Below are 262,656 nucleotides of genomic sequence, written 5' to 3'. Positions count from 1 at the left end.
GCCAAAACTATTCAACTGTCCTTAAAATTCTCAGTTGCTTTGCTGCTAGTGAAATCTAAGTAATACTAAGCCAGGTGACACACCAAGGTTATTTTCACCTCCATCAGTACTGTTCCATGACTTCCTCCCACTGTTTTCTGTTTTATTAATCTTTTATCACCTGCAGAACAGAGAACTTCTCAGAGAAATCACTCTTGTTTTTACACATACGTAGCACAACTCTCCCTGGTCTGAAATCATGATAAAAGACATCACGTAACAACAGAGAAAGGATAACATTCTGGAAGCAAATTCACTGGCTTTGGAGGATGGTAAGAACAAATAATTCCTTGGAAATATTTTAAGCATCTTATTTTTCACTAAAATTGAGTTCTAAAAATAGTTTTGTATATGGCCCCTCCACATCCAAAATGGCAAGGCATATGAATTGCCACATATATGCACAAGCTAAATATCAAAGGTTATTATCTAACAGATTGCTCTGAGTTAATGATAGATACTTCAAATCATACCCCCACATTTCTATCTATGTTTAAATGTCTTTACTTACATAATATCTAATATCTTCATCACCAATCTAATTCTGATGGCAGCATCAAGGCTGTACTCGCAGAGCATAGGAAATTACACTGAAAAGCATGCGCCCTTACATTTCTGTTAGGCTTAGGCCTGACAGCAAAAGATCTTTTATTTATTCATGAGTTTCCTGAGAGGAACTAGTGGCTGCTTTGTGTCAGCTGAATAGGATCGTAATTCAATCTTCACTAGAACCTGTTTATCTGAATGACTCATTAAGGTGCAAGCTTGCTGCTAAAGAACTCTACTTTATAACAAGTGTATTTTGTTAAGGAAATATGTATTTAGAGAAAGTCACTTCAAGTGGTTAATCAGTTTATCAAAGTTCATTTTTTAGAGGGCACGTTATTTCTCAAAACATAAACGAATGAAGCAAAGTATAGCCACACCTGTCAGTAATAGAATGTTGGAAGGACCACATCACTGGCTAGTAAATTATTTTACAGACAAAGGTCTTGAAGATGCAGGCTCACTGCTGCACTGGAGCAGAATAGTTTCCGAAGTGCTCAAGGCTTGGCATGCAGACACAGGATTTTCAATCAAAACATGGCCAAATGACTCGATCCCATTTTGTGATATTAATGCCATGGTCTTCTGAAATTCTAGTCTTTCTAAAGGGGAAACACCTCACTTTCAGAACCAGATGAGATCTAAATTTAAGTAGGTGGTATAACATACTTTCCCATTCCACGCAGACATCTTAGGACTTACAGAATAACATATACCTATGCCTCTTCACAGCATCCCTTCACTTGGGTGAAAAGAAAACTGCTTTCATGTAAAATTTCTTACAGAAAAATAGTTCATTTTGCTTATGATTGAAATGCTGCTCAATGACCACTGCTGATGAAAACCCCATTGGCTCTTGCAAAATGCCAGGAAATAGAAAGCTGAAGCTTAAGGCCAGTGAAAGCAAAAATAGACCACAGTCAGCCAAAACAATCAGAAATTACTGCAGTTTGATTTGATAAAAGTCTGCATAATAAGTTTGATGAATTACCATTCCAACACTGAAACAAACACAATGTTACATGCAAGAAGTCATAGGATCCTTGTGACCATAAAAAAACCAATACCAAGTTACTGCATCTTACCTGACAGTTCCTCCTAGATCTGCAGCAAAGTACTGGTACTGATCCAAAACCAAAGCCCAGAGAAACAGTAAATGCTATAATTTTTTCAGCACAACTGTCTGCAGCTTCTGGGGATGGTTCCTTAGTTTCCTACCCATTCCTAACCTTGTGTAGTTTATAAGATCTGACAGGGTCACAGTGCAGTAATTTGGCTGCAGGCAGCCACCTTTCCAAACAACACACATAAATACATACTGTACTCTTGTAGACTGTCTTGCCACCAGACAGAAATATAAAAGGATTAAAAAAAAAACCAACATTCAACGTGTTTTGCAATTATTTTTGTTTTTAGTTTTTTGATGCAAAAAAAACACAATATTTACTACAAATCTGATCTACCAACAAGTCCTATCTAAATCAGCTGATCTATACGGCCAATGAGTATAACTGAGGTTAACCAAAAGTTACACAGACAGCAACAGGGGAGAGATTGAAGAGGGAACATGCTTTCTGCAACAGGAAAATAATATTTCATAATACTGCTATCTTCGAAGAAGCAAGCCTTTGAGGAATTACGAAAAATAGCTGTTTGAGGAAGAAAAACAAATCCTTTAATCACTTGCAAAGTTACTACCGCTCTTCAATAACATGCTGTTAATCAAAGGACTCAAAAAAAAAAAAAAAAACCCAAAAAAACCAGCATGACATTTCAGTTTTCAACTTGTTAACCACAACAACGCATACCCAACTTTTCTAATTCTAAACACATTTTGCTCTTCAGTTACACTACTCTCTTGACCTTGCACTTGAGAACTGTACTTGGCTGCAAGAAATGAGAGGATATATCTTCTCAGGCTGGAATACAGGGGGGGAAACACAACAAAGTGATTCATTGGTGAGAAGCATCAGTGTAATGTTCACTAGAAACACGGAGCTGCTATAGAGAAATACGGGGGAAGGAAGAAATACAGTCTTATGCCTGAGAAAGATGTGATGATCTTAGAAATGGTCTAAGTAGCAGGTTTGGCACCAGCAGTTAGTATGTCCTCACAAAACATCTCAAATTCCATCTGGGGAATCCAGCTCCTGATATCCTTTAAACCCATGCAACATATGTTTGTTTTAATATTCTGGTATTAAGACAAGTAGTATCCTCCACCCCTATTTCAACTGTGAATAGAGAAATATTTTGATGGTATTTGTCCTATGATTTAAGTTTCCTGGTGGTTTAAACAATCACTAGTTTTGTACTATTACTTCATACTTCAAAGTGACAAAACAATCAATTAGCAAGATCATGCCACCTTGTCCTTAATCTCATTAGAAAAGACTAATGGCTACAGAATCAATTATTTCATAGTGATTACTGTCTTAGCACCATTAGCCTCTACATCACACAGACTCATTTTGAATTTTCAACTCCATTGTAATTTTCTCCACTTTTTACATCACAGCCCTTAATTATGTTCTTAAATATGTTAATTATGCTCTTTAATCAACTCTATAGATACCTCTGTTCATTTATGGATACACAGAAACTAAAAAACAAAGAGCAACTTGCAAAACTATAAGGCCAGTACAAGAGCTTTCATAGCATTTGGCTGGCCTTAATCTCTGCTTCAAGAATTGAAAGCAATCCTTCCTTTAAACATACATACATCCTGGTTTTGGCTAGAATAGAGTTAAGTTTTCCTCCTAGGAGCTGGAATGATGCTGTGTTTTGGATTTTGGATTAAAATAATGCTGATAACACACAGGTGTAAACATTCTTGCTGAGCAGTGCTTGTTCTTTTCAAGAACATTACCTCTGAACATATGTCAGCGGAATCAGTAATATTATTCCAATGAAGTTTTAAGTTGCTCCATTGACCTGCAGAATCTTTCTCATCTGGTGAGCATGTATCACTCCTGTCTCTGTACGACACAGCCGCATCATTCTGATCACTAGATCTTACAACTTGGGAGTTATTTTGGTTTTGCTTTCTACTTTACCCCACACACATTGAATCTTCTTTTTTTTAAATCTTAATCACATATTTGGAGAGAAAGGAGTATCAAAACTCACTTTCAGGTTCCCCTAAGACTGTTTCTCGATTGGGGCAAAATCTCTGCCACCTGAAGGACAAAAATCTGCCCTTTTCTATCTGTGAAGAAAGCAGCTACTGTTACTCTACTCTTTGCTTTTAAATTATTCCTAAGTTTTCTGATGTGCAAAGCAGGAACTAATCTCTCAGGAATGCAGAAGGCTATGAAACATCAAATAAATCTGAAACAGCAAATTTCCCCATTGGTATAGGCTAATTTCCTCTTGTTTTGTTTGCTGGAAATTCTCCTCTCATTGAAATACTAATTTCTTGTAATTTTTTAATAAAGAATTAAATTGATATATTACTTAAATTATATATTTTTTTATTTTCTCATGCATAACCAATAAAACTTTCTAGCATCATTTAAAATGATGAAGTTTCTGAGTGAGTTTATGATCTAGTAGAATAAATGTACCAAAAGTAAATCAGCCAGCACCCTCTCTACATGCAAATTTCTTCTAAAATAATAATAATAATAAAAGAAATAAATAAACAATAACAAAGCATCCCAAGACCAAGGGAATCCTATTTCACTGAGCAAATTCAGAGCAGGTCAGAAGGCTTGATCTTTGGCACTGGCGTACTCTGTCTGAAAGCTGAGCTGCCATTTAAATACTTATAAGGGAGGGCTGTAATTGCAGGTTGAGAGCTGTAAGACAGCTGTGCATGAACAACATAGGAAAATGAGATTATTCATGAAATTGAAGATATTTCACCAAGGGAAAATTTTAGTGAAGGAAAAGAGGATTGAAACATGACATTTTAATGATTTCTGAATCAGGGTACATGAGAAGGTGACCTGTAACCTCTCATCTGTGTGGTCTGTCATAGGCATAGAAGATAAATTCAAACTCTTAATAGCTACTGAAAAGATGATGAAAATAATAGCTCCAAATCGAATGACAGCACACCAAGCAGTAGATGAAACTACCATTTTTTGAGAACATTTCTAAAGAAATAAAGAAAAAGAAAAAAAAATGGGAGGAGAAACAGCTGCTTGTATGGTAAAGCAGAGATGAGTTGCAAACAATTTTCCAGAACCTGCTACATCTTTAAACTGGCTACTTTCAACAGTACAATATCTCAGCAGATTAAGGTTCTTGCTACATAATCTCCCTTCCTTCATGGTTTTTAGTCCCTTTAATTAAACTAAATACACACATGTCCCTCCAGTTTGAAATCCACAGAAATTACAGATTCTTTGCACGCAATTTATTCTGTTTGTCACTATAAGCAGCGTAAGAAGACTGAGAATTTGCAGTAAATTCTTCCTACAGGAAAGGAGAGATAACATGAATCAAGCTCATCAGCCAGCAGCATACCAGCAAGCTGTCCAAAGGCTGTCTACCCTGCCACTCTTTATGCACACTTCCTTTTTACAAGCCCAAATATGCCTCAAACACACAGTAGAGAATATTTCCATTTTGTTCATTTACTGAATTACTTTCCTGTCACAAAACACCAGCCCCATACCCACAGAAAACAGAATATCACATGCTTGTACGGGTGAGATAATATGTTGAGATAAAGTTTAAAGAGCTATCTTGCAATAAACCAGACGTTTGAAATGGATGTAATATATACTTTATCTTGCAACTAACTGTTTCCATCAGTGACCCTATTAAATCAGTTCTTAAGCATCTGAGGAGCATGAATCTCTGGTTTAGATTCATAAGCAGAAGGCTAAGAACAAATGTATCCTGTTGTTGGTACTGCTCATTCCATCACTTCTCTAAAAAGATCACTACCTGCATAGTAATACACTTTAATTTCCCCATGATATGGGAATTTATGGAATCAAACTTTGCCTTTGATAATCATATAATGCATTTCAAAAGAAATGCAATTTCCTCTTAAGAGATTTTTGACGTATACAATTAAATATTTTTATTGGTAAAACAAGCCAACATCTCAAAATATTCCACTGAGGACACCTGGTGGACTTGCATAGTGATTTCTACCTCTCTCTGAATATCTTCCAGGCCACAGGCAATCAGGGTATCATTTTTAAGACAATGAGTCATGTAAGGATCCATATCATACACAGGATTCAGTATAAAATCCATCATTCCATTTTGCACTCATGTCCTTTCAAAGGAAAATGTGTGCCATAGGATTCAGAGATCTAAATACTACTTCTCAGCATTGGTATAAAAAAGCATACTGAATTAATTTATTTGAATTATATTTTGCAGGAAAATGGGGGCAATAATGGCTTGAAGGAAAAAAGGCAATATTTTTACTCTAATTACAAGATAATAATCATGAACTCTTTTTCCCCACTTACCCAGATTCCAGTGCCAGGGATTTTTAATGTTAGGTTCCACAGAATAGGATTTGCATTTTTACTGGATTCCTGACTAGCTCAGATTTTGGTGTCAATACATCTACATCATTTTCTACATGTTATACATTAACCCATTTATTCAAATCCATCCTTGTACCCAACGTCTTAGACAGCTCTTTCTCAAGGTCTGCCATCTTGAAAAAAAAGTCACTTTCAGTTCTTAAATATAGCATTGCAAAATGACTGATGTATTGTCACGGCCCTCTCCTGGAAGAGACGAAAATGGGACAGAAGTCTGTCATGCATTGGGGTTATCAGGTACTTGGCAATGGTTCTAGAGCTTTTTTTTATCCTCAGGAGTTCTTGAATGTTAATTTTTACCATGAGGTAGATGTGCAGAACAGTAACAACTATGAAATGTAACAACAAACAGGTGGTGATGAGGTAAATTTAATCCCCCAAGAGGCTGACAACACAAGACCTTGTTGATTTCAACTAAAAAAACATTTCCTGCTTTGGAAAATAAGCTCTAATGATATTCAAATAATCAAGCAAGTATGTGACTTATTTCCTAGACAAGCTTGTGTCCTTCAATAATAAGGCTTGGTCCACCTAGTTTTGGTCTGCTAATGACAAATATTTGATGCCTCTCTGACACCTCTTTCATAAGATCAATGAGGACGAATAAATGAGTAATAAATGTTTTTCATCAGAGCACAGAAGTGAAGTGCAGGGAATGTAGATGAGCTTCCTGGCTCCACACTCAACCACTGACCTTGTATAATTCATTCAGCCTCTTTGTAAAGGGGAAAAATTTATCCAAGGCAAGCAGTTTGGGAATAAAATATAATGGTATGGAAACACAGAATTACTGTAGCTGTGATAGATTATACAAATATCTCAGGAGGTAAAAGAATACGGGTATGATATTTGAAGTTGAATAAGTGATTCCTAATTGTCCTTATTAGTAAATCCACTCAGTGATGGTACTTGATTCCTTTCATTTCTGTTCAAAGATCCTCCCAGTCTTAGACAGATTGAACAATTCCCATTATGACAGGAAATAGAAAGCAAACACTACTGAAAATGCTAAGTTTAGCTTGAGGGTTAATTACACAGATCCAGCTTTGGAAGAATAGTGTACTTGATTGTGAGTGGGAAGATTGTTGTTTAGAGTTTTTAATAAATAAATTTAAAAATTAGAGCTCACTTGTCACTTGCAAATCAAAGAAAGAACAATAGGCTGCACTGGAGGCAATCCAGGCATGCAATCAGAGCAATGGAACAGAAACATCCCATAGCCTACATCACCAGAATAAATAAAAACAGACAGATGACCAAGAAAAGGACTTCATAAGCAACAGCGTGCATATCCCTAAAAATGAACAAAATGGTTAAAAAAAATCGCTATTTTGAACTGATAATTAAACTACCTGGCAAAGTGAACTACTTCCTCCCCCTCTCCCCCCAAAAAAACCAAACATAACAAAAATTAGCTAAAGCTTTGATCTTTTTTGAAGATAATAAGATAATATTTTAAACCCTACCACTACTGTTCAACTTCAACAGGGAGGCAGTACAGTTTAGGACATCAGATTTGATGTTAAAAGAGCCACACTACCTATTCCTACCCTTCTTACTCGCCCTTCCTTCCTTATGTATCAGCCACACTGATTTTTCTGTCATCTGCGCACATGTAATCAATATCTTTCTTAGGCTTTATCCTAGAATGATACCACCAGAATCCTAAGGAGAATCAGGTCTTTAAGCCCAATGTTATCACCAACATAAAATGCAAATTCTTTAAAAAGGATTCGAGGTGGCTTTTCTTGAGACAATGACAGTCAGAAGAATGTCTAAGACCCTTTTTCATAAACAACTGTACAGAAGCTAAGGATTCATCTCTTTGAGGAATTCTCAAACCCAAACAAAAGCCAGAAGGCATCTGGTAACAGCTGGTAACTTTCAGAAGCCAAATAATCTGAGTTTGACATCTCCATTTTGGCAATAGAAAATGTATAATTTTGGCAAAAACAGTGTCCTATCACTAGACAAACAACATCTTGAGCTTCTGTTGTAAGGTCCACAATTCTTCTATACTCTCCTACGCATAATGCTTTTAACAACTTACATGGTTATCGGCAGTACCCCTGTCAGTTCTCTAATCACCTGGAACCTGGTCTCTGCTGATAGTCATAAATGGTTTCATGATGAAGTTTAAAAGTATCTGACAAAACAGAAATTAAATCTACAGAGAAAAAGCATTGTGGTCTTTGGTTGTCTTTTTTTTTTCCCTTCCAAGTGCAAGTCCTTTGGCATTAGCCTCGCTGGATCTGTGCCTACATATGCAGCCAAAAACATTAACAAACAGACTAGTCCTACAGCACCGCCACCTGAGCACTGCAGGCTTTCCCCTGCATTCCAAAAACACTGCAGTCCACAGCTTTAGCTCTACAGGTGAATAATCTGTCATTCTGGCCATGCACTAATGGGCTAATCAAAGAGATTTTCAGCCTGTGGAGTATAAAATAGGACTGCTTCATTCTAACATCAGAGAGAGAAGCGCCAAATATCAGACTGCAGCCTTCAGGTCCTGTCCACCACTTGAGAAACATAATCACTTTTTCAGATAGAAATAATTTTGGATCATCTACATATAAATTATGACTTTTTTTCTCCAGGTATTTTAGTAATATGTTATAAAAAGGTATCACACTGACAGAGCATTGGTCATTGTTCACAGTCTCTCTCTGATTGGTGCTCTAACTTGTCCTTTTTCTTGCTAGAGGTATAGCAAATTTACTTTGACCTCCTACCTTCTTTTCTTAAAAGTCATTTCTCAGTTCACTGAAACTTCATGTCTGTGCTTGCACCTTCATTTCACATGAAATTGTGCCTACAGTAGCTGATGACTTGCCCTTTTTTAGGGGAGCTCTTTGAATAAAGGCAAGTTTAATGGCTAAATAATCATAGTCCTAGAATTAAGTCTAGGAAGTGAGAACCAATTTATTTTGAATTTCCTGTTAAGTCATTTGAAGATTAGTTAAATGATTGTCTCTTTTCCTTCAATCTCCATCTGCATATTTTATAAGCAAAAGGATGATAATGCAGGGCACATCTATCGTCCTCTTTGATCCAGTTAATGAAATTGAAATCTATTGCAATTTTCTGCTTTCCATCATTTAAGGATTATGGTTACTCTGAAGATACCTTGAAGCTTAAAGCATACTTCCTCATAACCAGATTATAGTTCTCATAGATATCTTACTTCTTTATCATTGCCACTATAACTTACTAATATAAATCTTTTGCTTAAAGCAATCTAGATTGATTAAGAAGCTTCACAAACTTAAGCTCCTTCTTGAATTTGCACTGAAAGAGGTGGGTTTTTTGTTTTTTTTGTTGTTGTTGTTGTTGTTGTTTTTTTGCTTTCTCTCTCTCTTAAACAAGCATAATGTATTTCTAACTACCGGTACATGTGCTGGGGTAGGATTTACTGAATGACCTCACACGTTCTGAAATGACAGACAAGGAATCTTCATTAAGTCAATATTTCATCTGGTTAAGTTAGCAGCTTAGAAGTTCAGGGCACTATCCATTCTTTATGAGAATATGGAATCCACAATCATGATGCAACTGTACTCATAAGTTCAGAGACTTCTTAAGTACAGCACTTCTTCAAGAATCAGCAACAAGAATAAGGTTATCAGGTCACATAACAGGAAAGGACAAGGCTACTGTTGACTTGTGAACAGCTTCTTTAATTCCTCTGGAAACGGCCTAGCTAGCCATCACATTCCAAGTTACCTTTCTGTCTGTAGACGCTCCACAACTCCACGGTGTGGTTCACAAGATGGTAAGGAGCGTAGGAAGTAAGAAGGTCAGGCTGACAAGACACACTTAGCATAAAACATCAGTAAAATACACCATGCCATGGTGTAAATGACAGAGAAACAGCCATAGGTGAGAGGAGAGAATGAGGCTGAGTCAGCCTGTGAAAGTTTCATTTCCCAAGTGACAGATTTGAAAGGTCTGTAAATAGGTTGCTAAATCCTTAGGACAGAGTTCAGTGATGTTAAAGGGAGCACTACAATATATTAAGTGATTTCTCTTGTGTTGCTATATTCTTCATTAAGGATGAGAACAAGGCAACCAGAGAAATCAGAGTACAATCTTTATATTGACCTCCCACCTCTTCACCTTTAACACTGCAGATCAGAGCACATTCTACTTTACTTCTGCATGAATGTCATTACTGCAAAGATTGGAATATATGGATAAACAAAAAAAGAAACATCTCCCCTAAGTCGTCAATTTGCATATGCAGCTAGCAAGTGCAGAAAAATGTAGGAGACTAACAATACTTCAGATGGTAAAAGCTAATATTGCTGTAGAAGGGATTGTTTTTGTACACTGATTAGGCTCGCTGTCAGCCTCGTTCCTTCAATGTTTTAACTATATGTAGCTTGAGTGATTATATTAATAAACTGCTAGTGCAGACAGAATGCTAAAATCTAGCCACTCTTCACATCTGAAGAAAGGAAGTCTCAGCTCTAACACTGACTTGTTGCAGAAACTTGGAGAAATCTTGTCCCCTTTAAAACAAAATGGGTTTGATAATCATCCTTACAAAACAGCTGCGCAGTAAGACTTAACATATGCAAACCCTCTGAAAACTCAAGAGGATAGAAAAAGTGCACCACATGAATCCACGAAACCTACAGCAGTGTGTCCATAAAACAATGCATTCAACAGTTCTTAACCATAAAGCTTGTCCCTGCAAAAAGTAAACTACTGCCATCCCTTCCTGCTCTGCTTTCTCCTTTCACACAACTGTGGCACATGTATTTACTTTAAGGCATGGTTTCCTTGCTATTTTAACTCTAACCAAGTTCTGCTACTAAGTTTACAGCTGCAAATTCCATTTACTCTTAGCATGCACTATATGCTACTCATTTTAAAAAGCATTTAGCACAGAAGGTCTCTTTAAGCTCTTTGTTTTAAAACCAGGTCAAGATCCTTTCTAGAAAAGAGAATTACTACCAGAATCTCATACATCAACCAACTGAAAGAAGTTCCCATGACTCTTACTGAAATCAAAGGAGCAAAACCACTGCTGCACCACCGTTATCCATCTTCCCCGGATCTTTCCTCAAAAGCAACAATGAAAAATCCTGAAGGCTTTTCAAGAAAGTAGAAACTGAAACCATACGTTGTTTTTAGAAGCTGGAAAATACACGCACAAGGCTTTCCTTTTCTGAAATGACCACACTGGTGTCCACACACAGGCGTGAGCCCTGGGTCCCCATGAGGCAAGGCCCATCCCAGACACAGCTGATTCCAGGCAGGGTGGTAAAAGGGAAAAACTAGCACTTGTTTCTAACATTTCTCTCCTCCTCTTTCAAATGTGTGTGGTAATTTTAAGTGCTATGCAATACAGAGTAAGATGTTGTGATAATTTCCCTAAATTAATTATTTGATGCTTTTATGACTTATGTATTAGTATTCTATTATAAATCCAGTAATGATGTATAGAGGTAGCTGAATGCTCCTGTGGGACTCTGCAGGATTTCCATAAAGTAGACTTGATGGGACTATAAAAACCCACGTGTTCCCATGCATGCTGGATCACAACAATAAGAAGGGGAAGATTTACAACTTTTCCAAAGAAGATATGCTGTTCTTAGCCATTACGAATGAAAATCTTTTAAGCCCTGCAGTTACTGATATAAATTAAGAAACTGATAATTGGAACAATGTGGAATTTTAAAAGCAATACTGCTCATGCACATGCACTATTCTTCCTGTTAGTGTTAGCAATTACACTTTTAACGAGTGTTGCAGATAGTAACAATAAATTACATAGTGCTATATGTCTTAAATCTGTATTTTTTTTTCTTCTAAAGATCAACGATTGCTGTGAAAATTCTGTCCTCCTGGCAACTATTTCACATCACAAAAAAAAGATCATTTTTATCCTCAAGGCAGATGTGATGTTAAGGACAGTTCTTTGCTCTCACTTGTGAATGTTAGTTGTGGAGGGGCAGTAGCCTAGAAACAATAAGCTTTCTTTTTCTCTATAAAGATGATTTAAGACAGTTGAACAGAGGCCCCTACCTGCACTGAAATATTTGTAGTTTAGTATACCCAGCATGTAAGCAAGCAGCCATTTGCAGAACTGACAGACCATAGCCACCATGACTTACAGTAGCAGTAATTTAAAAATAATAATTATAAATTTCCAAACTGTTTACTATAACATAGGGAAATAGTCAATTAATTTAAAGTAGGAGAAAGAAAGAAGGAAAAAGAAGGAAAGAAGGAAAGAGAAGGAAAGAAGGAAAGAGAAGGAAAGAAGGAAAGAGAAGGAAAGAAGGAAAGAGAAGGAAAGAAGGAAAGAGAAGGAAAGAAGGAAAGAGAAGGAAAGAAGGAAAAAGAAGGAAAGAAGGAAAAAGAAGGAAAGAAGGAAAAAGAAGGAAAGAAGGAAAAAGAAGGAAAGAAGGAAAAAGAAGGAAAGAAGGAAAAAGAAGGAAAGAAGGAAAGAAGGAAAGAAGGAAAGAAGGAAAGAAGGAAAGAAGGAAAGAAGGAAAGAAGGAAAGAAGGAAAGAAGGAAAGAAGGAAAGAAGGAAAGAAGGAAAGAAGGAAAGAAGGAAACCTTGTTTTAAAAATATTAATGCTCATCCCTCCTCCCTTCTTATCCAACACTGAATTCGGAGAACCAGTGCTGTGGAAAATGCTTTGGACCTGGCTCCACAAACAATGTCTGCAGATTTAGCACTGGCCCTGCTAAAAGCTCAAGCAAAAAAACCCTGAAGTACTTTCTCATTTACAAAACGATGAAAAATCATTTTTAATCATTCTTAAGGACTCAGTAAAGAGCTTTTAGTGAGAAGAGTTATTATGAACTACAGGCAAAACAAACTGCAGATGCACACAAACATATTTCAATAAAAAATGATAAAAAATGTCTTCATAAAAACAAACAAATTCATACCACCCAACATAACAACTACTTGTTCCTACTTCTTAACTGCAACTTTTATTGCAAGGCATCAGAGCTCTTTGTCGCTGAGCCTTCCCAGCAGGTAAAAATGCTGAGGTACAAAGATCTACTCTGACCTACTCAGAACACACAGCATATCAAGTATCAGAGCCTCAGATAAGACCCACATCTTGGCCAGGAAACCAGAATGAGATTTACTTTCTCTAGGGAAAAGCACTGGTCAGTCAACAGTGAAGTGCTTAAGCTGCACTGGATAGCATATAAACACATTTCAGGCAACAAAAAATGTGAGACTATGCAAAGTAGGACCAAAAGGTGGTGCTGATTCAGGAAAAGAAAGATAAGCTATAATTCTTAGTAGACACATTGCTGTCACTTATAAAAATGCTCCTGCAGAACAGCAACCTAATGAATTTCCATGCATTAAAAATTGATCATCCCTGTACAGCATTTTTCTTTTTTTAAAAACTTCTCTATTGATTTATGTTTTCATTTTGCATAATGTGCCAGAGTTTAATGAAGATTCATAATCAGGGGAAGGTTCAGAGAGAAAAAGATATTGTCTGTGTTTGTTCTGTACTCTGGTCGCTTCAAATCTAAAATGAACAAACTTATGAGGAAAACAGAAAGGATCCTAGCATACTGCATTTAATATTCATGTAATCATTACCTGCTATGTCAGAGTGTTTAAATCTAACTCCTCCCCTCTTCTGTCTTACAGGAAAGGCAGAAAATGCAGACTGCAAAGCACTGCAGGCAAGTAAGAAAATTGGCCTGACAACTGAGGACACAAATCTTGTGCCAGAACAAATCATCCACAAGATTTCTACAGTTGTTCTATATATATATGAAAAACAACACTATCAGACTGTTGGCTTCAGACAGAGCCTTATGTCAGGCCCAGTATGACACAAGCACATTTTCCCAAACTACTTAAAGGTTATGTAATAGAGATCTGCAGAGCATTAGCAGTCACATGACATGTCCCACTAAGATTTCAAACTGCCACCTACAAAATTTAATTAGCAAGCAGTAAACAGGGGACAAAGGCAAAAAATATACTCTTGGAATTAGCAATATTTGTAATGTTTTAAATTGTATACAGAATTGAGGTCAGCAGAACAGGAAAGATTTAACAAATAGTTAAAATTGTGATTGTTATCGAAAAGAGAAAATGCAGTAAATATGGGACAGATTCAAACACATATTGCTTATTATAGTGACAACTACAAGCTTCATCCAGCTGAATTGTAAGCACTATCAACTATTAATCTTCAGTGAGAGTTTAACTTGTCAGCACACTGTCAGAGATACTGTGCTCTGCTTTCCCTCCTGGTGTAAACTGGCACAAATATATAAAAGTCCCTGCTGATTAATTCTACAATGTATTTTTAAGCAAGCCCCACAGTACACTTACTGGAGATGTGTCTTCCATCTCTGGAAAAAGACATCACAATATTCTGTGCAGAAGTAATACCATTTTTCAACTACATAAAAAAGAAGAAATACTCAGCAGGGGCACAAATGTTGAAATTATGGAATAATTTCCTGATTCTGGAGGGCTTTAGTCTCAATCTAGGATTTTTCCAAGCCAGCACTAAACAAGGTAGCTTGTTTCAAAAAGTGCCTCCTTCCAGAATTGGCAAGAGTGGATATTGTTGTCATTTTTCCCCCATACATCAGCTGTAAAAATGTAACTGAACCAAAAAATTATTTATACTCCTCTGCAAAATAAATAAATAAATAGCATTCTGGCCTCAATGGAAGTTGAGTGTGCAAGTAAAGGCTGCCCACCAGCGCCCTGAGCTCAGCTCAGGCTTTTATGAAGGTACCACAATGAAAAGCTTAAATAAAGAATGCTTTTCAAAGCAAAAAAAAAAGAAAAAAAAAAAGAAAACCATTTTTCTAATTGTCATTAGATGAGAACAGAGAAGAGAGATTTTGCTGTGCTACCATATCTACTATTGTTTACCTTTGTTCTTCACCATAACGTTGTTCACTGCTGCTGCTAACTAGCCAACATCAAACATTCAGCACAGAAGCACTTACTGCCTTAGAAAATAGAAGTGTTATACTGTTTCTAACATAGAAAAGATAAATGACAATTAAAAAAAAAAATGAAATCTAACTTAGAGTCCCCTTTATCTGTGTCTTCACTTCTGCTCTGCAAATTTTTCTACTAAACTACTGCCTCCATCAAGGAAATAAGGCTCTTCACTCCAAACTGAACACACCCATGAGCACAACAGAAACTTTAGATAATCAAATGAAACATTATTCCAAGAAGCTCAAAATCAATTTGGATTCTTCTGGTCCCCTGCAATTTATTTTTTTATTTATTTTTAATTTTTTTTTACAGCTCAGCAACATACAGTGTGGGCTGTCAAGTGATTTATAAGTGATTTATAAGTCTTGTAGTATTTGTAAGATATAATTCATCTTCAGTCTGAAGGTCTCATATTAGAAGCCAACAGAATAAGTAGAATGTAGTGGAAACTGTTCATTATTATTCTCATTACAGAAAGAGAACAGAGCCCAAGAGATACCAAGTGCTTTGCTCAGGGCTGTTCACAGAAGCTGTGGCACAACTGGAAATCACGCTCTGATTTCCTTAGCGAGTCCCATGTTACAAGCAGAAGCCAATGTGCTGAGACACAAGCCTACATGCCACTCTAATTTCCTTATCAAAATACCAACCACAGGTGGTTTTACTATCATAGTTTATGGAAGGAAAATCTATCCAACGTGCTATAAAGCAGAAGATTATTACATTTAACAAAAAAACCCACAGTGACAAGATTCAAACTTCGTTGTTCACCACCAGCTCCAGAACATGACAAACTCTTCTGCCAGAGTAACACTGTCACTGTCATTTCCCAAGAACCCACCGTGCAAATCAGCCTGAAAAAAGCCCTTTCTTTTTCCTTTGCTGGTGAACACAAACTGTTTTCATCCAGCACTGTGTCTATGTTCTATTTTTAATGATGACATTGACACACGGTTTTCAACTCTAACAGTAAGGAGTAAATGCTACTGCCAGCAATTCTTCATGACAGTTCTCACCTGTGGTGGACTGCTTACAAGGTGAGCATCACGTGAAAAATCATCAGTTGTACTTGGCATTTTCCAGAAAATCTTAAATAGGGTTCAATTACTTTGATCTAAGCATGGAAAGATTTGCAAAATGAGAGAAAGGAAACGCTACCTATGTGCCACTTTATCAGAGTGTTCACTGGACATGACGAGCTCATGCTGTCCAAGGGAGAAACAAAGGATTTACCATCAAATTTCACTTTAGTCAGTTGCTTTTGCTGAATACTAAAATATAAATTCGTCCTAGGAAAATGTCTTAACTAGCAGATATTTCAGCTACTCTTATCTATTTCATCACACTGAAGAGCGCCTATAACAATTACAATTAAATGAAGAACAGCTTTGACACTCAAATCACAGTTCATTCAACATAGTTATTGAATGGGCAGGACAGAGCAGTGTGTGACCAACCAGTTCTCTACTTCAGAATAAAGCCACTGAGATTTGGGATATTTAATTTTGATAAACAGTGGGGATTCTGAGAAGACACAGAAAGGAAAAGTCCACAATACCAGAGGATAATTATTACCCAGCAAGTGAAAGCATCGTATTTTTAGTCCTAGCCATCCAGAAAGGCCTGTACTTCTGAAATAAGCTATCAGCAGAGTGAACACCTTTGTGGTTAAACACTGTCTCTAAATTACAGTGAGTGTTCACATCAAACACATACATAAAATAGAATGAATCAACAAAGATAACATATTCTGTGTACACTGAAAAATGCTTACACAACTCATATCAGTATGTGATTGGTCATGTATCAAGAGAGATGCTTAGCTTTTAGAGCTTGTAATCATAAGTTAAGTAATATGTACCAGATCTTCAGTTGATTTTAAAGCTATAGTTTCCTTTTAATTCCAGAAAATTCAACACCTTTCTCGAAAAGGTGCTCCAGGTACAATCAGATAAATCTGTGGGTAATAACACTGCATTTCCATGCACTGCCTCAAGTACAGTCATGCTGTATGTTACTAAGCTGGAAACCATTCAGGTATATAGCTATGAAAAACCAAGGCTGCTGTCTTGGCTGCAGGCAGCATGACCACTCCCCTGGTTTAATTTAGAGTAGGGTCTTTTCCTTTTGAAAAGAAATTAGTGTCTACAAAACCACCATATCTCTAAGAAAAACAGCCAAGAGTCATCTAAACAAGACCCAACATCCTCCTTTATGGTACTAAATGGGATGCAAATATATTTCATAAGAGACTATACTAATGAATCCTGTCTGTCATCTGTGAGATTTGATCCGAATCACTGTTCCTCATTTGCCAGCTGGGTCAACTTGAAAGCCTTTCTCTAAAAAAAACCATAACACCTCTGAATCAAAAAGGTAAAATAAAAAGCAACTGGAGTAACTTCCATATCACTTTATGTATAACCGTTATTTTTATTGCATTGAATTTCTGTTAACTTCAACTCTATCATTGATCTGTGTTTTAGTATTTCATACTGTTCTTTTCAACCTAGCTAAGTAATAGTCCTTATTCAAATGTTGTCGATTGCAGTCCTAGTATTATCTTCCTGTCTCTGCATGCTCAGTGAATTTCTTAATAATGAGCGCTTTAATTTTACAAATTTCTTCTAAAAATTTCCAGTCATATAAGGACTTGACTCTGTATTTACTAGATGCAGTGACAAGACTCACTATTATTATCATTATTCCACTGAGCTATTTTATATATGAACTCAGTATCACAATCTGCACTGTGAAAAAATCCCAGTCAGTGTTTTACCACCGAAATAACAGGCATCAGTAGCTTTAAAAAGAAAAACCAAAGCCTCAATGTGAACTTATATTTTCTTCTGTTAAAACAGTATTAAGACCATATGCAATCGTAATGCCAATCATCACATCACTCCTGGAAAGCCATACCTTCCGTGCCCAAGCCTACTGGCGACAGCTGATCTGTGAGGAGGTTAAAAAAATACCGACATAAAACTGCAGTATTCCCTACAGTACCGAGAGCAGCATACCTGCACATGCTAACTAAATAACTAGTGTTTGAACTAGCATTTGTTGGCACATCCTAATCAAAATGCTGTTGTACTTTTCTACATTTCATGCGCATAACAATTCCCTCAAATACTGCTATACAGAGTGTTCATGTATACAGCTGCAGATCTCTCCCTCCAACAAAAAAGGGTGAGACATTTACTTGCGATGGGTCCGATTTAGCATTAAATGCCAGACAAATACCACAAGTAATTTAATTAACAGTATTGCTTCTGAAGAGATTCACGACTTGTCCGTGACATGACAATATACATCTGCAAAGCAAAAAGAGACCCTGACATGCAGCACGCTTGGAGGCTCAGGTTGTGGGGGAGGGGGGAGCTGCTAGCCAGTATGATTACTAACTTTGCCCACAGACACTGATACCGAAAAGAAACATGGCAGCACTAAACCTGGGAATACAGTATTTATTTCATAGGAAACCATAAAAATGACAGGAAAACGACGACAGATTAAACATCAATAGGAGGGAGGATGGAATAATCTAGCAAGAATTTAATCCCTTTACCTAGTATTACTGCATGACACTAACACATTTCATTATTCTGAGCAGCACCTAGAAGAAAACATTCAGTGAAAGGCATCATCAAATTGCAGCAGAATAATAAAGTTTGTCAGCCTCAGGTAAGTGACAGATGCCTTAATGCCAACTAAAAAAAGAATTCTCCCCCTGACACACACACACACCTACAAATCTTCATCTCTCCCACCCTCCGTCAGCCTGTAAAGCATTTAGCAGACATAGCTATTTTTAGAAGAGGTGAAATCTCAGCATACCTTCAAATCAAGTGCTTCCGACGTTCAGCAAGATCATTGCCGAGAGAGCTCTGCAGTCTACTGTGTCAAATTACAACCTTGTAGAGAGAGGCAGCAGCAGCAGCAGCGGCGGCGGCGGCAGCATTGGTGTGTTTGCACAGCTTGTATTCAGGCTAGAAATGATTCATTAGTTGTCTGCAGGGAGGCAGGGTGAAAAAGAGAGAGCAAGCATCATCAGCCATGCAGCAGCTGCCAGAGCCTATGAAACAGCAGCGCTCACACACACATACGCACGCAAAGATGGCTTTCCCTATTTGCCAGTTTCTCTTTCACATCGTATTAACCCTGACACAGCAGCAGGGAGCAGAGACAGGAGCTGACAGGCAGCAAGTGGGATCTCAGCAAGGGTGTGTTTCTGTGAGGGAGGACTGGGGGAGAGGCGGGTGCTGGGAGATTTTATTTTACCTCCAAGTAATGCTATCACAGGATCTTCTCAGTAGGTCATCTGTGGCCTACTGGCACGAACCAATGAACTGTAAATGTGAGCTGCAATTTTTTTTTTTTCACAGCCAAGCCTGCCCAATGGAAGGCTTAGAAACTCAAATGCAGAAGAGCATTAAGACAGATTACCTGGAGCATCCTAACCGTTCTGTCTTTCCTCTCCAAAAGAAAACTGTATCCAATACATACACATGAAAACTGGTGAGTGTGCCACCAGCCACTCCCCAGCAACAAGAGGGAGGCACTCTAAGGGGATATGGGGAAAGATCTTAAATAAAAGCATTTTAAAACATCTGACTTCAACCTGTTTTTATCATTATTATTACTCTAACTCAGAATCTGACCACTGTAGGAGTGTATTCATTACAACATAATGAATTCTTAAAGCTGATGAAGATTAAATTATCAAGAAAACACGAAGTTTTGTGGAATGTGTTTTCCTTTTTGCATTTAAGTGAGGAAAGAAATATTCTGCTCCCAAGGCACTATTTTATTAAATTCTGTTAAAGTATATTGCAGAATGTCAGAGCATGGTCTGCAGAGTAACTAGTTTCCTCTAAAAAATGTCCTCCATTATAGACATGAAGCAGATAAAAATCAGCCAACGTGTGCTTTCTTCCCTGAATGTCTTACTTGTAACATTCTGCCTGCAGCTTTCTGAATGGGGAGTGCAACGCTGGAAAATAAGATACCTGAGACCACTCCTCTTTTGTGCCAATCTCAGCCCCAAATGACCTTCCCCAAGATTACTCACGACTGTACCCAAAAAAACGACTCTGGTATTTTCAGAGAGAAAAGCTGTTCCTACTCAGGATCATATGTTCCTTCCCAGATTAGATTATGGCTTTGATCATCAGGCAAGTGCAGCCTTACTTTTATACCAATCTGTGACATAAGTTGTTCTCTGGGTGTTGTTGGGGTTTTTTTGTTTGTTTGTTTATTTTTCCAAGTCTAATTTTGGCAAGTTAGATTTTTTTTTCTCAGTTGAGCTATGTGCAAGCTTTAAAACCAAATGTTCTTTCCAACTACAACTATATCAGCACTTATCACATACTGCACTTCAGCAACAAATACAGATCTGCAGCATATGATGCAGAGTAATACCAGAAGATTCCAGGTAACACGTTTTAGAAATCTATCCTGCCTCAGCTAGAGACCAAATGAAAATATCTACTGCTTCATGTGCACTATTACAAGAGAAAGAAAAAACTGCTATGCCAGGTACTTGAAAACAATGACACTGAAAACACATGACACTGCACAAAAACAACTCTTCTCATTCCTTCTTATAGGTGTGCATGAAGCACATATCTTCTGCACATGGGTGTATGTGGAGGTACATATGTGTATATATATTACCATAAACTTTTCAGAAACCTTGTGTTCACAAATATGGAAAATACAAATAAATTAAGTAACTCAAAAATAATATAGCACCTATTTTTTTAAACCATCGGCAGAGATTTATTGGTGTGAGGATTTTCAAATACATGCTTTTCCCACAGGCAACTGTTTAGAAATCTAAGTCTTCAGACTTGAAATGTTCAACCTATTATGGCATTTTAGTGGAACTATAAGAGGTTAAGACATTGTTACGATAAACAGTTTAGCATTTATTCAGTAATTTATATTGCCAAATATCAGCATCAAATCTGGTGTAGCTTGACATTCATTTTTGCTTGTTCAGGGCTGGATGCTGTGCTGATGAGGGGCTGCTGGTAAGCAGGAATGCACATGAACAGTGCTGCAGAAAGGAGGCAGAGAATTACAGTTCTGTCTGTCATGCCAAGAAATCTCCTCAGAATAACAATCCCAGTAAAATGATCATACCTCCTGATATATAGGTTGTTTGGCTAAAGCAATAAAACATGAGGCATCTTTCTGCGTACAGTAAGGGTCTAGGAAATGCCCATTTAATACTAAGAGTGCATACATTTTCACAGACCAAAAGGAATCTCTCCAGAGATGTTATTTCTGGCCCCTACAGATCACATGCGACAATTACTTAAAGTACATCCTAGGAGGCCTATCTTTCTCTTACAACTCTTGGAATAGTAGTGCACTGTTCCAATAAAACAAGTCAAAATTATGATGAATCCTCCCCTTCTACTTCACTGTAAAGAGGTTATTTAGAAGTGAAAAAAATGTAGCAGAACTCACCTTGCTAGCTGCCAAAACACACATAGGGCTTCCTGAGGAGAGAAATGACAGCTGTCTCTGAAGGCACAACAGCTCTTTCTGAGATTGTTTCAGTAGCTCTTCTGTGTTGCCCAGCTTCTGCCCCATCAGGCCTTCCTGAATGACAGATATTTCCATTTCTATTTTCTCAAATACGTGGTGGTAGAAACAGAATTTCTCTTTGCTGAGTTTTGGGGTGAACAATAATATTTGCTCTAGGAATGTATTTACATATATACATTTTATTTTCTTAATTTACTTCTTAATTTACTCAGTTTACTTAATTTTCTGCTGTCACAACGAGATTGAGATTTCTCTTTCATAGTATCATCAGCAGAACACCCTACACTTTTAATGCCCGACTCCTTCATGCTTAGTAGTTAAGCTCCTCTGGCTATCAATCAAGACAGGCAGTAGCAGCTTAGGCAGAAAACAACTTGCAGAGTTCAAACCTTTTGGAACTGGTTGAAATTCCTCTCATATGATCTGCTGCTTTAAAAGGAGGCTGTAAGATGCTGCTGGTAGGTCACAGCATGTAAGTCAATGCAAGATAATGTTAAGAGTTCAGTACTAATATAGTAATAGTATAGTAACCACAAAGCATAAGAACACCCTTGCTTCTATGAAGACTAAAATGCTCTTGGCTGCATTAGGCAAAGTATGGCCAACGTGTCAAGGGAAATGATCCATCCTCTCTACTCAGCACAGGTGAGGCTGCACATGGAGTACTGTGTCCAGTTCTGTGCCTCCCACTACAAGACAGACATACATACTGGGAAGAGACAAATGCTAGACCATCAAAATGATCAAGGGACTGGAGCACATCTTCTAAGAGAAGAGGGTAAGAGAGCTGGGACTGTTCAGCTTGGAGAAATAGAGGCTCAGGGGGATCTCATCAATACATATCTGAGGGGAGGATGCAAAGATGACATAGCCAGGCTTTTGTCAGTGATACCAGCACCAGAAGAGGCACGAATTGAAAGACACATATTGTGTTGAAATATCAGGACACAGTTCTTCACTCTGTATGGAATGAAGCACTGGATCCATTGGTTGTGGAGTTTCCCTCCTTGGAAATCCTCAGAAGCCACCTGCACGTGGAGGCAGAGGAATGGGACCAGATGATGTCCAGAGGTCCCTTGCAATCCTAACCATTCTGTGATCTTGTGAATTGGTTTAACTGTTCACTGGCATAGTTACACATTAAGAGCAGAACTGGATTTTAACCTACCCTTAAGCTTCCTAGCTGATTTTTGAGTTCTTCACACTCCACCTGCAGCATTTGGATCTCCAGATCTTTTACACTTTTTGACTGCTTGTTGATATTTTGCAGATGATGGGCCTTAACATTGACTAAGTGCATTTTCTGCTTTAAAGGAAACGTTTTAGTAATCGTTCTTGTGATGACAGCAGTGTTATTGGATGGCAACATCAATGAAGTTGAAGGGCTGACATCCTGGTAAAGAGAAAACACATTTTGTATGTCATTCTTGTTAAAACTGTGTCTGGGGGAAAGAAAATAATTGAAACTTTTCACAAATCATATCATAAGTGCATTATTTGAAAATTTTAAGATCTTTCATTGATACAGTCAGTGAGCAAGAACAATCTCAATCAATCAACATGGAAGAGAGGATGAATGAAAAGCAGAAAAAGCTTTTTTCCATTCAGTGAATGCCAGCAAGCCACGACCACTTTGATTACACAGATATCAATGTATTTACCACTTTGATAACAACACAGAACTGCTGTTTAGCCACTATTTTAGTGTTTTAGTGTTGTTAAGTTATCCTTGCAGATGCCTTGGACATGTGCCTCACTTAGAAGCCATTCTCCAAATATTCCTGAGACACTTCAATCCAAAGGCACATTTGACCACACTGCAGATCCTTCAGTGGCAACCACCTGTTAGGCAACGTGCAGGAAATGAGACTCTTAATACATCCATCAGCTTCTCAGATGCTGTTTCTGGTAACACAGAGCTACCTTTCTCAAAACCCATTACCAGCGTAAACCTTTGCAGAAATGTAGTGACCTGTGCTAGTTCTATGTACTCGTCAAGTGGAACACACATTTAAAGCTGTTTCATTTTACAATTGAGCTCAGTCTAAGCCAGGAGTCAAAAAGTCCTAACTTGTTCCAACACGTTTATGAGCATATCTGTTGCACTCTCATCCTGACACCTACAAACAACCACTGCACCATCTAAACAAATTACTGATATTTCAGCATGGTCCACGTTTAAGCTGAGCATGGCTTTAATCATTTACCCCATTTGTGCTGTACACTTCTATCAATATGAATGTGGTTGAAAACTGACCTTAGTATCTCAAGCTGTGCAGGGCCTTAGTTAAGCAGCATTAACCAACCCATCCATTCCCACCTCACTTACATCTCATTCGTGTCTTTCTCACCTAATTTCAGAGAAGAGTTCTGAGTTCTGTACTCTGTGATACAAAAACCCCACAGCCTGTGAAGCATCCCCTCCTTTCCCTTAGTAAAACGCTGCCTGTTTTTCTCTTGCTGAGCTGTCAGAGCTCAGTAATTTCTCCAACGTTAGTCAGACAAGTGATAGAGATTTCTGTACGGATCTTTCTTCTGCGGCACGGTGACTGTGGCTGCTGCCCCTCAATGGGAACAGGACAAAGCGGGGGACACCCTGGCACAACAGACCATAACAATAACTACTTTCACTTAAGTGAAACATGGACATAAATTAAAAGGCCACCCATTTCTCCCTTTCCCATTTCATCTGCTTCCCAGGCTCCACTTCAACTCCTCTACTTCCCCCTTCAGGAAGAACATCTACAGCGTGGAGCTGCACGGCCACTTTGTGGCACTCTGAGACGGTTCGTTTTGTCATGAGTGAAAAGGGAGGGAAAAAAAACCCAAAAGAATTAAACTGTGATGTGTTCCATCTGCTTGTATCGTCTGCACGTGAGTATGTAACAGGCGAGTTGCTTCTGTTAAGCATTAAGCCGTCAAGTAAATGGCACAGTAAAAAGTCTTGAGAGATGCCAAACACTTAAGTGTTTATTGATCTTTATTTTAAAGCAATTTGCGTGTGTTCGTATTTGCTGTAGGGAGGAGAGCTGATCAATTAGTGAACAGAGCTTCCCCAGCACTGCGGCCCCTCAGCGCCCCTGGAAAAGCTACACCGCGGACAGCAGTGCTTTGTGCTGTACCAAAGTGCTCACACCAGGGAAGCAAACTGTGTGTGGGATGCTGGGCAGACCAGCAGGCCGACAGCCCGAGTCCGCTGATTCGGGCCAGCCCCGCCAGAGCTGCTTCAGCAGTTGGCAGTAATGCCACTGGAAGGCTTGCCACACATAGCGGTCCCTTACCTTGCTCTTAGGAGTCACTGAGCTGCCTTCCTGTCTGCTGCTGTCCTCAGCTCTGAAGCGTGGAAGCTTTTCAGATGTTTGTTTTGCTTTCTTGCTGCCTCTTCTGGACTGCGGAACACAATGCGTCAGTATCTCACGAAAACACTGCAACACATCTAAAATATCTCAGTGGTTCGGCTGCTGTTAGATAAATTTGCTCTTGCATAGCAAAGCACAGCATTCAGAGTACGGCCTTGAAGCTGAAGGAGGCTGATGGAACAAATGAGATGTGCCCTTCACACAACAGCAGAGGATACAAAATGTTCGTGGCACTGTGTGTGTGCAGTGCTTAGCAAGTGGCATTACTTCATCAGATTACTCTTTATCAAAAGAGTGCATTTTCTGCTGCATCCCTGGAATCAAGGGGGATAAAGAAGCTCAAAGAGTGTGGGACCTTTGTTCTTCCTGTGTGCTACACTCAGTATGAGCAAGCCTCGCATCAGAGAGCTTGGAAACCTAAAGAAACATCACGTAGCTAGGGGAACGGCCTCATAGCACACTGCAGTTCAGTGTTCCTTCTTTCAGGAAGGTTGATCCCTCTTTCATCTGCTCATGGATGTTTAAAGGGAACTTCGTGATGAAGGTTCATGTTACCACTCGCTCTGCGTGCTGTCTGACGAGCACCAGTGAAGCAGATGTTATTTTACTTTACAGAACATATAATCTAGGATAGCTTAGACCGCTCCCAAAAGGTAAACTGAAGTGATCAGTTTTTCCTTATTTTCATCCTTCCTGCTAATGGTGAGTCAGGCTGTCTCTATTTCAGCAGCATGACTTGGCATCTTGAACCATTTGAGGTGTGGATTCTGTATTTGGGAAAAGTTGCACCTTGCAGTAGCAAACAAGAGCCTCTGCAGAACAGGAAGCTTTGAGTCAGTTCTTTTCCCTAACCAGCTCTCAACAGGCCCTAATTTTCACCAGAAAATGGTAGGAGGAAAAAGCAGCAAAGCAAACCAAATCTAAAGGAAAAGTGAATTGTTCCTAACGAAGCAGACAACTGCTTGAGATTGAAAGAAGCCTTCTAGTAGCTGTTCTGCAGTCACTCTGTGAACCAAAGGTGGTCATTAGAGCCACGCATACTACAAACACAAACCATCTGTCACAGTTTTAGCTTTGATTATTTCTGCTAGTTACAGCCCAGGACAATTGGGAGGAATCCAGAAACCCTTTTTGAACAATTAATGCAACACTTCCTCCCCTCATACTCTCTTCCTTTGTTTATCTGACACTTTGCTGGTGGTAAACTTCATCCCAAAAGACTGAAATGGAAGAGGTAACAAATATATTTACTTTTATTCTATATATTTGAGAGATGAGAGCACAGCTCTGGATACAGGAGAAGTTACTGCATGTAAAAGCATTTTGATGAGAATTAAACAATTTAAAAACAAACACAACTTTTCCAGGAAGTTATTACTGGACACTGAATGAGACCATTTATATCACCCATGTAGGAACTGCAGGCAAGTACAAATACCTTTTCTTTACTAGTCCACTGTACAATAAAAACAGACTCAAAGAGAAATGAAGCTGAACAAGGTCTTGGCTGGGACCAGAGCTGGCTGCAGGCATAGGGCTGGCACAGCTCATGGTGGCTGCGATGGTGAGGGAGGAAGGGAGGTAATACTGATGCTAATGGAAGCAGTCTGCACAGCAGCAGGGTTGGCACTGACACCGTGTACTGCCACCACCAGGGAAAGCAAAGTGAAGGTTTGCTCAAAGGGAGCTGTTACTTCCTGGCCGCTCAAAACATCTTTCCCCCTTTCCCTTCCTATAGCTTATATCACATCCCACGAATAGGGGAAGAACAAGGAAAGCCATTTTCCTATCCAAGCTCCTATTTGCAGGCTGTTAAGGCCTCTGAAACCTCTTTCCCTCACAAAGCTGTTGGCTTTCTCTCAAACTGCAATAAATGATTCATTTAAATAAGAATATCACATACATTTTATTTACTTAACCACTGTTCTATACAACTCAGTGGTTTTCCTTTTATACGTTACTATAATGAGTAGCAGTACCATATACATCAGTGTACAAGCACAGAACGTAGAAGTTTATTACAGATGGCAGTGAACTAGTTTCTTTTTAAGCACAGAAAATACATTTTATTGCACTAAAAATAACTTCAGATTTACTTTTCCAGTACTAGATGGTAGGGAAGTCAGTGAGAGCACTTATTCGTGTCTGTGTAGGATATAAAAATGCTCAATGGAAAAAGCAAAGAGCATCGTGGCCTACAAGTGTGTGAGTGATGGGTTACAGCACGTGCTTGCTTGTAGCTCAGCAATGAAACAACTTCGATGAGAAAAACATAGAGAGCCAATCTATCAGCTAAACCCCACTGCTGTACGTAGACTGTGAACCCAGCTGCATTACAGGGCAGCACAGAGGCTTTGCCTTTATTTTCTCCACACTCAGTTGAAGTTTACAATAATCTCCACTATTTCTGGATTAAATTAAATTAAAGGATTAAATTAAAGGATTAAAAAACAAACAAACAAAAAAAAAAACACCCCACATATATCAGCTGTAATTAAAACTACAGTTCAACGCTTGCTGAATTTTGTCTTCCTGTGATTTTATCTGTTTGTTTTTTCTCCCACTAAGACTGATTTGTTCCACCTTTTTATTTTCCTCATATTGCAAGGAAGATCTCCCCAGAACACTCTTGGGAAACCTGTGTAAATGGGGACTCTGACAGAAGCCTCATAAACAGCTCCAGAATCCAGAGAACAGCAGCGTGCCCAGCTGTCGTGTTCTGAGTCTGCGCAGAGCATCAGAAGCATTCTCCTGACTTCCCCGGGCAGAGCGGGTGACCCCACCATCTGGGATCAAGTTTTCAGGCACAGGACAAAATTACTGTCACCTAAAATCAGCCTCCAGCATTCCTAAGCAGGCTGCCAGCTAGCCAGCCAGTTCAGAAATGCAGATCACACATGTTGCTACTGGATAACTTCAGAGTCCTCTGTGGGAACTTGTTACAGTCATTGGAACGGTTCTGAACCCGGTTTAAGGTGAATCTTTTTTATAGTCCTATGAGCAGTATCTGTAGGTTAAAAAAAGCTTCATAGTGTAGGTGTAGACTAAATGTACTCCTCTACACTTGCAAATTAATCTATTTAAAAATGATGTGCTGCTTCATAGGCAGCCTAGGAAGCAGAGACTTCTTATGGAGGGGAATATGAGAAGGAACTACGTTTCTAACAATAAATGCCTAACAATGTAACGAGGGGGGACAATAGTGAGGTAACAAGTGGGTAACAATGAATACAGCTCCACCAGGCATTTTGTGGGAACCAGTTTGCAATGCCCTCGGGCAAACCCAGGAGTCGGTGAGAAGCGCCTACTAAACCCGAATTCTTATATGAATTATTTGTTGCGGAGATTAAACATGTTTCCTCAACAGAGGTGACAGAAAGAAGGACAGACTGAAAAAGTAGCCCTGGCCTGCCAGGCCTGTGAGCCTAGGCTTTAAGCATGATCTGCACCTCACTTCAGACTTAGCAGGAGCATCAAGAACGTACTCCTGCCAGAAGTTTCACAAGCTAGAGCGGCTCTTCTGTCACACAGCGAGTATGTGATTACAGGCAGTGCGTCCTGACCAGCCCACCTCCGTAGTGAAATGAATGTGCAAGTGTTATGGCTCACAAAGATGCTTCCTGATCTTTCTAAGCTACATACCTAGCAGTAGGTTCTTCTGTTTAATTAATTAGTTTGCATACTAATCCTATAATGGAAAGCTTTCTGTTAACAAGGCTTTATATAGCTCTTAATGTCTATATTAAAAAAAAAAAAAAAGTAGTTATTTTAAGCATTTCTTTATAACATCACACCTCAAAAACAAACAAACAAACAAAAAAGAACACCCGAGTATTGTAACGATAACAAAAATAATAAGCAACAAGAAACACCAGGCAAGATTTCAAACAAGTTCTGCCATATCCTAGATTGGAAAAGGTTACTCACTACTTTGTTTTCCTCTTGATCTTTAATCAAGGCCTTTGGAAATGATTGATTTGCCTTGGGGGAATCCAGTACAGAACAGCCATGATCCAGAATGTGACTGATAGCTTTCTTCTGTAATAGAGGGGAAAAAACGGCTTGAGAGCATTTCAACTCCCCAGAGAGAAACTTAAATTGGCACACAGATCTTCTGACTTAATAAAGTCAGACAGCATCATTTCACTAGTTACAACGTCAAGGCAACAGACTCCGATTACTCAGATATTTCTCCTTTCCTTTCTCAATGCCTTTGTTCTCTTCCTTCCAAAATGTTCATGGCCCACTTAGTGTCTTTAGTCCAAGGCCTGGGGAGGCTGGCTCATTATTCTCAGCCTTGGGATGCTCCTGGGAAGGAAGCTGTCTTTCCATTTTTCCTGCTTGGACTTCTCAAAAGATAACCCAAACATTCAGACATGGGCTAAATAAGCAGAGTTCAAAGCTTCTCATATTCCTCCAAAGAGTTTTATTGGAAATAAATAGTCCCAGTGTTTCTGATCCTTTGAGGCTAGTACTTTTTGTTCTAGCCACTGAGATGTATATGACTCTCATACTTACGTAACAGCCAACACCCACAGTGAGCAGTGTAATTCTTGACACGTTTGTACAGAGGAATTCAGTACTTAAAGGCATTTTTTTAACATTTGGTTTCACAGTGGCCAAGTGAAACAGAAAACTATACTGCTTAACACACCCCTTGAAACTTTAATTTCTACCTTACTCTACCATGGTTCTATTTATGTATACTTAAAATATACTCCAGTTTAATTACAATAAACTTCTGCTTAGGCTGCATATCTGCCTCCAAATAACAGGAAGTAAGTATAAGATCAGCTGCCCTTTGTAGCATCTCTCCAAGTTGATGGAAAGATTCCAATAGGAGTCCACGTGATTCTAAATGAACTGCTAGCAGACAAACTCCAAGCCTTTAATGTCTGAGATTACCATTCTTCTTATTGATTTCTAAGCAACAATGACTACATCATCAGCCCTACTAATCTGGAGTAACATCACTGCACATAGCAAATCTGTGCCTCATTGGTGTACTAAATTAAGATACAGCCTGTGACAAAAGATGGAGCTCCTTGGGGACCGTCACATTCAGGCATGTGCTTAAGCAGAACTGTCTATTTCAGCAGCAAGTTCAAAGATGCATATGTAAATATGAGTGAAATATTTATTAGTTGCTATAATACTAATGATGTTTTGCATTTTTTATAGACAAGTGAGCAAGGCTCTTTTTAAAAAAAACCCTATGCTTTGAACAAAATTAACACAATTCCCAAAATGAAAGTAAACCCAAACTTAACCTGCAAAGAGATAAACAGAAGCAGAAACTTTACATACAGGATTAATGCACGCTGCTGTACAGTAGTGCTACTTTTAAGCCACAAAACAGCCCTTAAGAGGTTCAGCTTTGTTTCACCCACAGTTTTTGTTCCACACTACACTGAAGAATCAGAAAAGCCTGAACTCAAGTCTCCTCCAGCCAAAGTGAGCAGGTGATACTCGTGTATCAAATGACATCCAGAATGAGGGCCCATACGTGCATATAACAAACAGCTGTGACAGTTTTCCAAACAAAAATGTGCAAAGTAAAAATAGAGGAAATTGAACAGTAGTACTCTGAATTATTGAAGGGCTAGCTATGCAGAACAAACATAATTAAAGGGTCTCATTATCTTCTAAGTAATCATTGTAAATAATGCTTTGGATAATTACTTCATTAGTTTTCAAAACACTGGCTTTTATTCTCCTCTGAGATTCCATCCACTAACTCTAATCTGAACAAACTGCCAAAAGGGAAAATCAAAAGCATGTGAACTGGAAACGCGATGTTTAAATCTGTATGAACTTAGAACCAGAATGCTTTGATTTTTTTTTCCCCCATAACTTTTCAGAAGGTTAAAAGCTGTTTGAATTTTTAATCTCAGCTTTTTTTTTTTTTCCTCAGCTTGCTTTTTGGTGCAGTTAGATCAGTTTCCTAGCAGCTGTATTTATCCTTTTAAGATGGGTGGCAGTCATGTGGATAAAACCAAGATCAGTCTCTATCATCAGTAATTGCCCTTGTTTACTAGGCATGCAGTGTTGCTTTTCTTCACTACAGATACCATGAAGCAGTTTCACTAAGAGAATGGACAGTGCCTCTAAAAGCAATGGCATCGACAGAAGGAAAGCAGAGGACCGAGAGAAGAAATTGAAAGAAACTTTAAGACCTGCAATGAGGTGGCTCAAAAGCTAAAGAAAGTCAGCATTTTTAAAAGCATCTTTTTCAACAGCATTCTGAGTACTGCCAGTAATTAACAATGCTGAGAAGAAGTGGCAAATATTTCCCTGATCAGGTCCCAAGTACGTGCACTGCACTGCATTTTAAATGCAGAGTGTCATGGCATCTTAAAGGCCTCTGCCAGAGACCCATTAAATAAAGTAGCAAGAATAAAATGTCCACGGAGCAAGTTAGTAATCATTCAATTCTTCAGACAGAAAAAAGGACAAAAACATCAGCAATAAGAGAATTAATTTTCAAAAAGGTGATTACTTACATTTTGGAAAGGGAGGTCTAGAAACTATACAGTCTACAGAGGGAGTGGAGACAAGATTTGCAGAGGCTAGGGAGCCAGCATTAGATTATATATACAACTAGACTGCTGACAGTTCTACAGTACATAAGAATAAGCTTAATGTCCATTACTGCAATCTTATTATTGCAAAATTCAGATTTTTATTCAAAATATGTTGCATTTTCACTACTGAAAAGGCTAGAATGAGGGTGCCTTCCAGATGTGAGTTTCCAATCTCTCATCAGTGCTCATTAAAAAAAACCTGAACCATATAGAGGAAAGGGATCTTAATATACTTTCATTACCATATACCCAAAATACTTAAATCCAAGGAAGAATTCTTCACTGTCCTACCCACTGCATTACTGCAAGGTCAGCATTTACACGCATTTTCCACATGATGAAGTATCTGGGGAAGCCTGTAAGAGTCCATTACAACAGAAGGCTGGTAAATGTTGACTTGTTTTCCTTTAATTTGTAGTTGTCTTCCTCCCCTGTTTTATTAAACTATCACTACTTAATAAGAAACTATGATACTTCTGTAGCACATGCATAAGAAATCAATGTTGTGAACTTAATAGTCTTTGTTAAAATATATCCTTATAGTTTGTAATTAAACACAATCATGCTTCAATTACAATTTGACTCCTAACTCGCCACTGACTTCCTTGTTTGTAGAAGAAAACTGGTTATGTTTGTTGTAAAATATCACTGCCAGACACTGCCTCCCTTCTTCTTAAGTCTCGTCCAAATCATGTATTTTACATTTAATGTGAAATTTGCCCTTCAAAATAATCACCTATATTTTCTAGTGAACAAATCCTGTTCCATTAACCGGCCAAACAACAAATTCTTCAGTTCTACTCCCAACAGATTTTAGACTAGTAAAATCATTTTGCTTAATGGACTTCTTCTAAGAAAACAAGTTCATTAATCTATAGAATATTGAGATACTCTTCTACATGAATGGCAAAAACACAGAAAAGGTTGTTTTTGTTTACTAAGTTTATAAGAGTATTTAAAATTTAAATAAATCAAAATTAAAAGGCGTTTCTTCCAGTGACAGAGAACAGAATCTATTCTGACCTCACAGACAGCTCTGCTTTCAGCTAGACGACCTCCAGAGAAACTCCAGAAACTCTTTCTAACTTGAGTTATTCTCCAGTTCAGTGATATATGGATATTCCCCAGAGGTTCATCTCACATTTCAGGAAAGGCCTGAATGAGAACGAGTCACCAATATTATTATGTACACTAGTGCTCTTATGTTCTGTCATTTACCAGCTTCTGCATATGGATTTCAGGAATTCTAGATATAATTCCCATAACAGTGTTAAAAGCATCAGAGCAGATTACGTAACAGCAGAATCAAGATACTAAAAACCTTAACTACAAAAAGTCAACAGAACTGCGCAGTAAGACTAAGTTACCTTAACAAATATGCATTGGAGCTGCCTGTGACATCACGTGTGAGCGCTATAAAGCGAGCCATGATATGAACAGCACCTCTATCGAGTCCATCTTCATTCTGACATATCCTCTAAATTGAGCTGCCCTGTTACTTTAAAGCAGTGTGGAGCTGACCGGAGCCTGCATGGCCTGAGCCCATATACCTTCATGTTCTCTCTGAAGGTTGCATACAGTAAATGTGGCTTGTTTTCTCATGCATAACCCTTGCTTTCTTCCCAGCCCAGTTTGCTATATATCATTATCTACTGATACCTTTGCAATTTCTAAGAGCTATTTACTAATGAACATCAACATCCTCCTTACCTCCCCTAATTGCAGCAAAGAAAAAAACTGGATTCAAAAGCAGCCAATAAATGCAATCAAAACATTCCTTAGAATATGCAAACAATTATTTTGTAGCTACTTACCATTTCTATATATTTCTCTTTGTCTTTGAGAAGTACCTTTGTTCTTCAGAACCGAGTTAAGTGCTTATAAAGTGGTCCTTTTACTCCAAAAAGCTGATTTGTAAAAGCTGCACCACTGCTGTGCGTGTTTGACAGGGGTAACTAAATAAAATAGGGACACTATGCAACTGAGACCGCTACTGTACGTGACAGAACAGCCTGAGCTGAGGCACAGGTGCAAAGGCTGACCCACTGACTGCAGCACGAAGCATGCCAGCTTATTTGTAGAAGTCACTTAACAAGCCACATGAGGTAACCCAAGTCTTTAAGAAAACGAAAAAAACAAAGAACACTGAAGGCTTTGTCTTCCCACCTCCACTAAGCTCAGCTGTTTGACACTGTTTGACTGTTTCAGTGGCTCTCCAAGTCAAGCATAACTGCACAGTTATCTTGCAATCAGATATAACTTCATCAATCCCTTGTTCTTTACTCCCCGTGCATATCTCCACTGGTGTTAGATTGTTAAAGAAGCTAAGAAAATTTACTTGCACATGGAGATAGCATTGAATCCGATTCAATTAATGAAACCATAAGTATTCTTAAAAAATCTCAAAGTTCCAAAGACACAAAAAGAGCACAACCAATCTTCCAAAGAATATTACACTGAGGCTCGTATTGCTTTTGCTGTGGCACTGACCTTGGAAAGGTTCCCACCTCAGTATGAGACACGTGCACGTAGGAGGAGAAAAGGCAGCAGGAGACAAGGCCATTCCATGCCCTGCCAGCAAAAAGCTGGTTGAGTGTCAATCTGCATTTAAATTTTAAATATTTGGAAACACTGACAACTGTAGTCTCAGACTGTTTGAAAAGACACAATTAATGGGAACACTTGTACATCAAAACTCTGTGTCCACTCTGACATTTCCAATTGTTTACTAACTGAGCAGCTGAGGCAGCCAAGCAAGGTCAACATTTTAATTCAGTACAATGGAGATGCACTTTCACAGAAATCTTTTTGGAAATATGTGAGTATCTTTATCCAAATACGATCACTCTATTTTTCAGGTTCAATATTTAACCAAGTTACGTGGGAATACTGTAAATGAGTAAGACAGCAGTTGATTGACATTCTGCTGGTATGCAAAAGCATACCAGACTTATTCAGACACTTACTGGAAATATTCACAAAGGTCACAATAACACCATGAATATAAAAATAGCCACAAGATACTTGCTTAGCTTAGGATACATTTATTCGTGCATAGGTTAGAGATGTCCTCCTCCACAGTATTAACAAAATGAAGAGGTTTATGTGAAAAACAAGTTCTGTTTTAAAACAGAGGCAGCTATACAACAAAAGAAAATAAAAATGCATGGAATGGCATATTCCCATTTCTGTTCCTGGTGGGCAAAGTACTCCATTAACAATTAAAAAAAGGAAAGAATCAACACGACTGGGCTTGGGGCACTACTTTAGATAACCAGCTGTTGAACAGAACTGAGCCCCCTCTCCAATGTACTCTGTATAAATAATATTTTTTTTTAATCCAGAAAACTATAGAATAGAAAATATATTACCTAATAATAGGATGATTACATTGCAGCCAATCTTTCCTTACTTTGAATGTACACTTCCCCACAGCCATGGCTGAGTGTTCTGGACTTCAAAGTGAAAAAAATTTGTTCATCAATCAAGTTAATTTCTTCAAGCAACTTCTTTACGGCTGGGGCTTGCAGAAGAGAATTTTTTCTTAAATTATGTTTAATGTTTGACATGTGAATAGCTCCAGCATCAGCACAGTAACATTGGATAAAGCAAGAATACTCATACATACAATATATACTGTAAACTTTGCTGAATTTTACAAAGTAAAAAAGAAAAAGACTGAATTACATTTTAGTGAATAACTGATCTCAAACACTTCCCATAAAACACAAGTTCAAGGATTCCAATCTGAGTTATTGCAACTGATGTTATAGTTTAGTATTTGGAAACACTGACAAGCATGATTTTAGATCACACTTTAAAAGGCACAACATATAATTTCCTTTATTTCTCTTACAGTGTAAATATATCTACATATCTACATGGATATCCTAAACAGTTTGAAATCATAAATTCAAGTTACAAATATTTTACACACAAAATACAAAAATAACCTTTAACATTAAATGCAGTTATTTGGTTACATTTGAAGTATTTCAAGCTTTCAGGTCTTGCAAGCTAGTATTACAACACAGATGCATATATACTAAAACACTTCATATATGTTATATAATACATACATTTAACAAATCAGTGTCTTAGTTTGCATTACATTTGAAAGTTTTCTGAGTGTTTATTCTTCGTGTGTGCTATATTCACACCACAACATTAGCAAGCTTCTCAGAATCAAACCTTGGCTTGGCTCTATTGAAGCAAGTATGATTTTTGTCATTCACACAAGCAGTAAGGCAGAACTGATCCGTGAGTTTTGTTTGTACGAAGACTCTTTGTGAAGTTATCTGCTGAAGTTCAAATGGTGTGCTTCATTTCTGTATTACTTTTACCAACATTTTTTAAAGACAAGGAAATATTTAAAGCGATTAGCTTTAGTCATGTAGAAAAAAACCCCACATCTGCTATGTTTAAAAAACGTTTGCTTTTCCAAGTGTAACACAGGAGGCAGACCAGTAAATATCTAAGTGGTCTTTTCAGGATAAAAATATTTTTGCACTTGCTGGAAATAACTTTAATTATTAAGCTTAGACACGTTAAGGTGAATAAATATATTTAAAGGCATAGCTACATTTCAAAAAAAAAAGGAAAAATAGTTCACAGGAGTGCCATCTTAGAAGCAGCACTGGCAAGGTTATAAAATTGTGATTACAATTATGGTAGCAATAGGAATAAAAAAAATCCAAACAGTCCAAACTCAAGTATCTTAGCTCCCTATTTAAACTGTTTGTAACACTGAAAAATGAAAGCATCCAAGTTGCTTTAGTTCAAAACAATTAAAAGCAAGTTTCAGTCTTATTGTAAATGTATAGTTTATGATGAAAAATATACATAACCTGGTACATTCCAATCTTCATTTATAAGTAAACATTAAGAGTGACTGTTTTCATTTTTGCCATTAATGATAGGTCATCATCACGTATCCATGTAAGGCATCCTCTATCAGGAAAAGTTTGGTATTACTGAAGATATCTTTTGGAGTTTCTGAAGGTCTGTGGCTTTTAGAATATGCTTGCTATGATAGTGTTGTTGCTAGGATAATTCCAAGAATCAGCAGTAATACAGTTACACATATAATTATGAATATCAGTTTCTGAAAATGAAAAAAAAAGAAAAAGTTTAGTTTAGATTGAAACAGTTCTGTATCTGGCTACATACTTCAGTGTGTGCATAACCACAGCAAATTAGTAACACTGGTATCTGTTCTAAGTGCTTGGGTTTTCTTTCTAAATAAAACTCACTGCCATGATTTCCTGTGGTTAGTCATTCTTTTCTAATGCACCTAATCACAATTGCTAGGTAAGCTCTCTGTAACAATTCTGATTTTTTATTTTGAGCATTATTAATACCCACATACAACTTCTTTAAATACCATTACATACAAAAAACAACCATGATGGTGATCACCTACCTACGAAAGTCAAGTCAAATATACTGCCTTGAGATGCCCTCCTTGGTCAAATATTTGCAGCCTACTCAAACCTTTACAATTGCCCTCAGGAGAACTGAACAAAACATCACTAAATACATCAGATAGTTAACAGCTCAAAGAGCTACACAAAAGTTAAAAGGTTCTATAAATATGCATAAAGGTGTGACATTGGGTCATGTTCCTATCAGCAGCAAAACAGTAAAGCCTGTTATCTGCACGTAAACCAAAAGTGAGAAGAAACTCCAATTTAGTGTCAAAGCTAAAAAAAACAAAAAACAAAAAAACAAAAAAACAACTTTACCACCAAAATTGTGTTAGTACAGACGATGGAATTCCAGATTAGCTGTCTGAAATGACATATGCCCTCACTGTACTTCATAAATCTTCTAAAGACCCCATAGATAGAAAGTTTTGTTTCCACTGGACTCAAAAGAGTTAATTGCTATTATCTCCTTAGCCTGGCTAGACATTATTACGACAGAAGTAGATTAGTGTAGTAAAAGTCTAAAGATTGAAAGAATTCTCACATCTATGTCCTCAAATTCAAATTTGAATCTTTGCAGACTTTCTCTTACAAATACATTGTCACACGGTTTCATTTGGACTACGATTAATACAAGAGCTTCCTTTTAGGATGTTCTGCAATCCACAAGTCATCTTTATGGCTGCAGATGCTTACTTCAGTGCAAGCACATCTGACAAAGTTCCAAGTGTAACTAGCAATCTGTACTTTTGCACAGGCTGTTTGTTGATGTGAACTTTAAATATATTAGAAATTCAAAGGACTGTGACAATAAGCTGTGGGTTTTCCATTACCCCCTTCTCATTTTGTTTTGTTTACAGATCTTAAGGAGTATGACTGCAATCTGTACATTCAGCAATTCACCACTAGATGTCAGTTTTCACATCTACAGGCATGGAAGTTTTATAGTATGCAGAGTAACCAATTAATCTCAAGTTTGCCCCCCCCCTCCAGTAGTAACTGAGAACATATTAAGGGTTAGTGCATCAAGAAGTTATCAGAGCAAAACAAGAGCAAAATTAGTTGATTAGTTACTTACTGCCACACTGGCAGGAAGTCATGCATGCTGAAGTTATCCAAGTATCACCGAATACCAACAGACAAACCAATAATTAGACCAATTACGACAATCAACACCAATGACACAATGATAATAATCCACATTTTCTGTCAAAAACAAGGTATTATTTTAATATCAAGCACATTAAAACTTGTATTTATTTTCAATTTTTAAAAGTTTTCAGATCCACATTCATTTTTAAAGCCTGCAATATTCTCAAATTGAGATAAATTTTTCTCTATACTTCTCTATGTCTAAGAATAAACATTTTTAAACAGTGTTTGCAGGGAAGTTACTGTGATTAATATCTAAATAGTGATCAAAAAGGGAAAAAAACACACCTTGCAAGTAGGTGCCAGAAGAACCCACTTACATAACTATATTAAATGTAACAGGCTAAGAATAAGAGGAACTTCCCTACTCTGCTAGAAATACCAAGTTTTAATACTAAAACTACCATATAATTCAACACGCTGTTTTGTTTTGGTTTGTGAAATCCTTCCTCTGCCATTTACTAATTCATAACTAAAATCTTATAACCCAACGTTTCTAATTTTAAATACCAAATGTTCAAAAAAAAAAAAAAGCAAAGTACATCTATTAATTCTACCTGAGTACAGCAAAAAAGTTTAACTAAAACTGAAGGCTGCCTAACAGTGTGCAGTGTTAACATGCTGACTAGGACAGTTACAAGAAGACTGCATACCCTTCGTGCTTTACTTTGATATTTAACCGCCTTCTTTGTCTCTTCTTTAGCATGCTCCACGTAATCTGTTGCATTCATCACATTCTTTTCTATGTTGTTGATCATTTCACCCTTAAAATTAAATGTTGAACAAGAAATTTATTATTGGCATCCAAGGATCCCTGTTCCATGAACCTGAGAAAAAAGGCTATAGGATATCAACGTTCTTTTAATCAAAAATTCTTTACAACATTAGTGGCAGGCATTTTTTATGCTTTGATATGCAGTGAAAAGAAGGGAATGAGAAGCAAGGGCTCAGAGATCTAACCAAAGAGGTGACATTCATGGGCAAGGCAGGCATGTTTCTCTGTTCTGAAGGATCAGACATTGACTGGTAAAACATACCCCACATTCAAAGGTATGTTTTTAGATGTTCAGTCTAAAACTGACATACTAAAAGATCAGACATCCCTGATCTTCTTTGAAGTGGGGAGAGATATTGACAATTTAGATACAAAGTCTAATGGTAATCTAAAACTAGAAATAACCCCACACATACAGTAGTAACTCCTGGAAGTAAAATACAGAGCTGAGTGTTCAGTGTCAATACAAATTCAAATTATGATAAATGAAATTTGGAAATGAAATGGAGGATTGGTGAAAAGTAACAGTAAATCTATTACCTGCATTTCTGTCCATCAGAAGAAATAATCAGCAGCAGTAAACAGCAAAGCATTAAAGAATGATGCACAGGTAACTTTTTTTTAGATCTAGTTCATTAGTAAACTACCACCAGTTCTCCCCGCCTTTATATGTAAATATGAAAGCAACACAGCACTTCAAAATAAAACTCAATTTAGAAAAAGGCCCGTTTCAGTTCTCTCCTGAACATTATTCTCCTCACTCTTCTACAGAAATTAAAAAAAAAAAAAAACTTAGAGAATGGCAATTCAAAATATTTTAGTTAGCTAATAAGTACACAAGGACTGCAAATTTAACAAGTTTACACACAGCTCACATTAAAGTTTATGAATGGGAGACAATACAGATGACTAGTCAGCTGATCCCTGGACACTTGTGTTTGTTCTAACAAAACAATCATCGCTTTGTGTTATACACACGTTGCAAAAATCCTTGCTATATTTAATTCTAACAAGTCACCATATCTGAGAATCCTGGTTTTCCATGACAACAGACAGCATCCCAGGACAGAGCTGTTCTTAAATACACTTAAAAGGTTCCAGCATGAATTGCAGTACAAGTATGCAGAAGAAGAAAGCACACCTAAGATACCAACTGCAAAGAAAGTCTGCTTAGTTATCCAAAGCACATACTATCAGTACATCTCAACTGCTTATTTGCTTAAAACAAAACACAAATTTTAGTGGTTAACTTCCATATATTCTAACTGCGGTCCCAAACCACTAAGAAACAGATATGTATTGCTTCTACATCTAAAGATGAAGACAAAAAACCCATCTTGCTTAAGTAAATGTATTTTAATTGGTTCATTTACCTGAGTCTCAACAAACATAGCCATGTCCATAAACATCTCATGTAGTTCCCGTATACTGGACTCCAGTTTCATAATATCCTTGTGCCGTGACTCAATTTCATTCAGAGCTTGCCTAGTTATTTGGGAGTCTGATATAATCTTTGGTAGAACAAAAAATACAGACGTAAGTACTTAAGCACTGACACACACTTTTAAATAGCAGAACAAACAGAATAGATGATAGATGTGACTGGACCAGAAATACATACGTCAGAAGTGAAAATTGAAGGATTACCACTCTCTAACATTTCTTCCAGTTCCTCATCAGTGGTGGTCTTTCCAGCTAGAATAAACATAACAGTACATCATATAACATCACATATTAAAAGAATGAAATTTTGCAGAAGGATAACAATTAAGAGAAAATACTTGTACTGCAGCATTTCCAGCTTTACAAAAAAGCAGTACCTAGCCATTACTGGGTAATGCTTCCTGTTTTATTCTATTGGTCCATGATATCAGAGGCAAATGTTGGTGGGGTGGCAGAAGAGGGTGAACCTTTCTGCCAGTTTTCCATTACACCTTGTAGCCATGTGACAGATGGCAGCAGAGGAGCAGCCTGACAAAATAGCATCTGACATGGAAGTGCATATGGAGCAAAGGTGTGTCACTGAATTCCTCCACGAGGAAAGAACTGCACCCACTGACATTCATGGATGCTTACTGAACAGGGAGGCAGTGGATGGTGAGTTTCAGCAGCGGCAACAGTGGGTTACCTCCACTAGAGCAGATATTTACAAGTGCTGCATTCAGGCTCCTGTTCAATGCTGGAAAAAATGCACAGCTAATAGTGGTAAATATGTTGAAAAACTGTGTTTTGTAGCTGACATTCTGCTCTACCAAACTGTGTTATTGCATTGTTTGTACCTGTTGTAGTTTCCACAAACGAGAGGCATTACTATATGTAGTGACCTACATATTATCTTGCATTTAAAAAACAAAAAAAAAAATCAAGTCATAGCCAGATAAAGGTGCTAGACTCAAAACCAGGGTGAGGAATTCCTGATGATTCTTTGTGTGAAATGGAAGAATTTGATCAGAAACGATTAAGACAAGCATTTGAACCCCACTGGGTGTTCTGCAGAAGGAAGAACTCGGTATTTACACAGCATTCAGTATTTACCCACACAATCAAGTTGCAATGACACCTGATTCGTTCCCTCCCTTCCACCAGCTACTGTGGCAAGGGACAGAATCTTTATGGAAAGTAGACAGTAACAGCTAACACAACATTACATTCAAATTCCACGTAGAAAAGATTATTACCTATAGATTATTTTCACTTTTAGTTTTCATTATTCACCTAATGACTTATTGCTAATTTACTATTGCATGTTATCCAATACAGTGGTAAGACGAATGCAAATGCTGACTGCTATTCAAGTGATTTGTATTGTACAAAATATATACAGATAGTCAACTTATTTTACAAGGGAAGATTAAGGATTTGTATTAGCTTTTATAACTCTATCCTATCAGATGAAAATTACAATTTTAATGTTAATGACACTAATACCCAAGAATGCTGCCAATCCTTCCTTAAAATCTTGAGGACTGAGGAAAATCTAAAGGAGCAAATTAGATCACAGTGACATTAACTCAGAACCACCTGCTGAGATATTAGGGTCCCTCCTCACAAAAGCAAAGAATGTATCTTGCCAAATAAACTACACAGAAATGCTGAATTAAATCATACTCAGTATGCAAGTCTAATGAAAAAGAAAGAAGAGATGATAAGCCTTACGATTTGCTAACTTTTCTGTTTGCATTTTTCATTAAACATATATGTACATTTGCCTTTGCAGGAAATAATCACAAGTCTAACTTTAGCTCTAAGGTGTTAAGGGTGCTTCAGATATATTCTGAAATAAGATGCTGCAGGTCAAAGTTAGGAGCCTTTCTGAATCAACAGTTACCAATAATGAAATAAGAGAGTTAATCATTCAATAAATGATTAGAGCATGTCTAATGGCAGTAATGATTTAAAAACAAGCAAAAAGCAGACTCGTATTGATGCAAACAGCACAGCATGAGAACAGATGACCTCCTGATTATCAAGTTTTTGAATGGATTTTCGTAACAGTCACTTTCAGTATCTTGAAAACACAGCTTTTTCATGCAACCTTAATGTTTTCTTTTAAAGACTGAAAACATAAGAAATAAAGGATTTTTATTTAATAATTTCTAATAGAAATGTTTCTTTCCTCTCCCTTTCACATGCTTCAAGAAGTCAAGGTGTGGGGTGCTTAGTATCACCTTTAAGTAATAAGAAAAAAGGGAGGTAGAACAGTACAATATTTATTTTTGTTATTTATGTTAAAAAAGCATACTGAGGTCACTTACTTATCTCTAATTGTCTCTGTATCCGACCTTTGCTGCGTTCTCGAAAAAGAGTTTGGGTCTCGTTGTATTCCGTCATGACCTCCACAAACTTGTGAGCTAACACAGAGTGCTGTTTTTTTTAGGATTTAAAAATGTGCAAAAAGGTTTATTTTTTTCTTAATAGAACAAATATGACTGTACAACAATCAAAAATGGTATTGAAATTTCAATAAGACAGAACGTGGAGTTCTGAAACAGGAAAGTGACATTTATTCTCCGATTAAGAAACATCCTTTTATTCTCTTTAAATTTGTTTGGTTACCATACCTGAGTTTTTCTTATTCTGAGATCCACTGATGTTCGATTTGCATTTTCACCCTGATCAAAGCTTTGTTCAATAGCTAAGAGCAAATACAAGAATATTGTGAATTAATAGAGCAATCAGAGCAAATGAGGTGGTGTAAATTCAATAGTGCAGCTCAAAGTTGTTTAAAAGTTATAAATTCATCTGTAATCCATTAAGTCTGTAACACTGCCACATCCTGAATATATTGCAAGTGATGGTAATTCTTCTCCCCACAACTAACCTTTTAACCTGGCACGGATTTTATTAGCAATCTTCTTTATTTCCTCATTTAATTCTTCAAGTTCTTCCTTCGTTCCTAAAAAAGTAAAAGAAAAAAAAGTCCAGAACTATTGATGGTTGATAACATATCAGAAAGATCCATTCTCAAAAGATATTCAAGTAATCTTCAGACACTATCTATGACTAGCTATGTCATTACAAGTAATGCCACATTCCTGCGCAGTACAGATCAATTACTGCATTTGTGCTTAAAATTGTGCTCTATCAGATGAGTTAGCAAAGACCATGGATTTTAAGAGTTCAGATGAACACTTCATTAAGCAACAGATCATTGATTCTATGACTTAAAGCAATAAAAGCAATAGGCAAAAATCACTCCACAAATAAGAAAGACGTGGGAAAAAATTAAAAATGGAAGTTCAGATTTCAACAATAACACAAGAATCAGTTCCACAAAAAACTATTCCACAAAAATAGATCTGCCTCTTTTCTTCAAAGTTCACTAGAAGCCACCTATAAGCATAGGCATGCCTTGAACTAGGAAGTGTTGAGAACGACTGCTCAGTTCTACTCTGACAGATAGTTTGAAATCACATTTGTTTGTTTTCGCTACCTAGTCACACACCCTTGAAATCCAAAACAAGTGATACTCACTCCCTTCAGGATTTGGGGCTGACAAGATAATGCTGTGCTGTTTTTTCACTTCTTCCACATTTTGTGCTATTTTTGCTATGTTATTTCTGATTTCCTCAACCTAGAAGAGAAACACGTCAATGAGAGCATTAAAATTATCACACGTATTAAAAAAAACCCAACAACTTCACATCTTTGCTACTAAAAATCCTGAATACAATTGCAACAGCAGTAAGCATCTGACAAATTTCAGACTGCAATCACACCTTGTGCACATTTAAACAGCTAGTTTTGCTTTCAAAACAATAAAACCCACAGTCATTCTTTTACGTGCCAAGAATAAAAATCCAGGAAAGCACTGAGGAAGGGGCTGCGTGGCACACAGCAAACCACATCCTAGAGTCTTCACTGTTTACACAGAACCACACAGAAATAACAGAACTTAAGGAACACAAAGAGAATGTTAAGTGACATACAGAAAAAAGTATGAAATTAAATTACCTGTTGGAAAAAGTCATCCATAAAATGGTCTTTTTCAACAATAACAGTCTCTCCATCTTCATTTCCTTTACACTGTAAAAGGTAACAAAAAATCTATGAAAACTCAATATACTATTTTGATACAACTAAGGTTTCTTCTGTATTGTTTCTGTATATACATTTTTGTCAACAGCCTGGTAAGTTCAGAGCTTATCCTCTTCTGAGGACTGCAAGCTAAAAACAAATCAGTAGAGGTCAAAGAAAGTCACCTGATTACAATAAAACTGTAAAGCTAAAGCACATCCTCCTCTGTAAACAGCTCTAAGACATAACCAGTCTATATGAGATCTTAAGAGTTTTCATTCCCTGTCATAAGAAGTATTAAAATACAATTTTGCATATAACTATATAAATTCTCACAGGGAGTAAAGACATTCCCACAGCAAGGTCTACACAAACCAACAAATAATATCCAGTTTCACCAGTAAAGAGACAGGAAATGAAATCCTCACTCTGTGGGTGAGGGCAGCTGATGACCTTCTGACATGTGAGGTAACAATCCTAACAGTGAAAGCCAGAACAAAGAGGCACCAACAACTACTTACTAGTTTCACCCCTGGGTGCTTTCAAGGCTGCCATTCCACACCAATTTAGAGATAATTATGCTACATTAACCATACATACATAACGGATAAACCCTTGGCACAGGAGCCAGCAAAGCAGCAGCTCCTGGTGATGGCTCTTGCAGACTTCACACAGCTCTCAGCCCTGAGTGCATTCCCCGAGTGGCACTTCCCTAAACGATGAGTCAGCACAGCACAGCATGTGGTTCTTGATATTAATAGATTCAAATTTGGTCAAGGGAAGAGAGCCATGCATGACAAGAGTTCCAGCATCATGTTCTCTAGTTCCTTCTGTAGAGCACAGACAGCTTGAACTGTACTGAATCAAAATTAGAACGAAATTACTGTACTGTACCACAGACAATGGATTATCTCCTTATTTAAACAAATTAAAAGGTTAATATTAAAGGATTTTCACATTCAAAACTCCTTCTTTCTTGCAATCTCTTCTGCCTTTGATTTTCTAACACCTACTTCCTGCCCCCAAATGCCAACCCTGTTATCCAATAAACCTTTTGTCCTGTTGTTTCTGATTTTATTTAATTAGATGTATATTGTTTCTGATAATTCTGCAATTTAATCTGATGTCAAAACATTGCTATTATCTAATTAAGTTATGTTCAGTGACTGTCTAAGCATAAAATCTACTAGGGGTACTCCAAATCTTCAAAGAAAGTCTGCATTTACACTTTGTCAATGAGTTCTATAAGTTCAATAATATTTTTGTGAGAAATCATCTGCTTTTTATGCTCATAGGAGCCACAGTGCCTCAACTGAGATAAATATCAAGCTGTTACTGCCCTCCAGGACCACTCACAACGCACTCAGTGTCATATCCCTAGTGATTTCTGGTAGCTACTCCTTCCGGAAAACGACTGTTATGACTCAGTACTGAAGAATCCATCCTTAGGGATGGTAACAAACTAACAGCCTCGCTTTACAAACGAGAGGAAGTCTGTGCCCAAGAGAGGTCACTTAACTTCTGCCCAGATCAGACTGCAGTGCTGAAAAGTTACCCAACATCAGTCAGAAGTGAGCTACATTTTAAAAAATGCTTCGTCGTTTACGTAAAGAACACCTTCTGCATAAATTTACTGAGTAAAAAAAAACTGATTTCTAATTATTTGTAAGGAAATTAATTCAGATATTGAAACAAAAATAATGAAAATAGAAAAAAGATAGGTTAAGAAATTAAACATTAGCTTTTCCTTTGGCCAGATCTTAATAAAACAAGAAACATGTGAGCCAACCTTAACCAAGTGGAAGATAGAAAATCCTGCTCTGAAGTCCCACCTGTACACCTGCAGCTATGATGCTGAGCTGCACCATCAGGCAGCCTACAGCCTTCACCTTCACGTTTGGTTGCAGTGACATGAATGACATATGAATTGGCTCTCTACAATTTGTTGAAAGATTTATGTACTGTCTACTTGTAACATGAAAGACACCTGATGACTTGTCAACCTCTGTTCTTTATGTTCTCAAATCATCACATAGCTAAAACATAGCTTATTCACTAACTCTGTTCATGTGAAGCAACACACTCCTTTGACAAGCACACAGTCTGTCCAAGATGTTTAGCACAAACATATTCCCTCTCCTAGGCCTTATCTCCATTGAATAAGTACAATTACAAAAAGTACTGATAAAAAAAAGCCTCATGCTGATGCCAACAGTGAGCTAATGGTCTGTCTGCAGCTCTAACCTTGACCTTGGGACTGAGAACCTGGGCCGTACACCTCTAACATTCACACTTACAAAATACATCAAGTTTCTTCAAAGGTGGGGTTAAATGCCAGAAACCAGATTCTTGGACATTTCTCTCAGCTCTCAGCTCAGATGGGATGCTTTATTCAACTTCTGAAATTTCACATAATGGCATAAGAAAGGCTGGCTTGAGAGCCCTTACCAAATTAGTTTCTGAATTTTGAAACAAAACCGTCTTTTTGATTTAAAAGACTCACTTGCTCCTGAATTCTATTCAAAGTTATTCTCAGTTCAGATTGTGAACTGTGTCAGGCTGTAAAAAGAAGTGACCATCACCACCCCAGTGAGTCAGAGTCAACCTGCTGACAGACTGGAGCAGCAAGCTGCAGTGAGAGCAGCTCCAGCAGCACAGCAGCACCACGCCCTGTCCAGCTGAGTGCAGCAGGTGCCCAGCTGCTGTCTGTGCACAACTTAAAAGAGCTTCAAAAACTGCACAGAGAACTTATAGGCTAAATGAACTGTGCTGTCTGAAGTTATTTGGGACAGAAAAAAATACATCTGAGGGACTGCCAATACCAGATTCACAAGCGTTCCTGCACACTGCAGCTTTACACACACACTCCCATGTTATTCATAGAACTGAATGGTGTAGAAGGAAGCAATGTTCAGGACACCGTAAATCTTTATGGTTGCCTGTTCCAAGTAACTCATTACCTTCGTTACACAAGTAACCATTAACTCATAAAAAATACTTAATGCATTTCTACATGCTCTAGAATCACTTGGGTTATCTAGTCTGGAGGTAAAGGAGATTCTGAGTTTACCTCCTCACTCCCTATAAAATTACTGAAGCAGAGGAACCAATGTCAGTACGCACAGATAAAGCACAAAGCTGCACCAGGGAGGTTTTGGACCAAACACTATGAGAATGTTATTGACCATTATGTGGTCAAAGACTACAACAGACAAGCTGGCATGCTGGTTGATACCCCATGCCCGTCAGTTTCCAGGTGGCATTTGGACAATGCCCTCAATGCTTTAACTTCTGTTTAAAACAGAAGCAGTCAGGAAGTTGGATTTGATCTTCGTAGGTCCCTTTCAAAGAAAGTATTCTATTTTTCATATAAAAAGTGCATTTTTTCAAGGACTGAATTTTATGCTACATCTCCCACATTAAAACTGAAGTCTTCCAAGCCTCTCTAAATACTTATTAAGAATTTCAGATGCCGGAGGTGCTGTTCCAGGTGTGACAGAATCTATAGGCCCCGGGCTTTCCCCTGACCTGCAACAGTTGCATCAAACCACACCAGTGTTTCAAGAGATTCTTTCATCTCGGAGCACCAGATTGCTCCTTTTCTGACAGCCAAGGAGAACTCCCAGGCAGCTGGCAGGTCCAACACCACACTAAGATCCACAGTGTCTAAAGAAGGCATGATTTTCTCTACATGATATGAGAACACACCGTTACCTGAAGGCAATACTGACTGCTTGTTTGTAAGTTTCTTTCTCCAGCAAGGATTTTAGCACTGCTAAACAACCAAATACAGTCTATTAACAAGACCATAAATAAGGAACAACGTCATATCTTAATAAACTGCAAGCACTGACAAGTAACGTCTTCTTCTCTTTACAAAGGGAAGTATTAGGACTTTGAATAACTTGCAAACTTGCATTTTGATTTCTTCTAAAAGAAATACTGCGTTTAACTGAAAAGGAAGAGTACATGCAATATACATGGGCGTTCACCACCTCTATTTACTCTCACATCAGAAAAGAAGTGAAAAACCACGTAGGAAAACTTCCATTTAAAGCAGGCCACATCCTGCTGGTGAGAGGCACTGCTGCACCTCCCTCCCACTGCCCCGTTTTCCTTCTCACTGCTCTTTCCAGAGTGCAAACAAGGGGAAGGAAGGGGACGGATAAACACGCCAAGCTTCCATTTTGTAAACACGGGCAAAAAGAAACCGTGAGAAGAGAGCTGACCCGCCGCACGGATACACGGCTCCGAAGCGCTCTGCGGGCACCCGCAGCTCCACCCCGCGGGGCGGGCGGACGGAGCCCGGCACGGCTGGAGCCCCGCGGCCCGAGGAGGCGCTCGTGGCGGCCCGGGCCGCGACCGTTACATCCCGCGGCCACAACGGCCCCAGCCACCTCACCTCTGCCAGATCAGCCAGCCGGTCCTTCATCCCCGCAGCGCCTCAGCTCGTTGCCGAGTGCCGCTCCCGCGGGCCCGCTCGCCCTTGGCCGCCCTCCCGCCGCCGCCGCCCCGCTCAGGCCGGGCCCAGCGCTCGGGCCCCGCCCTCCTTCCTCGACGCGAGGGGCAGTGGCCGCGACCCACGTGACGTCACGGCGACCCGGAGCCTCGCAGCGCGCACGCGCCCCGCGCATGCGTCCTCGCGGCCCCGGCAGCGGGGAGCCCGCCCTGGCTCTGCTGACGCCACAGCGGTCGATGCTGAGCGGGAAAGGATCTGCGGCTGCGCGAGTGGCGGGGCGCTCCGTGAGAATGGGCGGGAAAGTGTGTGCGGGAACGTCCCACAGCACAGCCTGCACCACTGCAGTTTCTAAAGGCCTTAAACCGAGCAACGCTCTCATTGTGTTTAAAGAATTCTGTTACACTGCTAGCAGGAATATAAACTTCACAAATTAGCGTTATAAACTGCTATTACTTCGGTGCTGAAGGTGACTAGCTTCCCCTTCAGAACTCGCAGCGCAATTTCTGGTGTCACCAGGGCAGACCTTGGTTCCGGTTGGTACCATTCCTTAGTGGCGTGCTGCAGGGCTGCCTTCCTCCTTGTACACCTGTCTGCCTCAGTGAGGAGCTGAGTTTGAAGAGAAACATCACGTAGGAGTGCTTTGGAGGTAATTATTCTGCTGATTACCTAGTGTTACCTCGTGGACACCGATCCTTAGTGAGCCGATGCTGTTGTTGAGTGCTTGGAGGTGTTTTGTTGCCTTCTCTGAATGAGGCTGTCCACAGCTGTTGCTTCATAGATCCTCCATAGATCCTTCATAGATCCATAGAACTGAACGTTTACGTGGTGGTAAAAATACAATACATTATAACAGTTTGTAAGTATTTGATCACAGAATTGTAAGGGGTTGGAAGGGACCTGTGGAGATCGTCGAGTCCACCCCACCTGCCTGAGCAGCTCCCTAGCCCGGGTTGCACAGCTAGGCGTCCACGTGGGACTGGAGTCTCCAGAGGATACTCAGCGGCTCTGTGTGCAGCTGCAGTGCTCCACACTGCTGTGAAGATGGGAGCTCAAAGCCTGTGATAACAGGAGTGCAACGTAAGCTCCGCTCGCATGTAACGCCTGCCATTGACTATATGGTATTTAGAGATCCGTCCGTTGCAGACTGGGGACGCTCCAACCGATGTCCCACTGAGCGCACGAACGCTGCCCAACCATAGCCAACAGCCGCGGAACAGCGCGAGGCCGGAACGTGCCACGCGCCAAGCGATGAAAGCATCATTTATGTCCATTGAAGGAGAGTACGAACCACTTTGTTCCACCATAATCTGAACGTGAGAACTGTTACGTGGCGGGCGGAGCAGCGCTGCTAGGCGGCCGGGCACTGCGCGGCAGCATTGCTCGTCCCGACAACGGCCGCCGCCCCACGTGACTCCGGCCCCTCCCCCTCCCCGCGGCCGCGCGGCGTCGCTCTCCGGGTATTTGAACCGCGCTTCCGCCATCTTCTCGGCGCCCAGTCACGGCACGGAGCGACGCGGATAGAAATCTCGGAAAGGTGACCGGCACGGGGCGTCCTCCTCGTCTTCCATCGAGGGTCGGGCGGGGGGAAGCGGGGCCGCGGTGAGCGGGAACGGCGGCGGTCGCCGTTAGCGGCCGCTCGGCGGGAGATGGGCTGGGTCGTGCCGAGGCCGGGCCCACGCGAGCACCGCTTCGGGCGCCGTGCCTGCGTGGCGGCATCTCCCTCCGCCTCGCGATGGGAGCGCTGCGGGGTGGCAGCGGCACCCGGCACGGACGCGGGGAAAAGGGCGGGAGGAGAACGGCAGCGGGGCCTCCAACGGCCCGAGCGGCCGCGGGGGGAGGGGAGGCTGCGCGCTGCTCAGTCATGGTGCGATGGGGCCCGGCGGGCGCTGCGGGGACGGGGACCGCGCTCGGAGCCCCGCGGGAGTCGTCCTGCGCTCCGCCTGCTCGGGAGGGCTTTGGAACGGGTGGGAGAGCGACGCGGGGAAGGCTCTTCCTGCGGGGCGAGGCCGCGTCCCGCTTTCTTTGAGCCGCCCCGCGGAGGCCGCGGCTCAGCCCCGTTTCTCGTGGCCTGGAAGCCCGAGGGGCGCGGCGGCGGCCTTCCGTTAAGGGCTCCGGGGGTGGGCGGGGAGCGGCCGCCGCCATTACCGCGCGTTCCCGCCGCGTGTCGGGCCGCGCGGGGCCGCATCCTGCCCCAGCTGGGGGCCTGGGACCGCGCGCGGCGCGGGGGAGCGGCGGCCTGGGCCGAGCCTCGGCCTCTCCGGCGGCTGCTGACTGGAGCACGCGTCTAGGGAGGCGCTTTGGGAGCTGGGAACGGCGGCCGCCCCTTCCGGCGGGGCCTTGAACCAGCTCTCCTCTTGTGAGCTCACATGCTTCCATTTCCCCTGCAGACACAGCATGGCCGCCCAAGGAGAGCCCCAAGTGCAGTTTAAGGTAAGGGGTTGTAACTTTCTTTTTTTCTTCCCCTTTCATAGAAAAGTAGCAAGAACAACTTTCAACAGCTGCTGTGGATGGTAGGTTTGGTTTTACAGCACTGACTTCTCCTTAATGATGTATGTAGCTGACTGTATTGCATTACCTTACAACAGTGTGCTGTTGTACTATCAACCTGGTGCTTTTTGATCTTTATTTGAAAATAGCTTTACATAAACAACAATGAAAATGAATTCATGGAGCAATACTGACAGCACCAAACAAGAAGCACTAAGAGTGATTTAGAGAAACTTGTTCTATGCTGTATCAGCTACTAGGGGCAGAACATAATTGAGCAGAGTTGTTACCATCACAGCCAGAAGTCTTTAAGACTGCTTCATGAAAGTTTGATACTTGTATTTTATGGTGTTCTTCTAGTGTGTCCCAGTTGTTAGTAAAACAGTTCTCTTTTTGCCCGGCTGCAAGATGACAGTTCTTCAGTAACAGACATCTGTAGCTTACTAGAAAAATATGTACAGCGTGTTCCAGTTCTCAGTTATAGGGACTAGCTAAGTTTGGACAGGATTTGTAGAATAACAGGTTTATCAAATTAGATCCCAACACAGTATATTATTTCACTGGTAACTTGAATGTTTTCTTTGCAGTATTTTGCAGTACAAAGTATGTTGCTCTGACCTCTGTACTTAAATGTGTTAACAGCTTGTCCTGGTTGGCGATGGTGGCACTGGTAAAACAACGTTTGTAAAACGTCATTTGACTGGTGAATTTGAGAAGAAATATGTAGGTATGTCAGAAGAAACACTCAGGATCTAGAATGTTACAATTAGAAGTGTAATTCAGAACTTACTGAGTGAGTGTTCTTTCCTTATTACTGTAGCAACACTGGGTGTTGAAGTTCATCCTCTGGTGTTCCATACCAATAGAGGCCCTATTAAATTTAATGTATGGGACACAGCTGGCCAGGAGAAATTTGGTGGTCTGCGAGATGGCTACTACATCCAAGGTAAGATGTGTTTCAGTGTAGAAATATTCTGTATTCTATCCATTTTGGCTGCTGAAAGCTTTCAGTGTGGCTTTCACTGTTGAGCTGGTTTATGACTTTTCAAACTTGCTGTAAATATGAGATCATCTTCTTTGCTAGGCAGCTTTCCCTCATGTAGTGCAACTTTGGTTTCAGTGTGCTGTTGTCAGCTTTGATATTAATGAAGAGTAATTTAGCACCTTAAGTGATAGTACTCATGAAATTAAGTGGTTAAGAGGTAAAAGTGTGTGTTTCAGTGAGTAAAAACAATCTGTATTAGTGTCCTGTGCTGGTGCAAAGACTTGAAACAAACTGCAAAACCTGAAACCTTTCTAGAGGTCCCTTATTTTCTTGGTCCAGCTCTGTTCTGTGAGTGCTTCAGTCACCTGTGGAACATTCTGCAAGGGAGGATTAGAGCCTGACACAATTGTTTTTCCTTAAGAAATATCAGAATTAAATGTTCTTTGGGAAGCTGTTTGGGACAAGGGCGTTCTGAGATGTGAACTACAAGCTCTCCACTTATCTGAAAGCCTCAGCAGGCTGAGAGTAGTTTGGTAGGTGTTAAGATGTTTCTTTCGGGTAGTTAGGTGAATTAAAGTGACTTTCTTCATCTTTGTGTAATCCATGCCATACAGCAGTAGGATGTTCATGGGACAGCAGCATGGAAAAGTAGCTGGTGTTCAGGGTTGTGTGCTGAAAATGTAAGATGGACAGGGTCATGGGCTGAGTTCTGTGCACTCTTGCACATGGATCATCTTGCTCACTGATGTGGTAAACAGCGTGTTCTCAACTGTGAGACTGAGAAGAAAGCTAATGCTGGCACCCCAGTAGGTGGTTATTGTGGGTATTGTTTCCCACTCCAGTTTATAAGAAAGTGCTTCCTTGTCTGATACAATTCTTCGGTGGTTTTCTTTTTACAGCTCAGTGTGCCATTATAATGTTTGATGTAACATCAAGAGTTACTTACAAGAATGTACCTAACTGGCATAGAGACCTGGTACGGGTATGTGAAAACATCCCTATAGTGTTGTGTGGCAACAAAGTGGATATTAAAGACAGAAAAGTCAAGGCAAAATCCATCGTCTTCCACAGGAAGAAGAATCTCCAGGTATGATGGCATGAGTTTGCAGGGATAGGGATTTATTAAATCTATTAACTGTATTTGGGTGCTATTCAGTGATTCAGTGCTAGAAGTAAGATGACATTAGACTTAAGTTGCAGGAAAAAAGAGGCACAGCTGTGCCCTGATGAAATACTCTGATCACATTATGTTAAGAGGTTTCTGCCTATTGACATGAAACTCTGCATTTTTAGTCCCTCACTTCTCAGCTGCTTCTGAGGGCACAGACATGTCAGTCATGCTGTTAAAAAAAAATCCCAAGATAAATTGGACTGATAGTGGGCATCTTTGTATGCTGGTGGCAGAAAGTCTTTTACATATTGAATTTTTTTTCCAGTATTATGACATTTCAGCCAAGAGTAACTACAACTTTGAGAAGCCGTTCCTCTGGCTTGCCAGGAAGCTAATTGGAGATCCTAACTTGGAATTTGTTGCCATGCCTGCTCTTGCACCACCTGAAGTTGTTATGGACCCAGCACTGGCAGCACAGTATGAGCAAGACTTACAGGTAACTGAGGAAGAGTGCTAAAGTCAGATGATTGTCTGACAGGTGGTATCTGGATTCCTGGGGCAAGTAGCCAAGAACAGTTCCTAAATGCAACTTCTCTATTCCAGATTGCTCAAACCACTGCACTGCCAGATGAAGATGATGACCTGTGAGGGATGAAGCTGGAGCCCAGCGTCAGAAGTCTAGTTTTATAGGCAACTGTCCTGTGATGTCAGTGGTGCAGCGTGTTTGCCACTTTATTATCTAGCTGAGCAGAACATGTGCTTAATCTTTGGGATGCTGAGAGAGATGAATGGGCTTCGGAGTGAATGTGGCAGTTCAAAACAAAAAAATCTTCATATTTTGGACCTGCATATTTAGCTGTTTTTTGGACTGCAATTACTTCCCCTTTTGAGTTTCAAATATAAGACTGCTGCAGTCACATCAAAGTGTTATGTGGTAAATCTTGTTTCTGTCATTCCCATTCTTTTTTTTTTGTTTAGATAATAAAGTTGTATTTCAAATATCTCTAAGCAAGTGACTTTCATGCATCATTAGGAAAAGTCTTGAAAGTGTCTTTTTTTTTTAACTGAGGCTAGTATTTGTCTGTTTCTGCATTCTTAGTATTTTCTTCCCTTTCTTTGTTGCTCCTGTTACTAATTCAAAGCTAACAGTTAACCTTTGATTTCCTGAAGCGTATAATTAAAAGCAACTGAGGGAAGCTGAACTAAGTGCCAGGTAAAACTAGAGCCGTGAACACTTGACTGGGAAGTGGAGCTGGGGCTCCAGATGAGCATAAACTGACCCATAGCAAGTGGGAATGTTTATGTGGTCTGAGGAGTGTTTTGAGACTGAAGTGTGTAGTTCAGCTTGCATTGCATCTTTAGATACTCTCAACTTTAACTGCATTACAACATGCCTTCACAGAGCTGTTGTCTGATGTAGCCAAGAATCAATGACACTTGGGCCTGTTAGTGACTACAAGCTGTGTCTTTGCATGGAGCATCATTCAGTAGAGCTGTAGTTGATGAAGCTAAGCATCTTAAACCTCACTAACTAGGAAGCAGCTATAGATGAGCTTAAAAAGCTCTTGGCTAAGGAACAGCATATTAACTGAAACCCCATATAACATCTAGACTGTAACTGCACCAAGTTCTGAATTTGAAACTAGCTTCTTACAGCACAAGTGACAGAAAATGTCAGTTTAACACTTAGAGAAACTCTTGGTCAATATCTGCACTGCTAGGAGAGCATTTTTCTAGTAATGTTTAAAGTTACCTACAAGGTATTTCTCAGTAGTGTTTGAGTACATGGAGCCTTGGACCTCTTCAGTTTTGTATTTTTGGTTTCTTAATAAAGTGGAGCATTTCATTCCTTTTAACTTGCATGTTTGTATACGTAACTCCCACTTGAGTATTCCTTAACACTTCATTCTGATGCATATCAGCAAAAAATGACTATTAAATGTTTGAGAACAGTATTATATAATCTGTGTAAGTTTTAAGTTCTGTGGGTTTCTAAAATGACAGAGATTCTGAGCACTCCAGGGGAAGGAGGCATGCCATCCTTGCCTTGTGGGAGGATCTGTTAGTGTGGGACATCCTGCTGCATCACCTTCAGCTGCGCATTAGGGGTTCTCTGCTGAGTTTACTAACCCGTGTGCCTTGGTTGTTACTGCTGGCTTGTGTACCTGCTGCTCATGCACCAGGTCAGGAAGCCTTCAAGCAGTGTCATGAAAATGCACTTAGGCGTGTACACCAATTCAGAGAAGCAGTTATGTAGTTCTGACACTGCAGAGTGGAAAAAAACAGTGCGAGTGATATCTGCATTAGTTCATAATGCGTATGGTGCAACCTGCATGCTGTAGCCAGGCACTAGGCTTGGGATTACTGCTGAGCAGCTGAAGGATAAAAAAAATGAGTGCATCAGAAGAAAAATGCCTAGCATGAGATCCTTCCATGTCAGTATAAAGCCAGACACTCAGGCAGGCAGCAATACCAGTCCTGCAAAGTTATCCTTTCAACTGGGAATGTTTCATGCGTGGGATGAAATCACTGCCATGTTACACTTCCTTTTTGTGCCTAGCTGCTCGCTGCTGATGGGATTGTGTGGTTTGCTCAGTTTACAGCTCTGCAGCCCTTCACTCCTCAGGTTTAAGGAAGAGGAAATTACTTTGCCAAGTAATGAGGGAAATTATTTAAAGAAGCTCTTTATCATTAGCAGCGTGAGACAAATCCCTTGCAGTACCAACTTTGTTCTGCTTGCTTGACTGCCACGTGAAGGCAGGGCTAGGTGAGGTTAAATGTGGGCTCTGTAAACGGTAAACCATCGACATGTATGTTCCTATGCATCACTTAATAAGTTTTCCCACTCTGAAGTCGTTTCAGATGTTCAGATAGCTTAGTGTTACTGTACTCAGTTTTGATTTTCAAAAGTAGGATAAAGTACAAGCTCATTGTTTCCAGCTCCATACTAAAGCTGTGATGGCAGCATGCAAGTTTGATTCCTGAAGAAACTGAGGAAACATTCTGCTGTTTCTGAATCATTAAATGAAGGAGGGTTGAGCGTCTCCTTAGGGAAGTTAAGATCACCCTTGAATCTGCTGGGCTTTCTGTGTCTGTCCATCCTATATCTGGAAGTTACAGTTCACCCCTTTACCTCCTTCAGATGGCTCCATTGCTCAATCAGTCCTGAGCTGACAGCTACAAAAAGCAGTGCTGAGGATTTTTTCCTGCTCTGGAGCTGAGTGGAACGGTACCGGTCCCCTTCTCTCACCCAGCTTTTGGCAGTAGTTGTCTGAGCCCTTTAAAGCCCTCTCCCATGGGATCAAAGTGAACATCTTTGGAACAGCTGAGCAGATCATCTGTGCTGCTTTCATCAGCCGGTTTTCATGTGGGTGTTTAATTGCCTCTTTTTTGTCCTTCCATTGATCCCGAAGGCAACCTTTAGCAATCTTTTGTCCTAGCTCAAACTGGTACGTGAGCATCCCAAGAAAGGACTGAACCACCTCTGTGTGCCCTGAAGCACTTGAAGCCTTTCAAGCTGGGGATTGATGTTAGGAGCACATCTGTGACAGTGCTGCCCAGGCCAGTACTGCTTTCTGCTCCTGCTCCAGAGGCAGCCATGGTGGTCTGTAGTGTTTGGGGCCCTCTGCTATGTCTGCAGCGTGTCCCTCTGGTTTAGGTTATTACCTTATCAGCAAAAGAAGGAAAAAAAGACTTGAGTTTATTTTTCATTTTTTTTCTGTGGAGCAAAATGAAGTGACTGACAGGTCCTGTAAAGCTGAACTTGACTTCATGCTTGAAAGCACAACTTAATATCATGACCTATTTAACAGGCATACAGTGACTCAGCGATGAGCCACACCACAGCCTCATCAGATACTTAATTACTCAATTACTGCGTGAATGGTGAAGCAAAAGTCATGTTGTTGATGCCAAGATTCTAGCATGCTAGCTTTCATGTATTTAAGGTTAGACTTGGACAAGCAACCACCATGAGCTGAGCTCAGTGGGTAATTCTCTTCATTACAAAGCAAACAGTTTAGCAAGTGACACCTCCCCAAAATCTTAGTGTTGTGGAAGTTGTCACCAAAATGAAAAGGTGTTCACAGATGCTCATGAGAAGAACAAGTAGTTTTACAGTTTGTAGAAGAACTGAGGCCCCTGCAGCTACTGCTTATTGAAGGGGCCAAAATGTTAAAAAGCAAGGAAAATTTTCCCAAGTGTCATTTGAAGAAAGCAGGAACCAAAACCAAAGGAAAACCCTGATTCATGTAACACTTATAATGTGTTTAGCGTTCGATCCGCTGTCTCTGAAACCTCACTTCTAATACATTAAAGAAATCAAGACTTTGTAACTTGGAGCTGCTCTGATAAAATTAAGAGGCATTGAACTTGATTTATTCTATTGCCTATTTCTATGCTAACGCTGTGTAATGCTATAATGTGATGATAGCAGGGTAGCAAAGTTCTAGGCTGGAGCGAGTGAGGATTTACTCAAACACCACACCACAGAAATAAATGAAAGGCACTGCTTGCCTTCAAAGGCCTCAGGTACACAGGGAACTCCAGGGAGATCCTCTCACCTCCACTGCCAGCCCTTAAATGAGGGCTGGGAAGGGGTGGATCCCGGCTGCAGCCCTTCCATCACTCGGGTACATTGCATGCAGCGGAGCTCCTGGGCTGGCCCTGCCTTCCCACCAGGTGCTCCAGCATAAATGTATAAAATAAAGTCAGCTTTCCTGACAGTTTTTTCTACTAGATTACAAAATAGTGGAAGAAAACCAATGCATGCACGTGCAGAAGGCATGAGCTCATGCATACACAGACACGGGTACATGTGCACATGCAAATGCGTATGGCCCTACACATAAGCAACCCTAAAATATGTTGGTAACATTTCATTCTTACATTATCCACAGCCATTTGATTTTGGAAGCAGTATTTTTTCCTCCTTTGGGTTTGGGTATTTTATTTACATAATAAAATGGTTTCCACCTACAAAGCACTGGATTCAAACTGCAGTAAATGAGCGCAGTACGTTTTCCCAATGCTGTGCTATCAGAGCTGTTTGAAGTGCCTCTTCTGCCAGCCTGGCTGACAGCTGTGCACTGTGTCAGGTTACGAGAGCAGTTATTAAGTCTGATCAAATCTTACGCTGTCTTAAATAACAATAATCCTGGCTGCTGCTTCACCTCGCTGGCAGTGCGCGTGTAGGCTGTGCAGCACCTGAGAACAGATTCATTCCAGTTCTGCATAAACCTGATGGCAGACACAATGAGATCTGCTTTGGTGGTACCGGCTTCAACCACAGGGTGGGGCGCGCTGTCTGTGCAGCCGCTCTGCTCCAATGGGTCTTTAATCGAAGTACGCTTCGCTTTGCGCAGGCAGCGCCTGCTTTTGGAGGAAGCGGTGTGGATGCTGTAGGGTTTGCTAACGGTAGCAAATAGCTGTGATCGCTCTCAGCAGTACTACCTGTTCATTGACAGACGTTTAATCAGTGGGTAACACTGTACACCGTTTTCTTGAAGTGAAATAAGCTAAAAAATGACTGCTGAAAAGTGGGACGTTCCTTCATCTTCAGTTAAATCCACCCAATGTGAAATAGAGTGAATTAAAGAAAGATGTGCATAAATAGCAGAAGTTGCTGTAAGGAGATTTTAATTAGGGGAGCAAACCTGCCTCTGCTCAGGCCTTCAGATTTGAAACAGAGCTGTCTGTAAGAACTGCTCCATGACAGTTTGATCTGACTATGCTGGAGAATGCTACAAATCTTGGACAATGGTGATGTGAAAAACTACATCTGTGCAGCCCAGCGGAGGTTGCTGGATCAGAGGGAGAAGTAAGCACGGGCCTGACTTCATGCTGGCACATGCCTGGCTCATGTAGTGCTCGTGGAACTAATGGCAGCTATTGCATGGGAGAAGCATTGGCAACGTGGCATAAAATGTGGCACGAGGAGAAGCACAGCCTGGGCTGTGATGAGTTACAGCAAGGAGCCATGAGAGAGGAGGCACCTGTAAGGGACTGAACCCGTGGGAATAAGAGGGAGTTGTAAGGCAGGAAGAAGAAAGTGCAGGTGCAAGTTGAGCTGCCAGAAAAGGCATAGAGAGCTGATAAATAAATTATCATTAGAGAGCAAAATTCTCAGGTGATAATAACATGATGATTTTTAATGCACTGATTTGAAGCATAGCTAATTCATACAGTTATACTTTATGGAAGTCCGCAATTAGATATCAAAGCAAAAAAAAAAAAAGTTAAAAGCAGACAAGAGTGCCTGGAAGAGCATTTATTTTAGGACGTGATGCATGTATCCATCCTCTTCTGTCAACAGAGCACTAAAACTCCAAGACCTGGAACTCAAAACTGGGGCCTGTGAAACCCAGGTATTCTGAAATTCAGATTTTGTGCTCTCAAGTTAATCAGGTACATTTCAGATTTGAAGATTGTTCAAATCTTAAGAACGTGGATTTGGAAGCTCCTGTGGATATTTAAGTCGGCACTCTTTGTATTTTCTTTTCCCGCTCTCAATGCTTTTGCCACTCAGATCTAAAGTAAGAAACTGCAGAAGACAAAAGGTGAGTTATTCTCCATAGAAAGAGAAGCCTTTAACATGTACATTTATAATAGACTTGGATGTTTTTGCTGAGAAATACCTTGTAGGTAACTTCATTTGTGCTAGGAAACTTGTTACACAAAGTGCTGAATGAAATTGTCATGGTTACTTTTACCCAGAAGAGCAAGAGAGAATTGGGTAAGACACTAAGAGGAAAACTGGCACATATTCCAAAGACAGAACTTTATGATGATGAAATGCTTTTGTAATTAAGAGAGTCTGACTACCTGTATGGTGCCAAAAGTGCAGTTCTTAGGGGCAGGGTTTTGTTGTCAAATAAAAAGATTTTAATGTTTTAATTATGCATATTTATGAGACAAAAAAGTCATATGTTTTATTTATTGTATTATTACCAACTTTAATGTAAGGTTGACATTAAGGCCTAGATAAATGAAGATCAAAATTAAATTGAATCTTAAGGTTTTGCACAAAAGCTTATGCTATTCTGCAAAGGGGAAATATCAAGCTCCTTGTTTGGTATATAGAGTGAGGTGTTCAAACAATTACCACAGGAAAAAAGTCAAATAGGATGATATGGTAAGTAGAAAAAAAAAAAAAAGAGTGATCTAGTTACTACAGCCAGCAAGAGGGACCTGATTTGAAGAATCCTTAAATGCATGGCTTAGTACATGATGTTATTCACCACCTTAGTTGGTCTTTGAGTCTGCATAATGATTATGAAAATAATATACGAGTTAGTCAGCATAACTCTATCCTGGCATTATAAACGTATATTCATTTAATTTGTTCTAAATTCCATTGCCAAAAATCTTTATTTTGCTTTCTGGCATCAACTTCACATGTTCTTAATTAGAACAATATTTTTTCATGATAGCATGAGCCGTGTTGAGTCAGCTCCAGGAGTTTTGTTTGTTTGCCTGTTCTTCAGTCTGGACTTTTCTGTTTTTCTTCGTTACAATCACCTCAGTGAAAATGTCATGCAATATTTCCGTGACTGTGTGGTCCACTTTCTCATTGTGGCCAAATTATCTTCTACGATCTGAAATAATGTAAGGGTGACCACTGCCACCCTTAGATCACCTTTTGATAACGTGGCACTATGCAAATAAGAACTGAAATGCCTGAGATTGTTCCAGAGGTCAAGCTTTTTTCAAAGCTGCTGTGGTTCTTTGCTGACCTGAGAAGCATTTGAGCGATCTTTGTGAGGTAGATCTCCCCCAGAGTTGGGGCCACAATTAGGAACTTGTGAAGGTGCTTGCTGCGTCAGAGCTGACAGCCTCTCACCCACTGTTCTAGCTGCACTACTAAAAGGTCACAGTCCGTGAAGGTGCATATTATCAAGGATCATCCTACTGTTAATCACAGTCATACGGCCATAGATATGTACAGAACTTATTTGCAACTGCTTCTCATGCTGATGAAACATCTGTGCCCCCCCCTCCATAAGGAAGTGTATGTCTTACAGAGAGTACTCTATGAATGCAGTTTGTATGACTGCACAAATTCTGTATGCATAGTGCTATCCCATAACATCAAGAAAGTGCTGCTTTTATTCCTTTTTATTGGAACTGATCTTTATAGCACCTTAAGTGTTTCTGTTTGGGTGTATATATATATATATTTCTCTGTGCTGAAGATTTAAATTATTTATTGTCAGGATTCTCACTGAAAACCATAATGTTGATCTTCATCAAGATTAATATTGTTTGGCTATGATGGAAAAAAATGAGGAAGGCGATTATAGAAACACAACAATCTCAGAAGTGACAATCATGGCGAAATACAGCTGGAATGCACCAATTCTACACTGGAATAGCACCATATAAAGAATAATAAACCGTTGGAGGTGACCTATTCCTCAGTAAGAACTGCTTCTGCTTTGAAGTTCATTGAGTAAATAGCATCCTCATGAAAATAACTGTTCTGGTACCAACATGTGTATTGAGACAGTGATGAGTACGTCACAGAATTTTGTTCAGGTTCCTTGCAGATGTGCAAACATAATCAAACTGTGCATATGTGCATATCTGAAGAGCTCCAACAGAAACAGCAGAGTTGCCCTGGATGTCGTCTGTGCCAAAGGACGGATGACTTTGTTTACAAAACAGCTTCTTGTGTAACTGAAGTTAAGTAACAGCAGTTCTACAGCCACAAATATAGGAGATCCATGTCAAGCTAGGAAAACTGGCACTAAAACTACAACTTCCAGCAGGTTGGCGTTGATAGATCAGCTGCAACCAGCTAGTTAGTAATTTCTATTACTGACAGAGAAAGAGTTTGAGTAGGGAGCTATTTTTATCCAGAATATTTATTGGCATGTTAGCAGACTGTGATATTAGAGAAGTTTAACAAAACCCAGCATTTAGATTTAATCTTAAAATATTCCTTTCTAAGATGTTTGATAAAACATTTCAATCCCAGTCATGCACTAGCTCTCTTGTGGGGAGTTAATGATTCCAACGAAAATAAAGGAAGAAAATCATATTAAGGAATGCTTTTCCTCTGCATTGTACAGTACATTCTTTAAAGGATTATTCTCTCTGCTTGTGTTTACATAGCAAGGAATAAAGATTTTTAACATCAGGGTGTTCTTCATTTCCTTGTAAATGGCAACTGCAGCATTTCCTAATTTTGTTTTAATAATATAATAATCCTGAAGGAACATGAGCTCAACAGGGAAGGCTGAAACTGAAAGCTAAGTGTAATCATCTTGTGATAAGTCACACTCATTAATGTGGAGGACGTGTTGCAAGTGAAATCATCAACATAAACTATGATTTTTTTTTCCTTAAACCTTTTTGCCTGAAAGTGTTGTGTCTCTTCACACACCTTTCCACTGCATCCCTCCCCCCTACCCAGGAAAAAGAGGAGGGAAGGAAGGAAAAAGAAACGTGGGGCACGTGATAATCTGGTGAACCCTGTCACGGAGTCCTCTCAGTGCTGTTGCACCAGGAGATCCCAGCTCCTCCCTTCCCTGCTGGGATGGGAGAGCTCACATGGGGAGAATCCTGTCAGCTGCTGAGCACAGGCTGCCCAGTTACCTGCTGTACGCAGAGCTTTGTGTGCTTATTGACGTGCAAGTCCTTCACATGGACGGTATTTTATCTGCAGGTTATTCAAGAACAATCCACTGTGGCTGTTTGTCTTTTGAGCACTGGATCAGTTACTGGCTTTGCACACAAGATGCTCAGTGCTACCTCTGGTCTGTGGTGGGAGCAGTGTGACTTCTCAGATCAGGTTTCCAGAGGATCATACGAATATGTTTAGAAATTGTTTCTGCAAATAATCTCTGATGTCTGGTTGCAATTTGCTGTTTCCACAAAAATTCCTGGCAGTGAGCATGTTTGCTTGGATTCTCACAATTGTTTTGGTAAGCATATTCTTTCCCTTGACAGGCCCCTCTTGGCAAATATTTCAAATTCCTGTCTTTCTCTTTTTACAGTTTAATGCTTTCCTGATTTTTAGCTGCAACTTTCTATTATTTCTAAGGGTGGCTCTGTTTGTCAGTATGTGATGCGGAATTCCTGGGGTTTACACCGAATTCTTCTGCTTTCAGGTTACAGAGGAGTTTCTGGCTAATGGGAGTGAGGGAAGGAATCTTTGAAAAACAAAACAAAAATTTAAAAACTAAAGGAGAAGAAGCGGAAGCCACACTGCCTATAGCTGAGTGGGAAACGATATTTTTGAATTAACTAAAGTTAAAAACTCTCAAAACTACTTTGTTGAAGTTCCGAATTGAGGTTACAAACCAAATTTGTATATTTTGGTGATACTGAAGGTTTATAATATTTAATTTTGGTAACATAATGTAATTGGTGTGGCATGCGATACGTATCTTTTAGCTTCCTGGATTAAATATAGTCCCTTTAATCCTTCAGCTCTGGAGTCCCATCTGCTCAGTTTGTGGCATGGAGCTAGTTACCACCAGTGTTCAGAAGGTCAGATACACTTCTGGGCAACCAGCTGGCTAAGGAGGGACCACAGTCACCAGGCAAACCTGCTGGGCTTCCAGATACAGAAGCTATATAGAAAGTGTCAATGGCAAGTTCTTTAATCAGAAGGCAAAACAGAACAACCTGTCTCTAGCCAAGTTTGGTACAAACGCTGTGATTGAGGAGTGTACGAGTAAGAGGGTCTGGGAGGAGTAGAGCTAAGAAAAGTAGCCAGGACAGTATAGGCTGATGTGGGAACCTGAAGAGACTGGACCAAGAGCCACAGAATAGATGGGGGTATCACTAAGGGGCAGGAGAAAAGCCATAGTGGGCAGTGGCACACCCATGGAAACAGACGTGTGTGCTCACTTTCCCACAGATCTGCAGCTTGCATGTCTATTGACTTCAGTCTGCACAGTGCTTTGCTGGTTAAGTGTCAGAGGCTAAAAGTAAGTTCGAATTTGGGATATGTATAATTAGGAAAAAAAAAAAGATTTTTTTTTTAATAAAAATAAGAACAATGACATTACAGTGGCTCTTGTAGAAGCTCTTTGCTAGTTATTTTACTAGCTCTGCTGTGCATCTCTGAGGAAATCAGTGAAATGGAGAGTACCACAGTTTCCCCTCCTTGACAGATACAGAGTAAAATTAATCCCTCAGTGCAATGTGATTTACACCAGTATTTTCTATAAAGGTCATGTTCCTTTAAACAAATGCAGCCTGCTGTTTTGATGAATAGCTCTTAGCTTCCCTTCAAAGACTTTTGTCCAAAATCTGTTACACTGTTCTTAAACATTTGAATTAGAAACTATTGTTCTGGCTTTGATTCTTCTTTGAATGTGCAGATTGCTACGAACTAGAATCTCTTTAATCTGTTTGCTGAGGCACATGAACTTGTTTCCACTTGTTCCTAGCTGGCTGGTGTTAGGACCCAGAAAAGACAGCAGCACCGTGATATAAATAGAGTACCAGAATGGGACAAAGTTTGAGAAGAAAGCATGACATCACTCAGACTTGCTCTCCACCCAAAAAGATCTGGGATGGAGGTGCAAACGTGAGCTGGACAAGGGAGGAGTTAGCAAATCTTTTCAGTTCATTTCCCAGGGAGAGAGTGAGAGTTATATGCTTCATGCGCTACAAGGAAGTATATTTTCTTGCTAGCAAAACCAAAACTGGCTTCGGATCTCTGACAACGTGAAAGTAATTGAAAGGAAAAGACAACCATAGGAAGAAAGTTGAAAACAAGATCTTTTCTTTTTGGCACAGAATCTAACAGAAATATTTGACTTCTTTCCACGGAACGGCACAACATTCGGATCTGATGCACATTGCTTTTAATTTTTCCGCAATTACAGTAATTTATTTACGGTTAAATGAAGAGATCAAAGTGTGAAGTGAGGAAATACTACTTAAAGGGTTGGAAGGATATTTTACCATCACTGAAGGAAAAGACCTTTTGAACCTACATGGAAAATGTCCCTTTTAATACAAAAAGTAGCTAAGGAAAACTTATGATTGAAAACTTACAGGAATTTGATCTTGGTTGTACTTCTAACCTTAAGTAGACGATGAAGAATTTATTATCTCTGCTTTGCTGTCTTTATTCTTTGCTGATTTTATTTCCGTTCAAATATCAGGTAATGTTCTGAATACAGTCAGCACTGACATATATTTGGATTCCTCTTAGCAAGATTTGCCTCACGTGTCTTATTATAAAATGTTTTATGTACAGGTGTATGGAAACTATTCCCAGCTACTTGAACACCCAGGTAAGGAGTGTTTTATTTATATTTTATGACACCATACTTTTATGTATGTATGCAAACATATTTATTTTTTCTTGCTTTGTATTTTTCACTGGTTTAATAGCTCCCAGAATCGGTGATCCCACATTTGAATATCAGTTCTTTAATAAAGATAGACTAAATTATCAAACTATCAGACTGTCCTAGGCGGTATAGATTCAGTAGCCTACCTACTAAATATCTGCACTGAAGTATGTTTGAAGAAAAGCAGCTTGTATTTGACAGAGAATGCCCTATGCAGTGCTTATTATTATCTTTTTGAGCATAGTTTCTGAACTAGGTTTCTACACCCACTATTTTCTTTCTCTCTCCGTCTTTCTCTCCTGGTGTTCAGTGCTTTTAATTCTTCGATTTACAGGTAGATGTGCTGGTTTGTGTACTTTGCCATAGCATCAAGTGATCTTCCTCCTCCTAGCCATCACGCTTAAGTTAAAATTCAGTTATAGAGTGTTTTAAGGATCTCTCATCTGTTTTCAATGCAGAAAATCTCACTCAAAGCTTATTTGGGGTCTGTGTGTAACTGCTGAATTCTTCTGTTTATATAAATAGTTTAACCTCAAGCCTCATGGTGGTGTACAAGTACAATTTTACTGCTTTACAATTCATGCGTTGCTTTGTGCTGTTAAGTTCCCACAATATATAATTATGCTCAAAATACAATAAAACACAGTGTGATCTGGAGAGTTGTGTTGTTTGCTATTGCAGTAACTTCAGACCAATTCCTCGTTCTACCTCCATTCAAACTAAGAAATACCATCTCTTTTCCTATAGATAAGGATGACAGGCTTCTAGCCAGTAGAACCAGGAAAGCAGAAAGAGGCCTCCCTCAGTGAGGGGGGTGAGTTATATGACATTTGTTTGTAGCACAATATGTGAGGGGAAGTGTAACAGGGAGTGATGCTTTCTGAATTTGTACAAGGCTGTAAATGCAGAATCACTTTTGTCCTAAACACAGAGTAGTTATCTACTGAAAAAACTTTACAACTATAAGCTGAATTCAAAGCAATAGGTATTTGTTTCGAGAAGTTTTCATGGGGCGTATTGGCTGTGAGTGGGACAGCAGCATGGCTTTATATAGTTCAGAACTTGCAGCTAGGAAAGCCACCGACGTGCCGCATGGCTTGAGGCAATTCATTTCTCTGCTGCACCTCTGGTTGCTTTCCTATTTTCTTTGCCCATTTTTCCCAGCTTTAAAATTTAAGGCCCTTAGAAACTTCTCCTTAGGAATTTGTTTGATACCAACTGCGTTACTGCCATTAGTAAAACAGTCATGCCATAGCATGATGGAGTTTCTGGCATTAATTCATTCTCTTCCCGGAGATTCCTCTTGCTTGCCTATTTTAATCTGTTTTGCTATGTTTTTCTAACACTTCAGTTAACTTTGCTCTTTTTTTCCCCTGATATAAAGAGTAAATGTTAGTGGAAGTGTGTTATTTGCAGATAAGCACACTGAAAAACACGTTCAGATAGTTTGACAGTGGTATGGAGGTCCTTTAGCACAGGTTACCCATGTGGATGCTCTTTATATCACAGAAATTCATCACTTTTTTTTTTTTTTTTACAGCAGCTAGAATGTACTCTTTGAAGATAGAACTGAACACATACCCAGATTTAGCTTATGTAAATGAAAGCTTGTTCCTACATTCCCGTCCCTCAGGATGCCTTTTCACACACAGCTTAGTTGAGTTTGTGTTGCCTGGAATTCTCAGAGTTGGCTTTGTGCATTCTTATTCTGTATCATTATTCTTCCATCTTGCCAGTAGCTTTCTCCTTTTGCTAGTAAATATGCTTTTCTTTGTATTTTTCAAGTATGCAAAGGAAATGTGACCACAGAACCTCATCCATTTCTCTAAATACATCCCCATCTCATCTGTTCACACTCGTGTTCCTGCCCTGTGCGAAAAGCTCTGTGTCAACAGCAAACACTCCTAGTTAGGTAGGCCAATTGTAGTTCCTGGTCGATTAGGAAGTTTGTTAGATATCTCTGATACTATTCCAATTAGAAAGGAATCAGAGTAGTTCATTCTCATGAAATGAAAAGCTTCATACAGTTTTGTGCTTTCAGATCTAGGACTGTTTATTGTGACATTTAAGAATTTTGTCAGTTTTGTACTCCTATTCAGTCTTAGGTTCCTCTCCGCAATGCAGCTCTAAAACTACACTGTGAGGATGACAGACATACAAGATTTCATAGTTCCATGGTTTGGACTAGAAAGCTTAAGGTTACATAAAATTGTTGCCCCTGCAGTTCTATTATAATGAAACCTAATTTGTATCCAGAATAATAAGGTGATAGAATAATTGCCAAATGGGCAAGCTATTTAAAACTCTCTTGATAGTAACTATAAGTGGCAAAGGATGCTATTTGTGATTCGCTTTAATTTGCACACCATATTTGCACAAGGTTCTGGGAGCTTTTGTATGGTGCCCAATGGTTGAATTGCTATTTAGGAAATTTTCTTTTTTGTTTCTCAGGCTCCTGAAAAGAGTGCTTGGGAATAAAAGAAATGGTTGTAGGGCAATGAACTACACATAAGATATAATGTTATAAGTAAGCTTGTTTCAATTCACTTGGAGATTCCAGAAGGGTTAGAAGTTGTTTTACTCCTCCTCCTGAAGATGCACTTGTTCTTTATTTTTCTTGAGCAATATTACTCTATGGTGTTTGTGGGGGAAGGTTAAAATCATGCTTTGTTACGTCAATTCAAACTTGATATTAAATATCCATTAGAAGAACAAAGATGTGAAAGGCAGAGAGATTTTCTTGAAACTAGCTGGTCATCTTTTCTTCTACTTCACACTATGTATGGGGCTGCATCTCAACAGTTTAAAAATATTTAAGTATTTTAAAAGTATTTAAAGTATTAAAAATTAGATTTACATATTACAGCTTGTTTTAATTGACCTATTGACCTCCTTTATTGCTGTTCTTTGTGGAAGTCTGTTAAAGTAAGGTTCGACAAGAGGGATAACAACTTCTTCATCTGTGTTTCTTTGAAAGGATTCAAAGTTTTTTCATCAGCTTCGCATTACTGGCCGCTGGAAGACGTGGATGGAATTCATGAGTTTCGGGATACGAATGGAGGTAGACAAAGGATTCATTGACAGTGGCAATAACATAAGTATTTGTGCAGTCTGTAAGTAGCCAGGAAGCAGGAGAAATGAGAGCAGTTAGCTTTTCTACAGCAACAGCTGAGATTTTAAGTTAATGCTTTTGCAATGCTTCCACATCCAAGTGATATTATATTTCAGAACTGATTTTTGTAGAGTATTCTCAGACATTTTATGGGCTATGCATGCATTGTTAAGGTTATAAAGAGAAATTATTAATAATCCAGAGAGTCATTGAAATAACATTGTTATTAGTTGACTTTGTACATGCATAACACACTCTAAATAAGGTCAGTGAGTGAGATCTTTGGCTAAGCCAGCAGTGAAAATGCCTGCTTCTTTTTAACTTTGTAGAAGTAGTTTAATGCCTAAACCCCACAGGCATTCTTGAAAAATCACATTTAGCATCCATAGAAAGAGGAGAGCAAGGCTCTTATAAAAATGATTAAGAGTCATTCAGATATTTTTTATAATTCTTTAAAAGCCCTGTTATAGCAAGAGGGCAAAACCCTCACTGATTTCAAGAAGTCAGTTGTCAGGACTGCAAGAACTCAGAGGGAATGATATTGGGGTGGTTGATTTCAGCAGTTTTCTGCTTCTGATGTTTCAAAGAGGAGATGGTTTCCCAGGGATGTGAAGTGATGTAACTGATGGAGTTTTGGCAGAGCCACAATATGCTACTGCTGTGTTATGAACCTGTAGGGTCATACCTTCCAGGAGAAATTCTCAGCTATACTCTATTTCCTTCTGAGGCTCAAAGGTCCATTAGTAGTTTTCACATGAGACCCGTTTTCCCTTGTGACTTCTTAGCCAATTGCACTTTGGGCTGATAAACATTTTCCCCAGTACTTATTGCACTGCTGCTGACCACCTTGGCCATTGAGCTAAACTCTTCTGTACTACTGAAGAGAAGCTGCAGTACTATTACTGGTGACCATGGTATTCTTACCCAGAGAGATGATGAAGAGATTAAAACAAGAGTTGGAGACCTTTACAGCCTTATTTGAAAAATGTTACTTAAGTGCAAAACTAGTGCTATTTCTTGTACATAAATGGGAATGTAAATCTCTAAGTAGGGAAAAAAAAATCTATAAATATCTGAAACCTTTTATTCCATTGTTGGACTGTTTGACCCATCCTTCCAGGAATTATTTCAAGGAATGAAGCTGACTGACCAGAGACAAAACTGGGCAATATTCTGTTCTCATTAGAGGTTGATGGCATCATTCCCACTTGTTTCAAAAGGAACATAATTTGACCTACAAAAAGTTAACATATGAGTTCTTTAACTCATTGCATTGATACAAGTTTCTAGCCCTGGACTTTGTGTAGCTTCAAGGAGAGTAAAGCACTCCTTATCCAACATTGTTTTGATATTTTTATGACAAATGTTTTTAAAATAATTAAAAGGAATATGAAATCTAGCATGAATTACAGCTGTTGGACATATTATAATTGCACAGCGTTGGAAAGATTATTTTTTGAAACTTGATAAATCACATTATTTCAGCAAAATTCAGAACTCTTTTCAGTGGCAGCATGACTGAGTGACTTTAGAATATATAAAGTTCCTGATCCCACAAACAAGAATAAGGCTGGCTTACATGAGTAACTGTCTTTGAGTCCTGTTACATGTTAAATAACATGGTAAGTGAGCCAGCTGCATGATCCTGTTGGGGGAAGGGAAACAAGAGGTTGGAGGACTTTGTCTCACTACATGGGGGCCAAAAACCTTTCCCTCTGCAGCACAATTCTTTTTTTCAGCTGCCTACAGGAGAAGTATTATGTACCTCTCTGATGCTTGACTTTGATATACAGGAGAAATTTAATTGTTGTAATCTAATGCAGGTAACAATTTGCCAGATTTTGATACCATTCTGATTACACAACTCTTCTATTTATGCTAGTCTTGTTTTTTTCCACTCATCATAATTTCATGCGATTATATTCATTCCATGTTTCTTCTCTTAAATACTTGAAGCATCACAGTCTGTCCGTCATGTTAATCCATTTTATTTGTTGAAGTCATTGTGTGTGAAGCCAGATTTATATCTCTCAATGTATTTGTGTTGTGAGAGGCAGTGTCAGTAAATTATTATTTCAGTAATCTCAGCAATAAAAGCTGTAAAAGCAATTGAAGGAAAACATCTAACTTGAAAAATATCAAATTAAAAAAAAACAAGTGGCCATATTTAGGTTTTCTTCTCATCCCTCATTTTCTCAAGGGATTTTTTTTTCTTTTGAGTGTTTTCCTTTTTCCTTCCTGTGAGCCCAGATGGTCTAAATCCCAAATCAGTACATCTATTTACTTACACAGGCTTTCCATTGAGCTCTGTTTACCCACCCAGGGTAAATAATTAGTGCGAAAGATACTCTTGAATAATTGAAATGGGGAGGGGAAAAGAATTGTTAGACACCTAAATTAACTTCAGAGCTCCCAAAACTACAGCACATGTAATGGCTCTAGGTAGAAACACAGATGTTGTCACTGTCCTTTCAGACCTGTTGATAGCATGTCTGTCAATAGCTGTCCTGCATCCCTTCAGGGTTTGAATATCTCCAAGATATTCAAGGGACAACAATTCCTCTGGGCAAGCCAATCAAGCACCTGACCCTCATAATTTTTCATTAAATTTATTTAAAGACAAAATATCTTCATCTGCTCACTAGATACCACTGAGGAGGTTCTGGCATTACTCCTCCATGGGGGCTTATATGCTTTGATAGGATACCTGAGCCTTCCCCTCTGCAGGTTGAGCAACCCCACTCCCTCAGTCTCTCTTGGTGTGTCAGATGCTCCAACCCCTTCATCATCTTTCTGTCCCTTCACGGGACTCCCTCCAATATGTTCATGTATCTCTTGCATTAGGGAATCCAGAAAAGACATGTGACTTGAATTACCATAATGTTTTCACCACATAATGATTTTTGAAATAACTCAAGAGCTTATTACTGACCTGGCTGAGTTCAGAGCCCCTCTTCCAAGTGTAGTTGCATTGTTGTATCTTTCCTCTTGTATTCCTGTCAGGAAGAAAAAATGGTCAGTGACTATATTTATTTGAACTGTGTAGTAAAAGGACACAGTGCTCCTGTACATGCAGATTCTTGGCAAGACATGGTGATATGACAATTTTAAAGGCCACCGCCCAACATTTATGATCTAAATTGAGAGATATGAACTGGTCAAATCATTACTGATTGTGTTTATTCATTGTTTTTCTTATTTGCTTATTTTTTTGTTGTTTCACCCAGCTCTAAGAATCCACAACTTCACTGTGCTTCCTTCCCATAACTCTACCTTTGTATATACCAATGACTCTGCCTACTCTAACTTCTCTGCAACTGTAGGTGAGGATTTACATTTTTTTTGTTGTGCATTTGTCCAGCTTGGATGGTTCTTGAAACACTGTGTCCAAAGTTGAGTTTTGGTTCAATTGGTCAGGTGGTAAAGATCTATGTTTAGACTGACAAAATATTGAAAATATTGTTGAAGTGTTATCAGAATTACTCTGAATTACTGTAAGTGGCATCCCATTGCTAAACAGTCCATGGAAAGATGGATACCAGTAGCTCTCAAAAGGCTAAAGTATTTTTTGCTATGTGTAGGATAAACAGAGATGACATTTCAACTGATCATGTAAGAACAAGTTGCTTTTTTCTTCTTTTAATCTTCACAAAAAAAAACCAAAACACCACTATTTATCATCCCTTCATACTCATTTTTAATGGACAAGTTAAGCAAGGCAAATGCAAGTGAAATTGCAAATCCTGGAATTAATCTTGTCAATTATTACATCGCTGATTAACATATTTAAAATGATAATTAAAAAAGCTAGAACAAATCTTAGATTTATGATCAATTTTCTCCCCCACCACTGTGGTAGCATATTAAAGGAAGAGTAGAAAATGACAACACTGTGCAGAAACTAGACGGATTAGAAACTAAGTAAATGTAACCAAAGTCACTTAACTGAAGTCACTGGGGTTTATCCTTGTACAATTGACATATGACCTGCTGTCCACTAAAAGATTAAGTACCAGCTCACATCTAGTCATTGGAAAATCTAATCTAAGGAGAAGGATGAAAATGGTAGAGCAGTCATTTGAATACTAAAGTCTATATTAGAATGGTAAACCCACTATTTTTCTGCTCTCTAAAAGTATGCGGGCAAATGTGAACTCTGTAATGAATGTCAAATGACCCTAATTTCTTCCAGTCCTCATTTATCTGCTTTATAGAACTTCTGCATGGTTCCCATGTAGTAAGATGCATTCAGTACAAGCATTAAAGTAGCAAAGGAAATGCAGTGGAAATGAGAACACTCTACAGTTTTCATTCTGGCTAAATATTAAACTGACTAAAAAGAACTCAGGAATACTTTCTACCCTTCACAGTAATCAGTCTACTTTTTAAAAAGAAACTGAACTTTCTTCTGTTTTGATGACTTCTTGCTCAAAAGCAGGAAAACATACCTGAGAATTTTAGTATTTGCACAGAGATTTGCAATGAACTAAGAAAATATTTGGGAGCAGTCACTGAGGACTATTACATGCTGCATCTGCTGCCTTTCTGAGTGGTGTTGGCCTTCAGATGGACCAGTGTTATGACTGCCTGCATTCCCACAGTTGCCTACACTTTGAAGATGACATTCCCTTCCACACAGGACCCGCTGCGTGAAGGGATGCACCACCCTGAAGCAGTGACAATGGTTTTTCTGATTATCACTCCAGATACAGTCTGACTCCAGCACTGCCTGTGCATCTGTGGTTCAATTTTCACTGTGCTATGCAGAAGGCTTAAGTCAGGCAGATGTACATATATAAACACAGAGGAAAGTCCTTAATGTTGCACCCTTTGGTGTCTTAGACCATTTTTGTGTGCTTCTAATTTCCATTATAATCTCATTCAGCTTTGAAATATCAATCAGCACCTAGAGAACAGTTCCTGCACTTCAGAGAAGACACTGTCCTCATCACTGATGTTTCCCTTGCAGCAGCTCTTCCCCTAGGACAGCTTTTTTTTGTCAGAAGCAGTTACAAATAAGGCCCCTAAAACCAAGATATCAAATCTTCATAATCATCACAGAACTCTTATCACAAGCAATAACACTAAAATCATGTACTGATTTAGACAATTATGTAGTTTGCTTAGAAAGAAATCATGCAATATTATCTATTCTGAGAAACACAAACTAGTTAAATAACTGAATTATTTTTTTTAAATCATGATTTCCAATTGCCTTCATTGTTAACACAGTCTCCTTCTTATGTTGGGACAAATGAAGTGAAATTCCTACTGTCATTTATCAGCTGGATTCCCAGATATCAGTGAGATTTCCTATGATAAACGCGTGTCAAGTTATTTTTTAAATATTGGGATGCTTTGTGTGCTTTAATTTGAAGGAATTTAACAGCAAGACAGAAATACTACAGCGCATCCAGTACTCAGAAATTCAGACTACTTTGAAATAATAACTTTTGGATTCTGTTATTACATTTTTGTTAAGCAAGAATTGATGTGAAGAGCATAAGTACAATTATTACAAACTTGAAACCATTAGCTGTATGTTTCTGCAAAAACAACCAACCAAAAAAGAACAACAGTAACAACACAGAAACAAACAGCTACAAAAACAATAAAGAAAACCTGCAGGAGGGAAAAGATAAAGGAAGTATACAAACCCACTAAGAACAATGTTTCCAGCAATTTCTAACTTACATAAACATTAAACTATATTTTGTTTTTTCTTTAGACATTGTAGAAGGAATGGTGAACAAAGGAATTTATGTTACTGAAAAGAAAGGAGTCACCTTTCTCTTCTTTGGAAGGTATCAAAATTCTTGCATTAGTAACCCAGAAGTTTGTGGACCCGAAGGTTAGTAAAGTAATTAATTAATATTTGATTTTGCTTCCATTTATGTAATTCATTAATAAAGTAATGAACCCATGAATGAAATGTAATCAATCCTCTACAATTCTGGCTTGACACTTTCCTTCATTAGCTCATAAAATAATTGAATGCTGATTGCTGAAGATGTGTGTAATACAATGGAAAGTGCAGCAATGACAGCAGAGCAGCAAGGTCCTGGGCTGGACAAGTGAGGGTTTGCTCAGACACAACAGCCATGGGCATAGAAATAAATGAAAGTCACTGCTTACATTCAGAAGGCCTCAGGCACACAGAGATCTCCAGAGAGATTCCCTTACCTCCACTGCCAGCCCTTAAATGAGGGATGGGAAGGGGTGGATCCCTGCTCCAGCCCTTACAATCACTGGGGTACATTGCATGCAGCTGAGCTCCTGGGCTCAGCCTCCCCACCAGGTGCTCCAGCACTGCTTCAGGCTGGGACTCTGTTTCTGCTAGAATGTAGTTTTTTTCTAACTGTGTTTTCAATTACAAGTAATCAGTAACTACTCAGTGATCTGCTGTACAATTAGTTCAAACAAAAAACAAGCTCAAGATTAATGGTGCTACAAAACTGTGACAAATATGTCACCCTACAGGTTTGAAATTTAGGAGACTATGTTTTAGAGTGTGGTATCATAGCAGGAATGGTTTTTTCAAGCTTATTTTTGGAGACAGTGATTTACAATTTCTGATGTCTTGGAATCCATTTGCCCTTATCTGTAGACACTTAAATCTGTTCTCTCTGTCCTCATCCCTTTCTTCTTCTTGGATAAAGAACACAAAATTACAGGTGTTAAAAGGGTGCACAGATTTGACATGTTGATTACAGAAGAACATTAGAACTGTATGTAACTGTCAAAATAAGTATACCACCAGTCACTATCAACATCATCAGAGAGACTTAAGATTTAGTAAAAAGCCACAATTTTCTACTGATCCTTCTATGGAAGATCCTAAGCTTAAGCACTATGGGTAACATCGAATTTTCCTGCTTTTATTGATTTAAGCTATTCTTCAAACTTGAAACAGGATAGTTTTTTTAGCTAAGCATTAACTTTCTAAGAAACATTTATAGTTGGAAATAATATTCAGAATAATCTACTTTCATATCACCAGTGCATTACAAGAACATTCTTTCCTGAGTCTTTCAGTATAACGAGAAGTTTCTTTAGCATTCATTTTGTCAGCATCCCTTGAAGTTACTCAAGCACCACAAACCACAGTGAAGATGGAAGGTTTCCATTAAAAATCCACTCTTGCTTCCTTCCATCAGGAGTAACGTTTTCCTTTTTCTGGAAGACTCAAGACCAGCAGACCAAGTTCCCCCCCGCCTCTGGTGGGCAAGTGATTTCCAGTGGTTTCAAAATCTGTTCAAATGAAGGTGAAGGTTCAGTAGAATTTTACACCCGTGGGAATGCAATGATGAAGTGGAAAGCAAGTTTTAGTCCACCAGGTAGGTTCACCTTTTTCTTTTCATCATTCATTTCTTTATGTTTTATATTCTTCTTGTAGAGAGATGCAATGGAATGAGCACATCTTCAGGAAAATGTAGACATATAAAATAGCTACAGAGCTCTGTACTTGAGTTCTCTTGGTGGGGGTAAGGTGAGAGAAAGGGTGAACTTATAACTCAGTGATAGTGTACTATACTACATTTACTGTTAAGCAACAGTACTCAGAGCTGACTTCCAGTTTTCTGAACTGGAACTCTTACTGACGTAAGTAGATTAATGGCTACTTAGATGGAAACATCTAGGTGAGGAATGCAGGTTAATCTCTAATGGCTCTCAATATATTCTAAAATGTATGTGTATAGGACTCTACTATTTCCTAAATAAAGACTTTATTCGGTAACTATTCAACTGAGTGTTTGATGTTTCAGTCATTTTGTCATCTGTTAAGTATCAAGTTCGATATGTCATGATGTGCTATTAAGAAACATTTTGGTATATCACATATCTTACTACTTCCATCTAAACTTTGTGTCATTGGGAAACTTACGTAGTGACTGAGACAAATTCTGGACTTATAGTAACACCAGTGACAGTCACTAAATCTTCCTCTTGCTATCATCTAACTATCTGCAAACTGGGAATTGAGGACTCTCACCTCAAAGTTTTATTGTCAGTTTAGAAATCTTAAGAGAAATGCTGTTAAAAGGTAAGAATAATTTGCACATTTGTAGATTACTGAATCCAAGTAAAAACAAGCAGTATATTTTCAGTCTTCGAACTCTAACACAGAAACTGTGGCAGCTTTTAATTAGTATATTTGCCTGCTCTCCAGTTCTTGCAGTCTTTAAGAAGTTCTTGCAGAATTGAATTTTGAGACAGTATTGAAGAGACTTCAAGTCTTGGCCAATAGTACTTAGCAAGTGTAATTTATGGAACTGCAGAGAGCCCCAGTAAGAGTTCAGAAAAAAGCTAACAGGCATTCTGCCAAGGTATGGGCTTCCCCATGTGTATAAAGATTAATATACATGACATCAGCATTGCATAATTCACTTTTAGCACTTCCTATATAGCTCTATTGCATTGCACAAGTCAGCAAAAACTTACTGAATAGGAGAGGCTCTAAATGGAAATGATTCATAGATTTTGCTGTGACTTACTGTTTTGTAGGTCCTTATTGGACTCATATTCTCTTCACTTGGAAATCACGAGAAGGACTGAAGGTCTATGTCAATGGGACTCTAAACACAACTGATCCAGATGGGAAAGTTTTCTATGATTATGGAGACCCCAGTGCAAATCTGTTGACTGGAACAGAAGGGGATCAAACAAAGCGCTATGTGAACGGAGCATTTGATGAATTCATTATATGGGAAAGAGCACTCACCCCCAATGAAATTGAGCAGTACTTTACAGCTGCTATTGGTGAGTAGGTGCACTCCTATTGTCCTAAGTCATGTTCTGTAAAGATGCTGTCTTTAACATGGTTAGTGTGTAGAATTTGTGTTCTTGGAGCTATTTAATGTAGTTTTTCAGAGGCAGAAAAAAGCAGTTATGAAAGGCACTGAAACATTCAGCTGTCTTTGGATATGCAATGTTTTAATCTGGGCTTCTAGTTCCTTAAAAATGTCAAAAAAGTTTACCAAGATCAGAAGTCTACTGCCATTTTTATATCCCCAGGGATCGAGAGAAGAAGAGCAATAATTAGACTTGAGGCAGAATGCTATGAAGAAATATTGACTCCAGATTTCTAACGCTCTTGTGTAATCTTAGAGGCAACTCACTTAGTGTATTCCAACAGATGTGGATAATAATACTTATCTCTCCATCTCCTGGAACAACAAAGATTTAATAACTCTTGTAGGCTTGTGAACTGAAAAGAAAGATATTAGCTGAAACTTAATATAAATAAAAAAAAGAATCAGGATTTGAACAAAAATGTAGAAGTGGCCAGAAGTATGTCAGCCACACTACAGATATTTATAAGAAATTTTTCAGTACAAGAAAGGCTGTTGTTATAAAGTGTTTGTGTGTGAGTAGCAATCAGAAAATGTCCCTCTCAGGAATAAAGCCATGGGGCATCTGGAACATTTGGCTTTGCTGGTGGTTTCTCTGTTTTCATTAATTCTTATTAGGTTACTGAGAGCTAGCACAGTTACACTCAATTACTCATGTGCTTTTAAACCCATGGGAACAATTTTCACAATGGGCACTCTTTGAATAACACAGCACATGTGCAAACCTGTAAATGAGGATGCATGCATTTGTGACATTCAGATTTGGCTAACAACTTACATATATGTTAGAAAAAATATAGAATAAATAATGTAGAATTGAAACAACTGAAAAGAAAACCCTACATCTAGTATATAATGAAACAGACCATTTGCTTTGCAACACAAATGATAGAAATCATGCTCAAGTTTTATGTTTTATGAAGTTATTCTTATGGATGTATTCAAACGTTCTCAGATAATTAATTTAATATAGGAAATGGTATACATTTTTCATTCCATATTAGAAAATCTAAATAAATAATTTGAAATGTTTTATTAATTTTATAGTGTTCTGGTCGTGGTGGAAGCATTGTAGTATCTGTCTGTTTTATATTTCACAGCAACCTAGGGTTACGACAACAGTATCCAACTCAAAGATACCATAAAACCTGCTCCTTGAATGGTGGAATGTTATGCTGCTAAATTCAAATACAACAGACACTTTCAATTTGACCTACTTGTCTATATGTTTATAGAGAAGTATGATTTCTATAAAGACTAAATTTTTGAAGAGCTATACAGAATTTTGCCTATACCTTCCCACACCATTCCTGTTGGGTTTGGGAAAGTTGTATAGCGAACTCCTCGACTTACACATTGAGACCTTCCTGCTATGCTATCAGCTTTACTGAAAATTTCATTATACCAAGTTTTTCTGGTTTTAATTTTCCTAAAGCCTCAGTTCAGAGGACTTCAGGATCATCAGGACTTTTGTTTTCAGTGAAAAGTCTAAAATAAATTTCTAACATTTAAACTGAAAGTAGAAGTTGGTGTGCATTCTTTTTCTAGAGGCTTGGGAATTAAAATTCAAAGGAGCACCAGGTGTTGTTATTATTAATATTGGCTTTGTACTTATAAATAATAATATTTTAAAGTGTTAAAGAGAATTGGAGAACTGTGGAATATTGAGTTTTTGATTTTTTTTTTCTCACAGCCACGGACTGATTAGATTTTATTTTATTATTTATTTTAATTTCCAGTTTGAATTAAGAATGAAGCTGGGACATTCTCAGCAGATAGATGTTGCAAGACCAATCAGCACTGTAAATCAGAGTTATTCTTGGTATCTGTTTATTGAGCTTGGAGATCTTAAAACAGTGATGAAACTGGTCTAATGTGTTCTGACATAAGAAATTTAATAGGACAGCCTGTACCTTAACAGAATGAATAATCATGTTACATTTGGAGCTATGATAAAAATGTGTCCAATATATTCCACCACTCTTTGATTATGCTGAAATACCATACTCCTGGGCAAACATAAATTTTTGGGAAGATGCAGTTTAGAAGAAAATTTTATTTCTCTATCACAAATGACCTATAAATTCACTTGCATGGAAAGGAATCAATATTTTTAAAATGGAGCAGCTGGAAACCATCCCAAATTGAGTTTATTCATTCTGTCTTGGCAAATCACTTATGGCATGCTTATATGGTAATTTTCGATCGGTATAGTGCTAGGGGGTGATATTTATTACTAAAGCCCATCTGATTAACAGCAACCTTACTGTTGCTTCAAATCAACTTAAAAACACCAAATAGAGACATTATCTGCAATGTTCTCCAACTATTGAAAGTTGCTTTCACTCCTTAACTCCTGTTAATTGCTTTATGCAGAACTATAATGTCACATTAGATTTAATATGCCATCATTTCTACCCATGTTGTTTTATTTGAGTGATGCCTCACTTTTGACAAAAGCAATGGAAATATTTCATTGATTTTGAGTTTTTATTACAGTCTTTCTGAATGTGCGCTATATTATTTGCCACTCAAGTAATTTAGACTCAAGACAGAAGTATTTATTTAGACAACATTAGCAAGTGGAAACCATAGTTGACAGTATTCTGATTTTATTCAATATCTGTGTCTTCTTAGTCCCTATACTGAAGAATATATCATTCTGAAGAATCATATATACAGAAATACAGGCCACATATGAACTTGCCAGAAGTGCCCATATTGTTAGTTGTCCTTGATATGATATGGAGATTTTTAAAATTATAATTCCTAAATAAATTGAACTCATTTGTGTATGTATTTTCCCTAGGTGTGCAATTTTTGCTCTCTTCAACTCTTTCGTGGTCTACAATTACAACTACTACAGAACCTGTGGTAAGACAATCCTCACAACTCTTTTCTAAAACATCAGAATTTGTTACAAATACAGAATTACATATCTTCATTTTACAGTTTTCATTACTGCCACTTATTTTGATACTTTGGTATTTTTACAAATGTTTTCAGGTTCACATAGGGAGTGTTTTTAGCCAGCATTGAAAAACAGGAGAACTACACAACTCTTGGACAGATAACAGGAATTCACAGTCAATACAAATAATTTCTCTCTATAAAAAAGCAGAAGTTTGTCCTGAAGTATTTCAGTGAATTTTGTAGATGGAGGACATTCAAAAATGTTCTGATAATTTTTCTTATTTTTCATGTGCAATCTATGTTCAATTAGCTGTAGGCAGCCAACATACACAGTTGTTCCTGAGTATTTTAACTTTCTTGTTATCTGGAGTGTCGAAGTTTTACTAGTTCTTGTTCACAGAGACTTTCAGGAAACCATGTCAGACAGGACCTGAATTGCCAATGAACAAATGAATCTGTACATGTAAATTATGACTATTTTTTCTAATTGTTCACATGCTTTCCTTTTTCCCTTGGTCTATGTAAACACAGCAGTCTGCTGTGCCTCAAAATACAGGAAAAAAACACCAACACAGAAACAATAAATAAATAAAAAACAACCCTCCACACCCAGTGGTATCAGCTTCTGTCATGTGCTGGGAAGTGAACAGGTCTACCCAGACATTACGGCCCAGCAAATGCTTAAGAGTAGTCCTGAGGTTGCACTGCTTAGAAATGCTACAGTGATTCCTGCAGAATTGAATACTGTCCCTTAGCTCCTTTTTGGGCTACATCACAAGTGGCATCTGCTGTTTGGAATGAGCTGGTGAGTTGTATCTCTCTCCTTCAGCTGTCTACAAATGCCTATCATCCCATCATAACTAATTTGACCGAAGAGAGAGGCAACTTTCGCTCCTCTGACATCTTGCTGGACTACCTGGAGAATGTGTCATTCAGCTTGCCCAACAAATCCTTGTCAGAAAACACTGCTCTAAGCCTGACAGAGGTAAACTTTTAAAATCAGTGTGTGGATTTAGAAAACGCTCAAATTTCCCCAGCAGGTGGACTGTGAAATGCAACTTTGAAAGCTTTTGCTGATTGCAGAATATACATACAAAGTAAGCTGTAGCTATTTTAGAGAATAGCAGTGAGCTTCAACCAGAGAAAATAGTTCCTAAGTCTCACTAGTTCTAGGGGATGTTATTTAATCCATAAGTTTTATAGATATTTTTAACCACGACTACACATTAAAGATTTAGTTAAAAAGAAAATAGAAAAGGAGAAAATAATTCCTAATTCATTATGTCAGCTGAGTGTTCAATATATGTCGTACATAGTATAGGGCATTTTCTGTGGTCTGAACTGATGACAAGGGGCCCTTTTTGCTAACATAAAGTTAGCCTTCTGTACAATGATGGGCAGCTAATTCCCTGATTTCAGCAGGCTAAAAAACTATTATTTCAACCATCAGCTCTGGCATCACCAGAGATTGTTTCTTTAAGCCTGTGGGTAATACCAGGGTGACAAGAATTATTTATTTGGACCAACAGTGTAAATAAATGCTTCTAAAAACACACAGGCAGCATTTGACAGTTTCTGTTAAAGGTTTAACATTTGCAAAATGTAAAGCTTGGCCTTTGTGAATCACAACTTAATACAGAGAAAAATCATTCTAAAAATCTCTAATTCATTGTTTCCTTTGTTTTGCTGAAAATTTTGTGTGGGCTATAAGTTGAAAATGAAACACCATCTTGTCAGATGTCATACCTGTTGCCCACATCATTTCAGTTGTGATCTCGTTGCTCATTCTCACTATCTGTTGCTTCGTGTGCTCTGAAAGTAATATGCAGACAGAGAAGTGGGACATGATTATCCTTAGCAAAGCTGTTCTGGGAAATAAACACCAGAGTTCTGTTCATACATGCAGTCTGTGTCACTTGTCTGATTGATAGTTAGGCTTTGCATTGTCTGAAGTTAATTCCCTGAAAGACGAGCACTGAGCATGCATTGCTATTTTCTGTGAAGTTATCTTTCTGCTGGTTGTCATATGCCTCACAGCACAAGAAAATCTGATATAAGTGATATGCACTAAGCTGTCTGATTATTGACATCCTTATAATGTATTGCTTCTGACAAACCTTACTCATGTTTTCTGTTACAATTCTATCCTACCCAGCAGCTCCAGTCCTCCTGCTTTCCCTCCTTTTCTAGTAGTCTATTGCATCCTCTTTGTGTTAATTCTCAAATGATGCTGAGTCTTGGGAAGAGATGCTTCCTGACAGCTCTCAGCAGTTTGGGCTGGGTCTTGGCTTTAAGGTAAGTTCTGTGCATGCCACACTCAGTGTTTCAGAGGGGCAGCACAGAACTTGTAGTGGCTAGAGGTAAAAGGTTATGGAAAAGCTCTGGTACTGCCCTATGTTTCACTGCTTATGAAAATATGCTCATAAAACACTCGCTGCTTTCTTACATGTTTCTTGATGAGTCTTTTATATTTAGTTGATGCTTTCAAGGTATTTGAAAGAGAGGAATGTGATTTTTCTTTTGATTTTTTTGTCATTTTCTGTGTTTCCCCCTCCCCACTCTTTGTGTTTATCTCTGTTGGCAAGACTCCTTAGGACGGAGTCTGTATCATGAACAGTGCTCATCATGATGAATCTTGACCTCAAAACATTTAAGTTCAAAAGTTAAGCAGAAAATAATCAAACTTAACAGCTGATGCCACCCAAATCTACATGCCGTGCTGACAAAATATATAATCTTAGATGAAGAGATATTTTAACATCATATAGTTTAGATAAACTAGGAAAACAAATTCTTTCTCCTAAGACCCAGTGTTGTCACATCATATGTAATTATTGTATATTGGGAGTTACTTTCAATAAATGAGCTTTTAATCTGAAATACTACATGAAACATGATGAGAATGCTTGCAGTAGGGATGAACCTGACAAGAGTGAAAAAAAAAATTGTAATCTTGAAATAAACCTAAGAAAATCCAAGAAATGTGCCTTGTGTGCCTACCAGGAGATGTAACAGAACAAAATTATATTATTTCATTCTTTTAGGCATTTTTAAAAGTTATTGAAGACTTTCTGCTATTACCCAACTGGCTTGAAATGCCTCAGGTAAGACAAATGAGCTTTGATTTCTTGCTTAATTCAGATGCATAATTTAGCGTAGACAGTAATGGAATTGGTTGCCTCTGTCATTCTTCCTGCTATGACTAGCAGTATGACTTATTTGCTCACATGCCATTTGCATATTTGAAATAAAGACCTGCGTACAAAACAATTAAAAATAACCACGATTTTCCAATGTAAAGGAAATGTTATCTCTTTGTTTCCATATATTTCAGGATGAAAGAAACAGCCTAAGATAGAATTTATAAAATAGCAAATATTGTCAGTGAAGTCAGTATTAATCTCTCTTACCCCAAAGTTAGTTTTTTTAGCGTTAAACTTTCTTAATTGTGTATTATTTTTGTAGTCTGACTTCTTTCAAAACACATGAGATATGTAGCACTGCTTACCTAATTTAATGGAGTAAAACTCTGACAGAGGTTTCATCTGACAAAGGAAAGGCAATCTGTAGCAGTGATCTTTCTCTTTTAGTCACCTGTCCAGATTTGAATGCAGAAAAATACTTTCCCAGGAATTTCCTGAGATATTTTATTTGAATCTTAAGGGAACATCAATTTCATAACAGAATGTTTTTTAAACGGGTGAGGAGGACAAGCTACTAGTGTACATTAGAGTCTTATGAATCCTAAAACACTTTTAGAAAGACAGATTGATGTCTAATGGATTTAAGATATTAGCTTAAAATCCTAGATTGCCTCTTGTGTAAGTAAATATCGGATCAAGTAGATTTTTTCTGCATTAAAACATGTGTTCACTCTGAGGACTGTTTTCCAGGAGACATATAAACACTTCCCATGTAGCTTTGTACTGGGGAAGCGTTTGATCCAAGTCCTTAAATACTGACAAAGTAATCTGTTCAGTTCTTGATGTCATTTTTCTGAATTCTGAATATAAATGAAAAATGCTGATGGGAGCAAAGAGTCCTTTAGAGATACTGTGTAATACACAATATTTTATAAGATCAGGCTCTCCGTGACATCTGTTTAAGCAACATTTTATCCACTATATGTGGAAAATGTTAGGGATAAAATCATGTTACTTTGGACAGACAGTGACACACAGAGGAATTTAGCATGGCACCATGGCATTTTGTGCTGTGAACTGCAATTTCTTTTGTTGTAGAGCCTTATCTTTCTTCTTCTCCCAGACTGCTCACATATTTGGAAGCTTAATTCAAACTATTGACAGTGTGATGGTGCACATGACACGCAATCTGGAAGAAAACTCATTGCCTCTTACTGTTGAGGGTACATCATCCATAGCAGGTAGGATTTAACAGAGCTGCTCTCTCTGTTTGGCCTGCCAGGGTGTTCTGAATGCTTCTGTGCATGCAGCCCCTCTATTTTGCTAACACTTAAAAGGAAATCAGATCAGATTACTCTCTCTTTTGAATGCCATTTCAGCTGCAGAAAGTCCAGAGGTAATCATCTCTGACTGCACTTGAGGTTCTTGAGGTTATCTGGGGAATGATTTCACACATGAACCCAATAAAAATATATGAAAGACATAGCACAGCACAGATTACACTAGTAGGCAAATAAAGTACTGCCCAGAACTCTTATTCAATGCTTTGAAGTTGCAAATGTATGGATACTACAAAACTCTAATCTGGGGAGAGAAGTCTAGTTTAAAACTTTTAGGAGATTTTTTTCTTTTACCACTGTTTTGCATCCTACAACCTAATTTAATCAGCTACAAGTAGCAAAGGTAATTGATCTGTTCTGGCATTCTATTCTGCTTCATTGAGACCTTCTTGAGCAGTCACTAGTACCATTAATCACTGCACATACGCTCCCTAAGCTGTCTTGGACACTGGCATTCTCAGTGAAAGTGTTTTGAAATTACACTTTCAAATGTCAGTGGAGAGAGAAGAGAATGTTATCAATCTGTTGTTCGAACATGGGTGAAGTGATGCACCATATACTAGCTCCCTGTGTACTGCCTTTCTTCTCATTAAAAAATTTGGGTGTAAAAGACAGTTTTGAATGCAGTTAATTTATTCTATTTTCTGCAAACATACGGAGTTTTAGAGTTAAGATTTGCAATAGCTGTTAGGAAAGCAAAGCTACATACTCATTAAGGTTGTAAAGGCTATTGATTTTATTATATTTTTGTCTGGGTTATCACACAGATTACACTTTGGCCAAAATGCATTCTAAGACTCTGAATTTGTCCCATTATCGCTTTCCATCTCGAGGACAGAGTTATATTTCCATTCCCAGTGAAGCTTTTCAAGAAAGAGGTAAGGAAAAACTAAAGGGAGAGCAGAAACATGTAAACAGTGCATTCAAGAATAATTTTGCTTGAAAACAATTGTTTGTTTGCCTTACTTTCACAAATAACCAATTTAATTGCCACTGATCATACTGGTTCTAAACCAACAGCATTTCTTCTGTCATATTAACAAATGATGAATGCAGTGGAATTTTTCATCTTACTTGAAAAACACTTCCTATTACTCAAACTTAACGTGAATAATCCAGCTAGACTGAAGAGAAGTCAGACATTTAATGCTAATGTCTTTTTATGTGAGGAAAGCCTTCATTTCTTAAATATTTTTTATTCATCCAAACTGCTTATTTCCAAGAAATTTCAGGTTACCAGATCAGTCATTACTTGTATTTCCATGCAAAATTTGTTTAAACATTTTTTATGAAATTTATCTATAAAATGACAGATCTAAGCAACAGCATATCCAGAAACAGAACAAAGATTCAAATTACAGTCAAGGCAAAAAGGCAGAACTGAGAAGTCATACCAATGCTAAAATTTGAGCTCATCTCAAAAAGTGAGAAGATGGCAAAAGTCTGAAGTTTCAGTCAAAATTTAACAAATAACAATGTTTTAAAATAGTTCTGTGTTGTAACCAAGGACTGAAGAAAGTTGTTTACGAAAGCATCTACCTGGATCCTTAAGTCATTGAAAATCCAGCCTATGTGCCCTAAACCACAATCCACAGAATTTGCACACCCAGAGTCCTTCCCTCAGTCATTTCTGTTGAAAAAAGCTTGGTTCCTTATTCACACAGTGCAAAGTCAGCTGCAGATACTCTGCAGGGGTGTTTTCCAGCCAAAACTCACTTCTGAACAAGTTCAGCCTTCTGGTGAACTACACTGTCCAAAGCATTAACCTAAACACATATTATTCGACCTTAAACAGTTCATATTATAAATACTTGGGATACAGCAAAAGGGATAATAAAGGACACTCATGAAATACACATCTCTCTTCTCTTAGATACTGAAAAACCCATAAATACTTGGAATGCAGACTCTAAACAGGCAATCAAAGCAGGAACCAGTTGCCTGTGCGTGTGCTAGCGAACAGCTAGTTAATATACATAGCAGTTAAGTAGCTTTGCATTTACTGCAGCTACCATTGAGATGTTGAGCTACATATGCAATCCAGCCATTCTAGTGACATGTAGGTGCTTTATAACGATGAATGATTAATTTAACCACTTACTCGTTTTGGTAATACAGTTGCACAGGGCAATCATCCTATTTTGATATCTATCTCCTGCACTGTACTGCAAGTTGTTCATACTTTTTCACTTAAAAAAAAAAAAAAAGATGAGAATTCTACAATGAGAATTCTACAAGCCACAGATCTTAACACATTTTTAATTCTAGGAGAGAAATGTATCTTCTTATATCTGCTGCTCCGAGAAATAATGCCTCTTTCCTTTTCACAGATTGGATTACCATTGTCGGCATGTTTTACCATAACATGCACTACTTCTTTCATAGTATCAACCCTATGGATACCAAGTAAGTATCTAAGACCTCTCATGCTGTAGCTTGTTCATTACCTTTACAGCAGCCGTGTCATTATCAACTGTAAATAAATTATGAGCCGTGATCCTGATTCTGCAGTATTGACAACATGTAGTCATTAACTAGAGTCAGATTAAATCTTAAGTTAGATGGTTTATTTTATGCCATAGTAAAATCGATTCCCATGGCAACACGTTTGTCTTTCCTCATCTCCTCTTTCTGTTCATCAGATTTGCTATTAGAATTTCATAACTTCAATTTGTCTTACAAAAGGCAAATCACATCTTTTCTCCTGACATATACAAAGTTCTCACCTAAATGAAAAGAGTAAGAAAACAACATCCCTCCATAGATAAAATCTGAATCCTGGAAACCTGTAAGATAATTTTACAACAGGAGACCAGGCAATGCTTAAAAGACCTTCTGTTTCATCTGCTGCACCAATGAAATCGTTAGCAGATAAGATAACGTAAATGGAGACCTATACACTTCTCAGCCTGAGAGTTCCCCAGACAATTTTGCAAGGCTGTTCATGTAAGTCATTACACTTTTTTTTTTTTTTAAGATAGTATGACTGTATGTTCTCATTTGATCTACACTAACATATGTAGATTAGGTCACACTTTCTGTCTTTCCCACGCTGTGGCTTTCATCATATTATGTATGACAACAGAAGGGAGGAAGAAGCATCTCAGCTGTCATTTATTTTAGGGATTACTTTCCTTTCTTTACATACAGTTACATGGAAGGTCATGATCGCAGGAAATCACTTGTGATATCCTGGGTAAAGGTTCCTGGTTTATGACCAGATTGATCATACTGAGATAATGACATGACTACTACTAAATAGCATTTTCAAATCAAGTAGTAAATTGCATTGTTGCTTTCCCCACTCTCTTAAAAAAAGGGCACTTAGTAGGTGGCTGTAAAGGATCTGTGTCGTTAATGTGTAATATTTCTTACTGACATGAAGAAATAGAGGCTGCTCATTCTAGTTACTGGGATAAGAATTAATGTCCTATACCGATTTTTCTTCCATATCACAACTAAGGATTGATGCTTGGGGTTGTGCTAAATGTGATTTGTTTTATTTGATCTTGCCGAAGAACTGAATGAAGTTACTTTAATATCTGACATTTTTCTTCTTTCCACAAAGAAAAACAAGAAAACATTGCATCCAGGTGGCAGATACAAGATGGCTTTTAACGAGTTTTGTAAATATGGCTTTTTCCAGGAGTATGCCTTGTTTGGATACCCATGCTGATGGTTAATTTGCCATGGCTCTAATTTCACATAGTAAATAATGTTCACTCATATGCTGAAAAGTTGAATGACAGAAAGTGTTTTACACCTGCGATGTCTTTTTTTACTGATAGTGTTAAAAATGTTACTCTGCGGGTGAATAGATTTTAGTTACTCCTAAGTGCACAGAAATGTGAAAGTCATAAGTTTTAGCTGAAGGCCTTAAAGCAGTAATTAATGTTCTTTCTTTGTGCTGCAAAACTACTAAAGCTTTAGTAGTTTCCTTTTAGGAAAAGTAAAAGTCACTTGGGCTAACCAGATGTTTAGTCGGGCCTTCCTCTGTTGTACTGTGTCCCAAGTTAGTCTCTAACAAATGTTACTGGAAATAATCATTGTTTTCAAGGTAGAACTATAAACTGTTTCTAAATATATGCATAATGTGTATATGTATTCATTGCATACAGCACCAGCGTATGCTTCATACTAGAATGTCTGTTTAATTTGGCAATGATTCTCTTTACACGAGCATTTCTTTTCTTACTTTGCTTTTACACTCCTTACTTCATTGGAGTCTCTCTAACGATCTAAGAAACTTTGCAGCAAGATTTGCAAACCTTCACAAGAGAGGTGCAGGATGAAGGGATTCTTATGATATCAAGTCTCCTAATAGCTGAAGCCATTCCCTGTAATTTGTAGCTGTTTCTTCTGGTGTTGTAATAAAATCTTTTGGGACCAGATCTTGCTCCCCTACAGGAATTCACTGATTTGGATGGAAAAAAAGATGTGCTGTGTTCCCGTTTGTATATATGGGAGTGTGTTCTTGGAGATAGCTTTGAGAGTAAACTGTATCTTCCACTGCTCACAATACCCCTTTGGTTGAGACACTTTGTTAGGAAACAGTGCTCTGATTATTCACAACTGTGACATTATTCCAACAGGTGCATCAGGCAGGAGCAACGTTTCCCAGGCCAAGTTGAAAGAGGCCAATACTAGCATGAAAGAAAAAGGGTTTTTTCCTACTTCCGTAATGTATTTCTTTCTTTCTAAGGATTGCTGAAGCTGCTGCTTACAAAGGCTATATGATCTCAGCAACCAGTTATCTCATCTCTATCAAAGTAGATCCTCCTCCCAAGTTGTCCCACAATCTGTCAGGATCTCCTCTTATTACCATCCAGCTCACCCACAGATTGGTAAGTAAAATGGGAACTCTCAGTTATGCTCTCCTGAGGGCTGTTCAAAGCCTCAGTGTCTGTGATGACTTCTTGCAACTTTTGTGGGCAATTTAAGTTGCAATTCAGATGGCATTTGTGACTACAATATTATATTTTTCCAGCCATTACACTTAAATGACTTCTGTTTCCATCTCAGCAAAAGGCTGCACCTGCTGGAAATGATGGTGAAGTGAGAAGTATAGCTTTAGGACTTTCTGCATACTTTGTTCTATGGTTATGTTTGTGCAATTTGTGACAGAGTGGTATGAATGACTACTTTCACACTGGAGCTGTCAGAAAATGTTTTATTTATGGTTTCTGCTTTCGATTTTTCTCTATACTGATATAGAACTCTTGTTCTGAATGTCCTCATAATGAACCAAGAGATTCAGCTCCTCCAAATATGATGTGCAGAGCAACTCCTGGAATGGGAAGGGAGGAGGTTTAATCTGATCTAGCACCATTCCTTTCTACAGAACAAAGGAGAACTCTATTTTGAATCTGAGAAACCTCAAGACAAATTTTATTCAAACCGATGGATTTCAGTAGGCCATGCAAATTTCACAAAATTCTTATATTCTAATGAGAAACTAGAGGAATAGCTGGTCTTGTTAGCTCTCAGAGAAAAAGACACCTCTTCGTCTTGTCAGTGGAAGTGGATAATAGTTTAGTTTAAACTCTGAGGTGGTGACATGAGGAACGGAGTATCCACAATCTACTCAATACAATGGAAATGGCAAATGGAGATCTCAATTCTTAGATCTTTCTTAGAAAATATTTGATAGATATTTTACCACATATTATATCATATTTTCTTTCAAACACTGTATTCAACCAGTTTATATACTTTCTGCTGGTCTTACTGCTAAGATGGAGACAGTGGGAAACATATATGAAGAAAAAACTTCAGATACAGAAATGAAAAGTGTTAGCTAATTTTTTTCAAGCTTAGGACTCTCCAGAATGTCCCTGGTAGTCTCATACAGGTGGGAACCTGTCAGTGGAGACAGGTGTATTATATGAAGATCATTTATAAAATGCACTTAGATTTATTTATTCAGATACCTCCTCAGGCTTTTTGTGTGATGATTTACCAACAGATTATTAAGCATTACTGTTTCTTTTCTTTATGCCTGTTCTCTGTGAAGACCACTGGGATCCTTTTATCCAGATAGAAATGTCCTGTTTCTCATCAAAGCATGCTTCATAGTAGTATTTTTGAGCTCATCTATTTTTACTTTTTTTTTTCCAAAAAGAAATAAGAAAAGCATCCCAATTGTCTCCATGTTTTTTTTTTCCCTTAGCTTCCAAATATAATTCCTTATTGTAGGTTGAGAGCAAACAGATGAGCACATGTTCATTTGGTTTGGGTGGGGTTCAATTTAGACTGCATTTGAACACTAAGTATAGCACAAGCTGGGGGTTGGGGGAGAGTCGTGTCATCATTCTAGCACCAAACCTGGTACTGTGTGCTCCAAAATCCTGCCAAGTAACAAAAACAGGTTAAAATCTTTGGACCCTGACCGAACACGTTACACAGTCTGCAATATAAGCTGTAATTGCTCTTACATTTTTTTAATCTGTAATAGCAGATTTTATTATAAAAAGATAACTGTTATTAATTGCCTATTTAGTGTCAGTAATAATATGACGCTGGCTTTTATGTCTAATTAGCTGGTACCATACAGTTACTTGACAAAAAGTTTAAGAGGTACAGTGAAGTTTTGTTACACAAGTGGTATATACACTGGATTTGAAGGGAATACTGCTTGCCTGTGACACCTATGGCTTTGGGAATATAATTGATGTCTGGCTTTTAAATAGCAGGTATGTTTAAAATCAAGGAATGAATGGATAGATCATACTTTCTAGTTGATGTAAGATGATAGTGGGCAAAACCTGTTCTCTTTTGCACTGTAGATTTTAAGAAGCTCCAATGAAGTCCAGAGAGTACTTCTAAACAATGTAAATGGTTTTGAATTTACATATTCAAATTTTCTTAAGTAATTTATGTAAGTAAATTTAATTGAATTTATTTAAGTAAATCGGGAAATAACTGCATGTCTCTGAAACCTTTCATGCAGTAGCAGCACAGGTCCCTTCTATCACACTTTCCTTCTGGTCTCATCAATTCTGATATGCTTTTGATGAAGTAAAAGTAGACTTTAAATTCAAATGAAATGCTTAGCTGCAAGATCACTGTATTAAAATGTGTACTTTCTTTTAAAAACAGTCAAGCCATTTATAGAAATTTATGATCAAATATAGCTGTTAAACCAAGAACAAGAAATCCAGCTTAGAAACATGTTACATGCACTAAAATTATTCTAACTTTTCAAATAATAATGGTTGGAACACTTAAAATGTATACCAATAACATCCTTCAGCTGTGTTTGTTTCACTTAGTATTCTCAGTTTAACAGAGAGGAAAACAGAATAATAAAAGCACTAAGGGAAATAATAACAAATGCAAACAAATAGCTTTCCCTATAAAAAATTAAGCTTGATGCTAACATTTTCAGTTGAACAGATTTAGATATTGCTATTCCAGTGGAGTCCATGGGACTGCACAAATAGAAAAATGAGAGAAATGAAAGGAGAACATTTTGTTTTCTTGCACTGATTGTAGTGGTGCTTGGGCACAGCTCAATAAGAATTTTATTCTTCTTCCTGTGTGTATAGGAAGAAAGCCAATCAATGAGCAACAGAAAGCAAAAGGCAGTGAAATAAAACGTCTTCTCTAGGAAATAGTTTTCAGAAAATGTCCATGAGCTGAGCATTGACATTTGATTCAACATTTTGGAAAGCATTTATAATTCCACAGACTAATTTACTTGTTCAATCTTGTACTAGGCCAGAATTCTCCAGCTTTCTCCAGAATTCTCTTTCTGAAATTGCCTGCATCATTGATGTAGCTTTTAGAAGTTGGTGGCTTATGCTGGGATAATTAAATCTCTCTGGTTTTGAAAAATGAGGGAAAGTAAACTGATTTTGGTAACCATTTAGGTAAGGAGGTCGTGAATATATATGTGACATGTTAATACCTCTTTTTGTAGGCAGCATCATGGAGCAGTTAGTACTAACTATTGGAAGAGATGGGTGGCCAGCCTGGGAGACAGGCAGAGCATCAGTGCTAGTGCCCAGGCTAAAGTATGCTCTGTTGCATGACTTCCTCAACTCCTGGAACCAGGAGTCACAAAGAATGTCAACAACATTACTGTTATGTGTTGCTTATGTCTTTGGGAAGTGTTCTCTTGGGGCACTCCTTTGGAGATGGAAAAGTGCAGGGAAAATTTAAACCTCTTTTCCTGAGTGTTCCCATCATGATATGAGGCTGGAAGTCCTTTTGCAGCTCAGTGAAGTAGATTTAAGGTTAAAAAATATTTTCATTGTGTTTTTAATGACATGATGTGACCGAGCTGCCTCTAAATGTAGCCAGACATGATCCTTCTCTCTGTTGCCATTTGTCTGGTCAGCAGCATGTGATGTCTCAATGTTTGTTTAACATTACTGATAGGAAAATAAAATGAGAGAACAAGTTCCAATCTGTACACAAATATTAGTGCTACCATGAGAGAGACAGATCAATGTGGAGTCAATTTATTTTTATGGCAAGTTAAGTGTTGACTAATTTATATATTGACTGAGGAAAAACAAAGGTTTTTGCTCACATCTGAAGAACAAAGGCATAATTTTTAACTTGGTAGACTTTGCCAGAAAAATTTGAATATAATATAATTTGAACTGTGGCTCATACAGAGTATTCCACAATTAAACAAAAAGGAAAAAACAATAAAAGCTTTTAATTTGAAAATCAATATGCAGTTCAGTACTTTCTTTCAAAGTTAAATCTTTGCTACAATGAGTACAGAAAATCAATTGAATTCAAATGAGAAATGAACATAGTTACAGCTAATTTTCTTGTTCCAAGGCAACCTTAAAATAGCAGGAGTCATTATGATGATATACAACATCTCTAAACCATACAGCAATACTTCTGTTTTGTTAATGCTATTAACAGAAACATCCTAGGACCCAATTTCTCATAAGAATCCATTGTATAGTCTACAATGGCACAGTAACAAAAAATACAGATTTTCATTAAGCACATTTACAATTGCCTTGGAATATTGAGGATTACACTGCAATGAGTTGTAATTTACAGAAAGTTTATTTTCTGTTTTGGAATTGACTTGAGTGTTTAGAGGTGCAACACTTTGCAGGTATTATCACTCTTTTGTTGTGAGATACCCTCAGTACTTGTACATGAGTCCTTTCCCTTTGAGGGGGATATTGTGATAAGAGTTAGGGCATCACAAAGTAATTGAATGCTTTTGGAAGTGTACAAGTTTGCTTTCAATTCTAAGTTTAGTCTCTGATCTTCATTCTTTCAGCAATTTTATAGACCAACTTCTATTTACAATTAATATCTACAGTATTGCCTCTTACTTAAGGGAATGGTTGCTGGTGACTGGAACCAAGCATTATCAACCTACAGCAAAATGCAATTGCTTTTTGTCTTTCAAACTTCTGCTTTCAAGTGACACTGCATCAGCAGTCAAAGATCAGTCCATTGCAAGCAATAACCTCTGAAAAGTCTTCCTGACTTATAAACCCAGTACTGAATTCCCCAGTCATTCTATCTAACAGAGCTGTGGCATATTGAGCTACTTTGTGCTCTCCCTTTGAAAGAACATTTGTCACTGAAGGAGATGAGAAAATTTCAGGGTTTATATTTGACACAATCCAATCTGGTCCAATGAGGCACAGTTCTCTCCCAGCCTCTCTCATCAAAATAAATTTTAAAATTCAATTTAGTTACCCTTGTTTAAGTTCTTCATCATTGAATACATTCTCAGAGCAGCCTTGCATGTAGTGATGGCTTATTGCAGGAATTCCAGACAGTTGTGCCACATTTAATGAACTGTCAGGATTCCTGCTCTAAAACATTGCATTTCATTACACAGTGTTAATACAAATATAGACATATTTAAAATACTGTGGGAAAAAAAAGTTTTGGTGGAGGTAGACAACATTCATATGATCACAACTTTACTGCTTAAAGTTATAAACAAAAAGATCTAACAATGTACCACTGTCCCCTTACCTGCACTATGAGCAAGCATCCTGTGACATTTGTCTTGATGAGGTCAAACTGTTACTGAGAGCCAGAAGTGAACTGTAGCATTTGAAAACATAGAAAGCTGCCATTTGTGTTAAAAATAATATTTTTCTTAAAAAAAAAAAAAGTTAGAAGAAGTCAGAAATAGCTTGATTGACTGAGGATTTCAGATTCGTAAGAGTCAGATATTTTGAAAGAGTACTCTTTCAAAACTGTTTTTTAACATAATATATTAAGTAGAGAAAATAGTTAATATATTATGTAACATATTAAGAAAATATTTAATATGTTAAGTAGAGAAAAATAGAAAATAAAAACAGAAAAAAAATAGAAAGGAGAAATCAGGTTTGAAGACTCAAAATGAAGGTTAGTTTCAGATACTTTTTCTGGTGATAATACAGGCAGCCAGTGTTTTTCCATGTACAGAAATGCACTCCTAATGAATTGATATCTGTCCACTAGTTACGTTTTGAATAATTCATATAAAAGCAATCAGAGAAAGCATTTTTTTGATCTTTCGGTCCCATCGACTTAACCCTAGGCAGATTCAACTCAATTTGTCCTCCTGGTCAATGTGATTAGACTCCAGATAATTACTGTGAAGTGTTTCCTGAAGGGAAGTTTAAGAAATAAGTTCTCGTCTATTTTTCTTGTTTTGCTACAGTTTGATCAATCACATTTCAGCTGAATTACACTGTGTATTTTCTGGGTTCACCTTGGAAGTCTTGAGCATACTGGCAAGCTTTTAGGATCTAGATTTGTATGAGGAAGCCACTTGCTATCTTATTTTTTATCCGTGTTGTCAAATAAGGCAAAATTAAATCACCGAGAAGACCATGTACCTAACTGCTGTGAGTTACTCGTAAGCCAGTTTTCCATCTCTGACATCTTATCTCTTATGTGTATCTGTGGGAGATTTAATTGCCACAACACCACTTGTTGCACATGACAAATGCAAGTGTTAAATGTGCTTAGGTGTACATCTGGGGGGAAACAATAAATACATGAATAATTTTGGAAGCTCAGAACTGTCAGAACGGATTTAAAGTAAATGAGAAGAGGAAAGATCATGGTGAAAATAACGTGTTTGGAAATTATGTACAGCCTTACCCTCTGCTTTCATTTCCTCAGCACAAGGATGAAAATGAGCGCATTGTTCAGGGCAAGGGAAAGGTACAAGTTTTGTATATTTGCAGTCCTGCACACCCAACTCTACCTGCCCCTGCCTCAGCACGGTGCTCAGACTCGGTGATCCCTTGAGGTCTCTGCCAGCCTAAATGATTTTGTGGTTCTGTAATTTCATGTTCCCTTTGTCTTCACTGTGGCAAAACAGCAGCAAATCTCATCAGACAGAAAAGAACATTTCTGCCTGATTCTACCTGGATCCAGGATCTCAGCACAGGCTGTTCTGTCAGTTGTTGTCTTGGTTACTGGCTGAGTTGTTGAAATGGTAACCGCTCTATCATTTTTTATGGTCAGAGTTTAGATAAGTAGATGGAATTTCCAAATTCTTTACACTGTGCCAAATTATTGCTACACCAGCAACAGTATCTTTGAAAAATGCCTACTTCCAGGCCACCTTTAGGCTTAATGGAGTGCTTTAAGTACTCTTTAGTCTCGACTCCAAATGTTTAGTTGCCCTCCATCCATTTGTTCTTGATGCAGGCCGCAGCATCACTACGCATGTCTTCTGTTACAGCAATGCCACCATTCTAATACCATTCCTCTATTTACTTCATGCAATACAAATAGGAAGTTTGACTTGAAAACAGTGTTAATTTTAGTTTAGGAATGTCAGAGGAGCTATACTTGAGATAAATCTGTGAATGGTAATTTTCTCGTTTTGCTTTTTTCCCCTCCCACCACCACTTGTTGCATTAGAAATTTTAACTCTGCTCCCCATGCTTTGTAACAGAGGAGTAGATAATGATGTTAACAGCTAGTAATAGAAACTTGGAGCTGTTTTTTTAGTGGGAAATGTGTGGCTGTTAAGGAGGGATTTTCCCTTTTTAAACAATAAAAAATAGAGCCTTTCCCAATTTAAGAAGCTAACACAAGCTGGATCAGCAACAAGATTCCTATCAGGACAGTTCCAGCCAAGAGGAACTGCATTTCAGTGACTCATGCTGAAGCTAGCTCTGCATACCTTCCTCCTCTGCAGTGACTCACAATAAATTGCAGTAATCTTGATCTGTTCAAGCTATCTTTTAATAACTAACATATGTTTGCAAAGGAAAAGTATGCTTTAGACCAAGGCAAGGCTTATATCATAGTATTTTCAGCATGACAAGCAGAGCATCACAGTTTAAGTGAGACAGCAAAAACTTAGCAATGTGTTTTACAGGGATTAATCATGTGATCTGGATCAAGCACATTGCTACGTGCTGTGCTGAAGTTGTTTTTTACAGGGTGCTAACAATGAGAGAAAAAAGAGAAAGCCATAAACAGAAAAATCCTATGAACAAGAACAATGAAATAGTAATTTAGTTCATTTGCAGTAAATAAAACATGGGGTAATTTTGAAGTCTAATTGAGAATATTAACCTTTTAAAAAGATAGTAAATAAATAAATAAGGCATAATACCTTTACCATCGAATTAGAATTCTGCTTTTATTTGTATGTTGCACTGCAAGGAAGAATTTACTGGATTGGGATGACAAGATGTAACTTGGGAGATAATGTACGGATTTGGGGTGGAATTAATCCTTAGATGCATAGTTGTTTATTATCTAGATATAAATATTTAGTCACTAACTTTTAGTTCAGTATAAGTCACTATGTCCATTATTTGCATTCATGCTCAATGAAGAGCTGTGTAATATTTAATCCTGTAGAGTATGACTAAGTCTGTTTGCACTGTGCAAGAATGAAATAACATGGTATTTCCAAAAGTTGGGAGATATTATTGTGAGCTACTTCAAGACTCCCACTCTGTATAACTAGGACGAATGATGGAAGTTGTATAAATAGTGTTTTTTCTGCATGAATTGGAGAAATTGTTATGACATGCAGTATAAGTTGGTGTGAAAAGCATCTGTAAGATCTAACATTTTTTCAGGGCAGTCATGCATGAGGGACCCCTTCCTTTACTTTTCTGTGTCTATAAATTGGTGAATGTGTGAGCTGAATGCTCAAGGAGATTTCCAATTAATAAAGTAACAAACAAAACAATATCTGATAGCATTAAGAAATTGATTAGTTCATGTTACAGTATGTGAATTATGCTGCTCTTTGGAAACAGTATTTATGATTGACTTTTTATTAGTCTAAAGATGTCTTAAGTAATTTCAATGGCTACAACTTCAGAACTACTCTACTGCCTGTATTTTTCATTCCTTGTTTCTGTGTGCTGTAATAATTGATATAAAATCATTATTGTTTGAATAGCTAGCGAAAAGAAATTAAAAATGCCTAGAGAAAGCATCAGACACATCAGGGAATTTGGTTTTCCTCAGCAGTGTTTTCAGCAGCACTGATGAAATCTTTCTGGTTCCCACTTGTTACTGGGGAGGGCAATTCTGCCCTCAGCAAGTCGTGGAATTTCAGATTTAGAAGGAATCTCTTATTTTCATTTCCCTCAAACTGAAAAATAATTTTGCAAATGGTACATAAATGATAATAGTTGTGTTGTGATTCATACAGAACTTTCCCCCTAGACTTAGGTCAGTGTTAAAGTAATGAAATTAATCACAACTGTTGTATTGTGATGATATACTCTCTAGTCTGATGTTCTTGTTTTCTCTTGCTCAAGCTGGAGAGAAAACTTGATTATAGAACCTGACTAAGCATTTAGTGGGGCCACAGTCTTGTGTAGATTCAAGAATTTAATAAAAGGATACCAGTTAGTACAAACTGCAGGAGTCTTCAATAGAAAAGACCTCAGGCATGGTCACAGTGGCTCCCAAAGTACTGTTGTAAAGCCACTGCACTTCCAAACCTAACTAAGATATACAAAAAGGTGACTACTGTGAATCCGTTTAACACCACCACTAGGTGTGCAACCATTGTTTCAGCATGGCATATACAAGCTCTGAAACTTAATGCTAAATCTTAAACTGAAGTTGTTTGATGAGTGGCAGAGGAGATAAAAATGTTTCCTTTCTTGGTCCTGTCTCTGCAGTGTTGAGTTCTCCTAAACTGTCGCTAAGGAGATGTGACAGCTTCACACATTCCTCATTAGCAAAGCGGTTGGGCTTTATGTAAATTCCTTCAAGGAGATATTTCTTCTGAAATATTTCTTTTGAAATATTTGCCTTGAAAATCTGCCAAGAATTAAACCGTTAGAGGGGGTAAAAGAGGTGTGGGTGAAGGAAGAAAGTCACCAAGGGAATAATTTAATGTAGCAAAAGAAAACACGACACAAACACCATTTCTGATTCAGAGAGGCATTACTTTGCTCTTGGGAAATGTTGGCAGTGTGATACAAATAGGCCAAAATTCAGCATCCTCTGCAGAACTGAGTTCTCTTGCAAAAAGGACGAGTGCTGTCAACTCCTATTCTCTTTAGAGCTCTGCATCTGATAAGGTTAGGTTAACCCTTGATCTTTCAGGTCATAGCTTTCGCTAAGTGAGCTTCAGTTAGATGCTCAAGGGCCATTTATTATGAAGTTTGTAGCCAAACTGGCAGGAGCATTGAAGCTGCTTAATGATACAGGTTGCATTCATACACAGCAGCGAGAGAGAGCTTCTCTTGGCAGCCAGCTGCTTGGTACATGCGTGTATCTGCTGGGAGTCATCACAGCTAGTGTGTCAGCCACAGCACCAAACAAAGGCCTGTGCTGGACAGTGAAATTTGCACCCTTAAATCCTAGCTAGAGCTATGTTGTGTCTAGCACGGAATTTTCTGCCTTCTTCTCTGTAGCAGATTTCTCTTTGTTAGCATTAAAATGTATAGGAAGTAACAGTAGCATGCAAATGGACAGCTGGTAGGGGTGAAATGTGATGCTGTGTGCAAACCATTTACTGCAGAAGAACCACATGATCCCTTGAAGGCAGCATGAAAGGTATCAACTCTTCGTAAATATGTGATATCAAGCCTGATAATTTATTTTAAGGAATGTGTAACCCCAATTCTCCAATATCCTTGGATTAAGTGAAGTTACTTCATCTATTTCTCAACTAACCACACAAACTCAAGCATATCCTGCAAACTCCAAACCTGAGGGAATAATGGAAATAGTTCCAGGAAGTTTTATAAAATGAATTAGAGGGGATTAGTGCCTTATTCTTGTGGTAAAGGATGTTCTCAAGAGAGCAAAAGAGCAACTTCAGTATAGGGTATATTTCTTGCTGTATATTCCTATTTTTTTTCTGGCACAATCTGCAGACTATTTATTAGGTTTTTACTTCCCTCAATTTCACTTTAATATTTTGTGTATTTCAGAAGTAGATTTAAATATTTTAACTCATTCTTTCACTTTCTCTTGGGGAAAGTTAGAGCTCAGTAAACATAATAATAGAAAAGTGGCTATAAATCTTTTTCCACCTAAGCAAAAAAAAAATCACTTAAAGTTTATTCCCTGCAACTATCAACTAGCCAGAAGAAAATACATGTACTGGCAAGAATATTTAGCAGAACAGCACATTTTAAGTGGTTTCTAAAGACTTTTCCTGGAAGGCAGATTTCAAAAAATCAAATGTTTAACTGTGACTTTTGACTTAAAATTATGCTCCTTCTGCAGAGAAATTATAATCCATGACTTCAAGGATTGTCACAGCTAATGGTGTCCTGAATTCTGAATGTTGTTCAAGTGCTCAGAATAGATAAACATTCTCAATATCCATACAATTAAAGAACAAAAATCTCAGCTGAATCCTGAATATAAAAAGGAAAAAGTTACTTGCTATTTTGAAAGTCCATAAAATATCTTGAATTCATTCTTATTCTATGCTGTCATTGTGCCACCTAAGTCCTGTAGACTCCTAATCTTGTCTGAGAAGCTCTAACAAGGCGTGGTGTTTTATCTATTCTTGCATGATTCTCACTTGTCTGTAGATGAAATATGGAGATCTGTATTTTTTAATGAGTACTGTTTGGAATACATGCTGATAAGAACTTGCAGTATTTTGGGTTTTCTCTAGTGTGCAATATTTAAGCTAGTGAATGCACTTGGAAAGATAGAGAAAAACAAACAAACAAACAAACAAAAATGAACAAACAAACAAAAAAGCCAAACAAACAGAAGAAAAAGGTACATGAGTTTACAAACATCCTTTCTTTTCCCCATATTTTCTAGCACTACTGCACGAAACTGTAAGTTTTGATTGTACCACAAATGAGACATTTTAGCCCAGAGCTAAAGAACCCTGAAATACAAAATGTGTCTTACAGTCACTGATGGATTACTGACAGTGCTGGAGCTTCCAAACTAACGGAAAATGATGACAGTCCCTGCATTCAGATTGATTGTTTCACTTCAAGCTGCAGTTTGTCTGACAAAATTCTTTGTGCCATCACCTCATGGTACTGATTATCTTAACAGGAGATAAAGGTGCATCAAGTCCCTGCAGTTTGTACTAAGTTACAGGATTTACAATCCAATCCTACTTTAGTTACATAACTCTCAATGAATGGGCTTGGATATTGCTTATTTTCTCTCAAAGTAAAAGAACAGCAGGGGACCAGACTGAGCCAGCACTCTCTGTTGGCTTCTCCTTTGCTCTGGGTGAGAACGTCTTGGCATAAACTGCATTTGTGTTAACTGTGCACTGTGTATGTCTGCCTGCACCTCTTGGTTCCCTGCAAAGGTGGAAAGAGCTGCCCCATGCAAAGTGTCCTCTCCCCACACTGCTACTGTTGCTACAGAAAGCTTGTGTGGGGCAGCTCTAGCATGATTGGCAAAGGAGTACAAGGGATGGTACAAATATCAGCATTTTGCATTTAGGACAATATATGCCCTTCCCCCATGATGGAACATCTGCTGATTTCAGGTACCTATGGGCTTTAAAAATACATAACTTCCAGAGCTTTTGGAGAAAAAAGATTGTGCAGTTGGAACATAAAGCTTGATGAGAATATAAGTATCTTGTATTTTGAGATCTGAGTGTACTTACATATATTCATATTTGGTTTCATTTATTTCATGCTTGAGAGTAAAGCAAAGCACTTACTACAAGTTTGGTAGTTTTTGATGTAAATGTGTTACATTTTTACTTTTATTTAATGTCAGCAAGATAAATATGATCAAAAAAATTGAATGCTGCCACAGTTGTACTACGAGGAATATGTGATACAAGAGCTTTGTGCTCCATCCCTCTCTGCCTTCTGGCTTATATCCATCACTCCTGAGGAGAAATACACTGCCTGACCCTGAGGATGAAGGCCACAAAGGGAGGTAGTTGCCCATGCAGATTTCAGAGCAGATGAACGGTTCTGGATGCTATTCCAGCTGGCCTCTGTGCAGATTGGTAATTTATACCCTGGTGATAATATGTTGTAGTGCCAGTAACTTTTTATAACACTCATAAAATTCCTTATTCTTGTGGGGATGCATTCCTCCAGTGTGGGCAGTAAAATGATCACTTTCAGATGTCAGTGTGGATTTTTACATTGAAATCTTGCCAGCTATATTTTAAGGTGACCAGATTTTTGAAGTGCCAAGTCAAGGAGAAGTGTTTTGGAGAGATAGAAAGAGGAGGAATGCAGATCGCATCTAAGATATCACATAAACTTTCAGGCTACCCAGAAGTCCTCTCCTCTTTCTCATATCTACCACCTTCTCACCTATCATATCTTGATAGTCAGATGCTAAATGACCATATCAAATGGTCCCTACAACCTGTTATGATATTTTAGTTACAGTCACTTTTGTTTATTATTTAATCCTGGCACTACATTCCTCCAGAATCTATGTAAGTATTTTCCAGGGTTTACTCTGTGTTGCTTATGCCAACTACAAAAACTCTGGACTTGAAGAAAATGTTAGCAATGAGGCAGTGCCTTCCAGCACTGCTGCTCCTGGTGGTGCCAGGACGGGGAAGGAATGCACTTGCTGAAGAGCACCAGGCAATAGAGATGAGATTTCTTCTAAAAATGTTGTCACCAGAGACATGTGATGAATAAACTGAACACGGATCAAATATTACATCTACTTATCTGTTCCAATTCTGAATGTATCAGTAATGATCACCTCCAGAAAATATTCTGGCACAGCTCCCTCTTTGGTATGTTAATTTCTATTTTCTTTATGAATAGAATGTCTCATTTGAAATCCTTCTATTTCCTAGTATAGCAGAGTAAAATCTGTTTGCGAAACCTGTTAGATATCCTACTATGAAATAAGGGTTTGTAGAGGCACAGGAATTTGCTAACTTAGGAACCCATGGACCGTCACTGCTTTGAAGTATGCTTTTATGCTCACATTTTTACTGATATTTCTAAGGTGCTTGTAAGCTTTTTCAAACATTCTGCTTGGTGATAAAATGGCTAAAGTTGGAACGGACCTTAAAGATCACCGAGCTCCAACCCCCTGTTTTGGACAGGGCTGCCAACCAGTAGATCAGGCTGCCCAGGGCACCCAGCCTGGCCTTGAATGCCTCCAGGGATGGTGCATACATGTTTTCATGACTTTTACTGTTAAGAAATAAACAATACCAGAAAACTTATTTCTGTAACAGATGTGTGAGTTCCTACAATTAAAAATAAGAAGCAATTTTAGACTGAAAGCCTACAGTTACCTATATATAAGTTCTCCAGTAGAATCAGCATATTGAAAAGGTATAGCCCTGTTTTCCAGAATCAAACAACTTCATTCCTTCTACTAGATTTGATCAAAGATGATGGATGAGCTGATGACCTCAGAGGATTTGGTTTAAACTACTCTTACTACACCATGGCCTGAAACTAAAGGAAATAAGATCCATTATTCTCCTTATTAGTAGAATGGCTTCTCTCTGTTTATGGCCCTTGAAAAAGGAGAGTGCTGTTGTGGAAAATCTTGTAATACACAGTGCTTTGGTTTTCATTAAATTGTAAATTTTTATCTTGTAAAAATCATGATTAATAGCACATATATGGTGCTTTATTTGAAATAGAAATTACATCTTTTTGACATATTTATTTAAAAATGCATGTGTGCAATTCTTTATAGGATCAAGACGGTTTGTAGTTTGTTGGACGTTTTCTTCCCAATCAGTTTTTTAAGAAACCAAAGTTGCTTGGGATGAGTCTAGAACAAAGTACTTTTCACTGAAATATAATCCTGACTTTTGAAATAGATTTCTTGGACCACCCAATATGCATAGAGAGTTGGATTCTTAGGTGATGTGTTGGAACTGCGGACAGATGGGGCTTAAACGTCTGGAAAACAAGAATAATGTCCCAAGATAATCACTGAATTTTAAGCAATCACCCATTCCTTATTGTTCTTTGTTTTTCCACCCATAACAAGAGATCCTCTCAAAGGTACAGAGGATTTTAAGATCTCCAGTGTTTCAGACATTGCAGGATGTTTCCAGGATGTTAGGTCTCAGGAGGCCCTCGGTTGAATGACAGACATGACTACAAAACTGTAAGTTTTTTTAATTAGGTTTGGAAGGATAAAGGAGGGTAGTACTTAATACAAAGCTGGGAAAATACTAGGGAACATGCAGCCTGAGTATGTTGTGGAAGCGTTAGTCATAATACTGCCATTCTTATTTAGTCTCTTAGGGCATATGAAACCTTCAACTTTCCAAATGGGGACTAAAGCTTCTATTGCTTTCTTGCTTGTCATCTTCATTATTTCTCCTTCAGGTCTGAAGGAAAAACAATACGGGCAAGTTTTCTCAGTCTGTTTTCAATTTGGCCAAGTTATGCCTTTCCCAGCCCTTGCCATCAAAGAGACTTCTTAAATTGTTTTGCAAAAGAAACCCTAAGTATGACTTCTTTTGAAAAAAGATGTTCTGGTTGGCAGTAACGTCAAGCACTCGCCCAGGCACTTCACCCTTTCAGTAAAACTGTCTATGTTCCAATCAATCTCTTATCAAATTGATTTATTATTATTCTTTATTTTTATCTTTTTAGTCATGTGAAAGAGTTGGCAGATCTATGTAAGGTACAGATCTGACCACACCAACCTGCAGATAAGAGGACATCCATCATGTTCCCTCTTACTTTGGGCCAAAACCCTTAAATCTGGACTAGGCTCTAGGAACTGAAGAAACCAGTTTTGTGATGAAAATGCTGGTGGCCTGGTGCAAGGAAAAGATTGGAAATATCTGCAAATGAATGCATCAGTTGTTCAGTCAGTCATCTATTTGCTTGTGGCAGAATAGAATGCAATCTGTTTTGTACATTAAAGTTCCTGTTCCCAAGGCACCTCATTCATTTGTTTATAAGGCAGAAGCACATCTGTGGAACTATACTGGCCCCTAGATAGCATGATTTCATCAAGAGTGGTGGAGAAAGGCCAAATGGGCGCTCTTGTTTTGCAGTCAGCCTGGGACTTCAGTGAATTCAGCTCTCTTTCATAGAGTATAGGTTAGCTCTTTAAGGAATCTCAGGGAATACTCATCTTATTTGACACAAAGAAATGCTTTCAATTACATCTGTACTTGCTGTTTAAAACATAGCAAAAAATATACTTCAAATGAAAAGATCAGTAGTTATGCAGAAAAGCAGTAGCCTGTCATGTACACAGTGAGCTTGTTTGGTTTTTTTTTTTGTTGTTGTTGTTTCTTTACATTTCTGTGTGCCAAGATGTAGGGCTTCGTTAGTTTTGTTCAGTTTGTTTTTTTGGATGGTTACTGTCTTTGCAAATCCTAAAGAACTTTAGAGAGCTTATTTAGAACACTTTAGACAAATTGGTTGTTTGCTCATGATGAAGTAATTAGCTATTCTAGAAATGCACATACCCTGTTGAGAGTGCTTCCATAAACACCTTTACACCGATGATATATTTTTCCTGTCCTAAGTTTTTCCTCCAACTGCAAACAGCTATTTGTCACTTCTGTTTTCTATATTGCCAGGTGTGGACATGGTGATAAATAAGGTCAAATAATCCACTTACACACATTTCACTGCTGTCTGCTCTCTGTAGGAGTCCTCTATAGCTGTGAAGAATACATGTAAAATATACCACCCTGATGTGCACAGATGCTCCATCTGTTTTGTTCACGTGTAAATGATAGCATGTAGAATAAGATTTTCAGAAATGTTTTATATTGGCCTAACTGTGTTCATAATTTGTTCTGTGCTAACAAATATATAACAAATCTCCCTTTGGTGGAAAGCAGAGAAATGAGACCAAGTCTCTGTCCTAGATAACGTAAGGTTTCTGTTTCCATTCCTCCTTTTGTTAAAAAGAACTAGTGAAATGTCTGGGTGTCTGGGGCTGGTTACAAGGGAGTGTCATGGCCCAGGAACATAGTTCTGTCACTGTACTTACTGTCAGGGAAGTTATCAGATAGGGAGGTATATTCCCTTCATATGTACTTGACTTGGAGACCAACATTTATAGTACAGACTATACAGCAAGTCATTAAAATGAATGTTTTACTACTTTGCATGGACTGATTCTCTTTTAAGAAACCGTCTTGTTTTAATACTTCCTTAACGATTATCCCAAATTGTTTGTCATCCTAGTCAAATTCAGTGTGAAGTTAACTGAATTACCATTCCCAGTAAATTCTAGATTACAGAAGATGCTCCCGATTCTCAGAAATGTTTGGGCCAGAACTGCAGTGTCATGTTTTGCTCCTCACCCCAAACAGCAGCGTGTGGGAGGGAAACCTGCTTGTGTTACTGCAAAAACAGCCTGTGCCATTCATGGACTTGGGCTTGCTTGACTGATGGAAGGGCAGTTTTTGCTGGTATAAATGATATCACTATCTTACAGGAAGGTTTTCTGGTGTCAGTGTGTTGGCAGCACCTTTTCAGCTTGAATGAAGCTGTCATCCCCAAATTTGTGTTTAGTGCACTGTTCTCCATGCTCTGAAGCCCAGGGAGTGAAGTATTTCATGAAACAATTTAAGCAAGCCCCCAGAGTGATGGTTCTCTTGTTGAGTCTGAGCTAAGATTAGGTTGTTCAGCTTAGAAGGAGTATTTAAAAGGAGCTTTTTTATTTATCTATTTTATTTTATGTTTCCCTTTGAAAAGAATAGTGAACTTGCAGTTGTGCTGCTATGACAATCTCCAAAACCTTTGTTACTCTCCACTCTCACTACCAACGTGTGCTGACACAGTTGATTAAATTTAGTAGATATTTTTTAGATATCTGAGTACTTTTTGTAGGTCTCTGACACTTTGAATCTCTTCTTTTTGTTCAATTTCTCTGTAAATTAAGATGGAAATAACAGAAAGTTATACTGAAACAGACATTTTAGATGAGTGTGTTGTGGCACTTTTACTCACCTGCAATTCTTCTCATCAGCCATGAGACAGCATGTACAAGGTTCGATGCATATATTCCAATAGACAAAATTATCTACTAATTATCCTGCTGCTATGCAAGTTTGTAGTAATCTTTGATTTTCTGAATAGGTCCATGAAATCAAACTTCCAATTTCTTCACTACATACCAGGATCTTGTGTCTGTACCAAGAATGGCAAATGTATAACCTAACTTGATTCTTGAATTGAGAGCAAAATGTAGAAACAGTATCCTATACATACTTTTCAAGGATGAGAAGATAAATATTCAAAGTCTGTTCATAATTTTATGCAGGAGATAACACCAGATTTACAGACTGAATCTTACTGGAATGTTTGCCTAGAACAATACTAAGCTTCTTTTTAGTCTGACATAAATTTGATAACCGATTTCATGTTAACAAGGTGACATTCCCTACTTAGAGTAAAAATCAAATGAACTGTGCTTGTCTTACAGCCTTCATTGGGTACAGGAGAACATTTTACATTCAGATGGATAACGAAGCAATTCCATTGCAGGAGAATTCTTCAGGAACTTCTAAGCAGGCAAGATAGTTTAGGAGAAACAGAGGATGATGTAATCAATCCCTGCTGTCAAGACAGGACTAGGTTGATTAAGTAACAGATGGATCAATGTATTCAATGCCATCTATGTAAAATTACTAGTTAGATGGGACTGAAGGAATAATAGAATGGAAAATAAAACCTATTAAGGTACAGCAATTGTACAAGACCAAATGCACATAATAAAATGTATGTGGAGGTCAGCACTTGAATACCCTTCCAGTGATCAGTACTCATGTTTCTGTCTGGGGTTTGCAGACATCAACAGCTTTAATTCTATTCACCTTCCTGTACTCTCTTAACAACCAAAACCTTGTATATATGCCTTGCTTCATAGGTAAATGAGACATTTAATGGCACCCTATAATTGACAAGCACAATCCCAGAATTGACAAGCATGTCTAAGGTGATTTTAAGCATCAAAAGAAAGACTTAAATTTGCTGTTTACAAGTTGCTGTTGACAAGAAAAGGGTGAAAATTGGGTGGGTACTTGTACTGGACAGTACAAAATTTAGGACTTTATGAAAAAAACTGACTGCAGCAAATCAGACAGATGGGGAAAACAGGGCAGGCTGAAAGCTGGGGAGAAACTTGTCACTATGTAAGGTACACTAAACAGCCTTTTGAAGGTCACTACTCCATCAGAATATTAGTTCAGAAATGAATAGCTGGTGAGAAACCTTGCATAAAAAATCTTGTGGTCCTGTTTCTTCCTACAGATAAATCCAGTTTCTTTTGAAGCATTATCCTGGGGTTGGTTTTGTCTGATCCTCTGTAGCTTAATGGAAATGGATTCATAAAACTTTGCGAAACGTGATTTAAAAGAATAGTGAAAGAATAGTTAGTGAGAATGTTCTGGGGCCCATTGACATTTTCCTTTTCTGTCTGAAACATCTGTCCTTCAAGCACCCTGCTATTCCTCCAGCAGGATGCTTAGTGTCTCCTCTTATGAGTACTTCAATTAATAGCGAGCTTTCTTCAAAGGCATAGGATAGTACTGCTTTTAAATAGCACTGACTTTTCATCCATACAGTCTCATCAGAAATCAGCCCCCCCCCACCTGAAAACTTACAGAGAATTGTCATGAATTTCCAATTCTCTCTTTAAGGCTTTAACTCATGTCTAGAAGAAATGAGTATCTGGCCTGTGGGATTAACACAGAAGCAGTCACCACTGCTATTCTCTAACAATTTTTGTTGTTAATATTTTTTCATTTAATCTGAGTGGTATTCTCTCAGTCTGGAGGATCATCATGATGTAAACTGGATATAGCTTGTTTGGTGTTTGGACTGTGGCAGAAATGAATGAGCCTTAATGCCAAATAAACAGATGTGAGTTTCCTCACATAGGAGGATCCTACAGATTCTCAGCACTTGCTTAGTGGAAGGCAGAGGCAGTAGCCCCCTCCATCACCCTGTTCTCTTCTCGGCCTCTGCAAGGCAGCTCATGTCTGCAGAGGACCATCAGGAAAGGGCAGAAATCTTGTTGTCTAGACACACAGCAGATGTTTTCAGCACTAACAGTATTAGAAGAAAAGTTTTTTCCTGAACTGTGATGTTTTCTGACTTAAAACTGTTCGAGTGCATAATTTATCACACTGTTTCTATGTTTTTTGTTTTCTTTAAGACTTTCTAAAATCCTCTAAGCCTTAGCTTGCTCTGGCAAGCTCTACTGATCCTCTTTCTCTGTTCTTGCTTGTTTTATGGGCATATATGACCTAAGATTAGGTTTTGTAAACTGAACGTTAGTCCCTTGTGTATCCACTGCATCTCAGGCAAAGACTAATTTACTCTGTCTTCTTGCTTCAGTTCCTCATCCCTAGCATGAGTATAACAAGATGAAATTTGTATTTTGTTATAGGGATTGAATTAAATAGTAACTCTGAAGTGAAGAGAATCTTTTAAATAGCTAGGTCAGGACTTTTCTGATAAGATGGAATAATTCAATAATGACTAGTAAGTCAAATTCACATAGCAAAATATTAGAAAATAAAGATCACAAGAGAGAAATAAATTCCCCACACCCTGGTCTTAATTTATTTTAAACAGCAAAACAAATGAAACTCAATTAAGCTCATAAGTCAGAGTGTGGACAGAGTCCAGAAAAATGTCAGCTCCGATAAATATGACAAATAAAAGTATTGGCATAAATTCGGAGGCTTTATATCATTGGAACCACAATAAGGCCTTCTTTAGTTGATCGTGAGACATGACTCAAAATGTGAAGAATGAAAAGATAAATACAAGTGGAAGGATTTTTCTTCTAAATGCTGAAAGGGTTATTTTTAACATGGTAAACACTTTCATTTTAAGTTAATGCGAGACGGTGCAATTGGAAAGACTCCTCAGTGGGCTAGCACAACCAGCTGAAGTAGTCTGGATAATCTGCACTGAACTGTTGTGGAGATGGATATTATAGATTATTATATTAATCACATTATAATAACCCAGAGCATGGTTCACAGCCTTCTTAATCTGCTCTTGATAATGAGGCTTGTGTTACTATTCCTTAGATATATAGTATTTTCTGAGAAAGAGCAAGCTTATCTTTTTGCTCTGTCACTCCATGAAACTTATCAGAACTGCTTTTGATTGGACGAATGAGATGAGACTCATGCCTCAAACTCCGAAAGACCCAATCCAGAAAAGTGCAAATGTGTATATATATGACTACAGTTATTTCAGTGACTTTTTGACCTAAAATACCTGATACATTTTGTATCCTCTAATTAAATAACATCAGTGTTAAAATGACAAATATTGCCAATAAAAGAATGTATTTATAGTCATTCAAGTGATCCACCAGAATAATTGGCCTACAGTCAAGCTATAATTTGCCCTTTCAAGAAGATGGAATGATTCAGATTGATATAAAAAATTGAGCTCTTTTATTTTAGAAAGGGATACGTGTTCATTTCACATTCCACATCTTTTAAATAATTAATCATGAAAAGTCATTTAGCTAATCTAAAATAGCTTCTGACAAAAACAAAAGGAATTTGAACTTAGTGTTAAGCCTGTATCGTGGGTGTTGGAAGTGCATTATGTGCAAGTTAATCACAGTCTCTGTACCCTCATTTACAATGAGATTTTGTCTTGTTTTTGACTATTTCAAACTGTATTAAATGATCACATCCAAAAACCTGTGCACAAGGTAAATTTTTCAGTGTCCACACCAGGATGCCTTCTTCATTTTCTGGTAGTGATAAATGCTCTTGTCCAAAAATCTACCCTAGTGACTGGTAACGGATAGAAGCATCTGGGGAAAATCATCAAAAAGCCTGTAATATTTTACAAGAAGTATTGCCCTGAGATCAGGGTGCTCAGTGAGTGTAAACTGCTATAAAACCTGATGAATTCAGAAGAACTTGGCTTTTATAGACTGAGATCAGAATATGGATCTTATTTTCTGTTAAAATGTCCCCTAAATTTCTGTTTAATTCTCATTTTTATTAAGCTTTATGTTATTCAAGACCTCTCCTCAATGCGTATCTGTTCATACTCTAGACATCCAGAACACTTAGAGCCGGAAAAAAAAGCTGACACAAAAAATGACTGTATTATAACAAGCTAGGAAAGGAACTAAAAAAGATTTGGATAGAAAAACCTAAAACAAACAAAAGTTTTGGCGAGTGAGTTAAATTATAAGGGTAAAGTTTAAACACAGCTGTTTCAGAAAACCTTGAAGGTTTTGTGGATTCTTCAGTCTTAAGGGAATGACTTTACAGTCAAGAGCAAAGCACAAGAACCCTGCATGCAGTTCATATAAATGAGAAGTGACGTCAACTTTTACTCAAACTCTGAACCAAACAGCACCTAAGTTTTAACGAGATTCAAAAAAGATATTGATAGCTTAAAAACAGTGTGACTCTGCATTTCTTGATTTGGATTTGAACTGAATGCAAATGCCAGGAAAAAAAAGCTTTTCATGTGGCATTTCATGTGCCTAGGCAGGCACAAGGGCTCATCTGCAGTACAAAATGTGACACTTGCTAATTCTGGAAAGCCAGGCACTTGGTAGCTTTCTGACAAAGTGTAACACATTACACACTCTGTTTGGTTTGAGGCAAAAGCATGGATAATATTCTAAGTTATTTAGTATGCACCTATTTTTTATTTGTTTTATGCACTGTATACATTGCTGTATACATCAGAACACTGCTGAGTTGATGTATAAATTGCTTTCCTTCACACAGTCCTGAGTAGCAAAATCTGCTTTCTGTTATGATAAATATGAATAAGAACATATTGGCATTTTATACATGGCTTCTGAACTGGGGTTGCTGTGCTCCCCCATCCATTATTCTGGTCAGCTGCATTTCCGAGAAGTGGGAGTTTTTAATTACAAAGGAAAAATGAAGGGTAGTTTTACACTAGCCATGCATTTGATATCTCAAATTGACTTTTGGATCTGGTGTTACCTTCTGTGAATTTGAACAAATTATTTAAAGGTAGTTCCTCCACTCAGATGAAATAAGTAGTATGATGAATTATCTCAAGAACCACGGAATATCCCAAGTTAGAAAGGGTCCAGAAGGAACCTGAAGGATTATAGAGTGCAATTCAAGAAGAGAGATATTCTATAATAATCCAGTGCCTCCCTTTCTCCATTTTTGAAATGGATATGATGATTTTTTTTTTTCTTTTTATCTTAACCATTCTTTTCTATTTCAATATTTGGCTCTTCACAGCTGAAAATGTGAATGCACAGTGCTTGGCATACTGGGACATCATAAAAACAGACTTGGAACTGATTTTAGTATATATTACAGTTGCATCATTGATAGAGTTTAATTGAAAGATGTGTGATATAATTGTTTGAAATCTTCCTGTTCCAAAACATATATTAAAAACAAAACAAAACAAAAATCAACAATGAAACAACAACAGAACCACAACAATTTACCACCCTACTTTCCAAAAAATATCAAAAAATCTCTGTTCTGGTCTCACTGCAGCCAGTGCAGAAGTTTCCACTGACTCCAAATTGACCAGGAGCTGGCTGGCTGTGTATATGTTTTCTTGCTTTCTTTCTTTTTAAAGTAAAAGCAAGCCAAACTAACTGCAGACAATTTGGGCAGTTCACATACTTGCTGGTTCCCATATGCCACAAATATTTCTCCATTTGGGCTGTGTCCATTTTTCATCACACATTTGAATCTGACGTTTGTTATTTTGCTTGCTAGTAGGATCCTTGAAGAAGAAACTGTTACACAAAAAGTATCAGTTCTGTCTGAAGTCACTTTCCCAGTCATGTCGTATTTTAAGCTAGACCTCTTGTATACACTGTATGGTGATAGCAAAGAGCATACATCAAATACACTGCATCAGTTTTTCCCAGACAGTTATGTGCTTAGTTTCTAATTGTGTAGGATTCATATGTTTCTCTTTATTATTATTATTTACTGTAACTTTGGTCTCCTGGAGGAACTTCGGGAGAAAATTTATTCTTCTGTTGAAGTCACCATTTCAACCAAAAGATTTAACTGAAACTGGAAAATCATTACACCCTCACTAGTTCCTGATGGAAAAATGTATCTTTTTCATTCTCCAAATTATTATTTGCTCAGATAAAGAGCCTGCATGTTTTTATAGTTGTGACTTGCTCCTTCCTGAGCTACCTGGAGGGGAATTTCAAGAGCTGGAGGTTCAGAGATACAGCCCGTGCCTATGGGCTGTGTTTGGGCTGCTCAGAACTATGGGAAACCTATTTCTTCATCACATGAGCTGCTTTTACTGTGTGTCCCTCCTCACTGCTGTCACACAGAACGGTCCAGAGGTTCCAGTGACCAACTGAACTGCCCATGCTATTTTAGTTTAACTTAATTTTACAGGAAATAAGGCCAGGGCCAGCAACAGAATTGGGAGTGGAAGCTTTCTCCAGTTCAGGAGTTTACAATATTTCTGAATTCAGTCTTTTTTACTGCTACAGCTGTGATTGTTTGACATATAGTTTATGAGATGTTTTGGGAGAAAAAGCACTATATATAAATGAAAGATGTTATTATTACTATTACAGGGTTCTCCATAACTTTTATAGTTCAGAGACTGTCAGCGTTTTCTTTAGAAACCCTGTATTTTAGTTGTCTACAGTTTGGCCTTCAAGTTGTTCAGGGTTAAAACTTGAAGTACTAGAAGCAAGCTTGAAGCACAGTTTTTGTTCCCTTTCCCTCTCCTTTTCTCAAAAAATGACAAAAGCTCTTTACCACAAAACATCTCAGATAATTAAATGACACTGTTGGCTCCAGGCCATGCTTTGTCATGCTATAAAACTCAGAACAAAACCCATGAAAAAAATCCATCAAAACGACCTCCAAACCCCCCAGAATTAGGCAATTCTTTATCACTCAGCATATTTAGACAAGGAAATGATGTGGGAAACGTGGAATTTTCCTTACTTTAATTTTCAAATTGTCTTGAAATTTTTGCTTTTCCAATCCCACATCACACCAAAAATGAAAAGTCAAACAAAACTGAAATAGTTGCACCTTCACTCAGAAAGGCATAGAGAGAAGTATTTAAGTTTTATGTAAAGATTTAGGAAAAATCTTTTGAAGAGTTTTCAATCTAATGGATGAAATTAGAAAAAAAGGTTATTTCACGTCACAGGAACAATTTGATGGATAAGCATGCCGTGTCTGTGTATGAGAAAGTAATCCAAAGCTCTCCAGCAGGTAATTTCATACTTCATCAGGCTTCTGAGTAGGTTGAGCACAGACTGAGCAGATTGTTTGTGCACTCAGTATTTGTAGCTGTGATCCTTTCTTTTTGGATAAGCTCCTTCTTTACCATCAGATAAACTTGAGTCTAAGCTAAACACAGTTTGTTCTGTGAGCAGAATGTATTTTGTGAGGCTCTGTCTCTCTGTGTTAATCCATATGTTTGTGTAGTTTCCAACCACAATCAAAATACTGTCAGCATTGTCCAGAGAATATATTCTAGTTTGCTGCTTCGTGCTGAGCCCAAACACATTATGTCTTTCAACTTAAGAGCATAGTAAATGCACCACTCTAGATGTACAAAGTTGGAATTAGATGCCAATAGTACTGTTTGAATAATATCCACTATGTTTCAGCCTAAAATGGAAGCATTCTCTCGAAGAGTTTTCTGTCACAAGAGTGAAAGGAAAGGATCACAACAAAACAAGATAAAATAAGCACCTCAATTTTTTTGTTAAATGAAAGAATATTATAAAGGCCACAGTCAGAATGAGTAGAAAACCCCTTGCTCATATTTGTGGGAAATCTGTATGCATTATATAGTTTTCTGGAGATATTTTAAACCTTGCCTCAGCCCTTAGCATGCCAGCAAACTGCTTTATATAGCCTGTGTCAGAGGAGCTGTGTTAGTAATTGATGCTGGGGAACAAGAGACTGCTGTGCCAGAGTCTCATGATTGCTACATTCATTGGCCGTGTACTATTAACGGTTGGACAGCAGTCCCCTGGTGTAACATACATTAAAGGCTGCTTGTGTTAATTACTGGGAAGGAGTAGGGAAAAGTAGGTATTTGGGATGTCATTTTTTGACAGCTGAAGTCAACGAATCCAAGTCTAGCAAGTGCTGTAACCTATAATATCTCCGTACCACATAGACATATGCTGCAATTTGCATAACATACATAGCCAACTACGCAAACTCTGTTCCATGGGGTATGTTACTATGTATGCTTTCATTTATCTTTAGGTTTTTCAATATTTTACCATGCTTCCACTGAGCTAGAGGGATTGTTAGGCACCCAGTGAAAAGAACAGATTGGAGCCCTATGATCTAGCTGCAATCTCACGTACAATATGTCAAGGATGAGAGTAGGTTACTGCTGTTGGGACTGCCTAAAGCTGGAATTAGTTTCACTCTTCCTTCCCTTAAATTAAAAATAATTTGATTGTTGTTACGATTTCAGTCCTTGAGGGCAGGGAACAAAGAGAAGCCACAAGCAGAACAAGTGGGATGTGGATATGGGAAGAAATACTATTTCCATATCCTCGATTCTTCAAGCACAAGACATGTATCTGCAGTACAGATTGCACCTAATAACCCTCAGTATTCTATCAAATAGCTACTCAGTATCCCTGAATGCTTACATTTATACCTCAGATTTCTTCACAGATATTTTCTTTTTCTCATGCAAGTTCTCATGACACATAGTTATGTTGCATTCTCTAAGTATCTGTAACTAATTAAAAGATCCTTGCAGTGTTGCAGGCCAATAGACATGCGAAATTTTGACTGCCTGAGTTGTACCTTCCTTTTGTGGGGGGACCATTTAGGAGTAATACATCTCAGTGGTCTAAGATCAGACTCTAGGTACAATCCCAAGCTGGATGCAGGTGGTTGAAATTTTTTCCAGCAAGGCTGCACATTCCTCTTCAGAGAAAAGTGGATTGTGTATCTGGGAGAGGATATAGCTGGAAACCACGAAACAGATTAAGCAGTGGGAGAGTAGGGGGTCACTGCATACAGCAACTGCTTTCTGTCCTGAATGTTTCCTGGCAAAAAAAAAATATTTTTTAATACAGCAGCTCACATTTGCATGCATTAAGGCTGCCTGTATCTGGGTCAATTAAGAACAAAATGCTAGAAAACAGAATAACCTGGAATAACAGCAGGAAGTAAAATGTAACCCTGGGGCAGGCCAAGCCATTGCTGGAAGGCTCTTGCTGTTCTGATGGCACTTCTGAGTAATGAAATCTGTCGGTATCAGAAGTCTTTGAGGGTGTCAATGAGAAATTTTGCTGGCTCTACAATAAGGACAATGATCCAAAACTCCTTTAAATCCAAATAAAGACCTTAACTGGCCTAAATAGCGTTGGGATCAAGCCATACATTCTGTAATAATGCTCACTTCATAGCCAGTTAGGGTTGAACATACAGATACGAATGATTTATTGGAAAATGTGATGAAAACCTGTAACATAGCTCTGATTACAGTTAGGAGAGGATGCCTTATGAGACTCTGTGTAATGTCCCCACTACCCACAGCAAAGCCTTTTGTGTGCAGGGTAGTCCAAGAATTCCACTGGCTGCATAGATGCCACTGCATTGATGCCAAGTTACTGCACTGAAGAGAATCTAAATATATCTTCAGGGATGAACTTTTTTCCTCTTTTTTTCTCATTCTGTCTTTAGAAGTACTTGAATTGAATACTTGGTTTCGAATTACCTATAATGTGTGTTTGCAAAAGAACATCTCATCTATGGTTGTATTTAAAAAAAAATAAGAAGATTTTTGCATTATTTTAATGAACAACTTTTTAAAGACTCCTAAAAGAGCAATAGTTTACATAGATGTGGGAGAGATGAGGGTAACATATGCCATTGTTGGTTATAAGCACATGAAAAGGCCTTACGTTGTAAGTAATAGTTGGAAGGAAGGAATTTCCTGACTTATTTGGACTCTGTGTCAGGTTGATCACTATCCATTCATTAAAAAATACATTTATCTTTAAGGCTGTCAGCCGTTTATTAAATAGAGTATTTATAAACTATAAAAGGGACATCTTTATTGGAAGTGTGGTCCCTCTGGAAATGTTCCTGTGAACACTTGGAGGTCTTTTTCCAAAAATAACATTTAGCAAAAGAATGAAATCTCCACGCTCCATGGCTATGACACTGACAGAGTTGCTATTATGTTCTAAGACACAGAGTTCCTAGAACTGAACAGTCTTTCTTATTAATAACTCTTAATCACAGCAGAACAGAAATGCTGTGCCTTGTACCTACTGCACGTACAGGGAGGTTCCCTCCTAAGCTCAGTAGGAACTGAGCGAGTGCCTCTGGGCCTTTAAAAGCTGCTGTCATGCCACAGCTTGCTGACGGCATTTGCTTTTTTTTCAGAAGCTATATACAATTATCCTTGTAAATTAAATTGTGCAGTCAGCCATTTCTGTTTGCATATGATTATAGTTTTATTACATCTAAAAGCATTTCCCATATTTATGCAATATATATTACTTAAAAACAAGGAAAGAAAATACGCCAACCGATATGCAGGGTGCTCGTATCAGGGAGCTTACTGGAATGTTGGATTCTGCTATATTGCTCAACTGTTGGCCACTGCATCTTGCTGAGATGCTTAAAAAGCCAGGTTACCAAATGGTGACATCTCACTCAGGAGCAAGTCAGAGAAAAGAAGAGGGTGCAGCAGAATTTCCAGTGAAGGAGGAACATGAGATTTCTCATTCTTTGCACTAAGTAATCAACAAGAGAGCCTGGAGATTTTGCAGAAAGAGGTTGCCAAGCTCCAATTACCACAGCTACATTCCTCAAACCATTAGATCAATTTCCAGAGGGATCCATTGCTGATTTCAGGAATCAGATGGAAAAACAGCTCCAGGCAAACAGTGCAAAGTGGGAGCTGAGTAATTTTGAACGCATTCAGATCTATGGCAGAAGATGCTTTCGTGTGGCACTTTGTGCTCTTCCCCAGTGAACAGGTCAACAGGCAGTACTACCTTACTGGGCTGCTTACCCTTCATCTTGAGCTTTGGGTTTGTTTCGCCCAAAAGATTCTGCTGCACAACTCTTCTGATCAGGTGTTCATGTAAACTTATGGCTATGGAAATACAAGAAAAGTTGGTGTTCCTTGAATAGGGGCTAAAACTGAAAGATGAATGTACCACTGCTTTAAAAATTTTGTCCTGGTTATGCTGAAGAGAAATCATATACAACAAAATTGAACTTCTTGGCTACTCAAGAGCACTGCATTTATTGCACTTCTGCAAACCTGCTCAAACACCATGCCCCAGAGGAAAGCTGAAGGAGGGCAGTGGCTGTGCCTGCCCTGCAGTCTCAACACACTGCTCTCAGGCAGAGGACATCAGAGCAGAGCTCTTAAATTGGTTGGCCATTTCTCTGCTACACCAGCAGCAGTGCCCCTATCTGCAGTATGTCTGCAGATACACACAAAGCTCCACTGACTGTCATTTTGTCATTCAGAAAATGAATTCAATGGCTTGGTATCCTGTTACTCAACTTTCTAGCTCCAGTTAATAGAGCTGGCCTAATTCCAGGATGGTTTTTAATCCACAGAATGGATCTGATGCACAGATCAGATACTTCTGGCATCCTGACGCTTCCTGTGAGTGAAAAATTGATGCTGAACTAAACAGTTGTGTGTATTTTATCCCCATTCATGTAACAGACTCATATTTGGCAAAAATACAGGAATGGGAGAAAAAGATTCAAATCAGAGAAAGAAAAATGTAAATGTTCTTGAGAGGGCTTTGTTTTGCAATAGAAATAGGAAACAAACAAACAAAAAAACTCATGGAAAACCACGAGCTTAATTGTAGAAAGACCTAGTCAGGAGAGTGTGATTCCTTAAGCAGAATGTTAAGGTTTAAGAAATAGTCTTTTACAGAGCCTTGTGAGAGAGTCTGTCACATCACTGTGCTGCTCTGCTCAAGAAGTGTTGCAGAGAAGGATTTTTGTCTGTGACTGAGGATTAATATTGGATCTGGACTATATCTAGCAGAGCAATCCTGCTCCTGTGCCTGCACTTTTGGCCATGAGATCCTTGTTGCAATTACTAATCGTGTTGCTTAAGACAGCAGCTTCAGCTGATTAACATGGTAGAAAACTTATTTTCCTCCAAGATCCCTTTTTGTTGTTCTTTTGTGTTTTTTTTTTTCAGATCAGTTTTAGTCTGTGGCTGTGTGTTTGCTAGTAATGAAGAAAGTGAAGCAGTGTTCTTATGTTTCCCATCTAGAGTTTGGGGAGAGATATGTGAGGGGAAGAAAGTCCCTCCATTCACTGGATGCTTAATGAGGTATTCAGATGGTCCAAGGCTGCTTATAAAAAATTTCACAGTATTAGGCTGTGTGTTAACACAGGCTTTTACACTGGCCTCTATATTCTTTAGCTAGAATTTCATTGCATGAAGCATAGCAAGATTCAGGAGATATATTTTATCCTGAGACATTATAGACAAAATAGGTAGGATAATGGGTGTGAACTGAAACAGAGCTAGGAAAGACCAATGGAAAGTCACGTGGGGAAAATGAACTGGGGGACAAAACCAAGAATCCTGACTCCAAGTGATTTTTTGATTGTACAAAACGAACATTCCCTTATCTCACCTAGTGGGCCTGAATATCTTGGGGTTTAAGCAGTCATAGGGTTTTTGTAATATTTTCCAGTCTGGTTACAACAGCCTTATCATAGAAGGGCTGTGCACTGTATCTTTCTGAAAGTCTTTGTCATGGGATGCAGCATTACAACTGGAATGCTTATTGTACTCCGTCATTATTTATACTCCATCGCCTCCATTGACTGCCGATCCCACCCGGTCCCCAGAGATTAGTGGAGTCATAGAAAGGATGAATGATGATTAGCAGTTCGTCAAGGGATAGGAGAGCTGAAAGGGTCAATATAAAACAAAGTCTGTCACATATAATTCACAAAGAATGCGAGGCATTGCTTTTCAGAGACAACACTCACATAGCCAGGATTTTAATGAGAATGGAAAGTGCTAACATATAAATTCAATCCTATAAAAAAATATTAGCAACAGGCGTACTGAGTGGTAAATATTTTTACCATTAAGCCTCTACTCTGTTTCTGATGTGAACTATTAAAACTTCTAAGCTTTCTTTAAATCATGTCTTCAAAACGCCCTTTAAAACACAGGCCTTTGTTTGCATGGAAACGTTAGCAAAGATGACAGTGCAAATGCATCATGATGAACCAAGTGAACATCTCAAAAAAAATCATGGATTTTTTGAAGTATGATCAGTACCTGATGAAATTGTCACTAAAACTGATGAAGGGTTTCTCCTGACACCTGAAGAAGCTGACGTTTTCCTTTAGGAGTACATTTTTCTTTCACGGTAGGGTATCCCTGCCGTAAACCAGTGCCCCATTAAGTTACATGCTGGGCACATAGAAAACCAAAAGGAGTTTTCTGCTTGTGCCTTGAAGACCTGTCTCCTTTAGTACGCACTGAACTCTCGCTCTGTTGCTGTCATTTCTGCTCCACTTCATCAAGGGTTGCAAAGCACTTGCGTATGCAGAAGTGTGCACTGGTGATGGTACTGTGCTTCAGCTGCAGCTCTGGGCAAAATCTCTGGCTTATCTGGGGTCCCAGAGGAGGCTCAGGGACACCATCATCAAGTCCAATCATATCCTAACACCATCAAGTTCTGCATTGTGCAGAATACTTGTTCTTATCAGTTCTCTTGCAATCCCAGACTCCCAAAACTACCCATTTCTATAGCTATTTTTGTCTCTGCAGGTGAAATGCAGGGCACTGAAATCTTTACAAAAACAGATGTATGTGTTATTCCCAATAATTCCACAAACATTGCTTGTTCGTGTTATTATCCTGGAGAGTATCTGAAATTGAATGTTTAATTCCTCCAGGCTGCCAAGGTCCTTCTGTTCTTCAAAAAAAGGACACAGACTTTGTTCGTTGTATAGGAAAATCAAGAGGTTTTTTCTGCTTTTTCTCTTTGTATACTCAGGAACGGCAATACATACTGATTCTTCACTTGGAAATCTGTCTTAGCCTGGTACTATGGGTCATTGTGTGAAAAAATTCTTAATGCATCTGAAGCCTCTTTCACAATGGATAGGAATAAATACTGTTTGATTGGTCTTATAATTATTACTCCCAGTCTTGTGGGAAAGGGATGTTTACCCATCCAGTCTTCCTTTCATATTGACAAAGAGGAATGCAAAACTGATGCTCCAGTGATACATGCTGCTGCTGTTAGCTTTTCTATCTTCGTGTTGTTTCTCAATTCAGTGCATTTCCTCATTGTCACTGGGGCAAGTTAGTTGCAGGGACTGAACCTCTGTTTCAAGGGTTTCCAGTTGCAGCCAAGCTTAGTGAAATCTAGTTACCAAATTCCAGGCATGTGTGGGTTGGGATTTGAGTGACTGTGACTGTACTACAGAGGTTGGAGCAAACCCAGGTGGGTGCTGCCAGCTGTCCATCCCCACTGGAGCTGTGTGCCCTGGCCCCTTGACTCTGGTTTGAATTCTCCTTGCCTGATTCACCTGGGGATTGTGAACAACTGCAGTTTATATGTTAAGGCTTAGTGTCTAGAATGGTTATCATCTGATGCAAATGTTTCTCTTACAAAAAAAAAAAATGCTATAAGGAGGAAAAGTTTAAGCACTGTTTTGGAAACTAGGAATTGTGGAAATATTACCTAATAGGAAAAGTATTCTTAAAACTGGTTCTACTCAGTGCATCCCTTTAAAGGATTGCACTTCGTGCCTGCCTTCTGGTCCCTGTCACAGCTCCTGTCATGGCCTAGACATTGCTTCCTGTAACAGAGCTCTACAGCAGGCCTGGATAATTGTATGGCAAAGGGAAATATTTCTGCCTGTGTCAAAATACTACAGGTGAATGAGGGAAAAGATCACTTGTTTATGTCTTTCGTTATGGTCCTGTTGGATTAGAAAATATGTTCATTTTCAACAGCCTCTTCTATATCAATCAGCCCAGTTCTTTTCAGTTAGCAGCAAATTCACATGAGTTAAGAAAATTCAAGGGGATTAAGAAAGAGTGTATGGAAGGAACACCTGCTTTTCATTTTATAAAAGCAATGCATTTTTGATACAATAATGCAGATTAGAATTAAAAGGCATAGCAAAAAGAAACAAACAACAAAACAAAAAACAAACAAACAAAACAAACAAACAAAAATCCCAAATATACTGCAGTCCTTTCCACTAATCAATTTTATAAAGTTATAATGGATTTGTATCAACATGGCCACAAACCCTATTATGCTAATGGGAAGGTGGGTGGGGTAGAAGTGAAGTGATATTTCGTTTGTCTATCAGAAATGACCAGCAAGCTCCTAGTAGCTCATGTGAGTAGATATTTCAAGGTTGGTGGATAACCTGCACAGAGTACTTTGTAAGTATCTGCATTTCTTCACATGAAAAATGCATTTTTCAAGGAGTCTAAATATGCAGAAACAGCAAAAAGCAACATGATATTGTACCAGAGGAATGAACGTGACAAACATTTGCCTTAACAGCCAGCTCTGGCAAGTAGTATTTCACAAAACAACTTCTTGGAAGAACCAGGCCAAATGCCCAGGTCTGGGGTAATTTTATATTTTTATCATTTTATCTTTGCTGAAAGAAATCTTTATCTTGGTCCATCTAACAGACATGTTAAAAGATATAGCATAAAAGAAATAGATGAGATCTTGGTTAGAGGATAACAACCTGGTAGGATTCTGTGTTCACAATGCCTCAGAAAACTCCAGTTCTTGTAGTTCTAAAAATGAAAAATTGTTCGACAGCCTGATGAAGTGTTTCCAGGCCCTGACAATCAAGCTGGGGTTTGTCTCCATGGTGTGAAGTTTGGCTAGCTCTGAGTGTGTGCTGGAGGGGAAAGAAGAAGGGAAGAGCAGAAATCCACTCTGCAGGGCTCTGCCTGCATCTCCTACTGCTGCGAGAGCCCTAGAAAGGCTGTGTGAGAACTAAAGAAGGTCTGTTGAGCAATTAGTAACTGTTTGCTACGGACATCTTGAGTGAATGATTTTTATCATTCTTTGCAACCAAAGAACCCTGAGAAGTACATGAGAAACCATTTTTTCACCCCAGTATTAAAGCAGCTTTTGATTCAGATCTTCAATTCAATCCCATGTTTACCAATACTCTTGTAAGGAAAAGCTTCCCTGCGAGGCCCCATTTCTCACTAACTAATATTACAAAATTTTAAACGTTTATTGATGTAACTTGACTGCTGCCCAAATTGAATTTTAAAGGCCCTCATCCTGCAGTTTCTTTTTGTGCATGCCTGCCATTGAAGTCAACTCTATTCATCTCAAATGAAAACAACTGTTTTTCTTTCCGTGGCTATTTTCATCCTTTTAGTGCTTTTCACTTATTACCATAATTTACAATATTGTGAGCATTATTAATCCTGATTGCAGTCAATGGGAGCTTGGCATGGTTTTACACTGCAGTGCTACGTCTTAAATAGTTTTGGCTTCCAAACTGAAGGAATTTGGCATGCAACTGCTTGTCACTGCCCAGTGTTAGCAAATGCATGCGAAACACTCACTATGCCCATGTGCACTCAGGCCAAAGAGAAAGGAAAAGGAAAGAAAGATGTTGCAGTTTTGAGGTCTTTGAAATTGAGGACTGCATCAAAGTATCATTCACAGAGGATGCGAGGATGATGCTGGACAAGTTACTTTTTGCTCAGAAGATCCCAAGTCTGGACCTTGTTACTGACCCAATGACTGTGCACTGTGTTAAAATCCTGATAGATCTATATGAATATATCTTCTGAGTGGGAATTTTCAGGAGCTATAAAACTGTAGAAAAGACATTTTTGAGCTGTGTATGTATGTTTAGGGAGACTGCAATTTTAACTCAAGTGTTACACTCGGTTTCCACTGTCAAAATTGCTCAACAGCTCAGCAGCTTTCCTTGGGGAAAGCTGAATTTCTTGCTATTTAACAATGAAAACCAGAGAGGAGGGCTCTTCATTTTTTAACACTGACAATTTCACCTAGAGTACATTTAGATACACTGCCCAATCTTTTGCAGATGCTATCATGACTATCAGTGCTAAAAACAGCTAACCTGAAGTAGATCAAAGAGACATGCTGAAGGGAGATGAGCACCAAGTGATAGTTTCAGTTCCTGTAGACCATAAACAAATGTTTAGCAGATGCACACTGCCTGACAGCCACACTGAGATGTGCAAGTGGTCAGATGTTGTCTTGGCAGCTGTTCGATGAAGCCCCTTGTTCAGAGCCATAAGAAAGATGGGATGCTGTTAAGGGGATGGCATTTTTATTTAAAGAGTTGCAGAGCTGCTACTCTAAGAAAAATAGCAAGACCTTCTGGTACTGTACACACCCAGAAGTAATCCAAGGTTTTTTTGTTATACACAGTAACTGAGAGAAAATGTACCAGGACAGTTTCCTTCTCCATTCCCTCCTCATTTTATTTTCCTCTTTATAAAAATGCTATCTAATAAAAGCAGCCAAGATATTTTTTTAGATATACTTTTCAGTCTGTTGCTTACAGGGTTTTTAAAATTATTTTTGTTCTCATAGTGCTTGCTGATAAAGCAGCTGTTAAATGGAGAACTCTGAGAGCTGGGAAAAATATTGAAGTAGTGTTTGATTAACAATGTTTTTGCAGGAAATCGAAATGTTGACTATTCACCTCAGGCAAAGGAAGACTCAAAGCCAATCCATATTCAGTTATATATGGCAACCTGTTTTAATTTCATATACCTTTATAGGATCTGATATTTAACTGTATTTTTTATCCCTTTATATTGTTGTCTGTCACAGCCTTCCCTTTTTTGTGTTATCATGCCCTATCTATCTATCTATCTATAAGAAATACATCCTGAGAGCTTTTATGTTGACCCTGTGTCCTTCTGTATATTACTGCATCACTTCAGTAAGTGTACGCTCACATAGATCTGTTGGCATCAATGGAGCACTGTTGATTTACATCAACTAAAGGTCTGGATTTTATGAACACTTTCTAATTCCCTCTTGATATGATAAATTCATTTTCTTTTTACAATTTGTAACAATATTTTCATTTTGTATGCTAGTTACATCTTGGTGTGAATCAGTCAAGCAAACTCTAAATTAAAATAGTTGGGTGATCTAAGTCTGCTGCAATGCAGTTTTCTCACAACTTGGAAAAATACAGCCAGCATAAAAATAGGTGGTTGCTCCTTTCTTTCTCACTTTCTTTGTCTTTCTTTTTCCAAGGAATGGTGTAGATAAAGAACCTTAAATTTTTAATTTTGTAGGTAGAAGGAAGTAGTTTGTATAAGAGGGAAAGTCAATATATCACGTTGTCCTGGATAGATCTTTTGAACAGTTAGGATGCCCCTACCAAATCCTTTAACAGCATAATTTTAGTCTCTAACCCATAAATTACAATCAGCATGCTTTTGACTCACAGACCTGTTAGAGTATTGCAGTGGGGCTGTGAACTTCATGAACAATCAGAGATCTGTTTGTATTAGGCCCTTCTCAACACCTTCAATATAAACTGTCATATTTGAATGCTGAGATCACAAGATTTCAAAATCTCTGAATTAGACAGAATTCTGTGCTTTGTAAATGGAGTCAAGTGATCTCCAAATGTATCTTAACACAGTAAATTATCAAGCTTTTTGAATAAGAGGAGGTCTAACACCTAACCTTTGGTCTTGGAGCTACTGCATTTAGACAACTGGCAGAACTATCCCAACAAATTCTCCTTCACATTTGAGAAAAATACATATTGAATTAGAAAGTGCACACCCTCCTCCCTTGGTGGCCACTAACTATTTGTTTGCTTTATAAATTCAGGGGAGGAGAGGAGAAAAAAGCTAATCTCACAAAGGTTCACCCCACCCTCTGCTTGGCTTCTCTTCTTTGGCAAGCCTCCCCAGCAGCAGCTGGCTGCCTGTTTTTCTTCTGCAGTTCTGTTCATGACATTTCCTGCAACTAGTTTTTTCTGAAGGTTCCCAGCAGTCCTTTCAGCCCCATGCACTCCTTTTCTGGCCTCTTCCACTACTAACCATGGACTTGTGCCTAGTTCCCAGCAGTTTAAGGACCATACCACCATCACCATCAGTCCTTCCCCAAGCTATCTGGTCCATGAGAGAAACAAAGTTTGCACTGAGTTTTTAAGAGGTATGGATTCTGTTCCCGGCTATTGCTTGCCACTATCCCAGCACTTGTTTCGCTGAATGTAATTCTTTGAATCTGCAGCACGTAACCCTCTCCACGCAGAAGAATTCATATAAAGAACTGAGATTATAGAGAGCTGATGCACAGACCCTATATTACTTAGTGATCTGGTACTTTCCATAGCACTAAAAGATGCACAAACTGTCCTTTCACAGGCTTTATAAGCATTCCAGTGACTTAATCTCTTACTGTAAAAGCCTACTTCCCTATTAAGTTCTCTGTTATCAATGACATTAAATCAATATTCTCAGTGCTGCAGGATCCAAGTCACATACAAGCCGTCACACACAGTTTAACTTCAGAAATACGGTATGGAGACACAGTGAGTTTGTTTTTTCAAAGATTACAGAGTACTTTAGAGTAGAGCTGTTGTGGATCCGTGAGGGTTTATTCCTTGTAGTAGCCAGTTTCTTACATGCTGTGTGAGTTTCTATTCTGACAGTTTTGTTACAGAACAGTGGTTCTGTAAGTCTTAGATGATTGTTCTGCAGTTATTAGGAGTAGCACTTGTGAGGCCTGCGTTGTGTGTGTCAAAACATGCAACATGTTATTTTAGACAATTAATAGACAAAGCAGTATGGGTTCTTCTTGTATGCATTCAGATGCCTTGTTTTTTGCTCTGCGTGTTCACATACAGTTCTGGACAGCTCATAGTCCATACAGCCTCCCCTGGTGTGCTTCTTTGTCTAATTGGTGACATCTGTGTTTAGAATCAAAGATGGAGAAAAGCAGTAATTTGCCCCTTGCCAGATACATTGAATTGAGGAGAAAACATACATCTGGGATTTATTTGTGTGAAAAGATACACAACTGAAGTAGTCTGTCTTATTTCAACCTGACCCAGCAATGCCCTTCCCATTTAGTTCATTAAGAATCAAGATTTATATAGAGATATTTTACTAGTCAGAAGTGACACTTATTGTAAAATCTTTGTTATTACAGCACATCTTTCTCCTTTTTCTTTTCCTTTTTTTTCTTTTTCTTATTAAACTCTGTCATAAAAGTGAAGTAACTCATAATACAAACTGACTATGAATTCTTTCAATTATGTTCTTCAGGAGAGCTGTGTCATGATGGACATTAAGTTGTACAGCACGATAGGCAAACATTATGCTACATGCCTTTTCTGGTGGTAAAACAAAGTGAACTCTGCCAAACAAAACTCGACTTTAACTGAAGTTGCAGAAGGCATTTTTCCAGATGTGGGTTATGGATCATTAGTCTTCTGCAGGTTTAGCAGAACTAGTAGACTTTGCAAATACTGAGAAGCAAAAGGTGGGATTTCTTGTCAGGGCACTTAGTCATCAAACCACACTGCTGGAATTACACATAGGTTCAAATATAGTAACTTCCTAAAATGCATCAGGGGCAGTTTGTGTTCTGGGCACTGAGGAGAAAGGCAAGGAGCAGCCAGCTTTTCTTACTCTATTTGGATGCATTCAATTTTGATCTCATACACATTCACTTTTAGCATTTCATTTGTTTCTGTCATAGAAGGAGGCTACAGGATGTGACTAAAGGAAAACAGAGACACTCAGCAGAGTGGTGATAGTAAGTCATCTCAGAGCTCAGCTTCAGGGAGTACCTGATCTGCAACCTCAGCTGTTTCTCCAATGAAGTCTTAGGAAAAACAGGGTCAGTTAGGGAATTAGAAGTTTTATTCAGAGATATTGCTCAAGTAGATAAGAAAATTCCATTTATGCTATCCAGAGGTAAATTAAGAATAAATAAATGGCCTTATCTACAGCACAGCTACCTGAAGCATGTGGAAATACAGCGTGAATATCCTGATCTAGGCAGAAATGCTTTATTATCATTAGTAAGGAGGGTACTGTGCAACCTTGTGCCTGACACATGGACGTGGGTTTGTGGGAGAGGAGAAGGAAAATTTTTTCAGAGTCTCCTTGTACTTGCTCAGGTTTCAGCAAGTTGTTTTTTTGTTGTGTTGTTTTTTTTTTTTTCTCTGAAAAGAGAAGAATTCTTGATTGTCTTCCAGTTTCACAGCAGTATTGACCTTGTGCTATAATGATATGAGGTCTATTAATTCATCAGAGATTTATGTTGAAGATGCTTGTAATAAAATAAAACAGACCTTAAGGTAGGATGGAACACAGAGTAAACGTGGGGGATTTTTTTTATTAAAAGGGTAGAACAGATCCTGGAAACTTCTTATTTGCATATTTTGTCTGTGACAAACTACTAACTCATCCTAATCTTGTTTGAATCATTTTGTCTCGACAGTGATGTAACAGAGTTGAGAATGAGGGCTCAATCCCTTCTGAATGGATGAGATTTAATGTTAACAAATCTGTTTGGGAAAGTTAAAATTTATGTCACCATAATGCCAAAGTCTATTCAAATAAAATCTTGGACTATAGCATTGCTCTTTCAGTTTGATTATATAATTAAAAATAATCGGTATTGTGGAAAGAAAATGTCTGTGAGTTGGTCATTGTAACACATGTACTTCAGTGTCATTAATCTTAAAATGTGAGATTTTTATTAGTGAGAACAAAACCCAATGAAGTGAAATGCATGCTGTAAGAAATTTGTGCTTTGCTTGTATACAATAAAGAAGTCTGTTTTACTATTACTTAAATAGGATGCCAATTTCTGATTCCAAGTGACATGAATTTAATCCCAGTGTGTGAACTCTAGACAATAGCATGCCTTGCATGGTTAGGGTTTGTGTCAAAGCCATGAGGACTGAAAAAATTTCCTTTCAGTATGGTGGGTTAATCTGGAACATCTATTGAAATTACTAGAACAGCAGGAATTTGTACTAGTTGAGTAGTGGAATTTGGTTCTTTTAAAACACACCTTCAGGGCTTTTGTTTTTCCTTCTTGCAGGCTCCCAGACAATACAGCCTAGCACTAAACAAGAGTAACAGAGTCCATCTTTACTGTGCATTTCTGGACTACAGGTATGTTATATAAGTTCAAATTCTTTAACTTGGCTAAATTAAATTGCATATTGTTTGTGATGCTTTAGGTTGCCTATGTTTTTCAGTTCTTTCACTTATACAAGTAGTTAAAGTATTGAAGACAGTGGCTTACAACACATACAGTCTCAGAGTGGCTTTTTACTATAAATAGGAGCTTTTTTTTTATTCACTGACCTGGTGTTAAGTTGGGGACTGAGAGCTTGAAAAATCTGGAATCAAAAATCTGGAATTGAAACTAAAATGCAGGCTGATACTGAGCCTGCTTATGATGTTTTATGAATATATCCATTTGGGCAGACACTTGGATGTTTTCAGATGGCAAGCCTCCAGCAGAGCCATTGGCTTCACTGGATCTCTGCCTGTTTCACAATACTATGTGAGATCAGTATTTAAGAGCTGTGAGTTTTGGCCAATGAATGCGATGAAGAAACATTATGCCCCTGAATGCAAATTAGAAGGAAAGGTAAATAAATTAAATGTCACTCAATAAACGGGATGTATGGAAAAGTAACAGCAGTTTGGGTTTTTTTAGCTCTGAATATACTTAGCCTCCCAAGCATGCTGCTCTTGCTGAGTTAAAGTACAAATAGTATTTTCTGAATCCTGAATTTCATGGGGATTAATGGTTTCTGAGCTTAATATAAGCTTAATTGATGTAGCAATGGACTGCAGTGTTGGATCTCTGCTATCCAGCAAGCACATGGGAAGGTCACTGTAATTGTTTTATTGAAGTTTTGTTTCATGGATGTTGAACCGTCACAGCTGTTAGCAGTTACTTGTCGTTATGGTTACTCACAAATTACAATAAATTCCAAACAGATTTTCCTGAAGCAAATTAATAGGCTGGAGCATTGTTCCTGTATGGTTTTCCACTGAGGCTTAGGCCCTTGAGGTTTTGCCTTGGGGTAGAAACTGAAATACAAAATCTATCCTTCCAAATGAGTTTTATTTGTGTCAAGGTAGTCTTATTCCCTAGTGCATGGTAGTTAAAGAATAATCAATTCCTGATGTACAGAATGCTCCCTATGCGAATTCAAGGAGGTCCCAAAGGACAGAAGAAAGGTGAAGTAGTGCCTACTATAAAACAAGCTCAAATGAAAATATTCATCACTCAGTCTAGCTTCAGGACCCAAAATAATATAAAAAATAATAAACAGTTAAGAAACAGGCAGTTTGTGCAGTGACCTATGTTGCCTGAAGCTCCACCAAGATGTGACTTCTACATTCCTGCTCTGTTGCAGGACTCCTGGGGCAGGGCTGTGTCAGCACAGGGCTTTCCAGGGTTTTCTGGGCTCCAAGAAGCAAACCATGAGCATCACATCCCTTGCTGCCCTGGCACTGAGCCGTGTGGCCAGGCCTACCATACCCTCAGTGGAGCAGGAGCTGCTCTCATTGTCCCTGAGAGTGAAATGATGAAAAACGATTGGCTTGGATAGCTCACTAGAAATCATGCTCAGTCAGTCTAAATTACTTTCTTTGATAGGATGAGTGGGATACTGAATAAGAGAAAGGCAGGAGATACAATATACTTTGACTTCTGTAAGATTATTAACTTGTCTGATATGATAGTTCTCAGAATACAGAAATTTAGGTATAGACAAAATGCCATAAACACAATGCACGATGTTATGAAAAAATGTACTTATTCATTAGTTATAAACCTGGAAAGAAATCCCTAGTGACATTCAGATAGGGGTATGATTTAGGCCCTCTTCTGGATAATATTTTCCTTATCTGTTTTCATAATGGAATTGAGAGAACACTAAGAGTGTTTATGCATACACAAGCACGCTATGGCTTTCAAATCTTTCTATCTCCTGTACAGTACAATACATGTCAAACTAACCTGAATAAGGTGCATTTTGATAGAGACTGTGCCATTTTTGTATGCTTTGCAGCAATGGAACTGGTGTTTGGTCTAATGAAGGTTGTGTGCGTGAGAGTGGGGACCTCAACTACTCAGTGTGTCTTTGTAACCACCTCACTAACTTCGCCATTCTGATGCAAGTGGTGCCTCTGAAGGTGAGATTAAGCAGAAGAGTAACTGTATGTTGAAAATAAAACACAAATACACACCACATCAGTAAGTGATTGGAACTGGGCTCGTATTTGTCCTGTCTAGATTTATTCCACAGCTTGTTTACTGGTATGTTGTATTAATCCTTCTGGGCTATATCTGTTTTCTCAAATATTTGGGAACTGAATGGAGCATACATCTCTGTGCTAGGTGGAAGTTCTGAAGTACTGTACTTTACTGTTACCCCTTTAGTACAAGGGAGCACTAGTCAGGAAAAGCTCTGGAAAACATAGTACAGAGCAGCCTGGATTTTATGATTCATATTCAAGACCAAGAAAGCTGAGATGTTGCTGTTCAAGGTTTTTGGTAAGTAGACTTGTGGAATTTGAACAGCCAAGCTTGAACTCAATGTGAAGCAAACTCTGCTTCCAGCTGGCCTCTACCATTTGCTCTGCCAGCTTTTCAAGTGCCTCTCTGCTACTCTTTCTTCACCTCCTTGCCAAGCAGAAGCTTGTGTAGAAGCGTGAAAAATACATTGAGGTTTTGGAGAGTGAACCCCTTAAGTACAGTTTCTCTATGCTCAGTTCTGTTGTCCAAGAAGTTGTCAAACAAACTCATTTCTATTCAGCCAGAACATGACCAAGACTTTCTACTTGGTTATCATACTCATGTCAGCTTTCAGGTGAAATTTAATGACAAACAGCACTTTTCTCATCAAACGTGTTCTTGCCTGTGTGATGTCTTGAGATTTCCTCAGAGATGGAGCAGAGTGTTGCTTCTTGCAGGTGAAGTGCTGATTTGTGCTTACTGAAGGAACTCCTCTCCAAACAACAGCACCAGGCAAAGCCAACTCCCTGCTGGGTCTTAGCAGGCAAACAGGCAGCACTGCCATGAGCACGAGAAATGCAATTTTACTGCTTTATTTGATGTGCTTTAGTTAGGGAGGATCCTATGGAGGCAGTGACAAAGCTCTGTTCAGGAAAACTCTCAGCTGATAAATAATGAATCTATAATATAAATAATTTACAGACCATACATTTAAAGTAATTTATACTGATTGTCTGTCAGATTTATACTCTCGGGCACATTCTCAGCTTTTTACAGGCACCATCCTAACAATGTAAATTAACAACGGAAGAAGAGCTTCAGTGGGACAGTAGGAGTTGTGCTGCCACATTTATCATGGTGTGCTACTAAGAAATGCAGTGTCCTCTGTGGTACAACTAGAGGGATTTTTGTCAGCTTGGTTGGTGTGGATGCACTGACTATAGGGCCATGTCTCAGGCTCCTGTTAATTGTTTTGAATGATGGATTTGCTCTTATTTTAGACAGTATCTTAGCCCTGAGGAAGTTGCTGTTGCAGGATCAGCTGCTATGCTTGCAATGGCAACACAGGCATTCTTGCCGATAGATAAGAAAGTTAGCTTGCAGCATCAGGGTAATCAGGGCTATCTCACTGGGCTGCAGCAAATACTTTTCAAGTACTTCCTTGCCATTAGGAAGCACTGATTCAGTAACACTGTTAGCACAACTGCCTGCGTGGTTATCCCAGTTATGTGGTGTCATGCCATCACAGTCGGGGTAAAGGTAACAGCATGGTCTGCTATCCAAAGAACTTAATTAATTCCCAGAGTCCTCTGTACTGGTCCAGCCATTCAAGCAGAGAGGGCACCTTGTTCAGGTCTCCTGGTTTTTATCTACTTTTTGTTGTCCTTGTTAGTTACAAAGCGCTTAATGATCCCAGCTGGTTTCTAAGTATCATTTTCTTAGGAACACTTTGTGCTTACAGTATAATACAGTTTTGCCTGCAAAGCTTCCCACTTGTGAGATAAAAATAGAATGGCAGAAATTTCTATTATTACAAATGTTTTAAAGGGCAGTAAACAGAGATTAAATGATTTAACCAGGATTGAACAGGGCATCTACCAATTAAATATTGGAGAAAGATGTGTTGATTTTCCATTGGGGAAGAGTTCTGAAAGGTAAAACTTTCAAACAAACAGATGTGAGATTGTTATGATTAACGAGATGTTGGGGTAAGTTTTAAGAATATGCGATATTAGTCACTGGAGATCAAAGACATTTTATATCAAAGCCTTTGGAGTCAGACCATCTTAAAGAGATCTAAAATGTGTAACCAGGAAACACGAGTGCACTGTCCAGTTCCTCACAATCACTTAAAGATTCTATTTTCAGTATTTTCTTCCATCTTAACTGTCCTAATTTGCACTGTAAAATGTTTTTGGACTGCTCTTTTACTTCTTTATAATAAGTTAGGAAAAAAAATTCATGTAAAATCTCAGCACTTCACTGAGATGTCACATGAATGTGTGAGACGTGTGGATCAAGACACTCTGATGCATGAAAACCTTAAAACCCATCTTTTTCTGTTATAGTTTTAATCTTTTTCACCTAAATTCCCAGCTCTTAACATAATGCAGTGGTTGACAGAGAACAATGTTGATGTGGAAATGCATGAATGCATGAGACCAATTCGGTGTGATAAGTGTTCTGATGTACTTGGCCTTTCTTCATGAGAATGAGATTGATTTTCTTTTCACTTAATAAAAGAAGCATAAGGGTTTTTTAGGCATTGCAAGTTTTCAAAGAGAATTTGTTCTTCAAAATAGGAGAGCATGAAGTGTTCTCTTAGCTCAGAAAAAGCCGAGGTGTCTCTAAGCAAGGAAGACTGAAAATAAATGACCTTCCTCAGAACTAACTTTCCATAGTAAGTATCTGTGGTGAGCATTTCTAACAACCAAGGAACTGAACTTGGACGATAATTGTTTACCAAGGATAATAACTTTTTCTTTAGAGTTATGCTAAACTCAAGCAAGAATCTCCTTGGTTTACTCTTCCTACATTTAAGTCTGGCTTCTTCCATTTCTAGAACAATAGCACAATTCAGACCCACTGGCTTTGATGCATTTTGCCCTCGTGCCTCTCTTCCTGCTAACACTGGCCCAATTCCCTCATGAACACTAGTGACTATAAATTCTCAAGATTCTTTATCATTACAATTTTATTACAAGGAAAAGATCTATGTAAATACTTAATGCATCTGGCTTGGATTGGAATCACAGTGTACCATACGGATTTTATTTTCATTCAGAGGGACATTTATATGAACAAAGTTGTAGTATGTCTGGCATCTGGTAGTGCTTTCTCTTGATAACTTGAAATGTGTTGAGACAAGGAATGCTGACATATTGTTGGGCAATTATGAGGCAAACAGTCAGTTGGGCCTAATTTAAATAGAAATACAAGGAAGTAGGTAGTAGCTGTGAGACGTAAGAGCATTTTTATCCCAGTATTTCAGAGAAATATATCGAAAGAGAGAGTAAATGAAAGAAAGTTTACATTCTGGAATGCTGACTTCAATGTGAGAAAATAAACCTCCACTTTTATAGCGGTGCATGGAGAAGAACTCCTTTGATGCTGTGAATTAGCTAAAAGCGAGTTGGGATTTCAGGTGTAAAATGTTACACTAGTTTCAGCAAAAACTCGAACACACTCAAGCTGCAGTGCCTGCAGAAGAGCAGTACCAACAATAATGCTGATGAGCCCGAGATCCATGTCTGCAGCTTAGCAGCTTTCAGCCATGTAGGAGAGTTGAAGTTGTTACAAGTTTATTTCAGGAATGAAAAAAATATATATATTGGAAAAACTTAGAAACATGTGGCACTCAGATGTCAGGCTGGCACTGACCTGTTATCCTGCTGATGAGCCAGCCACGTGGAGTGCCGAAATTATCCATGTCTTCAGCACTCTGTTGTTATGGTTGGCCCAGGTTTAGGCTTGCTTACCGGGATTCATTTATCATGTTGGTTTTAACTTGGAAATAATAACATTTGCATGGAGTTTTGGAGATTCGTGGCAATCAATTTGTTTAAATAAATAAGCAAATCCAAGATAAGATGTGACTAAAGATGAGCAGAATGTTCCTGAAGGAACACATTCAGCCCTTGATTGCCTTCGTGAGGTTGCATGGATGTAATTAAGGCCAGGATACCATCAGATCTTGGAAACTCTTCTGAGAAGCCTTTTCACAGCTCTGGTCCATATAGTAAGATTGAGAAATTTACAGAAGCACCACTCCAGCTAAGCATGTCAGTGGACTGCTCAGAGCAGTTGTGCAGATATTAACCAATTAGTGTATGCTCTTCTTTCTGATGGGGCAACTGGGAAAAAGCAAAAAGTTCCATGTATAAAATCCTTGCTAAAATTTCGCTCTCAGGGGTTCATGCCTGTCTTTGTCCTTTATTGATCTGAAGAACTTTGTTCTACCCTTCACTTCATCCACTGCTTCCAGCAGTCAGAGCACATCTGTACTGCCAGCTGCCCTGCAGTGTTATACTGTGGGAGACAATGGTGCATTAACATATCTGTGGTAGGAAAAATAAATAAGCCATTTAATTTGATATACTTAAACTGATACATGTTTGCATCTTTTGGAAAAATTCAAGTAGAGAGCATCCAGTGTGATGTTTGGTGGTTTTCTCAAAGTACTATGGCCCACATTTCACAGCAGATTTGAATCTGAATAGGAACAGCAGAGGACAGCAGATGAGATGTTTCCTCAATTAAACATCCTTCTCTTGCACAGAGGACCTGGATAGATCTCAACCTGCAACCAATGGTATCTCCTGTCGGAGAGGAGCATGCCCACGCCTGTGTTGGGAAGGGCAGCTGACATCAGGTGGAGACATATGGGCGATGTTCCCCTGGAACATTCAGGCAAAGGGATGTCACAAAGCACTTCCGAGCCAGGAGGAGTCAAATCCAACATGGAGCAAGCCACATTTTAAAAGCAATCCAAAGAAAATTCAGATGCCATTATTTCTTTTTGGGCAGCTTTACTTCCTCTCATCAGTCAGTGGGGTCCGGTGCTACTGCCAGCAAACATGTCAGCCATCTGGCAGTTTTTATTTTTATAGTGATCCAACAACTACAAGGCATGCCAGGCTATTTGTACCATCTGCCACATAAATGTCACCTTAGCAGCAAAAGCATGGTGGACACCTGGGGCCTAGAGATCCAAAGCCTTAGAAAGGAGCAATTACCATCCCCACAGCAAAAATAGAGCATAAGGCTTGGGTCCCCCTCCAGTAAGTGACCAATACAAGACACAGCAGTAGTAGACCATTACTTTAGGTTGTTTTTACCTGAGGGCATTTGCTCTTTCTGTCTTTTTTCAACTGAGGGTGTAAAAGTGATTACCTGACATGTGGATGGACATTTACAACAAAGCAATGGCTTCGTCTAATTTGAGACATTTTCTGCATTTTTAAAACCAGAAAGGACTGTATATCATCCCATCTGGAGATTTTGTTTCACAATTCAGAACTTAAGATCAAACAATGCACTTCAGGATGCCCACCAGTGGGCTTGAAAATAGAAAAGAGTTCATGAGAGCAAAAATATTTAAAACTTCATGATCTTGCAGCTGGATCTATTGACAATCCATAGCACCATCCTAACGTCTTTCAGAAGCCTGGGGATTTTGGGATGGGCTTCTATTTACAAAAGAAAAGAAATCCCATTATTTTCTTTGGAGCAATGTGTGTTTTAATTTTAATTTCCACTGCCATAGCTGAGTTTCAGAGCACTTTTTGATAACATACGCCTGACTGAGAAAGAACAAAGTGCATTTATTCATGTTTATAAAGACTGTATGAAAACATCCTAACACTGTCAAATGCTCACAAAATATTGGGCATAAGTGTATAATTTGTGAGATTGGTGCAGTGATTTCCTAAATCAGATATTCCAGCTATTAATCAAATATTGCACTCAGAGAACATTAAAACAGCTGTCTGAAATGATAACTTTTGTTCTTAAATTTTTCAGACTGCTGAGGTTCAGATTGTATACTCTAATGGGATGATGAAATGGAAGCAACATGGTTTGTTGCTGTTTTGTTATTTTAACATAATTACTTTTCTCAGCATGTTTTTCATTGTTGAGAACATAAAAAAGAATAGTGCCTTAGTCCAGTAATTTTTCTTTTGTGTTGCATATTTAAAAATTGGATAGGCATTGCAATGTTTTGTCCCTGTTTATTACCGTTGACAGTTTATTTAACTGAAGAGATCTCCTCTGACAGTTTAGACAGCCCTTACCCACAGATGAACACAGATAAATCAGCCTATGTGTTTATGTTAGCACTGCTTTGTGAGCTTTTCTCTTTGCTCGTCCTCGCTCTCTTCACTTTCCCCTCCATTCTATCACTGTCAGTGTTGCCCCCATGGAGGATCTTCCCGCTGTGCTCACAGTGTGACTTTGCACTGTATTTCTGTGTCTGTACTATACCCATGCTCATCTTTCCTGAAAATCATCTTTCCTGAAAATCTTGATCTTTAAGTCACAGCCATTGTCCATTCTTCTCTTCCTTTGCTCCTCTGCCAGCACAGCTCTGTTAATTTTGATAGGAGGAAAAAGGAGACTCTCTGGGTCTGTCCTTAATCCCATAGAATTACACAGAAAAAGTTGGACTAATGCTGCGAAGTGCTAAACCCTTGACATCCCTTGGGGAATTGTTTGGCAATTACTGAATTTCACTGAGCAGAAAGGAGCAAAAAATTACATTCTATTTTGGAGAAACACAAATATTTAAGAATGCTCTAATGGTCAAACAGCTCTTTTGTTTGAGAAGTATAAAATAGTACTCTTGTAATCAGAATACTTAACAAAATAGCATAGACTTCCTTCCTATGTTGGAAATGAAAGCACTGAGCTGTTTGGCAGCTAGATATTCTTGCTGACTAAAGGATTTCCTCATGCAATATAAAAACGTTACAACAACTCACCTTTACTCATTACTATTCTCTGCTGAGCATCATCAAACTTGGTTCTCTTTTGCTCAGTGGGTGCCCTTTCCCCCTCAAATCGTGCTGCCAGAAGAGCTTGGGGCACCTGGAGCCTCCAGGCTGCGGCCACAGCTGCTGCAGCCCTGAATTGAAATGGGCATTTCTGAATCAGTCCATGCCTGGGACAGGGAAGGGGGATACACTCATTTTCATTGAATTGTGCTGGGATCATGGTATTTAATTATCCTCAACTTCTTTGAAAGGTCTCAGACTTGGTTTGGCAAGAGGCCATCATTTCTTGGCCTTCTAGAGCTGCTGGACCCGCATGGGTTTTTCTTCTCCTTGTAAGCCTCTCATGGCTTTGGTTTGTCTGTTAATTGGAGAGTAGGATGAGTCTGCTCTTGTTGGAACAGAAGGCAGAGAACAGATGTATAAATCTGAGGTGTATAGGCAAAAGTAAATCCTTCTGATTCGCAGAGGATGATCTGCTGTAAGTATAACATTTAACCATTTTCCTATGACCACCGAAAGCCTTGGGACTGGAAAGAAAGCAGAAAAGCACACTGCTCTTTTTGTTACACTGAGACTTGAGGAGGGACTCACAAATATCTGCGCTTCTGACCTCCATACTTCACAACTTGAGTCCTTCCTCCCTGCCATGCTTCCTTCAGGCTTCATATGAACAAATATCTTGCTGGGTGAGATTCATAATGAGCAGATTACCCACTGTTTGATGACATCTTGTCCAGAACTACTTTAAAAGACTATGTGGGCTTTAAAAAATACTAATTAACACTTTGGCTGAGATATTTGGAAAATTCTGAATTTTACATGTCACAGAGAAAAGTTTCAAATAAGCAGCCACAAGGCTGGGCTGGCTGGAGAAAAATGTTCCTTCAAAGCCTGCAAAGTCCCCTTTGTAGCTCCTTACTGCTGATCACTAGGAGATGTGGAGTTAATAGAGAATGGGAATTCAAAAACTGTTCTGCTGGAAATGTTTGATAAAGACGATTATGCTGCAGAGCATGACTCTCAGAGCCTTTTTGTTTTTTCCCTGTGGTATTTGATACACCGTGGCTTGAGAGAAGTCTCTGAATCAAGTTAGACTTTTTCAATGTGAGTAATGACTGCACAGCCCCGATAGGTGTGGCTCCACCAAAACTGTGGGCTCAGTGAGCAGCCTGAGCCTCCTGAGCCAAACACAGATGTTAATTTGAAAAAAAAACAAACTGTAATGTTATGTACATAACAAAGTGCTTGGCAAGCTGAAGGAAAACAGTGATTTGTATTGTTATTATTATTTAATATATAAATAAAGGCCTCACTGGACTGAAATTGAATTTCAGCAGCCTTTCTGGAGGCAATTAAAACCATTAGCTTCATCAGCCAAGGCCAGTGTTTTAATGTCTCTGAAACACTCATGCTGCCAAAGTTAATTATTCATCCTTTTCTTAATTGGATTCAGATTGCATTTTAAAGGTGCAGCTTCAAGAGGGTTGGCTGAACCTTAATTTTTCACCCCTACCTCTCCTCCCTCTCCTCCCCCCAAGAAATGTCTCATCAGAAATCATTTCAAGCCTTTGCAAAAGCATTACAGAGTGGACTTCAGCCCAGGCCAGCAGCTGATAGCGTATCTCAGCCAGTTTAGTAAACAGGTCAAAAAACATACATTATTGCAAGTTACTTCATGATAGTGATGCTTCTTTGACATGGAAATCTGACCAAAAGGAACAGGACAGTACCACTTGCTCTTATGCTAAGATTTATGGCAAAGTACACTGTTAATGCATTACATTTCCACCAGTAAACAAATAACTTTGGTTTTATAAAATGTTTATGCTATCTAAATGTCATATTCTGTACTCTACCAGTAATTAATACTCTAAAACACAAATTGTAGGTTTGATATAGCCCTTAGATTGCAGACTTCATTTCTTAAGGCTGTAAAACTTTTTTTCTGGTTCAAAACTTGCTGTTTTTTGGAAGATAAATTGTTTTTCATAACAGAGTATTAGAAAATAAAATCATTCTTTTTGTGGCTACACTGGGAAGTCATGTCACAATTTGGTATACAGACAAACGTTTTCAGCTCTAACAAACTTTGTTTTAGGCTGTTGAACTCGGCCTTGTGTCTGATATGCTGTCTCTAAAGTAAGACATAGAGGAGCATTATGCAGTATGTAAAAAATAAAAGTGTAGATCAGTATTTCCCCCAAAATATCCTTTCTCTAGACAAAGCCAGAAGTGCACCTTCTGCAAAGGAGAAGTGGGGATCCACTGACTGACAGATGAAGAGTGAAAAACAGGAACAGGAGTACAGCTTTCACAGAAAACAAAGGAACACTTGGAAAGAGGAGCTGAGCAGAGAGCCCTGTGCTGCCCTGACAGATGCTCTGATGTGATCAGTTGATATTTTGTTTCTCTATAGCACACTTAGCTTTCCGACAGATTGTTGTGCTTTGTGGTATATATGGTTGCTTGTTAATATTACATAAAGAAATGGGTTTTCTGATCTATATACAGACAAAGCAATTTTTAGTGTATAACCTACAGAACTAGTCTTTCAGCCTCGACTGACCTTTTTCAGATACTCTGGAGATGAAAAGTACCATCCCATTATAATAATATATTTTCATCTTCCTGTGCAGTTATTTTAAAACTGAGGAGTTAGGCGTCACTTGTTTTCTTGTTATTAACAACATCATAAAAGAAAAATATATATTTGGAGCCTGAACTGTAGTCTTCCCAGGATTGTTTCTCAGGCCATCCGGTTGCCTGTGAGTTTCCAAAATAAAACTGTCAAGCAGTGTACTAACTCCTTTTACGAGGTAGAAGTAGGGTAAGACAATAGTCTATGATAAGTCAGATGTGTGTAACTGCTGGAACTGCCAGGTCTCTGTTCACATCATTAGCAACGACTGCAAGGTAAAGGCTGCCACAGGCTAAACCAAAAGGGTGTGGGGGGATTATATGGAGTATGCATTTGTGATGTAACTGCTTCTCAAAGCTGCAACTGAGAAACATCTGTTTTTTAAATAGTGTTTGTGATTACTAACACTCACGACTGCATGAGCTTGCTTCCTGGTGCTTCAGCTTGCTGCAGACTTCAGAAGATGACCTTACAAACTCAAAGAAGCAAATTCTTTTAGAAGCAAAGAATAATTTGATGCAGACTGGGACAAGTGTGAGAATCATGCTCATGGGACTACTTCACAGATTGCTCAATGTTTTATTTGCTGCTTTTTAATGCTATTTTCTTTAGTAATAGCATTACAGCCTGATTAGCATTTTTGTGCTGACTACAACATCATGCCAAATTAGTGTTTTGTATTCCATGTCATACATTAAGTCTGAAAAACTGCAGAAAGACAAGCTGAGGTAAGATGAAATTAGCTCACATCAGAGCACTGGGACTTATAGGAAATTGTTTCTGAACTGATACACAACACTTTGACAGTACAGGTATTTCTAAAAAACTGCATGCTTATTATCTCTTACAATGAACATAAACATACACTGTCTAGCTGTGCTGTAATAGCTGGGTTGCAAGAAGTTAGTAGAGGCCTGATATTTTAAACACAGGCTCTCTTCTCTCCCACGCTGTATACCTGCTTGTAGAAACGAGGCTGCACACCCTGGAAATCATTCCAGGCCTCTTGAAGCTATATCCTCTCTTCACAATTTATATCTACAAAAAGGCGATTTCTGCAGTGGCTGCAGCCAGTGTGAGCAGGGACTGTTCTCTTGCACAGCTCCAACCTGGCTCTTCAATTTGAGAACTGCCATTGCAGAGCTCTACCTTTTCCTTCACAAACAAAAGAATTATTGAAAGCTACTCATACTATGCAAGATGAGAAAGTGAACTGCAGTGATGTTGCTTTTGCAATAGTTGTTACCAGATGTGGCTTTTGATTTTAGAGTGCCATTCTTAGATTTTGTTTACCAGAGGCAAGAGCAATTTCCAGTTCACAGATGCAGGTACCTATGTAAGCTGTTTTAGATTAGAGTGCCTTATTTACAATTTATTGAGGAATGATTTCTTTTTCTTTATGGTTTCCAACTCACACAGGCTCCACTTGGAAGTGGCTGATTCACACCCTCTCTTGCCCTTGCACTGTTTTCTGGAGGAAGACAGGGCTAAAACCCAGAGAAAGTATTTTCTGGCTGCCCATGTTGGGAAAGAAAGGAGTGAAAGAAAGCCTTAAAATGCTGAGAAATTCTGATTCCTGAGTGACTTGAAGCCAGGAAAGCTTCCTCTGCTCCCCTCCTCCCTCTGGAGAAGTGCAATGCACCAACAGCAAGAGAAATGGATGTGTATCAAAGCAATCAGGGAAAAGTCCCATTCATTTTGGACGTGAATATCCCTGATGAGGAAATCACTTTAAAGCTACAAAATTTACTATGCAAGATATTCCTTTTTCAGGAACAATCTGTGAAGAATGGATATATGTGGCTTCTGAGGGGAGATAGAAGTTGTTTCATAGAAATTTTGTGGACTCTTTAAGATGGCCCACCACACAGAGCTCTTTTGTCATTGTAATTGATGCTGTCCAAGTCAGGGACAAGAAATGTGTCTTGGGCTGACAGAGAAAAAAACTACTAAAGAGCATATTTCCTAGGAACAGTAACACCATAGCAACAGTTGTCTTTCAGTGCTGCTGCTGTATCACTTAATAGTCCTCAGATTGCCAAGAGGCAAAATCTATTCTGCCATGAAACTTACTGCACATGAGCTGATGCTGCTGGTGGATCATTACAGGAAAAACGTACCTATACAGCACATCATTTTTGCCTTCATCTAAAATAATGGGTTTTTTTTCGTGATAACCACATGACATTTATTTTTCTCCTTTAAAAGGAATTTCAGAGGGAAATTTATCTGTAAAACTGATGAGGTCAATAATCTTTGGTGAAATACTTTGCGTGGGGGAATATAAGTGAGTGTGGAAATAATGGAAAATTCCAAACTGCGATGTTGGATTCGTTTTATTTGTTAGATTTTCTGCTATATATATTAAAAATAAATAAATGAATAAAGGAAAAGTATCATTCCTTTCAGTATTTTTCAGAATGAATAAATATTTTGAATGAGATTTCGGCTGAGAGTTTAACTTACAGTGAATAGACACTGAAATAAAAACATTGTATTTCAAACTTCAAAATGAAATCTTTTTGATTGACTACATTTTTTTTTCCCCAAAATGTTCAGTTTATGAAAATGTCAACTCTATCCAAATTCAAGTCAGGAGAAATGTTTGAAAATTCTTCTGAGATGAGAAAGAATTTTCCTGCTTAGTTCTGTTCTACTTATTATATATTAATACTGCCTGGCTCCCTCTGCTAGGTGTGGCTTTTTTGTCATTCTTCTGTGAGGACTTGCATGGAAAATTAAAGCATCTTTCTGATTAACTTAGGATGAAGGATCAAAACAAAATGTCACTCCTCCTTTGAATCTATCCAGGTTTCAACAAACATCCTAGTGCTGTGTACCGTGAAGTCACAGATTAAATGTTTGAAAATTGAATTACTTCTACAAAAGGTGCCTGTAGGTAAAAACAGAGGCTGAAGCTAGAGGTTTACATGCTGGCTGCTCTTGCTAGGTCTTTTCTCTGATTTTCCATTCTGTGGATATTAGTCCAGCTCCTTCAACAGGCACTGAAAACATGATACATTGAACAAAACAAGTGGGCTATAAATGGCCCATGATTTATGGGTTATCTTGGTTTGTCAGTTCTCACTGCTGTGAAGCACTTCTGGTATTTGCACAATGATGTAAATTATTGCAGCATGAGAGCATTAGCAGCGTGCCCTGCAAGCTGTGAAATATCCCATTGCTGACATTGTTTGTGCAGCCCAATAAGCTGCTCCAATCTCAGGCTTCATTCTATCACTGCAATGACTACAGTTCAGAGACAGCTCTTCATTTTGCATGCTAGAAACAGCAGTGAATGATCATGAACATCAGCTTATATATGGAAGAGGAAATACTACGTGCAGGGGGGCTGACCTGTGGTTTGGTGGTGTAATAAATCAACTAATAGATTTTCTTTTTTTAAATTTTGTTTGTGTACAGCTTACAAGAGAACACCAGGTGGCCCTCTCCTCCATCACTTACATTGGCTGTGCTCTGTCCATCTTCTGCTTGACGATCACACTGGTCACATTTGCTGTATTGTCGTGAGTGATTTTAACTGAATATCTGCTGAGCAGCTGAGGTACAGAAAGCCAAACAGTGCCTTTCAGGTCACTGGTTTGGATCTTTTCATTGCCCAGAATAAAGCAAAGGCTACTGATTTTTCAACCATCCTTAATTAAATTCTGCATGTGTATTTGCAATGGTTGGGTGTTTCTAAACTGATTTCCCAAAATGGTATGGTGTCTATATAGCAAGCTATTTTCATGCTATGAGAGAGTTTTAGATTTTTTTAAGGCCCTCCGTGTTTTGCCATAGTCCAGGAATCTTGCAAGGAGGCTGTAGGAGAGCTTGTCAGGAGCTCAAGGCAAATACAGGATCAGCAAGGACCACAGGATCTCCCCAGCAGAAGTATCTTTGGATTGCTTGAGTGAAACAAGCAGTGCTTTCTGCTTTCTATCTTGCCTGTAATGCAGTGTATTTATAAACTGCCTAGGCACGTCTGGAAAGGAAGGCTCAGTCAACATCAGCTGCCTCCTTTCTAATTTGTAAATGCTCTGCAATTACACCAAATCATCTATATTTGATTTTGAATATCTTTCTGTTCTCTATTAGGCTGGTTTTCTAACATGTTGCTTAAGGAGAATGAAGGACTCTAGAGAAAGTGTCAAATTTATTCTGTGGCTCATGTTTAAATCCCTGAATCTCTGCACCTTCACACCTGTAACACAGCAGCCCCTTTGAGGGCTTTCTGAACAGTGAAGGTTTTGCCATGGGCACTTTAGGTCCTTTTTGCCTATTTATGTTCTAGTAGTGACAACTGAGCTTGAGGCCCAGCTAGGCTTGATACAAACAGTTCTGGAAGAAAAAGCTTTCATAGAATTTTCTGTTTAAACAAACAATAGAAAACCTAACAAGGGGTGAAGAAATTCATCCAAGGTTGTGCAGCAGATTGGGATCATGGCAAGGAATATGATTCTTGTCTCCTTGCTTGTTAAGCACCAAACCATGCTGAAAGGCCAGTTTCTAGGAAAAAGAGCTTGCTAAACCAAGTAAACTGATTGCAATGTTTGTTTGTTCCAAAAACTGTGTTATTTCCAAGTCTCGAGATATGTGTTGGTCATACTTGGATTCAGTGTGTAATGTGTGGCAAAATCCACCCTAAACAAGTCCAATGTTGCCTATTTGGTGCTTTGCTATTAGTGTATTTAGGCAAAGGGGAATGATCTGCTCCATTTTTTGTCTGAGTGTAGAACTGGATATTAGAGTTTAGAAGGAAAATGAGCAAAAGGAGCTGGTACTGCTGCAGCTGGGCTGAAAACTCCTTGAGCATACTTGGAAAGAGAGCTTGGACCCAGCTGACCATCACTGTGTTAAGCACCCCACCTACATACAGAATCATTCAAACTGCCAATTAAAAATAATTTGATTAGATTTTCACTGGAGAGCAGGGCCTCATTAGACAGCTGAAGTGAAATTTTGCAATGTAGCGTTAGATGATCATGAGGTAAGTAGAGAGGAATCTGGCAAGTTCTTTGCTACTCTGTGTACTGGCAAGGACGGCTGCTTCCCAGGAGGACAGTCCTGACTGCCTTCTGGGGAATGATGTTCCACTGTGTGACTGCATCAAGTTCCTTATTAGAAAGCCACTGGCACTAAGCAGTGCAACCTGTCTTTCGGAAATACTTTTAGGGCATCGATATTTCTTTTTGTCTCCCTCTTTGCTCCCTTCTAACAGAGCAGTGGCTGAAACAGTGCTGGGAGTACAGGGCTAATAGCAAGCCATCGACTGCATTGCTGAACCTATGCCACCCTGCTGAAGGGGGCATGCACAACATGCACCAGCTGTTACAGAAGTCATCACAATGCAGCATAATAAAAGATGGGAGTGTGTACTGTTGTGCAGAGGAAGCTCTGCCATTTATGCAGCCAAGTGGTCCGGGTCTCCTGATACAATTAAAACTGACTGAAGAAGCATGCAGGCAGTATGCTGAACAAGAAAGCTTCTCACTTATTTAGAAGAACAGATTTATGCAAAAGGCCTGAAATATTTGGATAAATGTTTTTATGTTCTACTTCCTGTTCCTAGATGATTATAGAAGTTAAAGGTCAGAATACTCCCAGGAAAGCATATTCCTGTCAGATTTCCAGCCAGTTTTTGCAGAGACAAGAGGGAGAGGTTCAAATAATGTTGTAATCATGTTCAGTGCAGTGTCAAGATAGGCACCATCCATATGTGTATGAAGCAATAGTTCCTGTGCTAAAAAGCTGATAGTGGTAAACTCAGAACTGTATCTGGAGGTTTTTTAATTACTTATTTTTAATACAGGCAAATATAAAAAATATCTGAACAGAAACTTAAAGCCAGAGTGTGGGCTAGGTGTAATAAACTGCTGAACGCTTTCTGTGAGCTGCACATCTGATTTCCTTGACAGAAGCACCATTCAGAATCAAGCTCTTTGTTAATAGCCAGTCAAAACTTATTAGCATAGCTAGTTAACGTGCAAATCAGACTTCTGCTGCCTTTGGGATGGTGGCAAAATATACAAGAAACCAGTTAGGTACCACTCAGACCTAGTGGAAGAAGCGCTCAAAAGGCACTCGACCAGAACAAGTAACCAAAAGCAGATCAGAGATATTTCTGATGAGTCATAAGTATGTTCACACATCTTAGAATACTGCTTTGTTCACATACCTTTCTGTCTTCTGCCAGGTCTGTGAGCACCATCCGCAACCAGCGCTATCATATCCATGCCAACCTGTCCTTTGCTGTCCTGGTAGCTCAGATCCTGCTTGTCACCAGTTTTCAGTTCAGCCCTGGAACGGTAAGAGTGGGAGAGAGCAGTGACATTTTTGCAAGGCTTCTGCATGGCATGAATGCCACAGACAATGTCTATTGGGTGTGAGATCTCCCATTTTTAACATGCCAAGAAAAAATGCCATCCCAAAACACTGAATAAAGCCTTCTCTGAGTTCAAATAACATTATCATAGTAATTATCCATGTTTGACTGTTTGCAGAACAGAAGGTACAAGTGGTATAATCACTATAGTAATGAGGATGCACGCTCAAGTGGATCAACTTTCTTTGGCCTGACACTATTTATGTGTACTCTCATCCATTTGCTCTTTTGAGAACATTATGAATTCCTTATTGGAAAACTTGGTATGAATTTTGCATTTAGGTAGGGTGGTGTTTATATTTCTTTTGGGTGTTTTGTTTATTTGCTCGTTTGCTTAATATATTCTCTATTTTCTGCTATGTATACTTGTCCTCTCTTCATATTAAAGTCATCTTATTCTTGCTCAAAGGTAATAAGCTTCTTGGTGGAACTATCACAATTTCTTCTGCTCTCATGGGCAACAAAACAGAAGTTCTGTTTTTTGTTCACAAATTTTAATTAGGTAGAGTGTTTAATTTTTCTGAACAGCAGATTTATTGCTGTTGATCTTTGCTGTGGAAATTTTGTGTTTTTAAAACATAATTCATGTTTGTTTGACCTGAGTCATAATCAATGAGAAAGGTACAGAAAGTATTGCTTTCTTAGCCAGAGGCGACAGAAAACATTGCCTCTAGGTATCAATATGAGTTTAATTGAGGATCTTCAGCCTTGTCAAGCATGTATATATTTCTCTAAATATCTATGGCAAGTACATAAGCAAATGCCAAACGTGTTCATATAGCTCATCTGGTACTTAAATTTATGTAATTATAGGTTTTTTCTGCTTGATCCTGTACAACTGAGCTTGAAATTATGGATTGATTTTATAGAACTGCTATTATAGTTTATATTAAACTTTTTTTTTAACTTGAATACAAGTAAGTATGAGTTCTGCACACTTTTAAATTTGTCAAGACAAAAATGACATATTTATCTATATTAATCTCTAATGGAATTCCTTGAGGTTCTCTAAAGTTTGTAAATAACAGTAATATCTGATTTTACATAGGCTATTACTATCTGAAGATCTAAAAACAATTTGTAAATCTAAGTCCTGAGTAAGATGAAGGAAGGACATAATAAAAAAGGACTTAGATGGAAAATGAAAGAGAAACAAGGAAGAGCAGCAGCAGCAAAGGATGTCTGTCTGTCTGTCTACCTGCCCATCTTTCTACCCATCCAATGATCCACCTGTCCATCTTTCCATGCATCTCACACAGCTATCTCTTCTATAGTTAATTACATCTGAGGTTGAAATGTCCACCATGTTTACAAGCATGAAGAGCTCTTTTTGAAATCCACAGCTCCCAGAAAGCAAGCCCTTTTTTCATGCACTAGGCTTTCAAATGTGAAACGTCTCACAGAATCCCTGGATATTTCAGCAATAACTGTAACAACAATAATTGAAGGGCACAATTCTGTAAAGATCTGGAAGCTGAAAAGCACCAAGCACGCATCTGCAGCACTTTTATTTTTATTGTTATAACCTCCAGGGATCAGAGGTGTTCTGATTCACCCTGCTATTAGCCTTGCATCTTTACCTTCTGCGTGCTCAATCTCACCAGCTTGGGCATCAATTTTAATACCTTTAATTGCTGCTGTAATCGGACTGCTAAATGATAGTTTACAAAAAGAGACAGGCAATATGTACACTGGGAGGTGAACTTAATCTTCTGCATCTGTCAAAGATAGGTATATTTAGTGCTAAACAGTTTATAAGTGCCCTGTTTGAGAGGACAAATGGTACCAGTTTGCTTGAGGAAATACAGTGCAATAAGGAATGGCATTGTACAAACAGGCCATGAGCTGGCATCACTTTCTTGTAATGACTCTATCATCTTTTTTCCATCTCCACCTCTACGGACATTTAGTTTTTGATTCTAGTTATAGCATGCAGTATTTCCCTAGTAGTTTCAAACGCACTACTTAAAAGTTTGCAATTTGTCCTACTTCCTTTTATAGTATAGGAGTAATTTTTAATTTACTAATCACAAAACTCCCATGAATAGAGCTTTGATCTATCTAATACATCCACTTTTATTATTCTGTCATTTAAGGATGTTTTCAAAGTCGTAAAGCATAAATGTAGAATGAGTATTATACAATATTGTGTACAGACCAGACTCCTGCTCCTGCACTTCAGTTTTTTTGCTGTTTTGTGATACATATTGGTTGGCTACATGAACAACCGAAAGCGTCCATTTTACAAGAGTAGTTTGTAAGTCAGCTTTATATTGCATTTATGTTGTTGTGGACTACTGTTGAAAATCAAAAGGAGTTAAAATGGATTTCATAGAGTTATGATAAAATTAACTGGAAAGATTTTTACAGTTTTGGACAATAAGCAAATCTAGTTTAGTTCTATGTCACAGAACATTTTGAAATACTGAACACATACAGATCTTATTTACAAGAATTAAAACCAAACTTACTGTCCTTTAACACATCTAATCACAATGGATTTGAATCAGAATATCCCCATATAAGCATAAGAACCAGCTAAAATACTGGAAACCTTTACATTGCATTATGCTATCACGTTCTACCATGTTAATATTCATTAGCACAAAAAGTCCAAAACTATCCACGAAAAGAATAAAATGCCACTATAGAGAAACTAAACCGACACAACAAAGGGAACTGCTGATTAACAGCTTTAAGACTGTTGTGGAAGCAAACTGGTTTCTACTGGTAATGCATCCTCAGCACACAGATTCCACCAGCCTGCATATCCTACTGTGACTCATCCAGGTGAGGCAGTGAAACCTTGAAGACAACAAAAATCTTCCCATAGACCACATGCAAGCAACCCCTCCAAAATCCTGGAGCTGTGACAGAAAGGATGCTACAGGATGCAAAACTCAGATATAGCTGCTACTCATTCCAAGGGCACATTTAAAATGTACCTTAAGTGAAAGAAAACCAAGTAAGATTGCTGTGTGGTTAGCCCATTGGCAGTCACAGCTGTTCAATTGCTGTATGATGAGGAAACAACTCATGGCGAGACATCCTCCAAAAGCAGTTTGTGGGAAAAGGAGAACTGTGCTGTGCGAATATGTGAGGAGTGGAGAAGAAAGCATTTTTTTTACTGTTTATGTAAGATAGGCTGATAGGAGTCTTAGAGAAAAGTGGAAGGATCCTTTGAGGATCAATTGGTAGAGCTATTGTGAGCGCGCTGAAAGAAAAGTTGGTGCTTAAGCTCAAGCTACACTTCCTCTAGTCCACAGTGGACCATAAGAACTGAGTCGAGTGTAAGCAGGACTCTAGAGGATGCTTTTACTTCTCCATGCATTGCCTTTGGCATGAAATTCCACTCTTGAGGCATTTATTTCACTGCAGTACATGCAGTAGTTTACACTGGAGCTGATAGTCCAGTTTACACCAGGTAGGCTTGCTTTACGAATCGTATTTTCCCATTGCTTAAACTTTTGCACTAGCTCCTGCTTCCAGAATTTTGATAACACATAATCCTCCAAAAGATTATGTCTGAAAGGACTCTATGGAGAAAAAATTCAGTTCTTTGCCATAATTGCTTGGTGTGTTCTTGCCAAACATGGCTATGTATGGAGCAGACACGTGTTTCGGTACCTGGGAAATCGAGAATACCAACATACAGGCAAACTAGGACATCCACAGGGCAATTGGACATGAGAACCAATTACAGTTTACTGTAACTTTTTGAAATCTCTGTCAGTATTACTAATGGAAGAAAATAAGAAACTTTTGCAGAATTTAAACCTGGTCAGACAGAAATGGGAATACAATGTGATTTAATCTGTGTGTTATCATATTTTCAATATAAAGGACGCATTACAAAACAGAGCATTGTACAGCACAGTACTCCCACTTCTCTTGTTCTCTTATGTTCACTACAGACTTAATGTCAAGATGTTGAAACTGCAGTTCCAAATGCTTAAATGTCTCATAGATTTTAGTAAAAGTATTGCTTATACATATATAAATAATCAGTTTTGCTTTCCACAGAATGTCTGGCAATGTAAGTTTTTCATTTTATTTTTATTTTTTGAGATAAGGTAAAGTAGGTTTATTATTCTGATGCAATCTCAAAATCCCTTAGAAAAATGAAGTCCTCTAGTGCTTTGGTCCTTAAAAATATTTTTAACCAGTGACTTAGGCTTTAGTGTAAATGTAAAAAGAAATAATAATGATAAAAAAATGCAAAAGCAATAGGACTGCATCACAAATAGGTAATTATTAATTTTTGTTGTTAATCTAGGTGCCTTGCAAGATCTTGGCCATTCTTCTTCATTTTTTCTTCCTGAGTGCCTTTGCATGGATGCTGGTGGAAGGATTTCACCTCTACAGTATGGTGATCAAAGTATTTGGGTCAGAAGAGAGCAAGCACTTATATTATTATGGAATTGGATGGGGTAAGAATTCGTTTGCTGCTTGCTTTCAGTCTCTTCACTGTGGAACAAGATTAAATTCAGAAGCATATGTAAAAGAGTGATCTTATGATCCCATTTTGCTTTGCTCAGAATAGAAAGGAATACAGCTTCTGTATGTATAGTTTACATATCTTTAAAGACGTTCTACAAGTTTGAGGAAATAGACTAAAAAGGCTTTATTTTAACATTATTTTGTTTGGCTATTAAAATGAGGACAAAATGGTCTTTAATACAGCTGTCAAAAGGAAGTCAAGTATTCTTGGGCCATCTTGAAACCATAAGAGATACACATAATCTAGTAGTTAAAAAGAATGACCATTTTTGTACAGCCTGGATCGGCTAATTCTTGCACTGATTAAAAAAGGTTGAAAGACATTGGAGACAAAGGATATCTCATCATTTTTTCATTCTTTACTTTTATTTGAAACATTGAATGCATTTCACTTTTGCAAACCATAAGTCCTGAAATAATGTCAGGCCCCAGTCTTAAAATTACAAACCCAGACACATTATTCTTATTTAAGCAGAAGCTCTGATCTATGCATATAGATAAAAGCTTGCAGTCTCTATTAATGACAAGTTGGAACTTGAGGCATGAGTTGACAGGAGTGAACAAGGAACAAGGGGGGAACAAAGAACAAGGAACTCCACACTGACTGCCACTGATCTGCTATTATCTATTGAGGTTTCTGAGAGATATTGCTCCTGTAAAATTAATTCTACAGTAATCAGAGAGATGGGATACCAAATACTCTGAGCTGATTGAAGTTCCTGTGTATTATCTTTAGTCCCATGGGTGCTAAATATACCTTTGATAGGTATATTTGAGGGTGATAATATTCTACTTCTAAAACTATCCTGAGAGTGACTGGGGGAAAAAAGTGCTTTATTGCCATGGTGAGTGGGCATAATGCACACAGGTTATTGTAACAAAACTTTTCCCAACCACCCATCTGTAGGATGCTGATGATAAAGGCTGTGATACTGGAGATTTTGCTGTAGCACCTGTTTTCCAATTCCTGGCAATTTTCTTTCTTTTGGAGACCACCTTAGAATGGAGGTTTTGTTCTAAGCTGTCAGAAGATCTAAACTGTCAAAAGATCTAAGCTTCCTAATTTGCTCTCCCAGATTTATCCACATACATGATCTGATGCAGAAAAAGAAAATCATTCAAAATTAACTTCTTCAAAACAATTGAGAGAATATGTTTTTTCCCATTGGGTAAGATAGATCGTTTCAGTATTAGAAAGGAATTCACTTCATTTGTATCTACTCTAAATTTTTCTACATGTGACATATTTAGCCTTTCAGAATTCATACCTTACAATTACTTGCTTCGAATTGCCTATCAGAAGTTTCTATAGTTTCTCTGTTTTTTGCTATGTATAGATGACAAAGAAGCTTTCAGAAAAGAGTTCCCTGGTTTACAAGCATTTTCCATTTAATTTATTATTACTGCCTCAGAAACATGAAGCAAACGGATTAGATGTATGAAGAAGAGGAGGGAAACTGGTAATCTATCTCATGTTCATTTTAGGCTTTACACTTGAGACTGTAATTGGGCTGAATTTAGGGAGAATTCTGTCTGAGCAAGGATGGTGCTTTCAGGCTTCCTGTGCCCAGCTGCTCAGAGTTTATGCCCACTCTGCAGACAGTATTTTGGTTCTGGGTTCGGGAGGTAGCTTTAAATTAGCTGTCCTGGGGACCTGGACAACTCAAGCTACAGCAGCACAGGGAGGTGTGTGGAATTATTTGTCCCATTTAAAGGTGACACTGTATTGCGCTGGGACTACAGAGACGCAGATGACACCACTGCCATAGATCATCTGCCAGAAACATGTACTAGAACATTTTCATCTGATCCTGTGTCTGGAATCCATGGTCTATTGCATCATAAATTTAGCAATTCTGGGTAGAATTGGTGAGCATATTTGTAGCATCTGCTAACTGAGAAAACTTTCAGATACAGTCAGGAACCATAACCGTAATTCTCTCGTGGATGGTAACCAGTGCCAGCACAACATCAACATTTCCTATTATGGGGGTAGACTAAATTTCACAGCCCTTACACAATTATTTCTGACAAAAGATTAAACAAACACATTTACTTTTGTGTATAATATGTAATCCATATGAATTCTTCAGATCAAAATAAATCTTACTATCCTCTTAGGCTAAATATAGTTTCATTTCAACTTTTATGGAATTATTGAATGATTGTTTCTTAATGCAAAAATGGTCTCATTCCACTTTGATGCTGCATCCGTTGCTATCTACCATTTAATATCCTGTCAATGCAAAGGAAAAGCAAACACTGCACTTTAGGCTGCAGAACATTTTACTACCCTTGTCTTAACAGGTCTTTTTATGCAGATGATTGCTCTGTGTTTCATCTGTGTAAGTTTTATTATCTTCTAAAAGAACTTTGTATTTAATTTTCCTCTTCACTGCCATTTAAAATTGATGTCACAGTAAATCTTTTGAATATCTGGCTTTTGGAAAAACAAAACAAAACAAAAAAGCAAAGTGTTAAGGAAAGTTAGATACAGGTATTTTTGCTTCTATGACATATAGGCAGAGCTTGCTAGTTGCAGGAAGACCACTGGCATCAGAAGATAAACAGTGCCAACCAATAATGTTGTCTGTGGCTGGGGATATGAGGGACTTCTTGTCAAGGTAGCTCACATAGCCATGGCAGAGCAATTTGCAGCAGACAGGCTTATGTCAGTGCATAATTGCTATGTTGAATATGATTATTCTTGGTTTTGTTCAAATATGTATGGGATTCTCCTTTCTTAAACAGACACATGTATACTAAAATTTTGCCTTCTCTTAGTTCTTACACAAAGAAGCTTTTGAGGGGTTAATTCTTACTTGGACAAGTATGGGAGAACAGAAACAAAGTACCAGGGGTGTTGGAATCCTCCCAATGAATTTCAAAGTGGAAGACCAAACAATGCTTGTACATGCTGCTTCTTCCCCAGTGCTAACTACAAGGTTACTCTAGCTACAATCATTAAAGAACAAAAATACTGCTTCCAGAAATAACAGTTCTACCACTACAAGAAAGCTTTGCAGAATTTTATGAAGACGATTAACAAGATTGTTAGAACAAGCAGTAAAATTAAGCAGAAATTGATTGTCAGAGTTTTGTAAAAACCTCGTGGAGGAACCCTGAAGAATTTAAAAGAAAATTGAAACCTCAAGCTATAGCATATAATACTCTGTCTGGGACACGGTTATTAAATTCTGTTAGGTGACAGAAACCTAAACTGTCACATTTTATTCAATCATATAGGAATTTACAGACAATCATTTAATATTTAAAGGAGTGAGGTTTCACTGTTCAGAACTGTTGGCAAAAAAGCCCTTGCTCCCTTTTCCAGGTCCCTGCCTGGAAAGTTGTGTTAAGTGACACAACAGGACATGGCAGTGCTGAGGGTTCAGCAGCGCACAGCCACCCGTGGCAGCAAGGCCATCCTCATCTGCCTTCAGTTCAGCTGAATTTGCAGGGTTTACTGGAACTATAATGAGCTTTGCCTTTTCACAGGCTGCCCATTGGTGATTTGTGTAATTTCTGCAACATCGTCCTTAGACAGCTATGGAGAAAGTGACAAGTGAGTATGAAACGTCTCCAACAGCAGGCACCCAATGGTCTGTGCTCATGCACAGAATAAAGCTGGGGCTGAAGCATTTCTGACCAAATGAGAATAAACTTCAGCTAAAGATATTCAGCTTTTTGAAGAAAACTGCTGTTGAGCATCCACAAATTTAGAATAGATGTTAAAAAAAAAAAAAGTTCCAATCTAAGTTGGAAGAAATAAAGCAAAATTTTCTGAGAAAATACCACAAAATACCTGCCATTTTTTAAGTGGAAGTTTTGGAGCAGGGGTTGTTTGTAGTGCATGGTTTACTAGCTTACATTGCCTGTTCTGTAAGAAAGAAATATGACAATGTGTTTTCCCACACCCTGCCCAACCCCATCTGTGCAAGGCAGGAAGGGCTTAGATTTGTCTCTTGCTACAATGGCAGTGCTTTCAGCACTGAAAGGAGTGGATGCAGGAACAACAAATAACAAATAACCTTTCCTTTCTTCCTGTCTTTCTGCCCCTAATGCTATATGAAGGCCTGATGGAACAGGTAGCTGTCCCTGATTCTTTGAAAGACACAAATCTAAATGAGATCTTGCCTCAGAGTGTGAGGGGAAAAGGAACTTCTTATTGATGCTCTACTATGTCTCTTGCTTTTAAAATTCATCAGTGTTTTTACAATTTTAGTCTCTTTTAAAATCAATAACGTTACTTATTAAATGATTGTGTGTTTCACCTAAAATCATTCTATTTTTCTCTGCAGCTGCTGGCTTTCCCTAGAGAATGGAGCAATCTGGGCTTTTGTGGCACCAGCGCTGTTTGTAATTCTGGTAGGTAAACCCCTAGCTGCTATTTTCATACTGGATGTCTATCAGTCACAGAACAGAACTCAACTGGAAGGTGTTTGAAGCTGTTGCTTGTAGTGAACTCACTTTTCTGGGTGAAAGCTGAATGCTCACAGTGAAGATGATGTTCAGCAGGGCTTGCAAGCTCTGCAGCTGGCAGAAATGGGATAAGCCAACAGCCCAAGCTGTCACCTCTCTGGGGAAGGTAAGAAGTGGCCCCCACATCTGCCTTCTTACAGTGATAATGTCTTCATGCTCTTCCGCATTGGGATTTTGACATTGGTTGTGTCTCTTTGTTGGGCTGATTGAGACAGGGCTGGGATGGGTTGGCTACCAGAACATCTTTCAGCAGCAGTGAACATCTTTCCAGAGAAGCATGCACACTCATGGATGCAGTACTGGGACGTGCATGCCCTACAGCAGTTTAATTATATCTACACATTAAATGACAGCATGTAGTGACTTAATTAATGATCGCTTAGAGTCAGGGGTCTCTGTAGGGATTAAGTGGAAGATTTCTCCTCCTACAGCACTGTTTCCTTCACTATTATTGATCACATTGTCTACAGTTTTTGCTGCAAGTTGTAATGTAAGAGTGAGAACATGAGAACATGAACATGGAACAGATCCACTGATTTGAGAAATCAGGATGCCTTTAAAGCTTTGCTAATTTGAAAGGTATGATCCCAAATATAGACCAGAGCCTATGCCTGCTGTGGCACTGAAAGGGAGTTGGGTAAAATAAGATCCTAACTACTTTTTTTATCAAAGGAAGGCAGATCCTCTGCCTTGTACTTCCCCAGGAAAAATGGCATTTCCACAGAAAGCACAGACACATCCCCGGATTTCTCTGCACAGAGAAACCCAGCAAGTCCTGCTGACAGAAATCCAGCCTAAGTGATTCTGGAGAGCTATACATGCAGTAGTACAGGGAGTGCTAGTGTTTGAGTAGGAGTGCTAGTGTAGGAGTGCACATCTCTGTACCATCTGGGGAGCAGGGGGTGGCTCCTTGGCTGACCAGTACCATCACAGGTAATTTTATACTGCACCTGGGTTGACATCCTCACATTTGCCTTGGAGACAACAAAACCAGCAGCTCTTAGCCCCCTGTTCTCCACTTGAGATATAGGCTTTGAAAAACGAAGCTGCATAAACATATAAAAAACAATGGAAACAGTTGCTATGCCAGTGTGGCAGAAATTGCTTCATGTTAGCGTTTTAATGAAATGATTAATGGCAGCAGTGGAAAATCCCTATGCAGAATTTCTTTTACCTGAGGGAAAGCATATGTATGTAAATAAGAGATGCTGATCACAGGATTAGAATTGGCTAAATGGCTCTGGACTTTGTTCTGGCAAGTTTATTGTCTTGTTCGCCAGTACCTTTGACCTTCTGTATGTGAGTTTGTATTCAAAGATGTGTGGATATTGATGGCTAGAGAGCAATTAAAATAATGTAATGTTTGAACATCTCCTTCTCACATTAGCATTTGCTTTCTGGACGTTGTTCAGCAGCAAAGGAGGAAATGACATGAAACTCGTAAAATCAAATCTTTCCCAGCTGCTGTCCAAAGATGATGTTAATCAAAATGCTCTAGATAGGGAAGCTCTTACTCACCTGAGTGAACACAGCCTTCAATAATTTGCATTCATAGCTGCTTGCCAATGAACGTAAGGGTTTAACTATCTGACTATCACTTATGATATATAACATTTGTGCAGCTCAAGTTATATTGTTGTAGGAATGCAAATGTTTTGTGAAAGAGAAAGAATGAGCTCACAAGGTTGATTCACGTAGAGCAATTTGTTAAACAGTCTAAACCCAGTCTCTCTGTGCAAAATAGCAGCAAGCTGGCTGACAAATTATTCTCTCTGGGCATTGAATATGCTAGATGAAAAATATGTTTGTGCCTATAGGGAAATAACAAGGCTAAATACTGTTTTGTGTGTGCATGTGTGCCTCTACTTTTTAAGAAGAAAATTAGCCACTAGTTGTGTTAGTGTTTAGCTCTGAAAATATTCCTCAAAAAGCAGTTTTTGACTACTTTCATCCACAATTTGTTTCTGCCAAGAAAAAGGATTATGCTGTGAAGAAAACAGGGGCCTGCTCCTTTCAGCTCCCACTCACTAGAGAGTAGGCAGACCCAGTCTGCTTTTGTCCTGCTGCAGCCTCAGTCAGTACAGACATCATGGAGCCTTAAAGCAGAACGATGTGGTGCAAGTGTGACGGGGAAAAAAATACTCACACATACTTTCCTGGGGAGTAATTTGCAGAACCTCCCAGACCTAAATGGATTCTGATACCCAAGATTAGGAATATGAGGAAAGAAATAGTTCCTTCCATATGTAGGTCTTTGGGCTTCTAACTGCACCTTAAGGTTTAAGGATTGCTCTCTACTTCAGATCCTCGATTCCCCAGCCACAGCACCAGACCTCAATACCATCCTTGTAAGGCAACTTCCCACAAGGACTGTTGTAATCAATTTGAAAGGCAGCCTACCCTCAGCCAGTGTCGAATCCCAGGGAAAAATATGTCTTCAAAGCAAAGAAACCCAAACAAACCAAAACCAACCAAACCAATTAACCAAACGAACAAAACTTGGCTTCTCACAAGTCTTTCTAACAAACAGCATTTTTATGGAGTTACATGATTTTTGATAGCAAACTGCTATCATAATTCTGTGCCATAGGGATGTTAGTTTTGTAGCCAGTGCCTTAAGAGAGGACACCATGAAACACGAATGGCTGAGACTGCCATCACTAGCCTCATGTAGTACTTGTTTATGAGTGCTAAACATATCGAAGGAGATTTTCTCCTTTTACACCTGTTGCTCATAGATGCTTTAGTAAGCTCTGTTTGCCTCACGGTCTTCCTTTATTCATTCCTTTATGTACCAGTGCAGACTTGAGCTCATTTTTGTATGCTGAATTGTATTCTACTCCACAGATGGGGCCACTGATTTAAAAGTGGCAATTTGTGCCCTTTATTAAATGCAATTTGTCATGGGAAAAAGGGGCAGAATTGGACCAGTGATGTTTAAAGGCACTGAAACAGTAGGATTTCTTTAGTTACTGAAATCAAGTCCATACTTAAGTGCTGTGATGAAACAGAGCACAAATTGAACAGATCACAGCTGCAAAGCTACTCTTTTTTTTTTTCCTATTGGCACTCAGTTATAAGTCAATTCAAGATTTTAAAATTGAACTTATTCGTTATTTTAAAATTAGATTTCCTCTCAGTTAACCAACAGAAAAACATGAAGTGACTTTTACAACAATGGGGCAGATTGTAAAAAAATAAAATTGAAAGTCATGTACAAGAAGTCTAAAATAACTCACAGTAGTCTATTCGCTCTGTATTTGGCCTGGGACATTGCTCTGGCACAGGTAGGTGTGGCACTGGGCTTTCCAAAATCATTCCCAAAGTTCTGAACATCTCTCTGTATAGAAATGCATCACACTCACTGATTTCTGAGGTGACCAAGCAAAGGGCTGCAATTCCAACAACTTGCAGTGTTGGTGTGCTAACGATGTCGTGACAGAGACCAGAGTATATTGCACTGTCATAGAATGCATTAAACCTCAGACTCGAAGAAACAGTTATAATTCCCTGTGCCACTGTCCAAAACTGAAGTGGAGCTTAAAATAGCTAATGGATTTAGAGCAAAGCTTGTCAATAGATTTAATTAAGGCAATATGTTTCATCTGTTTTTTAAAATTGTATTTCCTCTGTGCTTCCAAGCCTTTTCTTGGCCAGGGTGTAACATACCACATCAGAGGGTTTTACTCATGGGATTTCTGCACTGCACTAAAAAACCAACAAAAACCTCGTGAGACTTGGAAGGAATCTGAGTGAAAACCCTTAAAAAAAAGGTGAAAGTATTGAAAATACATTTCAGCACTTCTTTCATCTCACCACACTCATTTTCTACATTCATTCTGCTCTTCCAGAGAGATCCTCAAGAAATCCCACTGGGACAGCTGAGAAAAGGCATCAGGTGTTGGAATTGTTGATAGTTTGGCTCACGCACGTTATGTTTCTCCATGTCCAAAAGTCTGACCCGAAGAAATGTTGACAAGAAATATTCACTTTGAAAGAATTCTATTTACATTTAACTCTCTGCCTGATCTGACAATTTTTAGTCAGGTGAGATTGTCACCAAAGTGAGCCAGAGCTCCCTGGTGCCCCTGGGATCTTTCCATGGGCTTCGGTGGGCTCTGGATCAAGCCTACCATAATGGGAACTGGCAACTCCTGCTGATTTCGCAGAGAGTTGTGAGTTCCTGAGGTCAGACCAGCTGCCTTGAAAGGAGTCCTGTGAGTTAGGAAACGTGCTATTGTTATTAGCTGTACTTGAAAAGTGGAGTGTAGTCAGTTCCATGTTCATGTGTACTTTTAAGGCAAAACAACTGCAACTGGCAGGCAGTCTGGCCCTTCAGAAAAGTAAGAAATAGGAGCTATATACAGTTCTCTTATCTAAATGTTTGTTCTCCTACTTTGAACATTATGATATATGCTAAAACATAGTGAGTGCTTCATCAACTAATCATTCCCCTATTAAAGTTATTGGTTAAGTGTTTATTTCAAATGCAAAAAAAAAAAAAGTCAGTGTAAGGAACAATTCAGTGGCTGTATTTTGGTTTTGGTTTCCCTTCTAAAGACAGTGGAAATACCTCCATGCTTTGCTTACTGAAACATTAACAAAGGAAGATGTTCATTGTTAACCAGTTTATTTAGACTGAATGAGATTACTTTAATTTCTCAAAATATCTCAACAGAAATTTTCAAGTGGTTTAGGAAATTTAAACGTAGAACTTTGGGACTTGAGTGTAAGGGTTGGTTGCTAATTTTACAAGTACCTTATTTTTATCAGCAGTGAGATCACAGGGCTTGCTTCACAGCTTGTAAATAATTAACTAAAGCACCCTGGAAGGGATATGATTACACTGACTGCACAAGAGGAGGAGCTCAAGGTCTTTTTCAATTTCAACTTCAGACAAGCCAAAATATAAATTCATTTCCATTTTCATTTGTTTTTACATAAGAAATTAAAATTCATCTGGAAATGCTAAGTTGTTTGTGCTTTAGCAGAACATCTAGTTTCTGTCTCTTTGGAGACTGTCCTGTATGCAGTATTTTGACAACCACTTCCTAGGGTTCTTGTTCAGTTTGAGTGAAAATCTGCAAGAATCCAGGTATTCCTTTGTTTGTGTTGATCATTTATAGCTGTTGTTGACTTTGGTAAGATGTAGGAAATTCAGAATTTGAGGATTGAGGTTTTATCCTTTCATCTTGACTTCACTGGAATTTATTTTTTCAAGTTTTTAAAATACTTATGCATAACCTGCATATTTTTAAAAATGCTGTGCAGAAGGTAAAATTTAGGACAGTCTGTCTAACAAGAATTAGGAATGGAAGAAAGGGTTGGGGTTAAGTGCTAGAGAGGCTGGCAGTTTGCAGTTATCGGAAAAAGGGTTCGGGCAACAGCTGAACTTGAGCTGTCAATGAGATATCTGCAACGCAGCATCAGAAGAGGAGACTGATACTGTGGATAAAAGACCAAGCAGGGCTGGTGAATGACAGTATGCTGAGGAAGAGGTACAGGGTACAGAATTCCTGTGAAATTCCCATGAAAAGCTGCAGCAGTGAGGATTGCTTGGTGGAAATGCAGCAGAAAACTGGAGAGTTTGGAAGAGGGGAGGAAGAAGAGAAAGAGCAACTTGTTCATATTCATCATTTGCTGCTTCAGTCAACATGCATATTTAGCATATAAATGGGTTTCTCAGAAAGGCTTGTTACTGCCTCAGAGATGCTAAAAATATTTTCAATATATGAATCGATGGGAATAGGGAAAATGATCACAAGAGCATTCCATTTCACTTCTTATTAATCTCTCTAAAACCAATTGAACAACGAATGCACTTGTAATTGAAAAGCTGTCTTGTTCTACAGGGGATTCTACGGATGGGCTAAAAAGCCATGGCAGAAACCAACGACCACATTTGTCCTTACACTTCACACTAGGTGACGATCTGCCCTTAGAAACCTATAATTTAAGAAGTGGTCATAACATTTACAAAATGCCACAAAAACAGTTATTACCAAATTTAATCATTTTTAACTCATGCCCCTCACTCCCCAAATTTGAAAATATATTCTAAAATTTATTACGATGATTTAGTTTTAACTGAGCAGTAATACTATAATGAATTCTTTTTATATGTTCTTCAGTTCAAGAGAGCTTTGTTCTTTGTTCTTGATGCTAAACATCAGCTTTGTAGCTGATGTTTAACTTTGGGCAGAGAGAGGAGACGTGTCTTTCACCTGCACAGTCTCTCTCTCCTCTTTCTTTCTTTAAAGCTAAGGTGTCTGCAAAACAAGACAGTCTTTGCCACATCTCCTTAAAATGATGAAGATTTCTTTCTTTCTTCGCCTGTGACTCCAGAGCAAACTTCCCTTTGTTGCACCTTTTCAGTGTTAGTTGTTTCAAGAATTCCGAGGTTTCTGTTGGGAATTCTTTTCATCCCTGACATCAAAACACGTAGCGTTTTGAAGAGCAGAGTTCAGGCTTAACACATTTTTCTCATTGCTCATTTAAAATAATCTCACGCTTAAGTTGCGAGTAGAGTTTGGTAAGAAATAAGAATTATACACTGTGAAGTCTAGTGAGAAAGGTTTTCTGAAGCCTGTGTACATGAAAGCACAAAACCGAGGAGCACGCGGACACAGATCCCTGGTCACTGAAGGTCTTGTCTAATTTGTCAGCTGGTGGTACATTGCCTGAGTATTTAATTATACAGTAAGGATCCTGAGCACTTTATTTGTGAATGAGAGTGTCAGTATGGCCTCATCTGAAAGAAGCAAGCTGTTTCTGAAGGAACCAAAAAACACAAGCTGCCACAAGAACCCACTTTGGGGAGAGAGAAATCCAATGATAGAAGTCAAACTATACCAGTTCAAAACTGGAAACCTCTCTTTCACCAAATGAAAACAGCAGTAGTGCTCCTATTTTCTGTTGCGTTTGCACAGTACGTTCTCAGGGCACTTTGTACCTCTCACACAGTTGCTCCATAATTTCCTGACCAAGTTTTGTTTCTTCTTCTTCAGGTCAATATTGGTATTCTCATTGCTGTTACAAGAGTTATCTCCAGAATCAGTGCAGATAACTATAAGGTCCACGGAGATGCCAATGCCTTCAAGTAAGTTTCTCATATTCAAATTCTGCTATAACAAGTTAGTAATCTCATGTCACATCCTAGGGATTAATATCATGGGCTTCTAGAGCACTGATATAATTCCTTTTTAGTAAAAAGCAAATAATGATAAAGGCAGCGTATTATTCTCTTGAATGCAGCCAATTAACCAATATTTTGTGAAAGCAATATGCAGCATGGGATGAAGCTTTTAGTCTGGCATAAGCTGAGGTGTTTTCCTGCTTATTACAGTCTCCAGCATTTGCTGATTCATTATTTTCCTTTTTTATTAATGGAAGCTTTCCTCTTACAGCTAGTTTTAAAGAGAAATCTCGCAGAGTATGATTAATCTGTACTTGGGTATGGCAACTATTCCATTCTTTCAAAGGATAAACTTGTTTCTATCCCCAGTTTAGCAAAATATTCAGGAATATGCTTATTTTTAATACTTTCTTGATACTGCAAAGCACAGAGACTTACCCTGGATTTAAATGTGTTCTTAAACTCAACTGTGCCTTTATATCAAGGTGCCTTGAGCCCCTAGGGATAGTGACTTCTCTGAGTGTATCATCTTTTAAATACTGTGCTATCGAGGCTAGAGGGGAAATTGCTGCATCTGAGCATGTAAGGACAAATTCTGATTTCTAAAGTCTGTAGGATTATACATGGTTAAGTAAGAAGACAACTTAATATACTGAATTTAAAGTAACATGCTGAATATTACATTTAGTCTTTTACCTCCTAAAGACATTTTAGTCCAAATACAAAATACACTGTATATATCTTAAGCAGTTTATAGCTTGGGTAGAAGAAAAATGTGATGATGGTTTGTGCTTAACGTTTCTGAGTCACAGGTTATTGTATGATAAGCTGCAGTGCCACTGATCTGAAATGGGGTCGTAACGAATCATTTCTATGCTTGACTTATGTGTGTAATTTTTAAAATGCCATTAAGTTTACAATATCGGTGACAGATACCTAATAGAAATTAGTTTAGATATTGTACACTTACCCAACAGGAGAAGAAAAAAGTAAACAAGTCTACACAGAAATCCATACAATAATTACATTGCAATGAAATGGAAAGAGTGGGAATTAAAATAGCTGTTTCGGATTTGGATGAATCCCAATGACCTTCAGAAATACAAAGGAAATATAGAACTTTGGAAAGCAAATGACTGTATTTTCAATGACAATTTGTATCCATTTTAGAATTACAAAAACAAGAGAACAACCTCCATAAATAGGAGCTACACAGATAGCTCTATGCACTTAGGTGTTTCCTCACTTGAATTATAGTGAAGAGTTGATTCAGTACACACTGTACCCTGCACACGTATCTTTCTCTCTCTCTCTCTCTTTATATATACATATATATATATATATATATAAAGCTGTGTATGGATAAGTAAGTAAAACTGTTTAAGGATAGTTGCTCTAGAAATAAGATGAAATGCATTCACGTGTTCTTAGTTTAAATATTATCAGCTATAGATTTTGAATAGTGGAGCACTATACTGAAAATGTGAAGCGTCCATGCACCTGGTTAAGAGATGCTCCATGTGCCAAGTATTTTTAAAGTACATTTTTAGGATTTGACCTAACTATAGTGATGGTAGTTAAAAATAATAACTAATGAGAAGACAACAAGAATCATGAACAAGCTTTGATAGATTATCTTTCTTCTTAAAAATAAATTGATTAAGAAAGATATGTCAAAAGGTAAACAGAACATACTGATACCATTACAGAAATGTGTCCTCAAAACTAGAACAGCATAAATAGCTGTCTAAATCAGACCTTAAAGATTGTTAGCAATTTATTGTACAGAGGATGTCATGGAAAAAGTAAGTAGCCTGTCTGCTGGAAAAATAAAAAAAAAAATAGAAAAAGAAGGTCTTTGTAGCACTAGATTTATTTTCCTGTCATCAATACACCTCACACAGGTGAGAAGAGTTTGTGTCTGGTGTGAAATCAGTCTGTTCACAGTAAAGTTTTCCAAAAAGGAAGAGAACAAAACCAGAGTGGGCTCTGTTCTGACAGCTGTTTGAGAAATGTTTTTCACAGTGAAATGAAAATGCCTGCAACCCTGCTGGATCTTAGATGTTGATTAAAGATCGTTAACAAATGAGAGTGGATAAGCACAGCAAAATGAACCAGTGACACAGAGCACAGAGAAATCAGAAAAACGCAGTAAGCCCTGCAGTTCCTGTCAAGCTGCTGTCAGCAAGAACTACAGGGTGGTTTTTGAATCAACAAGTGCAATTGGCTTAGGGAGAAATCACTGAAGATCACAAACTGCATTGTGCATCACAGGCCTTAAATAAAGGGCCTGTCAGGCACCCGTCTGGATGGGGCCGTTCTTTTGACATTAGCTGTGGGGGAAAATGGAATATGTTAGAAAGAATTTATCAAGCGTTTCTTGGAAACATCTAAATTAACATGGCACAACATGATTTTGGTGAGACAGGAACGTACTTTGTCACAGTGTCTTAGATCTTTGTTGTAGCAGTGTTTCATAGGGAGGAAGGGGATTTTAAGGGCTACATTCACTGTTTCGTAAAGTAAAAGAAGCAAAAGGCAAAATAAAGAAAATGAGAACTGCTCAATCCAATAAACTTTCAAGGGAAAGAGAGATTTCAATGCATTCTTTTCAAACTGGAATGAAATTTAAATGGAAAGCACAATAAGAAACACTAAGTTTCTGTCTGCAACCATTTAGATGATCCTACTGAAACAGTGGGGCTTTGAAAGTTACAAGTGGTAATGATCCAAAAGACATTGCAGAACTGGTTAGAGTGCAACTGAAGTGCTGTGATAGGAGTGTAAGAGAGGTGCTGGCTGTCTCTCCTTGGTAACTCAGGCCAATATTTACATCTGCCATAAGCACCTAACAGACCTCACCCTTGCAGCCACTGCTAAGTTCAAACAAACAGCAGTTGCAGGCATTCAGGTTTGAAAACCCCAGCCTGCAGGCTTACAGAGCTGGCCTATCATCCAGCTTTTCTCTTTCCAGGCTTTCTGGCCAAAGAAAGAGTTTTATCACATTGACAAGCTCTGGCTTCCATTTCTGCTGGCAGCCCAGGTGGGAGAGTACCTCAAAGCAGAAACCTCTACTCACTTGCACGCCCTAATCACTGGAGAAATGGGTGCTTCTGCTGTGCAATCCATCTCATTTGCCTGACACACCTGCCTTAAAAATTCTGCTTTCTCCCCAGTGAATCTGAGGGAAGCCCAGGTTGCCCAGCTCCAACACAAATACCTCCTGAGCACCATCAAGTCCAGTGTGATAAGTCACACTTTGAGCCCATCAGGCCACAACTGGGCAGAGATTAACTTGGGAAATTGTCTGAACAAAGATGAAGTTATGAAACATGATAATATCAATTAGATAAGATATTTATTGTAAGAGAAGTGTTAGTGCTGGAGCATATTTAGTTTCCCTGAAGATTAACTTACTTGGCAACGCAATTGGATATTATGAACAAGGACTTGTTCCTCTTGGCAACAGACAGCAATAAACTGATGTAATTATTTAGAGTAATTGTTCTTGATTTTCCATGTGGCAACAGATCCTCTTAAATGCTGACTCAATAATGACCACAGAATTTACATCAGGGTGAGCCATTGTTCAGCTCTGAAGGCAGCTTCCAAAAAACTTTATGTTTAAAAGCCAAAACAGACAAGTGTTAACAAAATTTCTTTTATATCATGAAATTAATTCATTCATAATCTGTCCAATTCATATTCTGTCCAGAATAAAGTGCTGTGCATTAAGAGCTGATTGACCTTTCCAGGTTATGATGTTGTATGTCACAATGAAGATATCACACTGCATTTTGCTGATCATTTTCCCCTAGCTTTGGAGATAAAGGCAGCTCTGGACATGTTTTTTAATTGTTTTATTTTGTTTTTTAAGAAAATAATAATACCGCCAACATAAAATATAAATTGATGAAGAAGCATAAAAGAGTAAAGTTTGTGATACATAATTAAAAAAATGCACCACAATAATTTAATGAAAATTAATACAATTAATTAAACAGGATGTGATCTGAGGTGCTAGTTAACACATAATGGACTCCCGTGACAGTCTGGCAGTAGATATTTGGTTATTGTATAATTTGTGTGTGTGTGTGAATGATCATTTATCATTGGAAACTAATTTTGCAAAAGCAATTTGGTGGTAAGAGGTGAGCAAGGAGTTACTAAGAGCTCCTATTTCTTACCTGAATTCACTTAAGAACATGTTGTTTGTGTTGTTCTCTGAAGCATACTGAAGACAAATTTGTATGAGCTTTTTCACTTAGATGTGATCAATTGTTTTTGAGCTTTTCACTAGATGATGAGCTGTTGACTCTCAGTAAAACAATTTTGTGTAGTAATTAATTTAGATTATGAGAATGTTTTGCAGCCAAGGAACAGATTTCCCACCAAAAGGCTGATTTGAATGTTTTACTGTAAGAATACCGAATCAAATGCTTTGAAAAAATTTAAATGCATATTCACATTTGTTTGCATTATCCATTCTTCTTGACTGTCCTTTCATTTAGGGAAATAATTAATTATATGTTTGCATTTAAGCATATAAGTAGTCCCTCTCAGAGCTAAATGCAATTAAATCAGATTAGTTTAATGGAATTGCTCACATGCTTGAGGAAGCAAATGATTACCTTTTTGAGTTATGGACCATTTGAATGCTTTTTTTAACTTATTCCTGCTGCCTGTAAAATCTGATTTCTCTTCTTAGTGCATTTACTCTGGCTAGGAATGAAATAGTTGTTTGGGGTTTTTTTTATTGCTGCTCAACCTCTTTAAAGCCTCACTGCTGTGTTTTCTTGGGAATTTACTTCTCTGTTACAGTGCGAAAAGATGTCTAATGTGACAGTGCTTTAAAAATGTGCACATTTGTAATCAAAAGTGATAAACTCCAAGAGGAGAACTCTTTCCTGATTATGTCTGTCACAGGTAGGATGTTTGATTATCGGGGTTAGCTGTCTCCTGGACTGCAAGGGTTATGGTGCAGTTTTCATAGACCTTAGATCAGCAGTAAGTTTAACAGATTGTAACTGGAAGAATGCAAACGTCTCTGTTGCAGTAAAATAAATATATCATCCTTAACCACATCTGTGTGCTTCCACAGCTACTTCACTTTTCCATTTATTGACCAGAAGGGAACGAATTCCATTAACTTTTACTCCAAAAAATTGCCAAGTCAACTCTTACCATATACATTTTCACTACTTGGTCTGAAATGTCCAAAAGAGTAGAAAATGTAAGTGTAATTTCTATAAAGTGTACATTTCAGAAGTCAGTGAACCTGATGTTATAGCTACAATAATCAATCACAGAGAAAGCAATAGCAATGTAATTAGAAATATTTCATAGTTTTTTACCCCATTTTGTATCAATTTACTCATTTCCTTCATCCCTCAAAACTTGATCTTCATTCAGTATAATATGAAACAATCTCTTAATTCTCTACTGAGGGAAGGAGTAACACTTGTTTAATTAATGACTGAATATTGGAAAGAATGGCAGTAGCAGGCCAGGACTTCAAGAGAAGTTCAGCAGAGTAAGCAGATCAAGATGTTGTGTTAGCTCATTCTGCATTTCAAAGGTAGTATAAGCCACCTTGGATGTACCTGAAAACTGAGTGCATAGGCTTACTGCAAGTCTATTCATTCCTTTGCTTATTTGGGTTGAAATAAGCTGTACAGAAAAATTTTCCCTCTGACAGATCCAAACACATGAGAGCTGTTCACCAGCAGCTCATGATGCTGCAGACATCTGTAAAGTTTAAACGTGTAATTGACCATTCCAAAGCACTTCGCAAAGCCATCTATTATATTTCGCAGCACACTGAGTGAGCTGTGGCAAATTGTTCACCCATTTAATCAACGATCCGTTCCATACCACAACTCCACATCAGTATTTTACACTGTGTATGGAAATACTGCCTGCCTTTCAGCCCAGACACCTTTGGTCTCAGGTAACAATCCTCTAAATCAGAGATGCTAACTTCAGTGCTTTTAATGCAAGGATTTATTCTGCAGTGAACTGTGTATTAGTTGCATTTTGCTCTTGCAACTCAGTGCCTGTTTCATGTCATTTGCAGTTCAAAGACTTTGCTTTCTACAGACTTTCCAGCTGTTCATTTTTGGAGAATGTGCTTGTCAATCTTGACACATAACTTAAAGCTCTCACGAGAGCTCTCCTATCAAAGGAGATACCATAACCTCTCTACATAACTAAATTCTACCCCTTTGCAATACCATTAGAGAATTTCTTTTTCTCCCCTCTCCCTTCAAGGATGAGAAACAAGTTACAATCTTGTCAAACTCTTCTAAAAGTCCACAGGGATTCAAGATCCATAGCAGTATAAAATCCTTTCTGTACCTTTCTGACATGCAGCAGCTGCAACCCTCAGAGACACGGGGTCCCTACTTTTCTCTGTCAAAAGATAAATGAGCTTTTCCAGTTTGCTGAGGGAGAGCCATCAGTTAGGAAGAGCAGTTCTGCAAGTTGAATCTGCCCTCAGCTGTTTTTTCTTAACAATTTCTAACTGTAAGAAATCACGTTCATTGTACCCAGCTTCAAACAGGATGAGTGATGCACCTTGTGGAAACTCTTGGAAGGAGAAGAGTGACTAGCCATAAACGAAATAATTAAAAGGAATGTATTAAGCAATGACAATTAGTGAGCTGAAGTGCTACTGCCAATGATAATGTCTTGAACAAAATTAAATTTTTGGCTCATTGAATATGACAAATATAAATGCAGCTTGGGTATCTTATTAGGCTCAGAATTTTAGACTGAAAATACATGGGTTTAAATGCTGGCAATATGAGTATTAATGAGGAAGTGCTAATCTGCTAGTAACAATAATGAAAGTAATGGCAGTGCTTTCTTTAGCACAGATGTTAAGAACTGAAGCACCAAAGAAAGGCTCCAGGCCATATGATAGCTCAAGCTCATCTTAGGCACACTTCAGGAGGGGTGATAAAAGCTTACAAGTATGTAAAGCATTGCTGTAGGAAGGAGGCTTTTCTTCAAGGGCACAGAAAAAGGGACAAATAGAAAGAATCTTAAACTGATGAAAAAATCAAGTATCTTCAAACTTCCAATAGTGGAAGAACAGTATCAAAGCAATGGAGCTGATCACCTGAAGAGTGGCTGAGTTTGTCTTTGAACAGCTTCCAGAAGTGGTTGCACAAATGTCTATCACAGCTAATCCTGATGCCAGGAGTGACAAATGATCCTGCCTTGTAACTGAACTGGACAAGATGACATTGTGAGTCTTTCACAGCTTAGTTTTTCTTGCTTGCCTTTTTCTGAGCCAAGATCATCCTTTATGGGAGTTGGCTTCCTTCTGTCTTTTCTCCTTAAATAGGATTTACCACTCAGGAGTGAGCAGGGCCTGTTGATTGTGGGCTCCAAAGGAACTCTGAACTCCATGTTTTAATTTCTTCTTTATTAGGAAGGGTAGTAAAGACACAACGTTAACAGTGATAAACACTCAGATGAACTACTGACTGCTTAGCTAAAATCCACACAGCTCGTGTCCCTAATGTCTGAGCCCTGGAGACAGCAATAGATTTTTCTCTGTAAGATTGGGATTTCCTGAGTGCCCAACACTAACTGCTTTGTGTGAATGTAACACTGATCTCTATAAGCCTGCTCCAGGAGCCTACTTGAAAAACTGATCAGTTTTGAGTGAAAGGTTTGTTGGTTTTTGGTTTTTTTTTTCTTCCCCAGGGTGTTGCCATTTACAAACAGCACGGTTTGTGGGGTGCTGCATTGTATGCCTGGTCCTTCTGGGGATTTGCTGTGTGACCTTAGTGACAAATCACTTACTGTCTGCTGCCTCTCAGTCTCTCTCTTTCCTTCATTCTCCTCTTTCTGTCTTTTTTCCAGTGTTCTGCTTTGTAAGTCACGTCTCTGAAGAGACATCGTGAACCTAAGATGACTTCAGTGGTGTTTAACTCTTATTTGTACCACTACAGACTTCAGCACCAGTGCTTATTAGATTTCAAAAAGCAGAAAATGTCAACTTCTGAAAATCTGCAGTGAAAAAGTGCTTTGGAGTGTACATTTTTTTGTTTTAAAAATGCCCTGATTTCTTTTAGATTTCAGTCTTTTAATATCTGATTTTAAGCCATAAAAATCCCAGTAGGAGGAGGATGGTATATTAGTCATAGCTTTATGCCTGGTACCAGAGTAACAATTAAATGCTGGTCATTCATCATGAAATGGTACAACTCACTGTGAACAGCAATAACTGCAAGAGCTTGCTTGAGCTGCTGCTGCTTTTATGTCCTTGGCCTAATTTATAATCCTAGAATTCTTTGTCAGCTTTATGCAGAATAATAAGACAAATATTATAGTTATACCGTTGCATAAACGCTTATTTAAACATGCACCTTTTGCAGAGCTCTAAGCAACCATGTAAATCACCACCCAGTGTGACACAGCTCTTAGCTAAGTGTGATTTACATATTTTCCCGACAATGCTTTCACAAAATAAAGAGAATAAATGAAAAACCTGGGAACTGCAATAAAGAAGATGTCCTGTTTTACAGTCAGAAGTCCTTTCAAACTTTTAGACACTGTCTTCATGTGCATGATAAAGTGCCATTAGCAACAGACACGTTACAGGCATTTTGGAAGGAAGGTTAGCAGGAGAGTACACAGATTTGTCTGCATTTTCCATTTTCAGGTAGGCCCTTAGAGAAGGTGGGAATTAAACCTGTCAGTAAAACGTTTTTATTATTTCAACAAGCTGGAAAATATTTTGGAGGAATTTATATGACCTCTTGCAGGGCTTTTTGTAAGTAATACAGTGTCAGCTATGACATCAACTTTGATAAACACAATAAAAACCATATGTTGCCTCGTTTCTTTAAAACCAGCTTAAGAGATTGAGTTCCTCACATTACAGCACTGCACAGCTAAACACTTTCTGTGTTATCCTCCAAAGCAACAGTCACTAGCAAGCAGTTTTACAAACCAGGCAGCAAGGCAGTGTGATTGTAGTTGTAATCTGGCAATTCTTTCCCCCCCCCCACATACATTTGAGACAGGCAATCAAGCAAGTATATGGCTATTTATTTGGCAGTACTGCAGTTAAAGCTTGTATGAACCATTACAGAAAATTACTTTTCTTTCTCAGCTTATACGCCTGACCTTGATAGCTTTGCTGTTCACTGGTACTGTTACCATGGAAATAGAAGAATGATCTTTCTGTTGATATCAGTGCATAATTAAGGGTCACCGAGACTGCTCAGGTCAAGAGATCATTTTCAGGGTTCAGATCTGCAGGGGGATGAATGTTGTTATTCTTCAGATGTTTTGTGTATCGGTTGATGTGACTGTTTTTCTGCCATCCTAAATTAAGCCCCACAGACTTCAAACTAAGAACCAGAAATATTTACTCAATCCACAGATTTCCAATAAACTCTGTGTCCATGAAGCTGCATTTGCTGGGCATTCCCAGGTACACAGAAGTACCAGGCCGTGGGGCTTGTTGCCACTTGTCAGCTGAAAGGTGGTAACAGGCCGTGTAATTGCTTCTGATCATTTAGAATACCATGTAGAACACTATCTGTTAAAAGCCTCCAGTGACAGAAATTGGGGTCTTTTCAGGGTGTTGCTGGTTCAGGAATTTTTTCCTATTTGATTCTCCTGAAAAACGACATTTCTAAAGGGGCAGTTTAAGAAAGGACCAACTGTCTTTCTCTACTGGATGTGGGCAGCAGTTTCTTTCTCTGATGAAGCAAACTAGTATTTTGAAAGCCTCGAATCCTGATTAGGAAGTTTTCAGCAGACTGTGGTTGCTAACTCAATGATCTTTCTTGTTGCTTGCATCTAGAACACCATATTTTTCTTGAAGAATGATATCCAAATCCAAATACGATGCTCCAGCTCAGCAATAACCAGTACCCTGTGTAGGGTACTTTGTAGAGTTCTGTATATTTTTATTGTATGATGTTCCTGGTTTGATATTGTGGGACACAAAGAAAAGAGAATTGCAATGGGATTATATCATTGTCTGCAGTTTTACAAATCTTTTTCTTAAAAAGTTTGATAAACTCCATATTTTCATTAACAATATCATCACTTAAATCAAGCTGGTTCCATGCTAACTTCTAATCCTTCAGACAGTTCTTGAACTGTTTAGGATAAAAGTGCTCCATCTGCATTATCCCCATGGCTTGGCAAGCCAAAATAGACACTATGCTGCCCTACTGTTCCCATTTCTTGTTCCTTTATTTTGCACAGAAGTTTTCAAAAGGTCTGTCTGCCTATATTTTCTATCTCCCTGAGCAGATCTACATTTTTGATACTCTTTCTTTTTCTCTGCATGTCCCATCAGAACAAGCTGTGCCCTTTCACATCAGTATTCAAGTCATACGAATTCTACCATCAAATCTCTATTATATGAGGAAAAGCGAACACCATGAGGTTATTTTCATAACTTCTGTAGTTTGACAATCCCTCTTTATTAGCGCTTGATCTGTCATTTTATTTTATCATTGGGAAAACAAATATTTGTGCCACATGACATAAAGAACATAAAAAAGATTCAGATGGCTGTAAATAGCACAGTAAGATTAATTTCAGTATATTGTTTCAAGATGACTTGTGGAGATTTAGCCAATTAAAAATATTGAGCACAGGGCTAATGTAATCCCTCATGCTGAGATGACCCCAAGGGATAGGCTCCAGAGACTGCTGTCCTGTGATGGAAGAAGTCCCACACTGGGAGCTTTGAAAGTGGTTAAGACGATGGAGGCTGTAGTGGAAGAAATAATTAGGTACAAATGTTGGAGAAAAGAAGTGGATGACATAGCCTAGTCCATCTGGCACCCACAGGCAGGACCTAGCCCTCTGGGACATTTCCATTGCCTTGTCCTTGGAAGAGACAGGTAATGAGTTTTCTGGGAATAAGCTGTTGTAACAAATTCCTTCTCCTGGGCTGAGTCCAAAGTGGAGCTAGGCACTAGGTCCACATTAGAAGGGGAGACTTCGAAGGAACATCTGGTTTCACATATGCAGAGCCTCGGCAGCAGCCAAGGTTAAGATTATCCTATTAATATGTTGCTCCTATAACTAACTTTATGGTCATATTTTGTCAATGAATTATTTGATATCTTTTGCTCATCTGTTCTACCAACAGAAATAATTTCATGACCTTTTTCAGCCCAGGACTAGCTTGTTGCTAGCTGTAGGTGGATATAAACAAATCCTCCTGCATAATTTTTCTTTTCCAGCTGTGAGAAAAAATGCTGCTCTTTTTTTGAGTGCTTGCTCTGTACAGTGCAAACTCTAAAAGAGATCTATTCCACTTCTGGAGACAAACTCACTTTTAATGATGGCATGATCCAACACATTAAAACATTGCAGTTTCTTTTCTTTTTAAAACAACAAATTAATCCATCCAGACTCTTCTGGCAATGTGCTTTTCTGCTGCTATTAAAGAGCTCCTGAAATGAAATCATGTAAGATATTTGTGGGTATTTTTTGGGGGGGTTCCTTCTGCTTCCTTTGAAATAATTCCAGAATCAGCTTTTAAGGAAGAGCCAAACACTGTTAAGAGCCATGGAAATGAACAGTTTGTGTTGGAGACATTAACAGATCTATACTGTGGTAAGATCTATACTGTGCTTGCTTTTCCTTTTTCTGTTAAATTGCTTTCATCTTCTGCATAGCTCTCTGGAATTTATTTTGTCTTCTGGCCATGGTCATCAATACAATATACTGGGAAATCTTTTTGCTGTCACAAAGCATTGGAGTATCCCAAGAAGCTTCTTTGAGCAGACATTTTTTTCATTTTAACATATGGCTGCAATAAATAACCCCTTACTCAGTCATTCAGATTTTGGCCAGTATGACTGTATATACCAGGATTATATAGTTACTACTGTGTGATGGTACTCTGCACATGGACTAACCAGATATTTTTATGCTGCTTGCTGTATCAGAGATTATTATGGGACAAAAGGGAAAATATCTCCTCAACTACAATGGGACTTTTCCTAAGGTTCAAAGGATGCTTCATTATAAAGAGAGCATGAAGGGCAGCACACGTGGACACAAATACAGAGTTTGGATTAAAGCATCAAGAGTGTTAACTAGCTAAAGTTAGTCCCAACACCAATTCAGTAGGAGCAGAGGAGATTTTGGCTGTCTCTTGGGAATGAATACATGAACTGATGGGTATCCTGCAGTGCAAAGCCTCACAATGCAGGTAGTATCTTTATCTCCTCTTCCAAAACAAATTATAAATTCTCCTCAGCTGGATGTGAAACACTCTTCTGTCTTGAGAATAACTTGTTATAATTTTCTCTGATGAGTCAATGGCAAAATTCAGTGGAAAATTAGCTTGAACATTGGATTTGGGGATCAAGAAACAGGGAATGCTGTCTCAGCAGCAGTGCAATGAGGGAGTTGCTGTCAAAAATGTTGAAGAGGTATATTCCAAATAAATTGGAAAAATCCGTCTGTAAACACAGTTCTCTTGGGGAAATCTTCACCCCTAAAATTCCAGCTTACAAGGATATTACTTTTTAATTCCCTATATTATTTTAATGGCTTCAGTTGAAGAGAAGGTGGACATGTTTAAATTAACTGCTTGTTACTTTCTTTGGCAAGTATTATTTTTCTTTCGTAATTGTAGGATCAGGACGTGATCCTAGGATTTGATCTGTGAGAGGCCTTTGCAAGGCATGGATTTCTAAATCCCTGGTTTAGCACTGAAGCCAAAAATCAATGCTGCCAGCCCCTGGGACTGCCTTCTCTGCACTTAAGTTCCTAAGGCACCACTGTTTTTGGTCATGCCTCTAGTTTTGTCAGGTTTCATGAGACTTTGAAGGGAGACTTGAAATTCAGTTTCTGCTCCACCGAATATGTAATATAAAATAGGAAATATTAATAAAGCAAGGATTAGGTAAAACTTCTCTCTTGGGTGGATGCCTCACAACTAATCTCTCTGACCCAGCGAATGTTCAATTATTCAGTATTAGCAGAGCAGGTTCAATAGGAAAGAATGAGCAGCAAGCAGGGAATCAAAATGGGAACTGCAGTGTCACAGTCAGAAGTGTGATCTGAGCCCAGATCCACTACATTCTGAGCCAATGATGCATCTACTGGCCTAGCAGCGAATGGGGCATGTCCCATGAAACACAAGAGCTTAATTCTCTTGATCTGTTTGAAGGAGAGGAATCAGGTACCAAAGTACAAGGATAACTCCTCCTAACAAACTAGTACCCCCAGTGAGAAGAGCAAAATGAATGTCTGAAAAGACCGCAGAACAGAGCGTAGGAGACAACCAGGGCTCCCTCCACAAAAACTGCTGCTGAGTGAGCAGTGAGAACAAGACTGCCCTAAATCTTGAGGGTAATTCAGGTTTATGGGCAGGTCACTCAAAAGGAGCAACTTCTCTTATTTTATCAGATGTATAGGGTGCTGTTTACTTTTTGGGAAGACCTACAGGAAGCCCTGCTGCTTTGGCAGCAACTGTTCCCTTGTGAGCGTCAGTGGTGAGACGTCTGCATGCTGTATATGGAGCATGACAGAAAAGGAGGAACTCTCTCCCCTTCTCACTCTTAGGATAGTTTTTGTTACAGCTTTTTTCATACCTACAGTGCTTTCACTAGCAGTATCTTCTCTGCGTAGCTGTAGCAATGGGAAAGTGAGGCTGAATTCAACTTTTCTCAGCACTAGTCTGAAATGTTAGTTTTAAGCTCGTAGACTCGTTTATTTTTTATATAAAGTATAAAGGATACTGCTGACAGTGGATAGTGAAGAGTTTAAGAACAAAAGAGAAATTTCACTTTAAAGGCCTATTTGTCAGGGTAACAATTTTGATAAATTGCTGTGAAGGTTTTTTTGCTTTTACAGACAGTGTTTCCTCTGCTATTATATAATGTTGTTTATGGCTCTGAATTTAATTCTTCAGCAGGCATCGTCATTGAAAAGTGGATATCAGACTCCTAAAAGGATTAGTTCTTCATATACAGCCAATAAAATTGATTTGTGAATTAGGGGTCTCCTTCATAGAAGTAATAAAATTTTCCTTCTGCAAGCAGTGAAATTTCTTTCTTGTAGCTGTCAGCGTAGTCGTTCTGCACTGGTATAAGATATCGACAGTGTGCTCAGGGCAATAGCAGAAAAGGGCAGAGATTAAATAAGGGGAAGGGAGCAATCTCAATTGAGCAGAGCTGTTCCAAACCAATTGCAAATACAATAAAACTATGAGGTCTACTTCTGCTCTTGGAAAAATGTTCACAGGAACTTTACTAACGGTGCAATGACTTTATGTGATGTTGCTGAATAAAACATGTCTCAGAGGCGCTGAAACCTGTACTTCTTGCACACCAACGCTTTGATACAGCTGCAATAATTATCCAGCTCAGACTTCCTTTTCATCTAATAATTGATTAGTGCACAGGTCAGGACTGCAGATGGGATGGCAGTTGGGTACTGTGCTGTACCAATTTGGTGATGCTTTTCTTTTACAATAAGCAGCCATGAAAATTGCAACGAAATCAAGGCACAACAGAATAGCTCTTGCTGAGTCCAGCTGCAGACACTGTCAGTACAGGGTCAGAGTGAGAAACCACACTAGCAGCAGCATGAATTGATAGACAGGATAACTCAAGGGTTATTCTATATACACTGAATATAAAAACTTAATCAGACTTAAGTTTTTTACGTTTCACAGAAGTTTTCTAAATTACCAAGTAATAATTGGCACATACCTAAAAATATACAGGCTGAAGGAAATAATAAAAGGATAAAATAAATCTTTTGTGCTAATCTTGCTTTGTTCTTGATTGATTAATCCCAGTGCTGTTCATTCAGTGTGTGCAGATGCAGAGACACAAAAAGCTCTCAAAGCATCGTGCTACCAGACTGCAGAAGAGCAACAACATGGGAACTTTTAGCAGTAGGCATGAAAACAAGCTGCTGTGTTGTTTTAATTCCAAAAGCCAGGGCGTGAGAAGGGCACGCAGAAGAGATTTAGAGAAGAGGCCATTCTGTTTTCCAACACATTTAAAGCACGAGGATGAAGAAAGATTTTAGCAAGGTTTATGGAGCCCTGTCTGAACTAGACCCCAGTACCTGCAAAGTAACTCCTGCCTCTGCCCCAGTGTCTTGGTTCTTCATGTCACAGATGGCATAAAACTCAAATGACGAAGGATGGGAGTGAAATCTCTTTTAAATGCTGCATGGTGTAAGCCATGCATTATTCCTTCTCCAAACACAACATGTATTAGATTGTACTCTATATATTAGTGTACTAGAACTAATCTACTAAAATATTCATGTAGCAGAGAAAAATGAGAATTAAAAAAATGAATTATATGCAGTGTGGTGGAATTAACATTCCCAGTGGAACATCAGCTTTTGTATTTCTTAGGGTTTTTTTTAGTGATTTTTAACTTTACAGCCTTAATGATATTCTGACACAGCATTTTACATTTATTAGTTTTTTTTGAAGTTCAAAGACAAAATGAAATGTGGATGGGGAGGGGAGGGGTAAGTGGAAGAACAGAGCTGACTCCTTTGCTTGGTGAGTAAAGCTCACAAACACCTTGAACTAATAATGTATACACAGAAATTCAGATCAGGTAAACAATTAAGGAAAGAAAAAAAGGCTTAGTGAAATCTTGACGCACAGCCAGAAACAACTGTTAGATGACCTTAAATGAATTTTACCCTCTGCTGTGTTTCTAAATGGATAGCCATGAAACATGCATACACGTGCAAGAAAAATCCCTTATATCTCTATTTTGTTTTCATTTTTAACTACGTATTCCTGCTGAACTCTGTGCTTAAAAGTGAGTGGGGTTTAATCAGTATTTGTTGTGCTGGTATTTTCTTTAATCTCCAAGGCATTTGTGATGTTAAAAGTTCCTAAAAATCCAAACAGTAGGATTGGATTTAAGAACACAGAAAATGAGAACCTACCTCTATTGTCCCCCAGGTCACAACAAATGAAGCTGTTAATGCTGAAAATAAAAAAGAAATAATGAAAACCTATTCCTGGTTACAAACCAGCTAGGAAAAATTATATTCTAAATTGCAAGTTTTATGAAAATGGAGAGTGTGAGAATGAAAGAGGAAAAAAAGGTGATTTGTAATGAAGAGCATTTTACAAATGTAGCTGTGCTGGGCATACTAATCATGCTGTACTGGGATACAGGGGACTTCTAAACCATCAGAGTCCGAATGCAGCTATCCCATCCACTATGAGCTCATGTATTCTCCCCCCTCTGTCTGCTCTGAGTCCTATGAAGATGCATTTTCCTGAAGGCACGAGGGCTGTGTAGGATTACACAGATCTTTCTGCACCACACTTATTGCAAGGGATGGTCTGCTGGCAGCTCCGTGGTGGAGCACATGCCTTCTGATGCAGCTGAGGTGATGAATTTAAATCTTGACAGAGATAAAAAAACGCGTCCTTGATTCATGAAAACAAGCTTCCATTGCTTAGTTGCTTTAAAATGATATCTTTTAAAATGCATATTTTAATGAAATAAGAGAACTCAGGCTTTATTGTATTCTTTCATTTTTCTGACTGAACAAACTGCAGAATTAGATTAAATTGTGCAGTAACAGCCATGGCCAGGTACATCAAGATACTTATCAATAGAGGGGAAAAATAGATTTCTGATTCTACCCTGTCCCAGATTTCCATGTAAAACTACAGCCTATGCAGTATTTCAATGTAGACTTTTAATAAAGGATATAAGGAATAGTGTGCTCAGGTCACTGAAATGAACACAATGTCTTGGATCTTAGTATTTAATTAAAAGATTTCTTCATTGAATTGTGTTGTAAAACAATCTCATTTCACTTATGCTTGGATGGGCTTTTAGATTCTCCCTTTCTGTGCTCCTTTACTGCTCTCTTGCCTTCTTTGTCTATAATATGCTTATATGCACTGTGGTAAATAGAGATCAGATCTATCTGCCTTCCAAGCAGGGACAGTTTCCTTCCTCATGCTTTCTATTTTGTGCCACCAACACTGTACTCAGTTGCTGCAAAAGAAGAGTTAGTCCTTCGATAGCTGTCACTGAAAATGTGATGCCTGGGTGTGCAAAGGTTCTTCACATATCTATTCATCCTTGACAGGCAGAATAGCACCAGGCTGTCTATTTAGTAGTGTTTTGACAGCAAACATGTTTTGGCCTGTGAGATCTGTGAGGAGCTTTGAGAGCTTACAGAGTGGACAGACATCACAAATGCTTTTGGGTTGCTCAGTGCTGTGAACGGGGCGTATGGCATTTACTGGGAAAAAGTGAGAGACAACTTCATTCAACTCCATTATGAATTTACTGGATGTATTAGACTTCTGTACCATCCTTCGTTGTTTTCTTGTTTTTCTGTGAATACACTAGAAACATTCTGTAGGAACATTACTACAGTACTTTTGCAGTCAATACTACAGGGCGTATGCAGACAAATAAGACTTTAGTGCAATTCATTAGCTCCAGTCAGAAAAGATGCTGTTGCAGAAAGCTTTCCATGATCACATGGCTCTCTGGAATACTACAGTTTCTTCAGTTTCTTTTAATCTTCCACTAAAACAAACATCCTGTACATAGCTCATTAAGGCAAAACCAAAGATCCTTCTTATTTTCTCAATGTTATTCCATTTTCAGCTGTCGTATCACATTTTACTGAAATTCTGCCAAATACTCCAACCTAAGCAGAGTGAACATATACCAGGAGACACCTCCAAGAGACACAAATATTTCAATATTTGGCATACATTTCTCTGAATCAACTCTGACAAAGCATAGTGGAAGCAGAATAACACTGTGGTGTTACAAGATTTGCATTTGGCAGAGGTAGATAGTGTTTCATTCCATCTGTGGTGATTAAAAATCCCAAGTCACTTTCCAGAAGAGCAATACTAAGTTGTCCTGCTAGTAAGCAAATGTACTTTGGATATACTGCATAATGATTTTATTCTTTTCCATGTGATACTGCACTTATTCTCAGTTTTGGCCCTCCACATTTGTCCCTTACAATTATTGTTCCTCACTGAAGAGATGATTATACATCACTGTAAACAGCAGTTAGAGGAGAATGTCTCCATCTCTTCCCTGGCACCCTCAGACACCAACTATCTCAATCTCTATTTATCTCATGTGATATCAAGCTTCTGTATTCCCATTCTTATAGGTGGGCAATGAGTAATTAAGAGACTAACCCAATAAAAGAATTTTATGGCAAAGAAAGTTATAGACACACTGCCTTTCTACCAAGAAATAATTGATGAATTCCCTGGTGTGTAGCCTGAAATTTGTTTAACCATCTCAGCACGTTTCCCTTCACTGTTTTCTCTTTCAGACTAACAGCTAAAGCTGTTGCAGTTCTCTTACCAATCCTGGGAAGCTCATGGATCTTTGGGATTCTGGCCGTCAATGCCCACATGTTAATATTTCAGTATATGTTTGCTGTTTTCAATTCACTACAAGTAAGTATCTGGCTGGAAAGGTTGTGGCTACTGAACTGCTGCTGAGATGCAATAAAAGGATAATTGGTAATGTTTTCACATGCTTTCATTCACTGGATTTTTTCTATTCCTTCCTGTGTCTTTTAAGAGTGTGCTGACCACACAGTGCTGGTAATTGCTTACTCTCTGTATGAAGAGAACTTTCATCCCATCCCTTAGTGTTTCCAGTAGCAATAGTTAAATAAATTAGACATGATTACTCTTCTAGCACTAGGTATCATAGGGAGGATTCTTAAAGGTAAAGGCAAGATTCTTCTTGTAAACTTACTAGAACAAAGTTTCTGTGTCAGTTTGAGGCTTTGTTACTAAGAATAATCAAAAACAAACAGAAGTTGCTGGGAACAGTGCAGCAAAAGGAGAAAAAGGAATCTGTTCTGCATGCTGCAGAAAGCAGCAGGTGATTTCCTAAAACACCTGATTAGAAAAGGGTAAAGTTTCATCAAAAAGAAAGCAAACTCTATAGAGTATGCAAGCTGCAGAGTAAACTGACGTGGCATGTATTTCCAGTTTAATGCTGGGACAAAATTGATTCTACTTTTCAGTATGTATAGTTACACAGTGCTGTGAGAAATACATTATATTATATCATTCTTCACAGCCATTCATTACCCTTGACCCTTTTCTCTCTTTTCAGGGATTTTTCATGTTCCTGTTTCACTGTCTTCTGAATTCAGAGGTATGTTACAAAATGGCGTTAGCAAATTTACTATGACTGTCATTCATTTGCAGTATTTTGAGCCACGTTTGGCATTTATTTTACTTAAAAGAAAGAAGAGTTCTCAAAAAGTGATAAGTGAAGGCATCTTAAGACCAAAGAAATGACACTCCTGGGGTTTGGAGGGGCTGAGCAGGGCACGGGCTGTGCTCCGAGGGAGGATGTCAAAGCGGTGGCTGCAGGACTCACTCTGGCAGTCCCTGCTCAGGGGTCTTTGGCTGTGTTACACCTGCAGTTCCAGAGAGGAAAATAAGCTTTAATCTCAGGAAAACATACTTAAGGAGACTGCTCATGCAGTTCTTAATGGGAAACCAAACAGCGCAGAACATATTCCAGGTATTCTTCTTGGCTGGGAGCTGAGGTTTTCTCAATGGACGAAGAGGAATCTTTTCACACAAAGGCTGTCTCAAAGCAGCTGGGATAAAGCCAAGGCAGGGCTGATGCCGCAGAGACATGCCTGCTTGGCCCGCAGCTCACTGCATCCTCTCCTCCAATGGCACACAGCAGAAAATCCTCAGCCATATGCATTACTGACATTGAAAATTTCTTTTAAAAACATTTTCCACATGCCCACTGCCTAGGGAATACTTACACAGCTTTGATTCTTCCACAGCTATTCCATCTGGAGCTATGGAAAAGCATTGCCCTATAACTTGTTTAGTTCCTAGACATCAAAAGCACTACAGCTCTTTCAAGGAGATGTTTCAGTAATCAATTATAGCTTATTAATATTTACCAACATATTCAGTCTTAGAGCACTGAAATGATTTTTTATGCAGTCAGTTCATAGAGTCAAGACTGACTGTGAAATTCTTTATCTTTCTTGGAATCAACTGAAGTTAAGCAGGCAGGCTAAAGGTAAGGAGGTAAAATACTTCTTTATCCTACTTTGTCCCACACTTAGAAAGCCTTCCTCCTTCTGTCAAGCATCACTTCTTATATCAAATATAAATATTTGAATCGCAGTCCTTTTTCCAGAAAGCTAATGAGCAATGAAATTCAGTAACATTTCAGGATTTGAATGTTGAAAACAGTACACGTATAGGTAGTGTGAACTGGCACTTCTGGAGTGCGGGTCCTATTGCCTTTGCTATATGCCATGCACCTCTAAAACACTTTAACTAAACTGTGAGAATGCTCTTCTTTTTACCACGAAAGTAAAACTCAGACACTGTAAAGCAAAATCTGGAGATACTTCCAAGCAGCTGGGTAAAACAGGGAGCTGTGTTCCCAGTGCTCAAGGACAAGAAATGCATAAGCAGCACAGTGAAGGGCAGGCTGGCAGCTGGCTTATATCTTCAAGGTGTCTGGGTACCATCAGGGCTTCAAGATCAGCAGGGAGAGCCTGCCTGATGGGGCTCCTTTGTACAAGGACCGCAAATACAAAGAATGTATGCTTATATATTTTTCCTTTCAAACAAGATGAACAGTAATAGCTTGGACATGCAGGAGGCTGGGATAACCCAGATAGCATGAAAATACTGCCAGACGAATGAGACATAAGGAGGTTATAAAATGTTCTGGGTTTAATCTACAAGTACTTGAAAAATAAATTAATTCAAATATAAATAAAAATGTAGGAGCAGGCTGTTGTTTTTAGTACATAATGTAGTTTTCAGTAACATTAATGTGAGGGAAGGTTAATGGGGACGTAACTGTAGGTGAGAAAATAAACACTGCTTTTTTCAAAATAAATCTTCTATCTGATACCACCTCTTCCTTCCAAAGGTTAGAGCTGCTTTTAAGCACAAAACCAAGGTGTGGTCCCTCACCAGCAGCTCCACTCGGAACATCAATGTGAAACCCTTCAATTCTGACATTGTGAGTATTTGCCCTTTTTGTTCTTCCATTGTACTTGAAAGGGGTCCACGTCACATCCTGCTGAAAGAACAGGGCACAGAAAGGTGCATGGATACCCAACTTAATGCACAGTGAAGAGAGATGGAAGTAAATATTAGTTGCAGCTACAGTACATATTTTGAAAGCAAAGGACATAATTCTCCTTCCTGGTAAACTATCAAATAAAAGTAAACAGGCATTACCAACTCTGGAGTATGGTTCAGTGAGACTATTTCCATCACCTGTAATGAACTTCAGATTCATTCTGGCAATGTATCTGTCGTATGACTATGCCTTTTTGATAGGACACTTTTAAGTCTGAGAAACAAACTCTTAAATAAATCAATGCATGCGTATGCTTTTCCAGTTCTGCTTAAATTGCCCTGAGGCAAAATATATTTGTTTTTATAAAGAGCTAGACTTCTGAAGTGAAAGGCATTATTAAGCGATCACTGCCAATCACCTTAGATTCTGGCAGTAACTGTTAAGAATCCTTTATGGAATATGCTTTCAAGATTCTATGACGACGCTGTAATGTAAATGGATCCTTTCAAGCTTTTATTTCATCAGACAAGAGTGATTTAGCAAAATAAATAAATCTGCTTGCGATGTTATTTTTTCTAGATGAGTGGGAACAGGCCAGGCACAACCCCCACAAAGTTGAACACCTGGGATAAAAGCACCAATTCAGCCAACCGCATTGATTTATCAGCAGTCTGACAGCAGTGCCAGCTTCTCCGCGAAAATCAAGCCATACATTCAGGACCTCTGGCACAACGTCCACCAGTATTTTCTCACTGTTAATATCAGTAGAAAACTGCTTTTTTAATCACGATTAGATTGGAAATTGCTGTATTGTTTTCTTGACTAAATAGCCCTATTCTGTTTGTCTTCGAAACTGTAGCACATTCTACCACTGGCCTATTAGCATGATTGGTAAAAGTAAATAGCACAAATATACACTGGATGGTTTTGTCAGCATTGATGAAAACACTAGGTATGCAAAAAGGTTTTACTGCCATCGGAATCACTCCAGCTCCCAGAACAGAGGGAAGTCAGCATACCTCGGAAAAGGCGGATTTTGTGCTCTAAAATGAAATGCTTCTCATCATGACATCATAATGGGACTATTCTGGTCTTGTTGTGCACATTTTGTTTACACTTGTTACCTAACAGAATCCAGTTATTGAAGTGAAGCTTACTCAAAATACATAGTGTGATGATTAATTTAAATACTACAAAGAAACCAAGACTTGAGGGAGAAGCAAATCCAGGCTGCTCAGCTCCCAGACATGGGTGTGGAATTAGCAAAGCTGAGCAGCACATATGTCTCTATATGCATAAACAGCACATGTAACATATAATACTTCTGTACATGAACCTATTAGTATTTTAGATCTTGCTGTTTACAACATATCTATAGAAGGCAGAAATGGCTAAGGTTGTCCTATAGAAGTCCACACCATCTATCACTGTTTTATGTCTGCTGACATACTGCAATACAAAGTATTTGTATTGCTTTGTCAGAAGCTTTGGATGCAATCAACAACTGTCCATCAATTGTGTTTTGCAAATACATTAATTGTAGCTTTTGGAAATCAATTCCTGGCGCTGTGACTTATGCTTCTCCTTTTACTTGTCAGACTGGGACACTGAACTGCAACCACAAAAACATTACACAATGCTATACTGTGAAGACCACCAGACTACAAATAAGTCTGTACAATGTTACCTACAGGCAACTTTTGCATAGATCTCCACTGAGTGTTCTGTGGTTTGAAACTCTGCTCAACACCTAATAACTTCTGCTTTAGTACTGCTATGAAGTATCTTTAGGGGAAAAAATAATGCATTCTTCTTTAGACAAGTGTTTCGTATGTTCAGCAAAGGGACGTTTGGAGTACAAGGGGTGCAGTGTGGGCTGTGGTGGTCAGAAATACACCTCCGAGGTGGTCACAAATACAATACTGGTATCGGATTCACTCAGCAGCCACAGTCCTCAAAAGTAGTTTTCAGTGATTATGAAGCTCCAGCAGAGTGGCTGTGCCACATCTCCTTGTCCTAAGTGTCTCTGTAGGACACCTGGCTACCAAACCACTACAAAAGGAAAACATCTGGTCCCAGTGAATGTACCAGGGTATCTGTCCCTGATTTCAAAGAGAAAAGGTATTTGTGCTGTGATTTGCAGGGTAGAAATTGTTTATTGCACAGTAAAGCTGTGAAAAAAAATAATAAATCATTTGAACTTTAGGAACGGGAAACATTTATCAATTAGGATGGAACTTACTGAAAAGTGTCATCCAAAAGCAATGGAGCTGAAATTTTTGAAAGCATTGATATGTTTCATTTGTTATTGATCCAAAACAAGTTTTCTCTGTGTTTCCTGCCTGAATGAAGTGAAAATGAACTATTTTGGTTTGGTTCAAGCTTTTCCATCCCCTGTGCCTCCTCTCCATCCTTACCAAGACCTGGTATGGTCACCAAACTGAAACCCCACAATCCACCCATGTCTGTCCGTGGCTACAAATTAAAACAGACTACAGGAATTATCTTGTTTTCTCCAGACATACGCTGAATTTCTGCAGCTAGAACAGAGCAGAATGTGACACACTGCATATACACACATCTATGCATAAAATTATAGGTTCTAATCTTGCGTTGCCAGTTGGTAAATAAACTCAAATTGTTGACAGCTAGAGGGGGTCAGTAAAAGCTAAATATCGAAATGGCTACGTCCTGCTTTCAGCATTTGTGTATAGCTTTTTCTTATTTTTTTTTCTAAGTCAAACTGTTTTTCAGCTGTACAAATATATTGACTCTTCTTGGTCTGAGAATGTTATGGGGTTTTTTGTTCGTTTGTTTGGTTTGCCCCCAAAAGATACAATAGAAGGAGTTCTCAGAATGTATGGAGAAACTGTAACTGTACTGTGACAGCAGAGTTCAGAGTGTCTATTTTGTGTGCAGACAACATATTTAAGCATATTTTTTGATACTGGAGAATGTGTTTGTGTTGGTTTTTTTGTCTGTTTGTTTTAACACTGTGATCATGGATATCGATTTAAACTCTCCTTCATAACTTCTATTCATTGCAATGTAACATAAAAAAGACATATCAAAGCTTCTTTTTTAAATCTTATTTTTGAAGACTTATTCTCTCTGCACAGATTTCAGCGAATGGGCTGTGTACTGGCCACCCATATCTCTGCCCAAGACTCAACTGAAAACAACACACAACATACAAATGACAGTGATACAAAGAGGTAAATCTGGGTTTCATCCAGGTTTATACCATACTTTAAAATTGTTTACCAAAAAGAAGAACACGCAAATGTTTTTGGTTTTCACTTCAGATTGTGACATAGATGTATTATATATCGAGTGAGCATTATTATCCTGTATCTACTGAAATCTGCTGAGGATAACCTGTGTCCCATGATTTAACTTTTGAACATGACGTGTAATGAAGCAGTATACATCTTGTTATGTCACATGAGATTAGAACACGGTATTTATATTAGTTTGGGGCTGGGGTTTCTTATGTTTTTGATGAACTGATGAAACAAAAGCACCAAAAATGTTTTCCATAGCCACCTAAGTTTGTTCTTATTGTTTGATTCAATGTATTTGTTGTTAGTGAATGCAGCAAATGTACTGAATAAGAAATGTACAAATGAATCTTTAAACAGTCTCTTTCTGTCCTCAGTCTTTGAAGAAGCCTGGAAATCTTGCAGTTTATTTATGGGCTTGTATAGTGTGGCTTTTGCGATATTTTTTTTCAGGACAGCATCATTTTGTCAATGGTATGAAATCTAAATTGAATGAGATGTGAGTTTTGAAATATGTAATGTAGCAGGAATGACTTTGCCAGTAAGTAGAAAAATAATTTAGTTTTGTTGTTTTGTTTGTTTTTTTTTCCTCAGATAAAAAAGAAATATTAATTTCCTAAAATAATTTTGTATTTGTTCAAATTATTCTTTTGACGTGGATTATAAACAACAGTATAAAAATTACGGTTCCCCGAGAGTGCAAATGTTATGCTCAAACAAGCAGATCTCAACTCATTTGAGAATTCCTATTATGTGAATCACATGATCTACCATGGCACAGGTAATGTGCAGACAGTATTTCTGCACTACAGTTATACCTATGGAAGGTATATATATCTACGAAGCACAGGCATGCCCTCCCCTTTAAGGAAGATTTCTGAAGCATCTGATGCTTCTTATTTCTTCTATTCCAACTATTCCAGCAATCTGGTCAGCATCAAGGCCTAGGTGAAAAAATGACATTTATGGGTATGAAAACAGAGCCAATAAAGTATCAACTTCTGTCTCAAAGGGAAAACTTCTCATTCTACCAGATCTCTGAATATAACAAAGAGAATATACACATACATACACACATACTGGGTACAGAATTTCCTGTTCAGCAGAGGGGGGACATGCCACAGTTAACTTTCCATGGCATTTTGTATTCTTCAAACCAAGTAGCTGTGGCAACTATCATATCTGTGTTTTGGATATCTGGGAGCACAGGCATGGTTAGAAAGGACATCATTTCAGAACAAAACAGGGTTTTGTCGTTGTTCTGCTTGTACCCTGCTGCATGACCTTCAGCAAGCAGATTTTCCTGACTATGTGTTTATTCCATCAGGGAAATGAAAATAATTATACTGTCCTCTTCGTTAAGTGCTTCGTAACTCACAGGTGACAAGCAGAGCACTTATTACGTAGGTCACTTCAAAAGTAACACCTCTTATTTATTTCCATGGAAATGACAGCATATTCCAAGAACACAATAACACTATTTGATAGAGCAAATTCTCAGCTACTATTTTTAACTCAGTCAACAACCACTGGCTATGCATTTTCACCAGCGACGAACACGAGTTTGCATGCTGTGCTCATAAATATCTGCACTGTTCCACAGTGTTTCACCACCCACCACCTCACTGTGCTCACGTGGTGCAGGCATCAATGAATGTTAATGGCTGCAGTTCTCTCTGCGTGGAGGAATTCAATTCCACACCTTTGCTCCATATGCACTCCCGTGTTGGGCTCCATTCAGTCAGAGTGCCCCTCTGCTGCCGTCTGTCATATGGCAACAACACATAACAGAATATTGGTGGAAGGCTCAATCTCTGCTGCCATCCCACCAACATCCGCCTCTGATGTTGTGGGCCAGCATCACAGAATAGAGGGCATTCCTTTCCAAGAAGCCTTGTTTCCAAGGTTAAAGCTAGTTCTGTTGGAATAAATAGGCTGCCAACTGCCTTCTCTGTGCTGCACAGCTGTGTAGATGTGATGGGGCGTTGATGGAAAGTTAAATGGGAGGGGAATATAGTGGTGTTGAATAACAAGATCAATTGAATCCAGAGAAATTATAGATCAGAATTCAGATGGGAAATGTGTTTCATCACCTTTCAGTAGCCATTACAAAGAAACCCATTTCCTTTGTAAACATCGAAGTCTTGTAGCAAGAAATACATAAAAGAATGTTCTCAGTGAAATAGAGATTTTTTTTATTTATTTTTATCACTCAGAATAGTAAATTAGATAATTTTAGCACTGGTCTACATAATATTTGCCTTTAAAAATATTTTCATTATATCTATGTTATGCTTGGATGACTCAGTGCAGTCTATGCCATGGATAGTTATTGCTATAATTGCCCTTGCTCACACAATTTTCTTTCTCAATAATCCCATATGTTCCTGGAATTCAGAGACCATATTTCATGCTGTCAAGGACGATTACAGCCCTAAATGTAGCACTGACACCAGCTATTCACCAGGTGCTGACATATGACAGAAACATTGAGTCAAAAGGGTGGCTTTTAGGCACTATTCAGTGCATCCTTAGGAAACAGTTTCCTTGACCAGCTGCTAATTTGATGAGGACAATTGCTTTAGAGCAGTTTCAGGCTGGCTAACTTACTATAACAAAGGCAACCGAAGCTTTCCCTCTCCGTTTTTTTGCTGTGGTTAATGCAGGCTCTGTTGGGCACTGTGTGTGTCTCTTCCAGCAGCCCCCAAGTTAAGCATTTCCTTATTCCTTACAAACAAGGAACAATGGATAGAACAACTCAAGCAAAAACTAAAACTAAAACAACTCAACTCTGAGGCACAGTGATCAATGCTGTTAACTGTCATTTACACAAAGTTTGTTTTAGCCTGTGCTCCTAATACTCTGGCTGAAAAAACACAACTAAACCAGCTTTTTACCCTACCAGTGACATAAGCTGAGCAGCAAAGAAGAAATACTACTTGGAAAATCTCAGCCTTATATAGTAGGATTTTGGCAAATTAAATTACACTATATTGATGACAGAATGTTTTCTGATGGCTTTTTTTTTTTGTTTCAGATTCTGCACAGGCTAGTTGAATATGAGCACACCTCACTCGGCCGCTCACGTATCACTATTTTTTCATATTTTACTGCCTTCAAAATGAAAAAAAAAAAAAAAAACAACCCGAAAAAAAACCTGCTTAGATCTCACACTGTGCCCCGGCTCCTTCATACTCTGTTGATGGGTGCACAGGAGACTTAGATCCATGCTAAGATCTGTGGCTGCTTGTGCAGACACCTTTCTGCAGCAGCAAAGTACAAAACTGTTACATAAATCTGTGGACTACATTTCTGTATTTCTGCATATTACCATTAAACATTACACATTAAAATCTCACATGAGTAGCCAGCCCCATGATGGAGGGGCATTTTTGGAATTTTATCTTATACCTATTTTATTTCCTAAAATGCTGTCCTTCCAGCTTTTCTAAGTTCACTGTGCGAACACTCGAAGAATGCGAGAAACCAAGAGAATACAATTTATACTTACAAAAATAACCTTCGTTAAAATAAATTAATTAATTCTCTTCACTGCTTATGTCATCTTCAGGAGAGACTCTTCCCCAATTAAAAATACAGATTGCCCCGCAGTGGTTAGGAGTCTGCATTGCTTACATTTTGTGAGGGAGAGCCCAGCATTTCTCCGCACAGCGCAGCTGCAGAGCCGGCTGTGTTCCATGTCTTTCACCTCCTATCTGCCTCACTGCACTTGCAGTCTCTTTCCACAGGGCTGTCAAGAACTTCCTCGCTCTCAAACCCATTAAGGAAAATGAATAATCATAGGAAAAGTCATGTAAATGCATTTGTCACAGACAGAAAAGCCACACCAGTGAAGCAGTGCAGCCTTTTCTTCTTTTCCAGTAGGGGAGCAGGAGTCATCCGGAGTCTCACAAATCTGGATTTCTGCATTCTGTTCTACAGTGTAGCTGCTAAAACCGTGTGAAAGCAGTGCTCTGCTTGTCTGAAGTGTCTCCAGTGTACAAAGCACTTCTGTCAAAATCAGTTATTATTTACACCTACTGAACTGCCTGCCTCAGACACTCAATACAAGATACAGTTGTTCTGCAAAATAAAATAACACATGCTGTGCTTTGCCATGTTAAGAGCAGAGCTTATCTGGATGAGAGTAGCCACCTAGGAGGATTTCAGTGCATGTCAAAGGGTAATTGTGCCATGACTCCAAGAATGTCACTTTGTGGTAATTTATCTTCAAATCTAAGGTGGTTGAAATCAAAGGAACTTATGAAACCAAACTTATCTCGCAGTCTGCTGCATTACAAGGCCTACAGAAGGTGCAGGCACTGCAAACCCAGGCACTGATGGGCCTGAGACACTCGCTGCCTCCTGCACTCACAGTTCTGTGCTCAGGTTCAGGCTTGGGTGACAGCCTCACGTGTCCAACAACCACCCAGCAGACCCCATAAAAGCTGGGGGACCACCTCAGAGAAAACGAGACAAGAAAGCACCTTTAGCCCTGCTCCCTGGAAGCACTGAGGTGTGGCTTTCAGGCTGAAGGAAGGTTCCTCACTGCTGTCCTCTTCCTCCAGCCACCCAAATCCCTCTGCAGATCTGATGCACGTGCATAATCGCAGTGAAATAAGAGTTTATCTTTCCCCTGTAACTTTTACATTATCAACAACACATGATGACAAGCAGCAAAGCATTTTGTTGAACATCTTTTAACAACTTTCTCCTTACAAAATGTTTGTTCCTGTGAACACCTAATGGTTCTTTCTGCAAGAAAAATACAGTCCCTCCTGCAGCACAATAACTTAACTTTGAAACATCAGATAATCTTCTTCCTACACATGAAAGCTCTTCATTTAATAGAGGTATTTTTCAGACTACAGCCTCAGTAATACCACTATAAGAAATTTTAATTGGGAAGCTCAGACCAGCTTAGCTCGTTTCCTTCTATTTGCTATAATTTGCGATACATTGTACCTCCCAAGTTAGGCAGGTAAGAGCTTAGAAACTCCTATTAAGGAAAAAAAAAAAAGGAAAATAAACCCCAAACTGCTATGCTGATTGGGTAATGCAAAGGCAGAGTGCAGGCTGTTTAGGCTGAGGGCCACAGACATCAACTAACCGTGTCCTGTGGAAGTGATGTGCATTGTACACATGCGTGTTGCACAGACACACTTTCCAGCCCTCCCCTGCTGCCAGCATGGGAGATTTTAGCCAAAAATATCTGATTTCAGTTCATGCAGATCTGGTGGGATGGAGGGGTTGTGCCAATGTGCCCCTGTGGGCGGAAAGCTGCCCCTGCTGAGGACACTGGCCATGGCCAGAGCAGCAATATTTCCTGTTCTGCTAAATAAGGCGCTCCCATAAATCACAGGAGTGGTCACCCAAAACCACTGTTATTCCTTCAGCTTATTCCTACCAGAAAATACTAAAATTCTCATACACAGTATTTTGCTAAAGCAATGTAATATATTGTCTGTAAAGTCAAGCCCTATCTGCTTCTGTCTCAATCAGTGCAAGTGCTCTCTCATCCACTCTGTTGCTCTTTCAGCAGCTGTTTTATTTCTATCTCAGTCTAGCAGATACCTCCTCCTTCCTGCTGTCTTTAGGTGAGTCAAAAAGTTAAAAAAATTGTAAACTGGGTCACGTTGTGCCAATAAGGTTGTAATCCATGTTAAAATCCCCTTGTTTAAGCAACCTTCAGGGGTGAGTGCCACTAAAGACCTAACAGCTTGACAGATGGTTGCAAGCCAGGAAACTTTGTAGAAAGAGAAGCTGAAAGGTGTGTGGTGTTGGATGTTTCTTGTAGCTGCATCAGTTACTGCGTTTAGATCTGTGCAGCTCCTCTGCAAAGCAATGGGGCTGGATCAGAACTGCACAGACAGCATTCCAGTTTAAAGCACTTGAAACCTAAATATCTCATCTAACCATTAGCCGCAAACACGTTTTTTATTCCTCACTGTATTTTCAGTTAAAATTGTATTTCAAGTTTGTGACATTTTAAACTAAACGTATTTAAAACTCCCAAATTCCTGATATTTCAGGTATTTGACAGTTAAGATTCTTTTTGAAGCTTATCACATTACTAGGCACCTCCTGTAATGCTTTAAGAACTTCGCTGACCTATTTATTTGGTCACTTGGGTAGTCATTCCCAAAACTATTCTGTTTCATTTATCCGGTTTCATCCACTTAAGTGAAGCCAGCACAGATGACATAAATCATAAGCATTTATTTCCTACCTGGATTATAGACACTGCTGCTTTTTGCAGTATTAATTCTGGGACTGGTACAAGGAAGGGGACATGCTATGACTACTTCTACCTTCTGCTTATTTTTTTTTTCTGTCTCATTGTTGATTTTATACAACAAAATTAATTACGAGTCAAACTGTACTCATCTAGGATATAAGAGGCAGCTGGTTTCTGTTCATAGTAATCGAATACACTCACAAGTCTTGTTTCCTTATTTAACTCCTCAGGCATTTCTTACTTGCTCTTGCCAGCACTTACATCAGATACTGTGTGTTCATTTCTGCAGTGCCTACATTCTGCTTTTTTCCTTCAAGATTTGCATCTGCCACACTCATCTGCTACAGCTGTGCCTAGCTGGGGAGACTGAGGTTAGGTGAAATTTGAGGCTATCTGTAAAGCCCAGGTGGTAAAAGGTTTATTTATAAACACTCATTTGCAGGATACACACCTGGCTGAGAACTCTCTGAAAACACCCTCTTCATGTGCCCCTGAGATTGGGAAGTGCTGTGCGTTGGCCTCAATTAAACTACAGCTGAGGGCCTGCCTCCTGCTGACTCCTCTACAGCTACAGCCAACCCTGCAGCTCTGCAAGGCCTTTGGTTCAGCTCCTTATCTCTCCCCTCTGCTGCCTGGCTGGAGTTGGTTCCTGCACCAAGTGAAAGCAGGAGACATTTTGCTCTCACTAGTGCCTGCTGGGCTGGCTCTGCGTTCTGGTCAGCAGTTGCTGACTGAACACAGCCCGGTGATGCCTTGATATGCTCAGTTTTGTTTAAGTTGAATGCTGGGGTTCTGAAGATTCCAGTTTCTGTGGGATTTTGTTTTTCCATAGGTAGATGAAGGATACAAGCTGATTTGAACTAATTACAACATGTTCCAAGACAGTTCTCCAAAAATAATTCATATTGAAAAAGTATATTTTGCCCCAGAAGTTTCTGAAGCCCAGAGGAAAAGCAGCAGCAGAGAAAGGAACGTAATGGGGGTATGCTAAGGAAAGCTGAATGGAGTCCTACAATGAAGACTGTATTCTTTCTTATCACTGAGAACACAGCAGAGTGCTGTGAGGATGGGGCCTTGTTTGGGCCCTGTTTTATACCTGTGATTTGAGGCAGGCTCTGCTTGGATGCTTCCTGCGGTTCTCTCCAGCCTGATTTCAATCTCTGCTATTTGATAGTCTGCAAGGGCACAGCAAAGAAAGGATTTATTTGAAGCAGAGAATCACTGATTTTGACCTGAAATTCGTGACGTCTGTGTTTATCCCGCCTCAGATATGCAATCTGCAATTTGCTGCATTTTCATCCTGGTTGCAGAATGTGCTCAGACATCAGCAAGGCCATAAGGGCTGCTCCAAGTTCGGCCTTGCTCCAGCAGCAGGTCAGTGGTCTCCATGGCAATCCAAACTGGTACAGCTCTTAAAGCTGATCTTCTTATTAACAGTTTTCTTGGTATTCAAGAGAAATGAAGAGCTTCCTTACCGAAGGTCCAAAGCTCCTGTCACATAAGCGACGTGAAAAGAATCTTCTAATTAGTGACTTGGTCCAGGGCAGCTACCACTTGTTGCACTCATTTGCCTCCAACTCCCTGATCTTACATTAGTCCTCTGGGTGAGCAGAAAATGACCATTTTTTTTGCTACTAACAGTACTAAGATGTGGATCAGGCCTTGACTTATGCTAGTTCCACTGAAAAAGGCACTAAATTTTGGTAAAGAAAGGAAACATGGCATGTTAAAACATATCAGTTAGAAATGAAGAGGATAAAAGGCCTTTGTTTTTCTGCTTAAAAAAAATAGTAACTAACAGAAAAATAAGCATAAAAGAAAAATAAAGAAAAAATTTTCCACTATCTACCAGTCATTACATTATTCAGTGTTCCTGGAAAAAAAGACGTTCTGGATTCTGATCCAAATTACAGATAAGAGTTGGCAACGAAGCAGATAGAATAAAAAATGTTCTTTTGTACAGAGAAGGTGGGAGAAAAAACATGTCTTGTTATCTTGCTGTGAGCAGCCCAGTTCTCTGACAGAAAAGGTGACGTTTACACTCAACCTTAAGAGGAAAAGTAGATAAAAGAGAGAATGAGAGGCAAAAATTAAGTGAGAAAGAAAATAACATATTTTTCCCTCACTTCTAACTGAGGCCAAGCCCAAGGAATCTGTGTCTCAGCACATAGTTAATTTTGGTTAAGCAAATTTTGGTTATTCAGTGGATGAGCTGAGGAGGCTGTAGTCCTTTTCTCCCAACTGCTGCTACCCGGTGACATGTGCATCCTTCAAATCATGAGATGCTGACACAAGTACATGCTACCCAACACTGCCATCCAGACCAGAACTAAGCAAAGTGCCAAATATTAGATACATGCACATGCAGGTGTTTTTGTTAGAGTTTTAGAATACTATTCTAATAACTTTCAGCTATGGTGCAGTAGAAATTTTCTTTACCCCCTTCCTGTGTTTGTTACTCGATAACATCCTTTTCCATTCAGGAAGAATTAAGAACTTATATCCAGCTGAATATAACTGAGTCATACACATCCCTGTCAGAATCTGTTCAAGAAGTGATCTGTGAATACCTTCTCTCTGCCTGTCATTCAAGTAGAGATCATTAGAAAAGATTTAATCAAGAATGAGTAATGATCTTGACAGAAGCTGGCATGACAAACGAGGGAATCACTTGACGCTGTATTTTTCAAGTTAGACCTTACATTTTTAATGAGGTTAATAAAACTCCAGTTATCTATTTCAGCTGAACTCCTGTTTCCAAGTATGTCAAACTGTAAGTCAGATGTGAGTCTGCTTCTCTGCAGAGATTTCTGTAGGCACAAACATCCATGTGTATATGTACATTTTTACATATGGATATGAATATCTGAAGATTTTTGTCCCTAAGAGACCCCCTCCTCTGCAGCTGTCAAATAGCTCATTTCCTGAGTACAAATGGAAGGTGGCCCAAACTGTGTTGGATGTCAGTAAAACTTCTTAGGTGCCAAAGGCTTTTTAGAAGAGCCAGGCAGAGCTATTAGAAAGCTGATTTCACATTAAATGGGAATATGGACAAAAACAAGGCATTCATGCCAAAGGTGAAAAGCCAGTGTTTTATCTGAAAATTTACTTTTACAAAGCACAGAACAGGCACACACATACAATAAAGGGATAAAAATCTAAGTGCATATGCATCTCAGTGTTATAAGGACCTAAGCATATTCAGTACTTTTACAGCACCCTTCCCACCTTGTTTAGCCAGAAGCATTCTCTGTTTATGTTTCTGTTCTCATTAGGACGTTTACTGGTCAATTAAGTATTCAGGAAAGAGCCTTTGATATGTGTGCAAAGAATAATTTGGCTGCTGTGAAATTCTGGTTAGCAAAGCCTCCCACTCCATTTGTTTTCAGGAAACTGGAATGTGAAAAGATACAGGTCATGTTTGCTTCCACCTCATTTCTGCATTAACAGCATGTTCCTGGTGTAATCATTTACAATCATTACAGAATGTGAACTTAATTCTTTTATGATAGAAAAACAAGACAGCCTTTTTAGGGACGATACTGAAAATTCTGTGGTCAATTAGAATGCTACAGTGGAACAACAGAAGCTGTTCCATCACAGCTCAGTTTTAATAATCAGAGAAATGGGAGAAGGATCCAGTGCTACTCTTGTAGAGCAACACAGACTCAAAAGTAATTATTTTTGTAGGAGCATTTACACAAGACTGGTATCAAACATGGAGGGAAGGTACTGACCTTTGACATGAAATCTACTGTGGTTTTTCCCCTGTAATACTTAATCTTTCTGTATGGCCGACAGCACGGAAGCTACAATATTACAACTATGCTGAGGTTATTGTATCTCATTTGAGGAATACCCCATAGACTAAAACATATACATAGCTCTATCTTCAATAAGTCCTCCTAAGGCTTGTCTACAATTCTTATCTTGCATTTGCATTATTTTTAATTTTCCTGCAACTCTTCCAGTTCAACAGAGGAAGGTGAAGCAGAAAGAAGCAGGTTTCCATAAAGACTGTCTCATACAGGATGAGAAATTTTGTGATACAAACATTTTGCTCAGAGGAAGACTAATGACATTTTTGAACGCATACCTGCCACATTATTCAAAGTTCGACAAAAGATATTGGTTATACATTACAAACAGTACTAATAACTAAATACCATCCCATTTTCGTCAGTGACTCCTTCAGCTTGAAACCAAGTGCAGTTAGTGGATGGAAAGACTTACCACTACTTCAATAGGATTTATGTTGTGTGTTTCTCTTATTCTGGAACGGCATGAACCATTGACATTTATTAATTGCTTCATAGTAACTACCATTCTTCAGACTGTTTGCTAAAACTCGGTAACAAATATTCATCCTTTGCCATTCACATGGCATTTTTGTTGCATGAGTCAAGTGGCTTCTGTTCTACTAAGAAGTGACTAATAGCAAAAACACCGACTACTTAAAAAGATGGAAAATTATAATAGAATATATATTATATCAGCTGGAAACCATTTAATCACTTACTGGACCTGAAAAAAATGCAAACAAATAGGAAAACGTGCAGCAATGTTACTTCTGGTAAAAATTCAGAGTAAACTGCCCTTACGCTGCCATGACAACTTCTCATATTTAGGTCAAACACTTGAATGTTCATAGGAAATAAACACACATTCACTTCAACCAGGGTTCACTGCTGAATTCAAGCAAATAATGTGATAAGCTTTTGTTCTCATTATACATCTCAGTATACATTTGTAGTTCTCTAGCCACCAGCAAGAAGTTCAGAGCAAGTCGTTATTAAGTAAGACATCAGTCTATAGCATGTGCCATTTAACTTAAAAAAAAAAAAAAAAGAAAAAAAAAAAGAAAAAAAGCATTTATACAGAAATGCAATTTCCAAATGGAAATGTAAGAAGAGAAAAACATTTGTGGAAAGCAAACATAGAGACTGTATATTTGAATTATTTCCATTCCATACATGAAAAGAGTTTCTTTCTGTATCTCAATATTATGTTTCCGTATCTCCTAGTGTGAATCTTATTCTAGCTCTGTGTCACACTGATCCATCCACTCTCTAATGAATACATTAGGGACATTTCCAGGCAATGAGGTGAAAAAAAGAATCCTTTGCAGCAAGGTAAATTCTCTGAAGTGTATCTTCTTCCTCACACTGCATTTCATCATGAAAAAAATTTCCTTTTTATTTCCAGGGCAAACTGGAGAAAAACACCTGGGTTGCATTATCCAAGCAAGATGCTATGAAACAAATGCACTGGAGACTTGCCCAGTCCAGGATATTTTGAAGCAAAAGGCAAGAGCTTACTCTATGTAAGAAGTGCACATACTACTCCAGATCCCGATTTCTGCTGGGTGCCTTGAGGTTCTATTGTAACACAATAGTTAAGACAACTGTAATAATAATATCACAACAATTACAAAGGATATTAAGATTTTATATCTAGAAATAGTAGTTATTTCTAGTTCACTCACAACCTAATAGATGCATTAATTTCCCCTAAAATCACCACTGCAGTTCAAGTAGGAGCCTGAAGAATGAGCCAACAAAATAGCACTGACATACACATTTGAGTCAAATTTGTGTCTCATCAGTCTTGTAAAATGTCTTGTCTAGTTGGTGTGGAACCCAGCAGACCACCTTCCTAAGTGTCACACACTTATGGCAGCAGAAGTGATATCTCACCTCAGGTCACAAGGTGATTTGCTCTCCAAGAATGAACCCTTCCCTTCACTCTGCACGGGTCCAGCTAAGCCAGTATTGACTTGGCTGCCTGCTCACCTGCATGATCAACCTTGGTACAGCCATGAACATGACACCAAGTACCATGTAATTGCAAAGGATTCCTCTTTGGTCACAAATGGCAGCCAGTGGTTTGCTTTTCCCTCCCTAACCACTCTTAAGGATCTTCCCTCTGCACATATTGAAAGACCTACAATCAACAAAGTGTCTGCATTAACTTGGTTAGGATATGATTCTCAGATTTTGATAGGTGGCTCCGATGTACATCTCCAACTAGTGAAATGGCTCAGAGTCACACGTGGAGTCACACGGTAGTTATACCCCTTCTTCCTACTCGGAAAGGCCATGGGATGCAGTGTTACATCAGCAGCAGATTTTCTCCTAATCATTCAGTGCGGGCCCCTATTTTTCACTTCTGTTCTAAACAAAAGAGGGAAAGAACTGAATGATGTTATACTCCAAAACACAAGTGTACTAAAATGCAGTCCAGAATTGAAAAGTCAAACGAATGTCCCTCTAAGATCTATAAAAGCCTTTAGAATAAAAGCAGAACACTACAAACAGCCACACATTAACAGAACAATCTAAAATCCATTTATTACTAGGGCAAAGAGCAGCCAGCTGCCACACTTCTGACACTGTGGCTTGAGATCCATCTCTCAGGTAGGCATGAGCAATCAAGGCTATTATCAACAACATGCTGTGCTGGAGTACTTGCTGGCTTTGACTCTTTTAACTGCTAAAGCAGGGCAGTTAGGGTTGGAGCAGAGTGTGCAGGATAGAGCATTATCTGCTCACAACCATTGCAAGCTGCTCAGTGTTTTGCTTACAAAGAGCATTAAGGATGAGCCTCTTCACGTCTTTGATACCGAGACATGAATAGGTGGCATTATCAGGCAGTGGCGCCAGACATCTCTGGAGTGCAGGAGCTGTCACGTAGTCCAAGGCAGAGCATTATTTCTTTGGCCTGATTATTTTTTCTAAAGGTATTTTCCTGCAGTTTTATACATCTTTCAGGATACACAAGCAGAGAATCACTTCTCGTTAACGGACGGATAAAAGGCATTTGATCAATACCTCCATATCCTAATTAGCCCCTATTCAATAACCAGGATGGACACCTTTGAGATTTTTGCTTAAACTGAATTTGAGCCTAACCTGTGTAGGCACTTCAGGATATACTGCTGAGTACATAGCTAGCTGTACCTTTAGGCAGCCAGTTCAATTTTTTGTCATGCTATTGCACTAAGCATCCCAAAGTCTAAAGGATTTGAACAGCTAAATCCCACTTTCATAAGTTACTAGGCAGCTGGAAGCCAAGGAGTAAGAGGCACTGAATGGGCCTTAAAGTTTAAATCACATAGGCACAGACATGAAAACCTATTTGACTTCTGAAATGCAAATGGATACCTAGAAAAACGTTCAAAAAGCAACTGTAGTCCAACTTCTACCTTCAAAAGATGTATTTGAAGCCACAGTCATGTGGTTTTGGCCCCCTGACACTTAAATGATATGACTTAGATTCCTAAATCAGCTAGAAGCTTTCAGAAATCTTTATTTTATTCTGCAAATCATAGTAATATGGGGGGTGGGGGGTGGAAAGAGGGCCTAAGGTACCAGTAATGTGTTAATGTGTTATGTCTTTACACGGTTGCACACAACTTAATGTAGGTTGTTCCAAATAGATTTTGCTGCAGTTGAACTTCTGCATTTGAATTTCACCTTTAAGACATTATCAGTCAATATATTTTCATTATTATATTTGTATCCTTGCAAAAGGATAAGAGATTTCATTCAAGTTAAAACAATCTTTATTGTCCATTGATCTCTATAACCAAAACGCACAACTAACTTTGAAGACAAAACTAATAAACTAAGAGTACCTCATTAGAATCCTGACTACTGCTAAAACAGGCACTAGAGCAGACAGATTTATTGAGGAGAAGAAAATCTCCATCATAGCTACATTTCCATAGTCTCTTTGGTCAGGATAAGCTGACAGCTATCAGAACCCAAGATAAAGATATATGATATTTAGAAATGGCATCTAAGTCATTATTCCAGAGAATGAACAGAGTAAGTGTGTTATCAATCCTGGGCTCTTAAGCCTACTTAATTGCTGTCAGTAAATCAGTAATTATTTATGTAGCTTCTTTACAGTGACTAACTAAAGGGTTGAAATTATTTATCACACAGTTGCCTTCATGATTTTTTTTTTTTTTGGTGAAAATTTGGTGTACAAGAGTACATTTACCTTGGGAGCTTCTGTAATCTGTGTCTGGTCAGCCTGGGGAAAGGAAGACTGAGGGATGAGATGATAAAATTTTATAAATATCTAAAGGGAGGTGGGAGGCAAACGGATGAGGCCAGGCTGTTCTTGATGGTGTGTAGCAATAGGATGAGAAGTAATGGCCTAAAACTTGAACATAGGAAGTTCCATACTAACATGCAGATGAATTTGTTTACAGTGTGGGTGACAGAGCACTGGAACATGTTGCCCAGAGAGGTTGTGAAGTCTCCTCCTATGGAGATATTCAAGACCCAGCTGGATGTCAAGCTGTGTGACCCTTCAAATCCATGACTCCATGAAAACACACAATAACATTAAACAGAAAGTTCAGAGTACTATGTAAAATAACAGTAATAATGCCTTCACAGGTACCTGGAACACCTACACATAAACGTAACATATCAGTGGCTTCAAAGATATGGATATGCCTTCTCATTCTCAGCTCTAAGACTGTAGCAGTGATTTTTAAGAGCTGAAAACTACCACAAACTTTAAGTTACAGAGACTCGTGCCCTTTTCAAACATGCAGTTTATTGCAGTAAAAAGAGGCCAGAAACTCCTGAGGAGAATCTGCCAGACTCCAGAATTGCTGCAGTAACCAGGGCCCACCATTTGCTTTGATTTTGCTTGTCATTGCAAAGAAGGTGGCATTAGTTATGCTCTGCAGTCATGAAAGCTATTTTCCAGCCAGAGTTCAGCGTCTTGCAGAAGCCAAGCTGGCATGGCTCTTGGGAAGTCTTCCTGAAGCCCATCCACATGAAGGGGAGGGGGGAACCTGCAGAATTCATGTGGATCTGATTAAGAAATTCAGATGTGGCAATAAATAATAATAGCCACAACAGTACATAGTAAATAAATAAATCTGCTCTGTGAGAAATCCTGTGTGTCTGTTAAGCATTTAAACACTATGTACCTTTCATTTAAATTTAAATTAAATTGGAGTCATTCAATTCTGAAGCAAACATCCACAAAAGTTGCTGAAAGAGTCTGCAGCACTTCCAAATGCAAGGTAATAATGGTATTGTCTTGCAGAAGTACAACATGTTCCTGGAAATGGCAATGAACTGTGATTTCTTTGGTGATCTAATTGGTATGTCATCACCTCTATTATTTCATTCTGCTCAGTATGAGCTTAACCAGATACATGGTTTCCAGAACAGAAGAGTGATGTATTAGATATGTGAATGTGAAGGGCTGGAAACACGATACAACCAATTCCCCAGGAAATGGAGAGAGCTCAGACAACAGAAATAAGGGAAAGGCTAAACAACACATGTACAACTGCTGTCCTTCAGATAGTATGCAGGCCTTGGGAACCAGACTACAACCCAGGCTACTGATTTGGATTTAAGACTCATTACTAACTGAGAACTCCAAATCTTCCTTATGTTCAAGTCCACAAGGTCCATTTCATATAAGATAAAGCTCCTGAATGGCTGCGCAATGAAATTAGCATTAAAAAAATAGTATGGTGTCACACAGAAAGGTTCTGAAATGCAACCAATGACTGAGTCTATTACAGAAATACATTCGGTACCTTCTGGGAATAAAGCAGCAACCAAACCTCAAGATCTGTTACTGCTGGTGTCCTGGTATGAACATTCATGTTTCCACGATTTGTTAACTGGGTTTACCATCACTGATGTCCCTGGGCACCCATGAGATAATGGAAAGTGCCACGGATTTCTGGAATTCTGCTACTTCAATTTTTAATTCAATGTTTGAATGTACATTCAATTAATGGTTTTATTATCTCAAAGAAATTTGGATCCAAGATAAATATACAACAGCTATGACTATCTGCAATTCTGAGTAGCTATAATACCAGGAGAGACATTTCTTCTCCATCTTTAACTGGCCTTGGAGAAATACACAGCTGCCAGGAAGCAACAGAAATTACTTTGTGGCCATGTATAGCATACTCATGGCCCACTTAAATCCTGTTAAAACTTTGTGAAGTTCCGAATCAAATTTAACTCTGGCACAAACAGTTCTGTTGCTGCCAAAATATTTCCTCTTTTAGAAAATGGATCAGTTTTCACATCTAAGGCATATGCAGTCACATCTGAAACTTCAAAAATGTCAATTCAAATGAACATTCCTGGTTGCTCAGCTGCTCTGTGATCAGAGACGGCAGAGGATAAACACATAATGACGATGTGCAGATATGGGAAATTGGCAGGGTACTGATCTGATTATTAGATGGCTGCTGGTAATCCTTGCAATGTAATCAAAAATGAGAGCTACTGCAGATTAGAGACTCAGGCATCCAGTTCACACAATGGAGTTGTTGGGCCCATGTTGTACTTTTGTAACAGGAATTCTTATTCAGAAAGGTTGAGAGTTGGATGATCTGACTGTTAAGATCCTTGAATGTCAGAGCAGAAACCTTCCGTCCAGCAAACCCTTCAGCCCTTTACTGGTTCTTTCATCCACAATTGCAGTACATCCATCCAGAAGATATCACCTGGCTCACAGCAGCTATCCTTGCAAGCTGATGTGTTTATTATAAGTTAATTTCTTAAATTTCTTTGTTTTATTTTTTGCTTCTCCCTTACTCAGTGTGCCAGGTGATATCTTCTGGATGGTAGTGAAGTCATTCACTAAGAAAGCAGTATTTTATGGATTATCCATTAGGTTTAAACCAATGTATCTCAAGTGGTGCCAATATCTTGATGGAAAATCTCATAATGGTGTAGTTAGATAATCTGTTCCTGTTCAGTGTGAGCAAACCCAGAGACTGCTGCTTCACTAAGTGGCTGACCATCCCTTCGGGCTGTCTCAATTCCGCCCAGCTAAGCGAACACCTAAGCTGCTCTGGTGCAACATTCTCACCAGCTTTTCGGTAAAGATCATAAACATACACAGAGGTCAAATTGTATGCATGCTAACCCAGTGAACTCATCTCTCCTGCTGGTAGACTCACGTACAGGTGAACATACCTTCTCTAAAAGAACTTGAGAGGTTTGGAAAAATTTGTGTTCAGCTCACGTAAGGCACAATGATCTGAGCAAGAAATAAAATCTGATGGTAGATGAAGGTTTGCAATGTGCTAGATCACGAAAATTGCTTTAACTACTGTGATTAGCAACTAAATCTATATACAATTCAAAGCATACTTTCAGAAAATTTGCCAAGGGCTATAATCAAAAAAGGAGTTATTCAGTAAGTTCCAGGCTGATCTGATCAGGGCTTCCTACAAAGAACATTATCGCGTTATCTAAGCGATATACTTTTAGTTATCAGCCTAGCACTGTTTTTCTTTCAAATCTAATTCTCACAGTTGTAGGGGTTCCCCTCTGTCTTCCCATCTGCAATTATAATATAATAAAATTTATTTTATCTTATCAATATTGAGAAACACACTTTTCTATGGACTGTGAAACAGGAAGGAATATTATTCTCAGCTGAATTATTCCCAAATGCAAAGGATAACTTGTTTTGTATCTCTGATTTTATGATAAGCTAATTATGTTTTAAAACATAATTAACTTATTTGCATCTGTGGGTACTCCCCACACTTGGAGACCCATATGGCTAAAGAAGCAAGGCAGAGGTGGAATCAAACCACAGGCACTGTTTACTGACTGTGATTCAAGAGGCAGATATGGCTGAAAGGCCACAGAGCTCCCAGCACTGAAAAGTTCAATACTTAGTGTTGGAAAAGGAGAATTGTTTCAAAAGCTTTCAAAACAGAGAGTAATATTTTCTTACCAGATGTCAGCATTTGATTACCATGGAGAAGAGGCAAAGGATATAGAGATATGCATGGGACAGAGATATGCAAAGATGGATGCTCAAGGGAGGAAGGGGCTCACTAGAATGTGGGATGGATATTTGGCAGCAAAGTTCCCTGTCTGGAAGCTAATGTAATGATGAAAACTGTGATACTAAACACTCAGCTTCACATTACGACGTAAGTAGCAAACTTTTAGTCCTACAATTTGTTTGACATGGAAAAAAGAAGTTACTTGGATATTGCCAGAATATGGGCCTTGTAAGCTTTGCCCAACACTACCAAGCTGGGGGAAAGAAAAGCAACTCAAACCATTTCTGATGGGTAAAAAGACATTGTATTTATTGTTTTAAATCTGTTGTTCATTCTCCCACCTTCAGTTACCTGTAATTGTCCTTCCCATCATCCCAACTTCAAGATAAATGGAAACTTTTGATTTTACAAAAATTTAGTTTAGTTTCCTGTCAAGGAAGGCACCTGCAAACATCTCCAGACCTCACTAATCAGTGCTTTTGTTTCCCCTGAAAAAAATTTAATTCTGAGGTCAAAATGAGAGTCACAAATGCTAATGACCTCTGTTTAATGACAAATGGGAACGACATCAGGAGAATCAGAAGAGGCTGCTCCTCACTGATTAAACAACATGCTCTAAGCCCAGCCGAGATAGCTCATTTGCAAGGGTGAGAGGTGAATGCAGCTTTCATGTCTATTTAGTCTTTGATATATCTACTTAGAGTAAAAGCACACACTCCAATTAGTGACATCAATCATCTATCCCAACACCATTGTATCAAAACAGCCCCTTTCTTTTTGATAAACCACAGAACAGCCCTAACTGGTAGCAAACAGATTGCCCTTTTCACATTTGGAGCACAACTTCAAAACTGTATGTGCTGTGGGCAAGAGGTATTTTTGACAGACACATTCAATAAATGATCTGGAGGAAAAAAAAGTTTAACTGTTTAGGATAAGGTACAGAATGTAAAAATTAAAACATGCTTTGATGTATAAAATAACTATACATGCAAGAGGGGTGCATAACAAGAAATGACAAGAACAGAGTGAATACTGCCTGATAAAGCTGAAAGTGCTATAATGATGGGCTGAAACAGCTACAGACAGCTGCTCCCACAGGACCACCTGGATTTTTCTTATCAATATGGTTTTGAAAAATTCTGTAGACAACAGCACTGAACAATAAAAATACCATGCATAATCTTCAGATGATTTTGAAAACCCTGAACTCAGCCCGTTAAGATTCTTAAGGCAATTTTTAAAAAGTATTTTTAAATGATATTTCAGTAGCTTTTCCTCTTTCTTTGCATTTTTTCACTGCAATAAAATAAATATGGAACATGTTACACAATGAAAGATATAGTTTAAACTCACTTATAAAATATATATAATTTTACTATACTCTTATATTGCTTTCATTCTGTTAAAAATTTGGAAGGCAAAGCCTTTAGTTCACACTCAATCTGATTTGTGCCAGAGAAAACCCCAAACAACTTGTACTGTAACAAAACCTACATCAATCTGAAAAATATGTTACTCACTGAGAACACAATTTTTTTAGCTTGGGAAATCAGTACACAATAAACAAAGCAGTTACTCTGCAGTCCTTCCTGCCTGAACACAAAAATATGCCAAGTGCACAGTAAGAGAGCCTCTATTGGAAGCTAATGAGTTTTCTTGTTACTGCAAATTCACACTGCCAGGCTTTTTTGTAGACCTGCCAGGAAAAACAATTCAAGATTTCAGTGTGTAGTAAAATGCCCTAGTATGTTTTACTGAAAACCTAAGAAACCTGAAATCACAACCACGCAAATTATCCTGCACAATGAGCACAACTTGTTGAAAAGCAGTGGGACACACACTGTCAAGATCTGCTTGTACCTCCACATGTTCCTCTGACCCCTTTTCTTTGGAGACCAGCTGAGCCATGGCATGCCTCTCCCAACCTCTGTGCAGGGATGTGACAGCTGGCAAGCACATCCTGGGGACAAAGCTGCTCTGCTCATTGAAGGGGTGAGTATCCCTTCTTTATCTAAAATGCCTTATATCCCAGGGTAGTATTCATTTTATTTTTCAAATGTTCCATTTGAAAACATAATGTTCCACATTAAACATTTTGAAATTATGTAAATGCAGACCCCTTTGGCTCATTCTACTTCTTTGATAACTACAAACATTAATACTGCGCACTTTACTGTTTCCCTTAAGTTCCTGTGGTATATTACCAAACTGTGATGAAACCCTGAAAAGTAGCTTTGGGGCCTTGAAAGGGCAGCTCGGCTGAAAGTCTGCTGCAGCATCAGGCTGCTTCAAGGTACTATGGAGAAGGCCAGAGGATGTCTCTGCTACTCGATCTTAACCTTCAGGTCTCCTGCACAGCACTGAGTCTGCGCTCCTACCTTGACAACAGAAGGACGTTAGGAAAGCAGAGCTGAGGAAGACCATTACAGAGCACAAGCCCCTATTCACTGCTGCACATTATCTCTTGGTAACTAATGCAAACAAGTCCCAAAGATGTACTTACTGAACCAGACAGCTGTACTGGAAGAAATGGCAGTTTATAGCTTCTGCCTGTGGGTGACAGTAAAAATGAGTTGCCTCACATAATTACAGTACAGCAAATTTATGAGAGAAAAAAAACTGTTCTATGCTAAGGTTTAAAACCAGACATTTTAAACCTTTTCCCATATGATGTTCAGCAACAAGCCAGACTAACCAGAAGTGGTGCTTGATTCATCTATAACAATGCTATCAATGACATTTCTTTAAAAGAGCAGATCATCAAAATGCAATTCACCAATGTACTGTAATTAAAACAGGCAAAATGCTATAACCCATCTTCACAGTGTTTAGGGCTGTATGCCTGTAATGTAGCTCTTTTGCAGAGTTAAGGGCGCACAAACAGCATGGTGCCACGCATGCCTGTGTTGTAAGACAGTAATCCTCAAAGCAAACTCATTGTCTGAGCCATTTTCCATCTCCAAGACACAGTGTAAGGACACACAGAGAAAAGATCTTTGTTCTGTGCATCCATGATCTGTACTCGTGTCAGAACATTGGAGCTCAGTGGACTGAACTCTCTGAGCTTCAAGATGAGAAGCAGGAGTTAGCCCTCTTGCATGCATTATGAGAGGAAATCATGCCTTCTGGAAATACATTTTGCAACATTTATCATAATGAAGTATCTTAACGGTTGAAAAGTAAAAAGTTGCACAGATCATTGCTTTAACAAAGGTAAATTTTTTAATACATCATGTAAAAGCTCTTTTCATCTTGTCACCCAAAGTGTTTTATGACCACTGACAGCGATTCTGATTTTATGGAGCATTGACACTGGTGCTTGGCTTGTAACCCCTTCCAGTTCACCTGCAGCTGGCACAGCCATTCAAGGCACAGCTAACTTTCACTGAGCTCGATGCTGCGTTTGACTGAAAATATCTGTCCACTGCTAAAATGCTGAACATAACAAAGAGCACGAGGGAAAGGAACGGGGAATGAATGATGCACAGAAGTGGCTAATGTCGTGCAAGCAATTCTCAGCTGTGGTTGCAGTAGACTCTTTCCTCACAGATTTTCTACCTAAGCTCCCATTCCCCTGAACCTAGGCTCCGAGGAACCCAGCAGGATACATAACTCCATGCATGGCCCCTAACATACCTGTGTCAGACAGCATCAGACTGGTGCAGTTTAGAAGAAGAAACAAACCAAGTAACCCAATGCCTTTTATAAGTGAAACTGGAGATAAAAATGCAGTAACTAATATTTGTCATAAGTATTTAATGTCCCTAACACCTCCATGTCAGCATTCAACATTTACCTGCCCTTTTATTTATTTACTTTTCACTTCAAGTCTCAGCTTCAGCAAATTCTACAAGCCAGCTCTGTGGATCACAATTACATCAAATCATTTTACTGAGTAAACAAGGGGTCAGTTCATTTTCCAATCTTGTCAACAGAAAATTTTCACATTTCTTAGAGTACCAGGCTGATTATAAAGCAATTAAAGTCATGAAAATAACGCATGTCGTATTTTCCTTTACAGTTTTGGCAGCAGTTTGTTTGAAAAAGTATGAAAAATTCCTAAAGCAACTTCAAAAACTCCTCTTCTGACCTTATTTAGCCAAATTTAATTAAAAACAGAAAGCAAACTGTTACTTATTTCCATACCAGTTTTGTTCTTGTCATGTACTAACTTGAAGACAGGAGGAAACTGACGCTTTAGCAGTCATAAATCCTAACTCACTTCTTCATCAAGCAAGTGCTTTGAACTCTGGCAGCTGATTTGCCAATAAATTCAAAAGGAGCAATAGAGGCTGTGAATCTTTTACATTTTAGCAGCAGCCTTTTCTGATGCAGCAGCCTTTTCTATTCATTTTTAGTAACCAGTTTTTCTCCTGTTTCCCAGAGTTGTTTCCAGATGGATGCATTGGAATTCTCTTGATTTCACCAGCAGAAGCAACACAGGCATCTAAGCTATAGGATGGCAATATTAGAAATCCCAGTCTCTGAACATACCAGGTGGTAAATAATAGATAATTTCTGTGCAAGTTATAAGTTCTGCTCATGGAAACTAGGGGGAAAACCCCCAGGAAACCTGAAGATGTTTCTGAATAAGAGTTTTTGCTGATGGCCATCCCCAGGACAGAAATCCAAATTTGGCACAAGAGCCATGCAGATGGCAGGCAGAGCCCCCACGCGCTAATGCAGCGCTGGACACAGAACTCAGCCTTCTTTATAATAAAAGTAAAGTCTCAAAGCTGGAAGGGGAAGAAAATTATCAGACTTAACATGCGATTTTCTGTTATTTTGAGGAATGTTCCTTTTGGCTTCACATTTGTTTGCACTACCCATGAATCTGGTGCTCCCTTCTGACAGTGCACCTGCATTGTCACACGCACCTCAGGAAGTGACTCGAGGCCTAGCAAGGAGCCTGCAGACAGAATTACTCAGGAGGAGATGTCACTCGATAAAAAATGAGAAAGGCAGACAAGCCTGAAGATCTGGGATTAATCAGAGAAGGGTCTGCCCTCATGCAAAAACCGCTCCAGGTTTTGTATTCTTTGCATTTGTACTCCTGCTGAACTCTGGGAGCTCTGAGCTACTCGCAATACCAGAAAACCATCTTCTGATGAAGAAACACAGTGTTGATGTTTCAAGGTTTACATGACAGCAAGGTTGAGAGAAATGGTTGGTGAAAGGCTCATTTTTTTTGTAATGAGCTGGAAACGACCTCTCCTAACCTACTCTTGGGAGAATGGGGGTTACAGCTCAATTCCTTTCCAAATAGGTCTTCCAGAATATAATACTGTATTTAGTAATGTAAGAAAATTTCTCAACTTCATTCATTTTGGACCGAGCTGTTTATTACTTCTTTAGAGACACTTAGAATATAGCTGTCTTTTACACAAAATCCCTTTCTCTCTGTGTTGGCAGTTTAAGAGGATCAGAAAAAAAAAAACAACAAATAATTTACTCCCAGTTTAATGTCCTTTTAAATGGTCAGAAAAGAGCTCTAATGCAAAATACAGACAGAACTATTGCTAGTTCCCAGAAGCATATCAGGAAAGAAGACATAGCTAAGATTAAAATAATAATCATAAAAATCATCTGTGGAAAAGAAATCGTCTGAAGTTGTTATTCAGTCGCTGACACCAAAAATGCATTCCCCACCTGAGATTAGTAATGATTCATCTGAACAACACGAAATGAAAGGCATAAAGAAGGGATATTGAAAAAAAATATAGAATTTAGAATCCAAAAATAAATAAAGAAGATGATCTTGGGTAGGTAAGTACTTTGGTAGATTACCGAGAAAGATGGGATTAATATCAATCTTATCAACAAAGCAGAAAAGTTAACAGTACATCTGGCAATTTGTTGGTCTTATCAGTAGGAAAAAATAATCATGCTCAATGATAGAAAGGGGATAGAAAACAGACTTTTTTTTTTTAGATAAAAAGAATCTGGAAATAAACAATAATAACTTGGTGTATGGAAACATCGGCTGGAATAAAGGTGAAAATACAAAAAGGAATTCAGGTCTCTATGAAAAATGTATCTGTATCCAGGCTCCGTGTCACACAGTTTTAGAAATTAAGATTAAGGTCTGGGACACAGGATCACAGTGTGAATGCTTTGAGGGAATATACTGAAAGACACTGTAGGTCATTTTCCTCCAGAGACAAGAGAGAAAGACATCTTCAAAAACTATAAAGGACACCTGAGAAATAGAAACTAAAGAAATGACATTAACTTGGCCAAAAAGTATAAGAGGTGAACAAAGAGAACACTGGAGAATATCATGTGTGTGCTACAGCCTATGTGACAGTGCCAGGGGAGGGAATACAACAGGGACAGCTAACTGAAACTACGTGTAGATACAAGTGAGATTTATATGCTTTGCAAATTTCAGATGCAGCCAGAAGATCCTGACTCAACCCAGCAGAAAGTTAGGAGATTTAGGTGGATTTCCAAACCAAATCCAAGCCCACACCTCCAATATCACTGGCCCCAGCTCAGACCAGGATACTTCTTATGTTGAAAAAAATGAGAAGAGTTACCCAATCATAGGAATAGGAAATCAACACAGAGACAGAATAACCAAAAATTAAGAGAACCAGCAGAAACAGTCCAGCTAGACTGAAGCATCTTACAAAACTCCATATGTTAAAGTACATAGCCCCTGCAAACTTTTCAGTAGCACAGACCAAAGCAATTCAACATCTAGACCATCACATATGGAACCATCACATCTTTTGGAACAGACCAGTGCAGTCTTAGAGGAAAAAAAGAGAACTATGACAATTTCAACTAAAAGAGCATCACTGTCACCCTATACATATATGGAAACAACAGCATTATAGAATCATTATTTCCATGTACTACCATATGAACACTTGAGCATATATCAGATCACAATTATTACAGTATCAACTCCATTATGAAGTTCAAATGTTTAGATTCATTTCCTATAATCTAAGCAAGCAGCATCACAATTGATATCTCTGAAACTTGCAGTATTATTGTGTTAAAATTCCACATAAATTGGCTTAAATACAGGTATATGGTGACAGTACAAAGCTAGGCCTCCAGCCAAAATCATTAAAAACTGTGATTACTTGTATTTTATCCAATATCCTTGCAAACGTGAAGATTCTGTTATATCTCTACTGAATCTATAAACCTAACTATGACATACAGTGATAGCGTAAACTAAACTGGGACAAACATCCTAAAGTAATATCAGCAGAAGTACTAATCCATGCACCTGAACTATCCTTGAGGAATGTAATGTGCTTCTTGTACTAACATTTTTTTCTGTGAAGTTAATGTAGTAATTTTTCCATCATTTTAATGTGTTGGTGCTGTTCATTAAAGCAAAGATTAAGCTGCCACATGATAGTATGCTATTAAGCCTAAAAAAACCCCACAAACCGAACCAAGAAAAAAAAAAAAGACCCAATAAAGAAAAGAAATCAACTATTTTGACACTAACAAGGCATAATTAATGGCTATCTCAAGCATGTTTCCAAAGAGACTTCTTATAATATTACACAACTTGCTGACAGTGGGATGTGAATTCCATGAGAGTTAATATGTCAAATTACATGTTCAGCTTGTTAGAGGTTTATGCAAAATACATGTAAAAATGGTAAGACAGAAACGAGCACTTCCTGCTCTTCTGAATGCACCATGATCTACATATGTATGTATCAACTAATGTATCACTCAGCTACTAAAAGCTGCTGAACAATTTTGAGAGGGGAAAATTATTTATGTTTAACCCATGCCCATTTGAGAAAAGAGCAGGGTAAAACTTTTTTCAAAAGACCTTATGGTGTACTTGTAAAAAGCAGCAGTGCCCAAAGCAGTGCCCGGAGCAATGCCTAGTGGGCATTTTTCCTGGCTGCTATATTTAGAGAAAATATTGTGATACGACTTTTCTTCAGACAGAAGTAAATGTCAGAAGAACACACTTGGGGGGGTGGCAGGATGTGACAGAGCCAGTGCTTGCTTGAGGGAGAAAAGAAACAAGTCCCTCTGATTTTGGATTAGTTCTGAGGCATCAGTGATGCCTGAGATGGGTTCCTCCTTTCTTACCTTTAGCGTAAAAAACAAACGTAGATAGAGAGATAATGTCAGCAGTTGTCTAGGTTAATTGCACATTTAAATATGTGATACAATAAACAACATACTGAATGCTACCGAATCCACTGACTTTCCTGCTTGCATTGTATACATCCAGGTAAAAACAAAAAATGTGAAGGTTGCTGTGAACAGCTTACTGTCAGCTGCTCATAAGGAGAAGCTATGATTCAGACCACTTATTGTCTATCAAATGTATCAAGAGTAAATTATATCTGTCAAGATGACAGAGAATTAGCAGTGATATTATCTGCAGGGATGATTTTCTTGCAGAAATTCATTTAGGTAGAGCATTTATGTACTTCAACTTTTCAAATTAAACGTGTACACAGGGCAAAGAGCCAATGCCAGGATAGAAATAATGAGCCTCACAGCACAGCACATTGTAAAGCAGGTCGTGCAAGATGCTTAAAGCTGATGGCCAAACACAACTGTTTAAAAATGAATGTATGGGCCTTGAGTCCTTATTTACTCATCATTTCAAACACCATTGTTGAACAATAATAGTGTAGATTTTTTACAGGAGCTACTCAGTACCAGAAAAATACTTTGCTTTTTAGTCACCAAACTGCACCAGCTTTCATGGCTTCAGTAATGAACAACACAGATGTTGTTAACAGATCTAAACTTTTCAGCTTGATTTCCATGAAATACAACTTTAATAAGTTTTTTTTAAGCTCTAACTTCCTCTTAAATCCTTTTAAACTGCAAAATAATCAATCCAAGACCTATTAATCCTGCTGATGATTCTCTTTTTCATGTATTTGTATATATTTTCTGTAGGACCTCCACATGAAAGATAAGCATAAAACCAGACACCATTAATAAGCACTCCTGCGTGCCTGGCTTTTTCAGTTTCTCTAATCAGCTCTTTTTGTTAAGCAAGACACAGTACAACACTCACTCACCAGAAACCATTCAATTTAATATTTTATGGTTCTCTTTTGAGTCAAAGCTTTTCTCAGCTTCTGCTTCCCCCATCTTAATGGAAGTTATTTTCTTCCTACCTCCTAGGAATTCTCTAAAGACCTCAATTGGATAAAAGGACCCCTGCGAGTCCCCCTGACCCTCTTCCACCCCAGGCCTCATTTCATAGGACAAGACACCAGGAGCACTCAGGAGGCTTTAACCTCACTGCAGGCCACGAGAGCCTCGTGTCCTTACTGCTTTATTGGCTTCAGAGGCTTAAGAAACCTCCAGAACTGAAAGAGAAAACATAGACATCATCTTTAAATAGCATTTTTATTTCAAGGGTTTCTGCACCCTTTTAATGATTTGAATTACCCTAAATTAAATGCCATGATTGATGTTCTTCATTACCCTGGCGTTCTCATGTTGTTTAGTCTAGAAGCCAATGTTTAGTCTAGAAAACAAAGCCCTCCCCTTGTCTGCCTTTGAAGGCAGCTATTTTCACCTCTCCCTGCAGTCTTACACTGCTGCCACTGCTCTTTCTGTAAGCTGAAGGAGAGAAGCTCTAACCTGAATTTAATGATAATCAAAGGATGAACTTAAAGGGAAATACAGAATAAATCCTTAAACTAGGAATCGGTCATTTCCTTTGCAAAAACTAAAGGTGAAATCTCAGCCCCAGTGAAGCTTTTAGCAGAATTTCCCTCTATTTCAGCTGTATTAAACTCATCCTCATCTTGAAAGAGAACACAGCACGTTTCACTTCTTTTGCCATACAGATTGAGACTGGAAAATGTACAGGAAAACTGCGGGACACATCTGCAGAGACCTGTCTACCAGCACACGGTATTATGCTATTGCTCTAAGGATCCTCTGGTTCAGCAGTGATTAGCTTTAAAATGAGCTCATATTACTTGAAAAGAGGTCTTCTGATCTCCAGTTCTTACCGACTTTAATTCCTCCCTGAGTGTTCTTAATGGTTTACAAATTGATGTTGCCTAAAATGACAAGGGGGGAAGAGATGAATGCCCTGTTTCCTGGGTGACCAGGGATCTCGTGTCTGTGGTGGGAGGGGGGACTATGACAAACAAACAAACAAACAAACAAACCAAAACAAGCCAACCTGACCAACCTTCTATTAAATAAAAAGAATTCTGTAAATATTTCCATGTCTTCTATTGAAAGTTCTGATTCAAAGGTCACTAAACTAAAGCGAAGATAACTAAAATAAGGTTTTTTTGGTGCAAAAAGCTGTAAAAAGTACAAAGCCCTCTGATGCATCAGGTTTGCTAATTGTCAAGAGAAAAGGTATTTCCAAACCACCCACTGTACTCTATGTGGATAGCAACTTGCTTTCTTTTATGTAAATGAGATGTGGCATTAGAGTTATAAAGACTGTCTCCTCTTCACCAGAGGGAGTTGGCTAATTATTGTAAGTATTCTAGGTAGTAATACTAATGAATCCAAATCTGCCTGGTGCTGTAATTGCCCCAGGCTGTTTGACAACATGCTACAGATGTTTTGTGAATTGCTGGAGGAATCCATTTCTGCATATGTGCCCTGAAATGAAAAGATAGGGCTTTTCTTATTGATCTGGGAAAAAAAGGAATTTTTAATGAAAACAAAGCTCTTCCATCCTGAATATCCTTCTCTCTGGGAGAGAGAAAATGCTGAATTGATTCAGAAGGGAAGACATTTTTATAGCGAAAGAGACACTTTTACCTATCTTTTAGTACCAATTATTCATATCCAACTGATTGTTATAGCCTTCGTTTCAAGAGGATGGATTATTACTAAATGATTTATATGGAAGCACAGTTGAAAATGAACACTTATTCTAAATTAAATTGAACAAGAAAGATAGATATGCATCTTAGAGCTACAGGAGATCTGAGCTCACTTCCCGACTCTCCCACGTACAGATTTTTGTAAGGAATTAAACTGTTCTGAACCTCCCTTCCCTGTGGTAAAGGTTTTTTCCTGCGCTATTTTCTTATTCTTAAATAAGAGCTTTAAATGCTTTGGGATGGTGATACCCATACACAAATCCTAGCAGACCTGGGCCCATTCTTTGAAGAACCCTTTACCATCACAGTACAATAAGCACTAAGACTATGCACCAAAACGGACACTCTTGGAGGGATCAAGAAGACCTTACCAGAAACAAGTTCAGACACAGATTCTGACACAGTGAAATTCCCTTTGGAAATGACAAGGAGAAATTACTGTCACAGCGATTGTAGCTATTATGGTTTTTGCCGAGACAAGAAAAATGAAAATAGATATGTGAGCCCAGCCACTAGAAACCTCTATTACGTTCACTGAGCCATTATGTCTAAACATTAGAAGCTGATCAGCTGATCTCAAGAAAATGGAAATAGCATTTATGGTGACTGTTAAAAATTGATATTTTAATCAGCACACAGTACAGTGGAGTGCCAGTAAAGAAACTGGTTTACGTCCCTGTTTGGATCAGCTGAAAGCCAGAAGATCAACATCAGGGGATTATTTCAAAGACAAAAAGCTTTACTCTGCTATCAGAAGATGTGAATACGAAGCTGTGGTAAAACCTGACTTTCTTAAATAGTTGTTAGTATTGTGTAGATACACCTCAAACTGAAGCTTTCTTTTCATTCAAATAAAACTAGTTTCACTAATGTAAAACCAGACTGCATTTCAAGCTCTGCTTTGATTTAAGGGTCAATCCAGAATATACTGAGTCAAAGCCAAAGGGCAATATTTATATAAATGCCACTACAAGGTATAAAACAAAAGTAGAAAGGAGCTAACACTGAATGTTCTCTGTAGCTCTCAATATATTTTTAGCAGCTAACTGAGCTTTTTGTGATGTGGTGTTTTTTACGTTTATAAACCCATAAAGCATGTGGTGTGTCATGTTCCCCCTTCCACATGATTTTGTCAGAGCTGCAATTCCTCACTAACTTAAGATAACATTTTATACACAGTGTAAACTCTAAGCATGCAGTGAGTTAAACTCTTTGCTGTGACTGAGCTACACACAAGACATGAGATGTTCTGAGCCTGGCCAGTACAAGTTCAAGCCTTTAAATGCTGAAGCCCAGGTGGAATTGCCATGGCCAGTGATTGTGCAGCTTAAATAACTATTTGGGTCTCATGAGTAAACAGATGAAAGAAAAAAATAAAATAATAAAAAAAAAAAACTTAGCAGGAAAGAAATTACAGTCTCTATCAGCAGCTGCCATTCTGATATAAACTAGACTGTAGACAAGTTGGAGCTTGTCACTGAACAACTGGCAATAGCAATAACCATATTTTTCAGATGAACAGGATAAGGCAAGATTAATGTTTATCTGCAAATTGGAAAGAAAGCATCACTCTTTGCTTTATTATCTCAGTCCATCCTGTGATAATATTTGCCTTTTCTCATGCTTGCATTTTCTCCAAGAAAATATAAAACCTGCTGCAGATGTTAAGTTAAAAAAAATCTGAGACAAGATGGTTTTGAAAAGTGCCCTGAAGTAGCACCGAAAAGTGTCCACTAACATGGACTTCTTTACACATATCCCACAGAATATGTTAGTTTGGAGAGAGGATACTGTCATCCAGGAAGGGACAGGGTACTAATTCAAAGTTACTCCTGATTATGGAAAACGAGCAGATGCTCTGCTGATAAGTAATAGAAAGATCTTGGAAAACATAATTAGAGCAGGAGTCACAAAGATGGTGTAACAAGGATGTCAGTCACTCTAATCAGACAATAGACAAATCAGCTAATTTCAAATATCACAATTTTAATGGAGAAAACTCACCCAGTATGGGTTTGATGGCCCAGAAAGCATTGGATTCATTTTCACCCTCACTTATGTTATGGTTTCTCATCTAGTTTAAACATAATTTTTCTGCTTCTTCATGAAAGCTCACAGATTACTCTGCTGGCCCCACTGCCTTCATGACACTAAGAACGGCAAAACCAATCAGAGTACAGTTAATCTGGCTAGTAAGTAACAAACCATCTTAATCAGAAAACTTATTTATCTTAAAAAATTGTCCTTCATTATTCTCTTTTTTTTTTCTCCAGAAAATACAGCCAATAGCTCTGATTTTCTGACTTTCTTGATGAACAAGAAGCATCCATTATGCCTGAGAAGTAACGATGCTTCTACTAGAAGATGGTATGTTATTATTATAATATGCTGCCCACTATTAGTGAACTCTTCCATTCAGATTGTGAAATTCTATTTGAAACAGCCTTCCAAACTAAGAAAAATGTCTGTGTCCTCGTCATATGCTATATCCTGTCTTTGCACTCTAAACGATGATTAATGCTCAGCATCCAGTCCATTGCCTTACAGCCTTTCAATTTCTGTCAAGTTCTGAATGCAAGATTGTACAAGATGAGGAAGGTCTAGAGTTGCTAAAACAGTGTAGTCTTTATACATATAAATGTATTCTCATTTCAGCATTTCTAATGTTGGTTTCCTAAAGCAGTTCAAGAGACAATGCTGGCCTTAATTCAGGAGGTCTTTAGAACACCCAGGGATGACTGAAAGAGCTCCTATCACTTCTGTAACACCTTGATCACGTGAAAGAGAATGCACTGATACCACAGCAAACCTGTAAGCGTGCACCTATTTTTAACCACTAGAATGCAGGATGAAGAAATAATAATAAAGAATAATTTGAAAAGATCTACTCCTCTAGATGGGTTATTCCACTGATAGTAAAAGTAGGGCCAGTAAGAGATCTAAGTGATGGAAAAGAGGACAATACTGAGACAGAGAAATGCTTTCATTACCATAGCAACTGCACAGTAGCAATTATGTGAAATACCACAGGCAGAATAAAAATATATATTACTTAATTTCACCTGGATTCTCATTTCATATATATTTTCTTTAGCTTTAGGTATTACATTCAAGGTCCAAATCTCTCCCTTCTTCCTACCAATTCAGTGAGAGAATTCATCAGACTCTTAGTCCCTTGAATCATGCAGAGGAAAATGGAGGATACAAAAAGGGAGGAAAGAGAAGGAAAAAAGTCACATAAATATAGGAGGAAAGAATGAGAGAAGCAAAGATGGGGAATTTCCTGTACTCCATGATGGAATTCTGGGGAGAGTATCTGGGAGAAAAAGACTTATTGATCCTTCCACCTGCACTTACCTAACACATGGCTCTGATATCCACACAGCACTATTTTTCTCACTGTTTGCCACACAGACAATCCAAGTTTTCAAAGTCTTTGTCTGATGGGCTTCAAAATACATCTTTATCCACATAGGGAACTCCTGTGCTGATTACCATGAACCAGTCCTAGCGCTGCACTGTATTCTGCAGGCACTGATATCCACAAACAAATGAAAAACACAGGGTATTTGTACCTGCAAGTGCTACAGTCAAAAGAAAAAGAAAAAGAAAAAAAACAATGAAACACCAAAACAAAACAGTTGCCAAAAGAATTTCTACAGAAGTGGAAAATATTGAATTTTGCCTGACTACTTCATCTCTTTCTTGCTTGTATCTCTAGCTATGTATGAAAAAAAAAAAAAAAAAGATTAACTTCTAGTAAATAGCATTTGTTGCAGGCAGTAAATGATGAATTGTGGAGGCACATGTTGTTGTAAGGATATAGAACAGAACTTGTGCTCGTAAACCTCACAGTGCAGTGCCCAGAAATGCAAGGACAGGAATGGCACAAGCATATATTCTGCTTTATTGGATGTTTTTTCTCATGTTGACATTTGTATTAACATATAACTGGAGACTGCCCATATATTATTGATTATCAGTCTGTATATATTTATTTATTTATTTATTTATTTGGTGCATGTGCAGACAGAAAAATAATGTGCTGCTACATGGCTTTTCAAAGTCAATTTATGAAGAGGTGCAGTGACACAGAGCTGGGACCCATCAGCACACAATTCCCAGAGTCACCAGAAAACAGCACTGCACTGTGTGATCCATGGGAGCCCTTCAGCATCACCACCTCTGCAGGCTGCCCTGCTCACTGCAGTGCAGGCATGGCTGCTTCACTGTTCCATTCTAGATGTATTCTTTACTTCTCCCAGGTTTTTTCTTAGCTTTCAATTTTTCCCAAGGTTGCCAGATTGCCTGCACTGGATCTGGCCCATAACCAATAGCAAGCAAGGTTAAAACTCCACTGAGCAGTGGTAAAAATGATGCATCGTACTGAATCACACACGGACTTGGTTACAGAACATGGCTGCCAAAATTTAATCAGTCATTACATCTCTTATGGCCAGTGCTTTACATCGTTATGACATGGAGATACACAATCCACATTAGCAGACTTCACTGTACACTATATATATATATATATATATATATATTTGATGATTAACTATTATCTTTTGTGATTGACTTTAGAGGGCAAGTAACGGCCAAATATGCCATCACTGACTCAAAATCGTTGAGGACAGCAGTTTTCTCTAGCAAAGTCAAGTGGATTTATACTGAAATAAAATAGCTTTTAAACAGTCTATTAAAGAGATTTTTGCAATGGAAAGTGCCTCAACTTAACTTCAACACTTCTTTAAAGGCAAAGAGCTTTTTACGGTTAGGTAGATCCCAACACATCATCAAAATTGCTGATAACTGCTAGTTAGAGCATGAAGCATTATCTCTGTTATAATTCCATAAACCTCATCCTACATCTTACAGTACTAGAACGGGATTGCAATCACTATAAGTGGAACTAGAGGAGTGGCACTTTCCAGTTGGAAGTGAAGTTGGAAGGGAAACAGTTTAACAATCAGCGGCTCCAAACAACAATGTAGAACCACAGAAAAAGAAAAAAAAGGAGGGGAAAAAAGGGTATTTTACTGTTCTACTGGATTCATATTTGTTATGAAACCAACCACCCAGCATACTGACACACATCTCTTGCTGTCTTTTCTTGTTAAAGAAAAAAGATGCAAAAGCTTTTGAATAGCATAATACAAAGTCTGCACTCACTTCAAACGGAGATTATTAAAAACTCTAACCTTTTTCAGACATTCAAAACCATATTTATCTATTTCCATCATTCCTTCCATATTCTGTCTGATTTTTCTTGTAAAACAAAACCTTTATACAAGGTTTTAGGTCTCATTCTGCATGTTCCACCAAAAACACTGCTATTAATTGGTTTCCCTCTACCTTCCACAATTAGTGGATGCTAAAAACAGTCTGCTGTTTTTCATTTTTTAAATTAGTTCCTAATTTAATTTTACAGATCATCTATTTGGCAAGAAATAACATGCATTTTTAAACAACAGCAAGGCAATTTGGTCACCCCAGGGACAAGGAGGAAGTGCAGGGGCATTCACAAGGCCCAGGCAGTAGTTTCAGTGGGGCTACAATCAGAAATCCTTTCCAGTCAGTTCCACTCACCCAATGTTACCAGCTCCTTCCAATTGTAATCCTTTTTTTCAGCCACTTGGGGTGAATAGTGGAAGCACTAAACAATAACATTAATTAACAGTTATCCTGGGTGGGTGGAGCTGAGGAGGAAGGAAGTCACCAATACACTTATAAATGCTTTGAGTTCAGTCTGGCTTACGTAATTCAAAAAATAAAAAAATGGGAGAGAGAGAGAGAAACTTAACTCTGAAATTATATAAGCTTATTAAAAAGATATAGCTTGTGGTTCAGGCTAGGACTGCTTCTGCCAGAAGTCAGAGGTCCCAAGAAATCTCTTAGAAAATTCATGCCTTGGGCCAACACTGTCAGCGTGTTTTCTCAGATACCCATTCCATTTCTGTGAGGCAGGAAGTCATATGGAGGTCTTCAAAGAACATAAAATATTTTGTGTCTATGTCTCTAGACAGGAGTTTGAAACTATACTAATAACAGACGAATGAACTTATCACAAATCCTCCAACTTTGAGAGCAACCTGAGTAACTTTTTTCCTCTCAAAACAAGGACATGAAGAAATGATGTCTTTGAATGTTCTAACATCCTTCCAGAACAAAGGCTTATAATGTACTGAGTCATAAGGACAGAGGCATAAGTCACTGATACGCTCTGTTTGGAACTGGCACTGAAGAAGATAATACATCCTGAGTCATCTTGCATCCGAATTTGGATTTGAGAGGCTGATTTTCAGTAGTCTTTATGCAAACAAAAGATTATGTTCACATGGTCACCATGAACTTACGTTTGCTCGTGTTGGTAAGCAGTCACACCATGCTGACACGCCTACCAATGTTTCCTCTCTGCTTACTTTGTATTTACAGATGTTACTGTGCTTCCTGAAGAAGAGCAATGTGTTTTTAGCACTTCAGGCAATATTTAATTGATTCAAAAGGATTAGTGATCATTCTCAGAACGTGGTTAAAAAGTATCTTTTTACAAATACGTAGATATTTCTACAGGGTTTCACTGTCTGTCCATTAGTAATTGAATAACAAATGTTCATTGGCATCTTCCCTTAGACATTTGCTTTTCTACGGTGCCTACTAATTTCAATACTTACCATATCCTCAGCTTAAGGTAAGAACTGAAATGAACGAAATAAAACCACAGTGGCTTTGGCAAATACTTAAAGGCTTATTTTTTTATGCCATCAGATTTCTGCTACCTACTGATAAACAAATCCTACCCCTTGGCAACAAATTTCAGATTCCCAGTTTTAGCTAATGAGAATGGAATGAGGCTGCTAGATGATGGAAGGGTTAAACTGGGTTAAACAAGATTGCTGTCATTAGGGATGATGCTATCAGTGACAATCAAACATTTTGCAGTGGTTTCATTCTGCAATCCCAGCAAGCTTTTCAGAACTTGACAGCCCTCCCCAATGTGTGTGAGATCAGCATCTCTCCCAGCATGAAATCAGAGCTGATCATGTTGTTTCTCTACATCAATTACCAGTGCAGAACATCCTCTGCCTCTTTTCTTTCAAGGACATCTATTTCCTAGTGCTGGGAATTCACTTTAACAAACTGCTTGGTCCTGCCACCTCCCTCCCTTTAGATCTGCCTCGGGTCACACATGAGGCTGAGCATCGCAAGGAAATCCATCCTTTGTGGGTTGTGTTCTCTCACTGGGGGAAGCATCAAACCATCAGAGTGTCTGCACCGCTGAGAGAAAGGCACAAAGCTTATTGTTATTACTCCTATGCTTTTTTAATCCTTTATTTTCTAAGGTTTTCCTTACTTAGTGATTGGATCTCACATTTGTATCACATGAGGTCTGATAAAAGACTCTATCTGAACGAGAAAATTGAGCTAAATCTTCAAAACTACTGTTTTGAAGAGAAATATTCTCTGCAGAGGAGGTGGCAGTGTTATCACTGTGCAATCCTGCTTCATCAAAATTAGCATTAGAAAATAACATCTTAGATCCTAAACTTCCTGACTCACTGACATCTTTAATTATTGACTGCTGGGTGGGTTTTTTAATCACTTTTCATCTTCATGCAGTTTTTTTTTCATCTTCACTATTCTCAAGTACCTTCCTTTAGGTGATCCCTACCGTCCCTCACCATTCTTCATCTGAAATTACTGCCCTTGTTTGACATAAAAGCAAGCAACCAAAAGAAGTTGATGCAGTCTCCTATAAGTCAAAGTAAACTGTGAGAAGCTTTAGTTTCTCTTTATTTGTAAGTCTTGATTTCTTTTTTTAAAGCCTAATTATTTCACAAGGAATTCAAAATTCTCTGCAGCCCTCAAACCACTCAGTAAACATTTCTTTAGCAGCTGTAAAAATAACCTGAAGTATCCATCATTATCTCTTACAGTGCCTCACTCAGAAAGAATACGATTAAACTCAATCAACTTATTTTTCTCTGACAATGTAAACAGTAAATAACACCAAACCAACAAGCAGTGAGAAATAAATGTGGTGCTGGTGATAGCCACTGCAAAGTAGCCCTCAAAGCAAATTCAGACGTTTAATTGCAGCTGTAATAGTAGTTTTTGGAAAGTAGAGCATTAGAGTGCACACAAGGTCGAAGGAATCTAAGACACCTGAATGAGAAAGTGAAGCTTTAAAGTGCTCAGGAGGCTGAGGGAATTACATACATGGGAATCACACATATTTCCTCACATACAAGTGCTGTACCTCATGGTGCTTAGGGACTCCATTTTTCTAAATACCAACTTCAGCTAGCATTACAAGCAGTACTGAAGTCATAGCAAATTCAAAGGGGATGTTGATTTTCTTTTCTCGTGACAACATATAGCTCTGGGATAAATTATTGTCAGATGCTTTAAACATAATTTAAAACATACCACTCATAATAAGCAAAACATTATTCTTTATGAATATTTTATAATGATATTCTGGAAAAATCCATCTTTGCACAGATGATGGCAAAGAAAAAAAAAGAAAAAAAAAGAAAAATCTTTTTTAATAGTAATGCGTGCTGAGTTCCTCACATTAGATCAGGAGATTACAACAGCCATTTTTATTTACACTCAGCAGTACAGTTAGGAAAATGATACAGACCTAAAATATCTTTAACAACTCTGAAATTATTCAAATTGTTTTAAAATATATTAATAACTAAAACTTATTTCTCATAACAGATGACACAATTTGCATATTGGCTATAACCTGCAGGAGTTAGGAATATAGAAAGAACAAATATGGAGAGAAATTAAACTTCATTAACGTTGTACCACTTTATCCACTGTTAAGTCTGTTGCCTTAAATATCTGAGTTTCATCTGTTGTTGAATGGTGCTTCGGCATCCCTGGTGCTGGTATCAACCAGTTCCTTGGTGCAGCATATACTTTAATTTGATTTTGCTCATGTACACATATAAATGATACTGGTTTTTTTTCAGAGTGCAGAGAAGATGACTCATTTGTCAGTTCCCCAGAGCACACCTAGGTAATCTGCTTCTATCTGCAAGCTTTCTAACAGCACAGAGGAACTACGTAGCCTTTGTTTATAACTTGATTATGAAATTAATTTCCCTTTTCTTGTACTTGTATTGCTAAATTGTTATTTGAGTCTGAAAACCTGTCTCTAAAACCATTATTTTCCCTCCTCTGCTATAAATCGAAAAAGCATTATATCTCAATAGAGAAATCTAATTTTTGAAAGCATTACTGAAATATAAAATACCATCACCAAATAATTGTAAAATTTAAAACATTTTCTCATGAAAGCAAATTCATCAGAAGCAAAGCTGTCGTGAAATGCAGGTTTGTCCTGAGAAGCAGCACTGCTCCAGGGCATCTCTAGTGCTGGTCTAGGGAAAACCAAAAGGTATTTGGTTCTTTTGCCTAAGGGGAGGCCAGGAGCCTCGGGCAGGCAAAGGGGATGCAGACAGGGGGCAAGCTTCCACTGCCTCCCTGCACCCTGCCCGGTAGGCTGCACCCAGAGCACAGGTGGCAGGGAAATGGGGGGAAAGGTATTAAAATGTCAGGATGTACCATTTCCTAATAGGCAGCACCAGTGCCAGGAAGGATAACAGCATAACACAGCAGCATTTATCCTTGGATCCTTACAGGAGAATGCAGGAAAACTCATTTGATTAGTCAGCTCTGCACTTTACTGCACTCAATTTCTTTCTTATTCACGAATCTCTGGATAAATTCAGCTTCTCAATATCATCAGAACAATCCCAGGATTACAGAGCTAAAGCATTCGTGTGACGTAGCTGATGTGTCTTCAGCAGCCACAGCACTGTGCTGCTAGAGACTGAGTGTGCACATGCCCTTTAAAGCCCAAGGGGAGGAGAAGCACTGATGTTTCTGTTTATGAAATTAATAGGTCCAAAAAGCACAGCACAGCGAGACTTCGGGCTATTAGCAGAAGCCCTGCTGGCAGCCCATTTAGAAAAAAAATAACACAGAACTATGGCAGCAGATGAGGCTGAGTGTTCAGCTTTTTTCTTTTAATATTTTTTTCCCATTTTTTTAAATTTTAAGAAATATATGGAGAAGTCAGCAACCTATTTCAAGGTCTAAAAGCCACAAACAGTCCCGTATGCCTGCGGGTGGCCAGCAGCTCAGCCACACACCCAGCAGCTGTGAATGACACAGCTCCCTGCCCATGGGGACAGTGTAGGACCTGACCATAAACAGCTTGGTGACAATAGCAGACAGATGGCTACATGGATATGTAATTGCTTAATATTTAGTTCTCCAGCAGATTAGACTAAAGGGGTGAGATTCATATTCATTTTGCAGGACTCGCTGAGGTTTTTCTTTCTGAAATTAATCAGTCTGTTTATTAATAGATTTTTTCCACAGTAATTACCAGGATTTGAGGAAAGTGCTTTATGATGAGGAATCCAAAATAAAATGCACATAACTGGTCACCAGGTGTCACTGTCTCGTCATTCCAACGTGGCCAAAAAAATACAAATCAATCAGTAAAAAACAAATAAACAGGCACACAAACAAGAGTAGAAGAAAAAATGGGACGTGAGGAAGAGAGACACTTCGTTATACAGAAGAAATGAAAGAATGAGTTGTGGTTTCCTTGATCTAACAGCCAACAAATTTGTTACAAATCTATGATCACTGATTGATTACATTAATTTCTTTTTTTCTCCTGTCCTTGGTCGATGTCATTCATTACTATACAGTAACAAATGCTCAAAGAAGCTTTGGGCACTCAGTGACTCTGGTTGCAGATTTCCAGTGAAACCAGGCAGAGCACTGTGGTCAAGGTAGCCTGCACGATTATATTCTGAGTACTTCTCCATCACACATCTTTAAGGAAAAAAACACAGTGATGAGAATATATCAGTCCAGAGATTTCCTCGGTCACTGCTGGTATTGAGGGAACTTCCGTGTCAAACAGAACAGCGCTGCTAAAGGCATTTTACAGCTTACACATTTCTTTACTCCCAGGTGCCATGGGGAGAAATGGTTACAGGGTCACCTTGTCCTGAGGCATGTTGTGGTTCACATCACAGACTGTTTTGGGCAAGGGCAGAGCTTTGTGGGGTTTTAAACACTACCACCCTTTATGGGAGGAACATTTTATATGGTGGAATTGAAGCCTCAGGTACATGCCTTTGAATTCTTATATATCTTTCCTCCATTTTGGAATGTGTTCTGTAATGCTTTCAAAGACAGGGGGCATAACTGGTGCTATTATATTGAAATCATCAGCCTAGAATATTGAGTTAACATTTATCTGTCGGGGGTTTTTTTGTTTGTTTGTTTTTGTTTTATCTTAAATAATGTGGTCAAATTCACACTGGGTTATTCCAAACTATCTATTCAGGCTGCAGGTTCTTTTGGGGAAAGGAAATGGTCCTTTGAGTTGCCTAAGAGCAGCATGCATCACAACCTTTTCCCACCTGCCCTGCAAAGGAAATGACTCATTTTATACGAGCTAAGAATATGTCTTTGACATAGCTGTTATTCAGGTAGGGGGTCTCTTTATGCTAAGTGCTTTACAAACACAGTCATCTGATGAATGCCTTGTAAGTTGAACAGAAAAGGGCAGAGAAAAAGGAATTTAAATCATTCAATCTTTTAAAAAGAATGAAGGAATACAGAGTAGAAAGGGTAACGCTCATGTTTCCAAAAGTGATCATCAATTAACAACTCTTTCTGATTCCAGTTATTTTAAAATGTCTGTCCTTGAGTAATCACACTGAGATCGTAATAGCACCTCCTCATTAAAACTGTGATAAGTTGAAATGGGAATTGTGAGTCCAATAAAATACCATCTACTTTTCATACAGGATCTTATCTTTGAGAATCTCAGAATGATTTACGTTGATGTCAAAAAATTAAGATCCATTTAGAAAATGGGGATTCTCAGTCTCAACTGATTTGCCTGCCATGATCTAGAAGACCAGGGGCTGGGGACTGAAACCAGTTTTCCTGGCTCTGAATCCCTGTTCAGACCAGCCACACTGACTAACAAGAACTTGTTCTTCAGAACAAGGAAGGTTATGGACATAATTCTTCCATAAAGAGCCTCGTAGCTATAGTGCACCAAACTGCAGAAAATCTCATGTAAAAACTGCATCTTGAAGATTAGAATGCCTGCAAGTGATCTAATTACAAATATTTTTTACACTTTAAAGGACAAGAGGTAAAATATACAGAGAATTAATAATATAATGCCTCTTCCTTCTCCTATGTGCTGTCAAAAAGGTGAAACAAAACCTCCCAAATTCATCATGATGCCCAGTATGATAGGAGAAAGGCACACCTCTAAATGAGCAAACAAGTCGTGTGCATTTTACTAGCATTACAATGTTCATGATGGTCTTCTCAGGCAATCTTCGTGAATGTCCTCTCACTTTTCTGCTTTAGAGAAGCCACTGCTCTCAAAAAAAAACTGCATATAATTGAAACGAACCAGACCTTGGTAACTTGTTCTTGTGAACTCTCGACTTGTCTTGTTAAGCACTCTCAACTGTGACAGTAGTACCAAGTACCACCGCCTTTATCTATTTTCAGCTGGTGTTTTAAAAATTGCTTTGGTTTCCTATTCAGTAATGATGAATACACATGCCCATATGTAATTAACTCAGAGACAGGTAGATGGAGATGTTGCTTAGTCACTCGGTGAGAGCTTGTCTACCTTGTTTTTGATGTGTTTTTTTTTCCTGTAGTTTACACTCTTCTTCCTCATTCCAAAGAAAAAATCGGTGCTGTGTTAAAATGAATTTAATCAATTTTTCCACAGTAAAGCATTCAGTATACTGGATTTGTGTGATGTTACCATTCCAAGTTTTTGACTCAATCATAGATCTTTAGGACAGAAACCATTTTCCATTTATTATAGGAAGTTTTGCCTGAGTAATGATTATCACATCAAGCCTACTTTACAGTTAGGTATCACCGTGTTTTCCATGGCTAAACACTGCTAGCATTGATCCTTTACATTTTCCTGTATATCCTATATATATCTCTGAAATGTCTGCTGTCAGTAACAAACAGTTGGGAGTTAAGTTTTTTGGTTAGGACAGGCATTTTTATAAAGGCACTGTGTGTTATTACAGTTCAGAGGAACTCAGATTGACTCAGAGTAGACTTTTTAAAAAGCTGAGAAGGAGTCTAGGCTGTATGTTAATTTATGTTCTTATTCTGGAGCAAAGTAAAAGCTTTCTAGATTGTAAATGTTACAGAAATGCATGTAATTATTAGGATTTTTTTTCATGACATTTTTACCTCCATTAAAGCCCTGGAAAAGCCTGAAATGCTAGAGAGAAATGTATTGAGCAATTTGATAAATTATGAGGGGAGAAAAGCCACAAAGCTTTTCTGATTAGAATTTTACATTCAGATCTCATAGTAAGACCTAGAAATTTTAATCAAGTAACAAACTCAGTATCACATACATTGTCCAATAATATAGCAAGTGACAACTCCAGTCCCAAAGAGATCTTCATATTAGTATCATCTGATTTAGAAGATGCAGTAATTACATTAAGCATGAAATTTGCCCTCAGTGCAGCTGAGACCTATGCACTGATATCCAAGAAATGAAATTCTACTCTGGTATTGAGTTACACAATCCCTATCAAATGCCTTTGGGATTTTCATAGCGTATTCCAAAGTCATTTCAGATGGCACAACTTGTTTTCAACAAAAAGCAAATGAAGTAAGATTTATTTAAATAAACTCTCTTGGGATGAAAACTTTATTTCCTAATCAGACCACCCAGAAAGAAGTAGCATCCATGATCTTACAAAGTCCTTTTAAAATGGTAAAAAATTGAAGTAGCTGAGGTGATGGAATTGTCCTGTTACCATGTTACTTGGAATCATGGAGAGCAATAGCAAATTAAGTGGTGAATTCTTTAGAGGAACTGTTGAATCTTGTTAAGTTTTAAAAGGGCTTAATGTTTGTCTCCTTTTCAACTGGAGCCAAAAAAACCGTCACCACTATCAGTGGGGAGAGACATGCCACACAGTTCCTCCCTACTCTGTGGGAATACAAGAAAGCATATTGAGAGCAGGAGCTGTGGAGCAAGATAAACAGCATGAGAGAGGAAGCCTGAGAATCAAGGACACTCCAAAAGGAAAACAAATTCAAGGAAGCTGCACGATGCCTTCGTGAAGATGACCCTGACTGGAGGAAGAGTGTGTGGCTTGGAAGGACTCATGACGCTGACTGGATGAACGCCTGTCTGGAGAAGAGACAGGAACCCTGAATGTTCAGGGCTGAGTAGGAGATGCTGATGTGTCTGAAAAGCCTGAAACTGATATCTGCTCCTTAGCAGAGTCTCTTGTGGCAAGATGAGGAGAAATGGTAAAACTAAAAGAGGCAAAGATTTAGACTGCATATAAGAAATATATTTTTTACAATAAGGGTGGTAAAGCACTGAAACAGGTTGCTCAGAGAGGTGGTAGATGCCTCATCCCTGGAGACATTCAAGGTCTGGCTGGACCAGGCTCTGAGCAACCTGATCTAGCTGTAGATGTCCCTGTTCACTGCAGGGGCGTTGGATTAGATGACCTTTAAAGGTTGCTTCCAACCCAAACAATTCTATGATTTTATTATTCCAAGTTACTAAAATAATTTGCTGTCTTGAGGCAAAAATAAAACAAGGCAGAAAGGGTCATTCTGCATCAAAAGGTCATAGTTTCTTTTGTTTCAAGAACTATGCCCATGAGTCCTCTCTACTGGAGCAATGAAGTCTGTCTTAAGAATAAGTCAGGCTCCTTTCCCTTACCCTGATAGGATGGCTGCAATTCAGTGCTCTGCTGGATAGGAACCTGCTTCTAACCCTCCAGTCTGAAAGTGTTAATGACTTGCCTATATCCATTTATTCATATATGACCATAAAACTCCCCCCTTGCAGTTTCATTTCCACAAAGCAATCCTGTTCTGATTCAGACCTCATTCTGTAGGACTGAATGAAGCAATCCCTTGTTTCCTCCTGTTTGATCAACTCTCCATCTTCCTAATTTTATTAGTAACTTCTTTTTCTCTTTTTCTGATTTTAGGTAGTTCTTGAACATAAATGAAGAATTGCAAAGGAATTTTACATGAGGCCATATTTGTGCATTGTTCAGTGCTTTAACACTTCCCTTCTCTATTGGAACTCTGTTAGACATTATTTAATGTACCTATTCTGCACAGCCTGCACGATACTGTGAAGTATGAACCTCCATTTAAAAGTGGAAATTGGTATTAGCAGGAGGATCCAGACGTGGAAATCTGATCCAATGTGTGCTGTGCTTTCACTTTATCTCTGCTTCATTCAAAATAAACGTCACCTTAAATGATGGTGAAGTGGAGGGTAACACGGGAATTAGAATATCATTTAAAAGTACTGTGAAGAACCTGGGTTAAAATGTCATAATATTTTCTTTAACACCATTAAACATTCTAAGATTTCAACCAACATATTCATTGCAATTATATAATTAAAATTCAGAATGGAGTAGTATAATTGCTTTTTTATGGCCATCATTACATAATGAGTGGTTTTATAGCAATCTCAGCTAACTCTGGATTTGGGTCATTTTGAAAACTTCTTGATTTTTATTGTACCACTCGTGGTTTAATCCAGAATACTTCAAAAATAAGATGACCTCTTTTAAAAATATTATTTTGGTTTTCTCTTTTTAAAACATTCAAAATATAGATGTACAATAGAAGTCTAAAAAACTCAGTAAGTGCAGTGTGGTTTTTTAGAGACATAAACAGCCAGCTTCAAACTGATAAAATAATACAAATGTTCAGTTCAAAGTGATTTTTAATGAAGACGTTAAGTCCCAGAAAACAACAAGTTATGGGCAATATATAACTTAAATCAGCAGTTCAATCATGGATTCTCTGCCTCCCACACACCAGATTACGTGCTGAGCATCTCAAAATCTGAACTGTGAAAGTCACTGACCAAAGAAGAGAAGGAGCAAAGAAATCTTTGTGCCTCTCAAATATTGGTTCAGCTTAGGAAGCTTTCTGTCCCGTAGCTACCTCTTAGAAGAGGTGCACACAGTGTACCTGGGTGATGCTCTGCATCTCAGTCTTTCCTCCTGGTTTTCTGCTGTCCGCATGCGATGACTCCCAGGCACTGTGATGGAGACAGCCCTGACAGGTCTACCACGTTCCTACTTCACGAAAGTTGCTATGGGACTTGTCAATCCCCACAGTCTTAAGGTTGATTTTGCTCAAGAATAATATTAAGAGCTCTGAGATGAAATGAATGGTAGCAATCTAGCAATGTGTATGAAGCCTTAAGACTACATTCTTGAGAACCGCAACAGAAAACAAAACTGGCATTAAAATTCCACTTTTCATTAGACCCCATGCAATCACATAAATATTCCCCTGTTATACATCAGTCTGCAATTGTTGGTTGTTTAGAACTGGAGCTGACAAAGCACACTATTGTAAGTAAGCACAGAAAACAGCAAACATAGATCTCATTGCAAGCTATGAATGAGGAAGTGGTTATGTTTTGGAGGGGTTAGCTAGTGCAGCCAATCTAGCCTCCCTGAGTAAAGCTGGATACAGTATGTCTACATAAGCTCTGGTCAGACCTTTGAATGATTAGCAAATGCATCTCTGGGTCATTCCACTGTCACTTGTCAAAAATTCTGTTCTTATTTCACACGCTGCTCATTTTTTCGGACATTGCTGTTTGGTTTTTCCTTGCCAAGCAGAACAAAACTACAGACACATCAACCAAAAAGAAGTGAACATTAAGGGGCATCTTACTAATGGAAACTGGTCTCTCAGAAACACTTATAAGAATGTTTCAGTATTCGGATCAGTGTGAATGTTTCGACATATTTCTCAAAATTGTTGATATCGCAATAAAATGATTTAAAAAGTTATTTTTTCTGCTATAATAGGATGTTACTAAAAAGAAATATTACACTAAGGGAAGAAATGGCAGAATTACATTATCTGGTTCAACTAAAGCAAATTCCAGTTTACATTATGCAACAATTGGGGAACAGGGGAGTTGGCTCTCTAACAACACCCATTTGATGAGATTTCTCCTTGCCTCTTGGTTTCAGTAGCATACAGACATTTACACACTCAGAAAAGAGGTCTCAGCAGTTTCTTTATCTAAGGTGTGACTCCAACCTGTTGAATGACATTGTGCAAATGACATCAGGTGTCAAGTTCAGCCTTAAATGGAATCGTATTCAAATTTGCCTGATCTCACTGTCAGTGAAATAAATTAAATCTGGGCTCCCATAGCTACGCTTGCCTTTCACTATCTCATCCACTATAGACAGCTGTCTCTATAAGTTGACTATAAGTTGCTTTATATGGTTATTAAAAGATCAAACCTTTACATTTGTATTTAAAAGTAGCTGGCTCTGCTGATGTAAACATTTAAGCTTTAATATTTCATTCTATGTTTAGTCAAACTGTGCATCAGCCTTCAGAGCAGGCTTGTCCTCACCATGCTAATGCTGTTTACTTATCAAGAGAGTTGGCAAATATTTATCAATCTACAATTACTTCATTAATAAATTTGTCTCTCTTAGCACATAAGTCTGATAATCTAGCTGGAACCATTCATTCATCTATAATCTTAGGTCCATAAACATCAACTCCTCTGAGTCTCTTTTGCTTTCTCTCCTGCTTGAATGGGAGGAATGTACTCTGTATAGTAGAGAGTACAAGATTGCGACAGGAAAGATATTGCTTAGTGTTACCATTATGTGCACCAATTCAAATATGAACATATTTGTTGTGAGGCGTTTTCCACCTATTTTCCTACATATTCTAGCTTACTTCTGTAGCAGAAGTACTTTACATAGTGGAAGCCAAAAAGTACATTAGCAAATTCATCTAAGAGAAGTGTGCTTTTAAATAATAATATGTAGACTAATTAATGTAAATGCAATGGTGAGAACACGCTGACATTGTTAAAGTTAATGAGCCAGCTGCACTATCATTTACATCACTGCAGTACTGAGAAAATCAAAGAACTTGGCTCTCTGCATCCTGGAATGGCATTTTCACTAATCTTGAAAAGTAGTTAAAAAGACTTTCTATAGTTTTGCAAAGAACACTGTGATTATTTTCTTATGGAATTTGGGACAATAGCTCACTTTTGCCTAAAACCTTGAGCAAAATGTGACAAAGAGTTTGTATCTTGCCAGAAATAGTTACCAAAGCCCTGTGATTCAATGACACTGCTTTCTGAGTCCCAGTTCTCCTTTGCAGTGTTCCTACTGCTAACTTCCTCCTTCATGGCTGGCCTGCACTGCTGGCCCCAGTCAACGTTGACATTGTATTTGATCACTCAGAGATGGTAACTCAGGGGTGGCACATATTTTTCCTGTTCAGCAAAGTTAGCAGATGTTCTGCAACGTTTCCCAAGGAGCTGTTCTGTTGAGTAAATGCTGGTTCCTTGTGTGGAATCACTTGACTGAAACTGCTCTTCAGACAAGACATAATATCTAAAGCACAGGCACTTCCTTTGCATATGTGTGTCAATGGAGGAGGCTTTTGAAAATCAGAAATTTTTATCAGCAACACACAGTGTTCAAGAAGAATGAATCAAAGAATGAGGTGCTCTAAGTAGCCTAAAGAGCAGAGCTTATGAACAGCTTTTGGTTAATTTCAGCAGGATCATTTTAATTGCTAATTGTTGTGGCTGGGAATGAGGGGCAGTACTTTATAATCAGGCCCCATGCACACAGACCTTCTTCCTTCTATGGCTTTCACTGTGACCAGGTGGTTGTCGTGAAGATTCTACTCTAGGTACAAATTTTCTAGCAATCCCAGCTCCTTTCTAAATTCCATAATAAGTGTACAGATACAGAGAATTGTCCTCTGATGGAAAATACTAAGGACAATATAAAGCAGTGCAATAAAAACACATTCTAGCAGAAAACGGAATATCCAATCAGTGTTTCTTTTTCTCACCTCCAGTTACTTGTGTTTTCACTGATAACGTATGGCACACATGTACATTTGTGAGTGACCTTCATGGACTTCTTTAGTTGAAAAAGTCTGGTGAAGATGAAGAGTACACCTTAAACCATTCAGTACAGCCTTTCAACAGGGTATATTAGGTTTAAAAAACCAACTAAACAAAAAAGCAATCTTAAATTTTCTGCTGACAAAAATAAACACACATCAATTTGCAGAAGTGATATTGCATCATCTCCATTTCTCATGAGCTGGATGGGAATTCCAGTTAGAAATATTTCACATCACACCAAAGAACTCTTGCAATACATCACAGTAATTCAGTAGGAGAAAATAACTGTAGGTGACCTGCAATCTAAAGCCCAGCTGCTGGAGGAGTTTGGAAATATGTAGCACTCGGGATGCTATACCTGCAGATGGGATTTTAGTTTATGCATCTTTACAGCAAAAGATTAAAAAGAAAAAAAAGGGGGGCGGTGATATTTTCTATCTGCCAACCAGCCCAGCTACACATATGCAATATGTATGAATAGGTAACAAATGGTAAATATATTTATCGTAGGGAACTACTTCTGATAACAAAGCTAACACAGGTCTTAGCCTCCATTTAAAGAGCAAAAAAACAACAACACAGCAACACAACTAATCTAAATATCTTTGACTGTATAAATAAAGGGGAAAAAGGGAGGAAAGAATCCAGTGAATGTGCCAACACTTTTACAGACATAGGTAATTTTCTACACAGTGCTCAGTTACCATGGTGATGGGCATGAATCAGATTAGATAATTTCTTCACTCAAGAAAACCTCCTACTGAAGTTAATGGCTGGTTTTCCAGTTGATCTGCAGTGTTAGGCCCATGTGTATTGTTTTTCCCTCTGCAGAATATGAAAGATTAACTGACAATGTGTGCACATGATAACATTATCCAAGGGAAAGAGAAGAGGGCAGTTTGAACATCAGTTATATGCTGCCTCTAACATTACTCCAATCTCATCCCCTGGAACATGTCAATCAACATGTAAATCCTTTGTTTTCCCTGCAGGAGATACTAGAGCAGTGCAGTGTAACGGGTGTATGGATTGGGAAGTAGGAAGAATTTAGGGCCCACATTTGTGCTCTGTTCCCCTGTCTGTGTTACGGAATGCATTAATGTAATGAATTCCTTCTGTCAGCTGAAAGGTGCTTACGGATGGCCAGCGTGTCCTCAGCCTGCTCAAAGGTAAAATGCATTGGCTTAAAATTCAGTTGTTTTGCTCTGAAGAAAAAAATGACTCACTCAAAAGCCTGGAAACTAGGAGGAGCCGTACACTACTCTGAAACGAATGTCTGCGTCATTTCAATAGTGTAAACTTCATGTAAGAAGAAGCTGTCCAGATCTCAGTTCACAGTCATCTACTGAAACTTGAGCAATTGTGGGTATCCTAAAACTAAATCAAAATTCTTAGCTAGCTACCAAACCATCTTCCTTTTCTGCATGCCACTGAAAAGTCTTTGCAAAGAGACAAACAGAAGATTCAGAGAACTAGAAAGACTTTATTTCACTTTGAAGTCTAAATTGAAAGTTGTAAAGTGACAGTTCTACTTTATTCCAGAAACAAAGGCTCATCATAACTTTGTTGCTTTTCTGGAAGTGAATGCATCAAGAATCTTTTTGGACTATACAGCATCTAACTGGAGAATACCAACATATAACAGTATTTTTCCAGGGATTTTTTAAATCAATCCTTTCTTGCCTTCTTTGATCCCCTAAAAGCTGGTGTCACTGCAGCCCTGGCATGAGAGTCACTGTGTAATGCTTCTAGCACTCAATAGCCTTTGGAAGTGCATTCCCATGGTAACACTCCAAACCCTGCTGGCTACATCATTTCAGCACAGTAAGCTTAATATCAGATGCTTAAGCCATCTGTCCAGTGCCTCAGTTAACATAGTTAGCTACTGAAACTTGAGCAATTACAGATATTATCAAAATCACATGGCAATCAAGGAACAAATCCACAACACAAAAGGGGACAGAGGAAACCCTAAAGCAACACTGAAACAGAGCTGGTATGAGTGAAAAGAGAAGGAGGGGCACTTCATCTAGAATTATATGCAAATTAGAACTTAATCTGGCCCTTAATTTCCATCTTGAGTCCCCATTTTGACTGCAGAACAGTTAGAATTCTGCTGTTGTTTATGTAAAAGACCATGTGGTACAAGGAAACAGGAAAACAAGCTCTGCACTTGTCTCTTGTATAAATTTTGGAGAAAAAACTTGGGGCTTGAGATAAGAAGAGCGGCCCAAGAGTTGGCTATGAGAAGGAAGATGTCCTTTTCTTCTAGGTTTGGATTTGAGCTAAACACTGTGCAGTTATCTGGATTTATTAAAGACAAGGTGGGTAAAAGTATATGAAGCACAGTAAAATCCTGAAAATTGGATCATATCCCTTATGCATGACCTCTCTCCCATGGACAGAGGGTACAAACCATTGAATTAAAGCAGTACAGGGCTGTGCACATGTGTCTGTGATGCCAGTGCCTGCCAGAGGTTGTCTCACTGCTTTGCTGGAGCACCAGGGAAAGGGTTTCATCTTACCTGCCTATACATAGGTAAATTCAGAAGTCTTGAACTACTTATCTAAAACCTTAATAGCCCTTAGAGAGATGTAGGCATTTCAAGAGCATGACTTATATTGCACTTTAGACATTTACTGTAGAATAAGACAAATCATTCCCTATTTCTCTCCATGGACTATAAAGAACTCTATATGCCTAACTCAGCTAGAGTTGTCTGTACTGCAGATGTCTAAATTAAGGCAGCAGAGTCCTACCATGGCATGCCTTAACGACTGCAGTGTGAGAAACAAGTTTTCTTAGTTTACAGGAGTTCAGTTTTGACTGCTGCCTATCACAGTACTGAGGAAACAATTGCTGTCTCCCAGTACATCTGCAGGTACACCTTGCTAAATCCTTGCTAAAGCAATTAAAAAGATGCTCAGAAACTTCCATGTAAGAAATGGCAGCTGGTTGAACCTGAGCTCAAGACAGCCTTCTTTCAGTTTGCAGCAAGAGAAATTCTGTTCCCAATGATAAAAATTGTAGGCAAATTAAAATAAACATATCAAACAAACATATATATATATATATGTCAAAGGACATTATTGCCACACATGTAGGCTACACATATAGCAAACTGACCCCTCACAGCAAGCACTGCTGCACAGTTTTTCATGCTGGTTCAGTTCCTGTTGGGTTTGATCTTTAAGTGGTATCATCAGTTCACATTTCAGGCTTTTTTTTTTACTTCTTGGATTAAATCTGTTAAGTAATGATGCCAGACAGCCTGTCCATGTGGCCTCTCACAGAGCCTCTACCTGTGACAGAACAGTTCACCTTGCACAAGAGCCCCACTGTTGCCATCCTTCCCATTGGAAGCAGTTCTTCACCCAGAACACCTCTCAGTCTGCAACACTGTCCTCACTGGTCCATCCACCTGTCTTGTAGCTACATCATCTCCACCTGGAGAGATAAGCCTCGACATCACAAGGGAATTGGCCTCGAGAAGTGCTTTGCACAGGGGCTCAGAGCTCTGCTGGCCTTTGACAAACTGCCTCCAGCCAGCACTCCGTGCCTGCAGCAATGGGCAGCTCACCTCCCTTCTCATATTTCCTCATCAGGGTTTGTTCTGACCCAGGAGGCAAAGTGATGATTGCAGAATGGTCAACTACAACCCAGACTGGTTGATTCTCCTATGGATATTTTTCTATTTGTAGGTGTTATTCGATTTTTTTAAGACTAATGTATCATGGAGTGGGTCCTGCTTCTCCTAAGACAGACAGCAGGGATTCTGAGTATCAGAGCTCTCCTACAGTGTCATGATGCTCTTTACTGCCATAGTGGGTTTTTTGTTTTGTTTTTGTTTTCTGCAAACAGGCATTTTTCTCACTAGAGTCAGTCACTACACATTATATTTTCCCTCATTTTGCATGAGTATAAGTATTTGATCATAGCTACAGCCTAGGATGTGTTTTGGTGCTGCTACATTCAGGTACTCAAAATAATATTGCCATGTAATGCAAAGCTGTAAAGTGCAGCCTGGTACCTACCAGCCAGTGATGTGTGATAGAAAACCAGGGAGCTATTCCAAAGGGAACACTGAAGACAAGTAAATACAGTTAAGATATTCAAATAATTACGATTGTTTTCAGTAACATTCACATTAAGAAGTTGGTTCTCCATATCCACCCATCCATTGTTTTTCAGTAATAATAAAACCCAGATATTAGTAGGTTCTTTGTAGTGCTTAAGAGTAAATGAGCCATACATGTCAGACTGACCTTTTGTCCCATTCTGTTTATGAACTCAAGCCTAAAAATAGTACTCACTGCCTTTAAGATAATTTAGTGCTGATACAGGACTGTTTATCTTCTTATAAGCAGAAGGCTGTCCCATATTTTAATCCATCACTTCCCCAGTATTGGGAATATTGCTATTCAAAAATAAAAGCTATTTATTCCATATTTTTGCAGAACTCAGGGAAAGGACTTGGCTAGAGATCCTCTTCATTTCTGCTGGCTGAAATTGCAATATTGTAGTATCTTTAATTCCTTCCAGCAACACAAACCACGTATGTTTCTAAGTAAGAGAAACTGTTTGCAGTGTCAGCCTGAATATGGCTGGGTTCACTCATCTGTTCATGGGATTAACTTCGACTTTGAGTGCTTTCTGTGATTGCATCTTTCCTACAGAGAAATCTATGTGCTCTCCAAGGAGGCCTGAGCTGCTGTATCCTGCAAATCAGTTATGATTATCCTGGGCCTGGTCAGGCACAGAAACATGAATGCACTGTGCCTAAATCCAGATATATTTACTGAGGAGTAGGTTGTTGTTTTGTTTTGTTTTTTAATAATCAACAAATTATTTAAATGACATTTTCCTTTGCACTTTCAGTAAGTGACAATCACACAATCAGCAACTGTGACCAAACTTAAGACCAGTAACATGTTAATTCTACTATACTTCCCTGTGAATGTCTGTGCCCATCTAGGGTCTCATCTGCTTATTTATTTCTCCACAGATTGTTATTAAATCAGACTAACATATGCATGCATTAAACACTTCAGTGATGCAGTATTGCCTTAGGAACTATACTATAAACCAGAAAATGCATAAGCTTTATAACTCATTACCAAGAAGTCCAGGTTTTCATGAGATACAGAGTGCCACAGGGCAGAGTTCTTTTTTGACTCTTTCATTGTCCCACAGCACAGAAGCAAGACTATAATTAGCCCTTAATTTCAGATTTCAGACTAGTTTGGTTTGTACCATTAAACTGTAGGAATTATTTTGATGGGTATTACTTTGTAGTACAAGTCCCATTGTTAAAATGTTTAGGAGAGTTTTAATGCTTCAATGTTTTCGCACAGTGTAGTAACTTAAGATGAAGTTTGTTGCAATTTAAGTCCAAATAGGGCAGTTTGTGAAAATATTAACTTTATTTTTTAAAGAAGTGAGAGGAATGATGAAAGCTTTTACGATAGTAATCTTTTAAGTGATCAAAATATATGCCCCAAAGGTCCAAGTAAAAAAGAGTTATTCATTTTTCAATTTTCTTATTTTAATCCAGTTTCATGATTTGTGGACCTTAATCATAAACTGAGAACTCCAGGGGTTGCTATTCCCATTCCAGTATTTGCTGTGCATGGAAACAGTGAGACACAGAGCCTGCTTCAGTATCAAGCCATGACCTGAAAACTTATTTTATGCAACTCAACTAAATCATCAGGGAGCAGCAGAAATGTTATTTCACATGCTCTTAACTGGAAAGAGCCTTTAAATAGGATAGCAAGTGTGGAACACAGCTGTCCACTGAAGCTGAGAAAATACGTAAAGCTACCACTTCATATAGCCCTTCTAGTACCTCATCTAAAGTATAATATGCATAGCTGTCATTTGCTATCTCTTTCTTTTTTGTCTACCCATCTAATCCTTGCTATCTTTTTCAAAACCTCCATATTTGGGCCAAAAGGTGGAAAAAAAAGGATTGAAAAACAGAAGTGATTATAAATATGTTGATACCACTGGACCTACATGTCAGGACAATCTATCATATTCATTGCCTCAGTAAAATTGCTGGTGTGGAGAGAATGCAAATTCTGTTCCAGTAGAAGAAGTATTAGAGAACTTGTTCACATATCAGACATCAAGGGGTCATAATCACAGGATAAATAAGACCATTTCAGATGTAATACTGATTGTACTGTACGAAATTTGCTAATAAAACCCCTCCATGCCTGAAAGCCACAGAACCTAAGAAAATGTGCTTCCAAAAAAAGCTGCAGTGTGAGCTGATTTATAATGAGTGCGCAGTCATGAAGTGAAAATGGCAAGGCAAATGTTAACACAAGAGTGGGTGAAGCCATTAGGAACTCAACTAGGATGTATGCAAAATGACACAATAAGGGTGTCTAAATTCCACTCCAAATTCAATAGACTGTGTGCTGGAAGTGGAGAAATGTGATGAACATCTCATCTACATTAGAAAGTTTTACTGCTTTAATTAATCCAAATACATAATTATAGCTGTGAAATCTTTTTAGTGTGGATAAAATTTTACTGGTTAAATGAACAAGAACTTGGAACTTAGATCATTTACCAATCTGACTGTACCATACTCGGGTGTATTTTAACACATGCAGTTTTATTTAACAGATGGTTGTGGCTACAGATCTACACTGCATAGAGAGATAAGCATTTATCTCTGTGCAACTTTATGGAGGTAAGACTAGTGTTTGGATAGCAATCAGATCTGAGTAGTCCACTAGAGACATGTACTGTCTACTCCCATTCTTTGATGTGGTTGTCCTATAGTTTAAGCATTAAATCATGGTTAAATGCTTTCCCAGGCCCTCATGTGTCCAATAAAACCAATCTGTACATCAACTGGAAGAAAAAACCTCGTTCTCTTTCTTTATGTTGAAAACCAGGAGCTGGGATTATTCCTTATTGAAATGGTCCCTAATAGTTTCTCTAATGCAGATAAATAACTAAGTAAATCTGGAAAGTCAAACATAAATGGACTGGGCTAAATTTCTATGTACTGTGTACTTTTTATGAGAGTCCAAATTAAACGATTCTGATACAGTACGTTAGTGGATTTACGCAAGCAAATATCACATTGTGTTGCTCTGGTGTTAGAGATCTCACATCTTCAAACCTCTGCCAAAAGTAACATTGATAGCAAATATAAATTTTATAGGACATGTAATAACAAAAAAGAGCAGTAAGAATAAAATTATAGAATACAAAATCACAACAACAATCCTATATACTGTGGAGTATTCATTTCTAGCAGAACTAGAAGAACACGTTACACTAAACAGGTTGAGAATTTTAAGTGAAAGCACCTGAAATATTTTTCAGAAACTGTTTGCATGGCGCCTTGTCTGAAGTTGTCACTGCCCAATGTTAACACACAGCCTGAGCGTGCATATCAGGTGTCACCTCCACCAATAAAGACACTTAGAAATCTTTCTCTTAAGCATGCTATTTTGATGTACATATCATCATTTTCTACAGCACAGAAATTCCTCTCTCTTCTGTTCATATATAAATAGGAAAAGATTAAAATCTCAGTCATGCTTGAATGTCATCTCATGCACAGATAATTCTCACATGAAGGATACAAAAAGTAGTCAAAATATTATTGCTACAGAACCTTTGAAAAGTAATATATTTTGAAGCACTAAGACTTGAATAAATTAACTATTACTTTTCTACTTAATTTTATTTAGACAGCATCAAAATAGAAGGCAAAATGAAAACATGTACATCTAATTCCAATTCCACGCTGCCAATGCCTTATTAAAAAAACACAGTGAATGGTTTGTGCCCTTATGTCATTATGCTCTCACTTCTATTTTCTCACAAGGCAATCTTCGATGTGGTTTGACAGCTATGTTTGCAGTCAGAAAAGCTATCATGACTCCAAGGCTCTGATTTCTGGGCACTGGAAATCACAACATGGAGGTGCCTTATGTAATTTTGTCTGCTTCTGTCCTCTTAGTTTCTGTGTATAAACTTTTAATGACAATAATCTTTTAATGACAGGTACAAACTCACTCTAAGTTCAAGGGCTCAAACTTGTTATCAAAACACTGTTTTTCTTACTCAGATTTCAGTTAGAGTTTCTCCATCACTTTTGCAAATCATCCCATAAGTATTTTGCTGGGAGCACAGGATAAATTGGACAGAGGAAGTGAGCCTACATTACTTGGCATTTTATCCACCTAGAGATTAAGGTTAATTTATCAATTGATTGAGAACCGCCATTTTAATCAACCATTAATATTTTTCTCACAGAAAGCAAAGCAAGAATTACCAAAAAGTGGCCACTATGTCTTGCTATGATAGAAAGGTGAATATGACATATCTTGGTGTACTTTCAGTTCACTCTAGGAATCAAGACTATTTGAAATAGAAGTCCAGGATGAAAGGAAACAGAATAGTGCTGAAATCATACAAGTTCTTTAGTTTCTCAAAGGGGAAAATACTTAACATTACTGTTTACAATCTTCACGGCTCTGCTGAAATTATGTTTATGGTAACTTTTATGGCTCATTTCCTCTCCCTCAAAATACAAATATTCTGATATTTTCCTGTTTCTCTCTCTCTCTTTATTTTTCAATGCATTTTCCAGTCCACTACCAGAAATCTTTTCCCAAGGTTACAACAGGTCAAAGTGATTATCTTCGGTTATTTTATGTGTCTAAAATTATGACATGATTCAGCAAAGCAATTAAATGTGATTAAAGAGAGAGACCTATTAGTACAAGTACTAACCTCAGTGAGGATGTAAGCAAATGCTTGAAGTTGAGCATCACGTGCACACTCCATTTCTTACTGTGGGCTCAATTATACTGCCTGTGTCACTGAGCAGGACTCTATCTCAGCCTTTAGTAAGGCTCTCATTATTCAGCATGAACAGATTTAATTGGCAAATGGTTCCATTCTCATGGAATTAAGCTTTTAAAAAACTTCTTTTTTGTACATTACTACAAAACAAAGGTCATTCAAAGGTTTTCGTGGGTGAGTAGATGACAGAAGGGAAAGCCAATCTGAGAAATTATTGCCCAAGGTTTCAAGTTTCTTCAGAGGCTGTCCACATCAGCCTCTGATGTTCTACCAATTTGGAGCAGATCTCTCTGGTTTTCACCAAAAATTCAGTCCTTGAACAGAAATGCCTCTTGGAATAAAACTTTAAGAATAGATGCATATTCCCACATATGAGAAACTCATCCTCATTCTCTGTCCTCCCACCTTTGCAGCCAAATCTGAGACAAAACTGAGTGAGGATTTGTCACGTGTACACAAGTAAGCTAGGTGCCCCATTACCTTAAAGCACTAGTGGAATTTAGTATACTAATCCCTCAAAACTACTTTGAAAATCCGAATCTAAAATAATGAGTGTTGCTTATTCGTTAAAGGATCCATTCTTTATGACAATATTGACCGTTCATTATCTTAATCCATATACTTACATTCGATAGCAATTTGTTAAATACTTAGTTACCTGCTAAGTATGAATGGCTCTATATGCAACGAGAAATGTCACAGGCAAAGCTGCTTGTACAACTATACTTTACCATGGAGAGCATTCCAGACAAAAGGCTAATGACAGGAAATACTTTATCACAGAAGTTCAATAAAGCAGTGAGTTCTAATAAGCTTAAGAAGTTGTTCAAAGAGATTTTAACCAGGAAAGCAAGGTGGAATTGCACAGCTGAGGATTAACTACTTGATGTATTATAAAAATTGCAGTTTAACATTAGACTTGCTGCATGATTTAAAGCTTTCTGCTACTTCATATTTTAATAAAAGGGTGAGCGAATTCCATCTGGAGCCGTGGTTCTACACTGCTTGTTTGGATCAAGTTATATATATTCCCATAATGAGATTAAGGTATTGGGCTTTTCAAGCAGCTTCAAGCTGTTCCTTTTATTCAGCACATCCTTTCTAGCAGATATGATCCTTACTGCAATATTTTGATCTATAAAGTCATAAAATTGTGAATTGTGTTGTTTGTAGGAACAATATAAATTTAGCATAAAGCTAACATAATTGGAATTTCAATCTTTATTTAGCTGCTTTTCTCTTCATCTGAGTCTGAAACCCAATGTGCATATTTGTATGGGCAGTAAAATAGAGCAAAAGGTGAAATACTTTTAATAAATAATTCTGAATTATATTAGATAGAAGTCAATTCCCAATCTTTTCGAACTCCATTACACAATTCTCCTTTAATTTTCTGGGAATAGAAATTGGCCTCAATAACTTATAAAATGGGATTATACTTCTGACTTTTTTCCCAGAACATGGAGGGTCACTACAACTATGAAAATCTTCAGAGTCATATCACCTAGATTCCCACAGAAGGAAAAACCTGCTGTGTATTTTGATGAAGAGGATTTTCAGTTCTTTAGATTGCCACCTTTACCATGAACCAGCTTATTCTGTCATTGATAAATTAATGAAAATGCCTGAAGTCAGAAGCAATTTCTTGAACTTGCCTTCAATCTGTGGGCTTTCTACATTTAAACATTTTTCAGTATGCATTTAAAATTGAAGAGTGAGTATGAGCAGCTATCATTTCTGTAATAACATAATAAAGGTCAAACATTTGTTAGACTGAAAGTGACATTAATACCTTCTGAATTCTTATTAGTGAAGGTCCATCACTGTATCATTTTCTTAGAGAGTAATGGATCAGCTGTCAAATTTATCACCATGTCTGTCTCTATTTTCCTACTTTCAAGCCAGGCTCAAAGAGAGAAGGAAGGAATCAAAGACAAACTTCCCAAAAGTTCCAACAGTTTTAATTAAAGCCACAAGTCCAAGCATATGGCAACCCATTACCTGGAAAACCAAGAGTTCTGCATAGAACTCAGATCTAAAGAAATTGAATTTGGAAACAGGAGGGCACTGAGTATTTTCATTCTTACATTACTCAACTACCCACTCAAGAAATCTGAATGACTAAATTCCCAAAATATGAGACTGGGTATCAGATGGGGCTGACTTCTTAAGAAAACTAAAAAGTCACTTCTGTGCTGTGTCTGTTATCCTGGCTTGGATTCAGCCAGGTCACAGGAGTTATACTTTCAACTCCTTCTCTGAAACAGCTGATCACGGAAGTATGAGCATTAGACAGAAGTCTGGCTTCATTTTACCTTCACATTTACTGATTGGAGAGAGGGAGCTGGATGAGAGGCCAGGTGCCTCTCCCCCATACCCTGCACACAGTGGAACACGTCCATAGAGCTGACATTTACCATCTGTGTGATAAATGCTCAGTAAATGCTGAGGCAAGGATCATGTGTCAGTAAAATTGCTAATGATCTGTCCCCCCTCAAACAGATCTGTAGCTTCTTATAGGTGTCATGATCTGCTACGCCTATTGATGGCTGAGCATATCAAAGTGCCATGATATCTGGCTAATAGATTAGTATATATATTATAAAAGTGTTTACAATATGAGAAAAGTAATAGAATGGAAAATGCAGTGAAAAGAAAAGGCATATTTTATATAATGCAGTCACGCTTCTGGACTTAAATGTCAATGAGAGCCAGTCAGGTTGCTTGTGCTTTATTATTGTGCATATTGGTTTAAGAAGAACATAAAATTATGTAAGTGGAAAATATATTATTTTAACTGCAAAAGGCACATCAAGTGGTAAGAAAGGAAAGAAACTGGAACAAACTCCTTCTGTGTTGCTTGTCATTCAGAAGTAACTGCACTGTTTTTAAAACCAGACCAACATGCACAGAAGCTTAAAAGAAAGGAAAATGAAACCTAAAAGAAAAAGGAAAATATTATGAAAAGGGAAGCAGAGAGGGATCAAAATTAACAAGAATCAATACAGAATTAAAATCTGATCTGAATGTAGCCAGGAAAAAAAAATAGGAATAACTTCTATTTACTTTTACGTGTATGATTTTTTTTTTTTTTTTTGCCTGAATTATTTCTAGTAATAGTCTAAAATACGTTTGGCATAGTTTCAGCTTCCACAGGTCTTTCACATCAGGTTCTGCAGATATAAGTACTATGGACACAGTGGAAGTAAAGTGGAGACAAAAAAAAAAAAATGATTTAAGAGAACTGGCAATCCCAGTAGTACATATATAATTATGGAAGGATTTCTTCCTCTGAAGCACCCTCTGCTTTTATCCACATGTAATCCAAGGATAGAAAGAATCATTATTCTTCAGAGTGTTTGATGTGGTGTGTCCTACATCCTCCATGTTTAATCCTACGCTGTAAGGTTACAGCAACACTTCCTCATCTGGTATACATCGATACTGTGGATTTAGGAAGAGATTTTTCTGGTTTTCACTGTCTGTTGAAAGATTGCAGAAGACTGCACCACGTATTTAAAAATGTGTTTTTAGTACCATATTAGCATTTTGAGTCTCTGAAGAGGTGGATGTTGCAGGTTACCCTCAAAGAATCTACTTTCAGTAATGAGGAGAGGTACTCTTGACATCTGTCAACTGAGTAAATTCTACTGTTTTGTAAATATTGATGAAACAATCATGGTTAATGATACAACTCTGTAAGTGAATTAGACAAATGCTCCCACATGGCTATCAATTTAATTTCCCAGACTAAATTAGCTTCTTTTGTAAAGCGAAACCCTTTTAAGGAAGATAAATTGTTCAGTGACATCAATGTCCATTTCAATTATGGCTTTATTCTGGTAGAGGCTGCTCTGCATAATATACCTGTTGTCTGCCTGGTTATATTGTAAGAATATACAGTGGGAACTACATGACACTAACTATGAACATTTGTATCCCATGTCTCTAAAATATGGTATAGCTGATGAAACCAGTAACCAAGCAAGTAATTATGTTTTCTGTACCAGCTCCTACCATTAGCTGAGCTGAAATCCCTGCTAGAAAATACACTGATTTAATTCATTTAAGTAGAACCCTGTTTCAAAACTGTACAGCTTTCTTCTGTTTCAAAACTGTACAGCTTTCTTCACGGGGAACAGAAGTGTTTGGATCTTCTCAAAGCACAAAGAGGAGTCAGGAAAAGGGTCCAATTCTTCCCCTTTAAAGGATCAGGTAACGCATTTGCTGAAATCTGTTTTTGCTTCAAATCTGAAAAACTGCTCACTGAAATTGGGCAGCAGTGGACTTTGGAAAGACTGATACAGAATCTGTAATGCCTTTTTATTTCTGCACGTTACTTTTTATTGGCAGCAATGTATTAGCTTTGAAAACCAGAAAGGCTCCTTAAAATGAATCTCAACCAAAACATCGTTGATCTGTTTACAGTTTTCTTTTAACATGTTTATGTTAAAATAAACTTTCTCGTTAACATCAATACATCTCAAATTTGATTTTGTTAAAAAAGGCTATTACATCTTTCTCCCAAGGGAGTCTTTTACATGATATATTTGAGTAGGCATATAGTGAATGGAAGGAAAAAATCTGAGTAGATTTTTATCCTAAATTATACGTACTCTGCCTTTTTCCCTCAAAAGAAAGACATCTGCTATGTAAATGATCTGGTCTTACAGGGGGAAAAAAATCTTTGTCATTGTTCTGCAAAGTCAGTAGCTATATGGATTGCCCAGCAGAAAGAGAGCACAGCATGAATCTCAAAGCCCTGTTGTTACATTATGCAAAAGCAGACAGTAAAAAGGAAGAGGTTATAAAGGCAATTTGCATACTGCACTTAGAGCTTAATGAAGCTCTTTCTTGAAGTGAGAGGGTCAGCTTTTTTTAGGATATTCAGGTGGCTATCTCAATAAGAATAAAGCAACTAAATGCCTTTATATCTCCCTTATGGTCCTGATTCTGACAATTTCATTTCAGGAACTATGATGTTACTCAAATAATTTAAATGTTTGTTTTTCTCTAATTGCCACGTGTCTTTTTGTATATTTGACTTCGTTTTGAAAAGGCTCAGTCCAAGGATCCATGTAGATAGGTGAGAAGGGAGTTTGCTGCATGAGCACAGGAAGTCCTGCTGCATAAAATCTTTTAGAAATTCAGCTGGGGGCTGCAGCATGGATATCAGACCAGTTGCTTGAAAATATTGCTGTGGTGTCATAGCTAAGAAAATGCTAATCCCTTACAAATACCATCACTAGCAGAATATTTGGCACAATGAGGCCAAATACTTCCCAAAAAAGTCCCTGATGTCTGAATTGATGAGCTCACATCCTCCATGAACATTTAACAACAGACTAGTTAAAGTCCTGCAAAAACAACGAAGAACCAACCAAACAAAACTAAAACTGAAAATAAAACAACCTTACCAGTCTCATTTCCTCACTGGTAAATTGTGTGGACTTTTTGCAGGTCCAGTGTTACATGCCTTGGAATAACATCCCCTGCTGTTCTGTCCTATAGGCATCTTAGTTGCTTATGTCTATTAGTGCCAGTATATACCAAATCTTTTTTGGCAGAACAACTCACTTGCCCAGTTTGAGTGATCTGAACTTATTATTTCAATAAGAAATCTCACATTAACTGTCACCTCTCAGCTGAGGTCACAGCATGCATCAACTGAGTTTTGTTTGCAACTCATTCTTCCGTTGTCCCTGAGCCAACCAAACGCGCCTTCTTTACAACTCTGTTTATCACAGATACCTCTATCTAATTCTAAGGGTTTTTATAATAAAAATTTGCAGAAGATATAAAGTATTATTGTGAATAATTGATGTCAATGTAAGTCTGGCCAGAAAATGGAATGTCTCCTCCACATCAAATTCCAACATTTATTTTCAATCTGAATATGAATGAAAGTGAAAATAAATCGTACAAATTAGTGTCCACTTTTTCACATAATAAACACAATTCTATGAATGATTTAAATGGAAGCATTTGCAGCAGGAGAATGATCTTTTTGTAGTCAGTTGTTTGGGAAAAGTCAGTGGGTATTGGGAGGGCTGGTTTACGATCACATGTGATCAGATTATGGAGTACTGGATGAAACAGTTGCTTCTCCACAGTCTGTCTCAAAACTAATCACTTAAATGTGGGATTATGTACTCTGTGGTTTTTACAAGGTTTATTTTTCACTTCTGCTGTCCTCTACAGCAAAGCCCCCTCTCCTGCTCTGTATGCATAGATACACCAATCAATCAGTATTGCCTTTTGACCAGTTAAAGAGACATGCAACACTGTTGCTCTCCTGTAATATGTAGAAATTAATTTGAAGGCAATATGTATATTTTTTTAAACTTTCTAAATCTCTGGTATACCAAAGTACTTCAGATGCATGGATTTCTTAATGTCTCAGAAGTAAAGATTTTGTTGTATATTATGATGGCATTGTTAGAAGCCAATCTAATGTCTAAGCTGGATGAAAGATGCTTTATTAGTTGGGATGAGTGTCCTGCTTCTTATTTTGATTTGAAAGGGGTATTGGTGAATGTTCTCTTTTGTATGGCTTTTTTATTATTTTTTATTATTTTTTGCCCCTTGGGTTCCGCTGTGTTTTGTTTCTTTCCACTGAACTGTGTCAATCTGCCCCATTGGGGGTCTTAAATTTGACCCACTTTTCTCTGAGTACTCCTCCAAGACTACTCAAAAAAAAAAGTGTGAAAGTAGTCATTCTTTTTCTAAGGTCATCTGAATACTCTGGTAAGAACAATTGAATCAGGATAAAAATCCTCAGAAAAGACCAGGAGTACTTTGCTTTCAGAGGTAGTTTGACAGATGAGACTCAACATGGAAACAAAACTGTCAATATAATAAAAATTAAAAAAATGTATCTTTACACATTTACCATATGTAGGTATAAGAAACAATTCTAACTCTGTCATGATGCAGTTTCCATATTACTATCATTTGTCAAGCTGCAAGGAATACAACTGAAATAGAAGCCTGGCATTCACCACACCACAATTTGGACCAAATCCAGACATGAATGTTTCCAGTGTTGAAAAGTGAATGCTGCAGTTATTATAAGTAATTTCTTTTTAATATTATCAGTGAGTAGTAAGCTGAGAAGCAAATTTTTAAAAAGGCAATTTTCTTTGATGAATTCAATTGTCAAAACTAAATTAGGATAGCTGAAGAAACTGAAAAGACAAGATACCATAACTAATTTGTGAACAAGAACAATACCTTGTTTCTTTTTCTGGCTCACTATACTTATAATGGATTAGCTGCCCATTAGATAAACTTAATACCTGAGTTTAAACAAATTTTTGGACACTATAAATTCATCCTTAAAACAAATAACATATGGACATATATTACATGCACCATATCAAGATCGTATAGGATATATTTTGTAGGATTTGCAGTGAACATAGAGACAGCCAGTTCTGAGTGCTTTTCGTTAGCTGAAGTAGGTAACTTCTACATTCCATTGTGATATTTGCAAGAGAACATATCTGCACTTTCAAGAATGAAACTTTATCTAACTTATGTCCTGAGGGGGTTACACAGATGAAGATATAAACAAGGAACCTGAGTCACTTAGAACTGGAATAGGCTAAAATCAGTAGCAGAAAAAGAAGTCTGTTTGTGGGACATGAAAATGATAGCTTGAGATACGCAAAATGATGTCATTAATTCCCTATCAAGTGTCTGCATAAGGGCTCCTTGAGTTGGAGAATTTAAAACAGGGCAAAGAAATAAAGTCAAAGTGTCTCCTGCAGAGCTGTCCTAGAAAAATTGTTCAAATCAGTGAAGTATTTGTTATCATGCATAACAAATAGCAGAAGAAATGAGTTTTGAACAAACCTTGGATTCAGGAAGGGGAGTATCCAAACTTACCAGGGTGAATGTCTAGCTCTGAAACTAATCAAGGTAAGCACTAATTACAACATCACAGCTGGATTTTTTTGATGGTAAAACATATTCCATTCACTTACTGAAACAATTACAGTGGCAGCTGCTGCTTTTACCTCCGAGAAATATTAGAAATGCCACCAGAGTTATTAAGAAAAGTTCATGAACAAATGACATATCACTTTATAGGACCATCTGTTTGGAGAAGGAGGTGAGAAGAGTAACAGAAGGGCAAAATCAAGAGAGCTACATCTCATATATAAAATCAAATTTTGCTTGCAAAAGCGATTTATACAGAAACTGAGCAAGCTGTTGCAGTAATTAATACCACAGTATCAAAACCACTCAAAGTTGACGCTGCATGATTTGCAAGTTCATAGTCTTCAGAACTTTGTGCTGTACAACCAAAATCTTTTAAAATAAATTCTTGAAAATTTTAATTTTCAGATGTCTTCTCTTGGTCAGTTCTCTTCCCCAGGTGTTTGGAAAAAACAATTCCCATTCATCCCTCTCAAAACAAAACCAGTGACATTTGCTGTCATCCTGATTGGTGATTTCACAAAATAATGATGAGATTCTCAGAGACAACTACACATTTTTGTATTCACACTCCAATAAAACTAAACGAGCACTGGGTATACAAATCCTCTCCAAAGATGTTTCCATCTGTAGAGATGTTTCCCACTCTACAGCCTTGGCAATTACAAAGTAGCTCCCATGCTTGTCTCCTGGTAGTGAGGCATGACCAGTGCATTTGGGTAGGCAACTTTCATGGGTCTGAACATTAAGGATCTAAGCTCTCAATAAAATGGCCACTTGATCCTGACTTTCATGATTTTTATGACCCGCAAAATACCTAAATGAAAGAAAGCATAATGTTTAATTAAGAAGGCTCCTGGTCTCAGTGTTGGGATGCTCATGTTTCTCAAACGAGGGAGCACTGCTCACAGAGCTGTGATACATATTATCTGGATTTTTCATGTATAGCCAGACAGGTACAACTTTTCATAATATCAATTTAAAGGTTAAACACAAGCACATTTCTGTATACCTCTCCCAATATATTGTTATCTTCTAAAAACATACAGATATATCCCTGAAGACAGTCAGCTTAGAAAACATGGACATGATAACATTGTGGTTAAGCAAAATTCATTGGCAAAGCCAACTTTTCCTACCTGCACTCAAAGTTCAATCTTCCAGAGATTTTCCAAATTGAATAAATTCTAGTAGCCTGCAAAATAGAAAAGAAATACTGTTTGTAATGTTTCTAATTAATTTCACTAACCATACTTTCTGTGTTATGGGGCACTCCCATTCAGGGCTACTTCTACCATAACTAGCCCAAGTATTTGAGAAACGGCTGAGGAACCTCAGGCAAAACTCATATCCTATCCATAATGTAGAGACTTTCTGCTTCATTTCAAAAAGGGAAATAGAAGAAAAGGAAACTGTCACAAGCTTTTTAATCTCACCAGTGCAGGCTTCAGAGTGAGGCCAGGGTGACTCCTCACCAGAGGCAGAATTTGGATGTCTGTGTGTAGGAGAACATCAACATTTTGTTCACGTTTGATAGAATGATCCCCAGTAAAAAAAAAAAAAGCTGGACTTTGTTCTGTCCATTTTGATCAGCATTTTAACCTGAAATTTCTTCATAGAGCACAAAAAACACACACAAATTCAGCCTAGTTGAGGGAGCACTTTTCATTCTCCTTTTGCAGCCTTTGGGCATGTGCAGGCTTTTCTATTCCTTATTCCCAAGTGATGGGAACAAAGAACTCCTACATTTTTCAGGGTTTACCCCACCCCAGTAAGCAGTAAGCAGAGATCCTCCTGCAGCCACACTGCCTCGGGGGGAGCTCTCAAGGGCTGTACTGGAGAGGACTGCAACCAGGATGAACTTGTACTGTTTAGGGAGCAATCAAGATGGTCTCCACTATATACATTCTAACAGACTATGATTTATAGTGAAAGAAGAGTCCTTTGTGGAATGGCAGTCAAATGTTTTAATTTTAAGAAGACAGTCCTGATTTTCTTTTAAAGTTCTTGGCATAAAAATAATGTTCTGCATTGCTCTCTGAAAACAATGACAGATTCATTATCTCAGGAGGATCTTTAATGTATTGAGACTATTTTTTTGAGCCTTAAATAGCACATAGACTATGGAGTCTCCTTTTCATCTAGTTCTGAAAACTAGAGAAATGAGCCAGACTATTTCTCTTGGGGCTGAAATAACATGTGTGTGTAACCTCACATAAATAAGATAAAGAAGAGAATCTAATGTAAGCAAGAGCATAGCTCCTAAGAATCCTGAGCACATCATTTACAGCAATTCTCTGAGGTTTTGAGAATTGAAAACATGGAGCTGACAAAGAGCATTGCTCTTACAAAACAAGAGCATTTATCAGCTGCTGCATTTTTTTTTCCATAGCTGTTATGAGAAAATTCATTTTCTATTGTTTCTTCCATTCGTTTTTGCACCTGGGTGGTATATTTCAAACCTCTACTCTCTTCTATCTCTGCTCTCCCCCCCCAGAAGCTGGTGATGGCATTTCTGGGTACAAAGTGGACAGCAGACCTCCCACCTCCTCTCAGCTATTCATGAGATATGTTTTCTCTGGCAGTGTTGGAAGCTTGCTCCACTGGGGAAGAGAGTGGTGGGGCCATCAGTCTCAGCTGCCAGCTAATACTCACAGCGGCCTTAGCGGCAACATCAAATTTCTGCTCTCAGTGAGATGTCACAGTAATGAAAGATGGGAAAAAGCAGTATTCTGGAAGTGCAGAGAGGAGTGTAAGGGAGAGGATCTTAAAACAAAAGCCGGTCCTGGAAACTGCTGCAATTACTGTCAGCTCACCTGCCATGCGAGCCACAGCAAGTGCCCAGAAGTAAATGAATACATGAAGCATGTACCTCCAAAGTAAATTCAGCATATGATTTATTCATAGCATTTTATGAAAGTGAAAAAGAAGGAAAATAATTAGGGATTCAATTATTGGTAGAAACAGAGAAATTTGTACTGTGGCTGGTTTTACAGTAAACTCTCTTTAGCTTTGAACAGATGACAACATCCCCCTGTGCCTCAGATTCTCATCTGGTAAATAGGGGTGGCACAGCTGTATGTATGTGCTTTGCACATCTGGCAAGTGTGGGACCAAACCTATTCTGACTGGGAGCTGCTCCTTATTTTGGGGCACCTCTGAAGAACCATTTGGCAAGTTCAGGTGCTTGGATCGCATCTGGAATAGTGAATGTAGGTCTTCCCAGCTCCTTGATGTTGCTGTTCTCCAGTCCCAAAGAGAGAGGAGGCATGACCCAGCTCCTTGGTGGTGATGCCCCTTGCACAGACACAAATCTAGTACTCACAAGTCTGGTAATGAGGGTACATGCTGTAGTGATCAGCTACTGAGTTTTTGAAAGTAATCAGAGAAGAAGAGCTTTCTGAGATCCAAACATCAGGCACAATTCATTGCTGACCTCTGAGAATTTAGGAACACTCCAGCCGAATTTTACAGGTTACTTCCAATCCTGAGCAATTTAAAAACTTAATGCCATGTGTCTGTACAATGCCTAGCACAATGGGACACTGCCATCAAATGAAAGTCATGGTAATAAAAAGGTTTTCTAGAAGTATGTTTCCCTGTTTCAGAAAGAAATCAGCACTGAGGCAAGTTGAGAGAAAGGAGACTGAGAAAGGAGATTCCAGACAAAGCATTTCCCACCTGAGAAAGTGAAGTAAACGTGTTGGAGTATTCACTTAGAGGATATAAGGAAAGGACATTTTGGACTCACACATGGGTACCTTAAGTAGTGTCATTAAAAAAAATAAGTCAATATTAATTGGCCATGTTTTGAAAAATGCTCAAAATTACTCCATTAAAATAAGAGATGCCTCAGGACGTAGCTCCTGTTATGCTTATTACTGCACTGAGATAACTGCTTTGTGTTTCTTCTTACTTTTGTGTTTTCTAGTGAAATTTCTGCAATGGCTGTGGGTACAAGTAGGCCTTGGAAACTCATCCTGTCTTACTCTTCTCATGAGTTCCAGAGAGCAGCAACTGGCACTACTGCAGTGAGATATACTCAAGCACTGTAGAGCCTACTGTCCCTGCACACACGTATATACACAAAAAGGTAAAAAAAGATAAAAAGTAAAAGAAAGGGAGCAGAAGTATTTAACTGGAACACAATTAGCAGTCACAAAGACTCTCACCCAACATAGTAGATATAGATATGAAACTATAAAATATTAATACATGGGAATTTTGTCCTACTGTTTACTTGGACAAAGGGAAGTAACACTCAAACTCTTTCAAGAAATAATTGCCATAAAATTTTGTGCCATGGTGATGTAAGATTTGTGTAAATTATAATTCTAAGCAAGTAGGCAAAAAATGGCAGGAAGGCAACACCAGCAAGGTAAGTGGCTACAAGCCAACGGTATCTGACATGAACCATATCTTTTGGACTGTTGCCTAGAACTAAATTGTGCAAAACACTTGTTTAATTTTAGAAAAGCTGCTCAATGTCATTAAGAAGCAGAGCTAGTGACTGGTGGTGTTTTATGAATTGTTTTTTTCTCAAGAGGTTTTGTAAGGATCAAAGTGCCCGTGAGCAACGGTGGCCAGGAATAAACATAACAGAGAAACAAACCAGAGAAGCCAAAGAAGATGAGAGAGCTGGGCTAGAGGCTGGTGCTGCATAGGATTCCCTGTAGCAGATCCAGACTGCAGCAGGGGGAAGGTCTCAATGCCCTCTAGCTCACCTTGGTGAAGAGCAAGAGACAGAAAAAGATGTGCTGTTCTTCAGTGAAGAGCTGTATCAATTAAAATGCACCTCAGAATGCTAATAAACATTCAGGATAGCATGTGACTTTCCATTACTCTTGGAGTATAAGAATTAAAAATGAGAACAAGTCTGACAAAATAAGTTAATCTGCAAGTAAAGAGAACAAATGAAAAACACCTGCTTGTACAAAGGGATATGAAAGTATACTGGACAGTAAATGGGAAAATCAGAAGCTATGTGGCTAGAATGGAGCTAGAAATCACTTGTGTTGAAACACACTAATCAACAGGACATTTAGAAATCAGAGTTGTGAAAAGAATGAATTTAGTTGCTCAACTTAAATGTTTTACTGTACTTAACCTTGAATAATTACTTTCTTTAATAACTGAATAATTACCATGCTTCCTAAGTTTCTGTTTTTCTGATACTAACTACTGCAGGGTGAAATTAACATAAAATTACAGGTCTTACTCTCCTAGACTTCATGTGAACTTCACATCACTACAAGGGGAAGACTGGAAGGAAAGGCTGGGGTAAGGATGCTGAGTGTAAGATTTGCTTTGCAAATCTATCCCTAAGTATTTTTCTCTTTCTCCAGAAAGCACAACATCATGGAAAATATCTCGTACACAGCATGCCACAAGTAGGTAAAGAGGAAAATCATGATCTATTAGAGTTAACAAACAAATCCAAAGGACAAAATTGTGAAGATTTTATTCAAACTAACTTTTGGAAAAAAAAATCTGGAAAATATGGGCTATCCAAGAAAGACTTGCTGTGTTTCAGGGATGGTTTCTTTTGTCCAGATGGCAGAGGAAGTTACTCAGGGAATTGGTGCCATGAATTCAATTCTGACTCACAGGGAGAAGCAAAGTAAGAATGTGAAAGTACAAAGCAATTTGGGGAAAAAATACCAAGAAATTGTCTGAGTTGTCTATTGCAAAGAGTAGTGCAGTAATAACAGTGAAACCCAGCACATTAATAGAACTGGGAGGTTGGATCTTTTGGGAAGAAATTCTAAAGGAAAAAAAAGTTCATGAGAATTGGCACTCAATAAAACAGGCTGTATTAAAAGCACGAAGGCAGATGACCCTACCATAGAGGAAAGAGACTCTTAAAAGACCTTCAACAAACAGCATTTCATAAATGAGGAGTTGAAAGGCATTATGCAACGAAACAGGTATACAATCAGAAAAAAACAAGCATTAAAAGGGAGTTGATTCTACCAAGTAATACCAGATACAACAGGAAAGGGTTCTTCCAGAGCTATAAGGACGTGGCAAAACTTATGGATTGTTTAATAAAAATGAGCAAATATGAGACATCAGGGATGGCTGAAGTATTCAGTGTATTTACTTTTCTCAGTAATAAGACATGTAAGACATGTTTCTTCTCCCCATTATGAGCTTGTATCATGTAGAGCTTGTTGAGGAACTCTTGCTATCTAAAACATATGAATGTTTCTATCATCTATTTTTTAAGCACAAATCGAATTTTAGAAAGCTTAACTTCTTGGACTCCTGATTTTGTCTGTAGACAATGAGTCAGAGGCAGAAGCTTAACTCAGCAGGAGCCTGTCTCCGTAAGGAACGCATGGAAACTAGTCTTTGAAGTCTGACTGTCTAAAATAAGATTTTCTTCAGTACCTCACGCAACCCTGATTGTGTGCTACTGCTTGCAGATGGAAATTACAACCACTCTTGCCAGAGTCCTGGAGGTCAGATACTCTCTGGTTATTCTGATATGGTTGAATCATTTTAAATCCACACTGACAAATGATAAATGCTTTTCAAAATGCCTTGATTTTTTTAAATTAAGACATTTTTTATAGACACAAGATTTCCCCAATATTTATATATATAGGAATAAATACATCCTTCCCGAGTCTAATGCAATCGTCTTGTTGCAGATGCACAAGAAGTAATTGCTATGCAACTACCACCATCCATAATTCCCTGGCCACATGGGAGGGCTTCGGGAGGAGATGCGTTCATGTCTGGGTGGTGCAGCTTGTGTCTGTCCTACTTTGCTTCTAGTGAAGCACCTGTAGCCAACATTTACTTTCTGACTTTGAGAATCAGTGTGCTGTTTTCCTTGGTCCCATTCCTCCAAGTGAATTTTAGAGAAGTGCAGATTTAAATTTCAAAATATTTCTAATTCTTGAAAAGCTGATATGAATATACCTTGGGTTTTAAACGACCATTGAATTGAAACCAACATTTTTTTGTAAAATTCTTTGTGATATCTAGGTTATTCACATGCATAAACCAATAGCTTTCTTCTCACATTCTGAACTGGCACACTGAAACTGGGAAAATGAGGGAACTGTACTTAGAGAATATGATTTGTCGTGCAATCGTTGTGTCAAGTGGTACAACTTATGCACTCTGTCCTACATAGCTGGCCTGCAGGCTCTACATTAACAGTTTAAAGTTTTATTTTACCTCATGTAGTAACATTATTGTCTGTCAGATCAGAATTGCAGTACATTAATCCTTTAAACTTCTCATTTTCACTTATAAGACAAAAATGATTCCAGAAGATTAAAAAAAAGATAAATATTTCATATCAGAAACATGCTCTCATCTTCTATAATAATTTTCTTTTAGTAGGAAGCTGCGGCAGTGACAACCTGTCTACACTTCTGAACCTTTGCTTTTGAGATACAGACATGCAGAAGGCAGCAATGTATGGACCTCCTGTCCTAACACCCTGGGTAGCATAATCAATTAGCACTGTGTGTGATGAGATACAAACACATCTGATATAATCACCTCGTGAGTCCTCAGACAAGTAGACTAATTTAAATTATAAGAAGACAAGCCATATACATTCTGCCTTCAAAAGTACTGATTAACCCTCTCTGTTCCTAGAAGCATCTGCTCATTGCTGACAAGTTGCTTTCTAAACAACTTCTTAATGATAAGGTTTCAGACTAGAGCTTTGCTCTGTGTTCTTTCTGAACAAGTAGGGAGGTCAGACTTAGACTTCAGATCTCAGTCGCAATGGCCTTTCTCTACCAAATGATTTGAGGCACTCAGATATCTGTCATAGACTACTAGGTCAAGAGATAAAGCCCTAATACAGACTAAGTGCCACTTTAACATGGTTATGTAGACTCAATCAAATGCAATATTGTGAATTTCAGTCTTTTTCTTTTTTTTTTTAATGCAGCTGGTATAATAAAATAGGAGCAAATCAGTTCTAAAATGACTTGTAGATTTTTTTTGAACGGAGACAACCTAACAGCTCTCAAGAATCTCTTGTGCTAAAGAAGCCTACCTTCACTTTGGATTAATTACTATTAGTGGGAAGTGTTTTATAACCAAACAGCACAGCTCTCTTTGTGGTGAGCAGTAAAAGGTAATTTCAACCATTAGCCATATGTAGTTGGTGTTCAAATTCAACAATATTTCCTAGGAAAAACTGAAAACATCAAGTACTACTTGGGAATTTCTTTCACACAAACAAACATTAGTAGTGATATCAGACCCATTCTAATTCCACTGAATCATCCTCAAAACAATGCTAAAGGCTGTGACATGCATTAACTGAGGGAAATCCTATTCTTAATGGTGCAGAACCAAAAAAGTTGTTAAGTATTACAGCAGCAGTGTATTTTTTGGACTTACACAGGATAAATATATTCACAAATAGAAATTCTACAGTCATTTTGTTTTGTTTTGAGTTCCAGTTATATTAATTTTAACATTTTGCGATTTATCTTTCTGTTCTTAATGTGAGAGATTGGCGTCTCGATTCCTGAATGAAACATTTCTCTCTAATCATAATGCTGTTCCTAAAACCCATTAAAATCAGAGACACAGTGTTAAAATGTCAAGTGTGTAATTGATGTGTGAAATAAATGGACTCTCAGGACTATGCAAAGGGTGAACAGTCACTCTGGAGGATACTTCATATGAATGCAGTAGTATTGTCTGTTCAAACACATTACACAGGAACACTTGAAGGCAGCTTTGACTACTACCCTTCTTTTCTCCTTCCTGACAATGGATGTAAAATAAAACCAAAATTTCAACAAATGCAGTATTTCATTTGGGCAAAAAATCCTATGTAAAAGTCTGTAATTTCCTTAAAATTGACATAAAATAAGAAAGGTTCAGAAATGTAGAATGCAGACAGCCTAATTTTTTAGTTCATATAATGGCATACAAGGAAACTGAAGTTAGTTTCTGTTTATTTTTTTTCATGGTGCAGTAAGAGAGCAGGAACAACCACAACCTCCTGCAGCCCTGAGCAAAGGTTGAGAAGGAGAAATGTGCCAATTAGCTACTCTAGAGAAACCTTATTTTTGTATCTTTCAGAAACTAAGAAATAATCATCATGTAAATAATATCAATACTCATTTTTAATAAGAAGTTGTGTCATTTTACAATATGATTATAGCCTGAATTTTTTTTTTCTTCAAGGGCACAAAGGAACACCTTTGAAACATGTTGAGAGGACAGAAAGTTACAGGGATAGATGGTGGGAATTAATAGACCCTAGCCTTCTTCTAATCAGTCTGAAGATTTCAGTTTCCACTACTACCAACAGAATTTAAATGTGCATTTAATTGCATAAATGTTGCCAAGTATCCTACTTTATACCTCTACAGTCTTTATGAATATTCATACAAAATAATAATTGCAAATAGGTTGTCAATAGAGCAGATAGTCTAAAATACTTAATAATAACTATCATTATAATAATCGACCCTTGTATAGCATTTCCCATCCAAGGTATATAATGGCCTTTTCTCTTCATATTAACAAAACTTAATTAGACTACTTCCCAGTCACCTAGGAGACTGCATAGTGAAAGAGCACAATGAGAAAAACTGGTCTATAATAAAGAAGGCTGCTCTCATAAACTACTCATGAACTACAATAGAAGCAATGTGAAATGAAAAGAAGGCAATGGCACATGTTCGTGTATGTAAAGCTGACCTTGAGCAATCATTCTTGATGTGCATTTGGAAACCCTAAATAATGTGGTTTAATTTCCCCCTTCTTGTCCATCATGTCTATTCAAACTTTACACACCTTGAGAACAGACATAGTCTGTGACTGCAACTGAACAAGGCCATGCTCAAGGGAGTTGCTATATCAATCCTGATGTGGGTGCACAGGCAGTATTGTAATATGAACAAATAACATCAACAATAAATAT

The 262,656-nt window shown here is 38.3% G+C and overlaps 3 protein-coding genes across 7 annotated transcripts; 2 read left to right on the top strand and 1 right to left on the bottom strand.

The window, feature by feature from the left end:
* Positions 1-35,980: 35,980 nt before the first annotated feature.
* Positions 35,981-49,017, bottom strand: STX2 (syntaxin 2). 3 transcript variants are annotated; one of them, XM_065739125.1, is made up of 11 exons: positions 48,847-49,017; positions 44,382-44,453; positions 43,902-44,001; positions 43,249-43,323; positions 42,989-43,062; positions 42,683-42,791; positions 40,549-40,622; positions 40,301-40,438; positions 38,806-38,916; positions 38,158-38,206; positions 35,981-36,678 (listed from the first exon to the last, which is right to left on the bottom strand). In XM_065739125.1, the coding sequence occupies exons 1-11, from the start codon at positions 48,874-48,876 to the stop codon at positions 36,587-36,589; spliced, it is 924 nt and encodes a 307-aa protein (XP_065595197.1). In that variant the 5' UTR covers positions 48,877-49,017; the 3' UTR covers positions 35,981-36,586. The 3 variants fall into 3 exon arrangements, with proteins under 3 accessions (XP_065595197.1, XP_065595196.1, XP_065595195.1); XM_065739123.1 differs by having other exon boundaries at positions 36,596-36,678; positions 38,079-38,206; XM_065739124.1 differs by lacking the exon at positions 38,158-38,206 and having other exon boundaries at positions 48,847-49,016.
* Positions 49,018-50,329: 1,312 nt separating this feature from the next.
* Positions 50,330-54,494, top strand: RAN (RAN, member RAS oncogene family). The gene is made up of 7 exons (XM_065739126.1): positions 50,330-50,437; positions 51,291-51,333; positions 52,033-52,117; positions 52,211-52,336; positions 53,275-53,462; positions 53,812-53,982; positions 54,090-54,494. The coding sequence occupies exons 2-7, from the start codon at positions 51,298-51,300 to the stop codon at positions 54,132-54,134; spliced, it is 651 nt and encodes a 216-aa protein (XP_065595198.1). The 5' UTR covers positions 50,330-50,437; positions 51,291-51,297; the 3' UTR covers positions 54,135-54,494.
* Positions 54,495-63,334: 8,840 nt separating this feature from the next.
* Positions 63,335-187,960, top strand: ADGRD1 (adhesion G protein-coupled receptor D1). 3 transcript variants are annotated; one of them, XM_065739130.1, is made up of 26 exons: positions 63,335-63,412; positions 65,707-65,743; positions 68,781-68,864; positions 72,143-72,238; positions 74,644-74,766; positions 76,073-76,252; positions 77,421-77,675; positions 80,577-80,641; positions 81,510-81,665; positions 83,725-83,784; positions 84,947-85,064; positions 85,931-86,041; positions 87,494-87,569; positions 89,866-90,007; positions 129,603-129,676; positions 131,596-131,719; positions 144,597-144,700; positions 147,370-147,481; positions 151,835-151,988; positions 155,557-155,623; positions 156,360-156,426; positions 163,548-163,639; positions 182,000-182,126; positions 182,800-182,841; positions 184,609-184,701; positions 185,344-187,960. In XM_065739130.1, the coding sequence occupies exons 1-26, from the start codon at positions 63,335-63,337 to the stop codon at positions 185,437-185,439; spliced, it is 2,733 nt and encodes a 910-aa protein (XP_065595202.1). In that variant the 3' UTR covers positions 185,440-187,960. The 3 variants fall into 3 exon arrangements, with proteins under 3 accessions (XP_065595202.1, XP_065595200.1, XP_065595201.1); XM_065739128.1 differs by lacking the exon at positions 63,335-63,412 and adding an exon at positions 65,528-65,611; XM_065739129.1 differs by lacking the exons at positions 63,335-63,412; positions 72,143-72,238 and adding an exon at positions 65,528-65,611.
* Positions 187,961-262,656: the final 74,696 nt, after the last annotated feature.

This window comes from Cyrtonyx montezumae, unplaced genomic scaffold (assembly GCF_038088225.1).
Source record: "Cyrtonyx montezumae isolate F1298 unplaced genomic scaffold, pur_monq_1.0 scaffold_23, whole genome shotgun sequence".
NCBI lineage: Eukaryota > Metazoa > Chordata > Aves > Galliformes > Odontophoridae > Cyrtonyx > Cyrtonyx montezumae.
This window is presented reverse-complemented; position numbering and strand designations above follow the sequence as displayed.

Coding starts and splice junctions, on each gene's coding strand:
- STX2 (XM_065739125.1), bottom strand. CDS start 48,876: ATGAAGGACCGGCTGGCTGATCTGGCAGAG. Junction 40,623..42,682: donor ACAGAGACAATTAGAGATAA/GTAAGTGACCTC, acceptor TGTTTATTCTAG/CTGGAAAGACCACCACTGAT. Junction 36,679..38,157: donor GGTGTTGATTGTCGTAATTG/GTCTAATTATTG, acceptor TTTCATTTTCAG/AAACTGATATTCATAATTAT.
- RAN (XM_065739126.1), top strand. CDS start 51,298: ATGGCCGCCCAAGGAGAGCCCCAAGTGCAGTTTAAG. Junction 51,334..52,032: donor AGCCCCAAGTGCAGTTTAAG/GTAAGGGGTTGT, acceptor ATGTGTTAACAG/CTTGTCCTGGTTGGCGATGG. Junction 52,337..53,274: donor AGATGGCTACTACATCCAAG/GTAAGATGTGTT, acceptor TTCTTTTTACAG/CTCAGTGTGCCATTATAATG.
- ADGRD1 (XM_065739130.1), top strand. CDS start 63,335: ATGTCTGGTTGCAATTTGCTGTTTCCACAAAAATTCCTGGCAGTGAGC. Junction 63,413..65,706: donor GGATTCTCACAATTGTTTTG/GTAAGCATATTC, acceptor TTTTATGTACAG/GTGTATGGAAACTATTCCCA. Junction 182,127..182,799: donor CTGTTTTCAATTCACTACAA/GTAAGTATCTGG, acceptor CTCTCTTTTCAG/GGATTTTTCATGTTCCTGTT.